At 40.4% G+C, this 288,358-nt stretch overlaps 2 protein-coding genes and 2 pseudogenes across 2 annotated transcripts in view; all 4 read left to right on the plus strand.

Annotated features, from left to right (window-relative positions):
* Positions 1–8,269: 8,269 nt before the first annotated feature.
* On the plus strand, positions 8,270–14,452 carry AVPR1A (arginine vasopressin receptor 1A). The gene is made up of 2 exons (XM_028533438.2): positions 8,270–10,071; positions 12,177–14,452. The coding sequence occupies exons 1-2, from the start codon at positions 9,102–9,104 to the stop codon at positions 12,461–12,463; spliced, it is 1,257 nt and encodes a 418-aa protein (XP_028389239.1). The 5' UTR covers positions 8,270–9,101; the 3' UTR covers positions 12,464–14,452.
* Positions 14,453–19,877: 5,425 nt separating this feature from the next.
* On the plus strand, positions 19,878–133,445 carry LOC114512957 (annotated as a pseudogene).
* Positions 133,446–140,664: 7,219 nt separating this feature from the next.
* On the plus strand, positions 140,665–151,068 carry LOC114512959 (annotated as a pseudogene).
* A 71,568-nt stretch (positions 151,069–222,636) lies between these two features.
* PPM1H (protein phosphatase, Mg2+/Mn2+ dependent 1H) overlaps positions 222,637–288,358 on the plus strand; it is a 243,245-nt gene continuing 177,523 nt past the window's right edge. The window contains exon 1 of the mRNA XM_028531950.2: positions 222,637–223,343. Within this exon, the coding sequence (XP_028387751.1) occupies positions 223,099–223,343 (245 nt within the window). The 5' untranslated portion in view covers positions 222,637–223,098. The remainder of the gene's footprint in view (positions 223,344–288,358) is intronic.

The following is a 288,358-nucleotide window of genomic DNA, read 5'->3' on the forward strand; positions in this document are numbered from 1 at the left end:
GCCGAAGTACTTGAAAATACCAGCAATGTATTTTTTATTCTCAGTAATTTCTGGCTTCTCCAAGTTATCCAGTGGCATTTCTCAGAGAGGAGAGAGCATCATCATTGCTCTGTGAGTGCATGTGAAAGGGACTTAGGGGAGGAAAGGAGAGAGGAGATGCAAATCTATCCTGAAATTGAATGGTCATTGTTTAGCTTTGAACTTTAAAATGGAGCTAAGTCCAGAGCAGATAAAAAGTACAAAATCCAAAGAATGTTTAATTTGCAAATGTCAGGATCTTGAAAAAAAAAAAAGAAATTTTTAGGTATTTTAAAACCTGGGTTTGCATTCAAGAGAAAACCTTGGCTGGTGTAGGGAATCGAGCTTATCGTGCTCCGGATCACAGAGTGGAGGAGGACTCTGCACTGTAAGACTGTAGATGAGCTTCCTGCCTAATAGAAGCCATTTATCGTAAGCGGTGAGGAGTGTAGAGAAGGTTCAGAGAAAAGATTTAAAAAGTTAGATCTTAGTGTGGGAACCTCCTTTTTGCACACTACATTTTAACTCCGAGACCCCAGGAAGGAAGAAATAGAAACTCCTAGGTATATTTGGAAACCCAGAAGTAGAAGAGGACTGTATCCCATTTCCAGCTTGGAATTCTGCAAGGAGAAGGCTTTATAGAGTGTCACTAGTCACGCCCAGGGTTTAATCAATAGCGTATATATGATATTTCAGTTTGTTTAAGCAGAGAGAATGACATAGCCCACCATGTCTGCCTCCATAGGACATAGAGGAGATAAAACAAACTTCTTGCATGCCCAAGGGGGAAAGAAATAACAGAGGACTTACGAAGGAGGCCAGGCAGTCAGTCTTCAAGAAGGGCAGGGCACTCTAAAGTGTAGGGTGAATAGTCAAGCTGGGGACAGATGGTGGATCTGAGCAAGTCTACAAGGATGAGCAGTGTTGGCAAGAGAGAAGAGGGACCAAAGCAATGGAAAACATTGAGCGTTCCTGCCAGACCGCTACCATGGAGCTATCACCTGCCTTGCCTGTCCCAGGCGAACAGAAGACCAGCTAGAAAAGCTATGGACCTCAGCATGGGATGTAGCAAAGACAGAGTCATATTCCCAAGACCATCTAGGGCTGCTAATGCAAAATTTTTAAAAAGAAAATCACACAGTTCATGCAAATGTAAAATAAAGATGTGCTAAAATTTTACTTAACATATTAATTAAAAAGAGTACCAGGAAGATGTTAAAATCCATTCAGGGGTGAATTTGAAGAAGCATAATACATAGGCAGCCAGGACTGCTGAACTGAATTTGCTAACAAATACAAGACTATTTCTTATAGGATCATAAAGCACAGCATTTGGTATTATCTGTACCGTAGGGCAGAAATCAACCACATTCCTATTGGACCAAATTAATTTGCATTGTTAAGGACAAAACTCACTGATGGACAGCAAAAGTTGGCAGGTTAATGGGTTGGAGGCTCTTGTGGTACATAAGAGTTGTTTATTCAGTAAATGGTGTTAGAATTACTGGCTAGCTATTGCAATAGGACAGTAGAATCCCTAAATCACTCCTTACACCAAAATAAATTCCAAATGAAGATCTAGAAGTTAAAAATGCTGTGTATGTAATCTAAAATAAAAATGTTTTTTTTGTAGCAACTACAATTTTAATTTGGGGGAGGATTTTTTTAGCATATCATTGAAGAAAATATTTCATAATTTTAACCTGAGAAAACTAAAAATTTTTGTATTTTATGAATATGGGAATATGTGTACTCATATATATTTCTGTATATAATTATTTTTAATCAAGAACAAAAAGAGGTATAACCAAATAGGAAATTGATCAAATGACATAAGTAAATAATACATGTAAAGAAGAAACACAGAAAGTTAGAAACATTTGAAAAGATATTGAACCTCACTAGAAACTAAAGAAAAATAAATAAAATTTAAAAGCAAATTAAATAAGGCCAAAGATAAACTCAAAAATATAGCACAAATATATAGACATCTAACAAATTTAAAAAAACAAATTAGAAACATTACAGTAATGGACCAAAAATGTGAGTAGCTAATTTGCACAAGAAAAAATATAATTATATTTATATGAAAATATTTAGCTTCATTATTAATCTAGTCTATACACATTAAAATAAGTATTTATTTATCAAATCCGAGAAGACTTTCTTTTTGATGCAGTAAACTTCTTTTTTAAAAGGTATATTGACAGATAACATCGTATTGCCTTTAGGTATACAGCATAATGGTTTAATGTTTGTGTATATAAAGATTTTATTTTTAGCCCTAGCTGATGTAGCTTAGTAGATTGAGCGTGGGCTGCAAACCAAAGGGTCTCCAGTTCTATTGACAGTCAGGGCGCATGCCTGGATTGCAGGCCAGGTCCCTGGTAGGGGGCACATCAGAGGCAACCACACATTGATGTTTCTCTCCCTCTCTTTCTCCTTCCCTCCCCCCTCTCTAAAAATGAATAAATAAAATATTAAAAAAAGGATTTTATTTTTAGAGAACAGATTCCATGTCCATCAAGCTGTGGAAAATCAGTACTTATGTCCACTGCTGATTAAACAAACTGTAATAACCATATACTGTGTAATTAGACTAATATATTGGGATTTTACAATAAAATTAAAATTGTATATAACCTTATGCACAGTAATCCTACTTCTAGAAATTTAGTCTTAGGAAATAAACATTGGTGGTGAGTGAAGTGGTATCTGTTAGTAGCATTGTGTGTAAGGGGGTGGGGGGAGGGCAGTGAGAAGGCCAAGTTTTAGGGAAAAAGGGGGAATATATAAAATAAATAAATATAAATATAGACACATCAGTGTGATGGGGAACTATGGCACCATGACGTTGATCATACAGGAGACTATTCAATGGCATGGAGAAAAGCTCACAATATGATGCAAATTTGAAAAATCAGATTATAAGATATAACATGGTCTAATTTTTGGTTTTCTATAAGATACACATGTCGCGAGAAAGAACTGGAGAGGCACAGCAAATCATAACTGTGATCACCTGTGAATGCTGGGTGTACTATGAAATAGTTTTCATTTTCTTCATATTTTTCTGTTTCCAATTTTTTAAATAAAAGAATATTGCTCTAAGCAGGAAAATATAGCTACTATAACTGAGTGCATATAGCTTCTCTTTTTTTCATCTTCTTACTCATAATCACAGTAAAAGTAATGTTAAAAATATGTTCCAGATTTTTATTTCTCCTCAGGTCTTCTGTGGCTGCGTGCACTCAGTTATCATTCCATCATGAAAAAATAAACGCACATGAATTTCCTTGTGTAAAGCAGCTTTCCAAAGTGCCTCCTGGCAGTGGGAGAGCCTCATTGAAAGAATAGCTAAATTCTCAAGAAGATGGACCGGCTTTTCAAATACAAAGTTAAACAGAGATTCTGGAAAATGCTAAAAGATTTCCATGAACATTGGTTACATATTCTTTGTTTTTAACACTATATTTCATGTCAGAATGAATGAAGAGCATCACATGTCCATTTGATTGCAGGTTCTCAGGAAACTGGAGCCATGATGTCTTCATAGCTATTTCATTCTATTGACCTACCATGTAATCAGATAAAAGTCTATTCAGGAACACTGAGGTAAAGCTCCAGATATTTCCAGTTGGTTCCATTTTACATCCATATCCTTAAAATATTTTGACAAAGTAAACCATCGGGATTCCCATATATACATTGAAGTGACAGTTCAATGAATTTAACCTTTTCTCAGGCAGCATGTCTGCTTTATTGCTTTATCCAGGGATAAATTAACCGTTAAGTATGTCACTATTACCATAAAAATACTAATGGAAAATAAAATGCAACATATTCCATATTTACCCCAGTCCCCCTGCTTGTGAGAAGAGAACTTGCAGAAAACGTCGGAGCATCTGGTAAGTGTGTGTGAGGTGGCAGGCTGAGCGGTAGGTGGAATGGATGAAAAATAGAAATAAAATGTATTTTTTCAAAACTAATTTTTGTCAAACCCCAAGAAAAAGAAAAGAAGCTACAAATATTTTTTTAAATCTCAGTTTGTATTAAAACATTTGTTAATTCTTTCTGCAGTCTGTGTTAAGTACTTGTGATGTATACAGAAGGCAGCAGGGCACAGAGGTTAGAGCCCAAGCTTTCACTTCAAGTGGACCACGTGAGACTCAGCTCAGCCGCTGGGAGTTGTGTGACTTTGGTTTAGTTGTTTACCCTCACTAACCTTTGTTTACTCATCTATAAAGTGGGATAACAATACGTGCATTCCTATGTACAGTTTTAGATATTATTTTAAATATTAAATGAAATAATGAATTAAAACTCAGCTCATGCATTATGAGCTTAATCGGTGTTAATAAATATTAATTGTACCTATTGTAATTACCACTATTACTACTACTACTATTACTATTATTGCCCTGTACTTGGTTTACTAAAGAGGAAACCAGAGGTATAAAATAACCAGATCCTGCAGATCCTACAGACTCTCCTAGTCCTGAAGCAGAACATATCAGGCATGGGTGAGACGTTCAATAGCCAAGCCAGTGCTCCGTCTGCATCAGTAAGACCCAGGAGCACGAGGCTCACAGGTGGCAGCACAGTGTAATGGTCAAGACTGTAAAGTCTGCAGGAGCCAACTGCTTCTGTTTAAATCCCAGCTCTGCTACTACTGACTAGCTAGCTGTGTTACCTGAGGCTGGTTATTTGTCCTCCCTGTGCCTCTGCTCCCTCAAATGTACAATGAAATGGCCCTCATAGGGTCACTGGGAGGACTGAATGAAGAAACACTCGTAAAGCACCTGTGACAGTGCCTGGCACAGACAAAGTGTTTAATAAATGTTAGTGATCCTTACATACTTCTTTGTATCCAGCTAAAGACCTAGTGAGGTGCCACTGATAATTGTTGATTTGCTAGAAGTAGTGATATGAATACCAGACAGTAGCCCTCTAACTACAGCGTCATTCACTAACATTTGAAGGAGGAGTCCTTGTGGGATATAGGAGTAAAATGAATGCTCCTGCGGATACCCAATTTCCTCCATTTTCTCACTAACAGGAAGAAAACTGACAGTTTAAGAAAAGGAAGTGAGACACATTGAATAGCAGTTACAAAGAAAGATATAAAGTAGTATGATAAACTAAACATAACCCATTTATATTGGGAATCCCTGCCCCTGGGAGAGTAGGTTACTCTTGACTCACACCCTCAACTTCTTGACTAAGTCCAGTGGTGGCTGCCAAGCGCTCTGGAACTCCAAGTACTTTACTCAGTGTCCTTCAAATTATGTCCCTTGTCCTGTGACATGTCCATCACCTTTGCATTGGGGAAAGTAAAAGGATGAAGGTTTTCCATGGTCAAATAGCTTTGGGAAACATAGATAAACAAAGCTGAGCAGGTTTCTCAGAGGTTTTTTTACATATAAATCTCCAAGAGAGAATGGGATGTGTAAACAGCACTTCCTCCAATGCATTGGACCATGGAGTTCTTTTCTTGTACAGAATGCCATCAATATCTTCTATTGCACAAAAAGGAGCTGGGAATATGCTGGTTTAATTGAAACGAAAAACCTTGTTGGCAAAGAACAGGTAATGTGGAGGATATTTACATATTTTTTAAAAGGTAGAATTAACATTTTGAATCCTACAAAATGCCAGAAACTTAAACAACCAAATATGTAAATAACACAGGAACTACATTGTTTTATCACCAAGGTCTTACAGCTGAAGAAGAATTTAAGGCTCAGAGATTAAAACAATGTCACACAGCTAGTAAGTGAAGGAGGTAGGAGCTTCCATTAATTGAAATACTTCTTAAAGTATCTGGAATTGCAAACTGGGAGAAAGACTGGCAAATGAAGGAGAAAGATGACTCCAGGATGTGTATGCACAACTTGCATATTTTTCTCTTCATCACTTCACACACACCCCAAAAGTATGTTAACTGAAATCCACTGTGAGTAAGAGGGAGAAAGCAGTTAAGTCTTAATACAAGAAGTACAGAACAAATGCAAATTGCTCTAAGAAAAAGCACAAGATGCCACAGAAAATACTATGTTCCTTTCATATTTTAGGACCACAATTTCTTTACCTCCACAGAGTAATTTTCATAGCAGTTCCAGTGAGGTACCTGAATTCTGAGTCTGTATTTCAATGGTCCTAATTTCCTTTGAATATAGAACCATTAAAATTAAGGCAGACACATTTTTAAAGCTATGTAGATTAAAAGAGGGAGTAGAATCTGGAATCTGCATTGAACATTTTTGTTGAAGTATACATATATATTTCAACAGGAAATTATATAATATAATATAATATTATATTATATTATATATCTTGTATATATAATATAGGAACTATATTATATATAATATCTCTGTGCCAAATACACATACAATACATATGGCTAATTAATTAGTACTGTTGTTCACTAAATAATATCTTCCAAATGTGCCCACTGATATAACCTAATGAGTTACTTTTATAAATCTGATATAGTTGATTATTGGACCAGAGAGCTCAACACAGATGAATGGTTTTCTAAGAAGCCACCACCATGTTTCTGGAATAAGAATACCCAAAGGAACATCTGTGACACTGTACTGCAGGTTCCCTCCCCTTAAAAAATCTAAACTCTCAAAGGGGTAGGGCCAAGAGCAATAAAATTGCTGGGTTCTGGTCAATGGACCACTTCTGCAATACCCAGGGACACTAGGGTCGGTTGTTATTTCTCATAAGGAGCAGTAATAGTGTAATTTGTGATTTGAAAGAAGGTCACCTCTCTGAGTCAGTGACCACTATGTAATTGCTTGAAGGATTTTCCCAGACAGGTGGTCTGGAAACCTTTTACTTATTGACATCTCTGAACTTTAAAAATCTTTTTCTTCTTAAATATCTTGGAGAACATGAATTTTCTCCAAGGCAAGATAGCTTGTAGTTTTGAAAGCATTTCCCCTCACAGAACGTTGTCTTGCTTGATCCTGATGATAACCTTACAGTAAGTCAAGCAGGCACTTTTATTCCCATTCTTGAGATGTATCAACGGAGGCTTATACAGCCACAGTAAGGCAGGGCCCCAAAGGTCAAGTCCAGCAACCTTAATATCACAACCTTGGGACTCTGCATGAACAAACTGGGAAGCAAAATGGAATTTCCACTGAGAAATGCACCTCAGAAAATCTGTGGTTTCCTTTTCTATATTTTACAGATATTTTGGTGAGACTATCGAATTTATCCCACAGCCACAATACACAAACATTCTGATCAAAAAGTCATGTTCGCTAATTAACAAAACAAACAAACAAACAAGCAAAATATAATCAAAGACACTGAAACAGAGAACAGGCTGACAGTGAGCAGAGGGGAGAGGGGAGAGAATTTCAGGGAAAAAGGGCAAGGGTTCGCAGGAACAAGTATAAAGGACACGTGGACAATAACAAGGGGGAGTGGAAACCGGAGGGAGGTGGGGAGGGAGGTGGGGGGGGGCTGGGAGGTGGGCTGGGATGGGGGTAAAAGGCAGACATCTATACTTGAATAACAATGAAAAAAAGTCACGTTCGTGTTCCTAGGTACAGGTAACCTTATAGTGCTTCTTCTTCATTTTTTTTTTTCTTCTTTCGTGAAATAGCCTGAAAACAGCTCCCCCTTGCTGTCCTTCAAAGCATATCTTCACTAAAGTTGAAACGCAGAGCTCACAGAGTAGTTCAGTCTTGCTTGGGCCCGCAGCTGAGCTCCTGCTGTCCAGACTAATTCGGAACAGGTAGGTGTTCTTTTCTAGAACTCTTCCTTCGTAGCGCCTCCTTCCTGCCACGGCTGACTCCTTCTTAACCCCTCCCCTCCCCGGCCCCGACCCCTTCCAGTGCAGGGGCCTGGCAGGTTTTCCGTTCCGGTGCCCTGGCCAGCGTTGCCTGGGTGGCCGTTTTCCGGCAGCTGCTTTCTGTCCACTCGAGGAGACGTCCCCACGGACTATTATGGCCCAATTCCCGCCTACCGCCTCTGTGAGAATCAGGCTTTTTCCCCGGAGAAAACCCCAAAGATTTAACTTAGACAAAACTCCGTTCGCCTTCCTTCACTCCCACCCCCGACCCCGAAGAAACTGAGAGGTCCTTCCCCCCTGATGCAGAGACTCGCACGGCGGCCACGAGGCTGCAGTGGGAAAGGGGGTGCGTCCTTGCTGATAGCGAACGTGGGCGGGGTAACAGCGCCCGCGAAGAAGTTGCAAGGGAGAACGTGCGCTCTAAGTCACCCAGTTGTCGCCCTGCAAAGGAGGAGGGGGAGTAGCGGGGCTGGGGGAGATGGAATTCCCGTGGCCAACTCCCCTGGGAAGAGAATTATTCGGGCTCGCTGCGGCAGGAGAAACCCGGGCTGGAGGAGGGGAAGTCCTGCGCCAAATTTGGGCGCGAGAGCTCGCCCGCCAGGCGGTGAACTCGGGGTTTCTAGGTAAGGTATTGAATGCACCTGTTGAAGTCAAACGCGGGATTAAGGTGGCCCTTGAGGGAGGCTCAAGGAAACCGTGGTAAACCCACAAAGGGCATCACACGTCCTGTTCTCCAAGACTTTTGGCAGAGAGGAGCGGGAAAGCGCCAGGATCCCGCCCATCGCTCCGAAGAATAGGCGAGTCTCCCCGCCGCCCCGCCCCAGCAGTAGTGATGTAAAGAGGACAAGTCACCGATGTGAGGAAGGGAAAATAAACAGCCAGCCGGGAAGCGGGTGGGGAGGTGGGGAGAGTAGGCACCGAGCAGTCTCCAGCCGCAGGGGCGAGAGGGAGCGCTTTCTGGGGAAACAAACCTCGCCTAAAGAGTTGAGTTTGGAGCCCAGCGCTTTTCAGAGGTTCGGAACGCACCTCCCCAGCTTCGTCCCAGTAGACAAAGGGCTGAGCAGGAAAAGCTGCAGGCGGCGGACGGAGAGCAGCTCAGTTGGTGGGTGGGCTGCGCGGGGAGACGCCTGCGGGAGGGATAGCTGAGCCTCTCCTTCCCTTCTCCTTCAAGTGCGGGAAGGCGAGGACGTGTGGGAAGGAGCCCGCACACTCGAGGAGGGAAGGGAGCGAGCCTTGGCAGAAGTCGAAGGGGCGCCGCACGGACAGCATGCCTTTAGCCAGACGCCCCGCTGCTGGGTCCGCGAGCAACTCCAGCCTGTTGTGGCCGCTGACCACCGGCGAGGCCAACAGCAGTGGGGAAACGGAGGCGCTCGGGGAAGGCGGAGGCCCGCCGAGAGACGAGCGCAACGAAGAGCTAGCCAAGCTGGAGATCGCCGTGCTAGCCGTGACTTTCATGGTGGGTGTGCTGGGTAACAGTACTGTGCTGCTGGCGCTGCACCGCACGCCCCGCAAGACGTCCCGCATGCACCTCTTCATTCGCCACCTCAGCCTGGCGGACCTGGCTGTCGCTTTCTTCCAGGTGCTGCCGCAGCTGTGCTGGGAAATCACCTACCGTTTCCGGGGATCCGATGGGCTGTGCCGCGTCGTGAAGCACCTGCAGGTGTTCGTCATGTTTGTGTCGGCTTACATGCTAGTAGTCATGACCGCCGATCGCTACATCGCGGTGTGCCACCCGCTGAAGACACTGCAGCAGCCCGCGCGCCGCGCGCGCCTCATGATCGCTGCCGCCTGGGCGCTGAGCTTCGTGCTGAGCACGCCGCAGTACTTCGTCTTCTCCTTGGTCCAGGTGGACAACGTCACCAAGGCCTACGACTGCTGGGCCAATTTCATCCAGCCCTGGGGTTCCCGCGCCTATGTGACCTGGATGACGAGCGGCATCTTCGTGGGGCCGGTGGTCATTCTCAGCACCTGCTACGGCTTAATCTGCCACCACATCTGGCGCAACTTCCGCGGAAAGACTGCGCTGCGCGGAGGCAAGGGTGCGGAGGGCCCCGGCGGCGCCTTCCACAACGGGCTCCTGCTCGAGCCCTGTGTCAGCAGCGTGAAGTCCATTTCCCGCGCCAAGATCCGTACGGTGAAGATGACTTTCGTGATCGTGACGGTTTACATCGTTTGCTGGGCACCCTTCTTCGTCGTCCAGATGTGGTCTGTCTGGGATGAGAACCTCAGATGGGTCGGTAGGTGTCGGGACCATACAGGAAGGTGCAGGGATGGAGCCGCGGGGGCAGGGGTGGGGGTTCTTTTTATCACATCCTCTAGGACGGTCCTTCTTAAACTTCTGTGCGCACGAGAATTACACCTTGCCTGAAATTATCAAAAAGGCAAATTCGTGGGGTCCCTGCCCCAGACGTTTTGATTCAATAGCTCTGGAATGGGTCCCGGCAATCTGCATGTGTAGCTTGCAGTGATCTGAAGACCACAAATCCAGAAACTGCGCCCTAAAGTGAGCAGCCACACAACTACAAAAACAAAGTGACTTCCTGCCAATCACTAACCTCTGTGTTAATTACCCGCTTTCCAATCTATTGGATTCAAGGGATTAATTTTACTGTCACAACTGCTTTTGCTAGTTTGTGAAAAAATATCACAATTAATACAAAAACTTTGTAGAAATGCCCCAAGGGCAAGGGTAAAATGGACAGACTTTTTCTAAAGAAAGAATTCTTTAAGAAGTCAATAATTCTAATTTGGCATTTAGCTAGTGTTCCATTTCTTATTTTAGTTTTAGTTAACAGTTACTTTAACGCTCTTTTTTCTGATATTTCACAGGGGAATTGTTTTTAAAAACTCTGAAATTGTGAGACAAATTAATTAGTCTTTCAGCAATGTCTTCACACATATCCATACACCTCTGTGTGAAACCCTTGCAGTACAGTAGTTCACAGAGAACATTCTCTACACCTACCAGCTTGTTTGATGTTAATTTCTTTATAGACTAAAAAAATTAACTTCACAAGAATTTACACCAAAGGGAATTGTTTAATAGTGTATCTTGAAAAAAATTCCTTTTAGTAAGAAAAAAACTTTCAAAAGAATTATAGTATATAGGATGTTACCAACAATAGCTGTACTTGGAAAATGGGTATCTGAGAAGACCTGTCTTGTTATTGGGGATTGGGTGTGAAGTATATGTGAAATATTTTGGAAGTTATATGTGCAGATAAAACATATGAGAGTGAATTTAATTCAAACAAATGAAAATATTTGTGTGACTATAACATTACAGATGAAAAATACAACGTAAATGCTATATTTTTGGTTTACCATTTTCTGTCTTGTTTGGTCATAGCAGCCTCTTCATTATTGCCAACCAAATAAAAATTCAGTTTAATAATTACTGAGATTTAGACATGGTACTAAAAACTTCTTCACTCATGTGTAGGTGTGTTGATGATTTCCATTTTATTTAAATAGTCTTAGTCATGGATTACAACCACCTTTAAAAGTATAGAATGATGAATTTATTCGGGCATAGCATGAGTGAGAAGACGGTACTTACATTTTATAATCAAGGGAAAGTCAGTCCTTGCTGATTATTGTTATCTTCAGAAAAGGCATATTTTCTGTTGTTCTACTGTGAAAGTTTATAATATGTATGGAGTTTACCAGTGCAAAGTAACATAAAATATTTCAAAAGCCTATCAGAATTTTCTAAATCAGCTGTTCTTAATAATAATATAATTTGATTGTTGAAACCACAAAGATGGTTTTCTTTTAAAATCAAAAGAATTTTCTAACTAACCAAAGAAAAACAACTAAATATTGTATCCTTCAGGGACCTATTTCAACTATCCCCTTCTATACAGTTATGTTATTACAAGATTATGTTTTAATATTAAAAAACTTGAAACTACTAAACATGGTCCACGATGCCATAGTTTTGCCTGAGTTATTGGGATGAATACAATTTGGTGCATGTGGGTATAGACTTGAAATGTCATTGAAATTGCAGCCATTCTGTAAGTGCTGTGTCCCTTAGCACATGCTGGTGCTAGTTTAAAAGATGCAGAAATTTTTTAAATAAATTACTTAATATTCTTAACCCCTTAAAAGTTCCACTTATTCTATTTAAATATTTTAATAGTGTTTTAAAATATTTGAGTGAATTTCAAGGCATTTTGCCTATGAAAATGTTTTATAACCAAGCAATTTCCATGCACCACCTCTTTCCCTAAATGATTAACAAAAGACTTCATTTTCTTTGTTAACCCATAAATTTTTACCCAGTGCTCAGTTATTTGCATTTAACTATTTGAATAATCCCCTTTTATTTTTTCCTTAGAGTCAGAAAATCCGACCTTCACCATCACTGCATTACTGGCTTCCTTGAATAGTTGCTGCAACCCCTGGATATACATGTTCTTTAGTGGCCATCTCCTACAAGACTTCATCCGAAGCTTCCCATGCTGCAAAAACATGAAGCAAGCATTCAACAAAGAAGACTCTGACAGTATGAGCAGAAGACAGACTTCTTACACTAACAACCGAAGCCCAACAAACAGTATGAGTACGTGGAAGGACTCGCCTAAATCTTCCAAGTTCATCAGATTCATTCCTATTTCAACCTGAGCCCCTCAATCATGCAGCTGACTCTTGTAACAGACTTTGGGGCCCATTGGCTGAATCCAGCTAGCAGTCATGAGAACAAATGAACTACATGAGATAAGCATAAATCAATTCGTGGGTACAAGATTCTGTTTCTTTTCTATTTGCATCTTCACATTGCTATGACCAAAAGCTATGAATTGTTTTATACAGAGTGGTAATAAAAAATATTACACTGAAATTTTGAGGTCTAATTCCCAGAAATAAATATGACAAGTTTCTAAAGGAAAAATCATAACCATCCTGACTTTATATTTTGTTGCTGGTTTCTTTTCTTTTTATTTCTGACATAACTAAGTTTTGATTGGTTTAAAAGTCATATAATGTAGGGGACTTATTTCTGAACAAAGTGAGTTCATCCTCAGTCAGCCTTAGTGTTTGAAAGGAATTAGAAGAGACTTGAAAGAAATTGTTCTCATCCAATACAATCAACTTATACATCAGAAAATGCTGCCTCAAATGGTGGCCTAGACGTGGGATGGTGCCTTGGAGAGGCATGAGTGCTAGAGGCCTATATGAGCAGGTGGTGTCTGGCTCAGAGTGGAAAGAGGAAAGTTCTGTTAGAAGCTATAAATCACCTAGATTTCAAAACAGGAACTTCAGAACTGGCAGTTCCCTCCTTTAGGGTCCTGATGTTTTATCAGTTGTGAAAAGCCGGTGGACTTAGATGCTGCAACCTAGGAAAAAAAAGTGTCAATTCACTGATATGTTCTTTTTTCTCCCACTGCAAGGTCGGTTTAAAGTCAGATTTGTATCAGGAATCCTAGGTTTTATGAGAAGAGTAGAAGCAGAGTGTCCAAGGTGCTATGCAGACTGTCTCTGGAACGTCGTAAATGTGTTTTGACTATTGTGGAATTACAACACTGTGCCATTGGACAGTACCCTTTAACAAAAGAGTATGCTGGATATTACCGTGATCATTGCTTTATGTGAAGGGAATCCAGATTCACAGATAAGAGAGTCTGCTAAAAAGTGGCTCAGGATACACTATGTCCCCTCACATTTAATTAAAAATAGCTTGGGATTCCCTTCTGGTCTCCCACCCATCCAACAGTGTCAGTAGCTGAGGGGCAGGGTTCTGACCTCGATGTCATGGAGATGGAGAGAGAACTGCTCTGAACCTCATCTGGCTTCCTTCGTTACTAAAAGCATGACTTCAGGCACATCACTTAAACATACAAAAAAGTTCTATTTCCTTGGCTGTACAACGGAGTTGATGATGCTTACCTCCCGAGATTATTGTGAGGACTATATGAAACCAAGTGTGTGAAAGACCTTCATAAATAAACTGCCAAGTGCTATACAAATGATAGTTGCTTTTGTTATAGTCTTGGGGCCTTCTGAATTGCTCAGCCCTTTTCTGTTTACTTTTCATTAACCAGAATTTGTTGGTTTCATGTCTGGGGTACAAGATCCTAAAATTTAAATATAGCTTCGCTGATTCATTGGAAACTACTACCAGTGACCACTAAGGCTGACTTCTGCCTAACTTCAGTTTTGCAAGTTAAAGATAGAACTTGCTCCCCTTTGACTGCAGGTGAACCAAAGCCAGCCAAGAGCATCCATTTCTTTCATTTCTAGACAGAGGTAAATTACAACATCATTTGGCTGCTGTTACTGCATTTTTTATTAATGGGACTGGGTTTTTTCAAGCTGTTTTGTCTGGCTCCTTTTCCTTCTTAGATTGGAGGATACATCATGTGTATTTTGCATCTCTTAAAGGAAGTGACAGCTATTTTAATAGTATTGTTGGTTCTTGGAATGAACTCCATGGATAAGAAACTGAAGACCGGAGAGCGCTGTGAGAACCTGGAACCATCAACTTCACTCCTCTTCATTCTCTGGCCTTTCCAAATTCTCTGACCTTTTACTCCCTGGATTGATATGCCTAAAAAAAGCTTGCCAATGTTTTATAGAGATTAAGCCCTGAGGTGTTAGAATTCTGCTTTTCAATAATAACAAATATATTTCTTAAAGGGCACTGTCCAATATGAGCCATCAATTAAGTTGATCAATTCTTTGTTATCAGAGGCACAGCAGCATCTCAGTAACCCTGCCCTCTGTAACACTGTCAGCCCTTTTGACAACTGCATTAAAAAACTAAAGCTTTTTGAGATGGAACAAAGATAAGCCCAATTTTTTTCTAAATCTATCTTTTTCTAAAATAATAACCTCATGGTTCTTGTAGCTTGTCAAAATGTAAAGCAATGCAGTTTGAATTTTACTTCCAGGAACACCTATCAAATAAGGTGCACGCCAACCTGCCCAGCTGTGTTTCCTCCTTTTAAATGCATGAGGAGGCAAGACAGGGGGAAAAGGCCTGGGGAGACACCAGGCAATCTAGTGATAGTTTTGCACTAAGCAAGTATGTGGTCTTATTCTCTGTGGTTTAGGCTGAGAAGCTTAACTTTTATAGTTGCTGAATTTTATACCCATAAATAATATTCATGTGCCCTGAAACAATATTCCAAATTGGAAGTAGTTTTGCCTATTTTGGAAGAAAGGAAATAGTGGGTTTTAAGGAAAAAGACTGTTTTGGGAAGAGATTTCCCTTTCTTGACCAAAGAGAAGACCTGAGGTATAATGTCAAATGAAAGCTTGCAGTTAAGAATGAGTGTGTTGTACCACCTTATTTTGCACAGTTATTTGTGCCAAGATCTGCAAGTGTACAATATTAATGTGTCTATGTGGGTATGGGAAAGTGATTGATAAATAATGACCTGTAGGAGAAATTGGTGGTATTGTGTGTTGGGCATTTGATAATTGTTAATTGATGATGAAAAAAACATTTTAAAGTACATAATATGTTCATTTTTGGACGTGTATTTTTAAGGTGTAAGACTACCCAGCTTTCATACTAAAATACCATTTAGAACATAACTGTGAATAAAATTAGTGAAATTCCATGGTTATTATATACTTGTCTTACATGCAGAATTTCTATCATCATCCAAGCAGTCTTCAGCCATGATTGAGAGAAGGGTGTGATTTTTGAAGAGAAAAATATATTGAGTAGTCCTAGTAACATGTAGTACCCTCCTAAATTTATTGTAGTTCCTGGAATGGACAAACCATTGATGATTTAAAAAAACACAACTTTAATTTGTTATTACACAAGTAGAGCATCCAATTATCTTAAAGTTTTATTTTTCAGATTCTAAAACCTACATTTTCATAATGTAATTGGACACCAGGTGCTTTAAATTATAGCTTCAGAGTTTTTTCTACCACCAGATCATAATTAGGAACTACATAGGGAGACATTGAGCCTAGTCCTTCACCCCAAATATCAGTGAATAACCTCCCTTGGGTCCACATAAACTGAGTCCTTTTGGATTTTCATACTGGAGGCAACAGCTCTACTTAGAGTCAGCCCAGAGTAGGGCCATCTGGGATGCTAGCCCAGAAGGGCAGAAGCAGCCACTTTCCTCCTTCCTTTCTCTCCTTCCCTGTTACCCTTCTAGTGCACGCAGCATCAGTATCATTGGCAACAGTTGCAATCATCAGTAATGAAGGGCAATACAGATTAGAAAATAATTCTCATTACAATTTGACCTCAGGCCATTTGAGCAAAATTAAAGAATTATCTATGAGTTATTGTCCTCAAGGCAGCCTAGATGAGTTGAGTCACACAAATTGTGTGATTCCATTGCATACATAGGCATTTAAATAATGTTATTCTAATTCAATTTGTTAGGTATAGGAAATTATCATGAATAAAAAATATATTTGACCTATAGTATGTCAGTATTAAAAATATATAACTAAAGATTAAATGCCATTACTTTTTTATATTATAAAATATAATATCACATTTTTACATTGATTTATATTCTAAATAAAACCAAACATCATAGAGTAAACCTAATAATTTTGTGTCCCAGGGTCGTTAAAAAACCTGAGGATAAATGTGATGGTAATATCAACATAACTGATCATTATTATTGAATAAAATAATTAATATTTCCACACATAAATATAGTTGTATTTATATCACAGGGTTGATGACACATTCTATAATGTATTAGCTCATTATTATAGCAAATATATTAAGAATTAATATTGTATATTTAATATTCCATTTTTAGAATTGTTTTTCAAATGTTCTGTATCCCCAAGCTTAATATGTTATATACAGAATAATTTCAATGTGTTTTCTTGGGGAAATTATATGATTCTTGTTTTGGTGGATGTTGAAATGTTTTGTGATTATACCTAATATTTGGTCCTTTACAGAAAAAGTGGCTTGTGGTATTATACTTAAATTACTGGTGAATTGATTTCTTAATTTTACTGCATATTGGCATGATTCCATAAATAAAAACAAATTTCAGACAAATTGCCTGAAAGAATTTTTCTGCCATCTACTTTAATATGGAAATATACTTCAGTTTAATTATGCTGATTTTGAAAAACAAAGAAATGTTTTACCGCTGGATGCCATTGACAGCTCTCTATTTGAGCACACAGCAATTCATGTTTATACTCTATCTCAAGAACAGGGGATACTTCATAACTGGCTTTTCAATAAATTACCAAAATGAAATCAAACTGATTCTATTTTGGTCTGTATTAACACAACCAAAGTAATGGGTTAGCTGAGGTCCTGAGTGCCATCCTAGCCCGAAAATGGCACTCCATCTATTTGCCTCTAGAAGTGGTGGGACTGATTTCTGGGCTTGTGGAGCAAGCCTCTTCCCATTTCGCAGTCTTTAAAATTGGAACTCTTTACCCTGTGGGCCAATAAATTCAAATCACCTTAACTTTCAATTTATTTTTTTTCTTTTATAAGTTAAACCCTAATGGCATGGACTGAAAGGCTTGTTTGGTTTTGGCTTACACTCTAGAAACAGTGAATGCCCAGAATGGAAGAAAGGGAATTTGAAGTCTCTATTTTAAAATACTGTTATTTTAAAACTCATGTTATTTTAAAAGATTTATAAATGCTTCAGAATAAATAGGATTCCTACCAAAACATATTTTTAAAAGGTCCTATCAATCAGGTAAAATTGAACTAATAGTTCCATTGTATACCAGAAGACTCAGATAAATGTGCTGGTGCAGAATTTATTCATTTTCTATCTTTAATCCTCCATAATCTCTAGAGTTAATCATTTCTTCCTTGCTTCACTTCAAAAGCCCTCTAAATACCTTCACTGTGACATATATCAGAATGGTTTCAATGTTGATTTATTGCTCTGTCTTCTCCACAACAATCACATGTTTATCCAAAAAATAGGAAGTATTTCCTCTTCATTTTTGAATCTTCATGTTGTAGTAGCAGTCTATAATATATGCTTACTTAATGAAATTAATGTAGATGCTACATGTATGACATTTATGTATTAGATAGAGACAAATGACTAGCAGCAGTTGGAAAAACGAGCCAAAGGCTGTGTCTTGCCTGAGACTGAAGAGGAATCCTGAAGGTCATTATGAATTCCTGCCTCTGTTCAACTCCAAATCCGCAGCCCATTAGTTCACTTCTCGTGACTGCTTTTTCTTCACTCATTCCCCTGACACTTTTCTTCCAGCAATCCTGGACACGTGGCTGCCCTGTATGATAGGGTTCCCCTGAAGGTTGGGGGTCTGGTGGGGGCTTAGATTATGCCTCAGAAGAGAATGTGAATCATATGTGCTCCCCTAAAGGTTCGAGGTTGTCCCTTCTAATGGGGATTAGTCTCTAATTGTCCTTCCTTTTAGGACCTTCTTGCTGGCTGCTCTCTTGCTCAATCATCCTCTCACTACCAAGGCCCAAAAACCCTTGTTTTCCCTACTGTCAGAAATTAACATTTCTTCTACTTTGTTTTGTAGAACGATTTAGATTTTATCTGTCAAAAACACTTTCACTTAGACTATGCTTTTCAAAACAGCTCATTGTCTCTAAAGGTGTTTTCTCCAAGCATAAGAGCCACTCTCACACTAAAAGTCACGTTTTTCCTCTATCAGAGAATTCAAACTGCACTGAGGTTTTTAAATCACATCTTTTTTCCTTCATTTCTTTTAAACTAGTTGTAAAACATATGTAGGGTGTCTAAAAAGTTCATAGTCTTCCCTTTGAATGCACTTGTGTAACTTGCACACAACTGATGTTTCTCCATGTTGGATTGCACTCTGTTCCCCTAAGTGCACAGTAATTGTGCAAGACCGTCTCACAATGTCCTACCAGACGTTTTCCCACAACACTCTTAGAGGAAATTCTGTAACATTCCTTTCCGTAGCAGTCACGCATAAGCAAAAGCACAAGCTATTGGGATAGATAGAGATATAGATGCAGATACTCCATATACTTTTTTTAGAGCAGTTTTAGGTTCATGGAAACACTAAGTGGAAGGTGCAGAGATTTTCCATATACCCTCTCTTCCTATCAGAGTTATACATTTGTTATAATTTATGGACCTACATTGATACATTATAATCACCACAAGTGCATATTTTACATTAGGCACACTCTTGATGTTGTTCAATCTATGGCTTTGGACAAATATATACTGGCATGTATCTACCATTATAGTATCAGACACAGTATTTTCACTGCCTAAAAATCCTGTGTTCCACTTTCCTTTTCCCCAAACCCTGGAAACCACTTACCTTTTTATTGTCTATAGATTTGAGTGTTATATTTTAATAACCATGGTGTCCTTAATACCCTGCCTGGTCCAGATCTTTGCTCCAGCTTACCTATTACTTTATTGTAAAATGATATCATATAAAACAGACCCATCAACAACACTAAGATATTTGCAAACATGGAAACATGAAGAAAAAACTCCAACCACAGTTAGCCTTGCACTTGCGCCCAGACATTTGTCAAAATCTCCGCTGGAAGCTTTTATACCCCTCTCTTCTTTCTCCTTTCCCTCCCCCTCATACCAATTTAAAAGCACCCTCCATTTATCAGGCTTCACTTTCCAGCTGTGGCTCAATTTTTAGGCAACAGAACAAAATTTTTCAAAGAAACAGCCCCCTTTTGAAACCTGATTTGAATGATGCGTTTCACCCCTCGAGCCTGTAGCTTGTCAGTGAGAAATCCAGGGCCCAGAACACACCAAAAACAGTCCTACGGAGCTCTTGAAAGCAGAGCAACCTATAAACAGTGAGAACCTTTTTTTTCTGGTATTTTTTTATTATTACTTTTTTATTGTTGTTCAAGTACAGTTGTCTCCACCCCCCCCCCACTCCCCTCTGCCCTACCCTCCATCTTACCCCCTTTGGCTTTGTCCATGTGTCCTTTATACATGTTCCTTGATGACCCTTCCCCTATTGTCCCCCATTATCCCTCTCCCCCTCCATTCTGGTTACTGCTGGTTTGTTCTTTATTTCAGTGTCTTTGCTTATGTTTTGCTTGCTTGTGTGTTTTGTTGATTAAGTTCCACTTATGGGTGATCATATGGAGCACCTTCAAGAAAAGCCAAAGGACCTGAAGACTGTATTTGGGGACAACAGAGAAGTCAGGTAAGATTCTTACCTAACTTCAATCTTTCACAAAAAAAAACAACTACAAAATATGAACATGTTTGAGGTATTGCAACTGATAGTCATCCTTCAAGTGTTGCATTTTGTAAAAACACCATTTACTATGGCATCCAAATAATCTGCCCAACCCCTGATCCAAAACAGTGGAGATAAATGATTAAGTGGCTTGGGATGGAAACAGGGACCCTAATGACAGACAGAAGGGGAAAGTTTGCCATTTGGAAGTTTTTGTAAATACACAGAAATGTCTTTTTCCCCTCTATTTTTATTCTAATTCACAACCGATCTGCTAAAGATCCCGAAGAACTTCAATAAGATGGTTATAGTTTAGGTGACTATAAAAATCAGCCTCCAAGAATTTTTTTAAATGGTTTACCTAGGCAAAACTAGTCATTTTCTTAAACAAATATATAAACTTTCCTTTAAAAAGTAATCTTTAAAATATATAGAAATCTTCACTATAATGTCAATGGGTTATTATGTAAATAGTGTGGGAATGATTGTTTTGAGTGGATGAGTAAGTTATTGTTTTGGTGTTAAACACAGGCTAAGAATGTCAGAGTTAATTTGTTCCAGAATCATTCACTGCTTTTTCTGTTTGTGTTATGGAGTATAAGTCTGATTTTCAAGGCCTGCACTCGCATTCGAGGAAATATAAAAAGTTCAGGATCTTTGGAAAATAAAATGCTAATATGATTCATACTTCATCAGAACAAAGAGCTACCACAGTTTATCTTTAACATTTCTAATCTTTTGACTAATAAACTTCTCTGTAGAAATGAGAAGTGTATGCCCAGCTCAATAGTTCCATTCTAAATGAGAGATGAAGGGACACCTATGGTTAGGGTTCCTGAATTTTCCTATTCTTTCTGAATATTTTAGGCTTTCTCAGGTGTTATTATTTTCTCTCTTATTCAAATGCAGAAAATATTTCTCTGAGCATAGGAAGAGGGGAGAAATAATTTATCTTCAGCTGTAACTTTTTTTTTACCTCAAAACTGGTCCCTATTTCTAGCCGACTTGTGCACGCCTTTCCAATTTGCCTGTTCAACTTTGGTTTGAGTGGAAGGCAGGGTGCTGGAGCTAAAGGTAAGTCTTCAAACTAGAATATTTCATTTCTTAATCTGAAAATTCTTTCTCCTTCCCAGTAAGTGGCATTAGACACTGATGTCACCACATTATGCTGGCTGATCTAGCCCTGTAATATAGCCCTGCCTCGTACCTGTTAGCTTCTGCTACCCAGTGGGGCTTCAGCCCACTTGTACCTGGAGAAAACTTTCAGCTTGGCCTTTCAGTACTCACTCACACAGTTCTCTTCAGCCCACCTGAAGGCCTCTGAATCCTAGTTCCTCAGACCAGTGCTTCTCAAGCTTTAATTTACAAACAGCCTGGTGGTTTTATTCAAATGGAGATGATCTGATTCAGCAGATTCTGATTCACTAGGGCTGATGATGAGATTGAGGGTTTCCAACAGCCTCCCTAGTGATAACACTGCCAATCCTATACACCAGACTTTGGGGAGCAAGGCCTTAGAGGGTCTTGGGGCTATTTTCCTATATGGTGATGAAAAGCACCGCCTAACCATTTTCAGGGTTTCATCCCAGATTTGTCCCATATCTGGTATAGGTAGCCTCTGAAATGGCAAGATAAAAATCAAATTGTCCAAGCTGGTCACTTCCTGAGAAGTGCTCTCTGAGGTTCCTTGCTCTGTTTCTTGCACCAGAATGTTGTCCTCAGAACTTCCCTTCGTAGTTACCAGATCCCAGACGCAGAATGCAGAAAAAGAGAATGGACCTGGGAACTCAAAGGCTAAAGTAAAAGTTATTTTAGAAAGAGAACCTATGTTTTTGCTGAAACAAGGGGAACACTGCCCTCCAGTACAGAAGCTTTTCCCTACCCAACTTCCCTATGACCACATCTATCCCATAAACCCACCCCTTAAACCTCCTGTTTCTAACACAGACACTTGGTGTCTCGCTCATAATAGTTTCTTTCCCCGCAGGCAGGAAGATTAAGCTACATTCCCATAGCACCTGGACATAGTCATTTCATAGTAGCATCATTAATCTATTGAAAATTTTCTGTCTGATAACTGTATATATTTATCTTTATAATGTCTATATTATTTACTCTTTTTTATTTTATTTTTTCCTATTTTAACAATGTAATACATACATATAATCTAAAGAATTAAATGGTACTAAGATGATGAAAAAAATTTTTGTTTTCCGGAGGTTAAGTATCACCATACTTTTTAAATAATATACTAGTCTTAAGTTTGTTGATTCACCTAAATCATTTTTTACTTCCTGTTATGAGATTCAGTACACTCCCTTTCATCTTTTCTCTCCAAACTTTCCAATATAGTCATATCAATATTTCAGTTATTTCAATAATCAGTGTTACATCATTAGGATTAGAAAGCAAGATTACAAACTCAGAACTTAAAAGAAGATGGTACTTATGTACAAGAACTTCACTGGGGAAGGAAGAAGGGGGACGCTCACGGGCCAGCAACTGCACAACCCCACTTCCGGGCTCCATAACCCACACAGCACACAGGCTTCCTGTCTGACACGAGGACGACCTGAGACCCTACGACCCCCCTCCGAGCACCTCCTTGTGATCACCAGGACTGGGGGGGCCCAAATCACTCTGGCAGGGAAAAGAAGACTGCACAAACTTCAGACTGGACCCAGAACTATAAATAATGAGCTTCAAAAAGACTTACAACAGGTGCTGAAGGCATAGACTTGAATAATGTCACAGTGTTTGTCCGGCAAAACACGCAGAACACATGGGAAGTCACAGGGCTCATCCAGGAAAGTAAAACATTAAGGATCTCATTGATAATAAAACTTTAAATGTTTTTAGCTAATTATTGATATGCAGCACTTATTCTTTAACAAGAGTCTAACACCTTTACAAAATGGAACCCAGCCCTAGAGAAAAAGAAAAAATAGCTATTATTTATTGCCCATTTTCTAAATCTGATAAGCAGTATTACCCTTACAGTTTTACCCTTAATACTTAGGAAAAGCTTATTATTTAAATTTAGAAATAGAAATTCAGAGCAGCTTGCCAAAGATCATAGAGGCACCAAATTCAGAACAAGAATTTAAAACCAGGCCTGTGTGACTTTTATTTCCCCTTACCAGTGAGGCTGTGCTGTTTGGAATAAGGCATCTGCTATTGGAGTCCCCAGTTTTTTCTTTTTTAATTTATTTTTTCACGTTAAAAGATTATTTAAGTACTTTATTTACTAACAGTTTTTTTGCTTTTAAATTTTTAATTTTTTAACTGATTTAATTTTTTTATATTTTCCTATTCATGCTGTCATGGTTGTTCCAATTATTCCCCCTTTGCACCTCTCCACCCAGCCTGCCCCCACTTGCTCCCAGCCTGCACCCAGCCTTCCCCCACCTCATTGTCCGTGTCCAGGGGTCCTTCATACACGTTCCTCTACCAGTCCTCTTACTTTCTTTCAAATGGTCCCCATCTCCCTCCTCCCCTCTTACTGCAGCCAGTCTAGTCTATGATTCTATGCCTCTGGTTCTATTTTGCTTATTAGTTTATTTTGTTCATTGATTCTGTATCATTCCCCTCTCTTCCACAAAAATGTGTTCAACAAACAATTATACTCTCAATCACACCTCAGTATGTCTCTTCTCTAATGAAGTATTAACATGTTAATTATTTTCCTCATGAATGAAATGGATGGCTTTCCCCTCTATTAAAAGTATCTAAGGTCTTAGTGGACTTGACCAACTTTTTGTTTTTGAGAACATTTCTATAATCATTCTATGTATTAATCCAATTCTTGAACAGTTAAATCTCAAAATAAAAACTAAATTCTACATAATAAATTCACCCATTCTCAGAAGCTCTATATACACTTGCTAGCACAAGGGCTCCCATCCAGGAGACACATCACACATATAAGTTTCCATGCCTTTTCAGATCCTTAAATTGTTAATTAAAAATACATTACAATACAATACATTTTTTTCAGCATATAATAACAGTGTTCACTTGACAAACATATTAAATACAGACCTACTAGATGCTGTTGAGTTTTCTAGGCTCTAGGGAATTAGTAAACAAGACAGGCATGCAAACAAACAAAAATGTGTTAAATGAAAATAATTGCCCTGAAGGAAAATGATACAGAGATAATAAATAGTGAGCAACTAAAGCAGAGAAAAGGGACTGGTTTATATGGCACGATGGGAGAAAGCCCCTGGATGAAAGGTTATGTAAAGTAGGGAGAACTGAGAACACTGAGGGAGTCTCGTGGACATCAAAGGAATGAATGCTGCAGGTAGAAAAAAAATGGTAAGTGCAAAAGCATCAAGACAGGAGAATGGTGGTCAGTGAGGTGCAGGAGGCTGGAGTAGAATGAGTGACTCCATAGCAGTATGTGGTGGTGTCAAAGGCAGGGGTGTGGTGTGGAGGCAGGAGGTCTGCTGGACCTAAGAGGATTTAGGGTTTTATTCAATTTATAATGGAAGGCCATTGAGAGCACATTTGTATATGTTTATTGCCCATCTGTATGTACCCTTTGGAGATGTGTCTATTCAGGTCATTTGCCCATTTTTAATTAGATTGTTTGTTGTTTTGTTGTCAAGTTTTGTAAAATCTTTATAAATTTTTGGATATTTATCCCTTATCAGATGTATCAGCAAATATGTTCTCCCATTCTGTGGGCTGTCTTTTTATTTTGTTGATGGTTTCTTTTGCTGTGAAAAAGCTTTTTAGTTTGATGTAGTCCAATGTGTTTATTTTCCTTCTGTTTTCCTTGCCTGGAAAGATATATAAGATAAAATACTGTTAAGAGCAATGTCCAAGATTTTACTGCTTATGTTTTCTTCTAGAATTTTTATGGTTTCATTACTCTTTATCAGAGAAATGCAAATTAAAACCACAATGAGATATCATTCACACCTACCAGAATGGCCATGATCAATAAATCAACAAACAATAAATGCTGGCAAGAAAGTGGAGAAAGGGGAATCCTTGTACACTGTTGGTGGGAATGCAGACTGGTGCAGCCACTGTGAAAAGTAGTATAGAGATACCTCAAAAAATTAAAAATGGGTCTGCTTTTTGATTCAGTGATCCCACTTCTGGGAATACAAGGTCTGTCCAGAACAAGTCCAGACATTGTTAATATAACAAGCATGTTTTGTGCAACATTGATGTAACCTGGCAGCCAAAGAGAGTGGACTAGATTGTGCATGCTTGAACAATGACAACTTCACTGTACTAGTCAGTGGGGGTGGTAGACACTGTTGAGTGAGCATGTGTACTGTGTGGCCATAGTATTCAAAATGAGTGAGTACAACAGTGGGTCTGCATCAAATTTTGCCTTAAGCTTAAACACTTCTCCATGGAAACTATCCAGATGATTCAGAAGGCCACAGTTATGGGCAACTGGTGATTGACAGCTTCATCACAACAATGCGCCTACTCATGTATTGTGTCTTATGCAGAGTTTTTTTGGCAAAACATCAAATCACCCAGGTAATTCAGCCCCCCTACAAACCAATTTGGCACCCTGTGACCTCTGGCCTTTCCCAAAACTAAAATCGCCTTTGAAAGGGAAGAGATTTCAGACTGTCAATGAGATTCAGGAAAATACAACATGGCAACAGATGGCGACTGGGAGAACTGTGTAAGGCCCCAAGGTGCTTACTTTGAAGGGGACTGAAGTGTCATTCTATGTACAATGTTTCTTGTGTATTATATCTTCTTTAATAAATGACTCTGTTTTTCATATTACATGGCTGTATACCTTCTGGACAGGCCCCATATATCCAAAGAAACCTAAAACACTACTTCAAAAGAACATAAGCACCCATATATTCATTGCAGCATTATTTGTAATCATCAAGATACGGAAGCAGCCCAAGTGTCCATCAGTAGATGAGTGGATAAAACAACTGTGGGACATTTAAGAAATGGAATACTACTCAGCCCTAAAAGAAAGAAAATTTGTCCTTTGTTAAAGTGTGGATAGACCTGGAGAACATTGTGCTAAATGAAATAAACCAGTCAGAAAAGACAAATACCATATGATTTCACTCATAAGTGGAATTTAAGGAACAAACTGAACTAAGAAGCAAAATAGAGACAGACTCATAGATGGAGAGCAGATGACAGCTAGTGGGGAGGGGAGGTTAGTGTTGGAGGGATTGAGCAAAAAGGAAAAGGACTCATGGACATGGATAACTGTGTAGTGATTGTGGGAGGAGGGAGGGTATAAGGAGTCTAATGTTAATGGAGAAAATACAATAAAGTTTTTTTACAAAAATAGAATGGAAGGCCAATGGAGATTTGTGTCAAAAGAACAAAAAAATCTGATGTGTGTCTTACAAGATGATTCTGGCAGTTGTGTTGGGAATAGACCCCATAGAGACAAAGACTGCAGTAGAGAGAGCAGTTAGGAGACTTTTGCAAAAAAGAAAGACAACAGGCAATGATGGCTCAGGAAGGAATGGTACTGAGTGGGTAGAACCAAGTGTTGGGATCCCAGGGAAGTTTTAAATATAAAATTGATTAGTTTGCTAATGGATTGGATGAGGATTTGAGTGGAAGAGAAGAGTCATGAATGACCCAGGTTTTTGCAAGTGAATAAACAGAGTTGCCATTTATTCTGATGGAGAAAACAAGGAGGGGGTGGGTTTAGAGATCATGAGTTGAGTTTTAGACATATTAATATTGAGAGATTTATTAAATATCTAAATGAAACACCTGAGACTCTGTGCTAGTCTGCCTCTCAACCAAGACTCTATTTCAAGTCAACAGATACCATACCAGATGTTGAGACATTCTGGTTAACTTCAGGAATGAGAATATCAAATATAAATAGGCAGTTAGACATATGACTCTGGAGAACAAGCCTGTGGTCAGGGCTGGAAACAACAATTGGGAAGCAATTAGTATATAGGTGGGACTGAAGTCTAGGGATTGGGTGAGACCCTCAAGGGAATGAGAACACTACCTATAGAACAGAGAGTACCTGTGAAGCTGGAGGCTGATACTCTCCAACATTTAGTTGTCTTGTCTTCCTGGAGCAGTGTGCTGCACACATCCAATTATATCATGCTAATGAGGCAGAGCCATATGTATGGCAGAGACTACCACAGGGGACACCTTAAATTTCCAATTCCTTAAAAAAAAGTAAGGAGTCAGTTTTTGGATAAATGGTAAAAAGGCAGTGGAGTCAGCTTAAGCACCAGGGCTTTATAGCAGTTAGAACTACTGAAAACCCACACTTCATTTCTAGCAGCTTACATCTGCAGAAATACCATTGCTACTAATTTATACAGATTCTAAATAATAAACAATATTCTTTGGGAAATGGTGAAATAGAAAATATTGAACTAATTTAATAGACTTCATCATGGGAAAAAAAGAGAGAGAGAAAAGAAAAACCCTGAATACTACACTTCAGTAGTTGAATGTTTTTAAACCAACACATTGCTATTGTTTTTTAATTATGAGTGCATATTGAATGTGTTTAAAATGTACTAATGAAAAAGCACCAATTCCAGGCTCAATGCATACTCTGGTGTCAAAATTCCTGTAAGTGCTTAAAACTATTTATTTAATCCTTATAAAAACTCTATGAGGTAGAAACTACTATTATTCCCATCTTAGACATTAGGAGAGTTAGGCTTAAAAAGCAGAAGAAATTTGCATAAGTTTATTCCTCTTGGAAGATCACAGCAGGATTTGAACTCAGCCATAAGGCTGCTGAGACTTGTAGCTAATTCTGCCTGTCAAAGACTTTTAGTTTCATACTAAATGTTGCAGCTGGAGATAGTCTGGTTATCATCAGAACCAATAAAAATTTGTTATTACCATTGCTACTTTATGTTGTTCTAAAAGTTTTCAAACAAGCAATAAAAACTTAAGTAGAAACAAATGGAGAGGATATGGAATTATCCTATTTTTCTCATTATGTAATTATGTAGTATAACCCCCCAGAATATTACATGTTGCAAAGCTATTAAAATGAATATAAGACAAAAACAAGGAACATTTGTTTATATCACCAGTGATAAGGAAGACAATACAGTCACACAGCTGACCTTTGAACCACCCAGGGGTTTGGGGCCCTGCCCCCCATGCAGTCAGAAATGCATGTATAACTTTTGACTCCCCTAAAGCTTAACTATAGTTGCTAGATACAGTCCTTAGGTGCTGGTTCTAGGGCACCTCCTTTCCTGCCCCTCCACACCCAACACAGATGCTCACATCCCTTATGTATGGTGTAGAATAATGCACCAAGTTCACCCTCTCCATCTGCAGATTCCCAGTTGTGGATGCAGAATGCAGGATATGGAGAGCCAAGTGTAAATTTATTGTAAAAAATCTGCTTAAGTGGACTCATGCAGTTCAATCTCATGTTGTTCAAGGGTCAACTGGGTATTGGAGAAAGCAATTCCTTGTCTAGACAATATTAATTGTCTAGAAATAAACAATGCAAAATGTTAGAACCTATATATGTATATAAAATTAAGTTTTAATGAGATCTACAAAATGAGGCTTAAGTAAATGGATATAATATGTTTTTTAATAAGGCTGAATATAAGATGTTGATTTTTCTTAATGCAAAGCTTTAATATGATTTCAACAACCAAAAAGTTACTGATATATCTGAGCCTTACCTAATGCTTGAGAGTTGAACTGAGCACACCAAAATGTTAACGTGGGTTACACCTAGGGACCAGAGGAAATGGAAAAGTGAGAGTGAGGAAGAACACAGAATTTCAGTTTTTCCTATTTTTATGTCAATAATTTTATTTTCTACATCACTATAATTTGAGAATTAACAAACACATAAAATAAGTTTATCTAAAGAGTAATTTAGCAAAAATGAATAAGATCTTTAGAAGAAATACCAGTCCTTTCACATACCAACACATATTTCAAGGCCATGGCACAGACATAAATAGAAAAAATTGATGATGAAATAGAATGGGTTTTATTTTACATTTCATATGAATTTCATATGATAAAGTTCTGACAAGTTAATACAGGAGAGAACTATTAATCTAATAAATGGTGCTGAAACAATTGTTTAGTAATTCAGAACAAAAAAATCAATTTATTTTCTCACTTCATTCTATGCTTACATATTAAATGTGGAAAGACTGAAAAATTTAAAGGTAGAAAACAAATTTGAGGCCCTACCTAAATTCTGGAGTGAGGAAAGTACCCTGAGCCTAAAATTATAATGGGAAAAACTACAAAATAAAAGATGAATAGATTTAACCACAGTAGCTTTAAAATTTGTCTTAGCATGCTTAAGAGAAAATAAAAAGCAAAAGTAAGGCATAAGATTATTTAAATATATTATAGCCTCCAATCAACTTTCATGTCTGGAATTTTCCTATATAGCCCTGAAATATGCCATCTCAGAAAACAGAAGTAAAACCAAAGATTATTTATAAGAAACAGATAGGGAACATCATGTATATGGCCCATGGGTCTACTCAGAACAAATATAACATTTAAAAATATACAGATTTGCAGACATTTAAAATGTCCCATCAGGCTATATTTAAGTTGCAAAGGAAGTGAAGAAGAACAGGCAGTCCAGGTAAAGATAAAAACAGCTTCCATGCTACCTCTTTAGTCAGCAACTACATCTGACAAGATTCTGTTGGCCTTGGAACTGATTGCAAAGCCAATACTTTTTTTGTGTGTGACTTCACCTGGCATATATTAAAAGGTACAATTCATGTGGGTGTTTGGAGAAATAGCTATTTCTCAAAATGGAAAAGAAATTTTACTTTTAGGTAGTGTTTTAGTCTATTTGAGTTCCTTTAACAAAATTCCATAGACTGGGTGGCTTATAAAAGCCAGAAATATTTTTTTCTTAATTCTAGATCAAGGCACCAGCAGATTCAGTGTGTGGTGATAACCCACTTCCTGGTTCATAAACTGCTGTCTTCCTCCTGTAACCTTACATGGTGGATGGAGTGAGTGATCTCTTTTGGGCCTCTTTTTTTAAAAAAAAGATTGTATTTATTTAATTTTAGAGAGAGAGTATGGAGGAGGAAATAGAGGGAGAGAAACATTAATGTGTGGTTGCCTCTCTCATGCCCCTCACTGGGGACCTGGCCCACAACCCAGACATGTGCCCTGACTGAGAATAGAACCAGTGACCCTTTGGTTCAGCTGGCACTCAATCTGCTGACCCATACCAGCCAAGGCATGGGGCCTCTTCTCATTATATTTATTTATTTACTTATTTACTTATTTATTCATTTATGTAAAGAGTGCAGCATTTTTTAAAAAACATTAATAAATCTTAATATCTTTATCATTTATATTTGTCATTTAGGGAAATGATAATTTTATTAGTTATGAAATAATATTAAGATTTTCTAAATGTCTACATTTATTTAAATAGTACATATGGGTTAAATTTTTTCCCTTTAAAAAATTTTTTATTGTTGTTCAATCACAGTTGTCCCCATTTTTCCCCCCACTGCTCTCCCCTGCCTGCCCAACCCCCTCTCCCACATTCAATCCTCACCCACTACCCCTCTGTTGTCCTTGTCCATTGGGTCCTTTATACATGTTCCTTGACTTGACCCTTCCCCTTCCTTCCCCCATTATCTCCCTTACCCCACCTCTCTGGTCACTGTCAGTTTGTTCTTTATTTCTGCATCTCTGGTTCTATTTTGCTTGCTTGTTTGTTTTGTTGATTAGGTTCCACTTATAGGTGAGATAATATGTTATCCGTTTTTACCTCCCGGCTTATTTCACTTAGCATAATCCTCTCCAGATCCACCCATGGTGTCATGAAGGGTAGGAGCTCCTTCTTTCTTTCTGCTGCATAGTATTCCATTGTGTAAATGTACCATAGTTTTTGATCCACTGATTTGCTGCTGGGCACCTGGGCTGTTTCCAGCAGTTGGCTATTGTAAATCATGCTGCTATGAACATTGGGGTGCATAGGTTCTTTTGAATTGGTGTTTCCCAGCAGTGGAATTGCTGGGTCAAAGGCATTTCCATCTTTAGTTTTCTGAGGAAATTCCATACTGCTTTCCACAGTGGCTACACCAGCCTGCATTCCCACCAACAGTGTACAAGGGTTCCCTTTTCTCCACAGCCTCACCAGCACTTATTTGTTGATTTGTTTATGATGGACATTCTGACCAGTGTGAAGTGGTATTTCACTGTGGTTTTAATTTGCATCTCTCTGATGGCTAGTGATGCTGAGCATCCTTTCATAAGTCTCTGGGCCCTCTGTATGTCCTCCATGGAGAAGTGTCTGTTTAGGTCTGTTGTCCATTTCTTAATTGAATTGTTTCTTTCTGAAGTGGAATCACGTGAGTTCTTTATATATTTTGGAGAACAAACCCTTGTCCAAGGTATCATTTGCAAATGTATTTTCCCATATGGTCGGTTCCCTTTTCATTTTAATGCTGTTTTCTTTAGCTGTGCAGGCCTCTTTCTAAAGAGCACCAATCCTATTCATGAGGGCTCCATTCTCATGACTTGATCAGTCACTTCTTAAAGTTTCCACTCTCCAAATATAATCACATTGGGAATTAGGTTTCAACACATGAATTTTAGGGGGACAAGCATTCAGTCAACAGCAGGCAGCCTATAAAATTCTCTTTTTGTATGAGATTTTCTTCAAATTTTAAGAATTAAAAAAATAAACATATTCTGTTAAAATTCATCTCTAAAACTGTACTTAGCTGTTTTGTGTTTATCTATTCCCATCTTCTCAAATTTGATGGGCTATAAAGCTGAACTGTAATCTGAATGACAACTTTTTACTAAAAGGTTTTTTGATTATAACCATGAAGTTAAAAGCACATGAGTCAGACCTCATCTAAAACTAAGATCTAATTTTCTTGATTAAAAACAGTTGTATTGGCAAAAGAGCCTTTATCTTTCTACTTATTTTAACATGACTGCAGACTAAGAATATAATTTTTATGATTTTTGTATTTTCTCTCTTTTTTTGATTTTTGTATTTTCTAATTTGGGTGTATATGAAGGCAATGTATGAAATAATTCAAAATGGAGTTGAATTCTTTAAATTTGAGGGTATTTGGATACAACATTGCAGATATTTTTATACAATGTTTTTAAATTTTACTTGAAATTGTCCTTTGAATAACAGGGACTTTTCCTCCCCAAAAATTACATCTAAATACAATTTTGTAGAGCTCATTTGACATTCAGTAACTTTCAAAATAATATTCGGGAACCCCCGAACCTCAGCTGCCATACCTGACTCCTTGGCCATTTCTCAGTCTCATTCTAGACCAAACACAAATTAGATGTGTCCCCACTGACACTGTGATTGGAGTCACACCCCACAGGGAGTCAGACCCCCTCCATCTCAGCTATTTCTCTTAGTCCTACACCACTGTATCTGATCTGTATCTAGCTTACTCTGATTTTTAATTTTTATACCGTGGTTTTGAGATATTTTTAAATTTACAAATGTGTCCTCCCACTAGACCAGTGATTCTCAACCACTGTGTGCATATTTAGATCACCCAGGGGACTTATAAAAGGTAATATAATCCACCCTGACCAGAATTATATTAGTCTCAGAAGAGGCATCTGGGAATTGGTATCTTAAAAAATGCTTCCTAGGTAATTCAAATATACAACAAGAGTTAAAAACAACTGTACCAGGCCACAAGACCCCTGAGAACTGAAGCTCTTCAGAGTCCCCATTTATTAAGCACTGCCAGCTTCATGGAATGGGCACTTAAATGCATGATCTAGGTTTTTTTATTGCATTTTTCCCATTATCATTTATCCCTGCACACTCTGCTCCCCCCCCACCCAATAATCACCACACTGTTGTCCATGTCTATGAGTCCTTTATCCTGTTTGCTCCATCCCTCCAACGCCTAACCACTCCCATGGCTGTCATCCAGCTCTCCATCTGTGGGTCTGTCTCTATTTTGCTTCCTAGTTCAGTTTGTTAGATTCCACTTATAAGTGAAATCACATGGTATTTATCTTTCTCTGACTGGCTTATTTCACTTAGCATAATAATCTCCAGGTTCATCCATGCTATCACAGAGGGTAAAATTTTCTTCAGCCAAGTTGTAGTCCATTGTGTAAATATCCCATAGTTGTTTTATCCACTCATCTACTGATGGACACTTGGGCTGCTTCTATGCCTTGGCAATCGTAAACAATGCTGCAATGAACATAGAAAAAAATGGCAGGGGCATGAGACCATGGAGTACATAGACTAGGATAGATACCAAGTTGAGTGCTATGAGTAATACGAAGGCATCAGCATTAACCAAGAATTGAGGAGACAAGCAGAGAATAGAAAAGAGGATAAAGTGATGGCCAGGAAGAGCTGAGTCATATCCTTTGAGATCTATGTAAAGTATATGTAAATCAGTGTTTTTCAATGGCACCCAAAGCGTTCAATTAAGTAAATTGGAATTAATATAGATAACATTGAATCTGGCCCTAGAAATAGTATAATTCATGGACATACAAGCAGGAACAGGGATATCCATGTAATATGGTAAATTATAAGAGAGAAGAATATAGAGGAAGCCTAGGAAGCACAAAAAATGGGCATGAAATCAATTACATGGCAGATAATTTCCTAGACCAACTATTTGACCTGTGGTAGGCATATAGATTGAATTTTATCAAGTCCTATTCATTTTCTTGACAACCAAACTAACTCCAATCCCTACTTTTGGCATAAAACAGTGGGGGTTACATATCATAGAGATAGGGTAGAAAATGTTAATAATGTAGCAATATTCTTAACCTCTAGCTGAACTCCACCTCCAACCTTTTCGTCTAACGCAGAATGAAGATGAAGACATCAGTGATACAATTATAAATGGACAAGAGATAAACATCTGGTCAAACACTTCGTTCCCTCTATTCAGCCCTGGCCCAACATGTCCACTGAGGACGATTTTGCAAGTGTAGTGGAAACTACCACCAGCTGTTGCAGCAATGCTGGGGCAGGAGACCACCTCGGGGGCAGCGGCAAAGAAGAGCAGATGTTGGACCAGAGAGAACCCCGGGAGGAAATACACAATTAATACAATTTAATTCCCCAAACCAACTGTATTTCTGACTTGTTCTGTTTCACACGCCAAATGTGTTCCAGATGAGACTCTGTAAAGGGAGTGTGAAGACGAGCCCCACTCTCCCAGGGCATCCACATTTTATCACGCCTAAGATTTGACAAGGTCAACACAGAGGAAATAGCTCTCTCCCCTGGGCTGGATCTAAGCACTCAAACTAGATTTCTAGTTTGCATCAGATTTTCCTTTTTGCATTAGATAAAAATCTGATGCAAACTTTCCTTTGCATCAGATTTTTATTTTATTTTTATTATTATTTTTTATTATTGATATGGATATGAATTATTTTTTCTTTCTTTTTTAAATATATTTTATTGATTATGCTATTACAGTTGTCCCATTTCCCCCTTCACTCCCCTCCACCCTGTACACCCTCTCCCACCCACATTCCCCCACTTTAGTCATGTCCATGTGTCATACTTATAAGTTCTTTAGCTTCTACATTTCCCATACTATTCTTACTCTCCCCCTATCCATTTTCAACCTACAATCTATGCTACTTATTCTCTGTACCTTTTCCCCCTCTCTCCTCCTCCCACTCCCCTGTTGCTAACCCTCCATGTGACCTCCATTTCTGCGGTTCTGTTCCTGTTCTAGTTGTTTGCTTAGTTTCTTTTGGTTTTGCTTTAGGTGTGGTTGTTAACAATTGTGAGTTTGCTGTCCTTTTACTATACATGTTTTTTCTTTATCTTCTTTTCTTAGATAAGTCCCTTTAACATTTCATAAAATAAGGGCTTGGTGATGATGAACTCCTTTAACTTGACCTTATCTGAGAAGCACTTTATCTGCTCTCCCATTCTAAATGAAAGCTTTGCTGGATAGAGCAATCTTGGATGTAGGTCCTTGCCTTTCATGGCTTGGAATACTTCTTTCCAGCCCCTTCTTGCCTGTAAGGTCTCTTTTGAGAAATCAGCTGACAGTCTGATGGGAATTCCTTTGTAGGTTACTGTCCCCTTATCTCTTGCTGCTTCTAGGATTCTCTCCTTCATTTTTACCTTGGCTAATGTAATTATGATGTGCCTTGGTGTGTTCCTCCTTGGGTCCAACTTCTTTGGGGCTCTCTCAGCTTCCTGGATTTCCTGGAAGTCTATTTCCTTTGCCAGAATGGGGAAGTTCTCCTTTATTATTTGTTCAGATATGTGTTCAATCTGTTGCTTTTTCTCTTCCCCTTCTGATACCCCTATAATTCAGATGTTGGAACATTTAAAGATGTTCTGGAGGTTCCTAAGCTTCTCCTCGTTTTTTTTGAATTCTTATTTCTCCATTCTTTCCTGTTTGGTTGTTTTTTTCTTCCTTCTGGTCCACTCTATTGTTTTGAGTCCCAGTTTCCTTCCCATCACTATTGGTTCTCCATGCATCTTCCTTCATCTTTTTTTATGGTAACCTGCATTTTTCACATAATTTGAGCCCAAAATCAACCAATTCTGTGAGCATTCTGATCACCAGTGTTTTGAACTGTGCTTCTGATAGATTGGCTATCTCTTGGTTGCTCAAAAGGATGAGTCCTGGGGCATTGATATGTTCTTCTGTTTGAGACATATCTCTCTCTTTCTCTCTTTTTTTTTTTTTTTTTGGTCTGGTCACACCTGTTACAGTGAGGGGTGGAGCCTTAGGTGTTCACCAGGGCTGGGCACCCCAGTTGCTAGATTGTGATGTTGTATGTGGGGGCAGGGGCGGGAGGGAACAATGGCGGTAGCTCTGTTCTCCTGGGACCTCAGTCCCTTCTCTGAGATCCTGGATTTCACACTCTGCCCTGGTCCACAATCGCCACCTCACTGGGTCCACCAGCTGCTGCTTGCATACTCAGGGTCCACCCGCTGTGATCTTGTGCACCCCAGATGCCTTACGAGCTCCCAGTTGCCTTATGCGCCAAGTTCTCCCCATTCTCCAGGCGCTGCGACCCGAGCCTGGCTGCTGGTCTCCGCCCCTCCTACAGGTCTGGATGAATGGGTCTACTTCAACTTCTTGGCTGTCCAACTTCCATTCAAATAAATTCTCTGTCAGTTCTGGGTGTTATTCTGCCTCTAAATTGTTGTTGTTCTAATCTTGGTTGTGCGTGGAGGTAAGGAGCATTCACCTATGCCTCCATCTTACCGGAAGTCTGTGACATCACATTTTTAACAACATATCTTGAACTTTATTGAAGCAATTTGGTTTCAAAAACTATTACATCATTGACCTCAGATACTGAACTCTCCCATTCATATAAAGCCTCTTTTATTCCTACCTTTATCATTTTCCTTTCCTGATCCCTGCTCACCACTGCTCAAAAACTCATTTTCAAAAGTGCAGTTTGAGTCAAATATTTATAATTCTTTTCTGGCTCTTAAGTTAAACTGAAACAATCTTCCTGGCATTAGATGTGCTTGGACTCAAAGAACTGAAATTAGCATAGAAGAATAAACACTGTGTGACCTTAAAGACAGTCCAGGGGAACCCTAGAAGAAAGCTTTTCATCCTACCCTTTAGGAAAACATATTGGCAATTATGTCCTAGACACAAAAGGTAGGATCAAAAACAGTTGCTGAGGCCATTTTAAAAGTCTGTTACAGAGGAGAAAACTACTTAAAAACCAGTTTGTTTGAAATGCACTATGGGTATCATTATGTTTGACTTTGATCCTGTAGATTTATAGCAGGTGACACAGACAAACTTTCAGTGTCTTTATCACAAACTACTACTCATGCCTAGGAAAGCTTTGCCTGCACACTGTCCAACAAACTCACTTTATTTTTTATGGAACAGGTTTGCTAAGCGGGAACACTGCTCCCAGGGCTGCACCCTGGGCAGTCTCTTTGACTTCTCCCTTTTCATTCCACTTCATCTGCAACCTGTAATCTAATTTTGCAGGTTTATCAATCTCATGGTTTGGCAGGTGATTTATTTTCTCTCTATATTACTGCTAGCACTTAGATAAAGCTTTCATCACCTCCTCACTTAAGAACACAAATAATCCTGAACTCAGGCTTGAAGAGACTTTAATTCCTGTCTCTTTTCTCTGTATGATGTTAGCCAAGTCACTGTCCTCTCCAAGTTCCCACACCCTTAAAAGAAGCTAGTAATATCTGTTCACAGTGTTAATGTACTTAGAACTAAATGCTTAGATTTCCAAGAAGTTATAAAGAAAGCATCTTGCACAAAATAAGTATGTACATATGAAGTGTTATTGTTTGTGTATTGTATCAATTTCTTTATATTCTTATTTCTACTACCTTCTCTTCCTAATTCAGACTTCCCACTGCTCAAAATCTAATATTCCAGAAATACTCCTGTATTGCTTTTTAGTTCAAGAATTTACAAGACTCCTTGGACTCTCAAAGTAAGCCCAAATTATCTCTGTGGTATTCAAAGCCCTTCAAGCCAGTGGACTGGAATCAGCACAGATGAATAAAACACAGGCTATAGCTTTAAAAATAGTGGACTACATGGGCAACAAGCAGGCACTGTGATATATGTTTAATCTGGTAAACTATAAGACCAAAGAATATAGAGGGAGCCCAAAGAGTGGGCATGAAATCAAACACTGGTGGTCAGAGAAAGCATTCTGGAGGCCTTAGGACTGAACTGAGTTTTGATGCATAAGCAGGTGAAAAGGACATTCAACTACTCACAGTGTATTCAAACTTATAGTTCTCAATGAGAAAACATGCACTGATTATATCCTATGTTTCTAAAACATTCCAATGTTGTTTCCTATTTAAAGTCCATGTTTACTCATCAAAGCCAAAGAAGCACCTCACTATAGTTTTCTCAGGCGAAACTTTCCTTGCCCTGACCTTTCCTTTTTTCTGAGAGCCATCAGACCTGAGGGACAGGGGGCACTCATGTGGTCTTAGGCTTGTCTGTATATGGTCACAGACTAACTTTCCAGTTGTTTCACATTATTAAAACAAAAGTTTCTTTTATGTATTGTTTTCATCTGTCATTGATTTAATGTTCTAACATTAAATGTTCTTTTGATCACATGGAAAAAACACATATATAAAGTTTTTGAGGTTCTTATGCAAAAAAAGCTGAAAACTTCATATAACTTTGAAAATTATAAACAGCAATTTGAATACTGTTACCCACAACAACCGATTAGCATGCAATGTTTTGGAATTACAAGTTACATTCCACATGAGATAACCTTACATGTTAGATGTTTGCATATTTCCAAAAGTTTTGTTTCATAGATGACCTTGTAAGGAAACTTTAATTATTGGCTAACAAAGCAGAGGACTTTATTCTTGAAATAAAAACAAATGGTTTTACTGTTCAGAGCAACCCCCACTTGCACCAGCTTTCTCTTCTCACCTTCCCTGGCTGGAGTTCCCTTTACTAACTCATTAGGTAGTCCTATAGTTCGGGGCCAGGGAACTCTGGACCTAAAGAAAGCTATTACTTAATAAAGATTATATAAAATAACATAAATCAGTCTAATTATAAATCAGGGAGTATGTGGGAATCCATTTTTTAATCCCTGCAGTTATGGGCTCGCACTAGCTATACATTGACAGAAGGAATTACATACACAAAGACCCTACTCAAAAAATCCAATTTCCGTTTTTTTAAATATATTTTATTGATTATGCTATTACAGTTGTCCCATTTCCCCCCTTTACTCCCCTCCACCCTGTACACCCTCTCCCACCCACTCCCCCTCCTTTAGTCATGTCCATGTGTCATAAGTTCTTTAGCTTCTAAATTTCCCATACTATTCTTGCCCTCCCCCTCTCTATTTTCTGCCTACCATCTATGCTACTTATTCTCTGTACCTTTTCCCCCTCTCTCCTCTTCCCACTCCCCTGTTGCTAACCCTCCATGTGATCTCCCTTTCTGTGGTTCTGTTCCTGTTCTAGTTGTTTGCTTAGTTTCTTTTCGTTTTGTTTTAGGTGTGGTTGTTAACAATTGTGAGTTTGCTGTCCTTTTACTATACATGTCTTTTCTTTATCTTCTTTTCTTAGATAAGTCCCTTTAACATTTCATAAAATAAGGGCTTGGTGATGGTGAATTCCTTTAACTTGACCTTATCTGAGAAGCACTTTATCTGCTCTCCCATTTTAAATGAAAGCTTTGCTGGATAGAGCAATCTTGGATGTAGGTCCTTGCCTTTCATGGCTTGGAATACTTCTTTCCAGCCCCTTCTTGCCTGTAAGGTCTCTTTTGAGAAATCAGCTGACAGTCTGATGGGAATTCCTTTGTAGGTTACTGTCCCCTTATCTCTTGCTGCTTCTAGGATGCTCTCCTTCATTTTTACCTTGGCTAATGTAATTATGATGTGCCTTGGTGTGTTCCTCCTTGGGTCCAACTTCTTTGGGGCTCTCTGAGCTTCCTGGACTTCCTGGAAGTCTATTTCCTTTGCCAGAATGGGGAAGTTCCCCTTTATTATTTGTTCAAATAAGCTTTCAATTTCTGACTTCCTCTTCCCCTTCTGGTACCCCTATAATTTGGATGTTGGAATGTTTAAAGATGTTCTGGAGGTTCCTAAGCTGCTTCTTGTTTTGTTTTTGTTTTTGTTTTTGTTTTTTTAATTCTTATTTCTCCATTCTTTCCTGTTTGGTTGTTTTTTTCTTCTTTCTGGTCCACTCTATTTTTTTGAGCCCCAGTTTCCTTCCCATCACTATTGGTTCTCCATGCATCTTCCTTCATCTTTTTTATGGTAACCTGCATTTTTCATGTAATTTGAGCCCAGAATCAACCAATTCTGTGAGCATTCTGATCACCAGTGTTTTGAACTGTGCTTCTGATAGGTTAGCTATCTTTCGGTCACTTAAAAGGATGAGTTCTGGGGCTTGGATTTGTTCTTCTGTTTGAGCCACCTTTTTTTTTTTTTTGGTCTGGTTGCACCTGTTATAGTAAGGGGTGGAGCCTTAGATGTTCACCAGGGCAGGGCACCCCAGTCGCTGGGTTGTGACGTTGTATTTGGGGCGGGGTCAAGAGGGAACAATGGTGGTTGCTCGGTTCTCTGTGGGACCTCAGTCCCCTCTGCTGCTTCCCCCAAGCAAACTGGACTCCTCTGGTGCCAATTCCCATGTGGGTGGGCTTGTGCATGCCATGGGACCCTCCAAGGACCTCCGCCATGAGGATGTCCTTGTGCCTCCGTGTGCCTCAGTTCCCACAGACGTCCTCAGTCAGTGTCCCGAGGCTCTATTTCTCAGCGCTGTGATCCTGGGTTGCGCACCTTGCCTTGCTTTACTATCGCCACCTCACTGGGTCTGCCAGTTGCCGGTTGCCACCCCTGGGCTGGGGTCTGCCAGTTGCCGCCTGTGCACTCAGGGTCCACCCGCTGCAGTCCTATGCGCCCCAGATGCCTTACTCACCCTCGGATGTCTTACGTGCTGGTTCCACTGCTCTCTGATCTCTGAGAGGTGCCACAACCTGCGCCTGGCTGCTTGTCTCTGCCCCTCCTACCAGTCTGGATGCACGGTTCTAATTCAACTTCTTGGTTGTCTGACTTCCATTCAGATTAATTTTCTGTCATTTCTGGATGTTATTCTGTTTCTAAATTGTTGTCCCTATCTTGGTTGTGGGTGGAGGTATGGTACATCCACCTATGCCTCCATCTTGGCCGAAAGTCCAATTTCCATTTCTTAAGCAAATGGCTTATGTCAAGGCTGGACTCAGGGGGAACATCTGTCCTCTTCACAGGGCAGCAGGATGAAGTGTGTGCAGGCATCAGGCAGAGTGCCTTGGTCTCAGGGAAGATGGCTCACACCCATGGTGTCCGCCACTGAGATGTAGAGGGTGAGTCTGTTGCTTTTAGGAAAGACAAGGGAGAGGAAAAAGCAGGAGCTCTCTCCCTGTGTTGTCTCCTGCTTCCCAACTTGGACAAGTAAGTGTAGGAGCCCAGGTCTAAAGCACCTGGGCTCTTCAACCATCGCTGGAGCTGCCTACCTCTGGGCATCATGTGATGTAAGAAAAGTAAACCTTTCCTCTCTTATTTAAGCAGCTACCCACTTAGGTCTTTTACTTACTATGCATAAGTCATTTGTACTTGTGCCTGAAGCTGTCCCAACTGGAACATCTGTCATTATATCACTTATAGTCAAATCTTATTTTTTAAGAAAATAATTTTTATCATCGTTGACATCGATATAGAATTACCTAGAAGCATGAATGTGCATATATTATCAAACATAGGGTGTGAGATAGACAAAATCGTGAAATAAATACAGCATGTTTTGTATCACCTTTGACAGTTGCACTACTATTCTCTGCCCTCATTTTGCCCCTAATAAATCTTGTGCTGACAATGATACAATCCTGGTTTCCATCCCAAACAGCGTATGTGGTACAGCCAATAACTTTCCTCATAAATGCCATAGTATTTACTAGACTGGTATATCATAGAGGTGATAGCAGTAATACTAACCTGTACTTAAATTTACCACAGGTTAAGCATCTTACATGCATTAATTCACTTAATTCTCTCAGCAACCACATAAAGTAGGAACTACTGTTAGCCTATTTGGCTGATTTAAAAAAATGAGAATTAAGAATGATGAAGAACTCTCCTGGAGTGTCATGGTTAATCAGTGGTATAGCCAGGAATGAAATGCAGGTCAGCTTTACACCGAGTTCACACTCTTACCTACTATGCAATATAACCTCTATTTTTGAAAGAACATGGTCTTTCTATCAGCGAACCACCCCCCCCCCCCCCCAGTCAATTCCAATTTCTATGTTGATTGAATCAGTGCAAAAAGATTTATAGGTTTGCCTTCCAGGAATTAAACAACTTGCTTATGTGATGAGTCACTGTGACAGTTTCCTTTTATATGAACATTTTTAAAAGGCTTGTAAATCTACAAAGTGCAGTTCAGAAAAAGTAAGATATGTTTTATTCACACGTATTTGATTCTCTTGGGAACTCATGGCTGCTCAGTCAAATTCATATATCACCAAAGGAATGTTGTTAATGATGGGGAAATCATTTTGGAAATAAAATACGGCCAGGGGTAGGCTCACCCTTGAGAAGACATGTTGTGCCATCTGGTAGGGCTGGCAGAGGTGGGCATCACATTCAAAGCTTCCTGGAAGAGAGGTGCTCAGTTACAAGATCCACAATATTCATAAGGTAAAATGAAGCCAGCTGCTCCTGAAAACAGCTTGTCCAACACGGAAAAATGAGAAATTTTTCTTCCACCATTATCTAGAACAGAAATAGCGCACCCAAAAACTGGGGGAGGAAGTTAACGTATTTGAAAATCCTGATGTATCTGTGGGTATTTTGTTTTCAAAGAAAATTATACCCAACCTTAAATAACTACTAGAAATTTGAATTTGTAAACCATTGCACTAGTTTTAGAATAATTCTGACAAGGAATATTGGAGCTTTTTTAAAATTTGGCTTACAGGGTATAATGTGAATCACTGCTATGTTCATATTTGAGGGGCATAAATTTACATTAAATTTAGATAATCTATATTATGGAATATACAGAAAAAATCTCACATAGAAAAATCACTGGACTAGATGTGAAGAGACATTTCTCTAGTGCTAATAACACAGTGATGTTTCTGAGCTCAGTGTTACATTCAGGGATAGGTTTGAACCAGAGATCTGCCATTGACTAGTAGTATGTTTGGATGCATTATTTCATCTTCCTGAATTTAGTTTCATTATTTGTAAAGTGGGATAATATTAACTGCCTGTGGGTATTGTTTTTAAAATTAATTAAGTACATGATTAATGATCGACATGGACACCATGACTACACTAACGAGGTGCATGGTGTTCAGCATTCCTGAGCTTTGGTTTCCAGATCTATAAAACAAGGGAATTGGACTTGATGGCCTCTAATTCCTTGTCCAGGTCTTAAGTCCTATGCATCCTATGATTCATTATTGTTTCCTTTTCTGTATCTTCACAGTATATTGACATATATATCATTGTGCTTGACACCAGGTATTGTAGTCTCTTTGTATTTTCCCATGTCTGTTTCAGGGCCATGCCTGGCACATGAAGGGTTATTAATAAATGTTTGTCTGTAAATGAGTAAGTAAGTGAATGACTAGATGGAAGAATAAATTAAGGAGTAACTGAATATCACAGAATCCATGATAGTTAAGAAAAATTTAAAAGAGGAGAAAGCTATTCATTTTAAACTGTTTTCCAGGGTATATTTTCAAGGCATCTTGACAAAGTAAAAAAATAATAATAATAATTTTCATTTTTATCTAAATGCAGGTAAAGAAAAATTTAATTGGAGTAGGAGTTTTATGGTAACAGAAGGAAAGAGACACATCTAAGTCTATGCACGTGAATTAGTGCTTTTTAAAGCTCTCTGTACGCCCCTGACTTAGCCCCTGTAGTTCTCAATTCCTTGAGAACTACAGCTCAGAGGTGACTAAGGAAGATTCTGGAATTTATTCTCTTTGGAAAACTTCATAAATCTTTTGCCTTCAAGTAAACCCAAGAAGATAAATTAGTTCTATCTTTAGTTGGTTTTGCTTGTTTATTTGTTTGTCTTTGCTATATTGTTCTCAAAACTATGATTCTATAATCATATTTAAAAAGTAAACCTATGTCTACAATTTACTCAGCTGTAAATAGAGTGCCAGCAAGTGTTTGGCACTATGTTTAGCACTTTATAAAGAAAAGCAAGTAAGACATGGTTTTTGCACCTTATGGGTTGATAAAATTTATTTTTACCTGGTCATGTTAAAGTGGTTTAACACCTCTGGATTTAATAAAATATCAACTTTCTCACGGGTCCTGACTCTCAGGATGTAATACAATTATTTCAATGCAGACTGAGATGGAGGTGATCCCATTCCTCTTGAGGTGATTTTACATTACTGATAATCACAAACCCTGAAAAATTTGGAATAACCCTCTACGATGCCCTCAGTTTGAATGCCTACTTTAAACACTTTTTTCTCTGGTCACGGCCATGACCAGAGGGGAGAGGGGAGGAAATTTCAGGGGAGAATGGGAAGGGTTTACAGGAACAAATTAAAGGACACATGGACAAAAACTAAGAAGGGTGGAAATGGAAGGGAGGTGGGGAGGGATGGGTGGGTGGGCTGGGATGGGAGTAAAGGACAGAAAACTATACTTGAACAACGATTAAAATAAAATTTAAAAAAAAGAAAGAAAAAAATAAACACTTTTTTCTCTATTTTTTTATTAAACCAGCAGTACAAATCTCATCCAGTGAAAGGAATAGTTATCAGAGTCACCGGAGTGTCAGCAAGGAATTGTAGAAAAGTTGATAGAGTTTTTTTTTAAGTTGATAGACTGTAGAGGTTGATGCGACTGGCAATAGCCACTGAGCTGTGATGAAGCAAGAACTACACAGGCTAAGTCAGGGGCGTGCAGAGAGCTTTAAAAGGCACTAATTCATATGCATAGCCTTAGATGTGTCTCTTTCCTTCTGTTACCACAAAACTCCCACCCCAACTATATTTTTCTTTACCTGCATTTAGATAAAATGAAAATTATTTTTTTACTCTGTCAAGATGCCTTAAAATATATACCCTGGGATATAGTTTAAATTGGAATATAGAGGAAATTCCAAAGATACAAAAGCCAGTTTCCTTTTAAGATATTTATTACTTGTGCTGCTTTATTTTTATAACATTATTGGGTAATTTGAGTTTATGGTGTATTGAATGAGGTAAATAACAACAGAGACGACAGAGACTTTCTTAATCTATAGTTGTTGGTACAATTGTAGAAAAGTTAATAGAGTTTTTAAGTTGATAGGCTGAAGGAGCTGATATGACTGGCAGCTTTTTAAAATGATTTTATTTATTTATTTTTAGAGAGAGGGGAAGGGAGGGAGAAAGAGAGGGAGAAAAACATCAATGTGTGGTTGCCTCTCGCCCACCTCCTACCAAGGACCTGGCCTATAACCCGGGCATGTGCCTGCCTGGGAATTGAACCAGAAACCCTTTGGTTTGCAGGCCGGCGCTCAATCCACAGAGCTACACCAGCCAGGGCCATCCTTTTTAATACAAAGTTCAAATGATATGATTCTTTCCACAAAGATAAGAAAAGGTGTGTGTATGAGAGAGTGCAAGCGCACAGAGCACTGACAGGCAGGTGCTGGTGAGGGGGAGATCATGGCCAGCCTTGCTCCCTCTTTTCTGAAACCTCAACAAACAGGAAGAAATAGAAGGTGTGACTAGCTTAGAGACATTTTTAAGAAAATCTTTAAAATCTACCAGTAAATCCTAATCTACTAATTAGAAACTTCTTTCTTGGGGCTTTTCCAGTAAGAAGCAGCTTCTTCTGTTTAGCTGAGCACTTGTTGAGTTATTGTTTTGATGTCCTATTGGGGTAGCTGAGGGGCCATTTCCAAATCTGTGAGATGATTCATGGAAAGAGAGTATTCATCATGTCTTTAATTCTTCAGTTTGCCTCCAAATTATTCCCAGAAATGTTTTAATTATTTTAATTTTTATTTATTGATTTTTAGAGGGGGGCAGAGAAAGAGAGAGAACATAATGAAAATGTTTGAAGCCAAAAAAACCACATTCATCAAAAAAGTCAAAAGGAGGTAGTCACAGTATGTGAAATGAAAAAGAAAATTTTGAAATAGTGTCAACATTACAATCCCTATTTTATATTATTCATATTTCTACACATACACATATTCAAAACAAACTTTGTTCAATGGAAAACCAATTGTTTAAGATACTAAATGGTGCTATTTTTAATTTGATCTTTATTGTATTTTTCCATTACCATTTAGCCCCCTTTTACCCACTCCTCCTGGAAATCACCACACTGTCGTCCATGTCCATGAGTCCTTACTCTTTTTTGCTTAATCCCTCCACAGCCAGTCTCCCCATTCCAGTTGTCCTCCTGCTCTGCATCTGTGAATCTGTCCCCATTTTCCTTGTTAGCTCAGCTTGTTCATTAGATTCCACATATGAGTGAAACCATATGGTATTTGTCTTTCTCTGACTGGTTTATTTCACCTAGTGTAGTGTTCTCCAAGTCCATCTATACTGATGCAAAGGGTAAAATTCTCTTCTTATTTATGGCCAAGTAGTATTCCATTGTGTAAATGTCCCACAATTGTTTTATCTACTCATCTACTGATGGACTTAAGCTGCTTCCATAGCTTGGTGATTGTAAATAACATAGAAATGAACATAGGAGTGGTTATGTTCTTTCAAAATGGTGCTATTTTTAAAAATGTCATTTTAAGATTGTGAAATGCTCACATAAAAGAAGTAAGTATACTTCATTCCTGCAGAGCTACCTCACTCTGTAATATAATGATTGTGAAACATATAATAAAACATGTAATTATAATGGGATAACTCACATTACAAAAAGAATTCTCTAGAAAACAACTTAAGGTATGACACGAAGTTTCCTTGCAATCCAACAATTTAAATAAAAGGGAAACATACTCTCAGCTTTTTCTGGAATTCGCCCCTACTCCCTGGAGCTGGGGTATAGTTTTGGAATATCAGGCAATGTTAAGGCCTATGGGGGTGGGGTGTTGGGGGATGGGGGCAGAGGGATAGTGCATGATGCAAATCCAGACCCCTAGCCCCAGGTCACTGATACACACCAGTTGATATTGAATTGTAAATCACTCTTCTCTCTTGCTCCTTAGGGAATGCTTGCAAGGCCCAGTTAAGACCCAAGAATATTTCATAAAGCTGCCTAGGGTTCTTTCTCTCTGGATATGCCAAGAATGATTTCTCAGGTCTTTCTACTCACTTTTGATTTCTTTTGCCCAGTTTAGACAAATCCCTCTCTTAACTGGGCTAGAGGGAAACGGGTGAGGATGAGAAGAATGGAATACCTACTCTCAGTTGTACCCTGGAATCAGACCAGCTCTTGAGAGTGAATTGTTAAATATTTAGGACCTTTGCAAACACTCAGACTTCATCTTGATAGCTTGGTATTGGTTATGTTGGAAGTTGGTATTGGTTAAGTTGTTTGCACCATGCTGCAAGTATTTACACTATGGGAGTTAACAAATGCCACAAGTCAGGTTTTCCTGCCTCTCCCTCAGTGGAGATCTGGTTGTTAAACGTTTGTCTGCATCCCACCGCACTCTTCCTCTCTCTCCAGCCTCCTTTCACTTTCTGGAAAAACACGTAAAGGATTTGTAGACCAATTTTATTTTCTGTCCTACTACATGCCCTACCCCTCACCCAAGCTAGTAAAGTATTGACAAAGTTGACCGTTTTCTGAAGAAACAGAGGAAGGGAGAAAGATAGGAAAAACAACACACATAAGTTAATGCTTCTAGATATAGAGCAATTCCCACATTTATTTGATAAAGGAGTCTAATTCTCTCAGAGAATGCTCATATACTTTAGTAACAGGAAAAAAGTCTTAATTGAGAAAAAATTCAAACTGTGCATGCCCACAGATAGCTCAAGATTATAAAGAACATTTCATGAGTCTATTCAATTGGTGAAAAAATTCTGAAAATCTACACTTTACTAAGTCCAATTTTTGATGGGAATGAAAAAAAAACAGAAACCAATACAAGTAACATTGCTCTTAATTGTTTTTTCTAACACCACAACTCAATGGGGGTAGTAACACTTATTCATTCAACAAATAAACATTAAGTACTACTATAGTCTAGGCAGTGTTCTAAATACTGAGAACACAACCATGAATAAAACCAATAAAGTTCCCGAAGAGATGATCTTTCTATAAAAGACATTTCAACTCCGCCTCTCCTCTTCCCAGCTTCTCTTTATACAGGCTCATGGGATGGGAAGGGGGTACAGTGAGGGGAGTACAGTGGGTCCTCGAATAACATCCTCTGGTTCCATGCTGTTTTGTTATAATGTTGATGAGATGCTGTGCAACTTAACTCTTCTTTATCAATTAGCTTATGGTAAAACTGGCTTTATTATATGTCATTTTGCCACACTTCCAAGAATCTATTAAGGACATACAAGTTTTCTAGTCAACACATATTTTACATAGTGTTCATTTTATCACTGATATTCCTAACAGTAACAAACCCACTAATGTCCAAGAGATATGGATGAATCTTAAATGCGTAAGGTTTTGTGGAAGAAGCAAGGTAGAAGAGAGAATATTGTATAATTTTAATTCTATGGCATTCTGGAAAAAGCAAAACTATAGCAATGGTAAAAATATCAGTGCTTGCCAAGGATTTAGGGGTGAGGAGAGGATTGAATGGCTGAAGCACAGAGGGTGTTTTTGGGCAGTGAACAAATTCTGTATGATACTGTAATGTTGGATATGTGTCATGATACATTTGTCAAAACTCATAGAACTTAATAGCACAAAGATTGAACCTTAGCATGTAATGGAAAAAAAAAAAACATTTAGAAGGATGCTGGAACCCAGGACAGAATGCAGAATGTGACAAAAATAATCAATTGTATTACAAATGCATGAAACAATTTCACTAAAAAGGGTAGGGCAAAAAATGCTTACCTAAGTAACTTTAGTACTAGACTCAATAAATGGAGTCTAATACTAAAGGCAAAAGAAACTGCCCATAAGAGTATACATTAATTGACAAAGTTGTTTCCCATGAGGGTGTGGGTTAACAATCCTGATATTTCTATACACTTATTCTGAGATTGAACAATTAGATAAATGGATGGCGAATTTCGGAAGTCAGGTTTCTCACTGTTGAAGTGGAAATTACAGACAAGCAAGTAGAGGGAGCTATAATAATTTATGTGGTAGTAGATTGGAATACAAGGAATCAGTATAAAATCTTGCTTAGCTAGGTATCAATACAGATATTTATATATAGAAATTTGTATACACATGCATTAGTTTATACACATATATTTTTTGTTCTCTCAGATGAGAGGGCCTAGAAGCAATGACACCTCAAAGGCAGCAAGTACACCCAGCACCCAGATCTTTGTTTCCAATACCATTCTCCAAAAGAAGCAGCAAGTGCTCCTCAGAGAAATGTCTAAAGACTGGGGCAAGAAATACAGAAGATGAGCCTGGAGCATTGTATAGTGCCCCAAAGTAAGGAAGTGCTAAAAAAAATTAAAATTAAATTAAAAAACTATAATTTGTATTAATGCTGGTATATCAAAGGAACACAGAAGAGCAACAAAGTACTTACTGAATTACAGGCCAAAGTATAAAATAATACCCATGAATCTTTACTAATATAAGTAAATGATTGGATAAATAGTGGGGGAGAAGAGGCAAATCTCCTATGCAGAAGAATTCCAAGGGATCAGGTACAGGTGCTGCACTTTCAAAGAGGTAGGCAGAGCATCTCTCCCCATTCCTTCCGTGTGGTCTACGCAGCGACTTCCTCCCAAAGACTGCAGTACGGAAAGGCGGAGAAGAGTAACTGCGGTAGGGAATCCTGGCAAAGTCTTCCTCAGCCAGGCGAAGTACTGTGTTGCAGTATTAATATACAATACATTTTACAGAAAAGTAACTGCAATGAAAATCAAAGAGAGATTTTACTTTTCTTGTTGGAAAACGTCACTGAAATGTGTTCAACATTTCAGAATATTACTTCCTCAATGGCAAGAAAAAGTTTGATACCACTAATATCACATATTTTCAGTCTAAGTTTGTAGCTGTCATAGTATTATAGCTATGAATATGAATATACTTCAGTCCATATTTTATAATATCAAACATTTTTAAAATTTAATAATATTTCATTGAAAATTGACACTGCGTTTTATAGTTTCAACCACAAATAAACATTTATGGATATGTCTACTCTACCAACATGTTTTTCTAGTGAAGACATGAATCAATAAGGAGTAAGTGAGTTGAGGAAAGTGATGTCAACAGCACAGTGGCGAGAGGACCTCCAGACCTCTCCCCTTCGAGCTTCAACAAGTTGGGCAGTGGTAATTCAACGAAAGAGTCCCCCTGCTGAGCACACACAAACACACCTGAGGGACCCACGCATTGAGACATCTGTAGGTGGGTGTACCACGGATGAATCAGCTGGGATAAGCTGGATGAAGGACAGAGATGGGAACCGCACACACAGTCTCCAGGGCTGGCCGTGATCCCAGCAAACACCACAGCAGTGAAGGGTTGGGTGCCACCCCACTGGGCAATCTAGAGGGGCAGAAGCAGCCATCAGGCCTGGGTGACCAGTACTCATTGAGACTGAGCCCAAGGTCAGGGGCAGAGAAGCAGTTCAAAGGGTGGAAAGATCCCACAGTCATCACCATCAGACAAATGAAGGCCCAGTAGGAAAATCCTCATTCAGCAGACGGTAGAAGAGCAGAAACAACTTTCCAGTCTAAGTGGCCTGCACTCACTGCGGCCAAACCTACTAGAAAAAACAGAGCGCAGAAGCGGGAATCTGCTCCTTACTTTCCCCCACCCGCTCCCTTCGCAGCTGAGCCTGAAGCAGCTAGGATGCCTTAGGCAGAACTCGAGGCTGGCCCCTTTTGGCTGCAGGAAGTCAACGCCTGGAACACACGGCCCAGGAGACCAGAGCCCACCACACCCCGCCGTGGGGGTGGTGCCCTGAGACTGAGGCACCTGAGTTGTGAAGCGGGCCCCATCCTCCTCGGGGGACACGGGAAGTTTTCCATGGCGGAGGCGACATCACCCCACAAAGATCCCAGCACCCCCAGTTGTGCAGGTAAGAGAAAATAGAAACTCGTGCTCCCAGAAAACAAAGGGAGACCTTTACTTATCCTATCAACCAGTTAAACAGTTGAGTCAAGTTTATTTAAAAAAAAAAAAAAAAGATTTTATCCCCACAGATGCCCAAGCAGCTATATAATCTTTTAAGCACAATAAATAACCAAAATAACAAAGGAGTTCAGAAAGTGAAAAATCTTCAAAAAATAAACTTGAAGACATGGAAGACTGTGATTTAAATTACAGAGAATTCAATAAAATGGATGCATATTGAGTATCATGCTAAGCCAAAATAAGTCAGATGCAGGTCAAAAACTATACAATTTGACCAATATGTGGGATATAGAAGGCAGCCAATGAACACAGAAGCAAACTCATAGACACAGATAAGAGTATGAACGAGGTTGCCATAGGGAAGGGGTGTGGGGGAGGAAGAGAGGGTGAAGAGGTTGAATGGATGGCAACAGCGGGACACTGGCTTCCAGGTGGTGTGCACAGAGCAGTGTACAATACAGATGGTGTGTCATGGAATGGTACACTTGAAACCCATACAATGTTATTAAGCTATGTTGCTCCAATACATTTTTTTTAAAGAAACAGCTGAGTTTCAGGAATAAGGCATTAATTTAAAACTTACTAAGGAAATCAATACTCCTTGGTACAAGCAAGAGTTCTGAGGTGACTTGGACAGAAACTTCTGCCTCTTAGTTTTTCCTCGATCCCCAGCACCTGGAATGACATCCAGCATGCTGCATGAACTTTATGTAATTTGTTTGAAACAAAATGAATAAATGGAGACAAACATTACAATAAAAAGATTAAGAATAAATTTTATTTCTTTTAGAATGACATAAATGATTACAAAATATAGTAAGGCATATAACATTTAAAATAATCTTAAGAGGTTATGGTCTACCTAAAAGAATACAAATGAGTCGTTTCTTCTGTTTTGTTTAGTGATAATATTGTTTTGAGAACATGTCAAAGATGTCAAAATAGGTTGTACAATGAGTAGCAATTGGAAAAATTTGATTTACAAATGGATAAAGTAGGATGAAGTTCTATTGCTTGCATATATATAAGTGTCATATGGAATAAAAAGTCAGAAAACATCACTTTCAAAATTATGAGCCTTAATTACAAAGGGATTGTCAATACTAACACAAAATTATTTTATGGAAAATCTCTCTTTTTTCAACTTTGTTAATTGTGTAAAATGATGCACAAAGCTAGTTGGTTGACATTGTAGGTTGTAACCTTTACAAAACATAGCACCAAGTGTCTTAGCATTTAATTGCATATTTATCAACAAAACTTAGCAATAATCTTTGTGAATGTCTCCCCAGATGAAAGAATGTTGTTAGAAGTGGTATTATATCAAGAGTAATACCTTGAATAATAGATTATTTTCTAAACTGAAGAAGGGTGAGCTAACAGATGCCATGTAATGCTGTTCAGTGTAGATATCCCTTTATGGAGCAAATGTACGTGCAAATTATAATAAAGTTTAAAAATAAAAATTCAAATTACTATCTATAAACAGCTTTATAATTTTTAAGAGAACTGTATCACACTTCAGAGTAATTTTTTCACTCAGTAGTAGTCTTGCAAAAACTATTAAGTGTGTCTTCCAAATAAGGGGCTTGTTTCTGGATAATACGAGAAGATGGAAGAATTCAATGAAAATGACATGTCGCCATCTGCACTGTGAGCTTATGGCTGCAGAAAAGGTTAAAATGCAGAGATCTCCTATAATATTGTTAAAAAAAACTTGTTTTTAAAGTACTTTACTTTGTAAGATGACAAAATGAAAATATGGGTAAAACTCTACCCTGCAGGGAATGATTGATTCTAATTGAAGTTTAAAAAATGTTTTAGTGAAACAGGTATCAGTTGAGGTAGGTCTTAACAAGTAAGTCAGATTTCATACAGAGAGAATTTCAGGATAGATACAATTCAAATTAATGCATGCCCTAAATTTCAACACTAGCCATCACAAGTAGATAGGAGTTAGCCTAATTTTGAAAGAAAGTGGTAATCACATTACTAAATTCTCTCAGAAGTATTTTTCCTAAAAAATTAATACTTTATTTTTTGAAACTTTATAAAGCAATAATAAAGATATGTTTTAAAACTTCTGTATGGAACCCTGGCTGGTGTGGCTCAGTGGATTGAGTGCAGGCCCGTGAACCAAAGGGTCACTGGGTTGATTCCCAGTCCAGGCACCTGCCTGGGCTGTCCGCCAGGACCCCAGTGAAGGACGCACGAGACGCAACCACACAATGATGTTTCTCTCCTTATCTTTCTCTTTCCCTTCCCCTCACTCTAAAAATAAATAAATAAAAATCTTTAAAAGAAACCTTCTATATTGAAATTATTTGTTAAATGTTGGAGCTTGCTGCTGAGTTTTAATCTTACGCTAAAGGACTGATCTACAAATTTTCTATAGTCTCTTTTATTACTCTGTTTCTTCCAGGCCAATCTTTATGCACCATTACCTTTTGAAGGATTTAGTCTCAGATTTTTTAAAAGACTAGAGACTGACTAAAATTTTGGATACTGTACTTGATTACAGACCGTGGCCCCCTCTAGACCAGCCGTGGTAATTCATGCTCACTCCCTCAATCCCAGTCCACGCTGTGCACAACCATAAACACTTCTCGGCAACTCCCCTGGGTGTAAGGAAATAGTCTGAAAAAGGAGAAAGGCGAACAAAAGGGATGTGTGAACTGGAATTGCTAAGAATATCAAGGGCCAACTTGAGATTAGGGCAATGAAATGAAAATGACATCATTCTTACAAGTATATGATTTTTTCCTGCCCATAGTCAGCTGCTTCAGTCCAGGCAGTTATTGTAAATACAACAGAATGTTGTATTTAGCAGAGTTTAGATTGGACCAAAGTATATAACCTTGCAATAGTGGGTCAAGGGAATTGAGGCTGTGCACAACAGGCCACAGTGAATGAAATAACTGTAATCACTCTTTACAAATTTTGACATCACTGACCTTGCCTTTCTCCATGCCCCAAGATCAACATCAGTTTCAGAGGATTTGTGTCTAGGTCCCCAAAACAGAAGTCATTTTTCTTTACTTTTAAAATTAATATCTGTTTCTGTAGGAAATGAGGGAGAATTGGGTGGTAGTGCTTTAGGGGAGCTCAGTTGTTTGTGTTCTTTATGTATGTAACACACACTAAATTTTACCAATAAAATCTCACATTTTCACATAAAAAAATAGAAAAGAACCTTACCGTGAAGGACTTTCAGATAAGGGTTTGGCCACATGAAGCAATTGTCTCTTTTGTCAAGATGATTTGACTATTCTCTAGGAAGCTTCTTGGCAGAGAATGGCAAGCAGGCAGTGCTTGAAGTCAATGGAAATCCCAATTCTATCCTTCATTTCACAAAACACAGATTCATTTTAATTTCAAAGCAAATAAACGAGTCAAATAAACAGGCCAAGACAATGTCACTTTTTGCATTTAAGGACAATGAAGCTCTAAATGATTTAGTTTAAGATCTTTCCAATGATTACATCACTGCTAAGGTTTTATTTAGAGTCCCAGCTGCCCCTCACTGGGAGTTTCCAGTAATAAGCCAAGGTGTTCACTCTCTTAGCCAGAGAGAGCTACTGGCTTTTTCTCCTCAACAGCAGCACTAGCCCATCCATTGGCAAAATAAGTACTCAATGAAACACATGTTTAATCTACCAAATGGTGGGGGGTGGGGGTTGATTTTACTACTCAAAAGGAACTTCAGTTTTCAGACTTAAATCTACTAATGCAACAAGAAGCAGGAAAAAGACTCCGAAAACAGAAGGGACCAATGATCTGTCTTTCAACAACTGAAAGAGAGATGGCCTGAGGGAAGGAGATCACTAACAACAAGATCAAAGGATGTTTTATAGCTTGCCTCAGAAAACTTTGACATAAAGGTAGCATATTTGTCAGAAAGAAAAAATTATCCCAGAGAAAAAAGAAATTATTTCAAAACAAAATATTCAGGTGGTACCTAAAAGTGGTTATCAGGACAACCATTTCAATTTGAACTTGTGCCCTGGCTGGTGTGGCTCAGTAGATTGAGTGCTGGCCTGCAAACCAAAGGGTCACCAGTTCCATTCTCAGTCAGGGCACATGCCTGGGTTGCAGGCCAGGTCCCCACTAGGGGGTGCATGAGAGGCAACCACACACTGATGTTTCTCTCCCTCTCTTTCTCCCTCCCTTCTCCTCTCTAAAAATAAAAAGTAAAATCCTTTTTTAAAAACTGAACTTACTAGTCACCTCAAATACCTAGTTAAATACTTTTACTTTTTTCCATTTGACTAGGTGTAGTTTGTTTTGATGTATGACATGAGGAAAAATTGCCATTCAGGGGTAAGAAGAAAAATTACAGCCAGTTTTAAATACCATCTCCTAGATGGATGGCCTTTTTAATTATGCAAAGTATGCCCAAAAGCCCATAAAGGGAACACTGAGGCAAAAGAAAGTTAAATGCTTCCGCATATTTAAGTGTTATAATGTCTGTGATTTACTTTTAAATATGTCAGCATAGACAGTGAGTTATGTATTAGTTAGGCTAAAACCCAGCCCTGCACAGCCAGGCGCTCTCATCAGGATTTCACAGTGAAGTGGCAGAAGGGAGTGGAGGAAAGCAGCTAGAATTTTATTTCAAAAGGCCCTGCACTCCAGAAATAACTGCTGTAAGCACTTTGGTGACCTTTTCTGATCAACAGCAGACATTTTGTTAATTAGCCTGATGGTGAAATTTGTAATTATCGGTATAAATGAAATTACAAATGGGCTCTCACCAGTAAAAATAGAACTATTTAAGATATGTGAGTTCACAAAAATACTTTAGAACAACCCACAGGCAAAATCCAGTTCATCTCAGTTTTAGTATGACCTATAAGCTGAGAATATTTTTTACCATTTTAAGTGATGGGAAAAAATTGTCAAGAATATTTTTTGCTGTAAAAATGATATCAAATTAGATTTTGGTGTCCATAAATAAAGTCTTATTAGAACACAGCCACAATCATTTGTTTATATATTTTCTATGGCAGGGATCAGCAAACATTTTCTGTAAAGGGGAAGATGGTGAATAGTAGATAGTTGTACCTGTGTCTCTGTCCCAGGTACTCAGTTCTGTTGTTAAAGGTAGACATCTACAGGCAACACAGAAATGAACGAGTGTGGCTGTGTTCCAATGTAAGTTTATTTATAAAAGTAGATGGTGGGCAAGATTTGGCCAGTGGGACACAGTTCACTGATTCCTGGCCTGTGGATGCTTTTGAAAAAAAATGGCTGAGTTCAGTATTCAGAACAAAGACCATGTGGCCTCCAAAGCCTAAAATATTTTCCACCTGGCTCTTTACAGAAAATAATTTGTTAACCCAACTCTACAGTATAAATTGTATGAGAGCAGGGACCTTACATTGTTTTTCTTGTCTATAACTATATTCCCAAAATTTAGACCTGTGCCTGGCACATAGTAGTCATTTGTAGTTATTTGTTGTTTGAATGAACAAATACATATGAAAGGGGATTCCCCCCAAAACCAAATTATCTTCTGGAGGGTGGGCCCTTTGTAGTACAGGCCCGCTGCTATGTGAGTGTTCTAGGAACTCATCTGTATCAGTGTACCAGCTGGTGTTGTTGTGAAAGGCTGCATTCAGCTTCACTGAATTTTTTTTGAAGACGCAATGCATTTTCCCATTTCATGATGGGTGATTTATGAGCACACCTGCCTACACCACAATGAGTGTTCAGCGGTTTTTGAAGAAAAATGGCAGGACCTCCATGCTCCATCCTCCCTGTTCACCCGATCTCACCCTGCATAACCTTTTTTGTTTCCCTGGGTGGAAAAAGTCCCAGAAGGAAATGTTTTGCCGATGTGGAAAAGGTGAAACAAGAAACAGCTGAAGGTAAGAAAGGCCTCAAAATCAAGGAGATCAAAAACTGTTTTGAGCAGTGGGAAAAATGTCTTCATAGGCGCATTGCATCAAATGAAGAGTACTTTGAAGGTGACTGAAGTTTACACATGTAAGAATAAATACACAAGTTTTTATAAATAAAGATGCCAGGGTTTGGGGGTCTCCCCTTGTATAAACTTACTGCACCTGAAAACTCACTATTCCATCATACATCCCTTTCCATTTTTGGAACAGCCTGGTGTTCTGCCTTCTAGTGGCACTGAAATTTGTCTCCGTGTACCTTCCGTCCAAGATCCCAGTTCTGTGCTCCTTTGCTACTTACAAAAACTTAATATGTGTTCCACTCACAACTTATTCAAATATTTGATGATTCTCATGCTCCTTGAATTGTTTCTTGCGACTGAATCATCTAGAGTATCTTTAATGCTATATTCCACGATATGTTTTTGAGTTCCTTAGAAAACCAGCAGCCCCTCATGAAGATTAGTAATCCACAAATTCCTTGTTCGTTTAAAAAAGAAAAAAAACTAACCAGGAGATTAGGAACAAAAGGTCAGCGTTGTCAAAATCTACTAACGTGTTCCTTTGTCACAGGAACACGTGGCAATACAGAACTTTATACTTCTTTAAGTTTCCAATAAATGAAATGGTTTGCCAAATGCTGAAAACTATTATTACATGAAGAATTTATCCTCCACACATAAGAGTTCTACTCATCTCAGTTTTGTTCTCTCTATCCTATTTAAAAATTATCCATAGATCTCTCCAAACTTTGAAAAGATATAAAGTTATTCCTGAATAACTGACTTTATTAAGCAAATTTGTTCCTTTGACAAGTCATGCTCAATTGATAAGTGAGAACTAGCAATTTTTAGTTACTTTAATTTTCTCATTGGCGTTTGTAAAGGGCCCACTCCTAGAAGAGCATTATGCAACCCTGCAGTTGCCTTGATTTCAGTTCCAGTCTAGAAACATTCAGCCTATTTTTAGTTGCATTCCAGACCCTATAAGCTACATTGGGCAATTTACTTAGCCATTTATGTCATTCTCCTAACCTCCTCTCCCCTGAGGTTCTCCCATGACTGAAGGACAATTTTAAGCTACTTTGCTGTGTCCTATTACAGTGAACTGAGACAGATGATAGCATTTCTAACATAATGAGATATCTTTAATATAATTTTGCTGTTAATCAATGTATCTTTTACAGCAGATGGGCCATTGTGCAATGTAATTAACCAATATATTGAAAAACTCACCTGGAAAGCTAGATGGAATTGCAGATTGTTTGAATCTAATGGATGCCAACTGTAGTCCCTGGGCCTCTAATGAACATGGATTCTTACAGTAGCCTTGCTTTTGGTTCTGCTTCCAAGACAAGATGCTCTAGTGCTTTGTAGGTTCTCTTTCTGTACCAGGAGACAAGCAAGAAGGTGGGGGGAGTTTACTCCAAATGACCCTAATCTTGGAAACTTACTAACTAGAGCTTAACTGTAATCGACTGGCTAGAAATTAAGTTCCCACTTCCCTCATTTAGAAACACTTTCCACAGACCCTAGAAAATCAAACTGCAGCTTAAAGGTTCAGAAATAATCAAGACCATCAGTAAGAATGGTAGAAAGAATGCAGACATTAGATCAGGAAACACCTGGAGCTAAACCTTTCCTTCTGCAGTTGCTAGCTCTGTGATGATGAGAAAGTTTCTACACTACTCTGGATTTCAGCTTCTTCATCTGTAATGTTGAATCAGCCACCTTCCAGGGTAGCTGTGAAGAGATGCTGTGTGACTAATACAAAACACCTGACAAATGTTAGTTCCCTTCTTTGTCAACAAATGCAGAACGATCCCCTTCTCTGAGTTCTACAGAAATCAAAAATAAAGAGTGAGGGGAGTGGTTCCTAGGAGTCAGGACTTTCAATGCTAACACCCTGGGCAAACCAGGACATGTCGTTCAAAGGGTTGCATTTGATAAACTATTCCAAGTACTAAATGTATGGCTATTTGTTTCTTCTTAAAGTTATGAATACTGTTTGTTATTGTTTTGTGAAGTACAGTTGAAAAATAGGTGCTCATTAGGTTGATTGTTTATTTTCAATCAAATAATTGAAGACTGTAACTGCTTTTACATTAGTGATTCTTTATGGGACATTTGGCAATTCTGGAAACATTTTTGGTTACCATAACTGTGGGTTGTGGGAGAGTGCTCTTGGAGTCTAGTGGCTAGAGGCCAGGGGTGCTGCAATGGACTTTCCATGCCCAGGAGAACACCTCCTCTCTTCTATTTCCTCTCCTCCTCTCTCCCACAACAAACAATTATCCAATCCAAAATACAAATAGAGCTGAGGTAGAGAAACATTGTTTCTACAGGCTAAATGATCCCTATTCCCTCTGTATTTCTTCATATATATATATATATATATATATATATATATATATCATACCAAACATTCATAGAAAAATTAATACCTACCCTTCTCAAACTATTCCAAAACACTGAAGAGAAGGGAAGGCTCCCAAACTCATTTGACAAGGCCAGCATTACCCTTATATCAAAACTGGAAAAGACACTATTAAAAAAGAAAAGTATAGGACAATATTTATCCCTGATGATCAAAGATTCGAAAATCCTCAACAGAATATTAGCAAACTGGATTCAGCAATACATTAAAAAGAGTATACATCATGATCAAGTGGGATTTCTTCCTGGGATGCAAGGCAGGTTTGATATCCAAAAAACAATTAACATGACACACCACATAAACAAAATGAAGAATGAAAATTGTACAGCCACATCAACAGATGCAGAAAAAGCATTGACAAAATCCAACCTCCAGTAATGATAAACACTCCCAGTGAAATAGGAATAGAGGGAACATACCTCAACATTATAAAGGCCATACATGACAAACCCACAGCTAATGTCATACTCAATGATAAGTGCTGGAAGCTTTTCCTTTAAGATCATGAACAAGAAAAGGATGTACACTTGCACTACTTTTCTTCTTCATAATATTAGAAGTCCTAGCCACAGCAATCAAACAAGAAATAAGTAAATAAAAGCATCCAACTTGGACAGGAAGAAGTTAAACTGTCATTATTTTCAGGTGACATGATACCACATATAGAGAAGTCTAAAGATTCCCCCCACACAAAAAACCCTACTAGAACTGATAAGTGAATTTAGTATAGTAGCAAGATACAAAATTAATATTTGGAAATTTGTTGTATTTTTATACACTGATAAAAAACTATCAGAAGAGAAATTAAAAAACAATCTTATTTGTAATTGCATCAAAAAGAAAAATACCTATAAATAAATTTATGCAAAAAGGCAAAAGACTTGTTTTCCAAAAACTATGAGACACTGAAGAAAGAAGTTAAAGAAGATATAAATAAATGGAAAGATATACCATGCTCATGAATAGGAAGAATTAACATTGTTAAAGTATCTATAGTACCCAAAGAAATCTAGACTCAATGAAACCACTATCAAAATACTAATGGCACTTTTCACAGAACTAAAACAAATAATCCTAAAATTTATGTGGACCCACAAACAACCCCAAATAGCCAAAACAATCTTGAGAAAGAAGAACAATGTTTGAGGTATCATGTTGCCTGGTAACAATCTATACTACAAGGCCATAGTAATCAAAACAGCATAATACTAGCTTTAAAATAGTTGCATCAATCAATGGAACAGAATAGAGAGCCCACACATACATGGTCAACTAACCCAGAACAAAAGAAGCAACAGATATACAATTGGGTAAAGACAGTCTCTTCAATAAATGATATTAAGAAAACTGGACAGACGCAAAAAAAAAAAAAAGAAATTAGACCTCTTTCCTACACCATATACAGACATAAAGTCAAAATGAATTAAAACTTAAATGTAAGACCTGAAACCATAAAATACCTAGAAGAAAACATAGGTAATAAACTCTCTGACATTGCTCTTCACAATATTTTTTGGACATGTCTCCCCAGGCAAGGGAAACAAGAGAAAAAATAAACAAGTGGGAATACATTAAGCTAAAAAGTTTTTTCACAGCTAAGGAAACCATCAACAATATGAAAAGGCAACCTACTAAATCAAAGAAGGTATTCACCAATGATACAACTGATAAGGGGTTAATATCCAAAATCTGTAAGGAACTCCCAGAAGTAGACTTCTAGTCAAGGTGGAGGCATTGGTAGATATACTTTGCCTCCTTGCACAACCAAAAGAAAGACAACAACAAATTTAAAAACAAAAAATAACCAGAACTGCCAGAAAATTGAACTGGATAGAAGTTCCATAACCAAGCACTTAAAGAAGGAACATTCATCCATACCTACAGGAGGGGCAGAGATAGATAGCCAGGCAGAGAGGACTCATGGCAAGGTGGTGGCTGGCAAACTAGGTAGTCCCACATTTGTGTACAGACAAACTGGAAGGAACAACTGGGGAGTAAGACAGATGGCACAACCCAGGGTTCCAGCACGGGGAAATAAAGCCTCAAAACCTCGGACTGAAAATACCTGTAGGGGTTGCAGTGTCAGGAGAAACTCCCAGCCTCACAGGACAGTTTGTTGGAGAGACCACAGGGTCCTAGAATGTACACAAGACCACCCACCTGGAGAATCAGCACCAGAAGGGCCCAATTTGCTTGTGGGTAGTGGGGGAAGTGACTGAAAGCCAGCTGAGAGCTGAGAAAGAGGCATTGTTCCCTCTCGGACCCCTTCCCTATATATAATGCCACAACACAGCAACGTGGGTTGCCCTACCCCGGTGAACACCTAAGGTTCCACCCCTTGCTACATAACAGGAGCACCGAGACAAAAAAAAAAAAAAAAAAAAAAAAACATGGCCCAAATGAAAGAACAGATCTAAGTTCCAGAAAAAATACAACTAAGTAATGGTGAGATAGCCAACCTATCAGATGCAGAGTTCAACACCCTGGGAGTCAGAACACTCACAGAAATGGCTGAGTATGGTCACAAAATAGAGGGAAAAATGAAGGCTGTGCAAAGTGAAATAAAGGAAAATGTACAGGGAACCAACAGTGAAGGGAAGGAAATTGAGACTCGAATCAATGGTTTGGAGCAGAAGGAAGAAAGAAATATTCAACCAGAACAGAATGAAGAAACAATAATTCAAAAAAATGAGCAGAGGTTTAGGAACCTCCAGGGCAACTTTAAATGTTCCAACATCCAAATCATAGGGGTCCTAGAAGGAGACAAGGAAGAGCAAGAAATGGAAAACTCATTTGAAAACATAATGAAGGAGAACTTCCCCAGTCTGCAAAGGAAATAGACTTCCAGGAAGTCCTGGAAGTTCAGAGAGTGCAAAGAAATTGGACCCAAGGAAACACACACTAAGACACATAATTACATTACCCAAGATTAAAGATAAGGAGAGAATCTTAAAAGCAGCAAGAGAAAAGGAGACAATTACCTACAAAGAAATTCCCATAGGACTCTCAGTTGATTTCTCAAAAGAAATCTTGCAGGCAAGAAGGGGCTGGAAAGAAGTATTCCAAGTCATGAAAGGCAAGGACCTACATCCAAGATTATTCTATACAGCAAAGCTATCATTTAGAATGAAAGGGCAGGGAAAGTGCTTCCCAGATAAGGTCAAGTTAAAGGAGTTCATCTTCACCAAGCCCTTATTTTATGAAATGTTAAAGGGACTTATCTAAGAAAATGAAGATGATAAAAAACATGAACAGTAAAATGACAACAAACTCACACCTATCAACAACTGAACCTAAAAAAACAAAAAAAAAAAAAACAAAAAAAACCCTAACCAAACAAGTAGAACAGGAACAGAGTCATAGAAATGGAGACCACATGGAGGGTTATCAGTGGGGAGGGGGAAGGGAGAGAAGGGAAGGTACAGAAAATAAGAAACATAATTAGTAGATACAAAATAGACAGGGGGATGTTAAGAATAGTACAGAAAATGGAGAAGCCAAAGGACTTATATATATGACCCATGGACATGAACTAAAGGGGGAGATGCTGGAAAGAAAGAGGGTACTGGGTAGAAACAGTAAAAGAGGAAAAATGGGACAACTGTAATAGTATAATCAATAAAATATACTTTAAAATATATATATATAAGGAACTCATACAAGTTAACACCAAAAAACAAACAATCCCATTTAAAAATGGACAGAAGACCTGAATAGAAATTTCCCCAAGGAGGACATAGAGAAGGCCAATAGACATATGGAAAAGATGTTCAACATCACCAGTAATCAGGGGATTATGGTTTTAATGCAAGTTAAAACCATAATGAGATCTCACTTCACACCTTGTCAGAAAGGCTATCATCAATAAATCAACAAACAGCAAAAGGTGGCAAAGTTGTGAAGAAAATGGAACTCTCGTGCACTGTTGGTGGGATTGTAAATTGGTGTAGCCACTGTGGAAAACAGGATAGAGTTTACTCAAAAATGTTTAAATAGAACTGCCTATGGCCTAGCAATTCCACTTCTGGGTATTTATCTGAAAAAATCCAGAGCACTAATTCAAAAAGATACATACACCCCTATGTTCATTGCAGTACTATTTACAATAGCTAAGATATGGAAGTAACCTAAGTTTCATTAGTAGACAAATGGATAAAAAAGTGGTACATATGTGCAATAAAATATTACTTGACCATAAAAAATAATGAAATCTTGCCATGTGCGACAACATGGATGGACATAGAGGGTATTATGCTAAGTGAAGTAGGTAAGACCAAGAAAGACAAATCGAATACCATACAATTTCCCTTATATGTGGAATCAAAAGAACAAAATAAATGAACAAACAAAATAGAAACAAATTTATAGATGCAGAGAACTGATGTTACCAGATGGGAGGTGGCTTGAGGGCTGGGTGAAAGAGGTGAAGGGATTAAGAAAAACAACCTGCTAGTTATAAGAACAGTTATGGAAATATAAAATAAGCATAGGGAATATAGTTAAAATCATTGTAATAATTATGTATGGTATAACATGAGTTCTAGACTTATCACAGTGACCGCTTATGACGATGTCTGATCGCTATGTCATACACCTGAAACTAATACAGTCATACCTTGGTTCTCGTTGTCTTCAAAACTTGTCAAACTCTGCACTCATAACATTTTGGTGAGAAAAAATGTTTCAGCACTCGACACCTGCTCGAGGCTCATCACACTTGCTAGAACTTGTATGAGTCACAGCACCTCCTGGCGAAGAAAGTGCTTCACCGTTGGGTACTCGTTTTCAGCACCCGTCACAAGTTCCGGAATGAATTAACAATGAGTACCAAGGTACCACTGCACAATAATGGATGTCAACTGTAACCAAAAAATAAATTTTAAAAAATAACTCATAAAACAACGAATTCCATATCTGCCATCTCTGCCACCATCAGCACTTTACTTTTTTTTTTATTTATTTATCTTTAGAGAGGGAAGGGAGGGAGAAAGAGAGAGAGAGAAACATCAATGTGCAGTTGCTGGGGGTCATGTCCTGCAACCAAGGCATGTACCCTGACTGGGAATTGAACCTGCGACACTTTGGTTCGCAGCCCGTGCTCAATCCACTGAGCTATGCCAGCCAGGGCTAGCACTTTACTTTTATATAGTTCAGCAATGACACTACTGATACTTGTGTGCTTTAGAATTTATAATACAAGGCACTTTTATGTAACTGCTCACATAACTCTGGCAATAATAGTGTAGGGAATCTATTGTGGATAATTCTCTTTTTATAGATGTAGAGACATTTTACCAAAGACTATATTTTAAGGGCAGAACTAAGGCTCAAACCAAAGGCTTTTGAAACTAAATCTCACATCTCCCCTGCCTCCTACTCCACTTGGCCTCATTCTGAAAAATGTTGTTATCAGTGGAAAGGACCCACTAAGGCAATGGGTCCCAATTGAGGATGCACATGAAACTCACCTAGGAACATTTTTAAAAGATAGTCTTACAGCTCATCAAATCTGTTACATCTGAATCTCTAAGGATACGGTCAAGACATGTGTATTTTCCAAGAGCACCTCCCCACACACGTGTCCATTTCCAGTGTGTCATCTGGTTCAGAATGCAAATCCAGTAATAGTAATGCAGGAACATTTGCATGTTAGCATTCCTCAATCCAATGAAATGAATCCCTAATGTGGTTTTAGGCATCAGGGAGTCTTGAGTATGGTAGGAATCGCTTTGTGTTAGTGAAGTCTTTCAGCTTCACAAAACCAACTGCTATTTTTATCTACTTTTAGAACTGTTTTGATTCTGAGTCAAAGTCATTATTAAAATGGGTCTATATTTATTATGTTCTTCTGTATACTTTCTATGTCCCTCATATACATTATACACAATAAATTTCATAACAAAAACCTTATATATTTAAAATCAAGACACTGGCAAGGAAAGTCCATCAAAGGTCCAATTAATGTGGAAGGTGCCAGGGTCACTGTCCACAGCTTGTGTGTCTGTACTTCAGGTCACGTCAGCACCGCCTGTCATTTTTCAGCCTTGTTTACACAGCTAATTCACATGCATCTCTCCACCTGGTCTTCCTTTAACCTTAACCTTCCTGGTGACTGGCTTTGGGCTTGTAATGATATTGACAGATTACTCCTTCAAGGGCATTGCTGCATAGTATTCTCTGTGGCCCAGCAGCATGGGCAACAGCTGGGCACCTGTTAGAAATGCAGAATCCACATTTTCATAAGATCCCCAGGTGATGCACATTCAAGCTGGAGGAGCACTGTTCTCATAAGTTTCCCCCAACACCCTAAGGGGCTTCTCCCACCCACTCATATTAGTAATAATAGCTCAACAGTGCAGCAGTTCTCTAGGACAGAGTCCTCGAAATAGGGTCCCCAGACCACCTGGGGACTTGTTAAACATGCATGCTTCCAGGCCTATTTCAGGCCTCCTGAATCAGAAGCTCTGCAGGTGGCACCCAGTATCTGTGTGTTAAAAAGTCCTTCAAGTAATCTTTGCCAGATATGGTATGGTAAAGTTGTTACAGCCCCAAAAAGGAGAAGACAGCAAGGTTTGGAAGGGGTTCATTAATCTCACCGCTCCTAGAGAGACATCTTGTGCCATGCTGGGTCACAGGCAGAAACACTAGGTGGTCAGGAGGCAGGAGGCAGAAGTGAGTTAAGGTAAAGCCTTTATTGGGATTTCCAGGGGATGTCAAGACAAAGGCAGAGCAAACAGTTTAGGACTGACTAGTTTGAACAATTCTGATGGGCTTAGGGCTAAGGTGTGACCTCTAGCTACCTGGTACCTGGCCCTGGGATGATCCAGGGCAGGAGAAATACTGGCTTGGTGCATGAGAGTGAGATAAGGAGGGAGTTGGGGGCTCAGTCTGGATTGGTTGCTTTATGTGTGAAGTTATTGTTAGGTGTTAGCTGGCCTGGGAATGTCAGTCTGTCCCCAGCCAGAAAGGCTTTTAAGATGTCAAAACATCATAATATACAGAACACTAAAAATACATATATTTACAATACATTCTGATGCATGCTAATGTTTTAAAATTACTTCTTTGAAGCAGAAGTTATCAACCCTGGCTTATATTGAAATAATTTGAGGAGCTTTTTGCAAATGCCAACACCTGTGCTCTATCCCAGATTTTTTTTTTAACACATTGCCAGTGATTTTCATTTTCCATCAAGGTTCATAATTGAGGCTCTGAATAAAGGTGAGTGTGGCTGATGAAGTATTACAGATCTAATCTGTGGTTTCTCAGCCCTGACTGATGTGGGGCAGGGCGTGGGGGCAGGGGGGAATCCTGGCATCAACCTCTCCACCCCTACTTTGTTTAAGGTGGTTATGATGGATTGTATTTTTTCAATGATTCTCACATGATTCTAACGTGCAGCCAGGGTAGAAAAGCACTGGTCAAATTTAAGCTTCCTTTTATCTATGAGGAGTATGGGATTCAGAGATCAAGTTTTATTTAAATGTATAAGAAAGAACTTAGGGTGCAGGGATCAGAACTCCCAACTCCTAACTCCTAGCCCAATGCCTTTTCCCTGTGTATGTGGCTCCATTGTCCTCTGTGTGCACTTTGCTTGGCCTCTGCCTTCACTTCTCAATTTTGTTAAGGTCTCTAAGAATTCTGACCTTTATCTTCCAAGGGCCTAGGTACTTTGACCCAGAAATTTTTAGTGTAAAAAATATGACTTGTGCCTTTTTAAAAGAATAAGTATGCATTTAGCAGTATGTATTTCCCAAAATATCTCCTAGGCTACATATTCTTCTACAAGGTGACCTTATCACAGTCCCCACAGAAGATCATGTCTAAGCACCCTCCTCTGGAAGCTAGGCCGGGTTTGGTGAGGTGTTTGACCAATAGACCGTGGTGGGTGTGACACTGTTCAACTTCCAAGGCTAGTTCATTAACAAGCATTGGAGGTTCCACCTGGGCTTCAGGAAATGTTTGGTCTTGAGACACTTCCCTCTTGAATCCCAGACACCATGCTGCATGTAGAGACTCTGTGTAGGCACTCTAGTCTACAGCCTCAGCTGGGCTCCCAGCTAATGACCAGCATCAGTCTTCTCAAACATGGAGGGAGTCACCTTAGCCCACAGCCCAGCAGTCTTCTGATGGTGGCAGCCCCAGCTGAAATCTGACTGCAGCTGTGTGAAAAACTCCAAGCAAAAACCATCCAACTCGGCTCAGTCCACCTACAGAACTAAAAGAGAGTATAGCCTTTTGCTTTTGAGATGGTTTGTTAAGCAGCAAAAAAACAAAAACAAAAAAAACACAAACACCTGAACAATGGAATACAAATAGAAAAAGTATGGTGTTAGTGAGTTAGTAGTGTATAAAAGTTAATTGAAGGAAGAGGGTAAGGGCTGGGTGGAGGTGGGCAAAGGGGGAGAAACATCTGTAATAATGGGGGAAATGGGAACATCTGTAGTAATGTCAACAATAAAATTAAAATTAAAAAAGTTAATTGAGAGAATATAGGGTAGGTGGAGGGCAAGGAAGATCAGGAACACAAAAAATGTATTTAAGAACTGTCAGAACAGGAGTATATTGCCTCCTTAGAAAGTCAGAGATGTAATCACTACACTTTTTAAGTAATGTTTGGAAATACAAAGAATATATACATTTGTCTGTAAAATAATTTTGGCTAATAGTAAATTTTCTGAAGTTACCAAAAACAGAAATTTAAAGATTAAAGAAAGTTAAGAATGAGGTTGAAAAAGAAAATACTTTCTGAGTGAAATTATAAGAAAACAAATTAATAATTTCCTTTCCTACCTACTTTGGACCCTTGGGCCTGAATCTTTATGGTGACCACAAACAGCGCATCAGAAAACTAGCGAGGACTGTGTGGCCCCTCTGACACAAATTTCTAGAAGACAGTTTTCTAGGTGGACAGGTAAACAAGAGCATTTCCAAATGTCAGTTCTTTTCTTGGCTGGATAAACCCAGCACTATATCAGGAACTCAAGCTGTGACCTCCTCCTTTTCGTATTTAATATTCTTTCAACAAAAATAATGATTATGAAATTGGATTTGGATGACAATTGCTTTTGAATCAAAACACAAAAAAGAATATTGCACAGTTTATTTTTGCCCCAATTTTTATTATAATACACTGGTTCTGCAGTGGTTTTCACCATCAAACTACATTTTATTAACATTAAAGCTGGCACAGGGAGTGCAGGTGAGGTGGTTTCAAGGCACCACTTTGTGACCCAGCTTCCCCCATTCACGTCCTGAATTGTCTCCTTTGCTCGTCTCTGGCTGAGTTTAGGTGGTTAAGTTCAGTCACAATGAAACTAAGGTCAGGAGTCAGTTCTCTGGGTGTGTACCTGTTACATTTTGCACTTTTTGGTGGCTACACTTGAGTCTTCTTATAGGCATGGCCTATTTATCAAGAGAAAAAAGTAAGAAACACCATAAATAAGGGAAAAGCTATTTCCCTGGAAATAGCTACTAGGTATTTCTTCACTAGCAGTGAAACACTGGTCCAGGTAAAACAGTCATCTAGCACACCTGCCGCCAGTTTCCCTCCTGCATGTGTCAGAAACCACTAGCACAGGGCCCAGCGAAGTAACGCCTGCTGGAGTGTGGTTGGTCAGGGACCTGAATGTCTCGCATGACATGGACAGCAATTGAACATTTCACCTAAAATGTCACATGGTATGCTTGAGTGTGATATTGTTATGTTACAGAACTACATGCTTATGATTTTGTAATAAAAGAGTTTGTAAAAAGGGGGTGTTGTTTGTGCCAGACCCTGTATATTACAGCTTTCCTTCTGAGGAAAGGCAGAGCACAGCTTCAGATCCTTCTGGACACAATGACCAGACTACTGTCACTCAGTCAGAGGAAAACTTTTTGTTATCCTTGTACTTTACAGCTTGAGGGTGCATCAAGGAGTATGGTTTTAGAAACCAATGTCACCCCAATAAATTCAGTAAAAAAAATCATGACCCTTTAAAACACAGAGAAAGGAGGGGAAATATTATAACTAGCTTTATCTTTCTTACTGGCTTTCTAAATTTGGTGGGCTGTATACTGTGTTAGATATTTTGTAAAAAGTAATTTTAAATTGCATAATAGTTAATTTTCCTTTAAAAATTGCAAATACTCCTGGTATCATATATTGTGTGAACTGGATCCAATGGTGGTAGGTAAGATGAAAAGTCACTTCTCATAACAAGCACCAGAAGTGTCCCTAACTTTTATGATATTTTTCAATTTATGAAAAAGGATTACTAGAGAATTTCTGTTTAAATAAATAAATGTTACTTCTCAGATGTATCCGTTCACTGGCACTGAACCATTTGAGACATCCATGGCAATAGTCGGGATGGTTTCTTAAGCCACACAGAACCTCCTCAGAGGCCTTCACCAGTCCAGCGCCAGGGCCCACCCACGGCCCCAGCTGAGTAAACAAGTGTCTTCGGAGTGGGCCTGGACAAATCAATTAATGCAAGGCAAAAAGTAGCAAATACTTTTTCCCATTATTATTTTCAAGGTGCTTTGCTAGTTATTGTGGAGAAAGTGAGGTATTCAAGTGAGCCTTTCCCTGCAGAAGTTTGCAGCAAACTGAGGGAATTATGCCTTAAAAAGGGAAACAATTGTCTAAGGCAGTGTGGTCTTGAAAAATGACTGGTACAAGTCAGGAAACCTCAATTATTGTTCACAGAGAAGTCAATGTTCACCTTCCCGCCTCCTCAGGAGAAGCCGAGACTGACGAGGAGTCCTGGTCTCGGTGACCTACAAGGCCAGCTCATTTTCAAATCCAGAACCTGTCCATTATTATCTATGTGGACTTGAGTAAGTGCAAGGTCACTGAACATCTCTAAGCATTAGTTTCCTCGCCTGTAAAATAGGGATGACAACACCAATAGTCTTCTCATAAGACTGCTGGAAAAATGGAATAAGGTGATATATAGAAAGAGCTTAGTGTGAGGCCTGTCATGGAGTAGGTGCTCAAAAAAAGTTACACTATTATGTGATCATTGTGTTGCTAAGTACCTCAGAAAACTGCAGAAGTTAAAATGGGAAGGTCGTGGAGGACAGTATCCTTACAATTGTGACCCATTTGAAGGTTCCCCAGACACTGGACCTCTCCATTCTTTGGTAATCCTATATGGACAGCTGATTCCATAATTTCACACACACACACACACACACACACACACACACACACAACTAATAAGAGTTGAAGTAATCAAGAATGGGTTTATGTTGAAACTAGTCCTTCCATTGTGCTTGACTAACATCTAGACATTGGACAGGGGAGAAAGAAAATACAAGCAAGAACACCTCGGGGCAGAATGCATCTGGGAAACAGTAAAGAAGCTGATCAGAGTGGGCCGTGCTGGGGAGCTGGTGGAAGCCATGTCACAGCAGGCTCTGGATGGGCAGCTCAACGAAGTGGAGACCGACCCAGTCGGTCCTTCGCTATCCTGAATCTTCAGGTCAGACAAATCGTATTGTGTGGTCGCCCTCACTCATAGCCATTAAGAATATGTGGCTTCAGTGGATTTGTAAAAGAAAAAAAAGATTTATACAGTTAACACTTCCCATTATTCTCTACACAAGAGTGTCATGTACTTGGATCAGAAGTGATGTCTTTAAAAGAATGTGAGAAGAAAATGTCTATAACTTTTAAGTCTGATAAAACTTGACATACTTTTTCTTTTCACACAGTTTGAAGGAAAACCAGACTCCACAACTTTGTTTTATTTTTGTAGTTCATATATATTCTTCAGATTGCATCTGCTCGCCTCATTCTCTCCATTCAGAGGGTTTCACCTGTCTGACAGCAGTTCATTCATTATTGCACAAATAGACATTATGTATGTATGAGTAAACTGATACTCTGAAAGCTTAGGTTGCTTTTTCAAGTGGATGCAGACCCTGTACCCAGGGTTTAGATATAATTTTGTTTGACTCTAAGTCTGTGCTCTTTGCCCTGGAACACACTGCCTCCTCCCCAGGTACTAGAGTCAAACAGGTAATTAGACATGACTCTGAAAAAAATGAAGGGACCAATAAAGTTCTAACATAAGAAAGTGGCATATGGAAATCAGTGTTCTAAGAAAGCTTCAGAATTACCTTTCAGTGTTAAGGGGAAAAAATGATTTGTGGAAGAGAAGAGAATTAACAGATACCAGCTAACCATTTTTGCAATAATCCAGGTATAATGTAATAAGCTCATAGCCATAAGAATATAAAGGAAAATATATATATATATATATAAAGTATTTTGAAGAAAAGAATTTCAGGAGTTTGTTGAAGATTGAATATTGGGCAGGGAGAGAAGAGAATAAGAGATAACACCAGGATTTCTCATGATACTCATGACATTTTATTGCTGGCTTTACATTTGATAGCTCCTCTTCTCCTCATTATAACCCTGGGAGGTAGAAACCATTCCATTCCCACAGATGAGGAAACAGAGAAGGTAACCTCCTTGCAAGGCCCTTAAAGCTAGCATACACGACTAGTTCCCCTGAGTCGAAAAGCCACGCCCTTCCTTAATCGCTGTGCTGCCCTCCTTTGGAGGGTGGGAAAGCACGACGCCTCTGTTGTGGGGTGGGGAGGGGGCTGATTGGCTCAGTTTCGGAAGTACTAAATTTGAGACTAACAGAGTAGCAGCTATGTGGAGACACTTGGTGTTAACTCCCTGACTGTACACTTTTATAAATCTTCTACAGTTTGACCTTATTATCAATGCATGTCTTTGTGGATAACCCCTTTTTATTATTTAACATTTCTTTAAACATGCTTAAGTATCAAAGGGTGATGTGCAGGTAAAGTTAATATGTTTTAAATTTGAATAAAAAATAATTATATTCTTCTAAACAGCATTTGGCCTACATTTTGGACCTCAGATGTCTGGCCACTTATAAGTGTGTATGCATAAGGCAACAGTGCTTGACAAAGGCACACTAATCCTGGGGGGCGGGGGGGCGGGGGGAGGGTGAAGAGCCTCCAGGCAGAAGTTTGAAAAGAAACCAAACTTAACTCAAAGAATCGAGAATGTAAACATGCCAAAGTTTATTCTGTGGTAGAGGAAAGGGTTTGTCTTCTCCCTCAGTCCCAAGGGCAGAAGCAACATCGGAAGAAATGAACACCAATGACTGGGGAGCTGGTGGTATCATTTCCACCTGCAAAGAACATGTTCTAATTCATGGCAATCTGGAAACCCAGTACAGAAAAGAAAATCACCCTCAGGATGTTGTTCACCTATTATTCTAAACGCATATTTTTTCCTCCTTCTCAGATAAGATCGCATCTCTTAGCCTGAAGACAGAAGTATGGAACCAGAAAGTACAACCCAGCTACTTTTGCTGAGTAATTATTTTGTTTTGTAGCACATTGGACAGTGTTCTGAGGAACCCAAGTCATTCTGAAATGAAAAATAAACTTGGACCAAGTCCGGAAACACCACCTGTAGAGACCCGCTGGCTCGCTCCGCCAGACCGGGCACTGCTCTGCCTTGATCCCCATGGCTCGGTGATCTCAGGGCTCAGGTTGAAGAAAAACTCTGAGGAAAACCTTTGACTTACACATCTGTAACTATGGGACTGGAAAGTTTATCATATCCAGGAAATGTCCTGAGAGTAGTTATTACAGGAACTATTGGCCCTCTGGGAAATTACAGGATTTCTTGGATTTAAGTTTTGAGTGTGAGCCAGAGGTAGATTCAAACCAAGAAATATGGACCGGTGACTAGGAAAAGACTCCCTAACCTTTCTTCTCTTAAGATGATTTATCTTATTGTTTATGCTTCAGTTTCTTAAATATGTAGCAGAGCTATTACCCTGTTCTAATTTGTTCTAATTGGCCAAAATTCTACTTTCTTCTGTGACATCCCCTTCAAAATAAAATTTAAATTTTAATATGGCCCACCCCTTCTACCTCATTCCTGGTCGTACCCTCAGTCCTATGAGCCACTGCAAACTCAGTGACCTCATTTGAGTCTTTGCACAAGCTGTTCCCACTGCCTAGGCTGGCCTGGCAGGCCTCCAGCTTATTTGAAAGGTTAATTCTTACTCATCTGTCAAAATTCAGCTCAAAGCCACTATTCCAGAGTGCCTTCTCTGGGCTCCCCTGACTCCCATCCAAGAGCTTAGTCCCCTTCTGGGCTCCACGAGCAATCTGTGCCCACCTTTCCCACAGCACTGACACTGAATCACATTTGTCCCTTCCTGTGTCTAGTACGGCCACTGGACCACAAGTTCCCTGAGGCCAAGGATGGTGTCTAGTACTCTGGGATCCCCCAAACACTCTCTCTCTCTCCATATGTATTATTTATTATTTTATATATGTATAAATAATATCGGCAACTGACAGTCACTAATAAGGGTTATGGAATGAATACATGAATCAGTACAATTCAATATACACTTTAAAACAACAGTCTGGTATCGGAAAGTTAGTACAACCCAAGTAGACACATCATAATGACATATGATTTAAATAACAAATTTGCTTATGTAAAAGACTTCTGTGCTTCCAATCTTGCCTTCATTACCCTTTTTCACTCTGCCACATAAAATGTTCTTCTTTCTGAACAAAAGCCATTGTGAGCACAGCCCTTCATGACCTGGCCTGGATTACATCTCAGTTTTGTTCCTCCCAATACCCTGCCCCCACACCCCACTGTGGCCATAGCAATCCCCTTGCCCTTCTCAGGGCACATGGTGATCACCCCTCCACAGTGCCCACACAGAGGAAGCACTCAGCCTATGCTTGCTTAGTAAGAAGAAAAGACCAAGCACCTTGTGATACACTAAAGCTTACAGACTGCAACTGAGTGGGGAAATCTTAGCTATGTTTAGGTCCCATAGCTTATTGTATGCCAGGCACTGGGTAAGATACAAAGAGAACAAAGATGGATAGAGCATGGTCCCTACCTCACAGAAATCACTGTGTAATGGGCTAAAAGACATGTAAGTAGATAATTTCTTTTAAAGTGAATGCGATAAAATAAATTGACTAAAGTAAAACAAAAGTTTGCATAGTTCAGAAAAGACTTCCTAGAGAAGACAATTCTTGAGCAAGTCTTGAAGGATGAATAAGTCTATCAGTTTAAGAAAGGGCACTTCAAGCCAAGGGTGACTGAAGACATGGAGGCGTGAAACAGTATGGCATAAGCTAAAAGCTATACATGATATAAGAAAGGGATGGTGGTGGGCTGAACTGGAGCAATTGTAATAGAGATAGAGGGGAGGGGATGAGTGCAGGAAATGAATAGCCTAGGATCAGCATCCTTGATGATGACAGAGTTGCAAGGAATGGGAGAGAGAAGACAGAGTTGTAAGGAATGGGAGAGAGAAGAAGTAATGAGTTGATGGAGAAGGAGCAGCTTTGGGGTGGAATGGGGAAGAAAGAGCTTCAGTTTTAACATGTAGAGATTACTTGTCTCACAGACATTGAGCCACTGTTATAAGCAGTAGGCAGTCTGACATACAAGCAGATATATGTGCTGGCAACCGAGAATCAGAATCAGAGTAAGAAATTTAAGACCATAAGAGCAAATGAGATTGTTTGACAACCATATACGGAAGAAGAAGCAAAGAACCAAAAATAGAGCTGAGGGTCACAGGGAAGAAGCCAGGGAGGAATAGCCCAGGAAGATGATCAAAGAAAGCGGGAAGGTTTTGCATAACCAGCAGTGAGTAGTTCATCAAAGTCAAGGGCATAGAGTTTGCAAGAAAAAGAAATCAAGAGTTATAATTGCAGCAGTGTGGTCCGAAAAGATAAGGACAGAAAAATAATCATTTGGATTTGGCAAGACACATGCCATTGGGCTGACTCTTACACTGGCGGGGGGGGATTCAGTGGAATGACAGGGACTGAAGCCAAATTGCAGAGAATTGCTAAGTGAAAGGCAGGTGAGGAAGGGGAGGGAGTGAGTGTAGGATGACTCCTAAAGAAACCTGAATGAGAATGGAAGAAAAGAAATAGAGTAATATTGGAGGTGGTCAGGGAAGAGAAATAATGGTTCCATTGTCACAGGAAAAAGTATGTTAGGATAGGAGAGTATAAGCCTGTTGGGAACTTGGGAGAAGCCACTGACAACAAAAAAGTGGAAGACAAAGGAAGCTCACTAAACAGGACCTCCTGTGGCCTTGCATTGTGTCTATTTCTTTTCTTCTCCCTCACAGCATGGTGCCTGACAGAGGTATCCAATGTTTGCCAACTGAATAAATGAGTGAGTAAATGATGAAGCAACACCCCAGAGGAAACCAGCAGAAAGCGGTCAAAGGACTAGGGTGAGAGGCTGACTTCCAAGAAGAAAAAAGACACATCGTTCTCTGAAACAGAAGGAGATGAGGGGAAAATGGTTTTCCAGGTCAGAGCTTTCTCACATTAATAGATTAATTTTGAAGACTGCTGAATGCAAGTATTGGGTATTTTAAAACTTCTAATTAAGTGTTATGAGTATTGTTTTATTTACTGTTTCAACATTTCTTGAATGAACATTTTCAGGGAGGTAAAATATATTCTTTCCAGCCTTCTAGTCTATTTTACTATCATATCACTAAAGACAAGAAATCCCTTAAAAACATAAACCTTGACTTTTTTTTACTTAATTTTTTAGAGAAGTTTTAGTCTTACAACAAAATAGAGAAAAAGGTAGAGAGATTTCCTATATAGTGAATGCCCCAACACATGCATAGCCTTTTCCATTATCAATGTCATTCAGCAGAATGGTATATTTTTAAACCAAGAATGACACATCTTAATCACCCAAAGTCCATAGTTTATCGTAGGGTTATCTCTTAGTGCTGTGCATTCTGTGGGTCTGGATAAATGTATGGTGACATGTATTTATCATTGTAGTCTCACACAGACTCTTTTCACTGCCCTGAACATTTCCCACCCTCTCCCATTCATCTCTCCTCTTTCCTACTCCTGGCAACCTCTGATCTTTTTATTGCCCCCATAGTTTTGCCTTTTCCACAAAGTCATATAGTTGGAACATACAGTTTATAATCTTCACAAGACAGTATATATGTGACGATATAACACATGTTTAACCCAAATTTGCCTTCAAAATGGTCATTGAATGAACTGGAAATGCTTCTTGAAAACATCTGCCTCCTGGTTCACATTAGCATTAGGGCATGGCACAAATAGGGAAGTGTTTCCAACTTTCTCAAATCCCTTACCATTCCCAGACCATATCATACCTCCACACCCTGCCCCCTCTGCCTGAAACTCTCTCTCTTCTGCTCGTCTTCACCTGGCCGACTCTACCCATCCTTCGAGATCCAGTCAAAGGCCAATTTACTTACAAAGCTTTTCCCAACTCCATGCTCACCCTGCAGTGATTATTCCTGTATTATGATACTAATTTGCTTTATTATAATTATGAATCAGTTGAGTTCAACCAAGCATGCCTTTTCATGTTTGTGCCCCCAATACCTACCACACACAGAGGCTTGGTTCCAGGGCAGAAGCCATGGAGGTGGTGAAAAGTGCTTGAGTTCAGGTTATTTTGAAGACAGAGCCAGTGGGATTTGTTGCTATCAACTGGATGTACATAGTGTACAAAAGAAAGAGAGGAGCCAAGGCTGGCAATACGGTTTTTGCCCTGAGCGACAGGAGGCGCAGAGTTTCTGTTAACAGACACAGGGAAGACTGTGGGAGGAGCAGGGCAGGCATACAGTTTTAATCTGAGATGCTTATTAAGCACCCAAGTGGAGGGGTTAAGGGGGCAATTGAACATATGAGTCAGAGCTTCAGGGAAAATATCTGTGTTCTATAAACTTGGAAATCATCAGTATATATGTGCTATTTAAAGCCATGGGACTACATGAAATCTCCAAGGGATAAGCACAAATAAACAAGAGAAGAGGCCCACGGACTGAGACCTCGGGCACTCCGACTCCGAGTGGGCAACTCCGACGTCCACAGGGCGTGACGTGGGAAGGAGGAGGCAAACTACAGGGGCACCAGCACGCAGCACTTGGTATCTTGAAAGTTAGGTGGGAAAAGTGGTTCAAAGAGGGGGAAGTGATCTCTCGGGAAAGTTCATTGGATTTCAGAGAGAGGTCGCTGACAACCTTATAGAAAGGTTTTACTCTCACAGAATCGTGAGAGTAAAAGCGTCACTGGAGTAGGGACAGATTATGATGGGAGGAGAGGCCTCAGGGACATCAGGTGTTGACTCCTTAAAGGAGTTTTGCTGTAAAGAGGAGGAGAAAAATGACACGGTGGCTAGAGCAGAATCACCAAAGGCTTCGTTTGGTTTTGATATTTGTGTTTAAGATGGGAGCTATCATAGAATATTCCACATTACCAAGAATGATCTAGCAGAAAGGAGGAAATTAATGATGCAGTAGGAAAGAACCAGACTGAGGTGCTAACTAATTGCTACATAATTAATAAGCAATGTCTTTGGGAAGTTTAGAATTGATGGGATCTAGGAGACAAATGAAGGGACTGGGCTGAAATAGGGAGGGACACAGAGAGTACATAAAGGAAAGTGGGAAATGGTTACAGGCAGGTCAGCAGGTGAACAAGTTCTCCTACTCTCGTCATAAAATGTCCTCAGATAACAGCGAGGAGATGAAGGAGGTGATAAAAATTTAAGGAAAGCCCTGGCCATTGTGGCTCAGTTGATTGGAACATCATCCCAGAAACAGAAAGGTTTCAGGTTTAATTCCAGGTCAAGGCACATGCCTGGGTTTGAGGGTTCAGTCCCCAGTCTGGGCACATACAAGAGGCAGCCGACTGATGTTTCTCTCTCTCTCTCTCTCTCTCTCTCTAAAATCAATAAGCATGTCTTCAGGTAATCAATAAGCATGTCTTCAGGTGAAGGAAAAAAAGCCATTAAAAAAATTAAGAAGAGAAGATGTGAAATAATTGCCTAAGACAGTATTCCTTAAATTTTTTTTATTACAAAAATACATTTTACATCCTAACCCAGCACATATGTATATGTAAATACGGGTACATATAGCTGAAACAAACATTCCGTGAAATAATATTTACCTTTATTATATGGTATGAATTCTATTACATTCTAGCCTGCACTAATCTATTCCATTTTTTAAATGCACGGTTTGAAATGTGATTAATAATTCACCTAGAAAAGTGGGAGAAGGAATGGACGAGGGAGACAGAACAGGCAGCCAGGCAGCAGGATGGATCCACGTGAGGATAATGGAGATGGATTTCACTTGAGCCCAGTAGCCACGGCTGTGGGTTTTTATCCAGCTGTGTTCAGCTGCAAGGAGGCAGGCATGGAGCGAGCAGAGCATTAGATTTAAGTAGGACTGGGGTTTTCCAGACACAAGGATGAAGCGAGGACATCACGAGTTGGCGAGGGCCTTCATACAACGTCAAAGCATGGGAGCCAGGCCAGGCCAGGCTGTACACTGAGGGGGACTGAGAAGAGAAAATGTGGTCAGATCTATGGAGTGAAGGTCTGGTGGGTTGGGGGAGTGAGCCAGGACTGCAGAGGGAGTGAGCTGGAAAGGCAGGGTGTGGTGGGGGGAATGTGGGTGCTTGAACGAGGTTAATGCTGTTTTGGAAAACACAAGGTCAAGGGTATGACCATGGGAGAGAACGACTGAGGGAAGGAAAGGGACAAGATCCATGGAGGAGAAGGGGCTACGGAACCAAGAGCACGAAGTGTTGAAAGGATCGTTTATCTGGGTACTGAAATAGCTAAAAATTATTACAGGAATTTTAAGAGAAAAATGGCAGTGAACCAGAAGCTAAATATATTAAAGAAATTAAGGGAAGGGTCAGGAAGTAGATGACTGTGGGAAGCAGGGGTTGTGGAAGAGTCTGAAGCAGGGACTTCAAGGCGGGAGTTTTCAGGAGATGGAAGGGAGAAGGGCTGGTCAGGATGGCAGTGAGGAGCTGGTGGCACCACTCGGGGCCCAGTGCTTGGGTGGGAACACAGCAGGAGAGAGAGAGCAGCAGGGAAGCAGGGTGCTCACCAAGAGCCGGGTTTCCACTGAGCAAAACCCTGAGATGAATATTCAGAGAAGTGGAGGCCCTGTGAATTTTGCATCTGACAGATCCTGAGTTCCAGAGAGCACAATCAAAGTCTTCTGAAGTGGGAAGGGCAGAGAAGTGGGCCCCCTTAACAGATGTACGGAGCCGTGTAAGGACGAACATTTAAGGGGCAGAGAAAATTGCTTCGCTCTATGGTCCTTTAGAAGGTGTCAACAGAGTTGGCATTCGTGTTATATATTTTTTACCACATTTTAACCTCTCCTTCTCTTTTGAACAGATCTCATTCTTTAACATTCTTATTTTTTTTAACCCAGAAATAAGTGCAACAAAATTTAACAATCTAGTTGAATCTCAGAGAGGAAAAACTTCCCACTTGACATTAACTCAAGAAACAAATGATTTGATTTCTTTGTTAGAAAGCTGGTAAACACTAAAATAGTTGAAACTTTGTGCTTTGAATTAGTACTTCACAGAAAATATAAGCTTATTAAAGAGTTCCCATGGACCACCTAAAGTTCACCCAAGGATATGGGAGCATTCATCCAAAAATTTTTCAAACCTTACTTTGTGTACACTGTGAATATGCAACATGGGCTCCACCCACTGGATATTTCATGTTACTGCAATATTACTGTTAAACATTTGCAAATAGAGGTTTTCATTCATTCAATATTATTCATTATTGGTAAATATTATTTATTGATTGTCTTCTATGTGCCAAAAAACTGTTATAGGCCCTTAAGATACAATAGTGGACACAAAAGGCAAAACTTCCTTTCCTATTGGAACTTAAATTTTAGTGTATAAAATTTCTTACTTTGTTCACCATAATAAACTACAGGTCATGTCAGTGTAATAGGCATCCTAGATAAGGCTGAGCCCTAGGACTTCAGGAAGTTGGTGCATAAAAGCAAAAAAAAAAAGCTTTTTAATTAAAAGTTACCAATTTTTTTCCTAAAGATAGAAATATCAATTCACCTTTAAAAGGCAGGTATTTTTCTGTGGTAACAAAATCTTATCCTGTGTGCTCACTACCCCCTTGCATTGTTTTTGGAGATTTTACTCATTTACTTTTAGAGAGAGGGAAAGAGAGGGAGAAAGAGAGAGAGAAAAACATCGGTGTGTGGTTGCCTCTTATATGCCCCCAACTGGGGACCTGGCCCACAAGCCAGGCATGTGCCCTGATTGGGAATCAACCCAATGACCCTTTGGTTCCCAGGCCAGCACTCAGTCAACTGAGTCACATCAATAGGGCCCTCTGCATTTTTAATATATAATTTTATTAATCTTCTACATATTCACTACTTATTTAAAGATTTTACTTATTTATTTTTAGAGAGAGGAAAGAGAGGGAGAAAGAGAGGGAGAGAAACATCAATGTATGAGAGATACATCAACTGTTTCCCTATCCCATGCCCCCAACTGGGGACCTGGCCTGCAACCCAGGCATGTGTCCTGACTGGGAATTGAACTGGCAACCCTTTGATTTGCAGGTTGCCAATCAGCCACTGAGACACACCAGCCAGGGCCATTACTTTTAAAATTTAGTTATTTTCACTTTTTAAAAACATTATCATGCTGTATGTGATCAGGGGATGGCTTCCTTTTTAATTTGGTATTATATTGCTAAGATTCTCCGTGGTGCAAATGTACCACAGCTCATTTTCCCACTCGTCAACTGACAGGCGCTCAGGCTCTTTCCAGAGTTTTCCTACTTAAATAGCGCTGCTGTGAGCCTGCTGTGCACATTCCAGCTGGGGGCACACTAGAGGTGGTCTTCGCTATATACTAGGATGGAATGGCTGAGTCACTCGAATAAAAATGTTTGTTTTTTCAAGATAATGACACGCTGTTGTTCTGAGTGACAGTAACAAATTATGCTCCCTCTGAAAATGTATGAGGGATCATTTGAAACCAAATTCTAACACTTGGCATTTTCATATTTTTAAATTTGAGCCGGCTAATGGATACAAAGTGGCATCTTGCCGTGGTCTCAATCGGCACCACATGCCATCACAGCCTTGCTGGCAGCACGCGGACCCTCCTGTGTGGAAGGTTTGTCCGTCTTTCCTCTCATTATGTTGTGTTGTTCATGCTTCCCTTATTGTTTGAAGGAGTTCCCAAAGTACTCTTTTCACTCTTTACTTCAAAATAAGTTAAACTTAGAGAAAGGTTGAGAGAAAAATACAAAGCGTTTCTATCGTAAATTATCCTCCACCCACTTTACAGCTGTTAACATTTTATCATTTTCCTTATCATCCTCATTCTCTGTCTTTCTCTCTTCCTGTGTGTGTATAATTCTTTCTCTGAATCACATTAGAGAGTAAGTTTCAAACATGGCATCCCATTATTTATTGATACTTTAGTATGTATTTCCTAAAAACAAAGATGGACTCCTAATAGTCAAACACAACCACCAAAATCAAGAGAGGAGCACTGATACAATGCTACCATCAAATTCACACATGCCACTCAGATGTCGCCAACTGTCCCAACAGTTCCTTCCACACGTCTGGATGTCATCAGGGCCACGTGTGTGTACTTGCCGGGGGGCCTGTGTCGTCTCCTCCAGCCTGGAACAGCTCCCTGTCTTTTGTCTTGCATCATCTCAGCATTTTGAAGAGTATAGGACAGTTATTTAGTAAAATGTCCTTCCTTATGGATTTGCCTGGTGTTTCCTCATAATCAGCTTTAGGTTATGCCTTTCTGGCCAGAATACCACTGGAGGGATTCTGCGTCCTTCTCAGTGAATCCTGTATGGAGGCATGTGATGTCGATTTGTCCCGTTGCTGGGGAACTTAACTTATGTGAACTGGTTAATCTGGTGTCTGCCAAATTTCTCAGCTATAGAGTTATGTAATAAGTGTTTCAAACTTATTAATATCTAGTTAATAAACACTTGGGGGTATAGTGAGTCCTCACTTAATATTGTCAACAGGTTCTGTGATTTCTAAGTGAAACAACATGTACCAGAACAAATTTTACCGTAGGCTAACTGATTTAAACAAGAGTTAAGTTCCTGTGGCATTTCATCAACATTATAAATAAACAACATTATTCGAGGATGGGCTGTACTTTGCTACAATGTAAATATTACCCCATATCTACCCTCATACTGTTACACTATTGTCTTAATCACGCCTTTGCATTAAGCTCTGATAAGTGTTTCAAGAAGTATCTTGGCTGTTTGGGGACTTTTACTCTTCCATATAAATTGCAATATCAGCTTAGCAAGTTCCATGATTTTGAATCAATTGCTTTGAAACTATTCAAGTTGGGGAGAATTGGCATGTTTATGATATTATCTTCTTTCCCATAAACATAATATGTCTATTCATTTACTTGGGATCTCTTTTATATCTCTTAATAAAGTTTTATAACTTTTCCTGTAAGGTTTGCTTCAAGAAATGGCTCAAGTTTCATGGGATATAGAGCTGACATTTGGGACAGAAAGGATGTGAATTTATAACCTTTATCTTGGACTGGCAGTGAGCCTAGACCGAACTGGTCTTGGTTCAGGCCAACTGGAAGTGAATATTGAAGTCACATCGTCACATCTATATGCGATAAATACTTAAATTGCAGGTGAGCTCTTTGCTATGTTTTGTAGCCTGAGGAACCAAGAGCAGCAACGTCTCCTGTGACACCCTCTACGAGGCAGTGTGGGAAGGCCTGCAGGGGGCCAGCACCTGGGCAGGAAGTTTCTGGAGAAAGTAGAGATGCAGATCAGCTTGAAGAACTGTGGCCCCCAGGCACCATCAGGCTTAAATCTACTCCTGCCCCAAGTTCTCCATGTGTGGTCTGGGGGGCCAGCAGCACACTGATGAGGCCAAGGCTGTGGACATATCGAGGTGCTGAAGAAACCCAACAAGAATAAGAACCTGGTCAAGAAGCTGGTCAAGAAGTATGATGCCTTTTTGGTGATCGAGCAGGTCCCACAGGTCCTGGGCCCCAGCCCGAATAAGGCTGGCAGATTTCCTTCCTCACTTGCCCTCAATGAGATCATGGGGGCCGAAGTCGATGAAGCACAATCCACGATCAAGTTCCAGATGAAGAAGCTGCTGTGTCTGGCACTGGCTGTTGGTCACGTGAAGATGACAGATGATGAGGCTGTGTACAATATCCACTTAGTTGTCAGCTTCCTGGTGTCGTTGCTTGAAAGAACTGGCAGAATGTCGAGGCTTTGTACATCAAGAGCATCGTGGACAACCCCAGCTCCTGTACTAAGGCTCAGCTTATGAAACCATACTGCTACCAAAAATACTGGTGGTAAAATGTGTTTGATTTTAGACACTTCAAGTGGAGTTGAAGCATCCACTACTTCCTCCCACTTTCCTGACCTGAGAAGTCGGTAGGAGCTAGAGTAGATAAAGAGACTGCTAAGATCCAAGAGAACCCGCAGAAAGAAGAAGGACCTGGGACCAGAATTCTGTTATCCTATGTGAAAGATCATTGTGCTGTGGGAGAGGATGCAGCGCTAGACAGTGGGGACTGTGGAAGCAATCCAGGACGAGAGGTGTGGGAGGAGATATTCAGGAAATGAAGCAACACCCAGGAGGACAGATCCTTAAGTAGAAACTGATGGGCCATTGCTCCCTGAACATCCCCTTGTCACAAGCCCACCTGTTGTAAATTACCAGTCACAGGTGTGTCCCAATCAGCAGATGAAGAGATCATAAAGCGAAATTCCCTGATTTCTGCTATTGACACTGTTTCACAGCAAAGCCAGAATAGGAAAAATGTTTTATGCAAAACAGAAAGAAGAAGCCTTGCTAGTGAGCTGTAAATTCAACCATGACCAACCCACAGCACTTTAATATCCCAATGAGCACAGCCTCCAAGACGGCCCAATTCCACGAGGGCCAACACCAGGTGATCCCCGTGGTTTGGCCTGATTCTGGCTAGCGTCCAGAACACCAGGGCATCAATGGGCTGGTGACCTCGTGACCCTGCTTTGAGAGTCGAGATCATCGGGAGTTCAGTAAGATTAGACAAGCAGGAAAAGATAACAAGGTTGTTACCTTGTGAAAATCAAAATGCCTAAGGAGGACGCGTGTCCTTTATGGAGACCCACCACACCTCTGCCACAGAAATGGGCCAGGGAGGTCCCATGGGCAGGGCCTGCCTGTCCTCAGAAAACAGTTCTGGTGCAGAACTGTCTGGTGCTGCTTCTTCCCACAAAACTTAGCAATCAAAGCTCAGAAATGATTCTTTTAGCCTAAAATTTTGAAAGTAGAAGTTTGTTTCCCAATACCACCATCAAAACTTTGAAATGTTACATTTTAAATAATGTAACTTACAGGTGAGCTTTTCAACATAATTTAGCTGAAAAATGTACTCCCGAGTAACTGAATGTGCTGACCAATTGCTTAAGCTGATTAAAGGCCACTGCCTAAAATGAGGACTTTTGCTTTAGAGTGCTATTTTTCTTTCTTTCTTTCTTTCTTTCTTTCTTTCTTTCTTTCTTTCTTTCTTTCTTTCTTTACAGAAATTAGATACAGAGCTAGTTTTCTATGGAGGCAAATTCATGGCAGAGCTATGAATCTCCTACCACAAGTATAGTCCCATTCTTCCAGTAACACTGTGTGTCCTGTGGAAGGATGCAGCCTAATAATGTGATTAGATTTAGAAACTGTCAGATATGTTTTTATTTAATTTCAGCTTGTCAAAAAGAGCTGTGGCATAGAGACATCAATTATAACAACTACCACGGCCATCAGAAGTTAAACCAGAATATATTATAGTCATTGGGGGGAAAATGCAGTTCAAGTCAGGAAAGGAAAAAATGAGCCAAGAATCCCAGGGAATTCAATTTGGGTAGTTGGAGATCTGAAATGATTGACAATAGGTCCAACTGATAAAATACTTCTGCCATCTAGTCTGGTCATGTTTTATGACATTTTATAACTATTTAAGCTATGTTTTAGAAAACATGATATCCATAGATACAAAGAAATTGAGATTTGTATTTTTAAACACATAAAAATTCATGCTGTATACTCCTAACAGTTCTTATCTCCTTGAAGCAAGGGTGAGAAAGCACAGAACATTTAACAACTAATAATCTGATTTGAGACTTTTTTTCCTCCTTAATCAATCCAGCTAATGACCCTTGTAAACCGCCCCCAAGGACACTTTAAGCACTTCATGCAGAAAATGTCTTCCACCGCACATGGGTAAATTTGGATAAACAAAGGTTCTTCCTTTTCATTTTCGCAGTGGGCCTTTTATAATTCTGATATCGCATATTCCATTTTCAAAGGCTTTCATTTGTCCCTCTGAAACAGTCGCAGAGTTCTGTAGGCCTCTAGTCCCTTCCAGCTACCATGCTCTCTCCACCATGAGTGCCGGCTCCGGCAGGGTGTCAGGGGAAAGGAGCAGGGGAACCTGCGATCAAAACCCAGCCGCACCGCTTCTTCTTCGCTGAGCGCTGTGGAGCACGTTATGAACCAGCCTGAGCTTCATTTCCCCGTCTGTCTATCCATCTTTCGGCGTGGCTGTGTGGATTTGAAGTAATGTGTGCATAGCATGCAGCCCATACTACTGCTCAGAAAAGCATGGCTGTTCTCTGCACCACATTAGTGCTGCCCTGCATGGATACAGTGCTGCCCCGTCCAGCTACGTTTTCCTCTTTGCTAACTAAACAATCTGTCCATTCCCTCCGACACAACACTTTCACAACTCATTTATGCCATGCAGGTCTTTGGCTTATTTTTAAATTAGTAATCCTCTTTAATTTGCTTGATGTGTGACCTGAATTTTAATGCCACATCATTATTTGAGATAAACTCATGAAGAATAAGGCATCCTGGAGGTCTCTATAGGAGCCAAACACTCACAGAGGTAGGGGCGGGGGTGGGGGAGGGGCACGAGGGAGTAGAATAGGGTTCCCAAGGGGACTCTGGGAATGACTTAGTCCAACCAGAAGAAAGATTTGGGGGTCAGAGAGCCCTTGGCCCTTTTCCTTGCTCTGCTCCTTCATACCACATGACCCTGACAGGTCACCTTCCTTCTCTTAGCCTCTCTTGCCTGGAGACATGATATAATGATACCTGCCACATGGATGCATTGTGAGGACTGGATAAGATAATGCTCGGTAGGGCAAAAGCAGGTTTACAGTTGTTTGTATGGGAACTAATACAGCAATAAATAAATAATAATACAGAATAAGCTGTGTCGTGCACTCACAACTGTACACCTACCTTTGCCCCACCTGTGCACGTCAGACGTGTAGCTGAGAGTGAGCACTCGATAGAAGATGATGGCAGCAGCCGCATCTCCACGTGTGAGATGCTGAAGGACACAAGCCACACGTTTAGTTTGTTCTGCTCGTTTCTTTCACTGATGTGTAGGTGATGGTGAGAATGGTGAGGCGCTCTCTGTGTGAGGCAGGCAAAACGTATATGCTCTGTAATGTGTGTCTCATACTACGTATTTAATTGAGAATATTCGGTTCTACTGCGGTAGACGAGAAAAAGCAAGGAGGATGGGTGAAACTCATGAGATGCCCTAAATAAACATAGCAAAGCAAGTGGCTGTGAGACACCAGCAGCATTCAGAGCTGGTGGTCACTAAGATACATTATAAAGATAGAAAGAATTAAATGTTGGGTTTTTAAAAGATGGAACACTCAAGAATGTTTATATGAAAGGTAACATATCAAAGGACCAAATCATAAGGTACAAATCAAGCCCTCTGAAGACTGATGTGTCATCTCTAATTGGCCAGCCACTGGGACCTCATTCTGGCTTTGTCTGCACTCTAGATGAGGCAAGACCAAGACAGAAAAAGCAGCCAAAACCCAAGTTCCTGTGGACAGTGGCCAGAGCCAGCACCTGAGATCACTCCTGGGCAGCCACATCCTTCTCTCCTTCCTCCCTTTCTCCCTCCCTCTCTCCTTATTTAGCTTCTTTCATTTTTTACCCACAGCCTTCTTCTTCTTATCTCAGGAACCACATGTGAGTTCACTTGGGTCTCTGCTCTAAATTATTTTTCTGCTCTAAAAATTAAAGTTTTGTTCACTATATCCAGCTTGCCACCTGGGCTTTCCAGAAAATGACATCTCTCCTGGGAGATTCCTCAGCCCTTTGCACTCACAAGCCCCTGGCAGACCCACCTCACTAATTAGGCAGGCATGTTTCTACCAATCTGAATCCCACTGGTAGACAAGCATTGAATGTAAGCACCAACCTCTTACTATATATGCATAAAATGATGTCTGAACACCTAGGGAAAGCATGGTAACAGGGTTGTTCTTTTTGGGGAATGAATCAGGGATGTCTGGGTCATTTTTCCTCCATGTCCTCCTTCATAGTTCTCTCCCAGCTCTCTCAGGCAATGCTCACCATCTCATGTTTCCTTTGATAGAGCCTGAGGGAAAATGTCAGGTTCTTCAGAGTGAAATGGCTCCAAAACAGAAAGAAAAAAGAAAAGAAAAGAATCTTTCTCTTGCTAATATTTCCTGCCAGAAAAGGGTGAGGGAGGAAACCTAGTCATTCCACAACGAAGCTAAGTATAAAGAACCAAGATTTATGCTTCTTATATAAAGGTAAAGGCAAAGAACCAACACTTGTAAGTCCTTTCATCCCCACCCCTCAGCAAGCAAGCAACCAATCAACAAGCAAATGAACTAGCAAACCACAAAGGGCATTTACTGAATCCTGAAACTAGAAACTCCAGAGTGTAGACAGGCAGTGGCCTGGTCTCATCTGGGCTCTGGCTCTATTTTTCCACAGCTCTCTTGGCTCTCCTCTTTTCTTCTTATTCACTTAGTCTTCAGACTGGCTGCTGTCATGATGACAACGTAGCTCCTGCCGCATCCAGAACAGCAGGCTTCCTTGTTCACCTCAGGAGGAATAAGACTGAGGTACAGGACAAAAGTTCTGAGCTTCACTCAGATCCGACTGCCCTCTGGCCTGGATAAAATCATTCACCAATTGGCTTAAATCTAGGATCCCTCAACCAATCCCTGTGGCATGGAAAATGAGATTAGCCTGCTAGGGATAAGCAGATGGAGGGGAGTCAATTGCACCAAAACCACAGAGCTGTGACACAATAGAGGAACAGTGGTTTCCCAAAGAAAAATTTGGGCACAATTAGAATGAAAACATGGGTTGATGGTGCATAGGCGACAAATGACAGGTATTGAACCCACAACACACTCCTCACGGGGTGGAGGAGGTCAATATACTCCTGATGAATGTGTTGTTTTATGAAATTTTGTCAACTAATTTCTTCTAAGTTTACTGTTAGCTTACTGAAGATTAATCTCCTGTTGCCTCATACCAGAATCAAGCATTTTCAGATGATAAGATGGAGTCATTTCAGAGAGACTAACACAATTCAGCCTCCTGTTCTTTAAATGCAAACTCTTAAGAATGATTATTTAATGTTTCAATTTAACTATGGTTGTTGCATTCAAACATACCACTCACTTGAAAGAACAAAGTATTTCAGCAGCTTCATCTTCAGTATCTTTCTGGCTTAATCTTATTTCCATGTTGTGTTCCTATGAAAGTTAATTTCCTGCTGTAACACTATTGGATGTATTCTTCCAAAATTTAAGTCCATTTCCAACTGAGAGTTCTCCACATTTCAAGCATATTTTCTGCCAGGGCCAAGTAGAATCAAAACTCAAGGGATATGACTTTGTATTGTTTTATTCTCATTCAATGAATCTTTTCCTAGCAGTCCTCTGGGGGCTCTGCTGCATCTTTTACAAGCTCCTAATCAGAGGGTCTATGTACTTTAACTTATAATATTACTTTCTGCTGAGCATGATACGTGGTTGGGTCAAAATATCCACAATTTGAATTCTACTACTTCACCACATTTACATTTCTTTTTCAGAAGAGCACTCAACTAACCTTTAGGGTGTGGTTGTGCCTCAGTAGTAAGAGCAGTATGGCTTCACAGGTTGTTCCAATCAGTTACATGGTCAGGACCAATGGGTTCTAAGGTAACTGAAGGTTTATGCTTGCCTTTGCCATCAAGCCCCATCTGAGCTATGACTCCTGACCAGAGATGACTGCTAATTTTAACTTCTAATAGGAGCTGAGATGGGGGTATAGAAGAATATTGGAGTGTTTTAAAATGTACCCAGAATCTGTTTTGATCAGGTAATATAAGGTACCAAATACAGAGACAATTGCCTTTGAAAGAAGAGTTTATTACTTAGTTCCCAAGAGGAGAGGCATGCAATGCCACACAGAGCCACATGGGTGAATACCAGGGTCAGTCAGGAGGCAGGAGGAGTGAGGGGAGTGGAAGCATGGCCCAAAGCCTTTACTTTAGTTTCTACAGGAAAGATAAAATGGGTAAGAGAGGACAGGCAAGTTTGAGCAAGCTGAGTTTTGGGTGTTTTAATAAGTTCAGAGGGCTCTGAGCTCTGAGTGGTCTCTAGTTGTGATACTGGCCCTGAGTGATTTAGGACAGGGAAAACATTGGCTTGACATATGAAAGTCAGATAAGGAGATGGCTGGTGATATGGCCTTTGGATTGGCTGGCTTGCATATGAAAGTCTCACAGGCAAGTCGTTTACTATCTCTTGGAATTTGCTAGCCCCTGGAGAGGCAGTCTCTCCAGGACTAGCAAGACCCCGAGATGTCAAAGCCACATAAAATACAGGAAAAAAAAGAGATAATTCTGTGAGGAAAAGGGAGAAGACATTGGTTGGCACTTGCATAGATTGTGTAAGAACCAGGGCAGGATTGGGACCCAAGATGGCAGAAGAATAAGTGGAAGCTACATTAACCTCCTCCCAAGACCAAACTGGAATTACAGATAAATTATAGAAAAATCATCCTGAATAACCAGCTGAACAGTAGCTGGAAAGGAGCTTTATAACCACGGACAGACAGAAGAAGTTACATCACCACAATGTGACTGGTAGGGAGTACAGAAGAGGCACAAGAGGGCTCCAAGCAGCCGCTGAAGTTCCAGAGGGTATTTTAGCAGCCAGGAGGTTCCCCTGAAAAGTGTGGGGTCTAAACCCCAAGCTAGGCTCCCCAGTTAACAGCACCAAAACCAGGAAGGAACCCAAATAACATATAGCTGTGAAAAGCAGCAGGGTTTCTGTGAGACAGGTGGAAACGCAAAGAGCCTCTTAAAAGGCCAGCACACAAAATTTTGTTTGCAGCCACTTACCCTGAGCTCCAGCAGAGAGAGGGCAGAGTGGACTAGAGACTTGTGAAGAGAGTCTCAGCCTGGTGACTATGGGGAGAGAACTGAAGGAACAGCTGCCAGGATCCCTGTGCTGAGTCATTCCCCATCCTGCAAGAGCCATCTTTCTCAGGTAGAACATTCTCCTCAAAGCAGCATCAGCCTGAGGGGAAGCAATAGCCCCTCCCACAGATTTTTCCTCTGTTCCACCCTGTGGTGCTTACGCCAGAATGCTGAGGAGTACTGCTGGAAGATTTTCACTCTTTACGCCTAACAGAAAGCCTGCCAGTGTAGGTGAATCTCTGGGAGCTCTGAGACTTTAGCTGACCCTGTCCCAGGCCTGGTACTAGTAAAAACTAGCCCTGGCACAGCCTGGTTCTTTCTGCACACACCCAGGCCCAGCAAAGGCAGCACAAATGGGATCACTGATAGCTTCAAACAGGTTGCCCATGTCCAGACACATGCAGCCTCTGACATAAGTCTGTACCAAAGTCTTTGCAGATCTAGCTAATACATAGAAATAAACACAAAGAGGCAGCCAAATTGTAGGTGGGTGGGGGGAATGGGCCCCAAAGAACAAGAGAATTCTCTAGAAGAAGAACTAGGTGAAATGGAGGCAATTTATCAGATAGAGAGTTTAAAGTAATGATTATAAGGATACTCAACAGCATGAAAAAAGACATGAAAACCATAAAAAAGGACCAGTCAGAAATAAGAACACAATATTTGAGATAAATAATACACTGGAAGGAATGAACAGTAGGTTAGATGAAGCAGAGGATCGAATCAGTGATTTGGAAGACAAGGTAGAAAAAAAACACCTAAGTAGAGAAGAAAAAAAATTTAAAAATGAGAACTTAAGAAACATGTGTACAACATGAAGTGTAACAACATCCATGTCATGGGAATACCAGAAGGTGAAGAGAGTGAGCAAGGGATCTAGAACCTATTTGAAGAAAGAGACACAAGTCCAGGAAGTTCAGAAAGTCCCCAAAAAGTTGGACCCAAAGAGGCCTACACCGAGATTCATCATAATTAAAATGACAAGACTTAAAGACAAGGAGAGAATCCTAAAAGCTGCAAGAGAAAAGCAGGTAGTTACCTACAAGGGAGCACCAATTAGACTGTTACCTGATTTCTCAACAGAAACATTTCAGGACAGAAGGGAGTGGCCTGAAATATACAAGGTGATGAAAAGCAAGGACCTACAACCAAGGCTACTTTACCCAACAAGGCTATCATTTTAAACCAAAGGAGAAATAAAGAGCTTCCCAGACAAGAAAAAGCTAAAGGAGTTTGTTAACACCAAACCAGTACTGCAAAAAACATCAAAGGGATTGCTTTAAGAAGAGAAGGAAAAAGAGAAAGAAAAAAACACAAAAGAAAATAGTCTAAAATAAAATTGTGCTAAATATGTATCTATCAATAATCACCTTGAACATAAATGACTTAAATACTCCAACCAAAAGACAGACTAGCTGAATGGAGAAAAAAACAAGATCCATACATATGCTGCCTCCAAAAGACCCACACCAGATCAAAAGATACACACAGACAAAGGAAAGGGATGGAAAAATATATTTCATGCAAATGAAAAGGGAAAAAAGCTGGAGTAGCAGTACTTATATCCAACAAAATAAACTTTAAAACCAAGGCTATAGGAAGAGACAATGAAGGACACTACATAATGATAAAAGGAACAACTCAATGAGAAGATATAACCCTAGTAAACATATAGGCACTCAACATAGGAGCACCTAAATATGTGAATCAAATATTAATGAATATAAAGAAGGAGATCCATAGAAATACAGTCATAGTCAGTGATTTTAACATCCCCTTAAAGCCAATGGACAGACTTCAATATTCAGATAGAAAATCAACAAGGAGACAGTGGCCTTAAATGACACACTAGATCAAATGGATTTAATTGATATCTTCAGAGCATTTCACCTCAAAGCAGCAGAATATACCTACTTTTCAAGTGCACACAGAATGTTTTCTAGGATAGACCACATGTTAGGACACAAAACAAGTCACAATAAATTTAAGAGGACTTAAATCATATCATGTATCTTCATTGACCACAATGCTATGAAACCAGAAATCAATCATGGGAAGAACACTGAAAAACACACAAAAACATGGAAGCAAAATAAGATGTTATTGAACAATGAATGGATCAATAATGAGATCAAGGAAGAAATCAAAAGATGCCTTGAAACAAATGAAAATGAGTACACAACAATCCAAAATCTGTGGGATTCAGGGAAAGAAATTCTAAGAGACAAATTCATAGCATTACAGGATTATCTCAAAAACAAAAAAAGCTCAAATAAATGATCTAACTTTACACATAAAGGAACTTGAAAAAGAACAACAAAGCACAAAGTGAGTGGAAGGGAATAAAGCAGAAGTGAGAAATAAAGGTAAGAGCAGCAATAAATGAAATAGAGTCTAAAAAAAGATACAAAGTCAGTGAATCCAAGAGCTGGCTCTCTGAAAAGATAAACAAGATCGACAAACCTTCAGCCAGACTCATCAAGAAAAAAAGAAAGGACCCAAATAAATAAAATCAGAAATGAAAGAAGAGAAATAACAACTGACACCAAAGAAATACAAGAACTGTAAGAAAATATTATGAACAACTAGATGCCAACAAACTGGACAACCTGGATGAAATGGATAAATTCCTAGAAACATACATTCTTCCAAAGCTAAATCAGAAAGAATCAAAGAAAAGAGAAGAGAAGAAAAAAGCAAACAAAATATAACCAGAGACATTGAAATTAAGAGCAATCTAACAATAACCAGAGGGGAGAGGGGAAGGAACAAAGGGGAGAAGGGTTTTCAGGAACTACTATAAAGGACACATGGACAAAACCAAAGGGGAGGATGGAAGCAAGGGAGGGAGGTGGGTTTGGCTGGGGTGAGGGGGAGTGGTGGGGGGAAAATGCAGACAACTGTAATTGAACAATAATAAAATAATTTTAAAAAAAGAAAAAGAAAGATTCAAAAAATATGAATAGACAGATTATACCTAGTGAAACTGAAGCACTAATAAAAAAGCTCCCAACAAACAAAAGCCCTGGATCAGAAGGCTTCACAGGTGAATTTTATCAAGCATTCTGAGATCTAACACCTCTCCTTCTCAAACTATTTCAAAAAACAAGCTGCCAAGCTTGTTTTATGAGGCCAGCATTATCATAATACCAAAATAAGATAAAGAAACTAAAAAACAAGAAAGAAAATTGTAGGCCAATATTCCTGATGAACATGGACACTAAAATCTGCAACAAAATATTAGCAAACTGAATACAGCAATTCGTCAAAAATATCATACACTACAATCAAGTGGGATATAACCCTGGGAATGCAAGACTGGTATAAATTTGCAAATCAATAAATATGATTTGCAACATAAACAATATGAAGGATAGAAATCACATGATTATATCAATAGATGCAGGAAAAGCATTTGATAAAATCCAGCACCCATTTATGATCAAAATGCTCAGCAAAGTGGAAACAGAGGGAACATACATAAACATAATAAAGGCCATATATGACAAACCCACTGCCAGCATCATACTCAATCAGCAAAAACTACAAGTGTTCCTTTAAGGTTGGGAACAAGGCAGGGATGCCCACTTTCAACTCTCTTATTCAACGTAGTACTGGAAGTTTTAGCCACAGCAACCAGACAAGAAAAAGAAATAATAAGCATCCAGATAGGAAAGGAAGAAGTAAAACTGTCTTTATTTGCACATGACATGATACTGTACTTAGAAAATCCCAAAGATTTCACCAAAAACTCATCAATGAATTCAGCAAAGTAGCAGGATACAAAATTAATATTCAGAAATCAGTTGCATTTTTATATGCCAATAATGAACTAATAGAAAGGGAAATTAAGAAAACAATCCCATTTACAATTGGTTAAAAAATAAAATATCTAGGAATAAACCTAACCAAGCATAGAAAAGACTTGTACGTGGAAAATTATAAGACACTGAAGAAAGGAATTGAAGAAGATGCAAATAAGTGGAAATACATACCACGTTCACAGACATGAAAAATTAATATCATTAAAATGTCCACACTACCCAAAGCAATGTATAGATTCAACACAATTTGTATGAAGATTCCAATGACATTTTTCAGAGAACTAGAACAACTATTTCAAAAATGTATATAGAACCACAAAAGGCCTCACATAGCCATAGCAACCTGAAAAAGAACAAAGTTGGCGGAATCATGCTACCTAATATCAAACTATGCCATTAGGCCATAGAAATCAAAACAGCAATGTATTGGCATGAAAACAGACACATAGATTAACGGAACAGAAGAGAGAGCCCAGAAATAAACCCACAACTTTATAGTCAAATAATACTCGACAGAAGAAGCAAGTACATACAATGGGCTAAAGATAGTTTATTCAATAAATGGTGTTGGGAAAACTGGACACATGCCTAAAGAAAAATTAAAGTAGACTACCACACACAAGAATAAATTCAAAATGGATCAAAGACTTAAATGTTAGACCCAAAACCATACAAATCCTAGAAGAAAGCATTGGCAGCAAAATCTTGAACATTGCTTATAGCAATGTTTTATCAAATATATCTCCCCAAGCAAGGGAAACAAATAAAGAAACAAAAAGCAAACAAGTGGATGACATCAGGTTTTGCACAGCAAAAGAAAACATCAACAAAATAAAAAGACAACCCAGAGAATGGGAGAACAGATTTGCTGATACATCTGATAAGAGGTTAATATCCAAAATTTATAAAGAACTTACAAAACTTAACACCAAAAAACCAAACAATTAAAAAATGGGCAAAGAACCCAAATAAACACTTCTCCAAAGAGGACATACTGATGGCCAATAGACATATGAAAAGATGCTCCATGTCACCAATCATCAGAGAAATGCATACTAAAACCACAATGTGATATCATCTCACACCTGTCACAATGGCTATCATCAATAAATCAACAAACAAATGCTGGCCAGGATGTGGAGACAGGGGAACTCTCCTGCACTGTTGGTGGGAATGCAGACTGGTGCAGCTACTGTGCAAAGCAGTGTGGAAATACCTCAAAAAATTAAAAATGAATCTGCCTTTCAGCCCACCTACCCCACTTCTGGGAATATATCTGAAGGAACCCAAAATACTAATTGGAAAGAACATAAGCACCCCTATGTTCATTGCAGTGTTAATTACAATTGCCAAGATATGGAAGCAGCCCAAGTGTCCATCAATAAATGAGTGAATAAAATAACTATGGGGCATTTATACAAAGTAATACTACTTGGCTATAAAAAAAGAAAGAAGTTTTACCCTTTGGGACAGTATGAATGGACCTGGAGAACATTATGTTAAGTGAAATAAGTCAGTCAGAGAAAGACAAATACTATATGATTTCACTCATATGTGGAATCTAATGAACAGACTGAACTAATAAGCAAAACAGAGACAGACTCCTAGATAGAGAGCAGATGGCAGCTAAAGGTGGAGGGAAGGTAGTGGGGGAAGGATTGAGCAAAAAGGAAAAAGGACTCATGAACATGGAGAACAGTGTGGTGATTATGGGGGAGGGGTCAGTGAGGAATAAGAGGACTAAATGGTAATGGAAAAAATACAACTAAAATATAGGTATATTTTTTTTCAAGAAGAAACCAGGGCAGGCATGACATACATGAATCACATCTGTCCTGGGCCACTGCTGGGCTTCCATGACATCCTTCATATTTGCCTGACCACTTAACACCCACTCTACACCACCTTGCTCTGCACCAGGCACCCCTCATAAAGAACTTCTATTCACACCCAACTTACAGCTCACTATGCTATGGGGTCTTTTTTCAAAGTGGTTTTACCTGGAAAGCAACTAAGCAACTGTTCGTACATGAAAGTAACTTGGCCGTCTTCCTCCATCTTTCTGTCACTTGTACTGGACAAAGATATATAGAGTTAAAGAACTAAGTCTGCCATGAGGAAACACTCTATTACTGATATTTGGCCCTCTCCCTCAGCTCTGTACCCACTCACTAAGTCACCAAGTCCTGCTGATTTTACCTTACAAATATATTTTAAAATCTGCTTCCTACTCCCAGTCATCCCTGCTGCCCCAGCACTAGGTCAGGTCTTCGCTATCTTTACTCTACATTAGCACATTTACCTCATAAATAATCTTCCTGCCTCTGGTCTTGTTTCCCTCAAATTCACTCTCCACACTGCCAAAGAAATTGGTTAAAATAGAAACCAAGCCATGATATCAATGGCTACATCCCTTTGATAGCTCCCTTGTCTGCAGCAGTAGTTCTGACTCTTCAATTTACAGACCAGGATAATCTGTTTTAATAATAGAAACTTACAGAAAGGTGCCAAATTTGCATTGTTAAAGAAGGATAATTTTTTTTAAAAAAACTTTCTTCTATCAAAATCCTTTCATAAAACAAAATTTAAAACTATACACACACACATAGTGTAATCTCAGAAGAATGGACCATCTCTTCCATCGAATCAATTTAACTTTGTGAAGAACTCTCTACGCATCCCCAGTGCAGTAAAAATCTTGCCTCACCTTAGCTCCAGTCTGCAGAGTCTAGCACGGATACCAGGCCTCCTGACTGCCATTCCAGCCTCAACCTTCCCAGCCTAACCTCCAGCAACTAACTCTTCGTGGCTCATCACTCACCCCCTCGCCCACCACCAGCACCAGTGGGATGTTTCTAACCTTCCCTCTGCTCAGGCTGCCTCTATGGATTGTGCATGGATGGACTACTGCCTCTCACTGCTATGCCGCTGCTTTGCCTGGCTGCCTTTATATATCCCGTAGCCTTAGAAGAAAAGGAGTTCGAGCCTCAGAACCAGTGTCTAATTTTTTTACCTACTTGTTTAGCCATCCTTAGAGATGAGTTCAAGTAATTCAGTAATACCCTGTGTGAATCAGTACCATAATTCCTAGCATATTTATCTATATTTTGCCTGGTGTAATTATCTGCCTTTCACCGCTCTTGTTCACTAGATATCAGTTCTCTAAGCCAATATAGTCAGGGATGGTGTGTTTTCTTTTTTTATGTCAGTAGCTTCTAGCCCAGTGACTCTTGGCATAATATGGGAACTCAAAAATGTTTACTGACTGAAAAGTAAATGAGTGGCTATATTTCAAAGAAATATGTGATGATGAAAAGTCTAGTTCTGAAGTCATTTTAATTTTTCAGAAGAAAGATAATGCATAAATTAAGTTTTATTGAGCATATTTTAACTTTGGCCCTCTCTAGGTAGATAGCACCAACGGACAAAAATAGGACAGTCACGCTCTAGCCTGCATGTGGCTCAGTTTGTCAGAGCATTGCTGCTGAACTAAAAGGTCTCAGATTCTATTCCCAGTCAGGCACATGCCTAGGTTGCTGGTTCAGTCCCTAGTCAGTATGGGAGTCAACGGATTGATGCTTTTCTCTCACGCTGATATTCCTCTCTCTCTCTCCCCCTCTCTCTCTCTCTGCCCCCCACCTGCTCTCTTTCTCTAACCCCCCCTTCCTTTCCCATCTCTCTAAAATCAATGGCTATGTCCTCCAGTGAGGGGAAAAAATGTTAAAAAATAAAAAAAGGAGCCCTGGCTAGTGTGGCTCAGTGGATTGAGCACCAGCCTGAGAATCAAAGGGTCACTGGTTCAATTCCCAGTCAGGTCACATGCCTGGGTTTTAAGCCAGGTCCCCAGTTGGGGATGAGCAAGAGGCAACCATGCATTGATGTTTCTCTCCCTCTCTTTCTCCTTCCCTTCCCCTCTCTCTAAAAAATAAATAAAATCTTTAAAAAAAATAGAGCACTTACTTTGGCCTCCCCCCCCCCACCGCCCCATATTTCATTTCATTAACTCAAGAAGTCACCCAATACTCTGCCTGTTCCCTCACCTACAGATGTCTTGCCATCTGGAAAAACTTGAGAATGAGAAAGTTGCACTTACTGGCCTAAGACTTTCACAGTCAAAAAAATTACAGAGGCTAAACGTGCTTTTGTTGTTGGTTAATGCCTGTCTCCATGTAATGCTTATTCTCTGAAGAAAATGTCTTTCAAAATGATTAACTGGCCACGGGACAATTATATCCCACTCAGTGGGAGTTTCTGAGCAAGCATGCATGCCCTTTGCTGGGAATGTGCTTGGTTCTACCTCAGAGCTTCGTTGTGAAACAGGGGATTTCCAACCCTATAAACTGCATCAGAACAAGCAAACTGCACCTAGTGACTATCCAACCTTGGTTTTTCCAGCTCCCACAAATATGAGAGCACACACGAAGAAATGACGGAAAGTGAGGTCTCTGGAATCACAGCGTTCACGTTTTAAACCTGCATCTGCCACCTGCTGGCCAAGTGTCCTCAGACATCTTACTTAAATTGCATCTTCCTCAAAAGTTTTATCCAGACAATGAGGACAAATCAGTATACACCTTATAAGGTTCTTGCTCTTTTTCCATGTCTCCCCTGAAGAATTCCACCTGCCACAAACAAATGAAGTGCACTGGCCATTTAGCTGCCCTGAAATTGTTTGGTTTCTTCCCTCTGCTCCAGCTCTCTGACAACTTGCCCCCCTCACCTCCCAGTGTCCTCCAGCTTCCACAGTCTCCCTCCCAGCATGCCACCCACCACTGTCGCAGTGGAGCCCCTTAGGGGCCAAAGCTGATTTGGGAGAGTGATATGAAGTCTCAAGACATTTACCCTAGTATCCTAAGGTCTAACAGAGCTGTTGTAGAATAGCTCTTTCAGACCCCACTTACCACTTAGTCCATGAGGACTGGACTAAGGACAGAGATGAAGGACCAACAACACAAAGTGCTCAGAATTGCCCCTCACTTTTGCCTTTCTAGATCAAGCTAGAGGTGCCCAGAGGTGAGCTCAGTCCCAGGAGATTCTTTAGTCACTCAGAAAAAAATAGGCATCTGGAGTCTGCTAATTTTCTGAGCATACCTTGGTAAGCGCTCTTATGGTCTGGCCAGGCTTCTTGTGGAAAGGGGCAGTAGAGAGTAACAGTAAGAGATTAGTAAGAAGTCATGCCTCCCAGCCTGCAGGTGTTATTTATTCCAGGAAAAGACCCAGCCCTTCCCTTCTGTGCCAACACCCTTTGTTTCTGATTCAACTCACTACAAAACCCTTATGCACTCTCAGCCTCCCCCTCCTCCGCCCCCAGGACCAGTAGAAGTCCCTTTTCAGGTGTCCCATGGCTTTTTACTATTATGGATATTAGGAAAACCAGAGGAAAAAGTAAAGTTTCAGTATACTTTTAAAAATAAACAATACGACTTGCCATTGGCATTCCCCAGAGAGTCAAGAACTGCCTTTCGAGATGCAAATTGTCTTTATTAATTTTCTCACAAACTTCGTCCACCTCCTTCCAGACCTTTGTTAGCCTGGGCTATATGGGCCTGAGTCTCTCTCCCCGGGATATAAAGCTTCCTTTCCAATGCTTACTTTACCTGCCTTTTTTACCAAGCCCAGCATAAACAGAAATATAAGATAGGACTAAGATAAGAGAAAACTATCATTCTCTAAGAGAAGAGAAATCTTACATTTCAGAAAAAATATCAAACAACCCTTCCACGGATATCTTCCTTTATCACTCTGCTTCTTCGTAGACATTACAAGAGCCCTGTGAGGAGATGCCGCACAGGTAGAGGTCTGGCAGAGGGAAAGGGCGCGATGTGGTGAAAGGTGAGCTCAGGGTTACTGTTACTTCTGCTGCTGCTGCTGCTGCTGCTGCTGCAACTGACGATGATCATCATCACCATGGTACTGATATCTCTCATTGATTGAACCCAGACATTTGCCATTATTTGTATGTTCACATGAGTCCTGATAGATCTATTCACTTTTCACATTCAAAAATTCTAGTCCAAAGCTAGTAAGTAGTAACACCGTAAGTCAAATTCAGTATCGCCAGTCACCAGTGGGCTGCTGCCTGACTTGACAATAAAAGCAGCATACCACTGACAAAAAGAGAGCAGATGTTGGAAAGTCTTCTTTTGCTGTCTCACCTTCACGTCCAGATGTTGCCTGTAGTAACAGTCAGCACTGATGACAGTGCTATGTTATAAAACACTCCAAAACTCAGTAGATGAAGACAGCAATCACACGTGTGCCTGTGTACAGGTCAGCTGGCCTGAGCCGGATTTGGCTGGGCTTCACTCCAAGTGCAAGTTTGGATCCAGGTCTGTGCCACTCATCCTCCCAAAGCAGACGGCCAGCCAGCACATGGTTTCTTCACGGCATTGACGTGAGTGGTAGAGGGCGAGCCTAACCACACAAGCACACTTCAAGCCTGTGTTTGTATCACATCCGCTGACATCCCGTTGGCAAGTCTCACGGCCAAGCCCAAATGCAAGCAGAGGAGCAGAGTCACTTCACCAGGAAGCCGTGGCGAAGGGTGTATAACACGAATGGAGATAAAGAAGTGTGACCAAGAATTTAATCTACACACCCAAACCTTAGACAAACAAAGAAGCAAAGGAAGGATTTCCAGAGCTACAGAAGATGGTGTCAAGATCATGGAGACCTGGAGCAGCAAGAGGTTAGGGATAAGTGGGTGAAAAGATAAAACAGGAAATCCCAAGGGATGCAAATTGGAAAGAAGGGGAATAGCCATTACTGCAGAGCTTGATCTACAGTTTACTTTGGGACCAACACAAGGATTTAGTTCTAGTATGTAAGCCTTGAAAATCTGGTCCTTGCAGAAACTCCAGGTACATCTAACAGGGGCCAGAATTGCTCATTGTAGCAAAAAGATAATGCTTTCCAAATTTTGTTATTTCATTTTTTAAAAGATTTTATTTATTTATTTATTTATTTATTTATTTATTTATTTATTTATTTTTAGAGAGCGCAGGAGGGAGGGAAACATCCATAGGTTGCCTCTCGAGTGCACCCACCTGAGAACCCAGCCTGCAGTCCCCACATGCACCCTGACTGGGAATCGAGCCAGTGACCCTTCAGTTCACAGGCCGGCACACAACCCACGGAGCCACACCAGCAGGGGCAAATTTCTTTATTTCTTTATCATATGTGTTCTTTGACTAAACTGTAGCCTGACTGAAGTATAACATGTTTAATATCAATACTTGGAAAACTCGGGTTTTGCTGGTTTCCAAAAGCTAAGAAAGTTTTGCATTCCCTGTTACTGTATAAAAATGTCAGCTGAAGGAGACCAATTGGCATTTATCAGTTCAAAGAAATAGTAATCTCAAGAAACTAGGTACTTATTACAAAACACCAAAAGGAGCAAAGCATGAAGCACTATTTTTTTCTCTTATAATGTTTGTTAATGATACTATGGTTCCTGGCTATTTTCCCATAAACCTTTCTGAAACTTAACTGTAAACTATTTTCTATTTTTCAAGTAAATATTTAATCAGCTATTTGAAATACAATATTACCCCAGATATTCAATGGGCAGTTTATAAGAATCTCTGATGTTAGCAAAAGAGTTGTATACTATCCCCAGGTATAATTTGATATGAAAGTGGTTGGAATAAAAAATCTGGTCTTCACAGAAACAGTGTGGCTTTCTAGAAAGATCTCTGGTCCCAGCTTTACCATTAACTAGCTCTACAACCTTGGGCAACTCATTTTTGTGCAACTGAAGGCTTTTAACAATCTGGCATCAACCAGCTTATCAAGAAATATTGTCAATTTCTCATTTTAATCCTTCCTTCCAACCCTCTTCCCTTCTTCTCTCCTATCTTGCTGTCTTCTCATTCCATTATTTTGCAGAACAATTCATCCTTTTCTTTGCAGGCTAAGCCCTGGAGAGCCTTGCTTTTCACTCTCAAAGGAGCCTTCAGGGCACTTTCCAAAACAAAGTGACATCTCTCCTGATATAAATTTTCCATGGTGCCAGTGTATCAAAGCCTTCACTTTTAAGAGTAGTGATTTTTTGTTTCACTTCATCAATACAATAATAATAGGTTTTCAATGAGCTTGTTGAACATATGAAAAATAATTCTTGCTTTTATACTTACCATGCTTTAACCACTAATCTGACTTGAGCATTTTCACAAGTTCTCAGTACTTATTATAACCCTGCTAATGAAGAATCAGTGAAAAATGAACTAACAAGGAAAATGGAGGCAGGCTCACACAGAGCAAGGTGACAGCTGTTAGGGGGTGAAGGGTGGGGATTGGGGCCTGGGTGGAAGGGGTAGAGGGATTGAGCAAAAGAAAAAAGAGAGGAAAAACTCATGGACAGGGACAACAGTACTGTGACTGCTTCAGAGGGCAGGGGTGGGAGAGTGAGTGGGGAATAAATAGTGATAGAAGGAGATTTGAGTTGGGGTGGTGAACACACAATACAGTGTATAGAGGATGTGTTGTGAAATTGTGCACCTGAAAATGGCATAATTTGGTTAACCAGTGTCACCTCAATATATTCAAGAAAAAGGAAATGAAAAGAAAAAGAAATAGGTTGCCGTGGAAAACCAAAAAAAAATTTTAATTAAAAATAAAAATAACCACACTTACAGCACTCTGAATGGAATGATGTCACACCCCTCTGATGAATTCACAGATAGTACAGAAAAGTATAAATGCCATAGCGTGGCTTTCAAAGCCTTCCACAATCTGTCTTTGACCAATGTTTTCAGCCTATTCCTCTCCTATATTTATTTTATGCACCAAATAACCTGGGCTGTTGGCCATCTCTCTCAAATACCTGCTCGACGCTCTCATTCTCTGTCTCGATCTATGCTCTTCCTGGCACCCATCCGTTTATTGGAAATTTTTCAAGGAAAGCTCTTCCTTGCAATATAACAAAAAATAAATACAGGAAACAATTAGGAAGAAATCACCATTTTGTGACCATGAGAATAAAACTGACTCAGGCAAGAATCATCGATTAATGATCAATCTAGAGGGTGATAATTTATGAGGAATAGGTCATTTAAGATAATCTGAAAGCACCACCCAAAATTAATCATAAGAGTAACTAGACAACTGAAGAAATCAAAAAACACCTTAATCAAGTAGTCAAAATCAATATCAGTAAAGGGCAAATACCACGTACCTCCAGATTTAATGTCTTAAAAGAAACACAAATTGAGAACATTTTAGAAAATAACTAGCTTGCATTATTTCAAATGCCAAATTTGTTGTTACTTAAAAATGTTAAATGTAAAAGTACAAAAAAAGACTAAGGACCTTTCCCAGTTTAAGAGTTTAAATATATTTTTAAAAGATTCAGTGAGAGAAATGAGCTCAGAGAAGTTAATTTTTGCAAGGCCATATAGCTTGTAAGTAGTAAAATTAGGGTTTTAAGTCCACATGTATTTCACATCAAAGCCTCCATTTTCTCATCTACAAAAAAAGGAGGTTTAATCAGATAATCAATGAGGTTCCTTGAGATCCAAATTTCAGTGAGTCTGTGTGCAGTAGAGGGTCAACTCAGCAGACTCAGCTTATCCAAACTGTGCACATTCCAAAGAAAAGTTTGGCCCTTGACTGGCCCCTGGAAGATAACTCCTAAGACTTGGGAATATCCTGCCTGATAAGAGGATATTTGTTTGCCTGGGATCTTAGGCCACTTCAGATAGTTTATGCTAATAGGCTGTGATGGGGGGACCATGTGCCATGCAGTATCATTTTGAGGCTAAGTAAACAGGGTCAGCCATGTGGGTGATGAGCTGCACTGTAGTAACCAATCCCCAATAAAAAGCATGAACTCCAAGGTTTGGATGGGTTCCCCTGGCAGAAAATACGTCCAATGTGTTGTGACACATCATTGCTGAGAGAAGGAAGCATTGTCTGGGTAATTCTCCTGAGAGAGGACACTGGGAAGCTCACATCCCGTCTCTCCTGGACTCTCCATAGGAGCCTTTCCCTCTGCCCCTTTCTATCTGTATCCATTTCCTGTAATGAACTGGGACAGTGAGCGTAACTGCTCTTTTGAGTTCTGTCAGTCCTTCTAGCTAATCATTTTACCTGAAATGGTGCTGGGATTCCCCAGACATGTTGTGGCTATTCTCTTTATTTTTTTTATTTTTTATTAAAGGTATTGGGGTAACACTGGTTAAAAACATTATATAAATTTCAGGTGTACAGTTTATAATGTAGTATCTGTATACCCTACTGCATGCTCCCACCAGAAGTCTAGTCTCCCTCTGTCACCATATATTTGATCACCTTTACCCTCTTCATCCTCCCCTCCCTCACCCCCCTTTCCCTCTGGTAACCACCATTCTGTCGTCTGTATCTATGAGTTTGTTTTATTTCGAGGGTTTTCTGATACTTTCTGTTTTATTTCCCACATATGAATGAACTCATACAGTCTTGTCATTTTCCACATGACTTATTTCACTTAGAATGATACTCTCAAGAGCTATCCATGTTGTCACAAAGAGCAATATTTCTTTTTGTGGCTGAGTATTCCATTGTATATATGTACCACATCTTCTTTATCCAGTCACCCATCAAAAGACTCTTAGGTCATTTACAGGTCTTGGCTAATGTGAATAATGCTGCAATGAATGTAGGGATACATACATCTGTACAAATAAATGTTTTCAAAGATTTTGGATTGACAAATCCCTCTTTCAGAAGAGGGATTGCTGGGTCCTGTGTTAGTTCTATTTTCAATTGTTTAGGAAACTTTTATACTGTTTTCCATAGTGGCCGGAACATGTTAAATGTCCACCAGCAGGATATGAGAGTCATTTTCCTTCAATCCTCTCCAACACTTGTCATTTTCTCTCTCACTGATAATGGTCATTTTCAGCGGTGTGAGGTGCTGGCTCATTGTGGTTTTGATTTGCACTTCCCTTATAGCTAGTGGTGTTAATCATCTTTCCTATTTATTATAACTATTCTCAATTATTATTCTTCAACTCAGTACTACTGTTTCTCTGAAATTCAGAGGACAAATCAAGAGTAAAATTCCCCCAAATTAATTTCCCCATATGATTCTGAGGACTGGCCAGTGAGTGGCATTTTCATGAGACTTGGAAGGCAGGAGAGAAAGAAAAGCCATTGTTTGCCAGAAGTGGTTGTAGTCAGATGCATAGACCAGGGATCAGCCAGCTTTTTCTATAAAGGGATGGATAATAGCAAGTAAATATTTTAGTCTTTCATAGGCCATGCAGTCTCTTTAACAACTACTACACTCTGTCACTGTAGTACAAAAACAGCCACACAATATATATAAACAAGTAAGCCTGGCTGTGATCCAATTAATACTAAAATTTGAATTCCATGCAATCATCACATCACAAAATATTATTCTGCTTTTGTTTTTTTCATTCATTTAAATGTGTAAATCCATTCTTAGCTCACACACTGCGCAAAAACAGGGGGCAGGCTTTTCCCAGGGGTCGTAGCTACCCAGCCCCTCCCATGGAGTCAGCAGACATAAGACTCACAGTGGTGTCTACACAGAAACGGCTTCTCTGCCTCTGGTCCCCTGGCCTTTCAATGGTTTGTAGATCTTCAATTCTTTGTATTAAAATCCTTTGGTATCAGAAAATATAGTGACTTCTACTTTAATGACCAAATTTTGGCACTTAGGACATTTAGTATTGGCAGCAATTTCAGGAAAACAGAACCTCAAAGAAGAGTATCTGGGGTGTATTGTATGATCTGAATAACCTCATTGCTAGTAAACAGTGAGACTTTTTGGAGCATGACATGCAATGACAAAATAAGTCCTTAAATTTCCACTGCTAGTTGCCTGGAATTAAGTGGCTATAGAAAGCTAAGTGTTGAAAGACCATGTGACTATGAATGTGCTAGTAGGAAGTTTGACTATGGAGCTGGCTGGATACACAGCACTGTAGCTTACAAAAGGACAACCTCTCACTCCTCAAGCACAGAGAGAGAACCAAAGAGCCTTTAGGACTGCCCTGAAAGACTCTTTTATTTCTTGTGGCTGCAGGGTTGAGATATCTGAAAATCAAATCCAAAATGTGACCCTATAGTTGCCTGGATAGCAATGAAAGCTGAACTCACAGTGAACTTGGTCAAACCTCTTTTACAAAACTTAGGACATGAACTGGGAAAGAACAAGGCCATGAGAATTGCAATGGGGCACTCAGGGAGGCTCCAGAGTAGAGGAGGGGCTATTATTCTCTAGTGGCAGATGCTGAGCAGATGGTAAAAGACACCATGAAAGACAGTGTTGTCTTTCCTGCTGTTGAGGACCACCCACTTCAGTGATGCTAGCTGAGATTGCTGACAGTGGGCTTCTTGGCTTGCCCTTTCCTTCCCATCTAACCGGTGTGCAACCTCTAATTCCCTACCTTAAAATGCAACAAGCGACTATTGGTTGCTTAAATGAACACTGACTGACACGTGACTAAACATCAGTTATCCAAACCATTAGGAAATCCAAAACATTAGGAAATACGACACTTTACTTCTTAGCAATACTAACAAGAGGATTATGCAGACATGAAAATGTAAACCAGGTAGAAATGGGTAAATATCGGTGAGTGTTCCCAGCTGTGTGTACCAGGTAACATGTTAGGACCCGTGCATCTTTGCTAAACAGTGGCTGAGGAAAGAGGTTCTCAGGTGTCCTCACTCTGGGACCTCCTGAGAGTTGCATGTCAAGGTCAGCCACCACCTGTGTTCTCCCTGGGGCCACCTAGTATGAGCTACAAAGCACTCTGCAGATGGCTGCTACTTGTGCTGGGTTTGGAGGTGCCCAGGAGAGGCCAAGCTGCAAACCAAGGCCAGCTGCTGCTACTGCCGGTCCTGGAACCACTTAGCAAGAGGTATAGGGCATACTGAGACCAGATGCTGGTTTTCTGAGAGATTTTAGAAAAGTCTGAAGCATGAGCCAAGACAGGTCATTTATATGGAAAAGCCACTGGAAGTAGTTTGGGTGGGCCTGCAAATTAGGTGGGCAGAATCTCAGGAAGTCACCAGGGAGGGGTGAATAGAGTGAGCCAGATTAATGTAGACTCAGATATGGAGCCCACCTGTTGCCTTTGAGGGGGAGGACTCAGAAAAGGAACAATGACCTCCGCCAGCATTTCTGTCTGGAAGAAAGCTGCCCCTCACACTCACTTTGATGCCAGACAATTCAGTTCTTCCCATAAGTTCCTGGTGCCTTTCAAGCTGCTGCCCCCATGTTGGAGCTCAGAGCAACTGATTCTGAGTAAGTATGTACACTGGCCCTTTAAAAGGAATACCCGGGACTCTAGAAGCCCTCCATCTCATTCATTTCACACTCCCTGCTAGTTTTCACAGCCAGAAGTTATGGGGACTTCTCTTCCTGGCATCAGAACTTTGGGCTGGGAGCCTAGTGTGGGGCTGAGTGGAACCCCTCACTCCTCAGGGGGTGATCTCTGCAGCTGAGATATCCCTTCCAATTTTTATCCACCACACGTGGGTATGGGACCAGCCCGTTCTGCATCTCCACCCCTCCTACCAGTCTCATTGTTGCTTCCTATTTAAAACTCCAGTTGTAGGACTTCCATTCAGCTAGATTTCAGGCAGAGCTGAATGATAGTTGTTCTGTAGCTTAGTTGCAATTTTAACGTGGTTGCAGGCAGATACAAGCTCTGCATTTACCCACACTGCCGTCTAGAAGTTCTGAACATTTCTAAAATGGATCTTTGGGATATTTGACAAACATTGTGGTTAAATTAAATTATTAATATGGGATAAAGATGTTATTTAACAGTAATCTCCAAAAGCTAATGCTTCTTTAGTGTCCTCATTTCATGGTTTCCTTCTGAAATCTTTGAAGCAGCATGTAATTTAAGAAAGTGGAATGAAGAGCCCTTGGCAGTCTAGGAACTCCTGTTTTTCCATCTCCACTGTGCTGCAAACCAACCTGGAGCACTGGGTTTTTTGGCATCACCTCCAGCATCCACAGCTATGCACAGGTCGCTGGGCGCCCCTTTTGCTGCCTCATTCCTCCCTGCATTCTGCCTGGCCCAGTGGGTCCTGAGCTTGGCCAGGCTGTGTTCTTTTTGTTTCCATCACACCCTATTGAATATGTTAAAATTACATTGTTAAAACTGCTATATGAAGAATATTTCAGTAATATGTTATGGTTTATAAAGTTAGTTCATGCACATACAAATAAAGCCTCTCCTTGTGACATATTGCTTCACCTAATAATTAAGATTTAGGTGACTTTGATTTTTCTGTTTTTTAAACATTTTTATTGAATTTATTGGATTTATTGGGATGACATTGGTTAATAAAATTACATAGGTTTCAAGTGTATAATTCTATAATACATCATTTGTATATTGTATTATTAAGTGGCTTTAATGCTAATAATGTTCCAGAAAGAATAGATGAAAGAATACTCTACCAATCAGCATTTCCATATTTACAAATATCTGATGGAAATTAATTAGCAAACTTAAAAAGAATCACTTAGAGAAAGTTCAACAAAATAATGGAAAAAGCGAAATGTAAAATGTCTAAAAATGAAACAAAATTTTATCTGTTTATTTCTCTCTGAAAGTAACATGGGCCATTTAATCTCAACATTCTGAATTTATTTCCACTGAGAGCAGAAGCTTTGAGAGTAGGGACTTATCTAGCTCATCACTTTACTCAACATCTAAACTATTTGTTATAAGCAAAGACCTCGATAAATATTATTTTAATGAATGTAGCATGGATGGCTAGATAAGTGGGATTTTTTTTACCTTATATTTTAACATTTTTCCACTCCACACCCATTCATTAAAGATTGCAATTTTTAAAAAATTAAGTACTGTGTCTGCTCCAATAACCATTAGCAACCTCTCAAACCATGCATCTAATGTTTGCTCAACATCATCACTTCAATAACTTTCTTACAGACACTTCAGACTGAACCTGTGGCCTTTCCTTGCTCTCTCTCCCTCCCTCCCCTTCTCAACACCCCTACCACCAGCATGCCCCGTCTCAGTAACCATCAGCTATCTGTAGCAATCTTCCTGTATGTCTCCCTTTTCCTTACTCCCTGGGTATAATCACTACCAAGTCTCATACATTTTATTACCAAAATCCTTCTCCAATCATCCACCTGCCTCTCTTTTCATTGTCACTAATCCAAGCTAGTCCATCTCTATCTGGAGCTGGCAATAGGCTTTTAACTCATCTCCCTGCATTCACACTTGCCTTCCACTAACTTATCCTTTGTAACTCATTCAGAGAGATCTCTTTAAAACTCACACTAAATCAAGTCTGCCTCCTGTCTAAAACCTTGCAGCGAGGATGTGGAGAAAAGGGACCCTTGTGCACTGTTAGTAGGAATGTAAATTAGTGCAGCCAGCATGGAGAACAGTATGGCGTTTCCTCAAAAAATTAAAAATGGAACTATTTTTAATAGTTTTAATCCCACTATTGTTGGGATGACCCAACAATCCCACTTCTGGGTATATATTCAAAGGAAAGGAAATCAGGTTATTGAAGACATATCTGTACTCCTCTGTTTGTAACAGCATTAGTCACAATAGTTAAGATATGGAAACTAGCCAAGTGCCCATCAATGGATGAATGGATAAAGAAGATCAGCTGTGTGGAAGAAGGAAATCCTGCCATTTGCAACAACATGGATGGACCTCAAGGGCATTATGCTAAGTGAAATAAGTCAGACAGAAAGACAAATACTGCATAATATTTTGTATATGTGGAACTTTTTTAAAAAGTCAGATGCATAGAAACCATGTAGAACAGTAGTGACAGAGGCTGAAGAGTGAGGGAAATGGAGAGAGGTCATTCAAAGGGGACAAACTTTCAGCTATAAGATGAACAAGTTCTGAAGACCTAATGTAAAACGCGCTGGCCACAGCTGGCAACACTGTAGAGCATAAGTGAAATTTGCTAAGAGAGTACATGTAGCTTTCCTCTCACACACAAAAAAGCTGACAGATGTGTTCGCTGGCTTAACTGTGGGAACCCTTTCCCAATGTCTGCATATATCCAGTCACCATGATATGCACTTTAAATACCTTACAATTTTGTGTTCATTATATGTCAATGAAGCTGAAAAAAGAACAAAATACAGATTTTCCTGTGAAAATAGAACACCTTTCAAAGGTTCGTTTCTCTCTGTCTGACCCCTGCCCACCTCTTCAGCCTCATTTTGTGCTGTGTCCCCTTGCTCACGGCCACTCCGGGCTGTGACCTCAGACCCAGACAGAGATCCGGGATTCAACCTGAGGACATCAGACAGCCTCCAGGCTGTGGCCTGGCCGGACAGGAAGAACTGAGAAGGAACAGACAGTAAACAAATCAGTTTAATTCAATCAGAGGGTGAAGTGACCTGGGTTGGGATCTTTAGAATTAGACAATGTTCACTGTGAATCCAGGACATGTGAATTATGAAAACACACTATCTGGAGAGCATGGAATTAAAAAGAAAAAAAATCTCATGTTGTTAGCGGCAAGGAGAAAATCAAACCTAGAAGTAAGACAAATTCTCTGCCCAGTCAGCAGCCTCAGGGTGCTGGGATTTTTTTTCTCTTCAGTTTGCTTAAGAGGATGATCTCCATATTCCTGGAATAGTAAAATGTTTTCTGAGGGGCACAGGGCCACCACATGCAATTTTGCTGGATGTGCACCCCCCGGCTCTAGGGTCCACCTCTTACGCAGTAGTTGATGCAAATGTTGGCCCAGAGCTGTGCAGGGAACCACCCATGTAGCCATAGGTAGTAGTCTCCATGGGTATCATTACCTCCAGAGAGAATATTAATACTTTTGTGTTAAATTCATGAATCAGTGGCTCGGCCTTAGTGTAGTTATTATTTAAAATATTTGTAACATTAAAAAAAGACCTGGTATACTTGAATATCTAAAAGATTAGATTTGTAAATCAGCAGGGGACAGCTAGGAGACTCAAACTGGGAACATCTGAGTAGAGTTTTAATAAACAGACTGTTAAAAAGGGGTAAGCAGTATTCTGAAGCTTGTGGCCGTGGCAGTTACATCTCTAGGAATGCAGATCATGAACAAGGGGTCATTACCAAAACCCAGAGGCAAAGAGAACTATATGCTACTCTGACCTTGAACTCAGTCATCCCATTGGTGCCTCCTAACTTCCACTCTTTCTTGAATTTGTTAAGTACCTTATTTCCTGTATTATATCTTTTTCTGCTTAAAATACCTGGATTAGTTACTGTCTCCTACACTAAATCTGGATTGTCAGAGATACCCAAAGCAGTTGCAGTGAATAGACCCTCATGGACAGAAATATGTCCTGGATTATCTGATCTGGTTGGATTGAAGACAGATTATTTTAGGAGTATGAAACATGAGACATTTGTTCATGTATTACCTAAATGATTTCTTAAATTATCACCTGTGGTTTCTCAGAATGAAGTTCCTACTGTAGGCCTGCCAGGCAGTCTGGTACAGCTGCCATTGGGTAATACAACTTTTTTAAAGAACTTAGAAAGAGATTTTTAATTTTTATTTAAAAAATGGTCAGAAAACCAGGAATCTCCTTTGACTATTCTAAACAAATCTCTTATACCACAGGGCTCATGGGCCTGAAAAATCAATCAGAATATGATTCTGAAGAGTACAGAATTACAATTTAACTTTAATTTGGATGCTCATCAGGTTCTTTATGTGAAAGATTGGATGTTGATTGCAAAGACTGGGGTTTGAGAACTGGAATAGGATCACTGCATGAATTTAGGTGACTCTGAACTCCCCAAGCATTAGTTATCAGCCACTGTATAACAAATTACCCCCCAAATTGTGGTGTACAATAACATTCATCATCCCATGGTTGATGGACCTAGCGCAGCTGGGTGCTCCTGGCTCCAGGGTCTCTCTCAGGCCCCGATCAACCAGAAGCCGGGGCTGTAGCATGCCTTAAAGGGAGTACAGATTCCGATGCTGGAAGAGGATGCCAAACTAATCATGATACCAGGCAGAAACCATGGTATCGGTATTGTGTGTGTGGAAATGAATTCTAAGGCTGCTAGAAGGCTGTTAGGTCAGACCAAATGTTGCTGTGTGATTGTGCTCACTGGGATTTCACACTGCATACACCAGTTACAGGTGAAGACTAGTTAGAAGGACTGTGCAGTTGGCTGATTGAAAACTGCCCTGAGTGGAGCCCTAAATCAGTGTGGAACCTCTATGGGTAAAATAGCGCAAGTTCTTCAAAGAATTAGTGAGAAGAAAAACAACGGAATAGAAGGTAAACATGTATATATATTAGATGAAAATTTAAAAAGACAATCTAACCCCAAATATGGGCAAGACTAAACTAAAATATCTAGGGATGCAAACTTGGGTGCTAAAACTCTAAAGAAAAATAAGGAAGTGATTCCTCTAAAAGTCAGAGTGGCGGTTGCTTCCATGGGGGAGGAGCAGATGGCGTGATGGGAATGAGGTCATGGAACAGCTAAATGGGTGGCTAGGAGTAAAAAAGCTGTACATGTTCTGTGTAATGTATGGCATTTGTGTTTTATTTTGTAATTTTAAAAAGCTGACAGTAATATAGACATGTGATTATTGACATGGAAAAGGTCATTTATTCACTCAGCTACTGTATAACTATTCACTGATCACTCTGAACTAGACACCACAGTAGAACAAAATTTCTCTGCCCTCATAGGGCTTACTTTCTAGTGAGAGAGACTATAAGCAGAAAGATAAGTAACTGAAGGGTAAGTGTGGTAAAGAGAATGAAGCAGATAAGGAGGGCGGAGAGACCGATGGAGGCTAGTACTTTAGCTAAGGTTGTGAGGGGAGACCTGTCAGAGTGACATCTGAGCAGAGATCTGCATGGGGGGCTGTCAAAGATGTGGGAGATTATCCCAGGCGATGGGAACAGCAAGGCCCTGGGTGTGGGGGTGTGGTGAGGGTGTGATGAGAGAGTTCCAGGAGCAGCAGGGAGACCAGAGAGCCAGAGAAGAGTAAATGAGGGGGAGGAAGAGGAGGCAAGGTCCCGAGATTCCGAGGCCAGACGTTATATGGCCTTCAGGCCAACTTACAAGTCCTGGATAAGGTTTCGAAGCAGCACAAACCCATTTTCTTGGTGATCTGGTATGAATTCATTATAGAGTATAACTTTTTAATATAAAACAAAATTGAAAAGAATAACCTCATCTCAACTTCATTATCACCTATTTCCCTTCCGCTAGTGAGTTGACAGAACAGGGGTACTAACACAGCACAAGCTTCCTGTGCACAAAAATGATTACTACACTTTAGGCAACCAATAGCATCCACTAAAACATCCAAAAAGCCTTACAGCTATCTTTAACCACACAGAAAACAATGCTGCCTTCTAACTGCTCCCTACAACAAATGTCTTGAACATAAACCTTTTTTTTTCCAGTTAATTCCATCCAAAAAATATCAGTATATTGGTTGTGGCTAGTTCATTCCTCTTACCTATACATTCATTCGAACCATATGTCAATTAGATGAGATTTGAGATAAAATCCAGAAGGAGTATCTTGACAAAATATGGTGTAAAACATAAGGAAAGAAATTACTGAAGCACGTTTGCAATCATTTCTTCTGTCAAGCTTTAAGAATAAAATGGGTGCCTAGCTACAAATCCACCTTAAGGCAATTTAGCCATCCCGACTGTCAGCTTCTGTTGGGTGACTGACTCTCCATACCTCCAAAGATCAGCAGGGGGAGCTATGGCTCTCCTCCCTCACAGCCTTGCTCCAGGAACACTACAATGAAGGCAAAATTTGAACTAAAGTGTGCTCTACCTAGAAAAATGTATTCCCAGATCGTTATACCCTATTCACGCAAGAGCTAAGATACTTGTGCAATGTTTCTAGCCAACCACATATCCCAAATACCATTAATTATACAAAGAAACATTGTTTCAGGTATCTTTTATGCTAATTAACAAGCTATTACAGATTTAGATAGAAACATTTTAAATGTTGCACACAGTTATTTCTCTAATGTGGATTTCTGAAATCTTTCAAATGCTAATTAACCACTCAAGGAATGTCGATTTCTGATTGAAATATTTCAAATGTCCTAATCACTCCTAGGTGTAGATTAAACTGGCACACACTTTGACATTACTCTGAAATGCTGAAGCAATTTTAAATGAATTATATTGATTTAACAGAACGTCAGCCTAGGATGATTTAGATAAAAGCCTGCTTGGGAAAAGGAAGGCTGACCAGTTGACATCTTGTGGTCTTCCTCTTCTCAGCCAGTGATCCTTGACTGCCTTCCAATATACACTTCTGCAGTTTCTAGATAGGGCTTTATATTGTCATATAATGCTCCGTGATAAAAGTAGCAGTTTTAAGCCTGGACATTAGAGGTCAGTAAACTCCTACATACTCAATATTTTCCATTGGAAATCATTTTTAAGAACAAAGGGTGTTATGAATTAATTTATATTCAAATGGGAGAGGTTTTCTTAATCTTTAAAGAAATAGAAGAAGTAATTCTCCAAAGACCTTAAGAAATGCTTAGGCCATGGGCAGAAGACTATCTCCCCCTTGCAACTCACATCTTACATATAGCTTAAAATAAAAGGTTCTGCACAAATTCTAACCGAGTAAGCCTGGATTTATTTTCATTTGCAGCAAAAGGAAAAGAAAAACATTTAAAAGGACATAGATTTCTAAAATGAAACATAATTCCTGTGACTTGTATACATTATATTAACTTCTCAACTTTTAATTATTTTAAGTTCACAATGATCTTTGAGGTATGTAGGGAGGTGATATTGCAATTGTTTTATAAACTCGGAAAGTAACACACAGCAGTAGGAAACTAACTGAAGTCCCAAGTTTAGTTTGCAGTCCGTAGCCCTCAAAATATTTGCCTTCTCCAGCTTCCACCACAAACGACTTTATATCTTTATTATACCACACATGTGCTTGTTTATGTCTTTCTCTCCAATGACAATGACATCATAATCTCCCTTGGGGCAGAAATCCAGTCCCTTCTCTGTTACCCTACAATGACTAGAATAGAGCTAATAAAGAATTGAATTTGATAACTAAATATCCAAATTAAATTTTCCTGTTTCCTGTTCCTGTTCTCTGTGCACTCTGCAGTACCACACACACGCAATAATGGGCATCAGTGCCAACCCGGAGAAATCCCCGGATGAATTATAAGCCTGAAAATCAGAGAAACCCACCTACTCAAACCTGGACACAGCCAGGCACTGTGGTTCACTAGAGCAGATCTTCAAACAAATTGATTTTTTATCCCAGCAGCAAAAATATGTAAGTACTCATTCCTAATATACAGATATTTATTTATAATTATACATATGTACATCTATTAATATTTATTTACTTTTCAAGACATAATCAAAATAAAAAATAAATATAAAATTAAGGTGAAATAAAAATGTTTTGGTAATTATACATTTCCTTCATACTGCTACAAAGATATTTTTTCTCTCTATATGTTATATTTTATGACATCCATATGATTGAACTATCACCTCCATGTTTATAATTTATTTATAAATTACAAATATAGAAACACTTTAAAACACATAAGAATAGATATTTAAAATGAGCTAATGATGTGGTAAAATATTTTAAATAATTATATATCTTCTTTTTAATGCTACAAAACACCTTTCTGTTTTCATATCATTTTTTTCTTGGATTACTGTGATTCAAATATTTGAGTTTATTTGGAAACTTGGTTTTAATAGCCATAGAAGCTAGAAAAGTAACTCCACAAAAACATGTTACATAATATTTCAAATGGTATGTTTAATAATTTTGCATTTTATTATATAAGATTATATTGTCATTGTTTTTAATCTCATAAAAATAAAAATGCTACTGAAAATATCAGCACTACCATTTTCTTGTAGATCACTTATGTTTGCACTATTAATATTGTCTTATAGTTTCTCATATTCTTTGTAAGAAACTCTTTAAGCCACTGGTCCATCAGGGAAGGTGGTTTTACTCAAGCTAGATGAACTGTCACATGTCACAATGCAGTAAAAGTGAAGGAAGGAAGGAGTGAGGGCACCACGTCGAGCCTCGTCCTGTGGATGCCCACTGTGCTCTGCAAGTACCTAATCTACTGTCACAGTTTTGACCATACAACATATGAACTGAACCGACCTTCAGGCTATATATAGAATATTCCAAAACTTAAATTCCTTTTTATAGTTTTAGGAAAATAAGAAATAAAAATGCAACTATTTTCTTCACATGATAATGGGCCATTTTCTCCACACCTACTGCTGACATTCCCCCCACCTGATGACCCACTGTTACAAGAAGGGTCCAATTAAATACGGGAACTCAAGGACTTCCAGTCAAGATGGAGGCATAGGTAAACATGGCTCACATCTTTGTACAACCACAGCAAAAATTACAACTAGACTGCAAAACAACTCTCACCCAGAATCATCAGAAAATGGAGCTGTATGCAAGCCTGACAACCAAGGAATTAAAGAAGTCACAATCATCGAGACAGGTAAGAGGGTTGGAGACATGGAGAAGCCAGGGAAGGCACTCAGAGGTAGAATGGGTGGTCCCACACTCATGCATGATGGATAAGAATTGGGAGGGATACCTCAGGAGCAAAGAATCCCAGCCTCACACCAGACCACTTAGCCCAGGATTCCAGTGCCAGGGAAGTAAGTGCCCATAAATTCTGGCTATGAAAACCAGTGAGGATTGAGGTGGCAGAAGAAACTGTAAGATGCTCAGGGGTCTCTTCTTAAAGGGCTCACAATGGATTTAGTACTTATGTAGGCTCACTCCCTCTAGGCTCCAGCACAGAGGCAGCAGCACAAGAGCACAAGTGGCATACAGGGAGAAACAGAAGGGACTGGAATCAGAGTGAATGCTGGGGGACAGCTTCCTCCAGGACAAAACTCCAGAGGCCAGGCAGTGGCATTGTTCCTTTTCTGACCCCTCCCCCACACAGAACCACAGAGCAGTGACACTATATCAGAGATTCCACAACCTGGTTTACACAGGTTGCCCCACCCAGGCAATTACCTAAGGCTCCACCTCATCCAATTTACTGATGCACTTCTCTACATTAGGCCATGCTACTAAGACAGGGAGTCAAAGAAGCTCTACCTAATACACAGAAACAAACACAGAGAAGCTGCCAAAATAAGGAAACAAAGAAATATGGCAAAAATAAAAGAAAGAGCAAAACTCCAGAAAAATAAATAAATAAAATGGAGATAAGCAACTTATCAGATGCAGGGTTCAAAACACTGGTTATCAGGATGCTCAAGGAACTCATTGGGTACCTCAACAACATAAAAAAGACCCAGGCAGAAATGAAGGTTACATTAAGTGAAATAAAGAAAAATTTACAGGTAACCCCAGTGGAAGGGATGAAGCTGAGAATCAAATCAATGATTTGGAACATAAGGAAGAAAAAAGCATGCAATTAGAACAGCAAGAAGGAAAATAAATTCAAAAGAACAAAGATAGGCTAAGGAGCCTCTGGGACAACTTCAAATGTACCAACATTCAAGTCATAGGGGTGCCAGAAGGAGAAGAAAAAGAGCAAGAAATTGAAAATTCATGAAATAATGAAAGAAAACTTCCCTAATTTGGTGAAGGAAATAGACATACAAGTCCAGAAAGTACAGAGAGTCCAAAACAAGATGGACCCAAAGAGGACCACACCAAGACACATCATAATTAAAATGCCAAAAGTTAAAGCTAAACTGAGAATCTTAAAAGCAGCCAGAGAAAAGCAGAGAGTTACCTACAAAGGAGTTCCCATATTATTAGCTGATTTCTCAAAAGAAACTGCAGACTAGAAGGGACTGGCAAGAAGTATTCAAAGTGATGAAAGCAGGGACCTGCAACAAAAATTACTCTATCCAACAAAGCTATCATTTAGAATGGAAGGGTAGATAAAGTGCTTCCCAGACAAGGTAAATTTAAAGGAGTTCATCATCACCAAGACATTATTATATGAAATGTTAAAGGGACTTATTTAAAAAGAAGAAGATCACAACTAGGAACATAAAAGTGGCAATGAATTCACAACTATCACCAATGGAATCTAAACAACAAACTAAGCAAACAAGCAGAACAGAAACAGAATCATAGAATGGAGATCATTTGGAGGGTTATCCATAGGGAAGCAGAAGGGGAAGAATGTGGAAAAAGTTGCAGGGATTAAGAATTACGAATTGGTAGGTACAGAATAGACAGGGGGAGCAAAGGGGGAAAATTGGAACAACTGTAATAGCATAATCAATAAAATATATCTTAAAAAAATATATAGGAACTCCACAAGCTGGCCTCTTGGGTCCACAACAGTTCCAGGCCCCAGAGAAGTGGAAAAAGATACCTTTTTCCTACTGCTACATAACTAAAGGACTGCAAACTTGGTGACTTAAAACAATAGACATTTATTATCTCACACACCTGGGACAGCAATCTGGGCATGGCTCACTTTAGGGTCCTACAAGGCTATAATCCAGGTATTGGCCAGGATTGGGTTCTCACCTGGAGATTTGGCTGTCCAGGGATCCACCTCCTCACTCTCACAATTGTTGATGGCATTCAAGTCCTTGTGACTATAGCTCTGAGTGGTCAGGTTTTTGCTGGCTCTCAGCCAGAGACTGCTCTCCACTCCTAAAGCCTGCCCACAGTTTCTTGCCAATTGGGATTCCTCAGCAAGTTACTTTCTTCCCTACAGTCAGCTAGGGAGAGAGACAATCCAGCAAGACCAAAGCTACAAATCTTTGCAATGCAATCACATGATCACACACTTATAACCATGAAACTCCATCACTTTGGCCCTATCAGTAAGAAGCAAGGCACAGGTCCACCCACACTCAGGAGGAACAGAACCACACAATACCGTGAATATCAGGAGGTGGGGTTCCATGGGACCACGTTCAGATTTTGTCCACCACATCACCGTTTGTTGTCAAAAGGAAAAGATTCCCCAGACAAAACTCCAATCTTAAAGTTACAGATTATACCCTTGACAGTCTTTCTCAAGTATGCTTTTCAACCAATGGTCTTAGGATCATCTGGGTGCTTGTGAAAAATACAGATTCCTGGGCAATGTTCTAGGTTTGCTTCATCCGAATTTTGTGGAACTAGGAATCAGCATTTTTAAACAGCTATTCACTGCTTATCACTAAAGCTTAAAATTCACTAATCTAGGCACAGGCCAGAAGTACAAGAAATTGAGAGGTAGGATAATATGACACCTTCTGGTTTGCTATGGAGAAGAAAAAACAGAAGGCACGATATCTTAGAATCCCAGAGCTAAAGGCCTTTTAGAAGTCATCTAAACCGGTGGTTCTTAAACCTGTAGATTCAGCCAGATCAATTAAGTCAATCTCTGGAGGTCAGGTCAACATCAGCATTTATGAAGACATATAGGATCACTAGCCTAATCCAAATCTCTTACTTTAAAGCAAAGGAAACTCAGGCCAAATGAATTTATATCATTTGTTTAGAGCAGGGGTGTCAAACTCATTTTCACTGGGGGCCTTGTGGTTGCCTTCCAAAGGCCAAATATAATTTTAGGACTGTATAAATGTAACTACTTCTTAAGTAGGGGCAAGGAGCTCTCCATTCAGCCCTTTGAAGGCAACCTAGAGGCTGATTTGGCCCCCAGCAAAAATTAGTTTGACACCCCTGCTCTAAAACCTCCCAGGTTCTAATGACAAAGAACTTAGCTATCTTGACCAGATGTCCAGTGCTCTCTCCATTATTTAACAGCTCTGCTAAGGGCTGATTTTAGTTGAAAAGGGTTAATGCTGGAAATATGTGACGGTAAAGTGTTTTCATAATATTGGTAAATGTTCTTTCTAAAAATCAATTCTGTACTTATGTCTCTATTTCTATAAGAGCTAAAATGAAAAAGCTGCCAGACCTCTGACTACAGCAGTATTGCTGGCAGGAAGCGCAGCTATAATTACACAAAAAGCTCTTCCCATTAGCTGTTTTCCTCAAGTGGTTTTAAAAACCCAGCATTACACATCTGTACGTGAATAACTGATCGGGACTTGAATATTTGTATTTTTTTTACCACTTCGAACTTGTGTTCTCAGAGACAGGAAGTAATGAAATGTAATCAAGCATTATAATTTCCAATCATCTTTGCTTCTTTCTTTTACTGTTTACTTTCTCTTTTCCCTGTGTTCTTGTTTATGTTGCAAGATAATCTTAAAAACCCCTGCACAGCTGAGGTGCCTATGCCTGGGGAGGGAGAAGTCGAGGTTCTAATCCTTCCTATGCCCTAGTTGTGGCATAGGAGATAATTCCTTTAATGTCCCTACCTTCTTTTTCTGCAAGATTGATAAAATAAGTCGTGCTGTGTTTATCTCACAGGACCATGATGAGATAAGGAGTGTCAAAGGAGTTTACAAACATAACCATCATAGCACTATGATCCGTTACAATCACCAGGTGTTTCTGATAAGGCAGATTTGGGTATAAAACATGACCATTGGAAGCCACATGCAAAAGAATTTCCTGAAACTGTGCCTCTAGGAAATATGTCGGTTAAGAGGGTCACACAAAACCAAATTTTCAGAGCAGACAAAAAGCACCAAGCCTTTTTTGTTGTCTGTTGATTCCTAATTAATGGTGTTTAAATAATCACTACTCCTTTCTTAAATTCTCTACCTTTATGTCAGACCTTACCTGCCTAAGTTTTTCTTTCTCTAATTGTCTTACTGTCCAATTGTAATTATTTTTCAATTCTGCTCTTCCCCAAACACACATACACACAAACACTGCCCAAAACAAAACATAGAACTACAAAAAAGAATCTACACCTAAGGCACTTATTTTTAGAACACAGAACAGCATTAATCAAATAGGATGATATTCCTATATACAGCAAGAAATCCTGTGAGTATATCTTGTCTTTTGGAGAATAGGAGGAAATAGTGTGCTTTTTTACTGATTATGACAGTAGCTTGATGTTACAGTATATGGGAAGAAACCATGTAGAGAAAACATTATCACTTACCCAGAGTTAATCAAGTTTAACGTTTCCATACACTTTCTTCCAGCCTTTCTTCTATATAAATGGACAAATATGCTTGTATTATGTTTCAAAACTCAGACGAAATGTGCATATATTTTAGACCCTCACTCTTTAATTTAACATTTTCTCATTAACTGTTTAACTGTTTCATATAATTAATTTTATAATCATGATTTTAATGATTTTATCTTATTATATCATATTGGAGAACTATGATATAATTTTTATTCCCTTATTGTTGGGCAAATTAACATAGTAAGAACTATCATTTAATGAAGACTTAGATGGTGTTTATAATTATGACAATAACCTCATATGGATTTTTTCTTTTTAATAGATTTTATTTTTTACAGCAGTTTTAGGTTCATAGAAAAAATGAGAGGACAGTACCAAGATTTCCCATATACCTGCTCCCTCTACATGTAGATAGCCACCTTACCCCCCAACTATCAATGTTCCTCTCCAAAGTGGTGCATTTGTCACAGTAGATAAACCTACATTGACACATTATAATAACACAAAGTCTATAGTTTACCTTAGGTTGGGATTACTTTTGGTGTATATTTTATGGATTTGGACAAATGTATAATGATATGTATTAACCACTATAATTTTATACAGAGTAGTTTCACTGCCCTAGAAGTCCTCTATGTTCCACCTACTCATGTCTCCCTCCCCCAGACCTCTGACAACCACTGTCTTTTTATTGTCTCCATAGTTTTACCTTTCCAGATGTAGTGTAGTTGAAATCATACAGCATGTAGACTTTTCAAACTGGCTTCACTTGGTAATATGCATTTAAGTTTCTTCCATGTCTTTTCATGGTTTGATTGCTCATTTCTTTTTAGCATGGAATAAAATTCCATTGTCTGGATATACCACAGTTTATTTATTCATTCATCTACTAAAGAACATTAATGTTGGGAACTGCCCTGACTGGTATCAGAAGCTGAAACCCCCACCTAGGCTAAGGCTAAGGAAACGCCCTTGGAACCATAAGCCAGCAAGGAGACAAAAGCTTATCTCCCTGGCAGGAATGCTGCTTCTGCTGCTTCATTCATAACTGAACCCCAAAGCTCGGTCGGTTAGCCAAAGACGGGTAAGATTCCCCAAGGGGGGAACGATCTAAGACAGGCACGATCACGTGGGAGGCCCCCCAAAAGAAGGACTTGGGGGGCTGCAGCAAAAGGGGGTGATGGACCCTCGCTCCTCGGCTTTGACATAGCCTGAGTTCTCATTGTCTGGGAGAAAATCTCCTTATCTCTTGGTTGCCTTAGTTCCCTTGCTCCACCTAAGCCTGAAACAATGACAGGGTGGTGCAGTTCTGTGCTGAAAAGGGCGGATTCCCCGGGTGATCAGGCCTAAGAAAGAATATGTAAATTACTGTGAAACCTTCTTTGTTTAGAATGCTCTCAGTTGAATGAGAAGGGTCCAAGGAGGAAGTTAGTTTGATTCTCAAAGTCTTACAGCTCTTTGACCATGACTCAAAATAGACCCTCAGACTTCCTTGTTTTCTATGGTTCCTTACTTCCCCCTAATGAGTAGTGTACTTTACCTGAATTATTATGCAAAATGAGCCCAATAAAAGCAGATTTGGATGGTAAATTGGCATGCTCCCCACTAGAGGGGGTGGCTATTACATCCCTACTTCTCCACAGAAACTAGTCTGTCTCTGTGCATGTTTTTTTCTCGCGTGTTTCGATGAGCCATCCACAGAGTTCAGTAATCACTGCTGGCCGGTGACCCATGCATCACATTAAGGTTGTTTCCCTGCTAAAGAAACTATCACCAAAATGAAAAAGGAACCAATGGTATGGGACAACACACTTGCCAGTGATATATCAGACAAGGGTTTAATCTCCAAAATATATAAAGAATTCATATGACTCAATACTAGGAAGAGAAACAATCCTATGAAAAAATGGGCAAAGGTCCTGAATAGACATCTTCAAGGAGGACATACAGACAGCCCATAGACATATAAAAAGATGCTCAACATCACCGGCCATCAGAGAAATGCAAATTAAAACCACAATGAGATACCACCTCACACCTGTCAGAATGGCCATCACTAATAAATCAACAAGCAAGCACTGATGGGGATGTGGAAAAAAGGGGACCCTAGTGCACTCTTGGTAGAAAACAGACTGCTGCAGCCACTGTGGAAAACAGTAAGAAGTTTCCTCAAAAAATTAAAAATGAAATTTCCTTTTGACCCAGTGATTCCACTGCGGGGAACATACTCTAAGAAACCCAAAACACCAATTCAAAAGAACTTATGCACCCCTATGTTCATTGCAGTGCTATTTATAATAGCCAAGTACTGGAAACAGCCTAAATGCCCATCAGATGAGTGGATTTAAAAACTCCAGTACATTTACACAAGGGAATACTACGCAGAAGAAAGAAAGAATTCCTACCTTTTGCGACAGTACAATTGGAACTACAAACTATTATGTTAAGTGAAATAAGCCAGTCAAAGAAAGACAAATACCATATGATCTCACATATAAGAGGAATCTAATGCACCGAATAAACTAATGAGCAAAATAGAACCAGAGTCATGGAAACATGGAACTGACTGACAGCTACCAGAGGAGAGGAAGGAAGGAGAAATGGTGGAAAGAAGGGAAAGGGATTAATCAGAGAACATGTATGAATGACCCATGGACATGGACAATGGTGTGGGGATTGACTGTGGGAATGGGTGGTAGGCTGGGTGGAGGAGGGCAAAGGGCGACAAATAGGGACAACTGTAATAGAATAAACAATAATAAAAAAGAAAATTACATAACTGATTTCACACACAAAAAAGAACATTAAGTTTGCTTCCAAATTTTAGCAATTATGCATAAACTGCTATAAACATCCATCTGCAGGTTTCTGTGTGGACATAAGTCTGCAGGTCCTTTGGGTAAATATAGATGAACACAACTGCTGGATCATATGGTAAGAGTGTGTTTTGTTTTATAAGAAACCACCCAACTGTCTTTCAAAGTGCCTGTACCATTTTGCATTCCCACAAGGAGTCAAAGAGAGTTCCTGTCACTCCACATACTCACTAGCATTTGATGTTGTCAGTATTCTGGATTTAGGTATCCTAACAGGTATGTGGTGGTGTCTCATTACTTTAATATCCATTTTCTTAATGACATATGACCTTTTCCTATGCTTATTTGCCTTCTGTATATTTTCTTTGATGAGGTGTTTATTAAGATCTTTGGCTCATTTTTAAGTCATATTGTTTATTTTTCAATATTTAAGCTTTAAGAGTTATTTGTATACAGTCTTTTATTAGTTGTGTTCTTTTGCAAATATTTTCTTGCAGTCTATGGCTTGTTTTCTCATTCTCTTAATGTTTTTCACAGGACAAAGTTTTTAATTTTAATGAAGTCTTGCTTATTATTTATTTCTTTAACTGGTGCTACCTTTGATACTGTATCTAAAAATTCATTCCCATACCCAAGGTCACCTAGGTTTTCTCCTGTGTTATCTTGTACAAGTTCTATAGTTTTTCATTTTACATTTAGGTCTATGATCCACTTTGAGTCAATTTTTGCAAAGGGTATAATGTGTGGGTCTAGATGCACTTTTTTTTTTCCTTGTGGATGTCTAGCATCATTCAGTGCCATATTTTGAAAACTAGCTGTGCTCCTTTGTCTTTACTCCTTTGTCAAGAATCAGTTAACTATATTTATGTTGGGCTCTCTTTCTGTTCCATTGATCCATTTGTCTTTTCTCTCACCAGGACTGTACTGATGTGGCTACTGTAGCTTTATAGTAAGTCTTAAAGTCGGGTAGTGTCAGCTCTCCAACATTGTTTCTCTCCTTCAATATTGTGTTAACTATTCTGAATCTTTTGCTTCTCCATGTAAAAGTTAGAATCAGTTTGCCCACATCCACAGAATAACTTGCTGGGATTCCAATTGGCATTGCATTAAATATATATGTTGAGTCAGGGTAAACCAATATCTTGACAGTGTTGAATCTCCCTGTGAATGAACATGAAATATCTCTCCATTTATTTATGTCTTTGATTTTGTCCATCAGAATTTTATAATTCTTTATATACATCTTGGTATATATTTTGATAGATTTATAGCTAAGTATTTCATTTGCAGGGATGCTAATGTAAATGGTATTATGTTTTTAACCTAAAATTCCACTCGTTCATTACTGGTATACAGGAAAGCAATTGACTTTTATATGTTAACCTTGTATCTTGCAACCTTGATATAACTGTTTATTAGTTCCAGAAGTTCTTTTATTAATTATTTTGGATCATCTACACAAAAGATCATGTTATCTTCAAAGACAGAATTTCTTCCTTTCCTACCTAGGACTTCAGTACAGTGTTGAGACGCAGTGGTGAGAGAGGACATTCTCAGCTTTGTTCCTGACCTTCCTGGGAAAGCTTTGGATTCCACACCTTAAAGTATGATGTTAGCTATAGGTTTCTTGTAGGTATTCTTTAAGTTAATGAAATTACACTTTATTCTCAGTTAACTGAGATTTTTATCATAAATCAGTGCTGGATTTTGTCAAATGATTTTCCTGCATCTATTGATGCGGTCATATGATTTCTTCTTCAGCCTATTGATGTGATGGATTACATTAATTGATTTTCATGATGCAGACACTGGCCTGCAGTGTTCGAGTCATTATGGATGAAATGAGACATTCACATGGACTACTAAGTCCAGTGGAGGAAAAGGGACAGCATGGCTTTTCTCTCAAGGGGAGCAAAAGGCCTTGGCCCTTGCCATGACGGGCCTTTATTTCTATCTATCCTGACATTACATGATGGTCCTCATTTACTCTGCACAGGCTCACTTTAGGTGGTTACCTTTTACAGAAAACAAAGGAGCCAATGCTACTAATCACATCACAGAAGAGGGATATTTGCAAATGAAAAGGCAAAAGTGGTTGAAACGGTTACACTCATCCTTGGAAAATTTAGCATGGATTTTAGGAAGCTACTTTGCAGTTAATGTCCTCAATTCAGGGTGAGAGAGTTTTTTTAGCAAGAGCAAGACTCCAAGCAGCCTAGGCACATTGCAGGCCTGACTCCCCAGGGGAGAACCTATCTGTGGGTGTGGGTCCTGTGCATCTCCGAGTGGGAGCTGGGCCCGTGCCACGCAGAACGGTCTCCTGCATTTTCAGATGTTGAACCAGCTGTGGGTACCTGAGGACAGACCTTGTTAGGAAGAGCAGAATGCTCTGGCATATTTTTAACAGGTTTCTTTTCCCTGCCAAAAGCACAAGATGGTTTTCCTCCAACGTTAACTGTGAGAACCAGGTCAAACCCCTTGAAGTAAAACTCAGACAAGTGTAGGATCCCCTATGAGTGGATCCTCTGGAGTTTTGCCTCCAGCAATTCATAAATTACATTCAGGCCTCCGTACCACAGCAGTGGTTCCCTCAATGTTTTCTGCCGTGGGTTTTTTTTCTCTGGGAAATTGTGATTCTCTGTATTTACCTGTCTTTCCAGTTTTGGAGGCAGTGTGTTGCCCTGTGACCTCACTTTTTCTTATGGATCTAAAAAGAATTATTGAATTTTTTAGTTTATTCAAGATTTTTACTTGTTTTTTGGGCGGAGTGCCATCTTCTAAGCTCATTACATGCTAAGTAGCCAGAAGTCCTGAGCATTCACGTATTATCTTTTTATTTCCACAAGTAGGTTGAATCATATGAAATACCCAGTATGTGATGGTTTTAACAAAAAATGGCAATGTCAGTGATTTAATCTCATTGATGTTACCATTATTATACAGATACTAATTTTTAGAGGTTAATCACCTGCCCATGACACAGAGCAAATGGAAAAGCTAGGATGAGAACACACATCAGTCTGACTCAAAAGCCCTCATCTTTCTCAACACTATTTAATATGTTTTTAAATTTGGGTTGTTATGTTTATACTTTTAAACAAATCCTCCCCCTTCTGTTTCTATTAATATTCTTCCTTCTAATTAAAATAATGTGATTCTGCTTCTTTATATTATGTAACCCCCTGATGATCAAAAAGATTCATACTTTTTCTATTCATTTGCCTAACCTCTTTCTTTTATTGGAAATCTAATCCTAATTATTCAAACTCAACTACTTCAAAGACTAGCCATGGAAATATCACAGAGCACTTCCTTTTCCCTGGGCTTAAAGTGTTTATTGTTTTTATTCTTTCTTTATTCTTTTATTCTCTGACCTAACATTTTAGATTACCTTATTGGGTCAGTCAGTTTTACTACACTAATGGTAGAGGATTGGGCACATTTCTACATAGTCTTCCTATGTACAAAAAGACCAGAGGTAGGAAACTCACTCACTAAGCATGTAAATGTGCCACTCATAATAATAAAAAAACCACTACACACATTATAATATTTCATTCTAATGATAATCCTATGGCAAGAAATGATCATCCCCATTTTATTGATGTGAAAATAAAAAAGTAGACAGTTAATCAACCTGTTTGTGAGCATATAGAAAGGAACAGAGACAGGATTTCAATCCAGGTTGGATTGAATTTATACAATAAGGTTCAACAGAAATATCCATCTCTGTCAGTAAACAAATATCCATTATTCTTTCTGGGTTTCAATCATCTTCTAAATATATCTTAAAAGTCCTGAAATCTTGCTTAAATATTTCTCAATTAGCACAGTAAAATGGTAAAATGCCTTACCTTATCTCCCCTCTTTCCTGGCTGGATTTCCCCTTGGACTGGTTTTTGTTGATAGACTCATTGTGTAGCTTTAGGCATGCCACTTAATTCACTGAGTCTTGAATACGTGACCTACAAAATTAGGTCCAATTAAGTTTTAAAACTCTGCAAGTATAGTGTAAGAAGTGAGAAGATCCACTATTTGTGAGAGAAGAGAAAATAACTACACCAGTAGTTCATAACTTACAGACAACTTCCATGCTAAGAAAAATCACAGGTGCACTGAATATAATCAATTATAGGATCTTCTGAAAATATATAAAGTCAAAGTGAAATAATATGGAACTTACACAATACAACTGAAAATGTATTTATAAGAAAGCTACTGCGCTATAGCAATTATTTTGCTCTTGTTGAGAGAAAGTTTTTTAATACATCGTATTGATTATGCTATTATGGTTACCCCAGTTTTTCTCCCTGTGCTACTCTCCATCCAGTACCCCCATTCCCTCCAGAAAAACCCCCCTTAGTTCATGTCCATGGATCATGCACATAAGTTCTTTGGCTACTCCATTTCCTATACTGTTCTTAACCTCCTCCTGTCTATTCTGTACCTACCAATTAGTAATTCTTAATCCCTGCAACTTCCCCCACTTCCATCTCCCAATGGATAACCCTCCAAATGATCTCCATATATATGATTCTGTTTCCGTTCTGCTTGTTTGCTTAGTTTGTTGTTTAGATTCCATTGGTGATAGTTGTGAATTCATTGCCACTTTTATGTTCCTAGTTGTGATCTTCTTCTTTTTAAATAAGTCCCTTTAACATTTCATATAATAATGTCTTGGTGATGATGAACTCCTTTAAATTTACCTTGTCTGGGAGGCACTTAATCTGCCCTTCCATTCTAAATGATAGCTTTGCTAGATAGACTAATCTAGATTGTAGGTCCTTACTTTTCATCACTTTGAATACTTCTTGCCAGTCCCTTCTAGTCTGCGAAGTTTCTTTTGAGAAATTAGCTGACAGTCTTATGGGAACTCCTTTGTAGGTAACTCTCTGCTTTTCTCTTGCTGCTGTTAAGTTTCCCTCTTTAGCTTTAACCTTTGGCATTTTAATTATGATGTGTCTTGGTGTGGTTCTTTTTGGGTCCATCTTGTTTGGGACTCTCCACGCTTCCTAGATTTATGTCTATTTTCTTCACCATATTAGGGAAGTTTTCTTTCATTATTCTTTCAAATAAGTTTTCAATTCCTTGCTCTTTTTCTTCTCCTTTAGGCACCCCTATGACTCAGAAGTTGGTATATTTGAATATGCCCAGAGGCTCCTTAGCCTATCTCTGTTCTTTCAAATTCCTTTTTCTTCTTGCTGTTCTGATTGCAAGCTTTTTTCTTCCTTATGTTCCAAATCATTGATGTGATTCTCAGCTACATCCCCTCCACTGGGGTTCCCCATAGATTTTTCTTTATTTCACTTAATGTAACCTTCATTTCTGCCTGGGTCTTTTTTATGTTGTTAAAGTACCCAATGAGTTCCTTGAGCATCCTGATAACCAGTGTTTTGAACTCTGCATCTGGAGTTTTATTCTTTTTTTTCATTTGGGTCATATTCTTTGTTTCCTCATTTTGGCAGCTTCTCTGTGTTTGTTTCTATGTATTAGGTTGAGCTGCTTTGACTCTCTTTCTTAGTAGCATGGTCTTTATAGAACAGTGCACCAATAAACTGTATGGGGCAGGGCCTTAAATAATTGCCAGGGTGGGAAAACATGTGGCTCTGTGTAAGGGAAGGCTCGGAGAGGTGACCATGCTGATGCCTGGGAGGAAGCTGTCTCCTGGCACTTGCCTTGTTGTCAGTCACTTTAATTTCTCCCTGTGTGCAACTGGTGTTCTTCCAGCTGTTGCACTGGTGCTGAATCCTTGAGTGGGTGATTCATGTAAGTCCTAAGTCCATTGCAGGTCCTTTAAGAAGAGTCTCCTGAGAATCTCACAGTTTCTTCAACACCCCAAACCCCACTGGTTTTTACAGCCAGGTGTTGCAGGGAATTATCTTCTTGGTGCTGGAACCCTGGGATGGGTGGTCTGATATCCCTCCCAATTTTTATACACTACATGTGGATTTGGGACCTCCCATTCCATGTGTCTGAACCTCTCCATGCCATCTACATTCTGTACCTCTCCAGGAGTCCCGGCATCTATAACCCTTCTATCCATCTCAGTGAATGTTATCTCTTTAAATCCTTGGTTGTTAGACTTCCCTACAGCTTGATTTTCTGACAGTTCTGGGGGATATTTGTTTAGTCTAGTTGTAATTTGTCTAGTTGTAATTATTGCTATAGTTTTGCAAGGAAGCAAGGCATATTTACCTATGCCTCCATCTTGATCTGAAGTAGAAAGTTTTGTTTTTGGAGTTGTTTTTGCCTTCTTTGGGGTGTGCTATATTTTGCTTTTGTTAGACAGGTGCTTTGTTTTTGTTTTTGTTTTTGTTTGGAAGTTGTTTTACATTAAGGAAAGAGTATTGACCTTGGAGATAGATAAATCTGAGTTCTGGAATTAGATTCGGCCTATTTCTTACTCTCATATGAACCATGAGAAGCCATTTTATTCAATGTTTTTTTTGAAAACAATAAAAACAACCTAGAAGAAATGGATACATTCATAGAAACATATAACCTACCATGGCTGAATCATAATCATATAGAAAATCTGAACAGACCAGCTACTACTAAAGAGATTGAATGAATAATCAAAAAGAATTTTCCCAACAAAGAAAAGTATGGGACCAGATTGCTTTACTGGTGAATTCTATCAAACTTTTGAAGAACAATTAACAATGAAATTTTTTAAATGTTTTCAAAACATTGAAGAGAAAGAAACACCCCAAAGTCATTTTATGAGACCAGCATTACCTGGATAGCAAAGCCAGACAAGAACACTGAAAGAAAAATTACAATCCAATATTCCTCATGAAGTCATATGTAAAAATCTTTAATAAAATATTAGCAGACTGAATTGAACAGTACTTTAGAAGGACAATACACCATAATCAAGTAGGATTTATTCCTGAGATGCAAGGTGGTTCAACTATACAAATCAATCAATGTGATATACCAGGTTAACAAGATGAGGGATAAAAATTATATAATCTCAATAGATGCTGAGAAAGTATTTGCAAAATTCAACATCCTTTCATAATAAAAACTCAACAAATTACATATAAATGGGACTTAACATAATAAAGGCTCTTTATGATAAGTTCACAGCTATATCATAAGTAACAGTGAAAAGCTGAAAGCTTCATTCAAGATCAGGAACAAGACAAGGATGCCCACTCTTACCATTCTCATTGGACTTCTCTGAAATCCCTAGCCTGAGGAATTGAGCAAGAAAGTGAAATAAAAAGCATCCTAGTCAGAAAGGAGGAAGTAAAATTTTCTCTGTTTGCAAAGATTCCACCAAAACACTGTTAGAACTAATAAATGAATTCAGTAAAGTTACAGTGCATAAAATCAATATACAAAAAAGTCAGTTGTGTTTCTACACACTAACAATGAACTATTGGAAAGAGAAATTAGAAATACAATTCAATTTACAATTGCATCAAAAAAGAATAAATTATGTAGAAATACATTTAACTAAGGAGGTAAACAATCTATACACTAAAAACTATAAAACACTGGTGAAAGAAATTGAAGAATGCCCAAATAAATAGAAAAATATCTCAAGTTCATGAATCAGAAGCATTAGTATTGTTAAAAAGTCGACCCAGAGTAATAATAGATTCAATAAAATCTCTATCAAAATTCCAATAATATTGTCAAGAAAATCAAAACAACAATCTTAAAATTCATATAGAACTACAAAAGATCCCGAATAAGCAAAGCAATCTTAAGCAAGAAGAATAAAGCTAGAGGCATCACACTTTCTGGTTCGAAGCTATCTTACAAACTTACAATAAACAAAACAGTATGATTTGGCATAAAAACAGACACATGAATCAATGAATCTGAATAGAGAGCTCAGAAATAAACCCACACATATGATCAATTAGAACAAAGGAACTAAGACTATATAATGGGAAAGGACAGTTCCTTCAATAAATGGCATTGGGAAAACTGGATATACACATGAAATAGAATTAACTAGACACTTATCTAACATCACACACAAAAATCAACTCAAAGTGCATTAGCCTGAACATAATACCTGAAACTATAAAACTCACAGAAGAAAACATAAGGTATAATCTCCTTGATATTGATCTTGGTGATGATGTTTAGATTTGATACCAAAATGAAGGCAATAAGACCAGAAACAAACAAGTGGGACCACATCAAACTAAAAAGCTCCTACATAACAAAAGAAGCCATTAACAAATTGAAAAAAACAACCTACAGAATATGAGAAAATATTTGTAAGCCACATATCCAATAAGAAGTTGATATCCATAATATATAAGAAACCCATACAACCCAACGGCAAAAAAATAAAATAAAATAAATGTAACAACCTGAATAAAAATAAGCAAAGGACCTGATAATAGACATTTTCCAAAGAAGATATGCAAAATGACCAACAGGTACATGAAAAGATGCCCACCATCACTGATCAGAGAAATGAACATCAGATCCACAATGAACTATCACTTCATGTTGTTTAGAATGGCTATTATCAGACAAGATGGGGCACAGCATGTTCAGGGTGGTATGACTATAGACAGAATTGTTGAGAACCGCCCTGCCTGGTTTCAGGAGCTGTAACCCCCCTTGGCTAAGGCTGAGTGAGAGACCTTTAGACCAGGAGACACTAAAGAGACAAGCTTACCTCCCTGGCAGGGGCACTATTTCTACTCCTTGTCTGGCCCCCATTGCTTGGTCGGTTAGCCAATGACGGGTAAGATTCTTCAGAAGAGGATGGACATAAGAGAGGCACGATCATGTGTGAGGGCCCTCAGGGAAGAACTTGGAGGCTGTGGAAAATGGGGCTGATTGACCCCCGCCCCTCAGCTTTGACAAAGCCTGAGTCCTCATTCTGCCTGTGGGAAGTCTCAAACCTCTCGGCTGCCTTGTCTCCTCTGCCCGACTCAAGCCTGTAACAATGACAAGGGGTGGTGCAACTCTGTGCTGGAAATGGCGGGATTCCCAGGGTAATCAGGCCTGAGACAGGATATGTAACATCCTGTGAAACCTGCTTTGCTGAGGATGCTCTCAATTAGATTATGAAGGCCTGGGCAGGAAATGAATTTAGCCCCTTAAGTTCTGTAGTTTTTTAGGTGATAAGACTCCAACTCAGTGTGAGCCCTTTTTAGCTCTTTGAACATTATCTATTTGTTTGGTCCTCACTGCCAGACAATGATTAATAAGCTGTATCTGTATTCCTACCCAAAACTACCTAATAAAAGCCTGCTTAGGCAGCAGTGCAGGGCACTCTTCTTTGAGAGAGTAGCCAGGCCACTCTGATGCACCCTCCCCTTGAGATGGTAGCTGTACCATCCCTATTCCTCCACAGGACTCGGTAGTCCGTGTGAATGTCTCTCGTATCTCAACCATTCACAGTGCTGCAGATATTAGTGGCCAGTATCTGCGTCAGCTGGCTCCCAACGTGGGGTCCAAAGAAGACGTATGCAACCCGGCCAACCTCCATGAAGCGCCTGAGCACCATGTTGGTGGCGTTGTACCTTGACCATCCACAGTGCTGCAGATATTGTTGCCCGGTATCTGCATCACAGAATGGCTATTATCAAAAGGACAATAGGTGATGCTGGCTAGGATATAGAAAAAGAGAACCCTTGGGCACTGATGTTGGGAATGTAAACTGGTATACCAGTATGGAGAACTATGTGGAGATTCCTCAGAAATTAAATCTAGAATTGCCATGTGATTCAGCAATCCATTTCTGTACCCACATTCAGAGAAAATGAACTCATCATTTCAAAGGGAGACCTGCACTTCCATGTTCATGGCATCACTATTCACAATAATCCAAGTGTGAAAACAACCTAAGTATCCATCAATGGATGAATGGCTAAAGATGTGATTATATATTATATATTTACACATATGCCATTAAAAGAAGGAAATCCTGCCATTTGCAACATGCATAAGCCTCCACTGGAGCATTATGCTAAGTGAAATAAGTCAGACAGAAAAAGAGAAATGCCACATGGTATCACTTATATGTGAAGTCTTCTTTTAAAAACGTTGACTTCTGAAAACAGAGAGTAGAAGGGACTGGGGGGAGGGGGGAGATGTTGCTCAGAGGATACAGACTTTCAATAACAAAGTGAATAAAATCTGAAAATCCAATGTACAATATGGTGACTATACTTTAAAATACTATATCGTAAAATTAAAATTTGCTAAAAGTATAATTCAAGCGTTCTCACCAAAAGAAAACAGAAAGTTAACTCAATGAGGTGATGAATACACAAATTAACCTGATTGTGGGAAACCTCTCGCAATGTATATGTATATCAAATCCTTGTGCTATATACTTTATTTTATTCATCAATTATGCCTCAATAAAGCTGAAAAGTATATTTTTAAAATAGCTTAATTTGTCTTTTAATTAAACAATTTGTTTCTTTGATAGCTGCAGAAAAGTAAATTTTAAGAAGCATACTTTTACAAAGTTCATAATTGGTTTGTTTCATTATACTTTTTGTGTATCAAGGCATTATGCTTTAGAGAGAATGCATTTAGATATCTGCAACATTTATTTTTCTCTCTAAAATAACAAAATGCTGTAGGTATCCAAGAAAACTATCTTACCATCTTTAAAAAGGAAGAGGATCTCCCATTGTATATAAACCCTCTCTCAAAGAGCCTCTAGCTAACTCTACTATCAGTTGCTACATAAAAATAAAAGTATATAAATAAAAAAGTGGCCACCCCAGCTGAAAAATAATGGAAAAGAAGATTGAAGGTGGAAAATACAGCCTGCTCTTTTTTTGGATGGCTAGCATATTGCTTTTTAAATAAAACAATATGTGTTATAAGAGGAGTGTAGCTATCGAGTACTTGATCTCTTAACCTTCTGATATTTCATATTAGAAAAATAAAATTGATGCCTCTGGTGTGAGGCACAGCTAACTCAAAGTAGAAATGATGTGGGGTCAAATGAAAACTGTGGAGTGTTTATTAGACTGGAAGTAACAATAAAAGAGAAGCTGTGAATGGCGCTACTTTACAGGAACACATTGTACAAAGTCAATGAATATGTTCTCCCTTCCCAATCCTTTGGATCATCATTTTGAAGAAATTCAAGTTTTCACAAACATAGGCAGGCTATAATTTCTGATTCAGACTTTTATCTTGTGCTGTTCTCTGCACTGGAAACCCTAGAACGGTGGGAATAAAAAAGAAATTAAGAGAACTTTAATCTATACCCTCCACTACAAACACAATCATTGGAGATATTTTATAAAGGTAAATATATTTCTCTTAAAAAAAAACAGAGGTTCTCAAATTTAGTCATTCCTAGGCAGTTGAATGGCTTGTAAAGAACTATTGCTAATCTAAGCCATTATTTCTCAACCTTTTTTCATTATGCTCTTCCCAGCTTTTTTAGACTTTTTTTTTCCTAATCATCACCCTCGTGAAATTTTACTACCACAGATACACTGTGTATTTGTGCTTCATACATAAATGTTCCATGGTATTTTTTAGCCCCAAGTTTCACCATCCAGCTGTGCCCCACTTGGGATGAGATTGCCCTCCTCAGGGTACAAGCTCACAGTTCTCAGAGAAGTTTCTTCTTCAGCCCCCAACCACCCCTGAGTCAAGGCACGATTGGCCCATATTCAGCTTTAATCATAAGTCAGGAGCTGCTGACACCAGTGAATCTGTCTTCACATGACAAAAAAATAAAAAGAGGAAGACAGAAGAAAAAGTCAAGTGGAATTTCATAAATAAGGGCTTAACTGACAGACACGACGAGCCCAAGGGGAAAAAATCACCAGTTATGACTGAGGACAGACTGAATCACCCTCCAGAACTATCAAAGCCCCAAACGAGATCCTGCTCATCTTCACAGAAACACAAAGTATGAATTGCAAAGGAAATAGTTCCAAACCAACACCATGCCACATTTTCCTGATCTTTCTTCTTTTTAGTGTGTGTGTGCCAGTGTATGTGCATTTTGAAGTAATTAAGCACAATTGAGGTATTGGTATTTCCTCCTGACATGTGTTTAGAATCCTTCTAGTATCTTATACTTTATTAAGCTCACCCAATAATAAGCTCTAGTCAATCTAATTTCCAGAAGAAATGTTTTTTTATTTCCAAGTTTATTAATATATCACATTACTAAATCTCTAAATCTGATTGTTGAAGAAATGACATAATGAATAAAACCTCCAAGGATAAGCTAAATTTGTACTTATGCATTCAAGAAAATTTAGTACCTATATGTATATATTTGAAAATATAATTACCCCATGATATAATAAAAAATCTAACCATAGGAAATTAGTGTGCCCATCCTCTGATTTTCTAAATTAAGTGATTAAAGCACCTTCTGAGATCACGTTTCAAGAGAAGTCGTTGTAGATTGATTCTTTTGGTAGGAAGATCATCTGTTGAGTTAGACATGGTTTTCTCTTTTCCTGGCATTTCAACGTGAACTAAATTAGTTTTTCCAACAACAGGGATTGTTAGGAGTTAAATTTCAAGAACAATGACCAAGGTCGTTTCAGTCAATGCAAGCTATATCCTTAGGCCAGAGATAACATGACTCTCTGTACCTTCAAAGACCAAGAGAATCCTAAACCAAGGAGCCTGGGATTTTGTGGTTAAGCAGGATTAGTTAAACTGCCCTGAACTCCTTTTGAGACATGAGAAGTTCTCAGTTTGATTCTCTCATTCTTTGGGCTACAGCAAGTGGGCTGTTTGGTATACTCATCGTGAAGTCTGAACTTCACAGGGCTTTAAGTGGTAACTCATGAGGGATCAAAAACTGGTTCCAATTTGACTTGAAAATGAAAACACAAGTGAAAGGGAGAATAAAACCAGTGCTCACATGACTGAGAAAGGGCAGGTGCCACCCTACGTACATACCCAGCGAATGGACTTCTAGAACTTTATTCTGAAGAACTAACAATGAATGTGCCTAAAGATTTACTATAAGGACGATACTTGCAGTGTTAATTTATTGTAAACCCCTAACTACCCACTTCATGGAAATAGTTAAATGAATAATGATTGATCCAAACATTTTCATACAAAAACAGGTAATAAATCTATATTAAAGTATCAATGTAAGTGAAATAATCCAGGAATAGAAAGACAAATGCCATCTAATTCACTTACAAAAGGTACCTAAAGTGGTAAAATTCACGGAGAGGAGAAGTAGAATGCGGGTTGCAAGTGGCTCAGGGAGACGGGAGCAGAGAGTCACCGTGCAATGCTCACAGCCTCCAGAAGGAGAGACGAGAGTGTGCTGGAGAGTGTGTGCACCATGTGAGTGTGCTCAGCACTGCGGGACTGCGCACTTGGAGATGGGCAAGGTGGGGAATTTGTATATTATGTGTATTTACCACAATTAAAATTTTTATTAAGAAGTTATTATGAGTAGTTTCATTTTCTTTATTGTATTGTCTGCATTTTCTAAACATTTTCTATAAATATATTTTGCTTATAATGAAGAGGCGGCCTATTTATGTTAAGAAAACTCATTCCATTTTAGTTAATATTGTTTGTAGTGCCTAATAACTTTGTGTGACAATAATTAGGGATTTTGGTCATTATCCCTGCTGAATATATTTTCTTTACTCAGATGCTCTCCCTACCACATACCCCCATATTTGTCCATAGAAGAGGCATACATTCTTCGAGACCAAATTTAAGCTCACTTTCCCTAGAAAATCTTCTTGTAGAGCCTCAGAGAGATGTACTCTTTTTGTGAAAATCTAAGAGAACACCAAAACCCCTGTATTGAATTGGCCTGGAATGCATGTGTGTGCACATGTGTATGAAGCTAAAATGAGTTCTGTGCTATTCTGATGCTTTACATACAACACAGCCAACCTTTGTTTAAAAACACTCTCAACATCAACATCCTCAAAGAGCGGAAGCTGGGATACAAGCCTGTGAAATCAGGCACTGTACTCACACACTAAGACGGCTTCTTGCCCTGGCATTTGCCTTTTTGTTCTCAGTAACGAGTAAACTCCCAAATCTTGCCTGTCAACCTGGCCTTCTACATCCAGCAAAATGAAGAACAAGAGAAGAACTTGGCCTATACCTCAGTAGTGCTAATTCAGAAGACACCATGACCTGCCTGCCCCACACAACTCTACTGGTGCCCTTAGTTGTTTTGCTCTGGAGGCCAATGACATCATCTTCTAGACACACAGAATGACATGGGAAGACCTTGAGGACAAAACAACAGGCACAGAACCTATTTTCCACCTGGAAGAAGCACAGGGGCCCTTCTTCCCAGGCTTCCACTTTCATCAGCTGGCAAAAGTTGCATTCTTTTTTTTCCAAAGAAGAAAAATAGCTACTGAATTCCACCTCTGGTGTCTTTTAAATGGAAATGATTGAGGTGTTCTGCTTTCTTTGAAAGTTTCTGGTTGCAGTATCTGGAGACTCTTCTTTTTCAAATACTGAATAGCATGTGCCTGACCTGTCTTTTTACTCAAAATCAAGTCCTGTTTGCCAGTTTCCATTTGTGCACAAAACACACCAATCCTCCAGTTTCAGTTGGAAAAAAAAGTGTGTGGGGACAACTGTTTATTAAACAAAGACACTTTTATTTCATCTTAAGCATGCATCCTGGTGCTATAGTGTTGGTAACAACAAATTCTCAGTGTAAAAAATTATTGCATTTGAAGGATAAATAATATATTATTAGTTGACTTTGTTGCCAGGAAATTTTTGTAATAAATTTTTGATTGAGAGAGCAGGTTCTGGTGTCAATTCTGGACTCACTAGGGTGAGCATGACATTAGGTGAGATTCGACTAGTTAGTTCCACTTTACCCATCTGTACAATGGGGCCTTGATGATGAAGAATGTTCCTAATGTAAAAGGTTCAAGTGATGATTGAACAAAATCCTCCATGTACATGGCCTAACACAGTGTCTGCCAAATCTAGGCACTTAATCTATATTAGCTATCAGGATTAATCATTGGAGAAACATTACCAAAAAATTCTGACTTCATTTGTTTTTCAGTGAAATCTGCTATGGGTGCTGTGAGATGCTTGGAATATGTATCCTCTATTCAGACTCTTCTTCGGTCTCTTCTTCTCTCTTCTTGCACTCTGACTCCAAAATCATAGCCTTATTCATTACTGAACGTGTGCTTTGTCTGTGGGCTTCAAACAATAATTGGTAAAACAGGACCCTTAGTGACTATAATATGGTGAATTGAATTTTCTCATCTGGAAAAATTATTTCCTTTTTTAAAATTAATTTGGGTGACATTGGTTAACAGTGCTCTATAAGCTCCAAGTACACACTTCTACAATACATCATTTGTATAATGCATTGTGTGCTCACCATTCAAAGTCGCCATACATTTGACCCCCTTTACCTTGTTCAACCCGCCTGAACCCCACTTCCCCTCTGGTAGCCACCATTCTATCTCTGTTTATGAGTTTGTTTTGTTTATTAGTTTGTTGCTTTCTGTTTTATATCCCACATATGAGTAAAACCATACAGTTCTTGTCTTTTTCCCTCTGATTTATTTTGCTTAGCATGATGCTGTTGTAAATGGCAACATTTCCTATTTTCTTATGTCTGAGCAGCATTCCATTGTGTATTTGTATGACATCTTCTTTATCCAATCACCCATTAAAGGACATTTAGGTTGTTTCCATGACTTGGCTGTGGGGAGTAATGCTACAATGAACATAGGGGTACATATAGCTTTACAAATAAGTGTTTTCATATTTTTCAGGTAGATACCCAGAAGAGGAATTGTTGTATCAGATGGTAACTCTACTCTTAATTTTTTGAGAAACCTCTGTACTGTTTTTCAGAGTATCTGTACCAATTTACATTCCCACCAACAGTGGGAATGAGGGTTCCTTTTTGTTCACATCTTCTCCAACACTTATTACTTGTCTTATTGATAAGAGCCATCCTAACAGGTGTGAGGTGGTACCTCATTGTGGTTTTGATTTGCATTTCCTTTATAGCTAGTGAAGTCCAACATTTTTTCATATATCTGTTAGCCATTTGTATGTCTTCTTGGGAAAAACGTCTATTCAGGTCCTCTGCCCACTTTTTTATTGGATTGTTTTTTTGTTTTGTTTTTATTATTATTATTTTTGCCATTAAGTTGTTTTAGTTCTTTATATATTTTGGATATTAGACCCTCATTGAAGGTATTATTTGCACACATCTTCTCCCATTTGGTTGGTCATGGGAAAATTATTTCTGTTTTTACCCATGTAACTTAAAACTTTTCTGAGACAGATTTGTTTTGGCTTTATGTTTAATACCTGTAGTAGGCCTCAGATGATTGGAAAGAACACATATTTGACTGACACAGACCTGGGTTTAAGTCCTGTGCCCATAGCTGTGTGACTTCAGATATGCAGCCTCTCTGATCCTCAATCTCTTTACCTACAAAATAGGGAATAGAAACAATTACCCATTTTTAAAATGAATCTGCCAGTTCTATCTTGAAACACCTAATTTTGAAAAGCAGCTCTCACTGTAAAATACAAAGAAAGAAATTTAGAAGGTGTTGGAAATTTTAGCCAGGCCTAAAATAATCACCTTTAAAGATGGTTGTCATCATCATAGGTATTTCTCATAGTAATTCCAGGAAGGTTTTTATTATAAAATGAAAAGGACAGAGAAAAGGCATGGCACTTTCGGTTCTTAGTTAAGTCTTTCTGATAATGGGATAAGGTAATCAGAACCCAGGCGTCTCGCTGACGAGCTCACCATGACCACTATAGTTGGAAAGGCCCCCTGCCCCAGAGCCATGACAGCTCTGAGAACTGGAATCAGCCTTCATCCATTACTGAAAGTTTTAAGGAGCATCTCTCCTTTCTGCCTCTCCTCTGCTCTCCTTGGCCTAGGTCATTCACGGGTAAGCATTCTGCCATCCCTCTCCTTTCCAGGTGGGCTCCTGGCAGGTCACTGCCCTTAACTGCATCCACCTTCGGAAAGCCAGCTTCTTCCCTTTGTTTCTTGTAATAAGGAAATATGTTCATATTTGATTGCTTAATAGAGAAAGGCCTGGTTATTAAGTGGCTTTATCAACAATGACATTTCCATCATTGAAAAAAAAATCCATTTCTCATCAGAGACCTTCAGTTTCAAGGGACATGTCTGAGTTCTGACTTTATTGGCAAGTGAAGGAACAAGATGTGAGCCTTCAGAGGTGGGAGAGCAGGATCTCCTTCCAAGGTTGAAGGTTATGAGCTCACTCTGGGACAGTGGGAATTGATGCTTCAGGTGCTCCTCCCTCGGCCGTCCTGGTCCCAAGAGTGAACTTTGGGAAACACTGCTGTAAACGTCAGAGCTTTTTGGCTGGAGCATATCCCTGAGTGAGCCTTACACTGGAACAATCCTCCTCCTCAGGCACATAAGCAATCTCAGGCACAGAGGAGATGTTCTGGGCATTTCTTCAGAATAGCTGTACCACCCTGGTAACCCTTGGGGTAACCCAAGCCTCTTGCCTCCCCAGTCCTGAGGTGTGGCTGAAAACAACGGAAGCCAGGGGCCGGGCTCCTCCAGGGGCTACAGCTGGGGAACCTGACCCCCAGGGTGCTTCTAAATTCAATCATTCAGATCAAGGAGCAAAGGCAAACAAGTAGAAGACTAATTCGTGTGGCTTTAGGAATATTTGAAGAGGAAAACCCTGTGGAAATCCTAAACTTCTGGCGAATCTCAGCAGTGGGGAGTTTATAAATCTTTGTCATTTGAATACTGAAGACAACGTAACATATTCCCTGCCCTCAAACTAGCAAAGGTGCACATCTCAATCACGCACTTAATGCCTAGATTTAGTTTCTGACAATAATACTTATTCTGTTTTTCTGTGCTTATACACCAATTCAAAAACAGAATTAACATAAATATTTTTGGAGCAACCACTAAGTAACTTTTGATAGGTTTTCATCTGTCTGGTCATTCAGGGGCCAACAATTTGCCCATCATTGCTCCAGGTGTTACAAATACAAGTCCTCAAAGAATGGGGAGACAAGTCAATAAACACTTATAATAGGGAATAAGGTGACACAGAGAGAATTATGTAAGTTTCAGTTGGATTACAGAAGAGGAACTGGTAAACTCTATGTGTGCGGGTGAGAAAAAGCTTCTCAGAACTGAGACTTGAAAAATGAATGAAAGGTTGAAGTGAGGAAGCAAAAAGAGGGTGTGGAGAACACCGCGTGTGCAGGCATAGAAGTGTTAGAGAAGAACTGTGAGAGGGAAAATAAATCAGTTCAATACACAGCAGAAACAGCAATGGTAGGCCAAAGGCCAAGTGGCAGGGAGTCACAAGGTACCGCTTGCTGATGCCTTTCCCTCCCTACACTCCAGCTCCAGCCCTGCCATCAGTACTAGAACCTGCCCTGCTTTCCCACACAGAGCTGTTGATCATTCTTTCTCATTGGGGACAGTGGAGCGTGTGGAGAAGCACCCTGCTCACAGAATGGTCTGACTGATGGGAGTGTTCCAGGGGGCCCGGGGCCCTGAGAGTCCACACTTTAAGTTCTTGGCTTTGCACTGCAAAGAATTCAAACAGGGGAGCCAGGGTAGAGTTAAAAGTGTGAGTTTATTAGCAAAGCAGTGAGGCCAAGTAGGCTTCTCCACAGAGAGAGCAGCCCCCCTTTAGGGAAATTTTCTTCCTTTATTGAGGTCTATTTAATTGGAGGGTAGGGTATTTAATGAGGGAGAGGAATATTCAGGATCTTCCCAGACAAGGGGTGGGGATTTCTCAGAGGAGCTCCAGCAGCCATTGTTTTATGTGAGCTTTCCATTTCTAATGATGGTGACATGGTGTGTCATTTAGCATGCTAATGTATTACAATGAGCATATAACGAAGCTAGGGTTTATGGGCAGGTGAAATTAGTCACCATGATGAATCTAGCTGGTCTCTGCCAGTTCTAAGCCATAAATTGGTGGCCCATGGGCTGTAGCTTTTATCGATTGCAGCTGTTCCGCCACATACCCTGTCTCACAGTGAGTTTCAGTTCATTAAAAGAAAGTTCTATTTGTTGCTCTGTTCTGCAACGTGGGGCCAAAACAACACATACATATAAGAATAAGTACATCTTTTCAAAATGAGTAATCGGCTCAGCTTGAGATAGTTGGAGAAAGTGGTGCCTTGCCAGGCACAATGGGAGCACAAGGACAGGCCCAGGACAGGATGGAGACCTGGCTGGGCCCACGACAGGGAGTGCTGAGCTAGTCTGTTGCCTGTTCTGCAGTTCTCTTTCCTCGCCTATAAACCATCTAGAATTTGAGATGTGGCTGTCAGCTTTCTTCAAGGAAAGGTAATAAAGACAAAAGAAATATCTCAATTTTAGAGGGTTATGTTTTATTTTAACTTCCTATATGAAATACAGATCTATCTAGCAGTATAGGTAGGGTAGAATATGATTCCAAAAATATCAGAAAGCAAAGGCTAACATACCCAAAAGTGTACAGAGAAACCATGTGAAATAGTTCAGATTTTAAAAATAAGTACTCTGCATAAGAAGGAATAATTTAGTGACAAAAATATTCATAACTTAACAAATAAGCTCTTCCTAGTCCTTACATCAGTAAAGGGACATTTTCCAACCTTCCTTTCCATGCACTCTGAAAAAGGTAACATATTAGATGCTAGCCTTACTGCAAAATTGATTTCGATAATGGTAAAGGAGCCAAGAAAAGTCATTAAATAAGCAAAGAAACAAATAAAATGACTTCTTGAGTTATCATGAGGCTCCACCCTCATGAACGGAACTGGTGCCCTCCTGAAAGAGGCTCCAGGGATCCCCCCATCACTTCCTCCAAGGGAGGACACAACAGGAGTCAGCAGTCCCCAACTCAGAGAGGGGCCTGCGCCGGACCCTGAGCTTGCTGGCACCCTTCGCGATGGACTTCCCAGCCTCCAGAATTGTGAGAAACACCAGCCAGTCTTGTGAATATTGTTGTAACAGCCCAAATGGACTAGGAAATATTGTTAAGTACTCATTTGTATCTGATGTAGTTCTTTTAGTATGCAGTTTTGAGATCATGCATGTTGTTGTATGTGTCAGTAGTTTACTTCTTTTTATTACTGAGTATCCCATTGAATAAGAATACCTACATTTTATTGATCCACTTATCAGTTGATTGGCATCCAGCTGTTACTAGTTCAGGGCTATTATTGAGGTAGGATAGTAAGAAGCTAGGAAAATTCCTTGGCGAGTGGAATGGGGAACTGAAACAGAGAGCTAAACAAACTGGTGGAGCAATTTTCAGCCAGATACAAAAGGTCACCTCCCTAGAGATGACATCTAGGCCTCATTTGTATTTCAGCTCCAGGCCCAGGAAAGCAGCAAAACCTGGACTAACTGCAGTGACTGATGATCCCCTTCCCTGGCCCTGACCAATCAGTGGAGAACATGACCTTGAAAGGGTGCACCTGGAAAGCTAGTGAATATTCTGCTGAACCTGTCCCCTGAGACCTCCCCTAAGGTTCCCTTCTACAACAGAGAAATAAAAGCCTCAAGAAAAAAGGAACCATTCACTGGGGAGCAGCCACACCATTCCTTCTCCTTCCCTCTTTTCTTCCCCAACAGGCATGCATCTCCTAAACTCTAAGGGTCCCCACAGACTTGCAGCCAGAGGAACAGTGGGCAGCAGCAACTCATCCCAGGCTAACCCCTGGCCCTGTCTCCAAGGCCCCTTTTCCTTTGACTCCCCAGTGAGCTAAGGCAGCCCAGCCTAGGCTGTCCTGTTGCATTAATAAAGGGTGACCATACCCCCATGGTCACCTGGACTCATGGTGTGAAATCTTTCCTACACGAAGTCAAGAACCCACACACTACAGCTGTCCCTAGGCCAACCCACTCAGGGCCAGGTCTCCTATCTGATAACATCATGAATAATACCGCCATGAACATTCACATACACCTACCAGTGTATGTGTAGACAAATGTTTTTATTTCTCTTAGACAGACACTTAGGGAATGGCTGGATTATGGTAGTCTTACGTTTCCCTTTTTAAGAAACTGGTAAACTTTTCTAAGTGGTCGTCCCATTTTGCATTCCTAGACTAACTTTTAATTCAGCATATTTCAATTATCTTTATTTATTGTTTGTTTATAAGCCAAATTCTACATTTGGAGCTCTGTTCTGTCTTCTGTAATTTTTCTGCGAGTCTGCTTCCCAGACACACACACACACACACACACACACACACATTCACGCTTATGCACACACACCAGAGCCAAACAAAACCCCTTCAGCACCTCTGCCCTTGATTAGGGGTCTCACAGCCAGACAGACTAAGCAGTGAGGAAACCAATAATATATTGGATTTAGCCAATCCGTATAGTAGGCTATTTTTACTTATGTGATTAGCTTCGTTCTCAAAGTAAGCCCTAGGACAAAGAACAAAATCTCCTTCAGGACAAACAAACAAAATGGCCAACAAATCTATAAGAAAATGGAAGATGGCCTGAAGCAGCTCGGTCTTTTGTGACCCTTAAAATTATGACAGCAGAGAAGGAGTCCTTTTCAGGAAGAGAGAAAACAAAACAACAAAAGAATTCTTCCTCTGGAGAAAGTACTTGCTCACTACACATTTCATTGTTTTGAAACTGCCCTCATACCTGATTGCCATTCCCCTGAAAAACCTTCTTGTAGACTCTTCAGAGAGACACAAAAAAGTATATTGAACAGACAAGTATTCACCCCAAAGCAAGAGAATGGCTTCCTAATGTTTTAAAAAATGCTTGTTTCTTTACATAATTATAAATATAATTATTTCAACCATAGTCCCCTACAATAAGAAGGTTTTTCTCTGGAAGAAAAAGTTAAAAAGGAATATATAAGGGAACATATCAAAATTTATGAGCTTCTCAAAGAACTTTTTCATTTAAATCAATCCACAAGTTTGATTTGCTATGCCAGTTTAAAAAAAAAAAAAAAAAAAAAAACTAGATGGGAATAACAGAGGAGGAAAAAGAATTCTAAGAGGAATTAGCAAAATTGATGCCCTATGTCATTCCCTTACTTTATCTTTAGCCTGATCTTTACTCCTAGTTCTGCTTTATGTTATTGAAGAAGCTACAGTCTTCCTTAAGCCAAAGGTAACATGTGCTAATAAAAATTAATTTGGCTAATAAGAGAATTTAGGATTATCCAAAATTTTCAGTTCTTCCAGAAATAAAAAGATGCCTGTCTTTTCTTGTTTGGTATCTTCTAAAGAGATTTAAATTATTATAGAAATAACATTAATGACACCATCACATTAGATTTACCCACAATAAGAAAATGGCCTTGAAAAATGTCCTTGGTGTACATTTTAGGCATGGTGGCTAATTGTCCCTCTCACTTGTTTTAGGCCATTTGCTCTTTTTTTTATATTTCCTTTTTTTTAAGATTTTATTTATTTTTATTTTTTAGAGAGGGAAGGGAGGGAGATAGAGAGAAAGAGAGAAACATCAATGTGCAGTTGCTGGGGGTCATGGCCTGCAACCCAGGCATGTACCCTGACTGGGAATCGAACCTGTGACACTGGTTCACAGCCCATGCTCAATCCACTGAGCTATGCCAGCCAGGGCTTAGTACATTTGCTCTTGTCAGGAGGGGTAACATAACTCCCATCAACTGCACATGCGCTTTTCTGGGTTTTCTATGAGTTGGAGGAGTTTGACTTGACTCAGTTCTACTACCCAAGCTCTTATGACCAATATCAGTTATTTACAAAATTCAATTACAAATTTTATAGACATCATCAACAAATGAGTTCAACTTTCTATTTAAAATCATATTATATACATTGCACCTGGAAGTTCTCCTGAATTCAGATCATATTGAAGTCAGAATTCAGAAATGAGTTTTGGGCTACTTGCCCCTCCTTCACCTATGTTTTCTCAGAACAAACCCATGTTTGCAGCTGCTGTGGCCTCATTATTGCCTCCTGACCTCACCAGAGCCCAGTTCCAGTCCCACCACCAGGTTATTGGATGAAGCTGGACACTTGACTAGAGGAAGTTAATCCATTGACTCAACAATAACTGTATGATTCCCTCTCCAGAGAATTTGAACCAAGAAGCAAAATGACTATTGGAAAATGGTACAGGGATTCAGCAATAAAAGCTCCTGAAGAGATAAAGCCAGATTTGGGGCCATGGCAAGTTGGAGCTGCTCACACACTGACATTATGGAAGATCGCAAAATATGAGTGAGCAGAGGAAGGTGACCTACAGAAAGTAAAGCGAAACAGGAGAGAGAGAGACCAAGCAGGGGGAGAAAAAGAAAGAAGAAGAGAGAAGAGAGAATCGATCTAATCCTAACATTGCAATTCTTTCCAGTTTGCAAGATGTTTGGCTATATTTTATTTCCAGATTTCTAGGTCACAGATGACTTTAGGATAACTCATCAAGTTCTTATATGCAATGGGTATATTAATCAAATATAACTGTTAGGAATTAACCATAAAGCCACTTAAATTTTTTCTCCTGTTTTCCCCTTCTATTTTATTTGGGGTGGGAGACTTTTTTACTGTCCCTGTTTAAAATATCTTTTCTGCTCATTTTAATATAACATAACATCGTATGGTCAATTTAAATTGTAAACAAAATTCTCAAATCTTGCTATTTAAAAGGTCCTGTTCCAAGTTAGGGACAAAGCTTCCAACTTCACTCAGAGTTTTACAGCTACTTCCTGTGGGATGGGGGATGATTCTTCCCCATGGGTCTCTCATGCTTCTGCATATCTTGCTGGAAAGGCACTGACTTTCCTTTGTTCTGTATTTATCTTGTCAAGGATCTTTGCCTAGTGAACAGACTTAAAAGACAGAGATAGAATCTCCCTCAAGATGAAGAACAGACTGATTGCTGTCCGGTATAATAATGTCTCTCTCTGGAGAAAAGACAGGCATGTTTGTGGCCTATTAGAAAATATTCAGGTTCCTTCAATTTAGAGTTTTCTCTCCTATAGTCTACTACATATGCTGGTGAAATCTGTCCCCCTTTGCATCACCCTGTGGAAACTAAGGCTCAGGGAACCATCATAGGAGGACCATTACTATAAACAATAAGTTGTTTGTTGTTTCTGGCCTGAGTCTTTTGTCTCTTACGAGCATCCAATGAACTACAGGAGGCCAACTTGCAAGCAGGGCAAACTCCAAGGCCCCTCACAGTTTGACACTTCCTCCCCTCCAGGCAGGAACTTCTACCCTGGGCAAAGTGTGGTAGTAGCCTCTCATCAGTGCTCTCTACCTCTTCCTCTACTCACCGGCTATTTTCTGATCCCTAAAGGGTGAAGGGAGTACTCACTGAGAGAATAGAGAAGCAAAGGAAAATACTTACCTATTACTTTCAAAAGCTGGATTCTCTCTGTCTGGGAGCCTGGCATATGTTTGCATTATTTTTATGGGTTCTTTAAAGAATCCATTGTTAGAATGTCCCTTTCCTCCGGCAAGATGGAGGAATAGGTGGTCGCACCGTACCTCCTAGTACAACCAAGATTAGAAAACCAATAATTTACAACAATAATTTACTATCAGAATAACACCCAGATCCGGCAGAGGATTTATCTGAATGGAAGTCGAGCAGCCAAGAAGTTGAAGTAGACGCGTTCATCCGGACTGGTAGGAGAAGACGAGCCGGCAGGCGCGGGGCTGGCTCCAGTCGGCGGCGCGCGGTGGTCGGGGGAAGGTTTGGCGCGAAATCGGCGCAAAAGCCATCGGGCGCGTAAGAAGTCAGCGGTGATCCCTGAGTATGCAAGCTGCGGCTGGCAGACCCAGAGGGGCAGCGATTGTGGACCAGGGCAGAACTCGCGGCCCGGAAGCCCAGACAAGGGTCTGAGTCCAGGGGAACGGAACTACCGCCATTGTTTTCTCCCGCACCGCTCCCGCTCCGCCCCCACATATAACGTCATAATCTAGCGACCGGGGTGCCCGGCCCCGGTGAGCACCTAAGGCTCCGCCCCGCACCGTAACAAGAGCAACCAGACCGGAAAAAAAAAAAAAAAGGAGAGACAGGGGGAAAAAAACCCATGTTTTCAACAGAGCAAATCAGTCCCCCAGGACTCATCCTTTTGAGCGACCAAGAATTAGCCAATCTATCAGATGCGCAGTTCAAAACACTGGTGATCAGAAAGCTCATGGAACTGGTGGATTTTGGATGAAATTTAGATAAAAGAATGCAGAATACCATAAAACAGATGCAGGAAGACACGCGGAGGAGAGCCAATAGTGAAAGGAAGGAATATGAGTCTCAAAACAATACAGTGGACCAGAAGGAAGATAGAATCAACCAAGCAGGAAAGCATGATGAAATAAGAATTCAAAAAATCAAAGAAAAGCTTAAGAACATCCAGGACACCTTTAAACGTTCCAACATCCGAATTATAGGGGTACCAGAAGGGAAGGAGCAACAAGTGGAAAAGTTATTTGAACAAATAATAAAGGAGAACTTCCCCAATCTGGCAAAGGGAACAGTCTTCCAAGAAATCCAAGAAGCTCAGAGAGCCCCAAAGAAGTTGGACCCAAGAAGAAACACACCAAGGCACATCATCATTACATTAGCCAAGGTAAAAATGAAGGAGAGAATCCTAGAAGCAGCAAGAGGTAAGGGGACAGTCACCTACAAAGGAGTTCCCATCAGACTGTCAGCTGATTTCTCCAAAGAGACCTTACAGGCAAGAAGGGGCTGGAAAGAAATATTCCAAGTCATGAAAGACAAGGACCTACATCCCAGATTGCTCTATCCAGCAAAGCTCTCATTTAGAATGGAAGGGCAGATAAAGTGCTTCTCAGATAAGGTCAAGTTAAAGGAGTTCATCATCACCAAGCCCTTATTTTATGAAATGCTAAAGGGACTTATCTAAGAAAAGAAGATAAAGAAAAGACATGTATAGTAAAAGGACAGCAAACTCACAAATATCAACAACCACACCTAAAGCAAAACCAAAAGAAACTAAGTAAACAATTAGAACAGGAACAGAACCACAGAAATGGAGGGCACATGGAGGGTTAGCAGCAGGAGGGTGGGAGGAGGAGAGAGGGGGAAAAGGTATAGAGAATAAGTAGCATAGAATGTAGGTTGAAAATAGATAGGGGGAGGGCAAGAATAGTACGGGAAATGTAGAAACTAAAGAACTCATAAATATGACACATGGACATGAACTAAAGGGGGAAATGTGGGTGGGAGGGGGTACAGGGTGGAGGGAAGAGAAGGGGGGATATGGGACAACTGTAATAGCATAATCAATAAAATATATTAAAAAAAAAAAGAATGTCCCTTTCCTGTTGCAAGTTGCTGGAATCATAGGGTAGTTGTCTGAGACCTGAAAGTTAAGAGCTTCTTGGTGCCAGGGAAATGCACCCAGTAGGTAACCGTGCCACAAAATGAATATACTGAGTTACACCACAAGTGCCACATGGATATTGTTTGGATTACCATGAGGAAAAGAGAAAGAAGGAAAGTTGAGAGGCTCATGAATATTCAAAGAAGGCAAAAAAAGATGATCAGTTTGAAGCTATACCATAAACAATACCATGCTGAGAAAATACAAATGAAAAAGACTATCAAGATGCATGAAGATAGAAACACTAAACAAAAAAATGATGGAAAGACTCCACAAGGAGTAGTACCTGCCTATCTACTGGACAAAGAGAGACAGGCTTAGCTAAAGTACTTTCCAATATGATTAAACACAAATGGAAAGAGAAAGTAGGAAAATGGGAAGTCCCTCTGCCCAAAGTTCATATCCAAGGAGAAAGAGAGGTTCTAAAATTTATTCAAACAGGAAAGAGAAAGAAGAAAGTGTGGAAGAGGATGGTTACTAAAGTCTGCTGTGTTGGAGATGGCTTTACCGGAAAACCACCTAAATATGAAAGATTCATTAGGCCACTGGGCTTATGTTTCCAGAGGGCCCATGCCACACAGCCTGAACTGAAAGCCACCTTTTCCTGCCAACACTTAGTGTAAAAGAGAATCCCTCATCCCCACTTTATACAACTTCGGGTGTTATTACCAAAGGTACTATCATCGAGGTGAATGTGAGCAAGTTGGGCCTTGTGACACAAGGACGTAGGTTATTTGGGGAAAATATGCCCAGTTACCAACAATCCTGAAAACGGTGGATGCATAAATGCAGGCTTACTGGTTTAACAGCAGTTTCACACAAGTAACTCCTTATAATGATTGAAGACTATGTATCAACCAGAAAAACTGCTTTACTGTGATGTTGCTGAGTGCTCTCAAACAGCTTCCATATCTGCAGTCATCAAGAGAACTATTTATTCTATTGTAAGGAACATCATAATGGCCCAGTTTAGAAAAAAAAATAATCCACTGCTAGACAGCTCTTCCTGAAGTCCCTCTAATTCAGATAAATGCATCTCTCAACAGGATGACACTGCTACTTTTTTCACAGCTCCAAAGAATCCCGTTGTCCATCTTTAGCCTCCATCTGCTGCAATCCCATCTCCCATCATGATGGCCTATTGAACAGAGCCTAATCCAACATCACACTGCCTCTCGTATGTGTGTGGTTCAGCCCCGATCCTCAGGAGACATGTGTGAAGATTTTCTTTGCCTTGGCAGATTTGAGGAGTGCAAGCTAACACCAAAACAACTCCCTGCCTCTCGTGCTGCTCTGGCACATGTCAAGTCAGACACCAGTGGTCAGGGTCCTTCCTCTGCTCTATCAGTTAACCCTGTTGAAACCATCTTTCCTAGGCTTAAAGGGAGAATAAGAAACCACTTACCTCTACCCTTTGTGGGGCGAGGGGAACAAGGCACATAACACAGTCTAAGAAATACTTGTCACAAATTCTGGCTCCTTCATTTTCAGTAATGTAAACTTTATATCCTATAGTGTTTGAAATTTGTATTTTAATTTACTGTTATATTTGCAATGACTCATCTTTTCACTTGATTCTATTTTAGTGGCTTTCTGATAACCAAATGATCCCTAAAAAGCAGATCAATTCTGATAATTTAAATTTTTTTTTTTTGCCTCCCCAAACAGTAGGATTTACTGTGAGATGACACCCTGGCACTTTAACATGGCCTTTCATCTGGTTTTACTTCATTGTATAAAATGGTGTATTGATTAAAAGGTGTATCTAAATGATAAAATGTATAAACTGTATGCCAGCAAATCTAATACCTAGATAAGAATAAATTCCTAGAAAGACACAAACTATTAAAACTGACTAAAGAAGTATGAAATCTGAATTGACCTTTAATAGGTAAAGAGATTAAATTAGTAATCAAAAACTCACCAGAAATAAAAGCCCAGAACCAGCTGGCTTCACTAGTGAATTCTGACAGACTTTTAAAAATTAACAGCAATTATATTTGTACAAATTTTTCCAAAAAAAGTAGAAGAAAAGGAAGACCAGAGAAAAAAATGCAGACCAATATCCTCTAAAATATAGATGCTTATCAAATCACTAGCAAACTGAATCTAGCAACATATCAAAAGAATTATGCACCATGACTATATTAAGCATGTCTTTTTATCCTGGCGCTTTGACATCTGAGGACTTGCTGACTCTGGAGAGGCTGTCCTTCCCTGGACAGCTCACTGAAATCCTGGAGACAGTGAATGACTCATTGTCAGTGCTCCTTTGATAAGCAAACCAACCAGCCCAGAGCCCACACCTCACCCATCAGCTTTATCAGGCTCTATACTCTGGGCCACTATTCCCCCACCCTAAACATTCACAGCCAGGTATCAGATAACTAAGGATAGCCTCTACATCCCAGAGTCCACCAAATCATTCAAATTAGCCAGCCCTAAACTTTCTTGCCCTTTCTTATCCATTCCTTCCCATGGACACCACAGTAAAAAGTTTACCCATATTTTCCCCTTTCTCTATCTGCTGACTGAACATGGTGCTTCCCCCATGTGCCACCCCTCCCCCCATGGCATAGCATGTCCTCTCTTATTGGGAGCTGTGAGTTACAAACTACCTTTTCCATGGCAATTGTCTCCTGGTCTGTTGGCCTCATCACCCTGAATAATGAAACCTGCATTTAAAAACAATGACAAGTATTGGTAGTTACAAAATAGTCATGGTGCAATATAAGGAATATACTCAATAATCTTGTAATAACTATGTTTGGTGCCAGGTAGTTACTGAAAATATCAAGGGGAATACTTTGTGAAGTATCTGATTATCTAACCACTATGTTATACACCTGAAACTAACATAAAATAATATTCAATGTAAACTGTGATTTAAAAATAAAGTTTAAAAAAATAACTAATAATAAAAATAATGACAAGTAGAACTTACCCCAGGAATGTAAGGTTGGTTCAACATTCAAAAACTAGTCAATGTATAATAATGTACCATAGTACTAGAATAAAGAACAAAAATTACATTATTATATCAATAGCCATAGAAAATGCATTTGACAAACTCCAACATGCTCTCATCATAAAAACACTCAGCCAACTTAGAAGAGAACAAAGCTCTCTCAACCTAATAAAGGGCATTTATGAAAATCCCACAGCTAACATTGTTGCTGTTAAGGGTGAAAGATTGAAAACTTCCTCCCTAAGATCAGAAACAAAACACGAATGTTCCATCTTAACACTTGTATTTGCCTTTCTATCAGAGGTCCTGGACAGGGCAATTAAACAAGATTAAGAAATAAAATCATCCAGATGGGATAAGAAGTAAAACTATCCGCATTTGCAAATAATATAATGTTCTCTGTACAAAATCCCAAGGAACCCACAAAAATGTTAGAGCTAATAAGTTAATTTAGCAAAGTTGTAGGTTGCAAAACCAATGCATAAAAATCAATTGTATTTTTATACACTAGCAGTGAACAATCCAAAAATGAAGTCAATAAAACAATTTCATTTATAATTGCATCAAAAAATTAAAATAGTAATAATTTTTTAAAAAATAAAAATAGGAATAAATTTAACAAAATAAGTGCAATATTGGTATGTGTTAAAAGAAATTAAGAAGCCCTAAGAAAGCAGAAAGACATCCATATTCACAGACTGGAAGAGATGATTTTGTTCAAATGACAATATTACCCAAATTGTTCTACAGGTTCAGTGTAAATGCTCTCAAAATGCCACCTGGTTTTTTCACAGGTGGAATTCATATGAAAATGCAGGAACCTGGAATAGTCAAAATAATCCTTTAAAAAAAAGTTGGAGGACTTGCATATCATGAGAGTTCAGGGAAAAAATACATATATTTGTGGGCAGTTGAGTTTTCACAAGTGGGCCAAGAAAGTTCAGTGGAGAACAGCGTAGTCTTCAACAAATGATGCTGGGATAACTTAATATCTATGGGGGGGGGGGGGAGAAAAGAAAAAAGAAGGAAAGAAAAGAATTTGAACCCCTACCTCACACCATAATCAAACACTAACTAAAAATATAGAACAAAATCTATATATAAAAACATTAGGAAAAAATATGTGTAAAACTTTATGGCCTATTAGGCAATGGTTTCTTAGATATAACACTAAAAGCAAAAGTAACAAAAGAAAAAAATACATAAATTTGGACTTTATCAAAATGTAAAATTTTGTGCTTTGAAGGGCACTATCAAGAAAGTGAAAAGAATAAAAAAATTGCAAATCCTCTACATCGTAAGGATCTAGTACCTAAAACATATAAAAAGCACTTACAATATAATAATAAAAAACAAATAACCCAGCTTATAATGAGTAAAGAATTTGAGTAGGCATTCCTATGAAGATGTGCAAATGGCAAGCACCGAAAACATAATCAGCGCCATTAGTTGATCAATACAAATTAAAAGCACAGTGAGATGCATGCTCTTGGTTGAGAAGACTCAATAGCACAAAATATCACCTCTTTTATAAATTAAATTATCTATATTTTCAATTAAAATTCCAACAGAATTTTGTTATGGCTATTTCATTTTGATTTTGGAATTGAACAAAACTGATTTAAACTTTGTACAGAAGATAATACCTAAGAAATGTGAAAGAAAATAACAAAAAGAGAACCAGTGACAGGGACTTTCTTTAAGAAATATCACAACACACCATAAAGTCACTATGATCAAAACAATATGGCATCAGCATAGAAACCGACAAACAGATCAGTTGCATCACTGGAATGCATTTCCCATTCTCCTTCATAATTAGCGGTAGCCATGCTTCTGAGCTCATGCTTAAGAATGAGCATGAAAATGCTATTTACTGCCTCCAAGTTTGGCCCATAAAAATCTTACATGCCTGATTCCCCACTTACTTTTTCATTTCTGGCTAACTGGAACAGTGACAACTATTCGGGCAGGCCTAGAAACCTAATGTTAAAGATGGAGAGACCACAGGATGGAAGGAGTCTGGGTCCCTGAATCACTGCTTGGAAGAGGCAGTCCAGGAGACCTTCCACCCAGAAACTCCAGCATTAGTTCAGCAAAGAAATAATCTTTTATAATTTTAAACCACTGAGATTGAGGGGTACATACATTTTGCAGCAGTTAGCAATAAAGATACCAATGCAATTTGGAATAGATTAAAATTAACTTTGGCTATTTATCTAGCCATTAAGAAGAAATAAAATTAGAACCTCCTATCGTACATAGTAATGAATTTCAGGTGGATTAAAGAGTTGTTTTTAAAGCAGTAAAACAAACCTTGTAAGAACTGTCGGTGAATATATACAAAAACAGTTACTTTTTAATCAAGACCAGAAACTCTGAAGATATTTTAAATGTAGCCATTTACAAGCAAATGTAAGCAAATTTAAAACTTTAATGTTACAAAGACTAGAGACTGGGCCATTAAAGGGCTGCAACTTCCTCCTCTCCATCTCTCAGATCATTCACTCTGAGGGCCTTCGCTGCCACATTGTGAGCAGCCCTACAGAGAGGTCGTCACCTGTGGAGAGGAACTGCAGCCTTCATCCCGGCCAGGTCACATGTGCAGTGTGAGCAGGTGACAGACACTCTTCTAAGAGCTTTACATACAACCGTTCATCTAATTCTCAGACTTCTTTCAGGTAAGTTTTATGATCTTCATTTTATAGATAAAAAACTGAGTCACAGGAAGCTTGTAAAACTTCCCCAAGGTCATACAGCTGATATTGCCCCTTATATTCACGCTCTTAATTATACACATTACCAGGGTATTAATATGATTTGGAGGTGAAGGCAGAGAGCCAGAAGGTGGAAGGAGGAAGAAGCTAAATGAATGTAGGAAAAATGGCTGAATGAAGAAAACAATATTATAATATCATCACATTTGTACATTTGTAATGTGAGCATATGTATCTAAAGCCATTTTTACCAATAAAAAGAAAATTAAATAGTACAAGAGAATATACCAGAAAATTTTTAAACTGTTTTATTCCACACAAAGAGAAAGTTGTCTTCATTATAACAAATTCACCATGGTTCCTATTTTTATTGATATTTCATTCATTTAACAAATATTTAAGGAGTACCTACTATATGCCAGGGGTATACTACATGTTGTGAGTAAGATATGGCCTCTGTCTACCCAAGGCATTGACAGTAGTAGATTAGCAAATCTGCTATATAATGAAGTAATGTGACCCTCCACACACCTGTAATCCCAACAAGACAAATATAATTTGTTTTCAAGTAGCACTAAAAAAAAATAAGGTGTGCATTGATATCTGCAAATCCAGTACAACACTCAACTATGCTAACCTTCCTCACTTCCTCCTAGCAAAACTCCCCATGCAGCCAGGTTAAAATAATACGGGTGTAGCTAGCGTTACCCCCAGAGGCTCAAGGGACCATAAAATCTAAAGCAAAAAGGAATGAAATAAGGAAATATTTGATCTGTCAGCCTTTTTGAGATTTCTGAAGTTTAGTACCTGATCACCGCTTTGACAACAGCAAAAACAAGATGTCGTATGTATCCTTTGGTCCAGGATTTAAGTGAAGTGGTTTAAATTTATACACAGAAACTAATTCCATAAATGCTCAGGTGCATACTGATCCCATCTGGACGGACACCTTCTGCAGTGTCATGTCAGGCTCCACACAGAGGGCGGCTGGAGCCTTTTTTCAGAACCACTCTTCAGATTACTTTATATTCCGAAGTCTATTTGACTAACAAAGCATTTGCTGAATGAGTGTTTCAGAACATTACATCTCATTTGGCCCCAAATCCTCCCAATTAGAATCCTTTTGTGGAAGCCAAAATATGCCAAGTAAGGAATCATTTGATTATTTGAGATTCATTGGAACAAAGTATGCTGGTATTTATTCCTATTTCATAAATTCCCTTAAAACTAGGTTTGGAATAATGTCTTATGGGTTTTTTCTATGAAAGTACATTAAGGGAAATAAGGACATTAAGCACCTCCCTGCAGAGCAGGCAGGAGAGAAAAATGGACTGAGGCCCACTGGGCAGGGCGTTGTTTCTCTTCAATTTCATAATTCTGGGAATCTTGCAAAAGAGCCTACAAAAAGGCATAGAACTTTCCTCTGAAGCAGCAGCTAGTGCACTGGCTAGCATGTAGAATTCAATCTTTTTTGGAATGAATGAATGAGTGAATGAATGATTTTCCAACTGCATTTTCTACAACTCACCCTTTCTCCTTACAACCCAGTCACACTAGTTTCCTTTGGCGGTTCTTGTTCCTGACTCAGGGCCTTTGCATTTGCAAATTTTTTCCCACAGGTCTCCACTCACTATTTCCCATGTTAAATCCCTCCTCCTTATCCAAAGGAACCCCACCGTCCAGACTCTCCTTCTTTAGTTTTCTCTTGTTCTATTTCCTTTAGCAGGTGCCACTCTCTGGTATTCTCTTTTTCATTCTTTTTTACTTACGTACTGACTGTCTCCTTCCCGGTAGAAGGTGAGCTCCATGAGAACAGAACCTTGCCTTGTTCAGTCATAACAGGCACTCAATCAATATTTGTCGATGAATGAATGAATGAGTGAGTGACAGAACACTAACACAGGAAGACTGCAAATGCCTGTTGAAGCTCCAGTTAGATACTTTTAGAATTTTCTTTGAAAATTCACTGGTATAGACTCAGAAATCTTCTTTTAAAGATTATTAGGTGACTAAATCATGCTGGGTGTTTCCACTTGACTATTACAAGGCCAACAGCAGTTTTTTGTTCCTGTGCGTTCTCTTTTATTTCCTGCCCAATCTGGATCAAGGTCGAAAAACCAGAAAAAGATGAGAGAGAACCGCTTGGTAAATTAACAGTGCTGGCTTTATTGCCCTGATGTCGCTAGTCCACTCATGCTGTGGACAAGCCTCTTAGACATCCCATCGCTTCAGTGTCCTCTTCTCAACCTGTGGCACTTACATGGCTGTTGTGAGAGTTAGACCATGCTTCTGTAGTGCTGACAGGTGCCATGTAATTTTTAAAAACATAATCAACATGCTATTTTCTTCTGTTCTTGTTTGTTCCTTATTGTTGTTGTTATTGTTGTTTCTAACATAGGATCCAGGGTTTCAGCTGCTCCCTCCCACAAATTACAGAAAATCACCCCCATTATATGACTGCAGTTTCAGTGGGCCTTTGAGGTAAGTGTCTGTTTTATAAACCCCAGCTCTCCCTGCCTCCTGGCACTGAGCAGGGGATGTGTTGGTAAACACGGTGATGATAATGGCCCTGACGGTCTGTTCCGTTAGGTGTCATTATTGTAGGAATCACCGGGCACCCAGGCCACACCTTAGTCACAGAGGCTAATTGCATTCCTACCATTAGCTTTGCAATTATACAGACACTCTTGATAACTTGGCTCTTCTCATTATTTTTATCCTGTGGGGACTCATTCAAGTGCTTCATAAAAATATTTTAAGTACATCTGCTGATACATGCCTCCACAGATTTTACTCTTTGCTGTCTGTCGCCTCCATGTTGCTTTGCTTATTTACCAGAACAAGGAGGGTCATGTGCCAAAGGGTTTACAGTTTGCTAAAACTTCTGATAATTTCTGTGTCACTCCTCACAGTAGCTGTATGCAGACAAGGCACGCACTTCCCACAAGTGGGACCGTCAATGAAAATGAAAACTTTGCTACCAGCTAGCTGTGGGAAAACTAATACAGTGAGTGCCAGAGCCTGAGGTTTTTCAGACAGTTTACAGAGCAGCAGCAACAACCGCATCACCACCCTCCAGAAGGAAAGGGTGGAGTCCTATATCTGCTGGAGTATCCCAGAACCGGATGTCCAGGATGCTGAACACCTACTGTGGGATCTTTGCTTCTCAAACACTCCATGTACCTTCCAATATGCCTATTCTGTCTGCCTGGAACTCGATCTTCTCAAATCTAGGAAAACTTAATGTCTGATCATGTAGGAAGTCTTGGCTACAAGCAACAGAATGCCCAACTTAAAGTATCTTTAACAATGTGAATCTATTTTCCTCACCTAACAATAATTCCATAGGCATGTAGTTTTGGATGGACTCAGACGTTCAAAGTTATGGTAGAGCCAAGGGTAAGCTTCCTGCCATTTTCTTCACTTTTCCCTCATGGCCACAGATGGCTACCACAGCTCCAAGCATAATGTTCTCACACAACAATATCTAAAGTAGGACAAAAGGAAAGCATTTTCTCCTCATGTGTTTCTCTATCAGGGAAAGAACATCTTTCCCACAAGTGCCTCTGTCCCCGCAGACTTCCAGTCAGGTAGATTGGACACGATGCATCACATGCCCACACTCTATATGCTAGGGAAGTGGGGGGTCTGGGAGTTTTAGTCTCTAAAGCAGGCAAATTTTGTTAGCAAAGGAGAAGGGCTGTTGAGCAGGCAGACAACCATGCCCACCACAGCAGTTTTTCCATGTATATGTCCTCATAACAATACCCTGTACCTTTCCTTTGTGCTTCCTATAACAATTGTTATTATGTAATTACCTCTTTGAAATGCAAGCTTCATGAGGGCAGATTCTGTCTTCCTTGTGCATCATTATACTTCTGTTTCTGAGCGCAGGGCCTGGCCCCAGGTCCAGCTACATAATTTGTAGGGTCCATGCAGAAAGGCAAGCAGGACAACTTGTTCAAAATGCAGAACAGAAGTACTATTAAAAGCATTAAAATATAAAGTGTTTTCTTTCCACATTCTCTCTCTCTTAACTTGTCATGGCATTTTTATTTGCTACTAATGATTGTTCTAAGAAAAATTCAAATTGGAATTTGCTAGGATGAATTTTTAACATTCATCTTTATATATTGTGTTGCCAGCTTTACATGCGAATGTAAGTTCATTTGATGTATATGTGGAATCACCAAAGTTGCAATTTGTGTTTTGTAGCTCACAAGCACAAATGTATGTTCTTTCCAGAAAAGCAGAAATGCTGCACCCAACTAACTCAACTCTTTTACTTCACTCATTTATATATGCCCACCCTACTAACACCATCTACCCTCAGCTCATTAATGATTTGGAATGGCTGGAAGGAAAAGGAACTATCTTTCTCTTTCTATGTGATCATTTTCAGTGAAACAAAATTAAGAAAGTATATGATAAGGTACCTGGATCATCTATGTTTCTTAGAAAGTCCTGGTTTGAATGTGCGGCCCCTGGGAGCTATCGGCACCCCTGCATACTTCATCCTGGATGTAACATGCTTACCTTGTACCTCCTTTGAGGTTCATTGAACTCATATCCAATATGGGTCTACTGCAATTCTGTACTCATGGGCATCATGTATGCTGTATGGGGGCAGGGCAGTAAAGAATGAGGCAGACACACATGTGTGTATCTCCTCCGCTCACATGCATGCTCTATTGTTCTACGGGACTTCACTTACAAGACACATATTCAACCATAAAATTATTAAGAATTTCAAGATGACAACAGCAAAGCATTAAACCAAGTGAGGCCCTTCTGAGTGTGGGAGCCTCTATAACAAGACAGGTCACCTACCCATGATGCTGGGTCTGTCTAGCCCATCTAGGTCCTCAATAGACATTGAACGAATGAATGAGTGAGTGAGTGATGCATCTCTGAACAGCCTTCTGATTACTGCCATATGTTTCTGACATCTCCTTTGAATGAGCTGCTCAGGTTCCTAAAGCATTTTCTTATTCATTATACTAAGTTCAGGTGGGGGGCATACTAGACTCTCAATAGTTTAAGCATGTAGGGATGACCTAGAAGAAGGGGGAAAGTGGGCCAGAGGGGTTCAACTATGAAGTCAACAATCTAAAGTGCAGGGCCCAAAGGACCATAGGAAACTTGGGTTGGGGCTTCTGGGCCTCAGGGGTCGTGCAGGTCCAATCTCAGCACAAGAGACCTGAAGTAGGGCCAGACAACTGAACAACTTGGTGTCAGCTGCATTGACCACAGTGTGACTGATGTCCCTGGAGCTGTGAAGTAGTGGCCTGGGCTGGGAATTGTGGGTCCTTGTGGTCAGAAGCACAGACTTGACAGGGAACAAGAGGAATCTATCAGGCCTGGACAAGATCTTAAGGCCCTAGCTAAGCGTGCTAACTTTAAAGTAGAAACCCAGTCCACAAAGAAGCAGTCTTAAAGTAGAAATTAAGACTAAAATCAAGTATAAGGGCCTAGAGTAATTCCACAGTTTTGACTTATAGAGACACAGATAGTGCTTGCTAAGTTACAAAAAAATGAAAAAAAAAAGTAAGTGTGGAAGTCATTACCAGTTCATGTAGTCATATACCCTTATCTCTGCAGCAAGAACATATACTTCAAGGGCAGGGCCAGCTTTTCGGGCCGGGCCCACTGAATTTTCATACTGGCTTCTCTATGTTTAGCAGGCAAACTATTAAACATTACTGAGCCTTTCTTCCTATCTCCAAAATAAGAGCAACACCTATATCACAGGGTTGATGTGATGGCTACATGTGAACCACCAAGCACAGTACCTTCCATATAATAATTCTAAAAACAGAATTGTTATTGGTGGCCAGTATTATTAGTAGTATTTTAGCTTTCATATTCTCTAAGACACTTGTGAATCTGACCACTTCAAAAGCTTGTATTATGAAATGCTTAGAGAAAGTCTAAGCCAGAATGTGTACTTTAAAGTCAAAAAGATTATTCCTCTGTTCAAAAACTAGCAACTGTACAAAATCCTTGCAAAGGTAAATTCTTGCCTTGGCATTCAAACCCACTACAACATTGCCCCAACTTATTTTCATATGCATTCTTCCTAACAGTCCCTCTGCTGCGGTCAGTCTTGACAACCCACTGCTCCCCCAAATAATACAGGACTAATGGCTTTCTGCCTCTGGTTATGCCACCTAAATATCTGGCCTCCCCTCGTTCACCACTCCCCAAGATTTCTGCTGCTCCCTGCACCTCTCCGTAACCTCCGCATCCTCAGAGCCTCGCTTTTGCCTTCCCCAGTGTATCTAGAAGATTTAACATGTATGTTTACCTTTAAAAAATAAATAAGCTAGACTTATTTGTGCCTTTTCCCAGGGTTTGAATTGGAAGCCTCTCTAGATATTTGTGAAAATATTGTCTTTCTTTTTTCAGTGTCTATAGTTCTGCATAATCTTTGAAAAGTATTAGAACCTTCCATTCTTTCTGTTACCCATATAAATACTTTGTACTGTGAACTTCCAAGCCTCACCTCTCAAGTACACTCTCACAAGGTATTTTTTTTTGCTTCATCCTTTTGAGAACTAATAAACTCTTTACATTTGAAAAGAAAAAATTTCTGCCAAAACAATGTTAATTCACTGAAAGAAATCAAGTGGCATTTTAAATTTCCAAGTATTTCTACAAAAACTATATGTTTTCCAAATACAGTAAGTCCTCACATAATGTCATCACTAGGTTTTTCAAAACTGCGATTTCAAGCAAAATGACCGATTTTACCATAGTCTAATTGATATAAACAAAAGTTGAGTTTCTAGGGCATATTTCTGTTCAAAAAAGCACCACCAAACTTCTAATTAAGACCCCAAACATTTCTAATATTAAACATTGAAATAAATGTAAGCTACACATACATTTAAGAAAGATAAATAAAAATAAGTAAGATAATTATTTTCAACCCACTTATTCCAGTTCAGGGTCTAGTGGGCGACCACAGCCAACCCCGGCAGCTGGTGCACAAGGTGGAAACCAACTGCGGACAGAATGCCCTTCCGCCATGGAGTGCATTCCCACACGAACCCTCACTCACTCACTCAGACAGGGACAGTGTAGACATGCCAGTTCACCTCACGTGCACACTTTTGGGAAATGGGAGGAACCGTGTCCATGGAGAAATCCCACACCAACGTGGAGAGAATGTGCAAACTCCACACAGACATTGGCCCCAGCTGGGAATCTTTTTTTGTTTTTTCTCATAAACATTACAAAGGAATGGCTTTGAACAAAACATTACTCGAGGGTCTGCTCTATGGAATTTTACTTTACACAGCCATTGGCTTTGTAATGAACATATCTGAAGGGGTTACATTCCCAAGACCCCCAGTAGGTGCCTGAAACCTCAGACAGTACGAAACCCTAGGTAGAATGCTTTTTTTGGTGTACATACATTCCTAGGATAAAGTTTAATTTATAAATTAGGCACAGTAAGAGATTAACAACAATACCTAGTAATAAAATAGAAGTTTATAAGGCTATATTGTAATAAAGGTTATGTGAGTGTGGTATCTCTCTCAAAATATTGTATTGTCCTGACGTCAACCTTCTTGCGATGCTGTGAGATGACACATGCCTATGTGATGAGATGATGTGAGGTGGCCGACTAGAAGTCTGACAGTGTTAGGTCACTACAAGGGCTGCTGGCGCACAAGCACTGCGATGCCCCAACAGTAAATCTGATAACCCAAATGGCTAGTGAGTCACTGGAGGCGGGCAGATACCCACAAGGGGATTATTCACCTCCTGGGCCACAAGGGGCGAAATAGCACATGAGATTTCATCATGCTACCCAGGAAGATGCACAATTTAAAACTGGAAATTGTTTATATCTGGAATTTTCCATTTAATATTTGTGGACCGTAGATGTCAGAAGGTAACTGAAACCAAGGTAAGCAAAACCTTGAAAAATAGGGAACCACTGTACTGCTCATCTCCTAATTTAAAAACGAACAACTCCCTTGAGTATAAACTTCTTAGAAGAGTTGCCTCTAGTTGAGAACTCGACTTCCACATTCTTAACCTGATCTGCTGTGCTCAGCCTGCGCTGTGCCGCGGAGATCATTCCGCTACGATCGTTGTGTTGCCAAAACCGTAGGCCACTTCTCTTTCCTTTTCCAAAGCAATCCACACAGTTGGCTGCTCCATCCTTGAAATACCTCCATCCTTGGCTTCCATGACATCACACCTCACTGGTTCTCCTTTATTCTTGCTTTTGCTGCTGCTTTTTAGACATCTTTGCTGATTATTCTTCTCCCCAACTTCCAATATTGGTGTGGACTAGGGCTATAGACCAAATTCCCTTAGATCTCATCCAATCCACAGCTCCAGTTGCACCTGCAAGATGATGAAAGCCGAAGCAAATCTCCAGGTTTGTTTTAGTCATGAAATTTAAGTCCTTAGGTTCACACATCCAACAGCCTACTGGATATATCCACTTAGATGCCTCTGAAATAACATGACAAAAACAATTCTTGACTCCATAACCCTTCCCCAAACTGATTTTCCTCCAGCTTCACCCATCCCAGCAAAAGAGACCGTCATCCTTCTAGCTTTTCCAGCCAGAAATTACCCTCTACATCCACTCTATCTGCTAGCTCTGTCTTCTCTATTATCAAACTATATCCAGAACATCCCTTCTTCCTGCTTCTCCTCTAACCAGACCCCTGGGTAAGCCATCATCTCTTCTCACCTGGTCTTGATTCTCCATCCCAACACCTTGCTCTCCTGAAAATTAGTTTCCATAATATTCTCTTTTTTAAATATTTGATAACATAAAATATACATTACTGTGTAATGTTTTTAAATGTTATCTTATAAAAATCAGATCAAGTCATCCCCTGTCCTTATCCCAGCTGAAAACCCCTGGATGACTTCCAACCACATTTAGAATAACACCTAAATTTCTAACACTAATTGGCAAAATGCTTCATAATTTCACCTTGCTTACCTCTTACCATGCTCCCCTCATCCACCCCATTCCATCCATAAAAACATTCCTCAAACACCCTGAGACTATTTCAACCTTTGTGCTGGCTCTTCTCTCTGCTTGGAGTAATCTTCCAATTGTTCTTTGCATAACTACATATTTCTTGTCATTTAGTTCTGACCTTGAGATTTTTCTCCTCTGAGGGACCTTTCCTGACCACCCAATCTGCAGTAGGCCCTGACCCTTAGTATCTTTTTGTGGCATCACCCTGGTGCTTATCATCTCCCTCACTTCTTTCTTTTCCTCCTTTCGTTTCTTCCCCTCTTTCTATTCATCTCTGTACTTTTTCCTCAGAATATAAGCTCCAGATGAGCAGGGTCCTTGTCTATCTGTGTACCTACTACATACATGGTCCCTAAAGTATCCCTGGCACATAGCTTAATATTAGTATGTTTGTGTCCCTTTATACACACACACACACACACACACACACACACACCACTGGACTAGCAGGGTACATATGGTTTCTCATTCAGCTAATAAAAGCAGACAAGTAAAGATGAGATTTCAGAATTCAGGCCGGTAATTACCTGATTACAGATTAGCCTGATAGGCAAACCTCTGGAGCCATGCTTTCTTCCCACACAACCCCAGGGTCTGCCCCAGGGAAGAAGCAAGAAGTCATTATACTAGGGACATTCCACTCACGGGCTGGTGAAGTGTCTGCACTAGTCCTCTACCCTGACCTGAGCTCTAGAACATTTCATGTATTAACATCAACAGCTCTGACAATTACAAATCTGCTCTGCATTTTTCACCCGCCTCTTGACTGTCTTCAACAAAACTTCAACAGAGTAGTGTAAAAAAATGACTGGAAAGCAATGACTGGAAAGAACTCAGAAATACCAAGAGGCAAGCAGGTTGGCAATGCCAGAAAACACAAAAGCAGCAAAAATGATGCAAAAAACATATTCACTTCAATGTACATTTTTAAAAATATTTTGTGGGAGAAAACTGTACTTGAACAGTGATTAAAATAAAATTAAAAAAAAATATTTTGAATCTACCCTGGCTGGCATAGCTCAGTGGATTGAGTGCGGGCTGTGAACCAAAGCATCACAGGTTCGATTCCCAGTCAGGGCACATGCCTGGGTTGCAGGCCACAGCCCCCAGCAACTGCACATTGATGTTTCCCTCTCTCTCTCTCTCTCTCTTCCCCCACGCCCTTCCCTCTCTAAAAATAAATAAATAAAATTTTTTTAAAAATATTTTGAACACATTAAATCTTAGATCTTTAAAAATGTTCTCTTAGAAGACAAGCCCAGTATTTAAGGAGCATCTATCATTCCCTTAATTCCTGAAGAGAGAAGCACATCACTCCTATTGGAAGAACTATTCTGGGCATGGATTGAAGTCTTTCAGAAAATATAAGGGTAAGTTTCACATGAATTCTTCTTTTATTCCCAATAAGTCAGGGGAAATTTTCTGAAATATTTTACTTACACTACCTTACCAGATGGTCCAGGAAAAAAAATGACCAGTTTTAAACAATATGAAATATTTAGAAACTAAATAAGGTTGCCAGTTTCTCAGTATTATTTCTAAGTTGATAAATAGTAAATAAGGGAAACTATTGAATATGAAAAATACTATTTCCTAGTTTTGTTTTTTTTTACAAAACATAAATGCTCTAACATTTTATTTATATTTTCCCCATAAATTCATTGATTTCAAATATGCTGCTAGAAAAAGGCAGCATTTTGGCAAAATGAGCAATAAAACAGAATGTAGCATATTTATGAAAGTACTTGTAAATTTGCATCTTTTTTAATTTGAGCCATTAAAACATCCTAAATGTAAGAAATGATGTTTAATTGTTTAATAAGGAATTTCAATAAAGTATATTGAGCATTTAGTTTAACAAAAATTATTTTTCATCATCTATTCACTGTTTTATTGTTTTCCTCTTCCACTATTTGTCTGTGTTTTCATCACCTCTAATTAGATAATTGTACTTACCCTGAAAATTAAGACCAAACATTTCATTGCTAACATTAATATAAATTATTATTTGCCCAGAATCTTCAATATTTAAAACACTGATTAGTATATTTACAGTTACCAAGGAGAAGGAATAAATATTTGGCTTGTAGTCTTTTATTTTTTATTATCTTCATTTGCTTTTGCTCTTAAGACAGATGGATCTAACACAGAGGGAACACAAGCAGGACTGCTGTTTGTTTAGGCATCATCTGTTCCTGGCGCCTGCTCCTCACCTTTAAAGCGTAATCCACTGTTGCAGCATCACAGCTGGTCAGTGTGAAACAAGAGTTCTGACATGGTCTCCTGATATGATGTAGAACAATTTTTGTACCACATTGGGTTGTATTTTTTAAAAGGCGGGAGGTACGGGTGTTACATTTTTCAAAAGAGTATTGCAGATGGAGAAATATGGTATATGTAAATATAAGACTTGGCTTGTGTAGATCATTTGGAGAGGATAGTAAATTGTGCTACATAAACACTATAGAATAATAGACTAACCACAGAAGAGCAGCACTAAGGGTTAACCAATGGAGAATTATTTTAATTGTAGAGGATTCCCCTCTAAAATTACGGCAGTTCAAAAGTTTCTAAAATGCAAGAGTTAAGGAATCAACAGATGAGAATGCCTTCAGCTACACGGAGTCATAGGTTAGAGCTGAAAGAGGCCAGAGGCTGTCTTTTTTTTTTTTTAAGATTTTATTTATTTATTTTTAGAGAAGGAAGGGAGGGAGAAAGAGAGAGAGAAACATCAATGTGTGGTTGCTGGAGGTCATGGCCTGCAACCCAGGCATGTACCTTGACTGGGAATCAAACCTGCGACACTTTGGTTCGCAGCCCGCACTCAATCCACTGAGCTATGCCAGCCAGGGCTCAGAGGCTGTCTTAAATGGAAGGCTGTAAGGGACCGTGGCTAAGGGCCCATGCTTTGACCTTCAGTCACAGAGCCTGTGTTGGAATCAAGGTCCAACAATTTCAGCTCTGTGAACTTGCCCAAACTATCGGCTCTCTCAGTCTATTATTTAGTAAAGAGCATCAAGAGGGTTAATTAAGCTAATGCATGTAATGTGCTTAAAAATACCTGCTGTAGAGTAGTGAGTAGTCTACAGATGTTACCTGTTGTGACCTGCCCATAGATAGAGTATATGAGACCCAGAGATGTCATGTGATTTACTTAAACAGTTACTTAAAATTGTCCTTGACTCTGGGTTTCCACTTCTATATTGTGGGATATACATAGCCCTGAACTTAAGTTGCTGGAGAGCGAATATGGTGTACTAGCAAAAGTAAAGACTTTTGTTCTAGAAACTAGGTTAAAAGTATGGAACTGCTCCTTAAAGCTATATGACCTGGGCCAGAGGTCTGGATTTTTCAGTTTTGGTTTCTTCATTTATAATTTCTGTTTATAGGGTTACTGTATCTCTCATGAACATACATTGCCAGGCACATGGGAGGTCTTCAGTAAATGATTTGGATGGTCTAGAAGGAAAAATAAAATTGAATTCACATCATGACAGTCTTCTTTCATTCTTCCCCATCCCAAAAGAACCAGGAGGGTTGGGCAGGTACTCTAAGATATAGGGTGTGCCTATCAGGTTATGCAATAATTTAATAAGCTTAATTTAAATCTTGCTTTGAGACTATTTTGCAGGATTGTGTGATCCCCTGAAGTAATAGGAAATACTATGACAGGACACACCCATATCACATATCCAAATATTAAACCTTGAACTATTACTTAATAGTGATCCACTAGTCTGTAATTATCCACGGTAATTGGGAAATATATTGGCAAATAATATCAGATATAACTGAAAAAATCTTATTTTAGTTGTCAGTTTTCACATCCTCCCCTGCAAATATTTACAAGCATTGGTAACAATGAAAAAAATGTGCTGATTTTGACTTTCATTTCCATTGTCACAGGCCAAGAAATAAAAAGAGAAGGAGAAAGTATGAATAACCAGGCTAGATACCTACACCTGGAACAGTAGAACACTGGTAGTGTTAGCAATGTGTCCTGATTCTCCAGCCCACTGACCACACAAGGAGAAATTGACACTTAGAAGCTCAGCGATGCTGTCATTTTAAGGAGCAACTGCTTTTACTCTGTTTTTTTACATTTTGACTCATGGAACATTTATGGCTCCTTCACTGGTTCATTCCCTCTCCCTCTCTCTGCCGCTGTCTCTGTTTTTGAAGAGCTACTTGGAAAGTACATTTCACATTAATGGTTCTTTTTACTCTTCATAATAGTAATTCAGATGAGCTAAAAAATGTCCAACCACAGCTGCTCATCTAGCAATTCTAATGGGCTCGACCTTTAACCAGATGTCTATAGTTCCCACCAAGCAGGTGGGAACCCATTTCCCATTTCCCAATATCATTCGAGGGAATTTTTTAAACCATTCCTTTACTTCACTAACACAACTCTTATCTCTTAGTTAGTTCATCTGGCCAGAGAATGTTTCTTTATCCTCTTAACCAGGATTTCGAACTAAGCTGTACTGATTTCCACAAGGGTTGTCGATTTACTAAGTAAAACATTTCCGAATATCCACTAAAAAGAGGAAGACAGTCTATTAACAGGAACTCACAAACCACGGGACAAGTCACAAGCAGCCTCTGGGTGCTTTTGGGCCCCAGGTCATTTCGGTGTCTAAGGCTAATGAAGGAGATGCAGAGAAGCAATCTGTGTGGGCTCCCAGTCACCTAATAAAAGAAACAAAACAGCAAAACTAGTGAGCCATATAATGTGGTGCATATTTTACAACAGAATGAACTTCAAGACCCTTTGAGTTGGAAATATGCAATGAAACATTACTTCTGAATGTTTTGATGGATTTTAGAATTCCAAAAGTGTATGTGTATGTGTGTGTTAGAAAGCTTAAACATCATGTGCCTTGTTTGTGATAGACTATTTTAAAAATGCAGGGTCTTTATGATTGAATGGTAAGCATAGCCAGAGGCTCTAAAAGCAAAGGCCTTTAATTTATAAACATTTTTTTTTATAAACGAAGTGCATGTAGGTAGCGCGAAGTAGGTTATTTTGGGAATACAGTCTGAGCAATCTTAATGACTAAGTTGTGGCAATAAAAAAACTGTATATGAGGTTTTCAAAGTTAGTATTTTCAATTTTAAAATATTCTTTTGCATTTTATCTTGGATTCTTACTTGTACTAAGGTACAGCATACAAAGTAAACCACCAGTTCAAGGAGTTAAACAATGTTTATAGCACTCAACCATGTCTCCACGTGATCACATGACTTTGTTTTCCAAAAACAATGAGTGTGTGTGAGAGAGTGTGTACTGATATGCTAACAGCCCTTCCTACACTGAATGTGAATTTGTGTCTCTGAGTATTACACCTGAACATAGGATACTAAAAAGCACAAATGACTCTCAGTTTTCTATGTTTGATCCCCCTTCCTGGAACCATTATGACCGCTGGTTAAATATTTACTGAGCACTAAAACTAATGTCAATATTGAAAAGCCCGTAGATGTTCACGACTCTTAAAGATCCATGTTTGCATATTGCTTTCACGTAAAGAGGACACTGTTGCTTTTAGCCCATAAAGAAGGGGCTGTTGTCATGGTGTTTTCCAATTAACAAGGTGGGTCATCCTGTTTTAAGCTGTGTCTCAGTGAATTTTGAAAGCATTTCTTCCTCTTCAGCCTTTGATGTCTTAAACTAGTGACAGGACCAGTAAGAAAGAAAATTGAGACAAATATTAATACATGATTGTGTGCCTTGGGCGGAAATAAATGTACAGCTTCAAAGAGGACATGGACAAGTAGGGGAAGGTTAGGGGAGAAATGGGAAGGAGTCATGTCAGCGAAGGGCCCAGGGTAATACCGGTGGCACATGGCTCCTCAGGTGGGACAGGCATTCTGAATCTAAGAAACAAAAAGTTCACAAAGCATTTTTACAGATATTATTTCACAGCAACTGAATGAAATCAAGGATATCTTGATCTCAGAGATGAGAAAAGGGGCTCAGCGAGCTCCTTTTGAGTGATCTGTGCGAGGTCACACAGCTAGGACACAAGTAGTAGAGCTCGTGTCTAACCTCGAATGTCATCATCGCCATCATCATTGCCATCATCACTGTGCCAGACCACTGCTTCTTCTCAGAGTACTTGATGACCAGCACCAATGCCACTCCTTTGACCAAATATTTGTGGACACTGCACTTAAAAAACATGTTGAAGTACTACTTAATAAAGGATGTCTATAATCAGGGGATAAGGACAAACTCTATAGATATCAAGCAAGTTATCATTACTTATTTTCAACTATAAATTGTATATGTGAGCAGTAACCTGTGAGAAATAATTAATATTTTCAGATCTCTTGCCATGTAGATATAGATTATATGAAATATAAAATAGCCAGTAACAATTGCAACATAGTGACAGCTCAATAAGTTTAAGTATCTGTATATATTTTATTATAAATGTATTCAATTTTATATTATGCCATTAAAGTTTTTCTAAGATTTTATTTTTTTTATTTTTTAGAGCTGGGAAGGGAGAAAGAAAGAGAGGGAGAGAAACATCATTGTGTGGTTGCCTCTCACGTGCCCCTTACTGGGGACCTGGCTCACAACCCAGGTATGTGCCCTGACTGGGAATCGAACTAGTGACCCTTTGATTCTCGGACTGGCACTCAACCACTGAGTCACCCCAGCCAGGGCACCATTAAAGATGTTTTAATTGGTAAATTCTTTAAATGGCTTAAGGGCATGAGGTCCCTATGACATTTAAAAATAGTCATATATCTTCTTTAATTACTAAAGTAATCATAACCCTGGTGTAAAAAAACTAAGACATTAAATATATATGAGACAAATATAAATACTTTAAAAAAGACAGTTACAGTCCTATGTAAATTCCACCCCTCCCCACCATAAATAACTATCAACACCATCAAATCATTTTAAACCATCTCAGTTATAATCACCTCACTTAAAACTTGAGTCCTAAACCTTCAGCGATGCACATTTACAATGTCTAGCAAATTGCACCCATCTAAGGTTTAGCAGCAATGAAGCAGACCGGCAGCACCCAGATGAATTTAGTCAGTGCAGTGAGTATTTCAGGGAAGGCTTTGTTTTACTTGCATCCGTCAGCCTGCCCCAGGATCCCCTCACTGGGGTCCAGACCAGCCTCTGCACAGCTGTGCCAGGTAACCATCAGTGGTTGCTTCAACTGCACTGCAAGATGAGGGAAAGGAGGCCAATGAGAGGAGCCAAGCAGAGCAAAGGAAAAAAAAAGAAAAGAAAACAGCAGGCAGAACAAGATGTTCTGATGTTTTCCAAAGAAAATCAAGAAAGCCATTCTCTTATTTCTGGGAAACTGTCTCTGAAGATAATTCCAGAGGAGAAACTCCAAAAATATTTGGGTAAGGCTGAATTCCCTCAGCATACACAAGGTGTGGCAGAAGTAAGGCTTGCTTGAGGGTGGTTGGTAGGGTACTCGAATGTCTCACATGAGATGGACAGCAACTTGAACATTTCACCTGCAAGGTCATTTGCTGTGCTTGAGTGTGATATTGTTACATTACAGAATTGCATGCTTATAATTTTGTAATAAAAGATTTAATAATAAAAAGAGGCGTTATTTGTGCTGGGCCCTGTATTAATTATCACCTACTTTATGCCAGACACTGTGCTCCATGCTGGGAATGTAAAGATGAGCCATCTAGACATGCTTCCTGACACATGATGTTTACAAAGACAGTTATTACTAAAATAATCACACAAATATAAAATTAAAACTGTGATCATTGTTAAGGAAACTTATACAGTGATATTTTGAGAAGAATCTCATTTACATGACTAAGTTGCAGTGTGCTATGAGTAGGGGGAAAGTTACTTATTTTAAAGATGAAACTCACATCCAATCCTCCACATGACTCAATAAAGAGGAAAGTGATGCTCTTGCGATGGATGCAGTCCAGGTACAGAAAACACGCCAGACGCGTGACTGACTTGATTTTGTGGATCCAGGGCCAAAAGCAATGTTGGGCGCCTTTGAATTTGCCCACGAGTCAGCTCCAGCTTTTTGATACTGATAAATAGCATTGCAGAGAGGGATCAAAGGGTGGAAAATGCATATGCTAAGTGAGGTTTGGATCAAGCAATTTAAAATGCAGGTGGGTTTTGCACAACATCAGAGACCAAGACGAAGCTGCGGGTACTGCAACTGGCAGTTCATAAAAGCAGTCGCTGCGATCAAAAACAGAAGACTAACAGCCTGATTGCCTGATTGCCAGGGCTTAGACCTGACACAGGGAAGTTTATGGGAAAGGGTCTGTAAAACAGCAAGTTATAAATCAACTTCTCAAAATCCCATCAAGTGAGGTTACCTCTCCCCTAGGGAGACAAATCTTTCCAACAATAACTACATGAGCTTACCCATCAGTCTCCACCTGATTTGCTACCAGAAAAAAATAAGATTTACATGTACTAATTTACATGATATTAAATATACCTGTGAATGATTAATTCATTCGGCTGTTTATATTTATTTGAAATCGCTGCAGAGAACTTAATCTGGGCAGGGTTTAGGTCCTCCACCTGTATTTTAATAGGGATTTGTGGACGTTTTATTTTAAAAAGCGGGCATCAAGCTGTTGGACAGGACAATACCCTGCAATTTCAAAGTTTTTTAGAGGAGACTCTGCTCTTGCCTGTCTGAGGGCGCAGCCCAGAGTGCAGAAGTGGGCTTCACGGTGCCCACAGCCTTCTAACATTTCACATCATTAGGTACTTTCTTAAGACAGGTTTCACAGCTGTCACCAAATTTGCAATGAGGGCATAATTCAAAATCTATAGCATCTTGATAAACATCATTGATCATTTACAGAACTTTCCTCACAGATATAATCTCTTACAAGTGTGAAAATTGTCTTTTTGTATGACATGTAGAACTGTGTTTACAAATATAAACAAATGAATCTTTTTCTCCATGCTTATATATGTGTGCATGTGCTAGCATGTTATGAATGTTTAAGTATATGTCTGTGTGGGTATATACATATATATACACACAAAGCATGAAGAAATTTAAAATAAGTGTAGATATATGACATATAAAATTATGACATTCTTGTTTTTATGACTAATAATAGGTACTCCCAATGATTACAAACATCTTGGGAATAGAAACTGCATTTCATTTACCAGTTACATAAACCCCTTGTCTAGCATATAGTAGGTGCTCAATAAAATAAATGTTGCAGTAAAGTGAATCACCCAATAGATCCAGTCTAAAATCACACATCCAAGAAAAAAATGAAATTTGTTCATAATCCTTTGATTTTATTTATTTTTTCCTTTTTGTAGAATTTTTTGGGGTAACACTGGTTAACAAAATTATACAGGTCTCAGGTGCACCATTCCACAACACATAATCTCTACACTGTATTGTGCGTTCACCATCCCCTGTCAAGGGGGCTTTGGGAGGCTGGATGAAGGCAGTGTGGGGATTGAGCATACTAAACAAGAGAAAAAGAAAAAAGTCATGGACATGGACAGCAGAGTGGTGATTGCTGAGGGAGAGGGTGGAGAGCAACAGAGGAGGATATAGCAGGAATAAATGGTGATGGAAGGGAACTTTTAACATCAGGAATGTATGAGAACCCAGGACTTTTGTTTATTTGATTTTAAAGATGTTAAAATTGAATCTTACTGAAATATTTTTATAAAGCTAAACTCTGGATCACTTCTTAAAAGCTTTCTTTTATGCAGCCCTGTGAGAAGTGTATTGGATGATTTAGGAAGTCAATCATACAGTTCCCATTCCAAAATCCAGACATTGCTTTTCAATATATTAATTCTATACAAAGGTTAACTATAAATACAGCTTTTAAAATTTTATTGTTTTTATTTTAAATTATTGTTGACATCCAATATTATGTTTCAGGTGATCAGACATTTATATAATTACGAAGTGATCATCCCAATAAATCTAGTACCCACCTGACACTATATAGAGTTATTACAGTATTATTACCTAAGTTCCCTGTGCTGTACTTTACATCCCCATGAGTGTTCTGTAACTACCAATTTGTACTTCTACATCCCTCCTTCATCTTTTTCACCCATTCCCTCAACCCCTCTCCCATCTGATAACCGTAAGAATGTGCTCTGTACCTATAAGTCTGTTTCTGTTCTGCCTGTTATTTTGGTTTTTAGATTCCACATATAAGTAAAATCATCTGGCATTTGTCTTTCTCTAACTTATTTCATTCAACGTAATATCCTCTAGGGCCATCCATGTTGTTGCAGATGGCCAGATTTCAGTTTTTAATGGCTGAGTCATATTCCATTGTGTATGTGCACCATTTTTTTTACACATCTACCGGTGGACACTTAAGTTGCTTCCATATCTTGGCTATTGTAAATAATGCTGCAGTAAACACGTGGATGTATATGTCTTTTAGATTTAATGTTTTGGGTTTCTTTGAATCAATACCCAGTAGAGTTGCTAGGTCCTTCTTCATCTCTGATTACAGCCTTTGTTTTAAAGTCTATTTGTATGGTATAAGTATTGGTAACCCAGCCTTTTTGGTTCCATTTCCATTTTCATGAAGTATCTTTTTCCATCCCTCTATTTTCATTCTGTGTATGTCTTGCGATCTGAAGTGAGACTCTTGTAGACAATTTATGTGAGTGTCTTGTTTTGTTATCCATTCATTCACCATGTCTTTCTATTGGAGGATTTCATCCATTTGCATTTAATGTAATTATTGACATATATCTATTGTCACTTTATTATTCATATTTTTATCTTTTTTATCTACTTCTATAAAAAGACCTTTTAACATTTAATGTAATATTGGTTTGGTGGTAATGAACTCCTTTAGCTTTTCCTTGTCTGGGAGGCTCTTTATCTGTCCTTCCATTCTAAATGATAGCTTTTCTGGGTAGAGTAATCTTAGTTGTAGGCCCTTGTTTTTCATGACTGAATTTTTTTGCCATTTCCTTCTAGCCTACAAAGTTTCTGTTGAGAAATCAGCTGATGGTCTTATTGGAGCTCCCTTTTGGGTAACTAACTGCTTTTCTCTTGCTACTTTGGAGATGCTCTCTTTGCCTTTTACCTTTTGCATTTTAAATATGATGTGTCTTGGTGTGGGCCTCTTTGGGTTCATTCTGCTTGAGACTCCCTGTACTTTCTGGACTTGTGTATCTATTTCCTTCACCAGGTTAGGGAAGTTTTCTGTCATTATTTTTGTGAATGTTGGCGCATTCAAAGTTGTTCTATAGGGTCCTTACACTATCTTCAGTTTTTTTGGATTCTTTATCTTTTTGTTGTTCTGATTGTGTTTTTTTTGCTGCTTCCTTATGTTCCAAATAACTGATTCAATTCTCAGCTTCATCTGTTCTACTGTTGAATCCCTGTAAATTATTTTTCATGTTAGTTAGTGTATCCTTCATTTCTGACTTCTCTGTTTTTATGGTTTTATGCCATTTTTTATGCTGTTGAAGTTCTTACTGAGTTCCTTGAGCATCCTTATAAACATTGTTTCAAACTCTGTACCTGGTAGTTTGCTCGCCTCCATTTAATTTCGTTCTTTTTCTGGAGATTTCTCATGTTCTTTCATTTGGAGCATGTTTCTTTGTCTTATAATTTTGGCAGCCTCCCTGTGTTTGTTTTTATGTATTAGATAGAGCTGCTGTTTCTGCTGGGCGTGGTATAGTGGCCTCATGTAGCAGGTGTCCTGTAGGGCCTCCCCTGTCAGCTGAACTGAGTGCTCCAGATGCACCCCTGTGTGGGCTGTGTGCACTGTCCTGTTGTAGTTGAGCCTTGACTGCTGTTGGCATGTCACCCAAGATCAAATGGTTTAGAGGACTAGCTGCGAGTACAGTAGAAAACTGCTATGCAGGGACCAACCCCACAGAGTAGGACTTGCTTTGGTGGGGGATTTAAATGCCCACTGAGTTCACCCCTTGAGTGCGTCACTCATGGAAGTAGTTGGGTTGTAACCTGGCATAGTCTGAAGCTGTCCACTTGGTGCCCTGGCTCTGAGGCCTCCCAGGAGGTGCAAGGTCAACCACTGCCTCTGCCCCTCCTGGGACCACCTGGCATGTGCTATGGAGAGATCTGCTTGTGTTGGGTTTGGAGGCACCCAGGAGAGGCTAAGCTGTAAACTGGGGCTGGCTGCCACTAGTGCCAGGCCTGGGGCCACTTGGCAAGAGGTACAGGGTATGCTGAAGCCAGATGCTGCTTCTCTGAGAGATTTTAGGAAAGTCCAAAGCATGACCCAAGAGAGGCCATCTGTACGGAAAGGCCACTGGAAATAGCTTAGGTAGGCCTGCAAGTTGGCAAGGGACAGGTCTCAGGGAATCGCCAAGGCAGAGATGACAGTGATAGCCAAATTAATGGGGCCTTAGATATGGCACCCACCTGCTGGCTCTGTGGGAGGAGGGCTCAAAAAAAGAACAATGGCCTCAGCCAGCACTTCAGTCTGGGAGAAAGCTACCCCTCCAGCTCTTATCCTGAAGCTAGACAAAGACAATTCAGTTCCTCCTCTAGTGTCCCCAGCACCTTCAGTGTTGCTTCCTAAGCATGGGAGCTCAGAGCGAGTGAGTCCTAGCAAGTCCCTACACGGCCTTATAAGAGGAATGCCTAGGACTCCCTCAGCCCTGTGTCTTACTCAGCCACAATTCCCACTGGTTTTTATGGCCAAAAGTTATGGGAACTTCTCTTCCTAGCACTGGAATCCTGGGCTGGGTATCCTGCTGTGGGACTGGGAATCCTCACTCCTCAGAGGGACCTCTGCAGCCAAGATACCCCTCCCAATTTTTATCCCCCATACATGGGTGTGGGACCAGCCCATTCTGAGTCTCCGCCCCTCCTACTAGTCTCAATGTGACTTCTTCGTTTTGTAATTTTGATGTGGTTGTGGGAAGTCCTAAGTACTACATGTACCAGTGTTGCCATATTGACTGGAAGCTCCTACAAATACAGCTTTTTAACAAGATTTGACATGAGGAATAGGAAAAAGAAAGCCCACAAAGGGGAATATTTTTACAAACAAAGGTCTTTGCCTTTATTTGAGTAAGTTTCTAACCCTTTTCCTAATGGAGCCTTTGCTGCTTCTCCTTTTCTTCTTCATCTTCTTTCTTATCCACCTTGGCCTCCCCCCTCTGCTCCAGATACCCATGAGCATTAGAAATAAAATGTAAAGAAATTCAATTGAGTTTATTAAATCCATTTGAAAATCATAGATTAAAAAACATGTACTTGCATACTTGAAAGAGGACTTATATTCCCTGTTCGTTCTACTCATTAACAGATGAGAAGACCAAGTCTCACAAGTATTACCAACCATCATTCAACTAAAGGAATAGAAACAGAGTTTTTAAGTAATCTAAAATTGTTGTTATCCCATGATACTTGCATTTTCTATTACTATGCATAACCAACTAGTAAACACTGATTGATCTGCCCATAAGTATAAGATTTGATGTGTGACAGACAGTCAGTTTGCTGGAGCTCAGGATAAAAGAGTTCACCATGGCTCAGTGGTGAGGGGAGGCAGGTTTAGAGAGGGGGGGAGGCTGGGAAAGAGAGTGTTACCAGCTTTGTGTGGGTGAGGCTGTGCTGCTCCCATTTACAATACTTCTCAGCCATGCACATAGCACACATACTCTGGCAGGCAGTACACTTTCAATCTGTATTGGTTGAATAAACAGAAAATGAAGAGCTGGAGCATGAAAAACACAGTATTATCCAAGTCTGAGAGTTGAGAATGTGCATGGTATTTAGGAGAATTGCAAATAGCTCAATCTAGTACAGAAAGCTTGAATAAAGAAGTAGTACGAGTTAAGTTAGAAAAGCTGCTGTCTTTCCTCTGAACTTCCACCATATCCTTGCTTAACTTTTATTACACTTTTACCACATTGTACTGGGAATGATGCTTTGGTTATATGTCTCCCTCTCTAAAAAGTGAACACTATGCTTCATGGGTAGGAACCATGAACTCCATGTATGCCTAAGGTATAGTACAGGGAATGGGCCAGCAAGATGTCAATAAATCTATACTGAATGAGTGAATTAATGAACCAGTTTATATTATCTTGTATAATGCTTACAACAATGGTGTACCCTGATGTCAGACCAAATCTGAATTTCATCTTGAAGGAGATGGGTAATCAGTAAATATCATTGTGTGGGAACATGATTTGACCTAGATGATGAGGATCAAGAGGATAATGTTAGCCCTAGCAGTGTGGCTCAGCTGGTTGGAGCATTGTTCCATACATCAAAAGACTGTGGGTTTGATCCCGATATACGGCACATACCTAGGTTGTGGATTTAGTCCCCAGTCAGGGCATGTATGAGAGGCAACCGATCGATATTTCTCTTTCACATAAATGTCTCTCTCTCTCTCCGTCTTTCTTTTTCTCTCTCTCTCACTCTCTCCCTCTTTGTGTCCCCTCTCCCTCCTTCCCTTCTTCTTTCTCTAAAAAATCAATAAACATATCTTTGGGTAAGAATTAAAACAAAAAAAATTTTTAAGCTAATGCCATTGTATATGTGACAGTTCGTGCACTGGGCAGTGGATACAGGCAGGAATGGGCCTATGAGTGCAAAGTATATTGCATATAACGCCCCAAAACACATTCAAATGGATACCATGCTCCAAAACCCACTAACATCTTTGTTCTATTGATCCATTTCTAGCTACTACCTATGTTATAAAAATATCCCTATCCATTTTGAGTTCAAAATATTCCTGGCTCTTACCTTTTATTGTCTAGACCTTTCACTTTCCACAGTATAATTATCTAGGGCACATTTATATCATGTCTTTGAAGTCTGACAAGTACACCATAATTTTATTTGGAGAAAAAAAAGAAAGAGCCCTACTACTTAATCTAACAGTTTCTATTGATTTTGTCAACAAAAACATCATCAGACACTGGGAAACAGATGAAATCAGGTCAACAGACCTTGTTTTAGAATGAGAAAACAGAATGTTCCAGCACCTTAATATTTTGATATGGAAAATTCCTTACAAATCTCTTACCATTGAAAAGCCAGAAACAAATAATTCACCTTGACCTAAAACACATAGACCTTGTGGGATTCCCAAATGCTGAAAAAATCCTATTTGCTAAGTCAAATTTCTTGTGCAATACCTACAATTGCAGATCATGCATTTACAACAGCAAAGCCTGAACTTGGAAAGATTATGTATTCTTGCCAAAATAAGTTTCATGTACTGATGAACCAACTCCAGAAACTTAAATGTTCTCTGTATTTATTTGAAAGCAAACAAACAAACAAACAAAACCATGATTCCACAGAAGACAATGGAGTTCCAACATTATCATCCCTATTTCTGCAATTACCAGAGAAGGAAATAACAAATTAAAGAGCTGTATAAGGAAATCTCTGGATGAATATGCAAACTAGGGAAATGATGCCTATCAGAAGAAACAGTTGCTTCATTTACAGACTTCCAATACAATATCTATAGTGAGCCACAGTCAGGAATGCTGTCATTAGTTCCAGAATGAGTATAATTTAAATCTATTAAAAGTTATATTGAAGCTGTGTTCATTTGAAAGATTTTCCACAGACATGTATATTTTAGAATGTTAGTTATTACTAACCTTCTGACATATACACCATTATTTGAGAGCCATATCTTTTTAACTTGTTTTATAGTGTGTGTCAACAGTAAATGAGTAACTGAGAGCTAAAAATGACAGGTTATAATTTGATGGCCAATATACCTATAATAAAATACCTATATTAGTCCTGCAAAAAAAAATAGTTAACAGCAATTGAAAATTCACTGACAATGAGATCAAGAGGTAATAATAGGCATGAATAAATGCCATTCTTCTATCAACCCTTTAGACAAATTGCCCAACACCTGCTAGTGTTAGATGATGCCCACATTATCAAGCCAGAATTTCTCCAGGCCAAGTCAAGAATTCCATTTTTATTTGGATTCTCAAGGCAGAGGTCAGTTCACCTTGATACTACGTGAGGTTTTGTTTTGTTTTTTAAAGATTTTATTTATTTATTTTTAGAGAGAGAGGAAAGGAAGGAGAAAGAGAGGGAGAAAAGCATCAATGTGTGAGAGTAACATCAATTGGTTGCCTCTTGTATGTGCCCCAAGTAGGGACCAAACCAGCAACCCAGGTATGTGCCCTGACCAGTTGACTAGAGTCAAACCAGTGATCTTTTGCTTTGTGGGATGACACCAAACCAACTAAGCCACACTGGTTAGGACTGGGTGAGTTTGTACATGCTATACCGATGCTCAAATTCCACATAGGTATGGAAGACTATTTATTATAGTGCCCTGTTCTTTTTTAGCCTTTAGGATCCAGATGTTGTTCAATTGCAAAGATATTTCTTCCACCACGTGCAAGAATTCAGCTCCAGAATGCTGCTACAAGAGAAGTTGTATAGGATCCCAGTGGTATACATCTTGTATATGGGATTTGTGTGCAGCTGCTTGTAATAAAAGTTTGAGAAAACAGTGGCTTAAACCAGTTCCTGGTAAGAAGTCCAGAGGTAGCCCTCTGGGGCTGGTACTGTAGTGTCATTAAGTCCTCATGCCAGGTGTGAGGATAGATACATGAATATGGTTGAGTTTTGTCCAGGAGAGGACCTCAGACCCCAGATCACTGTGTTTAATCCTCAGACTTTGGTGTATTAGCTCAGATGAAGTCCTGAGTGATCATGTCAAAATGGGGCTTTGAGTTCTTCCCATATTTGGTTCACTAGAGCAGTTTATTCCACTCCAAACCCTGAACACTCAACAAGAACAAGCCTGCACAATCCAGAAACCTGCCGGAACTAACAGTTGTCAGCTTCCCCTGCTGTAGGTCTTTGAAGCCTCCTTAAATTTAGTGATGAAGTTTCAGTACTTGCCAGGCTACGGACAAAGCCCTAGAATTTGACAGGGCAATAAGGGCTGCAATTTCATCACAAACTACGGTGAGCCTGGAACTGCAAATGCTTTGGCTCCAGTACCTAAAGTTTACGGCAACCCTAAAAAGTTAGAATTTTTTATTTTCTATAAACTGAGACTCAGAGAGGTTAAGTGATGCAGCCAAAATCATAATGCTAATAAAAGCTAGAATCATGATTCAAATCTAGTCACTAGTCTAGTTTGAATGAAATGTGTATGAAGAAGGTACAAATTACTTGGCAGGATAGCAAGGTATTATCCCTTAAACTTCTTAATTCAGCCTCTGCTATTAGAAGGCTAATCCCACCCCTGAGATCTCACTCACGTCCTAATGACCTAAATGGTGGGTCTAGAGCCAGACCCAGTGTTGTTCCTAGCATTTTGTTGGGGTTTTGTCTATTTGTTTGTGTTTCCCTACATACCACAACACATGTATGAAAGCTAGTCTGTTGGCACCAAATCCATATGCTTTCCTACAAGAGAAGTTGTATAGGATCCCAGTGGTATACATCTTGTATATGGGATTTGTGTGCAGACCCCAGGGAAACAGGTGACAGATATGTCAATCTACATAGTTCCTACTCAAGTGCAGAAAAACTGTTTATTTAGGTAAGAGGAAGTCTGCTAACTCCAGACAAAAATCACTAATACCAAGATTTCAATGTCAAAGCTGGTACGCAAACCAAAGTTGACACACTCATTTAGTAAGCTTAAAGAAAGACTGGCCTCCCCAGAAACTGAGGTGACAGAGCCCTATCCAGAAACTGAGGTGACAGAGTCACGACTGTGGGAAGGGTTGGGGTTTAGCCAGGAGCCACTGTCAAGAGTCTTGGGCATCCCAAACCTGTCTAGGTCCAGACTAAACAATCAGGACCAACAGGATTAGATTAGGGCTTGGGCAAGTTACCACTGCTGAACAATTTGTTGTTACACAAAGGAGGCAACCAGATGTCAAGCTTTAACAATACAATGGCAAGGAAGGAACAGGGTGACAGGTGAGATCAGAAACCCCTCTGTGGTGCTGACAGTCTAAATGAAGGATCTACTTAAAGACCCCAGGGAAAGCATTAACCAGGTATAGTAGCCTGGATTGCTCCCAATAGGGCAAGTTGTGACATTTCTACCTTGTACCTTGTTGCTAGGCGCTGCCTTTAGTAGATAGTTCGTGGTTTGCCTAGGTATCACCACCTAGTGATACACTTTGTGTTGGGTTGTTCTAACGTCAATGTAGTCAAGCTAGAAACTTTATTTTCTGGAATTTCTTGCCCTATTTGGTTTCAAGTTAGCCTGAACTGAAAGAACTTGTGTTTTGGGAGACAGAAGTGAAATTGTGGCTATTGTTCTCCAAAGGTCTTTGCACTCAGATGACAGGCATATACCTAATTTGAAGTCAACTAAATTTGGAAAACACTGGATTAAGCAAAGTAAAGTAAGTTCCTTAGCTGTAGTAGTTCTCAGAATCTTTAATGTGATCTTCAAATGTAAAGTCATGGGGGATGCCACAGGGTTACTGCCTGAGGAACAAACTACAAGGAAGTCTGCACCAGAGCAAGATACAGACTCACAAGTCAGAGTGGCAGAGCCTACAACAGGTGAGAAGGCTGCGGCAGGGTGACTGGGGCCAGCTGCAGTGGAAGGGTCAGGCTAGAGAACCGCTGGCCAGTTCTGAGTGACATTTGAACACTAACAGAGTGGGGTCATTCATAATAAAATTCCTTCTTAGGTTAAACTCCCTGGCAGAAGATTCAGCTCTGGTTTCAGGTCTCATGAGTCTCACCTTCTAAAGCTGTCCTGTCTCATGTAATGATTACTAGCCACAGATGGCTACTGAGCATGCACATGGAGCTCGTACAGATGGAGACACTGAACTGCTATTTCATTTTAATTCATTTGTTTTTAAAAACTGAAGCAGTTTCCATTAAATATAAATTTATTGTGTAATAGGAACTATATTCTTCTTTAATCATTGAAAAATTAGTGCCTCTATTGAAATTTACATGGTTAGTATAAAACACACTGGATTTCAAAGACTTAGTAGTAAAAAAAATAAAATATTCCATTAATACTTTTATATTGATTCCATATAAAAATATTTTAAATATATCAGACTAAAAACAATGATTAAAGTTAACCTAATTGATTTCTTCTTACTTTCTTCAATGTGACTCCTAGAAAATAAAGTTTCATGTGTGGCCCCCATTACAGGTCTATTAGATGGCACTGCTTTAACATCGTGTAAAACCAGTCGATCCCCACAGCCAGGTCCTCCTTCCCAGGTGGTGATATGTTTCATATGTCCTTCAGGGTCTTGTAACAAAGCAATCATAACTAATCAGCAGACTTAGGGCAAAAGTGAAAAAAAAAAAGGGAAAACCAATTAGAAAAATCTATTAATCAGCATATTTCTAAACCTAAGCCATTTGATTCCATTTTTCCTTTGCTTCCTCACACAAATTAGCACCTGCCTACAAAAGGTAATGTGTTTGAACTTTACAAGAATGCAGAAAATTGGCATGCTGTGACTTTTCTAAATGATATGACAAGATCAAACAAATTTTCACTCAAAGAAAGACAGCTAAATCAAGATCTAAAATACTTAAGTTAAATAAATTATGTTGCAGTCATAAAGTGAAATACTTCTGCAGAAATAAAAAAGATAGAAGTAAATTTATAAGTACTAATTTTGAAGTCATATCTTCAAGATATATTACAGAATCTACAGTATCTTATCCACAATTCCAAAATCCAAAACATTCCAGAAACTAAAAGCTTCTTTTGAAACACAGCAGGTGGAAAAACCCGACCAGTTCTAAACTCATTTGACAGCAAATATCTCCCTGTCCCGACATGAAAATATATGTAGTCTTAATTGATCTCACATGGCGTGAACAGAATAGTCATACCTTCCAATGAAAAACAATTTAATGTGTTTCATTATGGGGAGCTGCCTTAGGCCCCACCAGTGGTATTATGTGATATTTGGTATATGCAGAGTATCATTACTCTAAAATCGAAAGATTCTGACTTGCTAAACTCAACTGGCCCTCAACAAAGGAGGGCACTAAGTAAACAAACAAGATGCAGATTAGAGTCTGTTGAGATGATCCAATTTGCACAATTTAAAAAGACACATGCCAGTTGATGCCTAGAAATTCTGAAAGGAATATATACTTTTTATAAAGAAAGAATTTACATCAATTATTTTTAAGGAGTAGAACAACTCTATTAACAATGAAACTGGCTCATCTCCTGGGGACTGGGGCCTTTCTCTGCAGAACGGCCATGAGATTATTTCACTGCAAGCTCCTTGTGTCCCTGTGTCCTTGCTCAAGATTTCATGCTCTAAAGACAAGAGTTAATTGACCCATCTTTTTAAAATATATATTTTATTGATTACGCTATTACAGTTGTCCCAATTTTTCCCCTCTGGCCCCCTCCACCTGGTACTCCCCATTCCCTCCAGCAATCCCCCCTTAGTTCACATCCATGGGTACTACATATAAATTCCTTGGCTACTCCATTTCCTATACTGTTCTTAACATCCCCTGTCTCTTTTGTACCTACCAATTTGTACTTCTTAATTCCTGCATCTTTCCCCCCATCCTGCTCCTTGCCCCACCCAACTGATAACCTCCCAAATGATCACCATATTGATTATTCTATTTCTGTTCTGCTTGTTTGCTTAGTTTGTTATCTGGATTGAATTATTGATAGATGTGAATTTATTGCTATTTTAATGTTTATTGCTTTGATCTTCTTCTTTTTAATATATTATTCCCTTTAACATTTCATGTAATAATGGCTTGGTGATGATGAACTCCTTTCATTTTACCTTGTCTGCAAAGCACTTGATCTGTCCTTCCATTCAAAATGAAAGCTTTGCTGGATAGAGTAATCTATGTAGTAGGTCCTTGCTTTTCATCACTTTGCCAATCCCTTCTAACCTGCAAAGTTTCTGCTGAGAGATGGGCTGACCAGATAACAAGGGAGTCTTGTGGGAACTCCTTTGTAGGTAACTCTCTGCTTTTCTTTTACTGATTTTGATATTCTCTCTTTAGCTTAAACTTTTAGCATTTTATTTAGGCTGTGCCTTGGTGTGATCCTCTTTAGGTCCAACTTGTTTGGGACTCTCTGTGCATCCTGGATTTATATGTCTATTTCCTTCACCAAACTAGGGAAGTTTTCTTTCATTATTTTTTCAAATAAGTTTTCAGTTTCTTGCTCTTCCTCTTCTCCTTCTGGCACCCCTATGCTAAGATTTGAGAATGTTTAAAGATGTCCCAGAGGTTCCTAAGCCTATCCTCATTTTTTTGAATTCTTTTTTCTTCCTGCTGTTCTAGTTGAATGTTTTTTTCTTCCTTGTGTTCCCAATCATTCATTTGATTCTCAGCTTCATCCCTGCCACTGTTGGTTTTTTGTAGATTTTTCATTTCACTTAATATAATCTTCATTTCTGCCTGTGTCTTTTTTGTGCTGTTGAAGTACCCAATGAGTTCCTGAAGCATCCTGAAAACCAGTGTTTTGAACTCTGCACCTGATAGGTTGCTTATTTCCATTTCATTTAGTTCTCTTTTTTTACAGTTTAGCTCCGCTCTTTCATTTGGGCCATAGTTCTTTGTCTCCTCATTTTGGCAGCCCCCCTGTATTTGTTTCTATGTGTTACACAGAGTTGCTTTGAGTCCCCATTTTAGTAATGTGGCCTAGTGTAGAAAAGTGCACCTGTAAGTTGTCTGGGGCAGACCCTTAGGTAATCACCAGGACAGGGCAACCTATGTCACTATGCTGTGGCTCTATGTGGGGAGGACTTGGGAAGAGGACAGTACTGCTGCCTGGCTTCTGGTGTTTTGTGCAGGAGGCAGCTGTCTCCCAGTACTTGCCCTGATACCAGTCACTTCACTTTTTCCCCAGATGCCAGTGGTGCCATTCCAGCTGTTGCCCTGGTGCTGAATCCCAGAGGGAGTGAGTCTGCATGAGTCCTAAGTTTGTTGCAGGCCCTTTAAGAAGAGTTTCTTGAGACTCCCAGTTTCTTCTGGTGCCCCAACTCCCACTGGTTTTTACAGTCAGAAGTTATGGGGACTTATCTTCCTGGCGCTGGAACCCTGGGCTGGGTGGTCTTGTCGGGGACCCCTTGCTCCTGAGGTATCTATCCCGATTTTGATCCACCACACAGGGCTGTGGGGCTGCCTGTTTCCATCTCCACACCTCTCTGCATCGCTCTGCATCTCCGTGCCTCTCCGCATCTGTGCCCCCATCCATCAGATGAATGTGGCTTTTTTCAATCCTTGGTTGTTGGACTTCCACACAACTCAATTCCTGACCATTATGGATGGTATTTGTTTTGTAGTCTAGTTGTACTTTTTGCTATAGTTGTGTGAGGAAGCGAAGCATATTTACCTACACTTCCATCTTGACCCATCTTAGTGTGATTGACCCATCTTAAATCACACCCCCTGTGGGTGGGAGCAGAGTGGAGAGAGGAAAGGACTTTGACTGACAGTGCAAATGGGACCTCCCAGTGCTCAGGCTCTTAGGAGGGGGGAGAATGATCTGCTGGGCCGACAACTAAAGCCGATGTCAGCAGCACCAGGTATAGAGCCTGACCTGACTAGATATCTGCCACTTGCTACCTGCCTATAGTAACTGGGTAAACCTCTTGAGTCTTCTGGGCCTTGTTTTCTATGCAGGGAGGGTGAGAGGCCTCCATGAACTCACAGCTATAAGAGTTTGAGGTTTAACTGGACACAATGTCTTTTGGACTTGAAAGTGCATACGTATCATCTAGGGATCTTGTTAAAAATATAGATTCTGATTCAGCAGGTCTGGGATGGCCTGCCCAAGCTCCCGGGTGATGTCAAAGGTACTGGTCAGTCAGACCTCATAGCTAAGTACTAGAACACCACTGTGCTGTGTCTTTGCAGGTGATAGGACAGTCAACTGAAGTTGGCAAAATTGAACATGGAATGGTTTGAATTATAGTAGTGATACACTGACCAAAACTTCCTTAGTGGCCCAGTTTATTGCGTACATTGAAAGTATAGATATAAGCACTAATGGGTTTGTCCTTTGGGAAGGCAGGTAACTTTCATTTAATCATTGATCATTAATAAATAAACCAAGACTATCCATATACTATTGCTCTAAACTATAACCTAAGAGCTTTCCCATCAACCGTATTAGGTACTTAAAATATAAATGATTCTAACTTTGGCTTAGAGCTAATACAAAAGATAATAACTTTTCAAGGTTTTCATGATGAATGTCAACTCCAGAGAATTTCTTTTCGAGCTTTAGACCAGTCCATGGTCCAATAACACCAGGATATTAACCAACAGAGTTTAGCTTGGGGGTCCCTGAGAAAGGCCTAGGTTTTCATTTATGGCTGTTCAGAGTCAAGTACACAGATGGATCTCAATAAATAATTTATTATAATGGAATTTGTCTAAAGTGAGTTGAGTACGGTACTAAAAGTATCACAATGAGTTTGTTTATCTGAAGTTATGCCTACATTAGGAAGTCAAATCCCCCTCTGATAGGTTTGATGGCGTTTAGTCTACATTAGGTATAATTTTAGAAGTCAAATACTCTCATGTCAGACATTTTCCAAATTACACTCCCAGACGAGAAACCACATCAGAAACCTGAGGTGACGGTAACATTAATTACCCCAGTCAAACACTCCCTCCCCTGACAGAGTTCCTCCATCCTGTGTCCTCTCCCTGGATTACAGTGGCAAACTTTGGGGACACAGGAAGCTGAGAGAGCCAAATAAGATAATTACCTGTGAATTATCAAATAAGATGGTGTTCTGGAGATCTCAAGTTCTAATTTACCTGAAGGACATAAAGCAGCTGATTTTTTTTTTTAAATCTTCAAAAGGCAGCAGCATTTTGTTCCAAGTGGACAGCTTGAAACCTCGGGTGCTGTGGAATGCTAGACAGTGAGCTAAAAAATAACTATAAGGAAAGGGTTTCTAAGTAGTAACAGACAAAATCAAATAAATGAATAAATATTTAATGTGACAAGAGGTAACACAGAACTTCTGAAGCACTCAGCCCAGATGGCAAGCTTCCCCCATGTAAGACTGAAGAGCTGGCAAACCCTCTGTCACGGGTTACAGCAGGGACTTCCGGAAGTCTGTCAGGTATCGATGGCGGTGCGGTGGGGTGAGCTGGGGGAAAGGTGCCCCTCCAGAAGTTAAGAGTGGAGGGGACACTTAAGATCCACTCACTTAACACCTTTCATTTCTGTATATAATTATTGAACTATAATCCCCATGCTATGCATTTGACCCCCCAAAACTTATTCATCTTCTAGCTGGAAGTCTGTACCTTTTGACCACCATCTCCTCATTTCCTCCACCCCCGAGCCCCTGGTAACCACCCTTCTACTTTCTGTTTCTATGGTTTCAGCTTTTTTTTAGATTCTACATTAAGTGGTATCATACAGTATTTGTCTCTTTCTCTGTCTGGCTGCCTAAAGCCCTCAAGGCCCATCTATGCTGTCACCAATGACAGGATTCCCTTCTTTGTATACACATTCCATTGAATATGTACATATGATAGACATATGGGATATGTACATGTATACCACATTTTTATGCACTTATCCAAAACTCGTTAGGAAAATGGATCTTAAATGTTCTTACCACACACACACACACACACACACACACACACAAAAGGTAATTAAGTACTGTGATTGAGATGCTAACTAAAACTAGGATGTGTTGGTTCAGAAACTCGGGAGCTTCCTGGGTGAAATCTGAAACTGGCCCCCATGCACAAAGGGCAAGGAGAGAGATTTAAGAAAGAGGCAGGCCACTCCAGACAGATCGGTGGCAGGTTTAATAAGCAAAAGAATTTACATATGGGATTTGTCTTGGATGGCCTCAAGACAATGAGATCTTTGCACCTGTCCATCAGAATCTTAAAACTTTATACATGGGCCTTGAAAGGGTTCAGTCATGTATACCATCCAGGTGGCCTTAACAACAACTTCCTCTCTTAGGATTCTGTCCTTGAAATGGCTCTATCTGTAGAATGGTTGGCAGAATGTACATTCCCAGGACAGGGGAAGGGGTGAGGAGCTTTCTATTGCCTGGGTCCAGCTCACGAGTCTGCCGGTGGTCATATACTCTCCGTCAATGTGGTGGTAATTCCTTTGTAATACACAAGCCTATCAAATCAACATGTTGTATACCTTAAACCTACACAATGTATGTCAATTATACATCAATAAATCTGGGGAACATGTTTTAAATTAAATAAAGATATGCCCACACATTCTGAAAACCATAATTCCTATCTCTAGATAAATTCTGTTGTTTGAACTAGGGGAAATCCAACACAAATGCATATGGGAATGTGTACAGGGAAGTTTACTGAAGCTTTCTTTATGACAGCAAAATATTGAACTTCACCTTCCTGCCTATAAACAGGAGAGGGTTTAAAAATTTAAGGTATATCATGTAATGGAAAGCTATTTCATAGGTAAAATTAATTAAAAATAGTGACATGAATATGTGTGGATAAATCTATAAAACAACATTGAGTAGGGGAGAAAAGCAAGTAAGACTAGCATACCTCTTGTCACAGTAAACACTAAAAACACCCAGATCATTCCCGTCTGTTGATGAAAGCACAGAGGTGCCGCACGTGGGTGAAACCACGAGAGGGAGGAGAACTCACGGAACCTCAGTACAGTTGTTACCGCCGGGCACAGCAGTGAGAAGTTGCATGGAAGAGCACATGTGGAGTTACACCTGTATAATCAATGAATTTTTAAGTTAAAAGATCTGAAATAAGTATGTCAAAATGTTCATGTTCCAGTGCTAGGGCTGCTAGGCTCCCACCTCATTTTCGCCTTCTCTTTCCATCTTTAAGATCTGCTGCAATAACAAGAGAAACTGTTATTGCGAGTCCTGGGAAGCTTTTTGTATCATGGGTGCCTTAAGTAAGCTGAGATGTTCTTTGTTGTTTTTCATGTGGTTATAAAAATGGAAAGTTAGTCACAGTGGGAACTGTTTTCATTGATTCCACATATGTTTACTGCATGGTTTTTTGCGTGCCAGCCATTGTGCAGGACCCAGGTACACACCGTCTGACTGAGGGTATATTAGCCGCCCGGCAGCCACTTTCCCGCCCTGACACTGCCCAGCACACTAGTTAGAAAGCAGATGGTCTCCTACCCGCCACTTGCATCTAGGTGTTCTTTCTTTTGTCACAAAGTGTTTAAATTAAATATCTACAGGTTTCAAGCATACAACTCAATGAAACATCATCTGCACACAGTGGGGGATACAAAAATTGAAGATAAAGAGTGGGCAGAAATCAAGGAATATAAATATCTGAGGAAACACACATAAGGGGAACTTTCCGTATACTTAGGCCAGATACCACAAATTTGGCTCTAGAGAAATTTCCAGGTCATATTGAGAACATCCAAACCTACTGGAACCTTAGATAAGAACCAGGAAAAGCTTCAGCAATATAATATACTTTACTTAGTAACCTAGGCATAAAATGTGTACTAAAGAGAGGTAGGAGAATTAAAATGCTTTGAAGGAGACACGTGTCATTCAAATGCTGAAGTGTTCTAATTGCAGCGGGGGGCGGTGGCAGAGGTTATAGCTTCAATATGAAGAAACAGAGAACTGTTTTTAATCCTTGTTCCCTGTCCCTTCAAAAACACGGAGAATTTGTATTTTGGTTTGACAATAGTTAGCAATATGAAGTCCGTGGCATTTCTACAAGGGCAATCCTAGATATTGGGAGCTATAAACAGAAAATCTGTGCTTCAATTTGAAGTCAACTATGTATTTAAATCTTGCTTCCACTGCTTACTGGTTGTATGACCTTGGTTGAATCATCAATTTCTCTGAGTCATACTTTCTCATAGATAGTGTCCGGCATAAATAGCACCCAGTGTTTATTACAAAATCATAAGCATATAATTCTATAACATAACAGTACCACACTCAAGCACATCATATGACATTTTAGGTGAAATGTTCAAACTGGTGTCCATCTCATGAGAGACATTCCCATACCCTACCAACCACCCTCAAACAAACCTTACTTCTGCCGGACCCTATATTTAAGAGGAATGCTTAATTAGCTAATTATTTTCCACATTGTTGTTGTAGGGTTAAACAAGGTAATTCTATTAAGTGCCTGGTACATAAGTCAATATTGCTTAATAAATGCTAAATACTTTCATTATCATCAACAAGAAATGGGAAAATTCTTTCTGAATATCACAAATGTTACAATTACTGAGAAAACGAAAGTCAGTTAAGTGTTTAATGTGTATGATGCAAAACTAGTCTGACTACATTTTTGACTGAATGGCTTATTTTTTATAGAATTTACCAAATTTTATTTTGTTGTTAAATAAGAAGAACCTACCTATGTTCTTCACTATGTTAAAATCAGTCTGATTATAAACTCATCAAAATCACATCTCATATTTTGTTGACTCAGTAAGAGACACTTAGTAAATATTAGTCACTCTTAATTGAACTATTCTTATTGTCAGGAAATTACCTAAATTTCATGACCCTAGGGAAACTGCTGAACTATTGTTGAGTAAAAAAAAAAAAATGTTGGAACTGGATTTTCAGGCACAGATAACAAAATAATGGAAGGAGATTAAATTTATCTAAGGTACCATAGAAATAAGGCCACTATCAACTGGAAACCTCCTTGCCTATGAGATCTAGATGAAATTTCATTGAACCCCTGTATTTTGTGACCAGTGGTACCCCCAAATCCTCCTGTGTTTCTTGAGTTCTTTCTCCTTCACACAAGGCCTCTCTCCCACAGTACAAAAACCCTAACCTAAACTTATTGGGATGACATTGGTTCATGGGATCATATAGGTTTCAAGCAACACTTCTAGATCAATACACTAAAAAGATAATACATCACAATCAAGTGGGATTCTTCCCAGGGGCACAAGGATGGTTCAACACATACAAATCAACAGCATAATATACCCCATTAACAAAACAAAGGATAAGGATCATACCAATAGGTGCCGAAATGGCACTTGATAAGATACAACATCCATTTATGATTAAAGATTCAATAAAATAGTATGGAAGGAAAGTACCTCAACATAATACAGGCCACAAGCCTCTTCTTTGGATCCACAACAACCCTCATTCACACCAAGCTTTCTAGGGATGAGCAATTTTGCTGGCGATTATAGATTGTGGTGGCAAAGTGTGCCCTGAACAGCCTTCCTCCAATCTCATGGCTTTATCTCCCTCTCTTTTGTCCCTCTCTGTTTATCTCTGCTCACCTCTGCTCTTTCCCTTTGAATCCTCTGCCATCACACCGGCAGCTTCATTGTCTCTCCATTGTGCTTGGCAGCTTCACCTTCCTCTAAGAGCAGGGTGCCAGCTGACATCCCAGCCATTGGAGGACTCATCTTCTGCCCCACAAGCACATATCGAAACATTTTCCCCAGTGCTGACAGTTTCCTCTGTAGGAAGAATTTCCGTGCTGATTGTTAAGGCAATACTGTTGGCTCATGTTAAGTTTGCTTGAAGCTGCAAGGGGAGATAAAAGAAGACGCTGAGTTGCTCAGGTTGGAGAAGGTAAACCTTGGGGAAGATATCCTTCAGGGCAGGTGTAATTCTCCAAGGGATCAAATTTTGTCCCGCCTGGAGCCTCCAAGCGAACTGCTATTGCCATACCTTTCTCTCCCACCATGACTGGCAGCAATAGAGACTCAAGATCACTGTCAGCACAGAAGGCCCTACAGAATCAGCTGTCTCCCTATCACATGCTCCACTCATCCTGATGGGGAATTATATGGTTTTAACTTTAAGTAGTCAGGAGTCAATTAACCTAAAGTGGTCTAAGAGGACAAATATTAGAAAATAGCTCTGGAATGTGAAGCTATGCCAACAGAGAAAGGAAACCTTGTGGCAGAGATCCAGAGTGCAAGGTCTGGAGGAAAATCAAGCCAATTACGGGTGTTTTGGTGGTCAGGGAGATTAAGAAAGTTGGGCAACAAGCTTCAGAAGTGGGAGATTCTGAGAAAATGGAATGGGGACAGGAATATAGTCACTAATGAATTAGGGTTTAAGGCATGGATGCATGTTAATGAAACTGGTTTTCACAGTAGGTGTTGAATAACCAGAAAACACACCTGGAATCAGTTTCTTGAAGATCTAAGAGAAGAGTTCACAGTAACAGTTCCCATGCTTCCAGGTGCCGTGCAACCTGGTTGAGAAGCCCAGCCTTTGGACTCAAACAACCTGGGTTCGCCTCCCAGCTCTGCTACTTACTACCTAAATAACCTAAAGTTCATCTCTCTCTAAGCTTCAGTTTCCTCATCCAGAAAATAGAGATAATAATATAATCTCCCTGGCTGTAAAGATTAGTTGAAGTTAATAAGTCTTAGAGTCATCCTTAACTTCCCTCTTTCCTTTCTCGCAAACACTTCCAGCTAACCCTGTTGCTCAGTGTCAGAGTAGATATCCAGTATCTGGTCATTTCTCACCAGGTCCATTATTATTTGCTCTGAGCCCTGATCTTTGCTCACCTGCATTACTATGCAATAGGAGTCACCTTCTAATGCATTAGCCTGCTTCCACTCTCATCCTCCTAGCTAGAGTAATCCTTTTGAAGCACACTGGTAAGTCAGACATGTCACCTCTGCTCAAAGTCCTCCATGGCTCCCTGTTCCATTCCAGGTGAAAGCTCTCGTCCTTACCATGGTCAGAAGGCCCTATGGAGTCAGCACCCCCAAACCCAGTGCCCAGCCATGGTGACTTCTTTACTGTTTCTCCAACTCAATAAACATATTCTTGACTTAGAGCTTTTAAGTTGATGGTTTCTTCTGGCCAACACTTTCTTCCTCGAAATATCCACATTGTCAGCTTGCTCATGGGTTTCACGATGTGCTCAAACATCACCTGCTCAGTGAGGTCCACCCTGACCAACCTATTTAAGGTTACAGCTCCCACTACCCCCTTATAAGCATACACTCTTTCCACTTTCTCTGCTCTGTATTTTTCAGAACATTTATCACCTGTCTACATACTATATAATTTACTTATTGTTTTTGTTTATTATCTGTCCCTGCTTACTAGTGTGTGAGTTCCACAGGCAAGACTTTTTGGCCTGTATTGTTCACTGATATATTCCCAACACCAAGGGTGGGCTCACCTGGCACACACGAGGCACTTGAAAAATACTTACTGAATGAATGAATAATGATGCATGAAATGCACTTGGAACATTGCCTGATACACAGTAAGTGTTTATTTAATATAAGTTTTTATAAATGAGTGAGTATAGCTTTGATATTGTTACGGAGGCAGGGAATGACTGCTGGCAGAGGTTCTGGAATCAGAGATAACAGGGGACCTGAGGGAAGCATTAGACAGGACCAGCCCTGCTCTCACAGGCGTACAGTGATGAAAAGCCAGGCGGCCTGCACACAGCCCTGCTTCACGCAGCACACTGAATCTTCTCTCATTAGGTGTGCCCTTCCTTCATATGTGTGTTTTCTTTAAAGAAAATTACTTCAACTCGTTTAAACTTTCTTCAAAGACATTGCTTCTGATCTTTATAATTAGTCTGTGAGCCCTGTGAAGTTAGTTCTCCCAGTCCTTATAAAGAAATGTGAGGCTCGTAGCTAAATATCAGAGGCAGACAAATAAAATAATCTCCCTTAGTCAGGCTATGTTAAATAAAAGCCTTTGATGGTTACATGCTGAGGAATTAGAGCACAGAGCTGCCTCCTCTGTGTACATGACAAGACTGCCATGGGATGCTATCATCCTGGATTCCATCTTTCAGAATTCACAGTCTCCCTGGCTGGAAAAGGATCAAGAACAGAGCATACTTCCTGGAATGCATAGTGGTAACAACGTGGTATGGCAGACGCTGCATCCAGATCCCCCCAAAATGGCTTTCCAAAGAGTGACTGCTCGACAATGATTTCACAGAATATTAATAGACCGTTTTGCAGGGAATAGAGGGGAGGAGCGGTTCTTTAGTCAATTTAGTTTAAGAAACTATATAATCAATTTTAAGCAGATTTCTTTACTGCATGATTCTTGGAAAGTTTATTTGCTGATGGGCAACTGGGAATATTCAAGAGGATGGCTTAATATGCAACATTGTCTAACCCCCCTGGGTCAGGTAGCCTTTTTTTGAGAGAGCCCTTTGAAGACCTCCTTTACTAGGCTCTCTCCTGTTGCTCCTTCTATCCTAGGCCTTTCCTTGTTTCACTACCCCCAGCTTTAATAAACATGCTCTCAAAAAAATCTATTTCACTCAGTCAATAAATATTTATTTAACCCTATGTGCACATGTTGCAAGCACCTAGGATTCATTGTTACGTAGGACAAAGTCAGTCCTTGTCTTCATGGGATTCACAGTCTAGTCGAGAAGACACACACACAAAACTCATATTTGAAAGATGATGAATATGATGAAAGGCTAAGTGCAGTCTGCCATGAGGACATTTAAGAGAGGATGATGTTTAGTACAATGCACTGTGAGGAAGCCTTACTTAATTGATTTCATGAATCCATTTTATCTTTAGGTGATTAATCACAACTCGTTTATCATTTACTGTGTGTATTACGCTGTACTAAGTGATATTGGGAAATACAGGTGTGTAGGTGTGAAACTTGCTTTAAAAAAATTCTCTAATTGAAACAAAGACCAATAGAAATAAAATGAAGTTAACCATCCAAGTCAGAATAAAATTACATGTAAATTTGAATGGTTCAGATACCCATTAAAATACTACTGATATTTCAAAGACTAAAGTATCATAGTTTCTGGGAAGGCCTACAACTCTAAAACTGGCTGTACCATAGTGTGAATTTTCCAGTACTTTTCACACACACTGCCCTGTAGGACAGTGATTGGTGTGCATCTCTGATGTACCACACTGAACAGTCAACTTCATGGTGCACATGCTGGATCTTTAACATCACAGCGCACTGTCATTTTTGAGAACCAGCAAGGTATAATGGGAAAGATCAAAAGCTTTGGAGTCATACCAACTGGTTGAATCCTGGTATTGGTTTGAACCTCACAGGTTCCCTGGGTGAAATCTATATAACACTCCCCCCCCCACACACACACACACACACATACACAGGACACAGAGAGACCAAAGAACAAGGCAGACCACCCCAAAAGAGGCTTGTGTTGGGAGGCCACAAGAGAAGTAGATCGCTGCACCCGCCCGCCAGAAGCTTTCAAGTTTATACAGAGACTTTAACTGGGTCCAGATGGTCTCAACAACATACTGTTCTCTCAAGGTTTGTCCATAAGGCAGCTTCTAGTGCAGGGAAGGCAACTGAAACCTACAGTCCAAGGACAAGGGTAGGGAGTGAAGAGCCTCCAATTGCCCAGGTCCATCTGGCAGGTCAACTGGCAGCTCCATCCTCTCAATGACCAACTCCAACACCTGGCTCTGACTTTTGCTAGCTGTATAACTTTGTGCAAATTTCTTAATTCTTTGAGCTTTGGTTTTCTTGTTTGTAAAAGGAGATAATAATACCCATATCTACCTAATTGTGTTGTTTTAACAGAGATGACATGTACAAAATAATTCAGTCCCTGACATAGTAGTAGTCATAATGAAAATATTGTTGTTATGTCTGTTGTTATTGCATGGTGCCCTGCAGTAAGTCTTAGGCAGAACAAATGCTGAAGGAGGGGAAGAAAGAGGCCAGGTACTGGAGGACATAGCCCACCATCTCAGCTGTTTTTCACAAAGTTCCAGTACCAACACGGATAGAAAACATTTGAAAAGGTCCCCTAGGCCATACTAACTAGCTACTATAGATTGAGACCAAAGGGCTAGGAAGTTGGGATAAATTATGCTGAACAGGCATGGAGAAGGCTGATGATATGGTTGGAGGGGACTTGAAATATTGGCTGAAATGTTCAGAGGCCAAAGAAGTAAAATGATTTGTGCAAAGTCACTTAGCTAGTTAGTAGGCAAGCTAGCACTTAAAACAGTTACCAAACTTTTTAAACTCTGTTTTCAACTGAGAAAATGGCATTTATTGATTCATATTTATTTAAACATTCTTCATTCACATTGCGAAGAACCATTTGCTGCATTGCTGCCAGTGTGTAGAATCTTCTGCTATGTTGAGAGAATTTAAAGACCACAAACTGTCATTTGCTCTTAACTAACTAAAATCTAATTGAGCATAAAGATGGAACATTTGAAAATTAAATTGCTGTACAAGAGTTACATAAACATAAAAGTTATGTCATCATATGTGATTATATGTGAATTGAGTTATTCACATAATGTGTTATGAGTTCAGGAAATGAAGAGATCAGGGTGAATTTGAGATATCACAAAACCCTTTATAAAAGACACCCATCCATCTGTTCTTTAAATCGATATTGAGTAGCCATTATTTCCCTGTGAATACTAAACCAAACCCTGTGAATACAATGATGAAAGACATTGCTCTTGATCTCTAAGAGTCACAGTTCAATAGGGAAGACAAAGAGAAAAGGGCAAGAAACAACAAGAAGTAGAGGTAGCACATGGCATATTTGTTAAGTATGTACTTATATTTTCTATTTTTTTATTATTATTTTTTATCCTCACCCAAGGACATGCTCATTGATTCCAGAGAGAGGGTAAGGGAGAGAGGGAAAGAAACACAGATGTGAGAGAGAAACATTGACCATTTGCCTTTCATAGACACCCTGACTGGGGATCAAATCCACCACCTAGGCATGGGCCCTGATTAGGAATTGAACCCACGGTCTTTCATTTTATGAGACAGTGCTCAAACTAACTGACTCACACCAGCCAGGACTCTGTGTTAACTATAAGCAGAGGCAGGATGGGGGTTAGGGAGGCAAACAAGACAATTAGAGCACAAAATTTAAGGAAGCTCTCTCAATGTTGTACAAGTGAAGAGTCAACATTTGCACAGACCTGAGAGGAAGCACCTCCTCAAACTTTGTACCCTAGACACCTTACTTGCCCTATCCTAGTCCTGGCCCATTAGCTCTTTTTAGCCATTATGCAAAGGGACAGAATGATGTAAATGACAGCAACAACAAAACCAGAAAACCTTGGGTAGGATCTGAATAAATGTCTCAGCCTCAGTCTCCTCTTCTGCATAATGAATGGATCGACCTAGATTAGTAGTTTTCAGGCCTTGACCTGCACAGCACATGGAGTCTTCAGAAATAACTCAGAGAAGGAAGGGCCGAATGGGTAGAGCTTCAGAGCCCCCCCGTCTTGCTTTAAGAAGACTACCCATCTTTTATTGGTTTTAAGATGATTCTCTTACAATTATTTTTTAAAGATTTTAATGATTTTTAAAAGTCAATTAGAAAATCAAATATCATATTGACCCTAGATGATCTCTAATGCCTTTGATAGTTGCCCATTTGTCTTTTTATGAGGAATCTGGTTTCTGCCTAAGGCCAGTGGGAACAGCTGTAACTTTCATTCTGATGACTGATGGCATTAAATGAATAATATTCAAAGGTATCCATTTCTTGTCAGTCCTATGGTGAGTACATGAATCTGGTTGTTCCCCACATAAAGTGCTAAATGAGTCTTGGGGAGTTGGGAGGAGAATAAGAAATGAATGAGGGCTAGGCTGAAAAGCTAGATCAATTTGATGTTAATCTAGGGTGCGGCGGGAGTTAACAATCTCTGAGTCTGATTATGCTTTAGACTTGAAACCAGGAAATACTGAGGCAATCAAGTTGCATGTTCTTATAACAATGCCTCATGCTACCATAGTGCTTTCTATCTCCCCTTCAGAAATCCCACTTAGTCAATAAATGGTCACAAATGATCACACATCAAGTGTTTGTTGAACAAACCCTGGGCTAACTTTGTGATTAAAGGCAAAATATATTTACTCCCTTCTGGGAAGCAAAGTAAGGGTCTCTAAAGATGTGTGAGTCTTCACAAGCATCCTGAAGAAATACTCAAAAGAAAGGGTACAGTGGGAGAACAGATAAGAAACAGCAGAGTAGTCAATCAGGTTCATGTCTGTGAAGTGGCATTGTTATTTAAGCAGCCACTTAGAACGTGAGTAAAAGCATAGCCATAATTCTGTTGTGCGAAACAAGAGTGGATAACTTCATTCTCCTAATGGGAAATACAAAGAACGACTTTCAGTTTTAAGAACTAGGCCCTGTACCCAAATTGAGAGATGTGCTTCAAAAACAGGATGAAGGGAAAGTAATCTCCTGGGAGAGTTCACTTATGGAGTATCTACTCCATGCTAGCATTTTGAAGACATCATCTTAATTAGTACAATGACTGAAGCTGGACAGTATTAGTCCCATATGTGGGTAAAGAAACTAAGTTTCAGAGACACAGTAAATTGCCCAAGTCGTACAGCTAATAATAAATAATAGATTTGGCCTTCCAATCCAGGACTAATTACAAAGCAAGTGGTTTTCTACTATAGTCCCAAGGAATGCAAGGAAGGAGTAATAAATATAATCATTTTCAGCATTAGTCTAGTGTGTGAGAGTCATAATTCTCAAGAAAACACAATATGAGGAGAAGCAAGGGCACGTTGGGGAAAAAGTTAGAAGCTTGTGCCTCATACAGCTAAAGAAACCATCAGCAAGACAAATAGGGGAACCCACAGCATGGAAGAACATTTTCACCAATGATATATCTGACAAGGGTTTAATCTCCAAAATATACAAAGAACTAATACAACTCAATACCAGGAAGACAAACAACCTAATTAAGAAATGGGCAAAAGACTTGAATAGCCACTTTTCTCAATAGGACAAACAGAGCTCCCATAAACATATGAAAAAATATTCAACATCACTAATCATCAGAGAGATGCAAATTAAAACCTCCATGAGATATCAATTTACACCTGTCAGAATGGCTACCATCAATAAATCAACAAACAACAAGTGCTGGTGAGGATGTGGAGAAAAGGGAACCCTAATGTACTGTTGGTGGGAATGCATTCTGGTGCAGCCACTGTGGAAAACAATATGGAGTATCCTTTAAAATTAAAAATGGATCTGCCTTTTGCCCTAGCGGTTCCACTTCTGGGAATATACTCCAAGGATCCTGAAACACCAATACAAAAAAAAAATAGATATGCACCCTATGTTTATAGCAGCGCTATTTACAATAGCCAAGACTTGGAAACAGCCTAAGTGTCCATCAGTAGATGAGTGGATAAAAAAAGCTGTGGTACATTTACACAATGGAATACTACTCAGCAGAAAGAAAGAAGGAACTTCTACCTTTTGCAACAGCATGGGTGGACCTGAAGAAATAAAAGAAAAATACTACATGCTCTCAGTTACATGTGGAATCTAATGAGCACAATAAACCAACAAACTAAATACTAATAGAAGCTTAGATACATAAAACAGACTGACAACTGCCAGAAAGGGGGCCGGGGGGAGGGAGGAACGGGATGAAGGATGGTGAGAAGATTAACCAGAGAACATTTATGCACAACCATGGACACAGACAATAGGGGACTGACTTGGGATGGGGAGCAGGTGGGGCTGGGTGGAGGTAGGAAAAGGGAGAAAAGGTGGGAACAACTGTAACAGCATAAACAAAAAAAGAAATGAAACTAAAAAAAAGTCAGAAGCTTGTGAAGACCCGTTCAGTTACTTAAGAGTTCTCCAAGTGAAAGGCGAGTGGAGAGGAGGAGGAGAGGGAGATGAGAATGTAAAAAAAAAAATGACACATGCTCAGTGTCCTGAAGCTTCTGGAAAGTTAGGGGCACAATTGTTCAGTTCACCACTATATACCTCATCACCTAGCACAACGTCTGTTTGTTAAATCAGCACATAAATGTGAAATGAAAGTTGAGAAGATGGAGGTAGAGTTGGATGTACCATCCCAAGCCCATGACAAATATGGGCTGTCAGTGTGCACATATTATCTACCATACATGTATGGAGGAAAAAGGTATGCCTTTTGCTGAGTAATGACCATATTCATAAAGCTTCTGCCTTTATATTTCAAAACCAGCTTGACTCCTGCCTGGACTGAGAAGATAGCTGCTTGCTGGGTGTGTTTCATCCCAACACTTCTCCTGACATGGTTGTGACTCTCTTCCTATATTTACTTATTTCCAGTAAACTTAAATGTAAATGTAACAGGAAATTAGGACAAAATTCTTTCTAACTCAGTTTGAGTGAAGCAATAATCACAGTACCAAAGTTAGAGTGAGACAACCCCCCACACCACCAGCACCATATGCAGACTTACAAAGGAAATGGACCTCAGAAGTCATCCCACGGCCCTTGATCCCCTTAGTCAGCTGAAAACCATCTGAAGAGGCCAGGAGTTGGATTGGTGAAGAGATTACTTGGGAGAGGCCACCGGCCTTGACCCAACTTCCATCTTGAATGGGGAGCTGTGAACTTCTAACCATAAACTTAAAGACTACCATTTCAGAAAACTGACTAAATTTGGAGACACAGAGTACCAGTGCCTGACTCACATATGAGAAAGCTTAAAGTGGTTCTGGACAGGCATGTCATTCCCACCTAGGAAATCGAGACAGTGAAAGGGAGGTAGGAGAGGGCAGCTCTTGTAGGATCATCCCATGCTCCCAGAGTTTTATGGGTCAAACTATGTGTCTTCTCAAGGACCAATGGCTTGAGTTATATTGGGTCTTGCCCAATAGAGCCATCTGGAGTGGACTGAGATCTTTCACAGAAAGAAGCTGAGGTAGACCCCTGACTGCCCAGGGGCTCATGAAGGCATCCAGCAAAAAATTTTTTTAAGACTTTATTTATTTATTTTTAGAGAGAAGGGAAGGGAGGGAGAAAGAGAGGGAGAGAAACATCAGTGTGTGGTTGTCTCTCCTGTGTACCCCACTGGGGACCTGGCCTGCAACCCAGGCACGTGCCCTGACTGGGAATCGAACCAGTGACCCTTTGCTTCACAGGCCCTTACTCAATCCACTGAGCTACACTAACCAGGGCAGGAATCCAGCAAATTTTCATCTGTCCAGGTCGAGGTGCCTGCATGAGAGAGGGGTCTAGCAGAGGTAGTGTCAGCATGAACCGTTGGCCTCAGTTATAGAGTATGAAGCCGCTGAGCCAAGCAAGTCTGGCTGATTGCCTTACCTTTCTCCATGTACCCTGCCCACCTTTGACCCTTGTGTAATCCAAAACAGCAAATCACCTGGTGAGTATCAAAACAATACAGCAGAAAAATCACATTCCCTCCCCTTTTTCAGACTTCAGTCTTGAGGCTGGCCCAGGCTGGAGAAGAGGAGTTCAGTTTTGACAGTTAAACAAGATTAGACATTGTACTTACTGAATTAAAACTGTTTTTGTTTTTTGTTTTTGTTTTTTTTTTTTTACCAAAAATGACTGTGGGACTTTTATTTTTTGAGAGTTCCCAGAAAATATATGCCTGCCTAAGTCTTCATGTAGGGTGGCAATGTATAATTTTCAAAAGATAAATGCATGACTCTCCTAGAAGCTAGAATAACCGTGTCAAGATTTATTTGTCATTGGAGAGAGAGCCAGAAGGATGTCAATGCTGGTTCAATGAGCATTTGAGAAACTGAGTATCTGTGGGAACTGAATGAGGACAGAATATTGAAAGACTGAGCCATTAGAAACTAAAATGGCTCAACTCCTACAGGGCAATAAAACCAGAGCCTTTGGGTAAATTTTTTTCCTATCAGACAGAAATAATTTGCATCTCTGCTGGACAAAAATCTAAAAGTTAACATGCAATATCACAAAATGTGGGCCCAAATGAGTAACAAATGGCATATTCCTCTTGACAATTAAGTGACCCTTGGGCAGGCAAGTGAGGCAATACTCCAGTAGGACAGAGAGAATGTGTAGCCATCTTCTTGCCTTAGTTCCAAGTTTTTAACAGTTTTCCTTAATAAAGATCAGGAGTAATTAGCTCCTCTCTACCCCTGGTCAATTTAAGAGGTCTGTGGGGGACAAAAATAAGGTTACACTTTGATCATAGTCTTTGGGATATGCTTGTTCAACATACTAGATACGTATTTTCTGGCCTGAGAAAGTGGCTTGTGACTTCCTTTCTTGACCAGAATACAAGGGATTTGGTATCCAACTCAACATTAATGTGCAAGACTCAGAGGGCTGGGCGTGAGGACACGGGAAGGAAAAGCTGAGACAAAGGTCTGAATGATTAGGGAACCAGGAGGGGGCCAAAGACTGGGAAAGGCTAATCTCCACAGGCTCCAGGATGGTCTCTCGGGATGGAAGTGGGTACAATTAGGCAGAAGGCATAGAGGGCAAATTTAGCTCATTGCAGTTTTGTCACTGGCATTCCCAAAGCAAAGATAGGATTTGTTTGCTTTCAACTGTAACCAACAGTAAGGTTCTATCTTTTTCCTAGTAACCTAAAAATTTTTCTTAAAAAGAAAAACAAGCACAATTGTCTACTTGACCAAAACATTAATGCATATTTAAATAGTTTAACCTAGTTACTGACAGGAAGCTTGAATAAAACTACCCAGTGTGCAGTCAGTGTTCTTTGTAATGTAAGATCGTCAAATATTCTACATCGGTTTAAAATTATGTTTTGTTCCTCATTACCAATAGACAACACAGGCTGGTAACTCTCCTACAGAGTGTTCTGACATTATGCAAATGTTTGTGATATCTGATTCAAAGGAACACAGCGGCTGTCTAAGAGGGTGATACTATCTCCCTTGGTCACACGGTGTGGTTTTTTTCCTTCCAGAAAGCAATATGGCATACCAGAGACTGAAGCGCCTTTGTTTGGTTTCCGTAGAAAAACGGGTCCACCACGCAGAGTTGTCGTCGTGCTGCTGTGATTCATGTTCTGCCCTTGAACAAGGCCATGGAGAGCTAACTGCCACCTGTCTTGGTCTGACATCCTCCCATAATCTAACCCTGGAACGGGCAGCTGACTAAGCAGTGGGTTCTTTCTTACAGATCCCCAAGCTAAAACAAACAAAGAAGCAGATATGTTTTTCCTAAGTGTTTCCAAAGAAAAATGCTTCTACTGAAACCAACAGTCCTTATGACTTTGATTAAATTTATTTTTAAATCCTAACTCCAGAAATTCTCTTCTCACACTCTCTCTCCCTCTCTCTCCCCCTCTCTCCCCCCTGCAGAGACCAAGCCCTTTCCCAGGATAATCAGCAACCCCCAAGGCATCAGAAGACAAAGCTGGACCTGACTACTGGTCACATGATCTGGACCCTCTGGTGAGCTAAAGATAACATCCTGACCCAAGTGATGGTGCAGTTCCTGAGCCCGAAAGTGGATCAGTCCCCTGGCTACTTTCCCATGAGACTGGACAGAGGGATACCCAGAAAGACCTCAGAGTTGTTCTCAAGACCTGAAGAAATGATTCCTCACCCTTATCTCACCTCCACCAATCAGATCTCAGCATGACCCCAAAGCCCTAACTGACAGTGTCTTGTGATTTTGGCCTATATAATCTGTAACCTATCACACCATCAGGGAGTTCAGGCTTTTGAGTATTAGCTTCATGTTCTCCTAGATGGTGCCATTCATAATAAAATAGCCAATTTTTCTCCACTGAGATTCCTGGAGCCTTGTGCTTGGCTCTGCCAGCACTGGGTGGATGAGTTGTTTGTGTTCTGTAACACTGCTAGGTAAGTGGTGGATCAGCAGTTGGAATAACAAAAAACTGAAAGGAAGGAAAAACCTAACACCATCATCTCACATGACAAAAATGAATGAACAAAATAGGTTCAGGAAGGAAAGGGATGGGAAAAAATCTTAGTCTGATGATCTTTTCTAATGTGAGGATGCTCAGAAAATAATTTTTAATTATATTTTATTAATTGTGCTATTAGAGTTGTCCTGATTTTTCCCTCTTTGCCCCCCTCCTCCCAGTACCCCCTACTCCCTCAGGACTGTTCATGTCCCCCACCATTGTTCCTGTCCACAGCTCACGTCTATAAGTTCTTTGGCTACTCCCTTTCCTGTACTGTACTTTATATCCCCATGGCTACTCTGGAACTACCTGTTTGTACTTCTTAATCCCCTCACCTCTTCACCCATTCCCCACACCCCCCTCCCACCTGGCAACCATCAAAATGCTCTCCATATCCATGATTCTGTGTCTGGTATTCTTGTTTCCTAGGTCTATTTTTTAGATTCAATTGATGATAGATAAGTATTTTTGTCATTTTATTGTTCATAAGTTTTATCTTTTTCTTTTTCTTAAATAAGTCCCCTTAACATTTCATATAATAATGGTTTGGTGATGATGAACTCTTACTTTTTTCTTGTTTGAGATGCTCTTTATCTGCCTTTTAGTTCTAAATGATAGACTTGCTGGGTAGACAAATCTTGGCTGTAGGTCTCTCTGCTTTTCATGACTTTGAATACATCTTGCCAATCCCTGCTAGCCTGAAAAGTTTTTTTAGAGAGATCAGCTGACAGTCTCATAGGAACTCCCCTGTAGGTAAATAACTTCTTTTTTCTTGCTGCTTTTAAGATTTTCTCTTTATCTTTTACCTTTAGCATTTTAACTATGTTGTGTCTTGGAGTGGGCCTCTTTGCATCCATCTTGTCTGGGACTCTCTGTGTTTCCTGGACTTGCTTGTCCATTTCCTTCACCAAGTTAGGGAAGTTTTTCATTATTTTTTCAAATACATTTCTGATTTCTTGTTCTTTCTCTTTCTCTTCTGTCACCCTATGGTGCAAATGTCAGATCTCTTGAAGTTGTTTCAGAGGTTGCTTAAGCTGTCCTCATTTTTTTGGACTTTTTTCTTCTTTTTCTGGTTGCTTATTTTTTTCTTTCTTACATACCAAATCATTGATTTGATTCTCAGCTTCACCCACTCTACTGTTGTTTCCCTGTAAATTGTTCTTTATTTCAAGTAGTGTATCCTTCATTTCTGACTGGATCTTTTTTATGCTCTTGAGGTCCTCATTAAGTTACTTGAGCATCCTTATTACCAGTGTTTTGAACTCTGCATCTGATACATTGCTTATCTCCATTTCATTTAGCCTCTTTTCTGGAGTTTTGCTCTGTTCTTTCATTTTGACCATGTTTCTTTGTCTTCTTGTTTTGGCAGCCTCCTTGTGTTTGTTTCTATGTATTAGGTAGAGCTGCTATGACTCCCTGTCTCAGTAGGGTGGCCTAATGTAGTACATGTCCTGTAGGGTCCCGTGGCACAGCCATCCCTGTCCCCCAAGCCTGGTACTCAAGGTGCACCCTTTGTGTGGGCTGAGTACACCCTCCTCATGTAGTTGAACCTTGGTTGCTGTCAGCAGATCAATGAGGGGATTTACCCAGGTCAGTCAGCTGCATGGACTGGCTATGACCACTGACCAGCAACCTCTACCCTCTGTGGAGGATCAGCTGTGCAGAGGCAGGGTGGTGGTGCTGCAGTGTGGTCTGTAGCTGTCCACTGGTTGCACTGGTCCTGGGGTTTTCTGGGTGGTGCAGGCCAAGGTCAGACACCACCTGTGTTTTGCCTGGGGCCACCCTGCCTGAGCTATAAAGCAACCTGAAATGATTGCTACTTGTGCTGGGTTTGGAGATTCCCAGACAAAGCCATGTAAATATAGGCTGGTTGCTGCTAGTGCCAGACCTGGAGCTCACGGAGGCCAGCTATTGCTTGCTTGAAAAGATTTAGGAAGTTGTACAGCATGAACCAAAAACAACCATTCAATATCAAAAAGCAGTTTGGGTTGGCCAGTAAGTTGGGTGGGGCAGAGCCTCTGGGGATCTCCAAGGCAGGTCAAACAGTATTAGCCAGGTTGATGGAGTCTCAGATATGACACCAACTTGCTGGCTTTGTGGCTCTGTGGGTGGAGAGTTTAGAAAAAGAACAATGGCCTCTGATTGCCTTGATGTCAGACACTTCAGTTTCTCCCTGTGTGCCACTAATGCCTTTCAAGCTGCTTCCCCGGTGCTGGAGCTCAGAGCGAGTGAGTCTGAGTAGGTGAGTCCATGTGTGGGTTCTTTAAAAGAAACTGTTTGGGGTTCCAGAACTTTCTTTCACTGACTCAATCCCCACTGGTTTTTGCAGCCAGAAGTTGTGGGGATTTATCTTTCTGGCACTGGAACACTAGGCTGGGGGCCTGGTGTGGAGCTGGGACTCCTCACTCCTGAGATAACCCTTCCAAATTTTTATCTACCACTCATAGTTTGGGGCCAGCCTGGTCCACATCTGTGCCCCTCCTATCGGTCTGGATGGATGTGGTTTCTTTAATTTCTTAGTTGTCAGACTTCCATTCAACTGTATTTCCAATGGTTCTGAGTTACAGTTGTCCTATATTTTAGTTGTAATTTTGATGTGGTTGTGCAAAGAGGTGAGCCATGTCTGCCTACACTGCTATCTTGACCTGAAGTCCCAGAAGATAATTTTTAAAGAATAAAAACCTCATCCTTTTTTTCTGTAAAATCATGGAAAAGTAGTGTCTTGCTTAATAAATGAAAAAAATTTTTAAATTTGTAAAAGCAGTGCTGACCAGGTAGCTCAGTTGGTTACAGCATTCTCCCCATACACCAAGGTTATAAATTCAACAACCCTCCTCCAAAAAAAATCAGGGAGTATACAAAGGCAGCCAATTAATGCATCAATAAGTGGGGCAACAAACTGGTGTTTCTCTCCTTTCCTGTCACTAAAATCAACTTAAAAATGTCTAAAAAATTTTTTTGCAAAAAGAAGAGAGCAAAGGACACAGTACTACATAGACTTCCCAAAGGAATATGTTAAAATTACAGATAAAAGGGTCTTTTGAAAAATCTAGTACTTAGTTGTTTGTTTTGAAAAATCAGTAAATGTTGAAAATTTTTTGTTTTTTTTTTTCCAAAATCCCTTCATCTTTCCACATAGTGTATAATGAGGACTGGTGGTTTCTAAGTATAGAAGCTCAAATATTAGAGTTATTATTTGCTTTGATTCTTTTATTATCAGAGAATTGATTCTGTGAATTATAGCCTTGGTCTTTTATATTTACCTAGTACTAATCTTGCACTAAGGATGAGAACATAAAAAGAAAAGTTAATAACAAATTATTTGTTTTCCAATACCAGATACTAAACGATAATAATCAGACATATATAGATACATGTAACTCCAAATTACTTACTTCTGCCTTTGCGATGAATACTCTTTTAGTTCTGTTTGAATCTAGTTCAAGGAGGGAATTATAATCTTTCAAATAAACAAGCAGAACAGCACTGAAGCCTGAGGAGGGAATTGTGCTCCCTTCTACCATCATTTCACAGACTTAACTCAGGCCAGCAAGCCTGCCTCCTCTCTCCAAACTCCTTTTTCTAGAAAACACCTTTCGTGGAATGAGATGAAGAAAGATGAGGGGAATGAACTGCTTTGTTTAAAAAGCTTTCCTGGGTAGCTGAGACGGGGTAAAAAGAAAGGTAATGCAAGTGGCTGATTTGAAATGTGGATCTGAGACAGAGTAAATAAACTCCTTGACTTTCAAATCTTTAATGTCAAGCTCCTGCTGTAATGCAGAATGTGTTCAAAACCAACCAAACAAACAAACAAATAAGAAGGGTAGTGAGAGCCCCAGCAGAGGATTTAAAAGTTGTCTGTGATTTCCCTCTGTGGAGAAAAAATATGGGTGATATTTTTGTATTCTTGTGGCTGAAGGAATGAGGCATGAGTATCTGATTTGATTGCATAATTGAGGTTTAAGAGTTAGCAACCTTGGGAAGGGTAAGTTTTTGGTATGTTTGGAGGCTGGAGACAGGCACTTAATTGCCTTTTTACACAGAGCGCTCTCAGTGAAAATAACAGATGCTATTTATTAAATGCCTACTATGCGCCAGGCACACTGCAGGCACTTTCAGCATATTATTCTAGATATGCTAGAATATCTCAATGATAAAAAAATATGAAAAAAGAAATTAATTATTCTACAAAGTTCAGTACCTAATACTAATCAGCCTCATTGCTGGGAAAACAATATTATGTGTGTTCTGATACGTATAACCACCAATTCTTAGTGAGCTTCTTTAGATTTCTCACCCTACTACCATTTTACAACAACTCAAGTTGGTTCTTTTAAAAACTAAGTTGATTTTTAACTGCCATGCTTTGTAACCTTTGGCAATTTCTGAAAATATTTTTTCTATTGTTTTCATGAATAATCGTAAAACAATGAAAAACAAAGGTTTCCTGGGAAAGAAAAAATGGTGGATAGTATCATTATTTTCAGATAGAAATCATTCATTTATGGGTGGTATTCTTGCAAATCATCATATTTGTGAAAGTTGATCCCGAATTTCAAATTGAAAACTCAGTAACAGACATTTCCCACATATTTATGCTGTAATAGAAAAGCTAAAGGCATTAACATAGGGACATTCAAAATAATTTTGTCAAAAATTTTTAAAAATTTATTTCTTTTTAGAGAAAGAGGAAGGACGGAAGAGAGAGGAGAGAAAAATCGATGTGAGAGAGAATCATTGACCAGTTGCCTCTCATCTGTACTGTATGACCAAACCCACAACCTAGGCGTGTGCCCTGACTGGGAATTGAGCTGGAAAACTTTCCATTTTCAGAGCAATGCCCAACCAACTGAGCCACACAGGTCAGGGCCAAAATACTTTTATATTAAAATTTAGGACATAGTTTTTTTTTGATATATTAAATAAAATGCTTTTCAACATATGGGAACATTTATACTACATCTAGTAACTCCTGAACATCAAAATTTGGATGCTATGGACAGGCATCAGGGTTTATGAACCTTTCTTTTAACTCTATCTTCTTTTATTCTAGAAAGTGCCACTAAAATTTCTCTAATTTGGCCTTTGAATGAGACACTTCTTGCTGCCATTCCCTCATTTATTTATTCAACCTGCATTTAATAATACATGTAATGTTTGGTAAGTATTGTAGATTCAAAGAGAGTAAAAGAAACAACCTATACTTCAATTATCTTACATTACAGGAACAAAATACTTTTAACACAATGTGATGTGCTATAATTATGGACGGAGTTTTGTTAAGGTGCTTTGCGAATATAGAAAAGGAAGCTTTTAACTGCCAAAAGGATGTGAGGGATATGAAAAAAATAGGAGTTAGCCACTGGGTGAGGGGGAAGAGGCAGGAGGAAGGGACTGCAACATTTCAAGCGAAAGAAACCAAGTCATGAGTAAGACAAGTAAGCCAAGAGGGTGGGGGCCAGGGCATCAGATTCTAGCAACAGGTCATGAGAAAGTCTGAAGCAAAGTTGTTGCGATAGAAGACAGGTTAACCTGTGACTAGAAAAGACATAGATCAGGAACAGATCATGAGGGCTAAGGGTAAGAATTTTAACCAAATGGCCAGCTGGAAAATTTAGACTGGGAAGGAAATAACATCATCAGGTGAAAGCAACTCATAGCTGCTGTGTGAAAGATAGCTCTATCTGACCACCAACAAGAATCTGCTGGAGAAGTCTGAGTATGAAATAATGAAGATCGAAGCAAAACTAGCGGACTTGGGAGGTATTTGGAAGGCAGAATCAACAAAAGTGGTTGACAGACTGATATGGGAAGACAAGAAAGAGGAAGGAGGAGCAGCTGTCCGCATCCTTTGTAGCAGCAGTGACCGGTTTGCTCACACCCCCACATGCCTCTCACATCCTGCCTGCAGCCTGGCCACCAGATCCTGTCTGTCAGTGGCCCCAGGGCTTGGGGACCCCTGGGATAGAGGATACCCCTCAGATTTCTAGATTGAGTTAATGGATAGTGATGTAATTAGGTGAGACTAAAGTCTCAGGAGAAGAAGCAGTCATGGGAAGATAATGAATTCTATTTGTGACATGTTAAATTTGAGGTCCCTGGGAGATGTACAAGAATTCTGAGGCAGATTAAAACCCTCAGGCATTGAAAGATTATATTTGGTGCACTAGTCCCAGCAATTAAACTAAAAAGCAATACAAAACCACACAACAAAGGTGAGGAAAGCTAAATAGGTTATTTTTTCCAGTAATGACTACTTTGGTACTTTTAAAAACATTACCAAAAACACAGATTTTTAAAAATATATATTTTCAATATAAATATTCATTTGTAAACTGTATTTATATATTACTATTTTTTTCCTGCCATTGCCTGGCACATGGCAGAAACATGTGCATAGAGGGACTGCCTATAAGGTATCCTGCCTAGGGGATGATCGGCGTGCAGCAGCCAATCCTACTTCCTTCTCTGCAGCTTCCCCCATGCTGAAGAATTCTCATGTCAGTGCCCACAGCAAGTGTACTGACAGTTTTACACTAACATAAGCCCATAGAAATCAGGCAGAAATGGACCATTCATATGTGTGTGAATAGATCCAGTTCATGAGTCTCATTCGTGGCTGCTCTTGTTCTATATCCATTTATATTCAAAGCACTTGGACCGCTGGGTACTTCCTTATTTGATATATTCTCTGCATTTCTATGGCTGTCTGTCCATTAAGTATATAGTACATGTTTTCCATATGCCATGTTTTTTGAATGGTTTCTATCAGAATCTTCTGTAGGGCTTGCTCAGCTAGATTTTTTGACCCCTACCCCCAGGGCTTCTAATTCAATAGGTCTAAGATGGGGCCAGAGAATGTACCTTTCCAACAAGTTTACAGGTGATCCTGTTGTTGCCGGTCCAAGAACTGGAAAACCAGCATGCAAATTTTCCTCAGATAAAGTAATTAGAAGAAAATTAAAACAATAAATTAATTTTCTAAATTCGCAAAAGTAGAAGTAGGGAAAACATGATAAAAGTAGGATTTGTTCATTATCAAAGGATAAACTAGGGCAATTAGGGTGGGCAGTCATGCTTTTGAATAAAACATGAAATTATTTGCTATGACATTCTACTTCGTTGTGTTTTATAAAAAGCTGACCCTAAAAATATTAACAGGAAATCATAAAGCCTCCTTTCTTTTATTCAAAATGCAGTTGATGACAAAAAGGACAGGGCAACTAATTCTGCATTTCAAGACATTTCTAGATAGCTGTCATACATACTAGCATAGAGCAAAACTGATCCTTATAGAGAATCAGAAGTAATTTGAGTCCACAGTTCTTAGTTAAGAAGCTGTCTCTAACTGCTTGATTTCTGAGTTTTTGCAAACCATGTGCCCTTCTCTGAGCAAACACCTGCTTTTCATTCAGTGAATAATCTTCATTGGCTACTTCACTCAGGCTACTATTACCTTGGACGAATAATCTGGATAGCAGGATTTCAAAATGGCAGGAGAGTGGGGAAAAAAAACATATTTAAAAAGAAAAGTTAACATGGCAAGGCTTGGAAGCAGACGGATGATATTACTATGTTTTTAAAAGATATTTCAATCGAGCCCTGGCTGGTGTAGCTCAGTGGATTGAGCGCGGGCTGCGAACCAAAGTGTCGCAGGTTCCATTCCCAGTCAGGGTACATGCCTGGGTTGCAGGCCATGGCCCCCAGCAACTGCACATTGATGTTTCTCTCTCTCTCTCTCTCTCTCTCCCTTCCCTCTCTATAAATAAATAAATTAAAAATCTTAAAAAAAAGATATTTCAGTCGAATAGCACTTAGAATTTTCGTACAATTTTAGTATGACCCAGGCAACTCCCAACTTAAAAACAAGTTCTATCCAAAAACCTCACTGGAAAGTAATTAGTTTGAATTTTGGAACAAGTTCCAAATGACATTATGGTACTTGTAACATTCTATCTAAGGTTGCTAAGAGACTTTTTAAATTTCCAAATCCACAGAAAATTTTCAAAATCCTTAAGATAACTGAAATAGCAGTTCCTTACTTGGAAAAGGTAGAAAAAAACCTTTTGTAACCTAAACTTTCTTTTTCACGACATATTTTAAAAAGGACCCATAGGAGAGAGTACTGCTGCATTACTAGCTGTGTGGTTTGGGCAAATCATTTACCTTTACCCAACTTGTGTCCTTAATAGTAAATAGGTGGTATTGATTAAGAGCTTTAGGACAAATGTTTAACATACATTGTTGGTTAAGAGCACTGGAATACTGTATTTAAACTCCCCCTTCTCCACAGTGCAGGGTGCTGTCAGCATCACCACACTTATTATGCATCTAGTAACCACCCATTCTGTACCAGAAAGAGTGCTAGGAATATTCATGTTATTTCATTTAATTATAAAATAATTCTATGAGGTAGGTGTTGCTATTTTCATTGTTATAAGAATAGAAAGAGAAAATGGTTTAAAATTTTAATATTAAAAATTAGTCCCTAAGGAAAAAAGATTTAACTAGAAGAGGGTGATAACGCTGGGCCAGCATTAGTTATATCATGCTTACAATTATTATCTTGCTAATCCTTGCAACTACACTGTGATATTAGAATGATTTTTTCCATTTTTAATATGTCTTTTGCTACTTAGAGTTTAATCTAAAGTAGGTAATGGGACCAGGAATTATGTAGAAGAGATTCAGGATTATACAATTCCCACATCAGTTACAAAGCAGTGGTTTGGGTCTAGGACAACGTGGGCACAGGATAGAATGGTCTATCCAGGACAGGTGGCCCATCTGAAAGTAACAGGAAAAGTCAGGTGTAATTCACGGGTTGACTGTGCCAGCCATTCCAAACTCAGGTGTTTACAACCTAGTGAATGTTTGTCTTTGATAGATAGAAAATTTTCTAATACTCTGTAACTCCATACTTATAAATCTTTTGGTTCACAAGGAAATTACTTATAGATAAGTGGTTTTGTTTCCTATGGAGAAATAAATAAATCCTTTCCAAAGATTCGGGAATTTTTAGGCAATACACTACTACATATGAAACCAGAATCTAAAATGTTTCTGAAACAAAAACAAGTTAATGTTAACTATTTTAATGTCATATCCCAGTTATGTACATCAGGTCACCAGTGTGGTGTGAAGCAGACACCCACACGACTGAACAACCACGTTATTACCAATCTGGATACTGACTAAAGTCAGCTAAGCCTTATTAGATATCACAGAGTGAAGATGTTCCACTTATACATAACACAGGTCTTAGGGAATAAGGTGAGAAAGATCTTTAAGAACACAAAGGGTATACATGTAACATATTTAATTACTCAAAGAAGTTATGTTCTTTCATCTCTGATTGAAATTTTTAAGAATTAATTTACACACTGAACCCTATTACTTGCTAGGCATTAGTCTAAGCACTGAAAATACAAAGATGATAAGAAATCTCTTGGCTTGCAGGAATTCCCGGTCTAGCAGGAGGACCTGGGTAAAGTGCTGGTTATAACACCAGGAGAGCAGCGCTGTCACGAAGGCGTCAGCCCACAGTGTGAGGGGTTAGATCCTGGGAAGGCACTGTTCACTTTTCTCCTGGCCTGCCTTCTGAATGAGCATCTGCTTTCTCCTGGGACCACACATGTCCTTGGTTCTTTTAAAAAGTTTCTAAAAACCTGGGTCCTTTTTGTGCTATTTTTGCATACCCTTCATTCAGCTTCCCCTCATGTTAACATCAAAACTAAGAAATCAACATTGGTACAGGGTTTTAGTAGGGTGTATCTTCTTTGTCCCCAATCTGTGACAGTACTTCACACTTTCCTCGTCTTTCAGGATCTTAACACTTTTGGAGACACCTGGTCAGGTATGTTGTAGAATATGCTTAGTTTGGGTTTGACTCATGTTTCTTATGATTATACCAAGGTTAATAATTTGAGGTTAATAAAATGTCACAGAAGGGATGTGCCATTTTCAGCACATGATGTCAGGGGGTAAAGGATGTTACTGTCTCCCTACTGATGGTGTTAATCTCGATCATTTGTTTTAGGTGATGTCTGTCAGGTTTTTTTCACTGTAAGTAATTGCTTTTCCATTGTAATTAAACTATTTAAGGAGAATCCCTGATGTTTTGATTGAAGAATTTATCCATTTTTTATTTGTATTTTTTAATATATTTTATTATGCTATTACAGTTGCCCCATTTCTTTCCTCCTTTGCCCCCTTCTACCCAGTACCACCATTCCCTTCAGCAATCCCTCCCCTTAGTTCATGTCCATGGGTTGTGCACATAAGTTCTTTGGCTTCTCCATTTCCTATACTGTTCTTAAAATCCCTCTGTCTATTTTGTATCTACTAATCATACTTCTCAATCCCTGCACCTTTTCTCCCATTTGCCCCCTTCCTACTCCCAGCTGATAACCCTCTAAATGATCTCCATATCTATGGTTCTGTTTCTGTTCTGCTTATTTGCTTAGTTTGTTTTTTAGATTCAATTGGTGATAGTTGTGAATTTATTGCCATTTTAATGTTCATAGTCTTGATCTTTTTCTTATGTAATTCCCTTTATAATAATGGCTTGGTGATGATGAACTCATTTAGCTCTACCTTCTCTGGGAAGCACTTTATCAGCCCTTCCATTCTAAATGATAGCTCCGCTGGATCAAGTAATATAGGTTGTAGGTCCTTGATTTCCACCACTTTGAATACTTCTTGCCAGTTGCCCTTCTAGCCTGCAAGGTTTCTTTTGAGAAATCAGCTGACAGTCTTATAGGGACTCCTTTGTAGGTAAGTCTCTGCTTTTTCTCTTGCTGCTTTTAAGATTCTCTCTTTAGCTTAAACTTTTGGCATTTTAATTATGACATGTCTTGGTGTGATCCTCTTTGGGTCTAACTTGTTTGGGACTCTCTGTGCTTCCTGGACTTGTATGTTGTTGGGAACCACCCTGCCTGGTTTCAGAAGCTGTAAACCTCCCCACCCCCCATGGCTAAGGCTAAGTGAGTGACTTTCAGACCATAACCACTACAGAGACAAAGCTTATCTACCTGACAGGGGTGCTGCCTCTCCTCCTTTTACTTCACCCTGCCTGGCCCCCAATGCTTGATTGGTTAGCCAACGATGGGTAAGATTCTCTAAGGGGGTAATGACCTAAGACAGGCAGGATCATGGGGAGACCCCAGGGAAGGACTTGGGGGGCAATAGCAAAAGGAGGTGATGGACCCTCACCCCTTGGCTTTGATATAGCCCGAGTCCTCATTCTGTCTGTGAGAAGTCTCCTAATCACTTGGCTGCCTTATTTACCCTGCCTAACTTAATCCTGAAACAATGACAGAGGGCAGTGCAGCCCTGTGCTGGAAAGGGCAGGTTCCCTGGGTGATCAGGCCTAAGAAAGAATACATAAAATCCTGTGAAACTTGCTTTGCTAAGAATGCTCTCAATTAAATGATAAGGGTCCGAGCAGGAAATGAATTTGATTCCCAAAGTTTTGTAGCTGTTTAGCTAACAGACCCTGACTCAGAATAAATCATAGTAGTTCTTTGTATGCTATCTATTGTTTGATCCTTACTGCCTAACAATGATTAATGAGCTTTACCTGTATTCCTGTGCAAAATGAACCTAACAAAAGCCCATTGAGGAAAAGGCTCTTGACCCTTCTCCTTTGAGAAATTGGCCACCTTTCCTCCCCAAGCAGATCATGTCTTAGTAGACTTATTCTCATTTGTGGTGGCCAGGCAGGAAGGAGGGCGCCCTGCAGGTGGACCCCCCCCCCCAAGTATGTCTAGTTCCTTTACCAAATTAGGGAAGTTTTCTTTCATTAGTTTTTCAAATAAGTTATCAATTTCTTGCTTTCTTTTCTCCCTCTGGCACCCCTATGATTTGAATGTTAGTACATTTGAAGATGTTCCAGAGGCTCCTTAGCCTATCCTCAAATTTCTAAAATTCTTTTTTCTTCTTCCTGTTCTGATTGAATGTTTTTTTTATTCCTTATGTTCCAAATTACTGATTTGATTCTTGGCTTCATCCCCTCCACTGTTGGTTCCCTGTGGATTTTTCTTTATTTCACTCAGTGTAACCTTCATTTCTGCCTGGGTCTTTTCTATGCTGTGGAAGTATCCAAAGAGGTCCTTGAGCATGATAATAGTTTTTTGAACTGTGCCTCTGACAGGCTGCTTATCGCCATTTCATTTAGTTGTGGGGTTTTTTTTTTTGCACTTTTGTTTTGTTTTTATTTGGGCCATAATTCTTTGTCTCCTCAATTTGGCAGCCTCCCTGTGTTTGTTTCTGTGTATTAGGTAGAGCTGCTTTGACTCCCTTGGTAGCATGGCCTACTGTGGAAAAGCACACCTGTAAGTTGTATGGGGCAGATCTGGTCTTAGGTAATTGCCAGGGCAGGGCAACCAACGTCACCACTCTGTGGCTCTGTGTGGGGAAGGGCTTGGAGAAGGGACACTGGTCTCTGGTGTTTTGCCCAGGAGGCAGCTGCCTCCTGGAACTGGTCCTAATGCCAATCACTTCAATTTCTCCCTGTATGCCACTGGTGCCCTTCCAGCTGTTGCCCTGGTGCTGAATTCCAGAGTGAGTCTGCATAAGTCCTAAGTCCGTTGCAGGCTGTTTAAGAGAAATCTCCTGAGAATCCCAGTTTCTTCCACCTCCCCAACCCCCACTGTCTCTACAACCAGAAGGAATGGGAACTTATCACCCTGGCACTGGAACCCTAGGCTGGAACCCTCCACACATCTCTGCATCTCTGCCCCTCCTACCTGTCTGGATGAGTGTGGCTTCTTTGAATCCTTGGTTGTTGGATTTCCATACTGCTTGATTTTCTGACAGTTCTGGGAGATATTTGTTTTGAAGTATATTTGTACTTTTTGCTATAGTGTGTGAGAAGGTGAGACATGTTTACCTACGCCTCCTTCTTGACCATCTTTACTTCTTTTTCCAGTTGGTTCTTTTCTGTGGTTACTTATCTATCCAGAAGTTTTTTTAAACTGTCTTATTGATAGGACAGAGTCATTGAGTAGTCAAAAACATACCATTATAGGCCCGGAAACAAGATTAGTTTATATAAAAAACATCCCACTATAAGGTGTATGTATCTAACCTGTAAATGAATATTCTATTGAAATCTTCAATCCACTTTTTCCAGGGAGTACGAGAACAGAGAGACAAAAATGAAGGGTACCTACTGATGACTAGGGCATATACTGGGGCATAAATACATCAAAGGTCTGTTTCTGATTGCTGTACCATTAGAATTCAGTGAATCACTAACCCTACATCTGGGAGCACTGGTACTCTCAAATTTGCACTTGCAATAGGTGTGAAAAGGCACATTTTTCAGGGGCTCCCTAAAATGGATTACTGCTCCAGTTTAATCAGGATTTCCGCCCCCCCCCCCCACCCTTTCCCTGCTGAAACACTGATCTTCATGAATGACATCACTGATGAATAAATTTCATGGAAAATATTTCTCTGAAAAATCCTGGGATGGGACACTGAACTTAGAGGTGTATATAACAATAAGGCAGCAGATTTATTAGTTACCTGTGAACACTCATACTATGGAAATATCTGAAGGAGAACAGGCATGGAATCCCTGTTTGCCCGCTGTTGGTAGGACAAAGTTTGCTGTGCAAAGCTAAAGATATAGCAACATTTTCCCATAACATAAATAATCAAGTTACAAAGAGTAGAATAGCTCCTTACAAAAGCATTGATTCACAAATACTTAATTATGCTAAGTATCCTATCAGAGATAATATCGTGGAAGCCTACAGAAAACATTAACAGTAGTGACCCCGCCCCCCCCCCCCCCCCCCCCGCCCGCCCCAGGGAATGTTTTGGAGTCTTTTACTGTCTCATTGTTAGTTCTGTGCTGTTGGATTTTATTTACTGACTATAATCAGGTACTACTTTTAAAATAAAAATAAATCAGACAAGAAAGTTTTAGAACTCTTATTTCTAGTAAATACTAAAGCCTTGCCATAAAGTGAAATAAAGGGAAGAACATAATCTCTTCTGAAGTTAATTACTGAAGGATCCAAAGGACATGGTTAAAAGGTAATTGTTCTACAACAAAAGCTTGAGAAAGGGGTTGTAGGTTTATCTGAGTAAGCGGTTGGTCGGATGGTTAGCCACTACATAGAGATCTCCCATTGGAAGTGTAGTTCAACAAAGCAAAGGTTTATAGGATTGGTGTTGCTCATTTACATTTTGTATCATTTAGAATCCTTCCCCAAAAAGTAAAGTTAAAAAGGCAAAGTAAAATTACATTGCTGTTTTGTGAAAAGTATTAAAAGAACTCATTGACAGGAATGTTATTTCACTAAAGATTAAATATTGTTGTTTTAAACATATTTATTTCCTATACAGTAAATTGGAGTACTGATTCATGAAAAAGCCCAAGGGTGATTCCATTTCTGGGTATGTATCCAAAGAAACCCAAAACACTAATTGAAAAAAATAAAATACATGCACCCCAGTTTACTGCAGCATTATTTACAATAGTCAAGATATGGCAACAACATGAGTGTCCATCAATAGATGAGTGGATTAAAAAGCAGTGGTGTGTGTGTGTGTGTGTGTATGTAGAAGTCCAGCCATTGTTAATATAATGAGAACAGTTTGTGTGACATCGATATAACCTGGCAGTCAAGAAGAATGGACTGGAATGTGCATGTATGAACAATGACAACTTCACTGTACTAGTCAGTGGGGGCGGTAGACACCATTGAGTGAGCACCTGTACTGTGTGGCCATCACATTCAAAATGACTGAATGAATAGTACGATGAATGTATCAGGTTTTGCATTAAGCTTGAGCATTCTTCCACAGAAACTATTCAGATGATTCAGAAGCTCGCAGCTATGGGAAACTGGCGATTGGCAGCTTCATCACAATAATACACCCGCTCATGCATTATGGTTCATGCAGAGTTTTTTGCCAAAACATTAAATCATCCAGGTGACTCAGCCCCTCCTACAGCCCAAATTTGGTGACCTGTGATTTCTGGCTTTTCCCAAACCTAAAATCACCTTTGAAAGGGAAGAGATTTCAGACCTTCAATGAGATTCAGGAAAATACAACAGGGAAGCTGATGGTATTGGGAGAACTGTGTGAGGTCCCAAGGTGCCTTCTTTGAAGGGGACTGAGGCATCATTGTCCTATGAACAGTGTTTCTTATATCTTGTATCTTCTTCAGTAAATGTCTCTATTTTCAATAGTATATGGCTGGATACTTTCCGGACAGACCAATTTTTAAAATATATATGTAAAAGCATTTTACTTGGCCACAAAAACATGAAATCTTACCATTTGCAACTGCATGGAGGGAGCTAGAGGGTATTAATGCTGAGTGAAATAAGTCAGACAAATACCATATGATTTCACTTATATGTAGAATCTGAAGAGCAAAATAAATGAACACACAAACTAGAAATAGACTCAGGACTACAGAGAACAGACTGATGGTTGCCACAGGGGAGGGGGTTTGGGGGAATGGGTGAAAAAGGTGAAGGGATTAAGAAACACAAATTGGTAGTTACAAAAGAGTCAAGAGGATATAACGCAATTATAGGAACTATAATCAATAATATTGTAATAAAAAGGTACGGTGCCAGGTGGGTACTGGAATTATCCATGGGGGGGGCACTTTGTAAAGTGTATGATTTTCCGCCACTATGCTGTACACCTGAAACTAATACAAAGTAATATTAAACTTAAACTGTAATTGAAAAACAACAGCCAAAGAGGAAAATGCTTTAAAAATACAACTAGCGGGAGTGGGGGGAGGCTAGGAGGTGGAGGGATTAAGCAAAAATGCTTAAGGACTCATGGACATGGACAGCAGTGTGGTGATTGATGGGAGGAGAGGGGTATAAGGGGATGAAAAGGCAATGTAAAATATACAAGAAAGATTAAATAAAATACCAAAATAACTATAAAAGGAATCAATGAGGCTTATCCAGCCCTCCCCTAAGAGCAAGGATTCCAATTCTTCTTCAGAGAATTAACTTCAGCTCCAACACCTGGACTGCTCTTCCGCCTCCCACAACTCCCTTAGAAAAATGAGAGCCTGTATTTCCTCCTTAACTCCAAGTGAGCGAGCAATCAGTGCATAACTCCACAAGTAACACAGAATCCTGGCAAATTAAATGGTAATTGAACATAGGAACAGGATACAGAATAAGTAAACATGAACAGGATACAGCCCTCTTGCAGAAATAATTCTTTAAGTCCAACATTTAATAAATATTACGCCTAGTGAAGCACATTCGTTTTTCCTTTTTTCTGTTTTAATACCAGACCACCGAAATTTTTATCGTTGCAAACATTTATTTATTTTCCTTTAACATTTTGTCGAGTTGCTATATTCTATTTTATTTCCTTTACTTTTAAAAGGCCCTTAATTTTGTAACAATTTTTCAAAATACGAAAAAATAAAAGGCTGAATTAAGTTTCTCAATGGTAAACGGACAGCTTTGTAAAGATACTTCTGGTGCTATGTTGGAAGAAAATGCTTGTATACATTTATTAAACATTTAAGTACCAGGTAAAATAGGGCATGCTTCTGATTTCTTAGAGTTCTTTCGACTTTTCTTCGCCATTAAACTTATTCTGGGTTTGAACCAGGGTTTGTTCGGTAGATGATGACGCGTGTGGTGATAATGAACAAGTCAAGTAATTCTAGAAATGTCTAGGGAAAAACTTCTCGTGATTCTTGTGCAGCTATTGTAGGTTGTTGGTTTTTAAAAGCTCTGAAAAGTCTGTTACACCAGGTAGTCCTCGTTTCCACTGTAGGTCTTGGAGTATCCCACCAGAATCCTACCTGTGTTCTTCCTTTCCCCTCCAGCTCCCAAGTTTCCTTTCCCAGAGGTGCAGGCAGCATTGCTCACGGAACGGATTCCTAACTGCCTTTTCCAGGCTGCCTGGCCCCACGTGACGTCCTCTAACACCTGTACCCGCTCGAGCTCACAGCGCCCCCATCCCCTCCGCCAGTAACAGACCTTGCCCGGATCCCCCTCCCCCAGGTGGTCAAGATCTTAGGGCGAGCTTCACTGGGCCAGCAGGGGAGGGGCTGAGCTCCGGCCAAAGCTGCAGCTAGAGCCCGTGCAGCCTGTTCATCACATGACTCGACGGCGGCCGTAGCCGTGGCAGCGAGCGCGCCGGCTCCGCGGGCTGGCCTGGTGGGCTCAGTTCCGCTCATTTAGGAGTCGGGCGCAGCGGGCTGGGAAGGGACTTGCCGAAGCTGCGGCTGCCCGGCCGCTCCCGGAGTACGCGGCGGACCCCGGCCCGGCCCGCCCGCTCCATGCCTCTCCCTTGCGGAAGTGTAGCCACGGGAGGCGGCGGCGGCAGGGAGCGCGGGAGGCCGGGGCTCGGCCCCCTGCAGCGCTAGGCTCGGGGAGCCGCGCGGCGGCGCGTCCGGGCGGCCCGGCTGCTAGAGCGTCCGGCACCCGCCGCAGCCTGTATGCTCCGCGCTGCGCCTCGCCGGGCCCCAGCCACCTTCTGCTGCTCGCACCGCTGCTGCGGGGCGCCGGAGTAATATGCTCACTCGAGTGAAATCTGCCGTGGCCAATTTCATGGGCGGCATCATGGCTGGCAGCTCAGGCTCCGAGCACAGCGGCGGCGGCTGCGGAGGCTCGGACCTGCCCCTGCGCTTCCCCTACGGGCGGCCGGAGTTCCTGGGGCTGTCTCAGGACGAGGTGGAGTGCAGCGCCGACCACATCGCCCGCCCCATCCTCATCCTCAAGGAGACCCGGCGGCTGCCCTGGGCAACTGGCTACGCAGAGTGAGTGCAGCGACACCCGCGGCTCCCCCGCTCTCTTCGCGGCCCTTCCCCGCCTGGTTCCAGCCCTCCTCTCTTCTTGTCCTCAGCCCCAGGGTTCTCTGGATGCCGGCGCCCAGGCCTCGGCGGGTACCTCTTAATTTATACTGGCCCTTTCTGTCTTCTCCACTCCCCCTTCCCCCATCCCCAAGGACGCGGTGTCTCCCACCCTGGAATGGAGGTAGATAGGTGGGTGAAGCGCTGGACCGTGGGAAAGCTATCGCGGATTTGTGATTCTGGGGGCCGTGACACTTGAAAGTGCTTAGAACAGTTCTGCTGAAGTTTGAAACAGCAGGGAAATCTGCTATCAGCGCTCTCCCCCTCCCGCCCGCGTCTTTGTGCCTCCGCGCGAAGTTTGTGGGGTGGAGAGCTTGGAGGGGCCCCCGGGCGGCGTCCGAGAACTGGAGGCAGCCGCGTTCGCTTGTGTGGTAGCATATTTCAGAAGGTCTTAGTTTCTTGATTGTAGCCTAGTAGCTCACTTGCTTCTCCTTTCTTTCTGCGCGTTCGTTAAATGCCAATACAATATCCTCCAGTCCTTTGGGAGGGGCAAACTTATTCCAGGTGTTTAATGATAGCATGTTGGGTAATCAGCTTGAGCAAATAAGCGAGCATTTGAGTGACTTAGTATTTTAAGAACCGATTGAGCTTTGTTGTCCTGGAGTGAAACTGGGAAAGGAGAGATGGAGGATTTTAATGGCCTCTGCCCTACTCTACGGCTTCCCCTTCATTGACTATTAATGACCATTTTATGAATGGTAGGATAAATAATGTTTCTCCTCCTATTTAGCATTATGAAACTGGGAAACGTTAAAGGTGGAATTTAATTTAGCAGACCGGAGTTCAAGGGTTACTAGTGACCTGGTGGGTGCAAAAATGCACGTGAAACCCCCGTGCCTTGGCACACCTGTCCCTTTAGCTTTAACTAGGTCCGCTCCTTAACTGTGCCCGCCCCAGTCGGTGCACAGCCTCGCCCTCTGATTGGTTCATCCGGAACCAATCAGCTCTTCCGACGCCTGGGCACTTTGATGCTGACCCTGTTCTGGTGGCCCGGACACCCCCGGGCAGGCTTGGTTCCCAACACGCCGGGTTCCGGTGCGGGACATGGCCTGGAAGATGCCCTGGCCTGGAAGGTGCCCTGTTTAGAACCTGGAAATCTCTTCCTTCGTCTTTCAACATATAGCCGTTTCTCCATGGGCTGAAATAGAAAATGTGTATAAATGGGGATTGATGGCTGGAGTGTGAGAGTGGAAAGCAGAAGTGAAACGGATGGGTGCTAAAACAATAAAAATTAACACAATAAAGGATAAGCATAGTAGAGAACGTTGGGGATGGGAAGGTACAAAATAGCTTTGTAACTTCCAGGAGAAAGCCAAAGCGAAAGTAAACACCTGTGTAAGGAAAGACCTAAAGAAGGAAAAGGTGCCTGCCAAAACATACCAAGCATTGTTTCTTGACTGAAGTAAGAAAATATTGTTGAAAAGCACATTTGGGCCCCTTGCAAAATACAAAGCAACTTGGAGGCATACTCTGGCCTGCAATGGCGTAGATGGGGGCCCCTGTGCCTGCCAAAAACCTTAAAGTGGAGGGCCAAGTTGTCACTCCAGTGGGGTTTCCAGGGCAAGAGCACTTGTTTGAGGGGCAGAAAGACAGGTAGAGAAATGGTGAGAAAATTATAAAAGAGGTAGGAAGGAAGTTGTTAAAACGTGAAATGTGGAATCCACTAGGACACAATAAAAGGAGTACTTCAGATTAGCAGGACAGAAAGGAAAGGGGGAAAAAAACACCAGTTTCAGAATGTTTCTATCCAGCGTCAGGCACATGATTTGCCAAGGGCTCTAAAGATTATAAGGGAGTCTGAAATGAGATGTGTAGGAGAGATTGTGCTGAGAGGGCTCTGCCTCTTCCTAGTCATGTGTCAGCTTCCTTATCTCTAAGAAGCTTATCTTTCCTAGACCAGGATGAGAGAGATGTAAAAATTAATTATAAAAATAGTACAGACTTGTTACACAAAGACCAGTATACAAGTGTAAGCCCTTCCTCGCCCCCCCCCCCCCCCCCCGACCCCCGGTAATGACAGTTCAGTGTTTGGTGTGTGTGTCTTTCGAGGCTTCTGTAGATGCACCTATAAATGTGTATCATTCATTTCTTCTTTCTTCCCCAGTCAGAGCCCTACAAAGCATGTTATTCAGTAGCATTTTCTTTTTTAAAAAATAAAGATTAAATGGTATTTTTATTTTATTTTAAAATTTTTTCATTGTTATATTCTATTACAGTTGTCCCAATTTTTTCTCCCTTTGCCATCCGCCGCCCAGCCCCGCCCCCCACAGTCAGCCCTCACAGTTGTGCCTGTCCATGGGTCATTCATACATGTTCTTTGATTAGTCCGTTCCCTTCTTTCCACCATTATCCCACTCCTACCTCCCCTCTGGCCACTGTTCCATGTTTCCATGCCTCTGGTTCCGTTTTGCTCATTAGTTTATTTTGTTTATTAAATTCCTCTTAAAAGTGAAATCATATGGTATTTGTCTTTCACCAATGACTGGTTTATTTTACTTAGCATGATAGTGCCTAGTTCCATCCATGCTGTTGCGAAAGGAAGGAGTTCTTTCTTTCTGCTACATAGTATTTCTTTGTGTAAATGTACCACAGCTTTTTGACTCACTCATTTACTGATGGACACTTAGGCTTGTTTCCAACTCTTGGCTATTGTAAATAGTACTGCAACGAACATAGGGGTGCATAAGTTCTTTTGAATTGATGTTTCAGGTTTCTTAGGGTATAATTCCAGTTGTAGTACTGCTGGATCAAAAGGAAGTTTCATTTTTAATTGTTTGAGGAAATTCCATGCTGTTCCATAGTGCCTGCACCAGTCTGCATTCCTACTAACAGTGCACAACCTTGTCAGCACTTGTTTGTTAATTTATTAGTGAAAGCCATTCTGACAGGTGTGAGGTGATTCTCTTTGTGGCTTTCATTTGCACCTCTTTGATGGCTAATGATGTTGAGCATCTTTTCATATGTCTGTAGGTCTGCCATCTGTATGCCCTGCTTGGGAAGGTGCCTATTCAGGTTTTTTGCCCATTTTTTTAGTTGGGTTGTTTGTCTTCCTGGTATAGGTTTATACAGTAGCATTTTCATAAGACAGTGCCATGGACTTTTTCCAAGTCAGTACATACCTATTTCTTTATTCTTTTAAAATGTATACATAGTACTAATAACAGCTGTACTATGTATATTACTATGCATATTTTGTAAAATATACATAGTACTAATAACATAGTGCTTGCTGTTTAGTTCTGGCACTCTTTCCAAGTTTGTATCATATCATTTGGTTCTCACAACAACTCTCTCAGGTGGCGATTTTCAAGCTTTTTCTTCTCATGGCATACACAAGTTCTCATATATATATAATATATATGTGTGTGTGTGTGTGTGTGTGTGTGTAGCCAACCTGACAAAAAAACAGGTATAATTTTGATTCATTCACACTGGACGGCTATTGTGTTGGTTGTCATTTTTTTTTATTTGACAATCTAAAGGAAAAGACATCAGTGCCCCTGACAAAGTAGTCAGCTATTGCATGTTTTAAAAATTCTTGCCCAGAGTCATACCACCGTAGCAGAACCTGTATTTGAACCCAAGCAGTGTGACTCTGGAGCCCACAACAAACTCCCTCCTTACAGTGTATGATATTATGGTACATCCATCTGTTCCCATGATTAAGCACTAACGTCATCTTGCCACCTCCCTCTGTCAGACGTTGCACCCTACCACTTCCTCAAACCTTGAATTGTAATTTTATCTTCCTGCGAAAATATATCTCAAATGACCAAAAAAGGCTGAAATAGGGAAGGGGAGAGAAAGACAAGTAGGAACTGGGGCTGTGATTAAAGGCTGCTACCAGTAATACTGCCCCCATACTACAGGATGTATTGGGAGGAGAAATTAACTTCAGTTTGTTCCAGAAGGTATTCAGTACTTGAGAAGGAGTAGCATGGGCAGGAAGATTGCTCAGAGAGTGGAGATAAGAGAGATGCTAATGAGTCAAGGCCTGAGTCAGAAGTGGTTTGCTTATCTTTCTAGAAAGTGAGCTACTTTCTAAGCTTTCCTGGCAAGGAGGAATTGGCATCACTTGGGTGAGTGAGTGAGGAGTTACAGGAGAGTTGAGCTCTAGTGTTGGTGACCTTTTTTTTAAAATCATTTTTATTAATGTTCGAATACAGTTGTCTCCATTTTCCTACCACCACCCCCCTCCACCCCATCCTTCCCCACCTCCCACCCTCAATCCTACCTCCCTTTGGCTTTGTCCATGGGTCCTTTATACATGTTCCTTGATGACCCTTTCCCCTGTTATTTCCACCCCACCTCCAGTTACTGTCAGTTTGTTCTTAATTTCAGTGTCTCTGGTTATATTTTGCTTGCTTGTTTGTTTTATTGATTAAGTTCCACTTATAGGTGAGATCATATGGTATTTGTCTCTCACTGCCTGGTTTACTTGATGACCTTTCTGATGGTAGATAAAAAAATGAGAAGTGGTGTATGCGTTGCCACTTGGTATTAAAGATACTCTATAGATTATAGAGCAGGAGAGGTAATTTAAGCAATCCCTGTGAGATTTTTGGGGATCCAGAAACTGAAGACCCTCATTTATTAACTCAGTATGTGCTGGCATTGTGCAGGGTGGCATTTCCTGGTTCTTCTGAAAGTGTCCTATTGTCGCTGAAAAATTTAGCTGCATGATTAAGGGCTGTGTGCTCAGTTTACAAGCACTGCGGTCACAGATCACTTCCACAGAGCTAAAATCTTTCCCCTAAAACTGGCATTTTAGTTTGACTTTGACATCACTGACTTAGCCTGTTAAATCTGCTCAGAGTCAGCCCACGGGAAGCAACAGTCTGACCCAGAGACCCCACCTGGCAGCGACTTCCTTTCTCTTTCTACAAGTTTAAATTCCACTCAGGTGGTCCCTGGGAACTCAGTTCAAATTTTGATAGGTTAGGAGCTCAGTTTGAACTTCTTTCCTTCATGACTTGTTTGCCCACTTTTCTCCTATTGATGGTCACTTGAACTTAGAAATAAAAGTGGGTATGGAATTTGCATTTGAAACTATGGCAGTAGAGAATGCCAGAGAAATGTGCAGGACTCTGTGTATGAAAGCATCATGTCCACGTTTTTATTAGTGGTAAATTCCTTTGTTTGCACAGAAAGAATAGTAATTATGGCATGATTTTACTTGGGCAATAGCTATAACTATGCAATTCTTCAAAAATTTTTTAGTACCTTTCTCATAAAACTGCCTTGGACATGGCTACAAAAACAAAACAAAACAAACAAAAAAAATAGAACAAGCTACCTTGCAAGTTTTGATTAAATGAACATTACATAAGTTCTTTGTGTCATGCAAAGTTCAAAATTGTGAAATTTTGGATGAAATAACCTTGTTTAAATCCTGCAAATGGCCCATAAGTATTTACGTTTATTTTAGAATCTCTATGCTGTTTGTCTCCTGTCAATGGTATTAATTAGCAATTACCAGTAAATTGCATTACCTTCCTGTGCAGTGATGGCAACAGAGAAACCGCTATTTCTCCCTTGCTCCACAGCTCAGAAATCCCCTGGCCTTTCTTTTCCCCCTTTAACCTCGTCCGGCACACCCAGCCCTTTGTCACCTCTTAGCAGGGCTCCTGCCTGAGAACTTCCTGTTTGACTTTGCAACTGAAGAGCTTCCAGGTTCTCCACTTCTTGTTGTGAAAGGCTGAAAAAGCAGTGGGGTTGGGGGTGGTGTCTCCTGTAACAGAGCTCGCCATAGCAGTGAAGTCCAAAGTCACCCAACATATTTCTCTAACCTTTCTGGTAACTTGCAGAAAGTACTGATTTTCCTATTTTAAAGGAGGTGGCTAAGCTCTCTTCCCCTTTTCAAATTTAATAGTATAATGAAGTCATCCCTCTAAGATGAACTTCCTGGGCTGTCCTTTTTCATAGGAAAATGTATCAGCTTCCTTCAAAGACTACTGACGCTTCAGCCAGAGGACTGTGCTGACCTAAAGGGTTGTGCTTGTTCAGTGTTTCGTCCCCTGCTGGGTAGACAGTCATCTCTGATGCTCCCTACCACAGCGTGCTTCCTCATATTGCTAAAACCATACCAATTAATAATTTAAAATGGTTATTAGAATTGTTTCCTAAACATATATTATTGAAGATAGTTTTTCATTGAGATATAATTGACATATAACATTAGTTTTGGGTATACAACGTAATGATTTGATATATGTATATATTGTGAAGTAATCATGGCAGTAACCCTAGTTAACACTTAACACCCATAGCATATACAGTTATAAAATGTTTTTTCTTTGTAATGAGAACTTTTAAGATTTACTCTTAGCAACTTTCAAATAGGCAGTACAAGATTTTAACTACAGTCACCAGACTTAGTGATTTTATAACTGGAAATTTATACCTTTGACCACCTGCACCTGGTTTTCCCCCACACCTCCAGCCCTTCCCTTCCCCCACAACCACCAGTCTGTTCTCTGCATGACTTCAGGTTTTGTTTTTGTTTTCTTTTTAGATTCCCCGTATAAGTGATATTATATGGTATTTGTCTTTCCCTGCCTGACTCATTCCACTTAGCAAAAGCCTTTGAGGCCCAACCATGTTGTCGCAAGTGGCAGGATTTCCTTGTTTTTTTTATGGTTGAATAATATTCCACTTTATATAGATATATGTACATATATATGAATGTATGTGTGTATGTAGATCTATATCCATTCATCCATTGGTGGATTTGGGCTGTTTCTATGACTTGGCTATTGTAAATCATGCTGCAATGAACATGGGGTTGTAGATACCTTTTTGAGTTAGTGTTTTAATTTCCTTTGGCTAAATACCTGGAAATGGAGTTGCTGGATAATACAGTAGTTCTAATTTTATTTTTTGAGGAGCCTCCATATTGTTTTCCATACTAGGCCTGCACCAACCTACATCCCTACCAACAGTGCACCAGGGTTCCCTTTTTCCCACATCCTCATCCACAATTGTTCTCTCTTGTCTTTTTGGTATTAGCTATTCTAACAGGTGTGAGGTTGTATTTCACTGTGGCTTTGATTTGCATTTTCCTTGTGATTAGTGATGTTGAGCACCTTTCCAAGTACCTGTTGGCCATCAGTATGTCTTCTCCAGAAATGTGTCTATTTAAATCCTCTGTTCATTTAAAAAATCAAATTGTTTGTCTTTTTGCTGTTGAATTGTGTACATTCTTTTATATTTGGGATATTAACCCCTTATCAGATATATGATTTGCAAATATCTTCTCCCATATGGTAGTTTTTTATTTTCATTTTTTGATGGTTTCTTTTGTTGTGCAGAAGCTTTGTAGTTTGATGTAGTCCCATTTGTTTAGTTTTACTTGTGCTGCCTTTCCTTTGGTGTCAAGGCTAAAAAATCATTTCCAAGACTGATGCCAAGGAGCTTACTGCCTTTTTTCTTCTAGGAGTTGTACAGTTGGGAGTCTTATAGTAAAGTCTTTGATCTATTTTGAGTTAATTTTTATATGTGGTGTAAGATAGTGGTCCAGTTTCATTCTTTTGCGTGTTTCCCTGCACCACTCGTTGAAGAGACTGACCTTTCCCCATTGTATGTTCTTGTGTTTTTGTTGTTGTTATTGTTGTAAATTTATTAACCACAGATGTGGTTTATTTCTGGGCTCTCTTTTCTCTTCCATTGATCTGTGTTTGTTTTTCTGCCAATACCATACTATGTTGATTGCTATAGTTTATAATATAATGGGAAATTGGGAAGAATGATGGCTTCAGCTATGTTCTTAAGATTGCTTTGGCTGTTTGGGGTCCTTTGTGGTTTTATACAAGTTTTAGGATTGTTCATGCTATTTCCGAGAAAAATGCTCTTGGAATTTTGATGGGGATTACATTGAATCTCTACAGGGTAGGGCAAAAGTAGGTTTACAGTTTATATGGAAAATAATATAACTAATAAATAATAATATAAGAGTTAAACTCTGTGCTTTGAAGACTCACAGCTGTTTGCCCCACCCTGTATATTACTTTGTGTTGTGTGGATATTTTACTATTATTTCTATCCATGAGTATGGAATAGCTTTCCATTTATTTGCTTCTCCAGTTTTTTTCATCAATGTCTTACAGTTTTCATGTACAGGTCTGTCACCTCCTTGGTTAAATTTATTCCTAGGTATTTTTGATGCAATTGCAAACAGGATTATTTTCTCTTTCTGATAGTTTATTATTAGTATATAGAAACACAATTGATTTTTGTATATTGATCTTATATCCTGCAACTTTACTGAATTTATTACTTCTAACAGTTTTTTGGGAGAGTCTTTAGGGTTTATGATATATAATATTTCATCTGCAAATAGTGACAGTTCACAGCTTCATATCTGTGAGATGCTTTTTTTTTTTAAAGATTATTTTAAAGATTTTATTTATTTATTTATTTCTAGAGAGAGAAGGGAGGGAGATAGAGATAGAGAGAGAGAGAGAGAGAGAGAGAGAGAGAGCGAGACAGAAACATCAATGTGTGGTTGCTGGGGGTTATGGCCTGCAACCCAGGAATGTACCCTGTCTGGGAATCGAACCTGGGATACTTTGCCTCCCAGCCCGCGCTCAATCCACTGAGCTACGCCAGCCAGGGCTGAGATGCTTTTTTAAAAAAGGTTTTATTTATCTATTTTTAGAGAGAGCAGAAGGAAGGGAGAAAGAAAGGGAGTGAAACATCAATGCGTAGTTACCTCTTGTGCACCACCTCTTGGGAACCTGGCCAGCAACCCAGGCATACACCCTGAGTGGGAATGGAACCGATGACCCTTTGGTTTGCAGGCCGGCTCTCAGTCCAGTGAGCCACACCAGCCAGGGGTGTAAGATACTTTTTATTTCTTTTTTCTTTCTTTCTTTCTTTTTTTTTTTTTTTTTTGGCCTGATTGCTCTGGCTAAGACTTCCATTATTAAAATATACAAGTGGGAAGAGTCGGGCATCCTTGTCTTATTTCTGCTCTCAGAGGAAGAGCTTTCATCTTTTCACCATTGAGTTAACTGTGGGCTTGTGATATATGGCCTTTGTTATGTTGAGGTACATTCCTTCTATACTCACTTTATTGAGAGTTTTTATCATTAATGGATGTTGAATTTTGTCAAATGCTTTTTCCATATCAAGATGATTATATGATTTTTATCTTCATTTAGTGTAGTATGTCACTGCATTCATGCATCCATCAACTGCATTGATTGATTGGTGTGTGTTGAACCATCCTTGCATCCTTGGAATAAATCCCACTTGATAATGGTGTATGGTCCTTTTAATGTATTGCTGGATTTGGTTAGCTACTATTTTGTTAAAGAGTTCTGCATCTATATTAATGAGAGATGTTGGCTTGTCTTGAGCTGTGCTTGTGTGCTTTTGCTATCAGGGTAATACTGGCTTCCTAAAATGAATTTCGGAAGTATTTTCTCCTGTTTTTTGGAAAACTTTGAGAGGATAGGACCAATTATTTTTAAAGGAAGGTATCTTTAATTTTTGATGTTTGATAGAAGTTAAAAATCAAATGCCTTTATAATTATTTCTTATTTGTCTAATTTGAACAGAGGATTGATATTTTTTCCCATTGAATGTATGTTGTTTTCTTTCAGGTAATAAACATTCATCTGTTTTTGTTATCTCATTCGACCAGTGAAATCATTGCATTCCTACCCCATGTGGCAGGCATTGGTCTCATGCTGGCTCTATAACATGGCATAGTCATCATCCTCAAGAAAACTTTTGTGCAATCGTTTTTCTCACTTTAGTGTCTTTTTTTTTTTTTTCTTAAGAGAGAGGGGAAGGGAGGGAGAAAGGGAGGAAGAGAAACACCCATGGAAGAGAGAAGCATTGATGAGTTGCCTCTTGTACACACCCCAAAAGGGGACTGAACCTGAAACCTAGGCATGTGCTCTGGGAATTGAACTGGTGACCTTTCACTTTGGGGGACAATGCTCAAACAATTGAGCCATGCTGGTCAGGGCTTTAGTGTCATTTTTGAAATTCAACTGAAATGAAATCATGAACTATTGAGGTTGAAAGAGACCGGCACCGGGAGGTGGGGGGGTGGGGGTTGTTGTTTTGTTTCCGATGTCTTAATGCTTCTGAGCAATTACAAATCTCAGTATTTGGGGCATCCTTTAATCCACATTACGGAAGCAAGCTGTTCTCTCCAGCAAGCATTGTGATTAGCTGCCAAGTTCTCTCTGTACCTGTTTAGAGGTATGAGTAAAGAAAAAAATTATTCTGATACTTGTTAAAATATTAAGAAAGACTTTATTGAAAACTGTTGCAATAGGGACATTGTAATAGGGGAGAGAGATTAGACTCAATTCCAAATCCATCAAAGACAAATGGGAATGTATCACCAATAAATGGAGTGGGGAGGTCAGTGGATGGAAAATACTAAGAGGAGATTTCAAAGGTAGGAGGATTCTTCCTGAAGGCAGGTTAAGGATTTAGATATCAAAGGCAGAAGATGAGGCAATTGATTACATATCAAAGATGATCAGATTTGACTGCTAAGTCCTGACATAAAAAAAGAAATCCATTATTTGCTATCACCAACATCAGAACCAGTGTAAAAGCAGAAAGAAGTTTTGAGGGTTTTTTTTTAAATGCTGTGATATTGCTCCTGTTTTTCTAATTTTTCACAAAACTATAAAATCTTGTATTTATCTGCCCAGGTGGATTCCCAAGCACTTTCCAGTTGAAAACTCTTGAGTTCTTAGAGTTAGGCTGAGAACTAGTTTCCTTTCAGGCCAAGTTTTTTTCCCCCCAGCAGTTCCTGTTATCACTGTGATTACAATTTTGAATTATTTTTCCCTATTGCTTAGTATGGAAATTTTCAAACATGCAGAAACATTGAAACCATTATATATTTAGCACCTAATGTCCACCATTTAGATTGAGTGATGCACATTTTGCTATATTTGCTTATTCATCAATAGTCTTGTTATCCCTTTCTTTCTTTCTTTTTTTTTTTTTTTACAAGACAGACAGACACCCATACATCAATTTGTCATTCTGCCTATTTATGCACTCATTGGTTGCCCCTTGTATGAGTGCTGATGCGGGATGGAACCCACAACCTTGGTGTATTGGGGTGACACTCCAACCAACTGAGCTACTCAGCCAGGGAAACTGTGTTGTTATTAAGTATATGTTTCTTTTAGTCCAGTGGCTTTGATTTATTCTATTAAGTTATTTTCTATAGTACATTAAAAATTAGGTTTGAGTAGCTTTGACAGTCAGTTGAGAAAACCACCAAACAATTGAGTCCTCACCTAAGATTTACCTTTTACGACATTGACACCCTGCAAATGCTCCCACAGTCCACACACTGTTCATAGCCTAACATTCACATAACTGGGAGCTTTACCTGGGGTCAAATGGGAAAGGAGGAGTTTGCTATCCCCCTGTCTACTTAAATCAGTACAAGTTTATTTATAACTTGAGTCACTCCTCTTTTCAGCTGGTAGCCAGTTAGTTGAATATTATCTAAGGGGTACTTTAGTAAAGACTTCAGAATGTGTTGTTTGGAAAGTACTTGTGATGAATGAAGAGAAGACACTATTGTGCTGTAATCTCGTACTTCCAAGTAGATATTGTCCACTAGGAGCCTCAGGGAAATCATACCTGTTTAATTGCTGTTTTTCTGGTGTGGTCAGATTAGTTGGGTCTTCTGGAATGTGAATCCACAGTGTTTTCTTTGTTATACCCTTTCTGACTTAGTTTTTTCTAAATGGTTGTAAAATTTAAATGCTTACCTGTATTTTCTCTCTGAGTGGACTTTATGATTCCTTATTTAGAGGAGAGAATAATGATACCACTCATTTACATCTGTATAGCTCTGGATGATTATTAAGGCCCCACCATATACACTTAAATATAAGGAACTTTAATCCATGTCTAATTAAAGAAAAACTAAGGCCCAGAGAGAACCTACATTACTTTGGAATCACATATCCTGGTGATCATCTAAGAGTCATTGAACCTGGCCATTTGTTTTGTGAATTTATTCATTAATAAAAATACATTGTATCCTTATAAACAAAAGTCACCAAAGACAGTGTAATGTATTTTGTAACTTAAAGGACACTAATAAATCCTAATCTCCAAGTGGCTTTAAATTGGGTAAGGGCATATTGGTACTTCAGGTTTTATATAAAAGGATTTTTTTCAAACCTTTTAAAAAATACAGTTGACCCTTGAACAACTTGGGTATGAACTGTGCGTGTCCACCTCTCAGCAGGTATATATTTTTTTCAATAAATGCCTATATTGTTTTGATCCGTGATTGGGAATCTGCAAATGCAGAAGGCTGACTATATTCATTGACCTGCATCTTTTTATGTAAAGGACTTGAACACTCATGGATTTTACCACCCGCAGGGGAGGATGGGATCCTGGAACCACTCCCCTGCGATACTAAGGGACAACTGGTATAGTTGAATTTTTGGGAAAAGCAAATATTATATGTGGATTTTCAGTGGTACTGGGGTTGGTGCTCCTAACCCCCATGTTGTTCAAGGGTCAGTTGTAGTTCTGTTGAGTAAAATAGACTTAATTATACTTATATATGCACTTCCTAAACAGTCCAGATCTTGTCAAAATTACATTTTTTCTTAACTTCAAAGTGCTTCTAAATATATTTTAATGTTTTTGGAAACTTATAAGTCTTAATACCAATCTACTTTTTTTTTTAAAGATTTTATTTATTTTTAGAGAGAAGGGAAGAGAGGGGCAAAGAGATGGAGAGAAACATCAATGTGTGGTTGCCTCTCACACACCCCCTACTGGGTGCCTGGCCTGAAGCCCAGGCACACGCCCTAGACTGGATATGGGACCGGCTGGCATTCAGTCCACTGAGCCACACCAGCCAGGGCCCAATCTGCCTTTTTTTGTAGTGGTGTTTTTCTTTTTTTATTTACTTTTAGAGAGCAAGGAAAGGAGGGAGAATGACAGGGAGAGAAACATCGATGTGTGAGAAAAAGCATTGATCGTCTGCCTCTTGCTTGCTGCTAACTGGGTACCCGGCCTGCAACCTAGCCATGTGCCCTGACTGGGAATCGAACTGACAACCCTTCAGTCTGCAGGCTGGCCCTCAGTCCACTGAGCCACACTTGCCAGGACTGTAGTCGTGTTTTTCTCAAGTTCATAAATAGATCATGTGTTTTACTGTAAATACTTAGAAGGGAGGAAATATACTGAGGGATTCCAAATGATGGGGCTCAAATCACGAGTCAGGTTTTTTGAGAGAACCCCTTTTGAAATTTACTTGGGGAGTTCTAGTACCTAAGTTTTTACCCAACTTAAACATAATCAAGTTTTTCAAGTTTCAAGGGAACTTTTCAATTTAGTGAACTTTTATCAGTGCCAGTGTAGCATTTCTTTGCTAGTCCTCAGCATCGTGGGCTCTGAGTGACTGTCTTGTGTCATCAGTGACTTGGCCTGGTGGGGTCTTGCTGGATGGGTGGTGTGGTTAATCTGCACAGGGCTATGGGCAGAGAGAGAGTCATTTTGCCAAGCTGAGAGGACCAAAGCGTTTCATGTACCCTACTGTCTTTTCAGAGAGTTGACAAGTAGACACTTAAGCTATTAAAAAAATAGTGCCTCTTTACCTTATCAACTTTTTCATGTCATTACTGGAAGAAAAAAATCTCAAGTGATAGATTGTTTTATTAAATAAAAATGCTGTGGATTACTGAGTTACTATATTTAGATAGTCCGCTGTGGTATACTAATAGTTATCCTATGCCTTTTTGAAAAGGTGAACATTGACAGATTATATTTAGAACACACAGCTGGCAAAGATAAAAGACAGAAAATAAATGTTTAGTAGGAAGCAAATTTTAAGGTACAGTGACTATGAATAGCCCATTAGAGGATGTGGGGGGAGGGACCAAACCAAACTGGTATTACTATAGAAAGAACTATTTAGAGGTTTGGGATTTTTTTTTTCCCCACTGAAGGTAAAAGGAAATAGGCTATTTACTTGCAACAAAATATGGTAGCTCTCAGATTGAACCCTAAACTATATGTTTGGAACAAAGTAGCAATTTTATCAGCCTTTTAGGACTGTGTGTTTACCCTGTGAAGTGGCTTTAGAAAGCCAGATTAGATGGCCTCTTGGCAGCCTTCCCTGCGCTTGCTCCTGACGAGGCCATGCTGCCCTGTTGTTAGAACCAGGTGTCCACTCTGGCTGGTGACTCAGTGCAGCAGCAAATGGGAAGAAGGGAAGAATTTGCAACTTGGACCACAGCAGCTGGTGTTTAGTTTTTAAAATATTTAGGTGCTTAGATGGGAATCGCATGGGCCCATAGTTGAAGCCCTGCCTCTCCTCCTCTCCCCATGCCCCCGGGTCATCAGGTCAGTGCTGACTGAGGCCATCTGGCCACACTGGCCCTTTCCCACCTGGAGCCCTGCCGGCTGCCTCGCCGGCCTCACCGGCATCCCAGGGTGGCAGGTCTCTGGTGCAGCTGGGGCAGTCCTCACCCCTAACCTTCTCACTGTGATGGGCCCTTTCATTTTTAAATTTTCCTGAAAAGGATTCCTTTTAAAGATTTTGTCAGCAAACTATAAGAAATAAGTATTAAGCTGTTTCCTTAAAGATTTTTCTTTTTAAACCAGACACATAGTATCTTCTACTCAGCAGGAACGGCACCTGTGGCACTTGAACTAACATTTCAGCCACTATTAAAGGATTAACCTTTGTTTCAGTAAAGGTGTGAATCCTTATTGCCCATAATCTGTCTTTCATTAGCTTTTTTACCCCTTCAGTATTTAAAATAGCTCCAGTCTCATATTGTTGCACAGAGCCTGGACCACAAGTTGAAACTGTGCCAATATACCAGGCTTCAGCATCACCCCTGGGTTTTCAGCCAGGTGCGCTTGAATTCCTGTCAGATCATTTTGTTTGGGATTCAGAAGTGTAACACCTTCCTTCAGCACATTACTTCAAAGTCCCCAACGTCCTTTGCCTGCTGAAAAACTCTGTTTTATTTCCTTGGCTCACACAGTGCTTCTAGTTGCCCGACAGACCTGATGCTTGTCAGCTGCAAATTTAATTAAACTCATGCTGAGAATATTCTTTTTCTAGCAGATTTTTGACTCTTGGGCAAATGTTTATCTTGTAGAAATTTATATCAATGACTGACTGTGAGTGAGAAGAACTTTAAAACATTTTTAGGTGTCTACAAATTTATCAAGGTAGAGGAAAGCATTGACTAGTCAGGAACATAGAATTAATTTTTTAAATGATATATTTTTTCTCATTGCAGAATTGATGGGTTCATTATAGGCACTTTCAAATTCTCATAAGTACTATGAAGAACATAAACAATATCCATAAATTCTTTCACTCATAATTAGCTTCAGTTGATAATTTGCATGTATCTCTAAGTACATTTATATTTATTTACAAAATGGAGTAATTCTGCATACTGATTAGTAGTTTTTTCCACTTTAAATGGTGTGACTGTCTTTCCATGTAAATAAATATTGTACTCTGTTATTTTCAATAGCTGCATTGTATTTCATTTATGATTTCAACATACATTTTTTTCATCGGTGGCAACATTTTTTTTTTTTTTTTTAAATACTACTAAGAACAGTCCTGGGATGAATATCTTTGTGGATAAACCTTTGTTAAGCCTTAACTTGAAAAGTGACGTTTTTCTGAGAGGAAAAGTGACGTCACTTTTCCAAAACAAAAAAACAGTTTAGTGAGAAAAGTGACGTCACTTGTTAAGCCTTAACTTGAAAAGTGACGTTTTTCTGGGAGGAAAAGTGACGTCACATTTTCCAAAACAAAAAAACAGTTTAGTGAGAAAAGTGACGTCACTTGAAAAGTGATGTGATCAAATTGGACCATTCTAGTATTTTTAGTGACATTATTTAATGGTTTGAAAAGATCAATGTTAAAATTGAAAGTAGTTTTTACTTATATACTTTATTTTAAAGTAATTCACCAAAGTAGTGTTTTGGCAAGACAGGATTACTGATTTAAGAAATATTACTGCTTCTTTTTTAGATTTGGGATTAAATAATGAGTTGTAGAAAAATGACCCTTAAAAACTAACTTAATGCCCTGCTCTGAAGAACTGCCCACTGAGCCTGTCTTTCTCCAGTACTGATGGCGCTCATTGGCTCTCACGCACTTTATAGATAATCCATGATCTCTCATTTTAAGTGTTTTAACTTTTAATCAATAATCTTGAGGATGTGAGCATAACTATACACATTTGAATTCCTCCAATACTTAATTTAAATCCATATACATGGATACTCAAATATATAAGCCTGATATAGTGGGGACATAATGTAGTTCTCTTAATTTCAAATGAAGGAAAGATCATGTTATTCCATAGGCTGATTTCAAATTATGTGCTGAACTCCTGGGGACACACCAGTTATCACAGTACAACATTTCAGGTATTTCTCTGTTCAGTAAGTGTTTGTCGGAGGCATTGCCTGGTATTCTTTGTATGTGGACTGCCCCGTGGGGAAACGGAAAAAAAAATACATCTAGGTTTCTGACCCTTAGCTGGAGGCAAGCGGTAGGAACAGACTCAACCAGAAAAAATAGATTTCTTGGTGTATATGAATGAGTGGTTAGCAGTGGGAAGTCTGTGTGGATACTGAGCTCAGAAAGCCATTGAAGTTTCTGAACATTACCGATCTTCTCTGCCCGCTCACCTGTTCAGCTTTTTTTCCTCTTCCTCACTTTCTCTCCCTTGTAGTTTTTTCTGTTTTTAGTGTATTCTTGAGGCACATGCTCATTAATCCTTTCTCTGTGCACAAGCTAAAGTATTATTAAATAAGGCACAATCTGTGGTGTAGTTCATCTGTGGCCACATTATTTATACTGAAGTTTGCAGTTTGCTTTCGACACAAAAACTCAAAGTCACCCACGGTAACTGGCCTGTTTCTGTGTTTGTCCAACCCCAAGCCAGTATCTTCTTATTTAAAGTCACGTATGTGTAGATATGAACCAATTAGAAGAAAGAAAATCTGTATTAAAATTTAATTTGAAAAAATAAAATTTAATTGATTAATTTCCACTGCTATATTGGCATTAGTTCTGAAGCTGACCTAAACAGCTTTTGTGTTTGTCAGCTAAATATAAATAGTGCTTACCATATTAGAAATTAAAACTGAGAAATTTAAAATTGTTTTACATTTATTTAAAAATAAATATGTAAACATTTTTAATGAAAAATAACCATATTTTCCAAAACAAAAAACAGTTTAGTGAGAAGAGTGGCATCATTGTACACTTGTAAATTTCTGTAGTGCCTGGCTTAATGGAAGACAGCTGGATTCTTCCCTGCTTCTGTATTTAATCTGTGTGTTATCACACTCACGTCTAAACCCGGCTCATACTCCTGAAAGAATGAGAGTGCAAAGGAAAGTAACAGGACAGTGTTACGGTGAAAGTCCTTGGGACCTTAGGAATCCTTTGAAGGGGTCTTGGGGACCTCCAGGGGTTCTCAGGTTACACTTTTCGAGCTGTTGGTACAGAGGACAAAGAGTTAGCATCACTTTTTATCTTATTTTTTAACTGTATTTTATAGATGGAAGAGTTTAGACCACTTTTAAGAAGTTATGGTGGAATGTGGTGCTTCCGCTTGCAAAGAATGTTTGTCCTGATTCAGGAGGACACTTTGCTCTACTCCCTGTGGTCTTTCTCCCAGATGTGCTTCGTCTTCTCCAGAATTTGGGCTGTTTGAGACTGTTTGACAGCTGAGGGGGGTTAGTGTTATCTGTCTTTCACAGATAATAATGAAAACAGTAGGGGCAAGAATTTGCTAGAGTTAGAGGACAAATCTTTGAGTACTTTCGGGTTACAGCAACTCTGGGATTATTAGTAGTAGTATTGCACTGATTTTCTTTGTATCGTCATACATTTACTGTACACTTCACGTGGGCTGAAGGGACGAAAGATCAGAGATTTTAGCCTAAAGAGGCTTAGACTGTTGTTGTTTGGAAGCAAAATTCGTGAAGAGAGTAAAGCCTAAGCAGTGTGCCAGAGGAGTATCGTGGTGGTGCTGGGAGGAGACGAGTAATAACTCAGAGGGGCAGCTTGAGGTCTCTGGGCTCTCCTGACCAGCTTGTGGCTTCAGCAACCTGGTGCAGTTACTTAGTCCTCAGCTTTACGGCTGTGAGGTGCTGAGGGAGTAAGGAGCACAACAAAAGTGTACCTGTTAGTTAACTGTTGCTTACTTTTAAGTAGGATACTTGTATACCGATCATAAAAATGAATGCCTTTCCATTTGTGTTATCTTAAAATCCCTGAAGGATCTGCAGGCTGAATGTGCATTTAGTCAAAGGTGAAAGGGAATTGAAAATCTAATTATATCTGATTTAATGATGCAGATGTATAAATCTAATAGTATGGCAAACCGATTACTGTGAATTCGTAACTGAGCCCCTTGCCTGAGGGCAGCCCTCACTCCCCCGCCCCACACAGCACTGGGGGCATGAGCACCAAGTGCAGACGGGAGCACCATTTCTACAACCAACACAATAAAGATAAACAGCCTATCCTGGATGAAAAGGGACTAAGATTTTGAGCTTTTTTCCTAATTCTTTTAGAGTAATAGTAGTTACTATAGTGTCCAGAAATGTTGTGATTTGACCTATTTTTCTAGAAGGAGAAATGCTTCAAAATGTTATCGGTGAAGCAGGTGAAATGAAGGTGGTGGTGATTCCAGCACAGTAGTTCCTGCGGGCCCCCTCTGGGACGTCCTTTCTGAGGCAGCAGCCAATTACAGTTTGTCAAGTCATGTAGATGTCTGAACTGAGTCTATGAAAAGTTGAAAAAAAAAAAAAAGTGAAATTGTTTGAAGCCTCCTATGAGTCCTTCCAGAAAAAAAAAAGGAAAAAAGATCACAGTTTTACATTCAGTCCCTTTGACTTCAGGTAAGCTGAGGACATCCCGATGTTCCCAGAATTGTGCTGCCACTTGGTGCAGAGCTAATGTCCTCTGCTTTGGCAATTAAATTGCTGTGGAAGCAGCTGTATTTGATGTAATTTTGATCAATACCTCGTACTTATACGTGGCCCTGCAGCCACTGAGTCACTCTGCTCTTCTCAGCGTCTCTGACCTAAGAGCGAAGGACACAGTGTCTTGCTTGAGATTTGGTTTTGGAAGCTCATGTAAGTCAAATTATATTTTAAAAGCACTAGGAAGCTTGCTACTTAAACATCCACAAGCTAATATCTTCTGCAGGACATATTCACAATGTTGAGAATATTTCTCTGAATCAGCGTTGGTTCTTTGTGAGCTGAATTTTATTATGTTTCAATTTTCTGAAGTGCAAGGTAGCTAGTTGATGTGCTCATTTCGAACACGAGTGACCACAGCTAGCTAGCACCAGTAATGCTCTGCAGGTGGTCAGGGGTAAGTGGCTGAGGATACATGAGGGGCTGGGACTCTGCCTGTCTCAGCTTCTTCCCTAATGAGCTTTTTCATACTCTTATAGGATTGATGTATTTTACCTATCAGTGTCTTTGTTCATACCACAACTGCTTGAGCTTCCATTCCTATGGTAGTGGTATTCTAATTTAAATGGGTACTATTCCAAACAGTATGCTAACTTTTTTCTCACAAAAAAGTGTACTCTTTTTAGTGTTTGAACTTAACTTACATATCCTTTCCTGAGCTCTTTATTTTCACCACGTCTCAAAGCAGTGATTCACCTCATCTTGTAAAGCTAATTTTTCAGCTTTATACGATACTAAGTAGTTATTTTATTCCATAAATATAATTGGTTAGGTAGTTATAAACTGAAGGGTGAGCTGTATTCATTTCAATTCATATGGCATTCACGCTTTCAGAGTATGTTATAGGACAGACATTAAAACCAAAACAGAAGGGGTTTGGATAGCGTTATGTTAATAAAATAAACCATTTGATTGTTCAAGTATGTTTATTAAAGAAAATAATATATAATCAACTATGTCCATTAGTGAGTGCAAGTAAAACTTAGACTATTTCTGCTAGGTTGGCAGAAAACATTGTTAATTCAGTTTTTAATCAGTTAATGTTTATTAAACCCCTACCTACCGAATGAATATAAGGCTGTGATGGTTAAAAAAAAAAGCATATCCTGTCTTCAAGATGTTCACAGATTAGCAGAAGAGACTCTGTGTGTGTAACTATAGTACAGTGAGCGAGCGGCTATGGTGAACAAATTGATGAAATGCAATGGGAACCTAGCAAACGTGGGTGGGGGAGGGGCTTAGTTCTTTCTGGGGAACATGGGAGGGGGATTAGGCAAGCTGACATTGAGGAATGGGTGTTGGTTAGAGAAGGCTTATGAGGGAGACAACTCCATGAGTAAAAGCATGGTGGTATGAAAGTGGCTATTTCTGGGAATTAGAATACTATTTGTATTTATATTTTTGTAGAGGCTCCTCAGAGAAAATCCTTATCTGGAGCCTGTACCACCTGGCCTAGAGTAGGATGGTTCTACCTTCTTATGGAAAGAGTGGGTGCTGATAAAATTTTGACTGCTCTTCATGTCTGCCCAGCATGGTCTCTGGCACCCCCCTGTAAGATTGGAGCCATGTCTGAATGATGCCTCTACGTTTAGGAATCCCACCGGGCTGCTCGTGTGCTGTGCACCTGTACACTGTGTGTTGAGGAGTGGAAGGGAAGTGGGAGGGGAGTGAGATCTTACCTGCTTCTGAGATGTTGTGGGATTTGTCATGGATGGAGGTCTGAGGTGAGTTCACTGTGGACTACAACTTTTGCTGCAGGAAGGTAACAATGAGGCACATGTCCCTCCTTTGCTGGTAGGATCACTTGGATGTTATGCAGAGGCTGTGCTGCAGTCTGCCAAACATCCCCCACCCCCCGCCACCTGCTGATTGAGAATCACCAGGGGAGCGGAGCTGATTCTGGAGTGTGGGGCCCTAGATCTCCAGAAGGCCCTGCCTTGAGGCACAGGACTGCAGACACTCTGATACCGCCTGAGTTGGACAAGAAAAAAAAAAGGGCCATTGGAACCCTAAGACAGTTCTTTTGTCCTGGAACTTCTGACTCACTGCAATTAAAATCAGAGTTAAGACCTATTTCACAAAGTGTCAGATCTTAAAAAAAAAAAAAAAAGTACAGAGAGACCAGAGCATAGGGCTGAAAGCTGAAAAGGTAGATTGGGATGAAAATGGTGAAGGCCCCTGTATCTCATGGTAAGTGACTAACTGTAGACCACAGCCAGTGAGCAGCCACAAAGGAATTTTTTTTTTTTTTGTAAGCAGGTATAGAAAACAATCCAAGTAGATTTACATGATTGGGAACGAGGAAGAGGTGTTTGGTAGAGATCTCCAATGCTTACTGTTCTCTGATGCTCTTCTTGTCTGGACACATAGAAGTCTTACTTTTTCCTGCTCCCTTTTCGTCAAGGTGAACCCATGTGGCTAGTTCTGGCCAGTGTATTGTTAGCAGAAGCCAGATGTCCCTTCCAGGCTGAAGCATTTAATTGTCACTGGAAGACCTTGTGGCTCCACCATCCTCTTGTACAGTGATGAGGAGACTGTGTGTTACAGATGCTTCAGCTACAGGCTGTGGGAGGCCCGGTCAGCTGAGGCGCTATAGTGAGGACAGTTGCTCTGCTGAGTTGTTCAGGTCTACTCTGATCAGTATTTGTTGTAGGGGGCTACTAAGATTCAGGAGATGTTTGTTATCACAACATATCTTAGCATATTCTGACCAATACATGGTGGTTGTTTGTAGCATACATTTGTAGATGGAATGTAAAGTAGAAATATGGGTTTTACATGATTGTGTTCCCACATACTAAATAGGTGCCACTCCAGAAGAAACCTGCACCCATGCTGGATTAGAGTTAAGTAGGTTTTCCTGTAGGATTTCTTAGATCTTTTGATGTGATCTAATATGTGAATTTTGAAACTCCAAGCTAAGGGACAGTATGCACTGCTTCCTAAACTTTCCTGCATGTGGAATCCATTTTTCTGTCCATTCTCAGTAACTGCACTGACATTTTGAGGAATGCAGTTAAGGAAATACTGGTAGTAAGTTACACAATTGTAATGGTCTAGGCATGAAACAGATTGCAGAAACCAAGAAGAGTCCTTGACTGGGAGGGAAGGGAAGTTTGAGGGAAACATGGAAGGAAGGATCGGCAGGAGTGGGACCTGGTGGAGATGGAAAGGAAGAGTCAGGGGGGGTCCGTTGTCCCATTATACCAGCTTGTTTCCAGCTGACTCCTCGCCAGCCTCCACAGTACTTCTGCAGGCCTTCGCTCCTTCCCTCTGCGTGGCCAGAGGGTCTTACCTTTCCACCGTACTGACTCGGTCAGACGTGAGCTCCCCTTCCAGACACAGTTCACATTATCCCTTTCATTCCCTGCTGTCTCAGATAGAGAAACGTTCTGCCACAAGTGTTAACGTCCCCTCCCTCTGCAGCACACACACATTTGTGCCCCATCTTCCACTTCCTCTATTTGTTATCCCAGCATCTTGAGTCTTTTCCTCTCCATTTCCTCCTCTTCTGCCTATAGATGTCTGAAGTCGCTGCTGCCGGGTCAAACAACGTACCTCCCCTTGAGTCTGCATCACCCCTTTAGGTTACTGTTGCTCTGTTTTTTGACCCCTTTATTTTCTCCCTTACAGAAACTGTGGAATGACTATTCTGTGCCACCACTGTTCAGGTGCCAGGGGACACAAAGATAAATAAGATAAACCTCTCCCAGCTGGGTGATCCATCCACCTGAGCAGTCACTGTGAAGGAGTGCCCTGGGCAGCATCACAGAGCAGCAGCACAGGGCATTGTGGGGTGCTAAGCAGGAGCACAGGGCTAGGCGCGGGGCATCAGAGGAGGCTTCCCGCAGGAGATGAGTGACCTTTAAAGAAGCCAGCCAGCCAGCCAGTGGAGGGGCTGGAAGGAGAACAAGTGTGGGTTGCACAGACAGGTGAGAGCAGGATGGACTTCAGAATCTGTGGGCGGTCTCCACACATTGTTGCTGCTTCAGTGCTACCTAGAACGAGGCTTACCGGAGGCCACCAGTGACTTCTTAGGTTCACATGTCTTCACTGGACCAGTAATTGTTGCTGCTCACTCTCTAGTCCATGAATTCTTTCATCTCTTAACTTCTGAAGACTCTTACCTTCTGGTCCTTTTTAAAATTTGCTAACTATGCTTTCTTTTCCCAGAACTCAAATACTGGTATTCCAAAGCTTTCTAGACTCTCCCCTTCTTTCACCCTTTCCATTAGCAGGTCTTTTTTTAATCCATACAACTTCCTCTGGCCAGTATGGCTCAGTTGGTTAGAGCATCGTCTGTACACCGAAAGTTGCAGGTTTGATTCCCAGTCAGGGCATATACCTAGGTAGCAGGTTCAATCCCCTGTTGGGGTGAATGCAGGAGGCAACCAATCGATGTTTCTTTCTCACATTGATGTTTCTCTCTCTCTCCCTCTCTCTCTAAAAAACAATGAAAAAATGTCCTCGAGTGAGGATAAAAAACAAACCTATTACAGCTTCTTTTGGAATTTGAATTTACCTCAGCCTTGCCTCTCTGCTGTGATCAACCATCTCTTCACTGTGCCTTCCTATATCATTTGCTTTGCACGAGTCTGAATATATATTTGTTGAAAATGTGAGTGTAAATTACAGGCGTTGTGAAGAACGTGATAGATACTCCATGCCCTTGAGTCGTTCACGAGCCGATGGTTTTCTACAGTGCCAGGCGGAGGCGGTTGGTAACGCTGAGGCCTCTTCGTGCCTGTACCTGTGGGCAGCTGGGGAGCAAATCTGCTTTTAGTATCCAGAGCTATGTTGGGCTGTTAATAAAAATCTGTATGTGTGTTTCCTGGGAATGTGTGTTCTTTTCTTGTTTGATTACATTATTGTAGATTCTTCTTTTTGGTGAATTGCCGTATAATGAGAAATAATCTGCATCTGTATTGTTCGCTTTGTTACAGCAAACAAATTAATTGAGTCTGTGTATTAATTCAAAGTTACCTTTTAGGATGCCCCAAGTAGGAAGTTAACTGCTCCTTTTAGAATGTTGACATGTCTGCCAAACCTCCTGTGGTGTGGTCACTAATGTGGTTCACCAGTTATCTGCAACTGTCCTCCTCCCGGGCACAAGGCTGTTCACCATCGCCCCTTCCTTGTCAGCTGGTGACCCTCTGGGTTTGGAGGCTCTGACCTCCCTGCTCTGAGACCTGAAGCCAACTCGAAGTGGACGTGCAGAGTGCGTGAGAGATGAAACGGTGTTACTGCAGCATGATAGAGCCCATCCTTACTGATGCACATTTGCAAGATTTGTGAGTGTTTGGAAAATTAAAGTTAATGGTTGCCTGGGGTAGAAAAGTGGTTTCAGATATTCTTAGTATCCCAGGCTGTATGTTGGTGCTGTGAAGCAATAATTCTCTGGTGGGGGAATGGATATTCTATCTAGCTTGGGTTGGTTTCACTATGTTATCTGAATTTCTAATTAGAGCCCTTTAATATAATCACCATTTTGTAGCATTACAGGCTCTCATGAGTATTATGAAATAGATGTAATCTTTCCCTTTTTTATTGAAAAATGGAAACAAGTGAGTTACTGAAAGATTTAATAAGGATGGTCAACAGATGTTGCCAGGTGCTGTGGAAGACTTTGGGATTTAAAAGTAACCGAGATAAAACATGGGCTTTCAAGAATTTAATCTAGCACAGGAGATAAACCACAATAAAAGTATCAGGTGATAAATGCTATTACAGGGGAAGCTCGGGATGTTAAGGATGGGAAGGGAGGACTCTGTACCCTTGAGTTTTGTCGTTGGTACGTTTTCCTGGGGACGCAACATTTCTTCAGCTGAGGTTTGTTATACCCCTGCCGTGCAAGCCAGGGAATGTGACGGATGTTGGAGACGATGGCAGAGAAGAACAGCATGGTGCCTGCCCTGGCAGAGCCGTGGGTCAGCGCTGAGACTGAGGGGTGAGTGGTGGTTAGCGGGAGTGAGCCGCCTGCCTGTGTGCGAAGGCCGGGGGCCTACGATGAGGCTGGAGAGCAGCCAGGGACCAGAGGACGAACGGCCTCACACACAGTAGGAACTGCAAACATACTTGTTAAGTGATGGACAGTAAATTAATTGTACAAGACAACAAACATATTTCCTGGAAACATAATATCTTACGCAAAAGAAAAAAGAATTAACAAAGATTTTGAATGCTGCATTTGATTAAGAAACTTGTTAAATTGGAAGTTGCCTTTTGGGAGAATAAAGAGAACTTTTATATCATAGGATTTAAATGTGTGGCAAACTAGGGTGGTTTTATAGCTTATAATATTGTTGGGGGAATAAAGAGGAGTCAAGGATGATTTCAGAGTTTTGGGCCCAATTCTAAGTCAGGGAGGACAGGTAGAGGGACTGCTTTAGTGTTGCCCTTGAAGGAAAGGGCCCTGGAGTCCCCTGGCCCGAGTTCCCATCCCAGATCAGCTCCTCCTAGTTGATGCTTAATGACACTTTCACATGTATGAGCTGGAGATTAGTCATAACTCATAGGGCAGGGGCCTCCAATCCCTGGCTATGGACTGCTACTGGTCCATGGCTTGTTACGAGCCAGGCTGCACAGCAGGAGGTGAGCGGTGGGTGAGAGAAGGAAGGTTCGTGAGTATTTAGAGCCACTCCCCATCTGTCCCATTACCGCCTGAGTGCCCCCTTGTGTCAGATCAGTGGTGGCATTAGATTTTCATGGGAATGTGAACCCTACTGTGAACTGTTCATGCAGGGATCTAGGTCGTGTGCTCCTGTGAGAATCTAGTGCTTGATGACCTGAGGTGGGGCCGAGGCAGTGATCCTAGCCCTGGGGATCAGCTGAGAGTACAGATCATCATTAGCAGAGAGGTTTGACTGTACAGAGATGTAGTAAGTCAATTGCTCTTAGACTCATATCAAAAGTGTGTCAGTGAGTGTCAAGTGACAATTAAGCTGCATCTGCTGGCAGGCTTTAAGTCAGAATCCAACACTGGTTACAGGAAAACAAGCTCAGGGCTCCCCCTGATTCTGCATAATGGTGAGTTGTATAATTATTTCATTGTATATTATAATGTAATAACAATAGAAATAAAGTGCAGGATAAATGTAATGTGCTTGAGTCATCCTACAAGCATCCCCCACCTCGGTCCATGGAAAAATTGTCATCCATGAAACCGTCCCCTGGTGCCAGAAAGGTTGGGGACTGCTGTCATGGGGTGCTTGCGAGGATGAAACAAATGTGGGAAGAAGAAAACGGGGGTACATGGTTACCTGTGATTATTCGTTGGATATATACTCTTGCTGGGAGCTCCGCAGGGCCAGGTCTGGTCTGTTTTGTTTGTTGCTCTATTCCCAGCCCTAGTGGAGGCTGGGCACCTAAGTGCTGAAACTCCCAATCGTGAAGTAAGGAGGGGGAGAAGTTCTGTAAAGGAGGAAATGTAGTTTCCCCTCTACCCTTCTCAGTTCCTGGCTCAGCCCACCCCCTCCCTTCATAATAAAAGGCAGATTAAGAGGAGTAAAACAGAAATTTAATATGTATAACTCCTGAATACATGGAAGAGGCCCAGGGAAATAGCAATACCCCAAAATGGCCCAAGATATCACTTTAAATACCTTCTTCAGCAAAAGACTAAAGATGTTTTGAGGGAGAGGTGATGGTGGTGGGGGAGCCAGTTATGGGAGGTTCCCAGGACAAGCGACTTTCAAGGGTAAGGCCGTTACACTGATTTAAATCATGGCCTTCTTCATTACTAGGAGTTTCTAGACATTCAGAGGTCCTCACTGTTGTGGTACAGAGAGGGAGACACCCTCACAAGTGGAAATTTCCCTTATAAATGTAAATAGCTTTTATAAAAGGGTAACTTCTACTAGGTTTTCAGAGCTTTTCCTGTGTTTGCTTTTTTTAAAAAAGTAACCAGGTAATTCTTATGCCAGAGAGGCGTATTTGGGGGGGGGGGGGTTATATTCTGCTTCCCTTCAGGCCCCAAGAGAATTCAATGGCCTAAAATCAAGGGGTACTATTGTAAGGGTCAAGAAATAGCAGGGGCAGCTCTGGGAAGCCAGCTGGTTGGAACTTTGTGTCCAGCTGCAGATGCACGTCCTCCCTGGTCACCGGTCACGGTTCTGGCTTGGTGGTTGTCCACGTCAGTTCAGTTATCAGATGGGTCAGCTCTGTGTCCTGCGCCTGGTTGAGACATTGGAGCCAGAGGAGCAGTGTGTAGAGAGCTTGACTGTACATGGGAAGTGCTTGTGAGGCAGTGCCTAATGTATTCGCTTTACAGGGCTGCTGGAAAAAATTACCGTAAACTGGATGGTTTAATACAACAAATTTATTCTCCCACAGTGCTGGAGGCCAGACGTCTGAAGTCGGTGTTGGCAGGACGGTGCTCCCCCTCTGAAGGCTCTTGGGCAGAATCCACTCTGTGCCTCTTCCAGCTCCTCAAGGTGGCTGCTGGCACTCCTGACAGGAGAACGATTCATCAGATAAACAAAGAGTTAGAGCACAGGCTTATTTTTAATACTTTTTTGTGTGTGGAGTTTCAAAGTCAAGGTTTTGACTTGGCAATCTGCCTGAGAAAGGACTGTTGACAGGCAGCCCCTGTATAAAGAGTGGGGCCGAGAACCCAAAACGCAAAGGACGCAGGACAGTGGAAGAGCCTGCAGGCTTTGGCTGCAGGTCTGGACACCCGCTCAGTTGTTCCGACGACCTTGGGCAGTTTGCGCGTGTTCTCAGAACTCCAGTTTCTCCATCCCTAGAACTAGGGTGGTGATAGCCAGCTCCCAAGATTCATGGTGATGAAATGAGATTCCTGGAAGTTTTCCCACTCGGGGCCTGGTCTGTGCCGGCCTTCATCCCTATTGCTGGTCTTAAGTAGGGGAAGGGGCAGGAGAGCAGCAGTGTCGTAGGAAGAAACAGATCCAGCTTTCAAAAGAAAACTCGACTGTGCTAAGGAGAGTGAGCAGTTGCCAGGTGTGAACACACCCAAGCGTTGGGAGGTGATCTGTTTTGGTTCAAGCCCTTCTTCGGGAAGAAATAAACGGGCCTGTAGAATCTGAGAGCTTCCTCAGCCCCCTCCTCCCCTCCTCCTCCTCCACATCTGAAACTCCACCGTGGTGTCTAACTTGTCTAGACACATTAGCATTCCTCATCATTTTAAATTTATTTTATTCCAGAGCTGAAAGAGTTTATTGTTATGCCATACATGTCCAATTACATTTACATGACAAACTGACACTGGAGTCAGTTGTGGTTAATTTCCCACTATTCCCATGTCCTACTTTTCATAGATAAGCCGATGGACGCGCTCTTAGCAGCGGTGTGGCATTTACTTCTCCTGTCTTCTTCTGTTGCTGCCTTTATCTTTCCTTTCCCTTGGGGTCATTGTGATGGAGGAAGTAGACTCCTGTGTTTCTGGGGAATCTTTGATGTGGAAAAGTACAGTTTATACCCTCTGCACATTCTGTGGCTGACCCACTTTTTACATTCTTCACTGTCCAAGGGCTTTTGTTTGTGGAGAGGAGCCCCTTCTACCATGTGTATTTTAGTGTTCAAACTATTAAATTTATATCTAAAGTCAAACTTTAAGAGTCAGTTTCTTAAGCAGTTCTTCAATTTACTTCAGTGTGATTATAGACTTAACTTTCTTTTAACAATTATATGACAGTGACGATCCTTTTGCATACCCCAAGCCCTGTAAACAGCAAGTGAAGATCCAGTGATTAGAAAACAGATAACACATAAACCTATTCTAAAATGTCAGTGCCATGAGGGTCGCTGTATTGTTCGGAAACTTGTGTGTTGACTTTTTTCAGGCCTGTAGCAGTATATATTTTGATAACTTCTCATGTTAGAGCAGTACACATTTTAATACTTTCCTAGGGATACAACAATACAGAAACCTTATCAGAGCCAGGAAAGTAGCCTGACCAGCTGAGATGACAGGATCTAGTGATCAGTTGATTGATTTTCGGTAATCTCTGTGTTCATCACATCCAAAGCAACTGGTCATCAGGCTAGGCCCCTTTTTATACAGGGTCCAGCACAAACAATATCCCTTTTTTATTACAAAATCATAAGCATGTAATTCTGTAGCATAACAATATCACAATTTGAGCATACGATATGACATTTTAGGTGACATGTTCAAATTAAAACTATAAACTGTTACACCCATACTATTACCCTACCAACCGTACTCAAGCAGGCATTACTTCTGCCGGACCCTGTATTTCTCCTGTTTGTTACATCAGTGAGAATTGGAGTCATGCTTCCCGTACAGGTCCTAGTTTTTGGAGGCATGCTGCTCCCTGCAGAACATTTTTTTCTCCAAATTTTGCTTGGCCAGCGTTTTCATGGACCATTGCCCTGTTACCCTGAGGGTTGCCAGGTCTCTCTGTGTCATTGCAATCATATATGTGCTTATGACTGGCTGACTGCGGTTAGTAGGGCCAACTAAGGTGTCATCTCCTAGGACATGAGGGTGAAGCCTGCAGGTAGAACGTTTAGCTAATTCCTCACCTCAGTTTGGTTCAGTGTTCCTTCCCCCTGGTTTTATAGAGTGCTAAGGACTTTCCTATTATCATTATACTCTGCCTTTGCTAGGAATAGTATTACTAAGTTCCCTGCATTTCCCCTTCTCTGTTTAAACAGAGAACTATTTATATGAAGCAAAACACTTAGCACTCTTTCATTTATTACAATAAAAAACCCCCCACTGAACTGATACTCTTCTCCCTTTTGCATGGTGACACTTTGTTGTATATTTTTCTTGTTTGGGCATCACTAGGAAGTCATGCCTTTCCCATCGGGATAGCGTTACCACCTGTGATGCCCCTGTTGTCCCGTCTTGGCCCATGATTTGTCTGTTCAGCACTACCCTGCCCTCCTTGAATACCTTCTACCTTTCTGGCAGCTGCAGGCTGGGCCTTGCCCATCCTTAATTTCCCCTGTGCCAAGATTTGTAATTGTTTGGTCTCTGAGAAAACCGTGGTTCCTTTCTTTGGAGAATAGCTTGAAACCCAAGTCTGGGTGCTAGTTTTACATAACACGTTCTTACCTGATGATTATCATGTGCCAGGTATTATTCGAAACTCTTGACAAATCTTGTCTTGCTCACTTACTGTAACAGTCCTGTGATGTGGACACTATTACCCCCATTTAATAGATGAGGAAACTGAAGCCTGGAAAAGATGAGTAGCTTGCCCAAGGTCACACAGCGAGCAGGTGGCCCAGCCGGAATTTGAATTCAGGAAGAGTGGCTCTGGGCTTGTCTCTGCTGCTTGGGCGTGCACGTGAATGTTGTGGGCAAGGCGAGAAGCTGTTGTAGCTATGAAGCTCTATCTGGGTCAGCGCTGGGAAATTTTTGTTTCATTATAGGTTTAATTGATTTTTTCCAAGAAATTAACATTTCACATACTATCAAACACACTCGGTTTTAGACAAACTATTCTTTTATGAACTACTCGGGACAGAAAAAGACGCTGCAGACTTGATAGGACACAGGGTACACACCGAGGACCCCGGTGACTCCTGAACGGAGCACACCACCTCAGTGGCTTTGAAATTCCTTCCCTGCTGCTGAGTTTTGTCCTTTCTTAGGTCTCGTGGATCAGTTGGTTGGAGCGTTGCAAGGAAATACGGCACAACAGATTCTGGCTTTCAACAAAATGAGTTTTATACCCCACAGCTCTGTTTGTAGGCCTGTGTCTGTGCATGCGTGACCATCTTGTGAGCACACAGCTCTTTCTGTTTCAGTGCTAAGTGGATTATTACCCTTTGAAGGCTTTTTCGATGGTATCTCAGTTCCACATGAGAAGTACCCACAATGCATATCAGTCAGTTGAAGTGGTGGCAATGCGAATAATTGTAAGCAGTTCAAGTTCGCATTATGTTTTTATGCCCTATTCTTATGGTGTGAGGTTTCTTCAACCACCAAGACTTCCTGTTACAGGGCGACTCCAAAAGAAGGAAACCCTTTCAGAACTGTATTACCCAGTAATTAGGTTAAACATGAGAACATGAACATGCAAACGTACACCAGATTTTGGAGTTGCCCTTCCATTTCTCAGTTGTTTTCTAGAAATTGATGGCCCCTTGCCAATCTGTTTTGAATAATTATTTACATGTAACCTAGTTCCTAAGAACTATTTTTGAAAGGCTTTAATTTTCTTAGACTCTGCACCCTTCTGCTCTCCCTCTCTGTTCCCTGCAGTGACAACTAGACACAGCGCTGGTTCCTTGGCACTTACCGAGTTTGCAAATCTTAAGTGAAGTTGACTGTTAGTGTTTTATTTTTACTTCTGCCGTTGGAAGGGTTTGGGTGGGTAGATATTCTTGATCATCTTTTTATCCAGCTGGATCTAAAAGTGTGGACAGAATTCATATCCTCAGTGGCTAAGCGACAACTGGTCTCCCTCTTGGTTGTTACTTAACCAGAATCCATTTTTTCTAGCATTGTTATTTTCCCACCCCTTCCTTCAAATGTCACGGAAGCACTAAAATATGAAGGATGAGATTACATCAAGGGTGGAAACCTTAAAATAATATTTCAGGATATTTCCAGACTGTGAGTGTGCCCATCTTCCTGTTGCTTTGTGTTTCACTGGGCCCTGTGCTCTGTTTTAGAGTGTTTGCCACCGTCATGCTGCCACCTCTTCCCCAGACAGTTTCACCTCAGTCTGCAAGCCTTGGGGAGGCTTTCAGATGTGATGGTTGAGGGAGGCCTCTCTTAAGAAGTGAATGGTACTGATTGCTTCAAACTGGAAGAGCTGGGATCCTGGTGATGCCTCAAACACAGTGGCCATAAAACCTGACGCTTCACCAGTGCATTTTGGAGTCTTGTCCATCCGTCATTTAGAAGGGGGTTGGCAGTTGTCCTTAGAGTTGCCTTACAAAGTGAACTCTTCATAATGGGCAGGCATCATGGTTGTGTCCCCTGCAAACCCACCAGTTTGGTTGCTACGTAAGTACCCCATAAAAAAGTGGTGGTCAGATATTCCATCTAATGAGACTTGTTCAGCCTACTTGATGGGGAGGCACTCCTTTGGCATAGGAGGCCGGCCTGTATGGTTATCTCCAAACTGTGGCTGGTGTTTCACATTATAAATAGACCGTCCATCTGTTGTAGATTGTTACTGGTTCTATATCCACTATCATTCTATCATTCTAAGGAATAAAAATAATTATTATAGCCATGAGGCTGTAATACCTCAACAGGTATTGAGCCCTTTCTGTGTTCTAGGTACTGGGTTAAGAATTATACATATATTATTATCTTAATTAATTCTCAAAGTAACTCTGTGACATCAGGCAGGGTTGTTACTGCGTGGATGAGAAGTGATTCTCACAGGTTAACTGACGTGTCCAAGGCTGCAGCTAGCGAGGGGAAGCCAGGATGCTGGTCCAGGTAGATGGCCACCAGGGCAGGGTGGGGGCACCCCAGCCACTGACTCTGGTCTTCACAAGGCTGTGCCAGAGCGGTCGTGGGCTTTGTCTGGAAGACATTGTCACAAATAGTGCAGAGTATTTCTGCTGTGTGAATTTTGAAAAAATCCTAAACCTTTTCAAGGAGCATTTTATATTTGGTTCTTCAGCCCTTTGAATTTGTTTGAAAGCAGTCATCTAAAGTAAGCAAACCATGGTGCAGTTATATTATTTCTCATTTATTTTCTGCTTTATTGTCCTATTGTAGTCTAATCTTATAGCTTGCACCAGAATTAGTAGCTGACAGAATTTCCCCTTCTTGCCTTCGTTAGGAACCAAAACCTCCTTGCACTTGTACTTCCCAGCTTCAAGGGTGACTGACATTCAAGAGCTTCAGGGATGTCTGGGACAGAGGCTGTTTCCTCAAAGCCTCTGTCAGGGACTTGCCACCATGGCACCTGACAGCACGATAATACAGGACCACGAGGAGTGTGGTCCACCCCTCGTCCACGAGAGAGAGTTCCCGGACCCCAGTAGATGCCTGACACCGTGGGTAGAACCGAACCCTGTATATGCAATGTTTTCTCCTGTGCATACATACATGCCTATGATAAAGTTTAATTTACAGATCGGGCACAGTAAGAAATTAACAACAATAAAACTACAACAAAATAGAACAATTATACTGTACTAAAGGGTGTGTGAATGTGGTTACTCGTTTCAGAGGATCACTCACTGAAGTTTTCGCATAGGCTCAGTGCCTTCTGGTGCAGCATGTTGCCGTCGACTCAAGCAGATGTTCTGTCCGGGTCATCTGCCCACACATTTAGTGCCTTTCCATCTCACCACGCACTTACACTGTCCTGTGGCTGTAACTTTTGCAGTTTGAGGTGCGACCCCAAAACTAGCATGGAATTTCCTTCATCACAATTTCATGGATAGAAGATTCATTCTTACTGTTGATCTTAGCAACCTCGGCATATAATTTCTTTTCCACCCTTATTAAGCTGGGAACTTTCACCTTTGTATTTACAGAAAGCACATTACAACTTTTCTTTGGTATATCATATCCAAATTGCCAGCATCACTACTCTTGTGGTTTGGGACCATTGTTAAGTGAAATATGGGTTATTTGAGCACAAGCACATGAAACCAAGAGAGTCAGTTTGACACTGCAGAGCAGTACTAAGTTATTAAGTGACGGATGGGCGGGGGTGTCACAGCGTGGATGTGCTGGACAAAGGACGAGTCACGTTCCAGGCAGGGTGGAGCAGGACAGGGAGAGTTTCATCATACTACTAGAATTGTGGGCAACTTAAAACTTACAGATTGTTTATTTCTGGAATTTCCCATTTAATGTTTTTGGACCGCAGTTGGCCTTGGGTAGCTGCAACCACAGAAAGCAAACTTGTGAGTCGTGGAGGGCTGGTGTAGTCATTGATTGGACACTGTGGGTGAGAAGGGTTTCCTTTACCTGTTAGGAAGGGTAAGGCTATGTCTCCCTTGGAGAACAACTCTGCCCTTTGAATTCAGGGGCTAGCTGTCATGTTCATGCACGTGCACCACTATGGTTGCACTTCCGCTGAGGCAACTTCCGTAAAGATGTGCACAACTTTAGAGCGAGTACCTCTGGCAGTTCCTATCAACACAGAATCATAATTTTACCAAAAAGGCCTCCGTTGTTCAGGGCATAAACTGACGTGGTTTCTCTTTGGCTTGCTTCAGCTTTTATTTGTGAAATGGCAAACTTTTTATGAAACTAGACTGCGAGTTTGATTAATAGTGATCCTCAGTCTTTTCCTCTAAGTCAGGTAGTTTAAAAATGGCACTATGAGAACTAATTGGACTTAGGTGCTGATAGTTGTCATTCCTTCATCCTAAATGTACACTCATCTCCTAAGTGTTTGTGAAAAGTGGCTTTGGAGACTTGGTTGGTGCCACTGGGGCCTATGGAATCACTGAGGACCAGTTTTCATTGTACAACAGAAAGTCCTCCAGTACAGTCAGAAGGCACCAGTCTTGCAGGACTGGAATCTTCTCCTCTGTTCTGAGCACATTACCTGTCACGAAAGCCGATCAGGTTCCGTGGACAGAGAGGTGGGTGACCCTGGCATTTTGTAGCCTCCGAGCTCTCGGTGCTCTCTGGATGTGGGGTTTTCACTGGCCCCGAGAAAACCAAGGTGCGTGGGGTGAGGGGAAAAAAAATTTTCCTCCCACCTTTCTAAGTTCTTCTGGTGGCACTAATGATCAAATTAACATGAGACAGATCAATGGGAGAAATGTCCAAATTTATTGCATTTGTACACACAGTAGTTCTATAAGAATATGAGAACTGAGGACGACAGATTGGGCAGTTGAGGCTCATACGTCATCTGGAGCTGAGGAGAAAGGGGTGTTGTGCTTTGGGACTTGAAAGGGCAGGAAAGCAGTTAACATGAAGACAGAAAAGCAAATGTTTGCTGGAGCAGCATGTGCTGGACCATCTTTACACAGTGGGACACCGAGGGGACTTTGATCAAAGGGGTGGGGCCGGGCTCCTCCATGTCTGATACACTTAGTTCGTACTGAACCACTGTCACCTGTGATGATGGAGTCTCCTTCCCGGAGCAGGTCCTCTGTATGAATTCTTTTAGGCAATTGGGGGAAGGTCAAAGGTTTTTCCTGTCTTTTCATTTCATAACAGTAACTAGCTTAACATAATCAATATCCCAAAGAGGCATATTTTGGCGTGGCCAACTCTGGTCCCCTCACATGTCTGGGTTTAGGTGGTGGCAGCAAGGGGAGAAGGCCAGGCAGTTTGCTGGAGAGGATGGGGTCCGAGAGCAGTGATGGCCCAGCAAGTAGAGATGGAAGTACTTGGGAGCACTGAGCGTTATCCTCCATCTCTGGAAACAGAATCTGTGAAGTAAGTGTAGCATTTGGGCTGTCATGCTGTGAAGTCAGAGAGACCAGAGCTTAAATCCTACTTGTACTCCCTTCCCTGGCCTCACTTCCCTCTTCATAAAATCGAGAAGTGAGGTGAGGATTAAGCGAGATGATGTCAGGATAATGGCCGGCCACAGAGGATATGCTCAGAAGACAGTGGCTCCTTCCCCCACACCCCACGCTCCCACACCCGTCTTTCCTCTCTTATCCAGAGGAGGAAATCAGCATGCAGGGAAATGAAAGACCTTGCCTGAGTGGCAGCATTGGGGCTGCCCATGGATCTTTCTAGTCCAGCTATCTCTGCCTCCCAAGGAGGCTGCGTGCTTTACCGTTGTGTGGCCCTGTGGGGTTGGGGTGCAAGGCTCCCTGAGCTCTCGCATCCTCCTAGTTGGGTCTGGTTGTGTTGTTTTACTTGCAAATGAAGGCAGCTGATTTGTCTCAGCAAAGCTGGCCTGCTCCTATGGTTAGGGTAGAGGTACCACTATAAAAACTCTTTTAATATGTACTTGGCTCTTAAAGATTTGTTCAAAATAAATCCTTTTTAAACAGAGGTGTGTGCCTGTGAGGCCTGTCTGTCAGCATCTTGTAAGTTGAAGCATTTTCCCATTGATTTATATTCTAGTGTCAGTGGTGTTGGAGTTTTTTGATCTTCGGTTGTCAGGGGCACCTATTAACTTTGTTTCTTTCCACAGGCGATCTGTCAGAAAGTTAATAGCTGTAAACAAATATATAAGTACACCCAGGAGTTTTAAGGGAAAGATGAAAAATCTTTTGTAATGTCACGATCCTATAACTTCTCTGTTTAACGGCACGTCACACTGCATGCCTCAGTTTCTAAATTAAGGAACGGAATTATTACTGCTGATAGGTGTTATCCTCCCCAGCTCCCCATACGGATGCTGTGCTTCCAGTTTGTCCCTAATCGTGATCAACGTGCTCTGCACACCCAGCGGAAATCAGGATGCCTGCAGAGCCTTTCCCCAGCCCCCTGATGGTCTGAATACCAATCGAAGGCTGTTTGTCTTTCAGTTAAAGGTTGGCTTTCCTGTCGTTTTCACTTCAGTGAGGAGTGAAGAGATATCACAAATTTTCCTGCGTATAAACTGAGAAAGCCACATACTAGAGATGATAAATCTTGGAGTTTGCATGAGTTACCCAAGCATTCAAGTTGTTTAGAGAAGTGTGGGTTGACCGTTACCAGATAAAATTTTACCTCTTAAGTGCCTGCCTTTTCAAGTTTTTTTTTTTATTTGCAAGTCTGCCTATTTTCTAAATTTGGAAAAATCTGTGTATTTGAGCCTTGAAATAGACAGTCTCTTAGCAACATGGAAGGATGAAGAGGAACAAATGAAGTAAGAAGTGTGCAGTGATTTGTGTATGTTCTGTTTTGAAAACCACTCTAAATAAAGGTAGGTATTTTTTAAAGTTGTTTATAACATTTGATAAATTTTAAAAAATAACAAAAACAAGAGTGGTGTGTTTTTCCAGCTCTGTGCCTTTTTTTTTTCCTGTCTCCCCACACTACATTTTTGCCCACTTGGAGGACATATGTGGGAATTTGTAATTAAGAATTAATTAAAAGTGTTTGCATGGAGGACTTTCTGCTCCATGTTTAATTAACTTAGAAGACATTGCCTTGCTAAACAGAAGGATCAGTTTTAAAGAGAAAACAGAATTCGCCCTCATTTTAAACATCTATAATTTATTTAATTAACCTTGAAGACATTTTGCATCCATTATGAATCCTTAGATAACGAAATGCAAAAGTGGCTGCTGCCCCCACTTAAGGCTAATTAAGTGCTATAGCTTAGTTCCTTTACTTGTGGGGAATAGTGAGTGGGGGCAGAATGGGAAGATTTATAGCGAGGCTGTTCCCTGGGCTGGGCTGAGAAATCCAGCAGGGACCCTGGCTGCTCCATCTGCTACATTCTTTTGGTGAAAGCAAGCCACAAGGCCAACTCAAGTAGAAGATGGGGGTCGCGGGGGGGGGGGGGGGCAGTGGTGGTTGTGGTGGTGGTGATGAATTTATCCCTTAAAGGGAGTAGCAGCATGCGTACACAGGGATGGGAGAAATTTCTGGTGTCCTTCTTTGGAAATAAATTTTTACATAAATTAAAGGAGTATTCATATATGTCTCAGATACTATATTCCATTTATTCTGAGATGCACAGTTACCCCTGCCACACTTCAATATCTCTGGAGTCAGGATGTGTTTATATGGTCGTCACCATTGGCTGGACGCCCCTGACACATTGTTGCCATTAGGTGTGATTATGCAGGTGTGGACGTGGCAATTGTATTTTATGTATATTGTTGGTGATGCAAATGTCCAGGTTAATAACACATGAAAGGTCTTCAGAAATATTGAATCATGATTCAACACTGAAACAAAAAGTTCTTGTGTGCATTAAAGGTCATAGAAACAGAGCAACAAGATGTCAGTTTGATATCAGTGAAGCAAATTTTCATTCAAGGGGTGACCACAGTTGGTATTTTTTTGCAAAGCAATAACCAAGAGCTTTGCTGGACCTGAAACGGAAGATAAATAGCTGAAGCTGTGTTATAGAGTATGGCAAAAGTATTGCCTTCCAGATGACAAATCATGCAGCTTAAAAACAAGAGAGATTGTTAGGGCCTTCCAGAGAGATGAAAGGAATTTCAAAGCAGTGAGTGGCTGGTGTGTCCATTTCATGAGTTGCACAGGACTGTCGTTGAGGCGTAGAATGCCCATTTATCGAAAGTGCCTACCAATTTAGAATGGCAGCTGCTTATTCTCTAGTGATTTGTGATTTGAGGGGAAAATCGAGTTTAGACAGATAGGACATGTTGATAAAACCCTAGCATTCTTCAAAAGACTCTGAAATCTTTCTGTAATGTTAAAGGTGCTAAAAAGAAATCAAGGTCATGAGCATGCGCTGTGAAAGCAGTTATTGTTGTGATACTTTGCTCAGTATTGTATAGGTCCCATGAATAACTATTGAAAGATTCCAAAGTCAAAGTCAGGTGTGAAACTTTCAGTTGTTAATGGCCATGTACTTTTCAGGGGCTGCTAAAACGCATCCTCATTGTTTTCACAACAATGTTTGCAGATGGTAAATGCCAAAAACTTTTTGACTTTTTTAACTTTTTAGAGCAGTTTTAGGCTCACAGCATAATTGAAAGGTACAGAGATTTCTCATATGCTTTCTGCAAACATGCATAGCCTCTTTCATTGTTGACATTCCCTGCCAAAGTGGTGCATTTGTCACAGTTGGTGAATGGACAGGGACACATTGTCACCTAAAGTCCATAGTTTTCATTGGGGTTCACTCTTGCTGTTGTACCTCCTCTGGGTTTTGACAAGCATATAATGGCATGTAGCCACCAGTACAGTGGTATACAGAAGAGCTTCACCGCCCCCAAAACCCCGTGTGCTCTGCTGATTCACCCCTCCCTACCCACTAGCCCCTGACAACCACTGACTTTTTACAGTCTCTGTAGTTCTGCCTTTTCCAGAATGTCTTACGGTTGGAATCATTCAAATTGACTTTTTTCACTTAATAACATGCATTTAAGATTCCTCCATGTCTGTTCATAGCTTGATAGCTCATTCATTTTTAGCACCAAATGATATTCCATTTTTTAATGTACCACAGTTTATTCACTCACTTAATGAAGAGCATCTTGGTTGTTTGCAAGTTTTGACCATGAGTTAAAGCTGCTATAAGCATCCATGTGCAGGTTTCCATGTGGGCATAAGTTTTTAACTATATTGGGCACCAAGGATTGTGGCTGCTGGATTGCATGGTAAGGGTATGTTTAGTTTTATGAGAACCCACCCAGTGGTCGTCCACTTTGGCCGTGCCATTTTGCATTCCCACCAGCAGTGGATGAGAGTTCCTGCTGCTCCCCATTCTCTCCAGCATTTGGTGTTGTCAGTGTTCAGGATTTTGGCTATTCTAATAAGTGCGTAGTAGCATCTCATTGTTATGTTCATTTGCATTTCCCTGGTGACACAGGATGTGGAGCACCTTTTGTATGTTTATTTGCTATCTGTAGATCTTTTTTTTTTTTTTAAGATTTTATTTTTTTTTTAGAGAGGGGGGAGGAGGGAGAAAGAGGGAAATATCAGTGTGTGGTTGCCTTTTGTGCACCCGCATCTGGGGGCTGAGCCTGCAACCCAGGCATGTGCCCTGACTTCATCTGTATATCTTCATTGGTGGGGTGAGTGGTAAGGTCTTTGGCCCATTTTTTAATCAGGTTGTTTTCTTATTTATTGAGTTTTAAGAGTTACTTATATATGTTGGAAAACAGGCCTGTTATCAGATATGTCTTTTGCAAATATTTTCTCCCAGTCTGTGGTTTGTCTTCTGATTCTCTTGATACGCTTTTTGCAGAGCAGAAAATTTCAATTTTAATTAAAGTCCAGCTTATCTGTTCTTTATTTGATGGATTGTGCCAAATTCAAGGTCATCTAGTTTTTTCCTCCTATGTTAATTCTAGGAGTTTTATAGTTTTGCATTTTACCTTTATGTCTGTGGTCCATTTTGAGTGATTTTGTGAATGGTGTCAGCGCTGGGTCTAAATTCTTTTTTTTTTTTTTTTTTTTGCATGTAGATGTGTGGTTGTTGCAGCACCATTTGTTGAAAAGACTGTCTTTGGTCCATTGTTTTGCCTTTGCCTCTTTGTTAAAGATCAGCTGGCTATATTTATGGTGTCTCTTTTGGGGCTCTCTGTTCGGCTCCATGAATCTGTCTCTTCTTTCGCCAGTACCACAGTGATTTATTACAGCAGCTTTGTAGTAAGTCTTGAAGTTGGATGGTATTAATCCTCCTGCCTTGTTCTTCCACTTCAATTTTGTGTTGGCTCTTTTGGGTCTTTCGCTTCTTTGTATAAACTTCAGAATCAGTTTGTCTACCATCACAAAAATAACTTGCTGGGATTTTAATTTTGATTGTATTGAATCTATAGATCAAGTTTGGAAGAATTGACATCTTGACAATAGTGAGTCTTCAATATTGAGAATGTTTTCATTTTGAAATTTTGAAATTCTAGCTCCAGGAAAATAGATGTGGGCTGAGGCTGCACGGGGCCAGGCTTCTGTCAGCAGGTTGGGCCATGGTTTCCAGTGAGCTGCTGCTAGAGGTTCTGGGTAGTTTAGTGTGAAAACCATGGGCTTAGGCCACTGACAGACCCTTGTTAAAGTCACTTTGAACTTCCTGAAGTTCTGCATTAGTATTTGATAACGCAGGCTCTGAAATCCCGTTGTGGGTTTCTAATACTGACTGTAGGTATTGCCTTGCATCACTTATAGGACTTTAGGCAAATAAACCTCTTGGTTGTGAAGTGGACTTAATCTGAGGATTAATGAGATAATCAAGTAAATGCTTCAGAAGTTGTTTGTAAGTCCTGATTCTATATTCCATTCTGTCCTCTCCCCACCCTTCTTCTGACTTCCTCCTCCGTTTGTTTCATGAAACTCCTTTTCATAATGTCACCAGTGACTGCTGTGTGGCAAAATACAGCGGTCCCTATGGACTTCTTACTTAGCAGTTTGTGGCTCAGTGGGCCCCGCCCTCCTTGAAACATTCTTCTGTTCTTGTATTGGCTTCTACAGTAACAGCCTCCTGGTTTCCTTCTCCTTGACTGGGATGCTACTTACAAAATTCCCTTTGCTTGTTCTTCCTGTTTTGTGTAATTAACCAGGGTTTGGTTCTAGATTCTTGACTTTCTACTTCATTGTCTCTGAATACCATTTATACGCTGATGACCACTGAATGTTTGTCCCCAGGCCTGAGCCCGAGGCCCTTAGAGACACAGGCACTGGACCCCTTCTCTTGGGTTCCTCACCAAGGCCAGAGGTCTCAGTTTCCAGTCAGTGCCTCTGTTCCCTTTCCCCGAAATCCTGTCCTCCTTGCATTGTGTAGATTCCAGCAAATGGCACCACCATCCAGGCAGATGCCCCAGGGATGTACTGTGCTCTGCACTGATAAGTATCCCCATGACAGGGGCTGTGGACAGTGTACCACTCTGTGTGTTCAGTGACGATGTTCAGGTTTTTTTTGTTTATTGTTAAAAAAAAATAAAGTACTTTAATCAGACTACTCAGAAATTATATGTATCCAAAATATACAAACTAACTTGGATTACTAACACATAATTGTCCTCAGACCACTGTACTTAAACAATAAACAAAATATTGAAAATAGAAAAAGCACATTGTCCTTTAATAACATAGTATGTATAGTTCATTAACTATCAAGGTATTTTCTCCTTGAGTTAAGAGATCTGACACTCGGAAGTGACGTGTAGAGAGAGTCTCTGTATGTGCACATGTGTGTAATGCGGTGCTTGCTTGAGGAAGATAATAATGGTGATAGGATATATCAGGAGCCATATGAGATACAAAGATCCAAAGACAATGGTGGTGAAACATAAAAGAAACCTGAGTAAAAAGGCAGTTCATTAATGAGAAGCTTTTAAAGTTGAGGTAAATATTGAGTATAGATGCAGAGCAGACTTTTTCTATAGCCACTTTCTGAGGGTAATCTTAAATTCAGGACGATTCACCTTCATTGGAAGATGAAGAGGTAGTATTGTGGCACCATGTAATTCTCACCCCAATAACTTGATTTGATATATAGCTTTAGAGAAGATTTATAGCCCTGGTGTCCCTTTTGGGAAATTCAACATAACATAGGGCAGAGAACAGGATATTACAGATTTGCAAATTATTATGCTGTTTCAAAGTCAGTGATTTTTATCCTTTGTTTTTAAATTTTTCCTTTTGAAATACAGAATAATTACAAAAGTACTAAGACTTTTTCTGTTTCCCTTATTGTAACCACCTTACATAATCCTAAAAGTGTTACCAAAACTAAGAAATTAACACTGGTACCTGCGGCAGGCAGAATTGCAAGATGGCCACAAGATTCCCAACCCCAGTGTACACGCCCTGTATCGTCGTCCCCTTCCCCTGAATGTGGGAGGACTTGTGAATATGATGGGTTAGCATGCTGTGATCATGGCATGTTGTAGGGCAGAAGGGATTTTGTAGGTGCGACTTCAAGTATTCAAAAGGGAGATTATCCTAGGTGGGCCTGACCTAATCAGATGAGCCCTAAGACTTAAGCAGCAGCAACAAATACTCTTGAAGAAAGCCAACAGCCTTGTTGCAAATGGACTGTGGAGGGGCTTGTGGTTAGGACCTGAAGGTGACCTTCTAGGAGCTAAAACCAACAGCCAGCAGGAAAGTAGGGACCTCAGTCCTACAGCCACAAGGAACTGAGTTCTGCCAACAGTGAGCTTGGAAGAGGACCCTGGTCTCCAGAGGAGAACCACAGGGTCCAGCAACTTAATGTCAGCCCTGCAGAACCCAGCTATACTGTGCCTGGGCTTCTGGCCTACAGAAACTCGGAAATAACAAATCTGTGTTGGTTTAAAATTTTTAAAAAATGTGTTGCTTTGTGATAATCGGTCATGTAGTAATAGAAAACAAATACAGTGCCACACTGTTAAATAAAGTGTAGGCTTTGTTTGGATTTCACCAGTTGTCTGTACTTTTGCACTTTTGCTAATGTACTTTTTCTGTTCTAGTATCTAACCCAGACACTTGATTCTTTAATGCTCTCATTCCTAACAAGTCAAGATGAAGTCACTCTTAATGTTTCATTATAAGCAACCAACCTGTGCAAATCAGACATCTAGAAGGGATTTTACCTCACTGACTGGTGGGAGGGGGTGTAATGTAATCTCAGCATCTGAGATCAAGGGTTGCCACATTAACACTGAGTGTGGCGAGATTTGCTCCAGGACCCAGCGTTTCTTGCTGGTTGGGTTCCATCTCTATCAGAGCACACGTCATAACTTACACGTCCTGCGGGTGTAGAGCTGCAACAAGGGTTAAGGAATTGGCCTCAGGCCCTGCTGTCCGTTTTCCTCTTCTGACTGCACAGGCTCCAGCTGTCTGAGAAGAATGCAGTTATATGAAGAAATGCTCCTACCGGCTCAAATTCCTGGGCTTTGGATTGTTGGTTTGGGGCCTGGAAGGTGTTTGTGCCTGTTCAGATGGCCGAATAGTTGTGGCAATGACCGCGTACTCAGTGCCTTCACCTCACAGGTGACGGAGAGGAGGCCATGAGGTTAAAGGTGCATAGGGCTTTGTGGTTCCTTTGTGGTTCCCGTGGTTGGCATGTAGGCCTTCCTGTCCCTTGTGTGTTGTGCTTGCTGTCCGCAGGTCAGTCTCTTCAAATGTGGTCTGTTGTCTTGCCTGTGGACGGGGTCAAGGGTGGATTTGGGTAGTTTTGGTGGAGTTCATCCAAGAAATGCCCATATCGTGCCCTGCCGGTCCCCATATCCCACTGTGAGGCTCTGGGAGGCTTTCCCCCGAGGGAGTCAGAATTCCACTTGATGAGAAGCTTCAAAGGCATCCATGTCCTAGTGCTGAGTCAGAATAAAGGCCCTTGGCTCTGGTTTAAATGTCAGGGCCAGCCCAGGCAGGTGTGACTGTGGGGAGAGATGGCAGAGCCCCCAGAGGGGACCTCTGTCCATTTACCTACCCAGCCACCTGGAACCACAGATAAGAATGGGATGGAGGTAGTCCTGGTTCAGCAGGTAGTCATGCATTCCTGCTTCTTAGACCCAGTGACGTTGTGACTGGTAACGGTGGCCTGTCACTGTGGCGCGTTCAGAGGACACAGATGAGCAGGGTCTCCTCCCTTGCTTGCCTGGAGGGGAGCTGGAATGGAGGGGGGCCAACGTGAGCCTGATGGACAAGAGGAGTGGGACTGAAACTTCTTCCATCGACGGCACCAGGCCAGAGAGGTGGTGGGGTATAAACAACAGCTCCTGACCGTAAGAAGTGTAAATTGGGGTGAAGTTCACTCACAAAAATAAATACAAGTACATTCTCCCTGGGAGGTGAAGTGAGGAATTCCACAGAAGAGCTATTTGGGTTGAATGCAGAGTATGAGGAGGCATCTCCCAAACCGGCGGAGCTGGGCAGAGCTGGGGGTTCATGGGTGGGGTGGAGGGTGGGCATGCCGAGCAGTAGAAGTCTGCTGTGCACAGGCACTGAGCCAGGAACTGCTTTGTGGGTGTGTGGGAGAGGGAGTTTAAGCAATTTTTCGGTATTCCTGAAGAACTTTTAAAACAGTAGTGACATCAGACTTGTATTTCTGAAATCAAGTATTTTTTTCTATTACAAAAATATCAGAAAGCATAGAAAACTGTAGAGAAGAAATGATTGCCCCAGGTCTGTGTTTGCACCCCCCTGCCTCCCTTAGTTCCTGCAGTGCCCTGGGTCACAGCCTTGGCTGTCCCTCCCAGCTCTGGCATCTGCTCTAACTCCCACCACACGGGACCCACATTGCACTGGTCCTTAATCTACTACTGGGGTTGTCCAGCCCTTTGGTATCTCTGGGCCACACTGGAAGAAGAAGAGTTCTTTTGGGCCACACATGAAATACACAAACACTAACGAAAACAGAAAAATCTCATAGTGTTACAGAACAGGGTTGGGTGGGGTACGATATACTATTAATACCAAAAGGAGCCCCCACTAGGTTCACTTGTCCACCGCCAGAGAAAAGATGTTTCTCAATGCCAGAGATTTGTGAAAAGGAAAGGAAATGCTTATTTAAATCTATACAGACTTAAAGTAGTGACCTAATGTCTTCATTAAAATATCAAAGTCCTTTAGGATACCTACAGGCTCACACAGTCCTTCCTTCTCCCTCTGCCCTAATTTTGGGTACCGTATCTCAGGAAAAGAAGTAGATTCAGGCTCCCGACACCATCAGTTGTGTTGTTGGCCAGGATCAAGCTGTGTGGTTCTCTTCTGCAAAGCTGTGGGGGTCTCCACCCTGGCCAAAGCTACATGGTTCTCCCCTCCACCAAAGCTGCAGAAGTCTGCACTCTGACAAAACCATGTGGTTCTCCTCTGCAGCCCCATTTCTGACTCTTCCCACAATCGGCTACGCTTGTCAGCACTCCTGTATTCTTCCAGCTTTACTGGGCTGCCATCGTGGGTCTGGGCAGGCGTGGCTCCATGGTGTGGAGCCAGTCTTCTCCAAGCTCTCATGCAGGCGCTGTAACCAGGGGGAGTTGCCTCCCAGTTACATCTTGAGTGGAAGTCACTCCCTTCTCCCCGTCTCAGAGCATGGCCACAGCTATTTAACATATCTATGAAACCAGTTAAAGGTTATAGATGTGTTAAATGACCAGGCCAGAGGTTAGCTGTAAAGCTGTTGCTATGCGAAACAGCTCTCCAAGTTCCTGCTCCATGTGTCCCTTCCTCCAACTCACACCTGAGGAGGAAGGGGTGAAGACAGTTTATGTATCTTTCCAATATTTTCTGGACACCTTGAGTTATGGACCCCATTCCAAATCCCTAATTAGGGCCCCCCTCTTGGCTGCACCCTGTTACAATAATGTTTTAAGTAAATTTATGGTTTTGTGTTGGACTGCATTCACTGCTGTCCTGGGCCACAGGTTGGACACTCTGCTCTCCTAAAGTGGGAAGACCCGGCCTGTCTAGTGTCAGATTTAGCAGGGCACCTAGTAGGTGCTCAACAGCTGTTGAATGAAACGAAGAGTTTCAATACACAGAGACAATTGCTGCAAGTGGCTTCCCTCCTTTTTTTATATGCAGGGACTTATATATTGGCCAATAAATAAAAATAAAACTTAATTTTATTCATTTACATGAGTTTTCTAATTCAGTAATGCTAATTTTTAAATTAGTTTTCTTGGTTTTTGAGAAATGTCTGTATTATTATGTTTGTTTGCACTGTTTTAGAACAATAACCCTGGAGTCTAAAAACTTTGCTATTAGACGTAGCAATAGCAGCTGTCAGCCACATGTGGCCATTTAAGTTTAAATGCAAAGTATGTGGCTGGCCAAAAAGTACATTTGGTTTTTTTCTGTAAGGTGGCTCTAGTAGCACTTAGTTGTCTTGAACTTCATTCAAAACAATTTTGTTAGATTGCATTGTGACAGCTGTCATATCACCGTACATTTTAAAAAACCAAATGTGGTGAATTTTTGTGTAGCCATTTTAATATTGAAGATGGAAGAAAATGTGCAACATTTTTGGCACATTAGGCTTGATTATTTCAAGAAAAGTAAAAATGCAACTGATAGGCAAAAAAAAAAAAAAATGTACAGTGTGTGGAGGTGCTGTGAGTGATCGGATGGGTCAAAAGTGGTTTGCAACATTTTGTGCTGGAGAGTTCTCCCAGGACGATGCTCCACGGTCCTCTAGACCAGTCGAAGTTGATGGTGATCAAATCAAGATATTAACTGAGAACAATCAACATTGTACCATGAAGGAGATGGCCAACATACTCAAAATATCTAAATGAATAAAGTTATTGGTGAAAATGAAACATAGGTCTTTTATTTTATGGCAAAAAAATACAGACTTTGGGTCAACCCAATAGCTAAAATTAAAACATCACTTCTTCAGTGACACTGGCTGTATTTCAAGGGCTCAGTGGCCACCTGGGGCTAGTGGCTCATATGTTAGACAGTGCAGGTGAAGAACTTCTCCATCATCTCAGAAGTCTCTGTTGGACAGAGCTGAGCTGGAGGGTGGATTCGTGGGGAGAAGAGCCAGAGGCAGGGAGCCCAGACCAGTTGGGCGGTCTTCGCATTGGGCAGAGCATGAGATGGCGTGCTGAACTAGGCAGGGACCTGTTCATGGAGAGGTAGCTCTGAGAGCAGTTTTGGGGAGAGAATCAACTTGCTTTGGGCTGAGGTGAGGCATAGGGAAGGGGTAAGGTTGCAGTCAGGGATCAATCAGAGAAGTAGAAAAATAGGTAGGTAGGGTATGTGTGTGTGTGTGAAAGGAATTTAGTACAAGAAATTGGCTTAGGCGGTTGAGGGCTGGCTAGGCAAGCCGGACTCCCACAGGCTCAAAGTAAAGCTTGGTGCCCACTGGTGGGAGTCACTGCTTCTTCCTTCCTCCCCCACTCTCTCTCTCCTTTCTTCCCCCTGCACTCTTTCCCCCTCCTCCTCTCTCTTCCTCTCCCCTTCTCTTCTTCTCTCTCCCTTTTCCTCCTCCTTTCTCCCTCTCCCTTTTCTCCTTCCCCTGGCTCCTCTTTTTCTTTTTCTTCCCTTCACTCCTTCCTTCTCTTGCCTCTTCCCTCTCTCTTTTCTTCTTTCTCCCTGCCTTTTTCTTCCCATCTCCCCCTCTCTCCCTGAATTAAGGCAGCCTACCTAGGATAAGCTCCTTTAAATTCAGCTGATTAAGGACTAATTATATCTGCAAAATTCCTCCCCAGCAGTACCTAGATTATGTTGGACCAGGTACTGGGAGAGTGTGTGTGCTGAGAGATGGCTCTCCCTCCCTTCCATCCCCGACTGTCACAAGAGTGACTTCTTGCAGCCTGTGCTAACACATTAGAAAGAGAATTCTGGGGGATACAGTTTACCCTGGCCAAAGGGACACCACAGAGCCATCACAGACACTCCCAGTTTTCTGACCAGGGCAGTGGTGCAAATAATTGTGTTAGGTGAACCAAGATCAGGGTTATTAGAGGAAGAAAGGAAGAACATTTGAAGTTGAGAGGAGTAACATGCATTTATTTGTGATCTGCTGAGGCTTTGAAATGCTGCAGACTCGCACATATCAGCTCGTAAATCTGGGTTCAGGGTCTGGGTGGAAGACACAGATGGTGGGTCCTCAACATATGCACGATAGTTTGAGCCAAGTGCTACGCTCATCATCTAGGGACAGCTGGAAGGGAGCCTGGGGCGGAGACTGTCTGCACCTGAGGGGCTGAGGAGGGAAGCAGAGCCAAAACAGAGGCTAAGCTAGAAGCGTCCCGAGCTACAGCTGAACGCAGAGGAGTGGAAGGCGTGGTGGTGGTGGCACAGTGTGCAGAATGGCACAATATGCTCTTCTCAGCCTGGGTGGAGGAGCAGATGAGGCTGCCCGTGCAGCTGATGCATGATCACAGGAGGGTGTGGAGGAAGTGGAAATGACAGCTGACCTGAGCAATCACGCGTGCCATCAAATACACTCAAGTGCACTGAGGGCCTTTTCTGTGCTGCCTCCAGCCCAGGGACTGCAAACTCCAAGGCCAGCAGGGCCTGTGCTGGAAGAGAAACGCCCTAGTCCTACCTGGGGGTTAGGGAAGGCTCTACAGAAGAAATAATGAAAGTTAAGATCTCCAGCATGGGTAGGAATTTGCCAAATGGAAAGGAGATCTAATACCTTGCCTCTCCAACAGTCCCAGTCAAATTTGACCTTTGAAAATATATATTTTTTTACCTATTTACAGCAGTGTTTCACAATGGAGTCTGCTATGTATCTTCCCAGTAAAATGCCTGTTTTCTCCTAAGTACACCAGCTAAGTTGTATCACATGTATATTTTATATGTATGGGGCCTGTCCAGAAAAAGTCCAGCTATTGTTAATATAACAAGAATGGTTTGCATGACATTGATGTGACTTGGCAGCCAAGGAGAATGGACTGGGATGTGCATGTGCGAACAATGGTAACTTCACTGTACTAGTTGGTAGGGGTGGTAGATGCCATTGAGTGAACATGTGTACTGTGTGGCCATTGCATTAAAAATGAGTAAGTAGAGCAATGAGTCTGCATCAGATTTTGCTTAAGCTTGAACATTCCACTGCAGAAGTATCTGGTTGGATGATTCAGAAGGCTTTTGGGGACGATGCAATGAGTGCAGCTCAAATGAAAGTATGGTACAAATGCTTCAAAGATGGTTGAGAATCTGTTGAAAGTGATTCACGTTCTGAAAGAGCCACAGTGAGCAGAACACCCGAGAATGCTGAATGTGTACAGGCTGCAATCAACAAAGATCAGTGACTGACAATGAAAACTAGAAACTGATCTGAGGATTCCAAAAACTACTGTGTCTGAGATTTTGACACAGGACCTTGACATGAAACATGTTGGGGCAAAAATTGTTTCGTGGCTTCTGCTACTAGAGCAGAAGGAACATTGTTCTGCAGTTGCTAATGACTTGATTCAAACCACTACCAATGAACCAGATTTGTCACCCTATGACTCTGGCTTTTCCCAAAACTAAAAGCACCTTTGAAAGGGAAAAGATTTCAGACCATCCATGAGATTCAGGAAAATACAGTGCAGCAGCTGATGGTGATTCTAACAAAGGATTTTGCAGTGTTTTGAACAGTGGAAGAAACACTGGGAGAACTGTGTGAAGTCCCACGGTGCCTACTTCGAAGGTGACAGAGGCGTCATTGTCTTATATGTACAATGTTTCTTTTATCTTGTATCTTCTTCAATAAATGGATCTCTTTTCATATTACATGGCTGGAGACTTTCTGGACAAACCTTGTGTATATAATCACATGTGTGTAAAATTGTTCATTTAAACCACGTTTTCTCTGTACTTTTATCTAGGAGCATGCTTAAATTTGAGTCAATTTATTTTATTCTCCAAAGGTCCATTTTTAAAGTTGATAGGCTTTGCAAAAGATCTTCAGTAATAAAAGTTTTATAGTCCTGTGGACATTTGCTTCTAGCAAAGGTAACGTAGAGTAAATGTCTGATCCAGGCCCCCCCGCCCCCCACCGTCACCAGAGGGGCAGGAGCGGCGGGCAGGCGGGGGGGGCAGTCTTCAGAAATGCCTGGGAGCAGACCCCAACTCCCCAGAGTCTAGTTTAATTGGTCTGCAGCAGAGCCTGGCCAGCCATAGAAAATTCTTAAGCACCATAGAAAATTCTAGTGTGCAGCCAGGGTTGACGCCCTGGTTTAATGATAGCATTGATACCGTTTTGGGTGGAGGGAGAGAAGACCCATTGCAGCCTCCTGAGAAGGGTAGTAGGGAAGGAAGGCAGTGGAAGAAACACTGCCCCCTAAATGGGTGACTCATTAGAACAGTGCGTTTTCCCTTGCTCTTCCGCTGTGTTCCTCCGCCGTGAGGACCAGAGGCTGACACCGATGGGCCAGCTCCAGCCTGTCTGGTGGAAATCACTGCTGGACCGATGGGTGGGCTTCCAATGGAACACAGCCCCGTTGCCTCCACAGCGATGCAAAGGAGAACATGTCTCACAAAACCTTTAAAGTAAGAGTTTCAGTTCTTTTGTTTCAAACAGCAGAACCATTATTTTGTTTTATATTATTTCTTCTTTTTTTAATTTTTATTTTAATCATTGTTCAAGTACAGTTTTCTGCCTTTTACCCCCATCCCAGCCTTCTTCCTTCCACTCCACAAGAACCATTATTTTAAAACAAGTTTTTCTTAAGACTCGAACCATCACCCTCCAACCACCATCCTCCCCTGTGACACCCATCTCAGGAACACTAGGGTTCCTCAGAACACAGTTTGAAAATCAAAGCATCAAGTGTTAAAGCTACTTCTGTCTTGAGTAGAAGCAAAAATAGCATCAAATTGAAACCAGCTGCTTCACAACAAGCACTCAAACCATGGTCTATTATTTCCTCCTGAGGTTTTCCCCCCCTCCCGTGGAGCCCTGAGTATCTTTCCATCACAGCACTGTGTGACACCCCCGATGGGCTGAAGAACATTTTTCTCCTTCAGCATGCGGAGCATTTTTAAACAGGAAATAGGTACTGAAAACTAAATGAAATTTAGTTTTAGACATTAAAATTGAGTGCCTCAGACACACTCCTTCCTTCTTCATTTAAACTGTCTGAGCTGCCATCCCTGTGAAGACAAATAATAGTAATCACTTTATGGTCTCGACTGGGAACCTCATGTCTCGTAGAGCAAGTCTCTGTTAACCCTTCTCGTGTTCTCTGTGTGGTTTCCCTCCGCTGGTGTTGTTGAATCATGTCTTCCCCGAGGTGGTTGTACCAGGTGCAGGGGCAGACAGGGTGCTTTCAGATCGCAGGTGGTCTGGGTTCTGAGGCTGGACCTCTGCGAGGCCACTCACCAACAGCATGACCTTAAGCAACCTCCCAAAGACTGCCATACTTCAGCTCAAAATGGGATAATTACATATATCCCATAGGTAGTTGGGACAGATTAAAGGAGACAGTTCATGTAACATGTTTAGGAGGGTGTCTGGCACATGGTAAGCTCAATTGATATTAGTTACTATTATTATTCCCTACCTTGGAAGAAAATGCTTTCTGTCCTCAAGGAGTTTATTATAATCTAGGGGGAGCTAAGCATTTGGAAATTATTTGTTCATGCAGTAAACATTTGCTGATAGCCTGCTTCGGTCCAAGCTCTGGATGAGGGGCTGGAGCTGCAGCCGTGGGATGAGACAGACAGCAGGGGCTCTGCCAGAAAATCCTCAGTTCTGCTGGAACCGACCCATGGGGAGAATAGAAGCAGGTGGGGCGCGCTGGCACAGGGATGATGGCTTGTGAGCTGGGCCAGCCCCTCAACTGGGTGTGAGGAAAAGGGTAGGGAGGGTGTTTCCGACTGTCAGGCACACCCAAAGGTGGTGATGGGATGTCAGAGTTTGTGAAAGGAAAATCTGTGAACAGATCAGTAGTGAGGGATGAGGCTGAGAGGTGGCTCAGGTCGAGGTAGAAGCTCATGCTGAAAGTGTTGGCTGCTTTGTGGTGAGGGGCAGCCATTCTCTGGAAGAGTGCTTAGCACCTCACTGCGTGAGGATGGGCTGATAGTATTTCCTGGTTTGCGTTCAACAACCAGGAAGGCCAGTGTACCTGCAGACACAACCACCACAAGGACAGCCCAATAATAGCAGGCTGCTCACATAGTATTTAAGTCCTGAGAGGGAGACCCAGCCAGATTTAAAAAGATTTGGCCAAGCATATGCCTCCAGAATGGTTGTCTCAGACTGAGCGTAGTTTTAACCAGAGCAAAATATACATAGTCTAGGTCAGGGAACACCCTCTGCCCATTTCTGAGATGGGAGACTGCAAGGGATAAACTTGGCGGCAGCATGTTTGCAGGACAGAACTTCAGATTTTACTCCAGGCAGGCATAAGGTTGACCCGAGCGGTCTCGATGCTGTGTTAAAGGGAAGCCGTGGCGTGTGAGTGTGCGCTGAAAAAGTGGGAGGTGGCAGTTACGTCACTAGACTTGCTGTTTGCAAGGGACCAATAAGAGCTTCCAAATCCACCCAATTTTTTCTACATTATTTATGTGGCACCCAGCCCCCGTTTGCACCCTCATACAGTGGTGGACTCAAAGTTGCACCCACCCCATTTCACCTTGGACGGCGGGCTTCTGGTCCAAGGGCTGGTTCTCCCTTTTGGAGACATATAACTGAGGTCCTACATACACCCTCATCCATGTGACAGCATGTCATTCCAGGCCTGCTCACTTGTGTTTTCTCTTTTCTGAGTTGAACATCCTTGTGGAAGGTGGTCTTAAGTCTTTTGACCATGTTGATTACTTGCCTCCATACATTAGTTTTTTCCTGCTTTTATGGGTAGATGTTTTAGCTCAGGCTGCTCTGACAAAAATATCAAGCTAGAGCCCTGGCTGGCGTAGCTCAGTGGATTGAGCACAGCTGCAAACCAAAGCATTGCAGGTTCAATTCCCAGTCAGGGCACATGCCTGGGTTGCAGGCCACGGCCCCCAGCAACCGCACATTGATGGCCCTCTTTCTCTCTCTCTCTCTCTCTCTCTCTCTCTCTCTCTCTCTCTCTCTCTCTCTCTCTTCCCTCCTTCCCTCCTTTCCCTCTCTAAAAAAATAAACAAAATCTTTAAAAAATATCAAACTGGATCGCTTAAACAATAAAAATTTATTACTCACAATTTGAGAGGCTAGGAAGTCCAAGGTCAAGGCTCTGGCAGATTTGGTGTCAGGTAAGATCCTACTTCTTGGTTCATAGACAACCATCTATCTTTTTGCCCTGTCCTTCTGTGGAGCAAGGAGCTCTTGGAGATCTCTTTTATAAGAGTACTGATTTCTGCATCCTCATGACCTAACCCCCTTCCCCGGACCCCACCTCCAAATATCACCACACTCACTGGCAGCTAGGATTTCCACATGGGAATTTTAGGGTGACACATGTACTCAGTCTGTAGCAGTGATGTAGAGCACCAACTGCATCATTCAACACATGGCCCGATTTGCCTCGAATAGAGCAAGGTGGATCACCGCCTTCATCTTCCTCAACTGTTTCTGTCACAGGAGCCTAAGGTCACACTGGAGGCTTTGGTATCGACATATTGACTTTACCTGTCTTGTAAGAACTGTGGAAATGGTTTTGTTTCATTTCTTGATTGTTTAGCATCTCCTACTTTTCATCTCTTCTTCCTGTATTTGCACTCTTTGTTTTTAACGACCCAAGTTCAGACCTGTTACTGATCCCTGTTACATTTCTCTAGCTTGTAGAGATGATTGAATCCTGACTCAGTGGGACAGGAAATTCGCTCTCTCCCCTGCTTTCTTTGAACCACACAGGCATTAATTAACCTTGCCTTCTGTGTTGCTCTCAAGCCAAAGATCATGTTCTTCAGGCTGAGTGGAGAAGGAGTCAGTGCCATCCTCCCTCCCCAAGCTGGGTACTCATCAGCATGCTTGGGACATGCTCGTTAATTCTCCCAGCTGACCATCTATCTGGCCAGTAAGAATATCATGAGAACCTTGTCAGAGGCCTCAGTGAAGCCCAGTTTTCTTTGGTTTCCTTAGAAGTTCACAAACAGTGAATCAGCAGTAACATTTGCAGGTGATTGGAATGAAGGATAAAACCATGCCAGGTGACTTGAACGCATTTTGAACCAGCCTTTTACAATCTTTTTATTCATCTTGGACTTTCATTCTACCTTAGCAGTGTTCGCTTACTCTGAAGAACTTTTTCTTTAAAGAAACCAGCTATGACTTCCATTAACCTCAAGTACTAGAAATACAGCTCCCTTGATTTTGCTATTTAAAACTTCATGATAATTTTAACAAAGAACCCACCCCCCCAAAACTAACTTTATTATATGTACAATTTCTGAAATCCCCAGCTTATATGGCCCTTGGACTCTTGACTGAACATACGGTACCTACGTGTCCACACTGTCCGCCTGTGTTCACCCTACATGCTTTTCCTTCAAGGCATTCATCTTTGGTTCTGTGTCTTCCTTACTTTTAGCATGGCAACACCCTCATCGGTTTCCATAGCAACACTCACTTCTCATTAGGATTTTTTGGGGATTGCCTAATCAGAGCTTCTAGACTTCATGAACACTCTACTGTTTCAGAATTTCATGCCCTAGAGCAGTGATTTTCAGCCGGTGTGCCATAAGAATTTTTAAAACATGCAGTGCCTAGCTATTTAGTCAGGGGTGCTGACCTGTTTTCCCTTAGACTGTCAAATAAAAAAAATAACAACCAAACAAAAGCAGCCGTCTGGTATGAACAAATCAAAATCATACCTTTTTTTTTTCTGTCAGATCGGCAGAAATATATTTTTTGGTGTGCTGTAGAATTGTAGCAATTAGTTTGTGTGTGCCAGGAGATGAATAAGGTTGAAAATGGCTGCCCTAGAGTCATGCCTGCATTGTCTGTTCACTGAGGTCGGAACAGTGGCGATCTGGCTGTGAGCGTTTGCGGCTCTTTCCCTCCTCCCACGTGTTCTTTCCACTCCTCAGTTCTCGTGGCGCAGAAATCCAAGGGTGACTGTTCAAGTGTTTCGCATTTCCATATTGGGACTGAAAATGGTAAGGCAGTTTATTTCTCATCCCTAAATTAACATAAACCAAGAAGCTATGTAAATGTTTTCGTGCTTTTCTTAAGATAATGCCATCTTAATTTCCTTTGAAAGAGACATTTGAAAGCATGCCTATGTAGATGAGAATGTCTATCAGTTTTGGTCCTGGGCTTTTCCTACACAGGGAATAAATAATCTCTGCCCTTAGGAAATGATTCTCAGCAATCTTGTCAGCTGTGTTCCAGTTTCTCAGGCCCCAGGTCTTGGTAGGAACTTGGTAAAGGTTGTTGCAGAGTGTCAGGGGTTTGCCTTCTGTGTTTGGCTTCGAGTAATATAGAGATAGCGAACAGTCTTAAAGGTGGCCAACTGCCACCAACAGCTAGAGAACTTGACCACCTCTTCACTTCAGATTCATGTCCTGCTTTTAAACTTTATTTGAGGTTAGGGTGTTGAAGGTATATAACTTGGGCTCTCAGATATCCGGTGCCCTGGTCCTTTGGATTGGCCCATCCAAGCTTTATTCTCTCTCTTTCTCTCTCTCTTTTTAAGATTTTATGTATTTATTTTAGACAGAGGGAAAGAGAGGGAGAAAGGAACATCAGTGTGTGGTTGCTTCTTGCATGCTCCCATTAGGGACCTGACCTGGCCCACAACCCAGGCTTATACCCTGACCGGGAATTGAACCGACAACCCTTTGGTTTGCAGGCCAGTGCTCCATGAACAGAGCCACACCAGCCAGGGCCAGGCTTCATTCTCTTAATAGCTACTTCTCTCCATTTCATGTTGTTACCATGTGGTACCAGACACCATCTCAAGTAGTCTAAGTGCTTCCTCGCTATGATTTTTGTCCCCCTGCAATTCATTTTCTGTATTGGATAGCAGCCAAAATGATCTTCTAAAATTGAAAGTCAGATCACAGCATTCCCTTGCTTCAAACTCTTTAGTACATATCTATTACATTTGTGATAAAACCCCATATACTCTATAGTCTACGGGGAGGCCCGTGATCTATCTCTGGAATATCTCTTCAGTCATATCTCCTAACACACAACCCCTCTTCCAAGATATTTTCTGCCTCAGGGCCTTTGCACATGTTCCCTCTGCCTGCTTCCCTCTGGGAGGACTACTCTTTTCCCTCCCTCTTTAGCAGGCTGACTTCATGCCTCAGCTTAAATGTAACTTCCTTGAAGTTGTTTTCTCTAATGTTTTTATTGAAGTTAGGGCTCCTTGTTATATTCTCTCATAGCTCTTGATTGCTTTCCTTCATGGCAGTTTGTGATTATCTCCTTAAATCTGTGCCCTCACACACCATCAGGTTTATGGGGGCTGGAGATCGTGTTTGTTTTGTTTCCTGCTCCAGCCCCCATGACCTTTTACACAGCCTGATGTATGCTGAGTGCTTAAATACTTGTCCGATGGATACATGAGTATAGAGGACTAGGTGAGCGCTGAGTCACCGTACTAAACTCAGGGAAATGGAAGGTGTGCTGGTGCTGCAGTGGAAATGTGTGGGATCCAGACCCTGTTCTGGCACTTCGCAGCTTTGTCTGATCTCCTCACCTTCCTGTGCCTTTTACTTAAGTTGGGCATCATGATGTTGACCTGCCTACCCTGGGGAGATTTATAAAGATCAAGTAAGTCATTTTGTAGGTAGGTGAAAGTACTCGGGAACTGCATGGAACGGTGCTTTTTCTTCCTTAATGTAATTGCCTTGCAGATGACTAGCAGAAGATGATGAGAACTGGAGGACCTGGAAGTGGGCCAATGCAGAGGCTGGGGACAGAGCGGACACCAGGCTCGGGAGGGGTGCGTGTGGTTAAGGAGGATGTGCAGACTGTGTAGGGTCACCCCAGCTGAGGTCTTCTTTGCTAGAGCACCCGCAGGATGTTGTGAGACAGGTACTTTATTGAGTCCTACTAATTTCCATACCACTTCCACTTAGAGACTGTGCGCCATAGTGGGAAGACCCTTGTCTCCAAGAGAGACATCTTAAATCACAGTCCTAACTCTGCCAGTGACCAGGTCTGTGGCCTTAGAAACGCATTTCACCTCTATTTCTGTTTCCTTAACTGTAAACTAGATTTACAAGAAGAATAGTACTATTTTTATTTATCAGAGGGTTGTTACCAGGAAGGATTGAATGAAATAATGTACGTAAATGTGCTTTGGAAACGTATTGGGTTGGCCAAAAAGTTCATTGTTTTTTTGTTTTTGTTTTTGTTTTTCTGTACAGTGGCTCTGGTAGTGCTTAGTAACGACACTGCAGGTTTAGGGCAAGTCAAGGTTATATAAGGCAGCCTTTGTGTATTTGGCAGACTTTTGATAACCTACAGTGCTCTTGACCTTGGTGGAGTTCTGAGTCCTATTATATCTTGTTGGAGTTGATGAGAAACTGAAGCCATAATGGCAAAATGCAGACAGAACCAACGCCCCGTCCCAGCCTGGAGTGTGACATGGGCACATTAAAGCAGCGCGCTGGAGCCCGGGGAGCAGCGGTGGATTCTGCTGCGAACACTGCCCTTTGGACGTCACAAGCAAATTCCAAGAGAATGTCTGCTTTCATTGCTGGATAACTGTATTCATAAGACCTTCCCAGAAGGGGAAGCTGGTTTAAGGTCATTGTATTGGCTATGATAATGTCATAGACTGTTTTGTTTCCCTGGAGTTATATTTAGTGCCTTGGGAAGAGGCAGGAAGGGAAACCTGGGAACAAGGTAGGTAAGAGGGCAAAACAATCCAAGCAGAAAGTTTAGGATAAAAAGTTTGAAGGGCCTTTGATTTGGTGTAAAATAAAAATTTCCATACTCCCAGTTGTGTGGCAAGTGACTGACTATCTGGTATGAGTAGTGTGGAGATAAAGGCATCAGAGCGAGGATTTAGCATTAAATTAGCACGGACAGATTAAAAGTCTGAGCCAAATTTAATGCTCTAAACCCAGAACCTATATTTAATCTGAGTCATAAACTCTTCATAAAATCAGGAGGCAGGTTACAGATGACCACACTCTGCCTTAAGTCCTGTGAGCATCTGAGGCTCAACTCAGCTTTTCAGTGCATTTTTCCGGCCTGTGGATACGCTGCAGGCTTTCTTGCACAAACAGTTGTGGGATGTGCTGTCTGTGCAGCCCTGAGGCAGATGGGGGGGAGTTGCTAGGGGACCTAGGAAGTACTGGTCAAGACCGGGTCAGAGGAGCTTGTCCCTTAGGGGTGAGAGTCAGGGACTCCTTTCTGAAGGATGGAATGGAGGAGGAAGGGCGCTGTGTTGTTCATTGTTGTGCAGTGCGTCACACCTGTCTTAGTGGTGTACACCACAGGTTTATCACCTCACGTTGTTTCTCTGGGTCGGGAACCTGGGCGCAGCCTGTCTGGGAAGTTCCGGCTGAGTCCCACGAGGCTGCCGTGCAGGTAATGGCTGGGACTGGTTGTCTGGAGACTTGACTGGGACGAGAGCGTCCATGTCTAGGACGGCTCATTCCCGTGGCTGGCAAATTAGTGCTCGGTTTTAGAAGGGAACCTTCGTCCTCGCCACATGTCCTCAACACACAGCAGCTGGCTCCCCCAGAGCGGGTGATGCCAAGGAAAGAGCAAGGGGGGAAAGACCTTGATGTCTCTTATTATGCATCTCTGTGCCATCATTTCTACCATCCTGTATACACTAGAAGAAAGTCATTAGGTCTTCTCCAAAGTCAGGAGGGAAAGAAGTAACCTTTTTTTTTTTTTAGAGGGAGGGATGTTGAGGAACATGTGGACAAATTTAAAAACCATCAGGTGTTGCTTGCAGGTGCCATTGACATGCCAGTGGGATGGGGGCATCACAGAGCCTTGCTGGGACCAAGAGACACCAGAAGAAGAAAACAGAGAATCCTACACAAGTCTCTTTTGACTCTTCCCCTAGGCTGTTCGTATCCCAGTGACCCCCCTCCTCCCCTCTGCCACGAGGATGAGACTGCCTAGAAGAGGGGATACTTGAACTTTGCCATAGACTTTGGCTTTGATGAAGACATACTGGGGGTGGGAGGGGGGCAAGTGGCTCTTGTGCTGGGTGGAAAGATTAGCTTTAATAGAGTAACCTAGACCCAACAGTTACATGACCGCTCTAGACCAGCCCTCTTCCGTTCCTCATGTGTGAAACAGTTACCTCTGGTCAAGAACAGTTTGGGTGTTCAGCTGGACTTCATAGGGAGTCTGAAATATATACTTTTTCATATTTATCTCTAACTGGAGAGCGAAGCCTATTAGAAGTAAGGCTTTTAATAATCAGGAAAAGAGGGAAGAAATGATAAAGGGCCAGAACCAGAGGGATGTAATAGGAGTTCGAATCAGGTGAGATCTACATGGGAAGGTTCAGGAGCAGGGAGGATAAAACTAGAAGCTGAACCCTGAAGGTCATTTGCAATTTGGCTGGAGCAACAGAAGAGGGGAGGGCCAGGTCGATGGCGGGGGCAGGGGGCGCTGCATGAACAAGAGGGTCTCAGGATGGCAGTTTGTGGGGTGATCGGAGGTCACCTGCTTGGCAGAGCTGTTATTCTGGGGAGCAAATTAGGTTGGGTGAGTCCTTTTGAAAAGCTTGGACCAGACCCTTGTGAGGTTCCTAAATAAACTGAGCTGGTACCTTCTTAGTGACAAGACCGTTTTAATTGGAGGAAATGAACAAAAGGAAAAACAGTCATCTACTAGGTTTAGCAGATCAGTGGGCCACTCTTCGCCTCTGCTGAAGGACCTTTCGATCGACCCCCATGAGGAGGGGGCATTTCATGAGCTCCACATTGCCAAATACTCTGTGTTACTGGCAGCTCGTCATTTCCCATCGTGAGTGTTCGCATTATCGTCTTAAAGTTCAGCCTTTAAAAAAAAAATCCCAGAATAGTCTATTGCAGCTTTTTAGACATAGAAATTATTTTCCAAGACCATGTAGGGGAGACAGTTCACTCCAGTTGGTGCCTTTTCTTGCTGGTTTGACCTCCTTGAGTTGCGTGTGCAGAGCGTGTTTCTCAGAACAACTTGGAGTTATTTCACCCGCATCACAGGGGCGCACGCGAACCTGTTTCACTATTGTGTGGTAATGCTGGTTTTAGGAAAGGTTATATTAAGAAATTTTTTCTCAGTGGGAAAGGAAATTTAAGGGCTAAAGAGATTTAGATTTGCAAGATTTTCCTACATGAACTTCAATAAGAAAAAAATGTAATATAATTTTAAGTACATTTTTATTGCAAAATAAAAATAAAGTGGTTGATCTACAATGACCAGAACATGCTAAATATCATCAAAGTCCTGAATGCAACCAGATATAATAAGCAAATGTTAATAGAAAATCCCAATTGTGTACATGAGAGTGTTGGCTGAGTAGCCAGCCGGCCACCCTAGGTTTACATCATGTTACTTCTTCACATGTGATACCTGTTTCTGATGTTTTTCTAGCCAACTGATTTGCCTTACAAATCACTGTATTTCATCTGCAGTGCCATATCTGACTTTTCTTAGTGCAAACCTTCTCTGTAGAAGAAATGCCCGCCTTCTTCTATTGCCTCCAGACCAGGGTTTCTCAACCTTGACATTGTTGGCATTGTAGGTGGGATAATTCTTTGTTGTGGGGAGCTGTCTTGTGCACTGTAGGGTGCTCGACAGGATGCTCGACCTCTGCCTACGAGATGCAGGCAGCACCCCCTCCCCTGGCTGCTGCAGCCGAGTGTGCCCTGCAGTAGAACCCCTACTCAAAACCAAGGGTCAGTCCTGGAAGGAGAGTGTGGACATGAGATTATGGTGTTGATGCGTGTGAATGGGTCAAGAAAAGGTCCTTGTGTCTCACGATTAGGTGTACGTATTATTCTACCAATTTTTATCAGGAGCCGAAATAGGGGAAAGCTTTGGGAATTTAGATCTCTGAATTCTTTTGGCTAATTGGGGAATGACCTTTGCCATCATCTGTGACTCTGTTTCCCATCTCTGTCAGAGGAGAGAATATGCCTAAAGCTTTTTACAGCTTTAAAGTTAAACCTGCTTCTTTCCCCAAATCTCAGCTCTCCCTTTTACTTCACTTTGACGCTGTGACTTAAAACAACAATAACAACTGTAGTAATAATCCTACATTGCCAAATTAATTTTTACTTAACAAGCAAATCTAAAAACGTCCACTGTTAGGCTTATAGAGAATGACAATACCATTTCCACACTTGCTTTCTTTTGGAGAATGTTAATATAGTGGACACATTTCCTTAAGTATGAAAGAAAATCAGTTGAGACTTCACCCCTGATAACTTAAATGCATATAATTGGCAAGTTAGCCATCGAATCAGAACCACTTAGCATTTTTGGTGAATATCTCTGAATAGGAATATTTGGTTTGTGAGGTTTACATACCTGAATAACAGAAGATGATTGAAGTTATGATTAGTTTTATTTAAACAGCTCTGTAGGTGGAATTCATTTTGTATAATAGATTTCAGTGAATTTAAAGCTTTAAGTATTTTAGAGTTGTATGATACCATTTTACCTTGGGGGACAACAACAAACACTTCATCAAATTACTGGATTTTCACTAAAACACTTTCAAAAGAATGATGTGTGTTAAGTTGATAAAGACAAATGGGTGGTTTATTACATCTTTTAGGTGAGAATGACTGACGTATCAGACTAATGTATTTTCTCAGCACACTCTTTAAAGTTGACTATTCTGTGAGTCATGTGTTTCTAAAGGAACATCCAAGTAGCTGACTTCCTTCACTATCACTAGATGTATTCCATCAGAGAAGGTAGCTAGCCGTCTGTACATATTTCTAAAAGCTGAATGTTTGTCAGACTTGCTAAGGTTTTTTACATTTATTTTTATCCCAAGTTCTTTTCAGTTTTGTCTTTACAGAAATGATATTTAAAAAGCATGAGTTGTTTTATCAAAAACAAAGTCTTTGACAGAGGCCTGAAGATATACATCATTCACGCGCCGGAAGCCCTGAAGTACGGGCACCAGGGCTCAGAACTGTTCGCATCGCTTGTCCCGCTCAGACGTCCAAGCTGATTTAGAAGAGAGCGCTGATTTATTGTCAGGCACCCTTGCATTTGTGCTTTTGTGGGGGAAAAAAACCTCTCTAGAAGATGATCTCTCTTTTTTTAATCCTCATGTGAGGACATTTTTTTTAAATTGTTTTTAGAGAGAAAGAGGAGGGAGGGAGGGGGCAGAGAGAGGGAAGGGAGGAGAGAGAGAGAGAGAGAGAGATGTGAGAACATTGCATCAGTTGCCTCCTGTATGCACCCTGACCCATATCCTAGGTATGTGCCCCGTTGGGGAATTGAACCCACAGCCTTTGAGCATACGGGAAGACCCTCCAACAAACTGAGCCATACTGGCCAGGCGAAGGTCTTCTCTTTCAGCTAATGACTGTTAACTGTCTTCTGATCACTGTTACCCTTCTGATCACTGAGCCCCCCCCCCCCCCCTGCTGCTCCTGGGGGCAGCGTGCATGGCCAGCAGCGGGTTCTGTTTAAGATTTTATTGTTTTTATCTCTGCAGCCCACTTTCTAGGCCTGTCATGATCTTTGCTCTCTGACTGCCTTTCCGGGTGGGAAATTCCAGAGCAGGGTTACTCTAGTTTGCTATACCACACCTCCAAAGGCTTTGAGGCAACAGTGGGAAATGTTGGTGACCCATGGACCAGACTTGCTCGTAGGTGTGTGTTATTTGGCCCACATCATGTTTTGAAAAATCTAGAAAGTTTACATAATGTAGATTCTTGGCTTCTTTTAAAATGCCAGGGGACTTGGCAATCCTGAGCTGTATTCCATAATCAGCTGGAGCTGGGCTGAGGCCACCCCCGTTTAAAAAGACGCGCACTTCAGTTTGCTGCAAGCGCCACTGCGGCCTAGACATAGAATAACATCCTGGCCCAGGAAGCCTCTGGGTCTGTGCCCTGCCCTAAGGGAAATGGAGCTTTTCCTTCCAGGAAGTCTTAGTGGCGAGGGATCACTTCCTCATCTGCCACTTTCTCTACAACCATGTGCTTTCTCCTCTGGAATTAAAATATATACTACTCGGAGTGAAATGAAGAGTAATGAGATGTGTATTTGAAAATATAAAGTGTGTAATGTGCTGGGGAGAAGGAGAAAACAACTCACAAAAAGTAGCACAAAGTTGATACAGCAGGAAACAGTTTAACAAATAGAGAAGGGGAAGCCACAAACGTTACCTGTTGTCAACTCTGTGGCTGAAGGTTTTGTAGTTTAAATGGGAGTTACCTTATCTAGTTACAGTTGCCAGGACTGGAATCTAATTAGAATACTTCATTTTGGTGCTTTATAATGATAACCGGCATTCAACGAGACTGCAGCTGCCCAAGGCACTTTGCAAAAATTCTAGCTCATCCTCTTCATCCCCCTTGGAAGGACGGTAATTAGCCCCAAGTCACAGAGGCAAGAAATGACACTCAAAGTTTATTTTCCTAGTGAGGGGGCACGTTGGGATTTCCCCCAGTTTTATTTGGTGTTGAAGTTGATGCCATTCATAGCAAACCCCTCCGCCTACGTTTCTGATGTCATCTTACTCATACTGTCGTCGTGGTTAGTTGGGCCTGAGACTCGGTTGTATTGCCTGGGAAAGGGGGGGTGCAAGTTTGCCCCTTCCTCCCTCGCAGGTTGTGGGAATGTTAGTCGAGGTGAAGCCTGCGGAAGTGTTGGGTTAAGGATGAAGCACTAAATAACCAGAAGAGGAGGCGCAGTTACGTCTTCCCACCTGCATGTTCGCGTGCACTGGTGTTGTGGCCAGGAGACAGTAACAACAATTCAAGTGGCTGTAAATTGGAGAAGATGTGGGAACATGCCCTTCTAGAGGCAGTGGTTGGGGTTTTGTCCTACGTTTAACCTTCACATTAGAAGGAGGAGGGCAAGGCCTGCCACACCTTCCAGGGGTGAGTTGTAGGGGTGACATGGGACAGGGAGTCCACACTTTGGAATCAGGGTTAACACCATGAATGACTCGGACGATTTCCTGTAATTCAGTTTTGTCATCTGAGAGTAGGAATGGTTCATCCCAAATTGTTTCTGAATTCCCAACTCTGATTTTCCACAATCGTCTGTTTAAGTGACATCGAACTGTGTGCCTTTCTTGTTATTTTTTTTTATTTTAATCATTGTTCAAATACAGTTTTCTCCTTTTACTCCCAATCCAGTCCCCCCTCCCACCATCCCCACTTCCCTCCCATTACCACCCTCCCCTTAGCTTATGACCATGTGTCCTTTAAGTTTGTTCCTATGAACCCTTCCCACTGTCCCCTTAAATTCCCTCTTCTCTCCCCTCCGATCACCGTCAGCCTGTCCTCTATTTCAGTGTCTTTGGTTATATTTTGCTTGTTTCTTTGTTTTGTTATTTAGGTTCCTGTTAAAGGTGAGATCATATGGTATTTGTCTTTCACTGCCTGGCTTGTTTCACTAAGCATAATGTTTTCCAGCTCCATCTACGCTGTTGCAAAGGGTAGGAGGTCCTTCTTTCTTTCTGCTGCATAGAACTCCATTGTGTAAATGTACCATAGTTTTTTGATCCATTCATTTACTGATGGGCATCTTGGTTGCTTCCAGCATCTAGCTATTGTAAATTGTGCTGCTATGAACATTGGGATGCATAGGTTCTTTTGAATTGGTGTTTTAGTATTCTTAGGATAGAGTCCCAGCAGTGGAATTGCTGGGTCAAAAGGCAGATACATTTTTAGTTTTCTGAGGAAGTTCCATACTGCTTTCCATAGTGGTTGTACCAGTCTGCAGTCCCACCAGCAGTGCACTAGGGTCCCCTTTTCTCCACAACCTCTCCAACACTTGTTGTTTGTTGCTTTGTTTATGAAGGCCATTCTGACTGGTGTGAAGTGGTATCTCATTGTGGTTTTAATTTGCATCTCTCTGATAGCTAGCAATATTGAACATTGTTTCATGTGTCTTTGGATTTTCTGTATGTCCTCCTTGGAGAAGTGTCTGTTCAAGTCCTTTGCCCACTTTTTAATTGGATTCCTTGTCTTCTTAGAGTGCAGTCTTGTAAGTTCTTTA

This window comes from Phyllostomus discolor, chromosome 2 (genome assembly GCF_004126475.2).
Source record: "Phyllostomus discolor isolate MPI-MPIP mPhyDis1 chromosome 2, mPhyDis1.pri.v3, whole genome shotgun sequence".
In the NCBI taxonomy this organism is placed as follows: domain Eukaryota; kingdom Metazoa; phylum Chordata; class Mammalia; order Chiroptera; family Phyllostomidae; genus Phyllostomus; species Phyllostomus discolor.

What these genes read in the sequence shown, in the direction of transcription:
- AVPR1A (XM_028533438.2), top strand. Translation starts at nt 9,102, where the DNA reads ATGCCTTTAGCCAGACGCCCCGCTGCTGGGTCCGCGAGCAACTCCAGC. An exon ending in TGAGAACCTCAGATGGGTCG is followed by an intron (nt 10,072 to 12,176) that starts GTAGGTGTCGGG and finishes TTTTTTCCTTAG; the next exon opens with AGTCAGAAAATCCGACCTTC.